At 40.7% G+C, this 223,233-nt stretch overlaps 2 protein-coding genes and 1 pseudogene across 6 annotated transcripts; 2 read left to right on the forward strand and 1 right to left on the reverse strand.

The window, feature by feature from the left end:
• Window positions 1–13,788: 13,788 nt before the first annotated feature.
• On the reverse strand, window positions 13,789–143,851 carry ECPAS (Ecm29 proteasome adaptor and scaffold). 4 transcript variants are annotated; one of them, XM_030919233.1, is made up of 50 exons: window positions 143,563–143,828; window positions 131,467–131,570; window positions 107,907–108,037; window positions 100,627–100,743; window positions 98,556–98,674; window positions 96,666–96,815; window positions 93,199–93,367; window positions 89,795–89,934; window positions 86,861–86,942; window positions 84,174–84,293; window positions 81,518–81,603; window positions 81,191–81,269; window positions 78,984–79,033; window positions 77,906–77,972; window positions 77,693–77,815; window positions 75,772–75,875; window positions 72,767–72,890; window positions 71,152–71,232; window positions 69,286–69,511; window positions 68,748–68,839; window positions 66,844–66,978; window positions 65,811–65,973; window positions 64,885–65,057; window positions 63,388–63,489; window positions 49,959–50,082; window positions 47,105–47,250; window positions 46,630–46,684; window positions 45,710–45,824; window positions 44,684–44,752; window positions 42,570–42,687; window positions 42,132–42,299; window positions 39,537–39,616; window positions 38,510–38,615; window positions 37,705–37,752; window positions 36,393–36,514; window positions 31,821–31,971; window positions 29,734–29,799; window positions 28,367–28,456; window positions 27,253–27,319; window positions 26,596–26,687; window positions 26,451–26,517; window positions 25,706–25,897; window positions 24,607–24,815; window positions 23,738–23,781; window positions 23,451–23,643; window positions 22,055–22,193; window positions 19,549–19,654; window positions 19,261–19,349; window positions 16,644–16,715; window positions 13,789–15,245 (listed from the first exon to the last, which is right to left on the reverse strand). In XM_030919233.1, the coding sequence occupies exons 2-50, from the start codon at window positions 131,486–131,488 to the stop codon at window positions 15,106–15,108; spliced, it is 5,523 nt and encodes a 1,840-aa protein (XP_030775093.1). In that variant the 5' UTR covers window positions 131,489–131,570; window positions 143,563–143,828; the 3' UTR covers window positions 13,789–15,105. The 4 variants fall into 4 exon arrangements, with proteins under 4 accessions (XP_030775093.1, XP_030775092.1, XP_030775090.1 ...); XM_030919232.1 differs by lacking the exon at window positions 143,563–143,828 and adding an exon at window positions 142,943–143,339; XM_030919230.1 differs by lacking the exons at window positions 131,467–131,570; window positions 143,563–143,828 and adding an exon at window positions 142,943–143,339.
• Window positions 73,341–74,208, forward strand: LOC115893903 (annotated as a pseudogene). Its single transcript, XR_004053915.1, has one exon. The product of XR_004053915.1 is annotated as a 60S ribosomal protein L7a pseudogene (transcript).
• A 37,161-nt stretch (window positions 143,852–181,012) lies between the features above and the next one.
• ZNF483 (zinc finger protein 483) lies at window positions 181,013–197,740 on the forward strand. Its single transcript, XM_030919234.1, has 5 exons — window positions 181,013–181,427; window positions 184,555–184,643; window positions 187,744–187,870; window positions 188,626–188,718; window positions 196,230–197,740. Exons 1-5 carry the CDS (start codon window positions 181,013–181,015, stop codon window positions 197,738–197,740), a joined length of 2,235 nt encoding a protein of 744 aa, XP_030775094.1.
• The last annotated feature ends 25,493 nt before the right edge of the window (window positions 197,741–223,233 follow it).

Here is a 223,233-nt window from a genome sequence, read left to right on the forward strand (position 1 = left end):
TGGGAGGCTGAGGCAGGAGAATCACTTGAACCCAGGAGGCAGAGGTTGCAGTGAACCAAGATTGCAGTACTGCACTCTAGCTTGGGCGACAGAGCAAGACTCAGTCTCAAAAAAAAAAAGTATTGATCCATCAAGAAGACATAATTATAAATGTATATACACCTAAAGCAGAGCTCCAAAATATTGGAAACAAAACCTGACAGATTTGGAGGGAAAAATAGACAATTAAGCTACCACAGTTGGAGATTTTAATGCTGCACTTTCAATAACTGGTAGAACTGGACAGAAGATGTAAGGCTAAAACTACAATACAAACCTACAGACCTAGCAGCTTCTAGAGAATACCCCACGCCACCGCACACACCCACGCACCGCAGTCTTCTCCACCATGCCACCACACACTCTTCTTCAACATGTCACTGCACACACCCACACACTGCACATTCTTCTCCAGTGATCACGGAATATTACCAGCTGATTTTGTGCCCATGCCCGTCAGTATGCCCTTTCTCCACAAAGGTGACTGCACTCCTGAATTATTCTACTTCCTATGTTAGTTTGCCTGTTATTGCAGCTTTTAAAAAATGTAATCAGGGCAGGGGTAGTAGCTCAGGCCTATCATCAAGGACTTTGGGAGGCCGAGGCAGGAGGATTGCCTGAGTCTAAGGAGTTTGAGACCAGCCCGGGCAACACAGTGAGATCCTGTCTCTACTAAAAATTTAAAAAATTCATTAGTACATGACTGAAGTTCCAGCTATTCAGGATGCTGAGGTGGGAGGATTGCTTGAGCCTGGGAGGTTGAGGTTGCAGTGAGCTATGATTACACTACTGCAGTGCAGCCTGGGCAGCAGACTGAGACCTTGCTTTAAAAAAAAAAAAGGGAGCATATGATACCCATTATGGTGTGTTTGGTGTCCTTCCTTCCACAGTATGCCTGCAAGATTCATCCATGTTGACATTTGTCGTTGCAGCTTGTCCATATTTATTGCTGTTTTACTGTCTATTTTATAAGCAACACACTTTATCTGTTGTACTATTGTTAGACATTTGAACTGTCTTCACTTTTTGCCTATTTCAACAATGTCATTATAAACCTGCATGCATATGCCTTTTGGTTCACAGGCGTACACATTTCTCTTGGGTATATACTTAGGAGTGGAGATGATAGGTGATAGGACATGCTGAAGTCAACTTTAGTAGATAGTACTAAATGATTTTCCAATATGTTATGAAAATATACACCCTCAAGTAAACCTCAAGGTTTCCTACTGATGCATAACAAGCTAAACCAAAATTTAGTGACTTAAACAATAGGCATTTTCCTATATATCATGGATGTCTGAGTCAGAAACTCAGACTACTTAATGGAAGTATTTGTGAGAGACTGAATAGTGTAAGTTTGGCAAAGATTTTGGATTAGAAACTTTTGTTTTTTTCACTTAAAAAAATTTTTTTTTATTTTTCATTTTTGTGGTCAGTTTTTTTTCCTTTAAGAGTTGGTTCAGCTATGGTCAGAGCTGATGAGTTAATCCTCAGAATTAAAAGGACTGGTAAAACTAATGAAAGGAGAAGATTCATTCTGTAAATAAATATTCTCTAGGAGAATTATCTAAGAGAAAGTTATTTCACTAAAGAATTTATGGTCTAGCTGGATGCGGTGACTCACGCCTGTAATCCCATCACTTTGGGAGGCTGAGGCCAGTGGATCACTTGAGGTCAGGAGTTTGAGACCAGCCTGGCCAACATAGTGAAACCCCCTCTCTACTAAAATACAAAAATTAGCTGGTCGTGGTGGTGCACATCTGTAATCCCAGCTACTCAGGAGGCTGAGGCAAGAGAATCACTTGAACCCGTGAGGTGGAGGCTGCAGTGAGCCAAGATTGTGCCACTGCACTCCAGCCTGGGTGACAGAGCGAGACTCTGTCTCAAAAAAATAAATAAATAAATTATTGTCTAATACTAGGAGTTTACATGTAAAAATAATACCTAAAAGAACATCTCCAATTTTATATATTTCATGATGGAATTATGTGAGCATAAACATATAGAGGGGTCGTGGAGGTGATAATCTGCAGGTCACATCTGGCAGACTCTCAAATTATCTGTCTGGGGAAAGTCTTATAATTCATGGCCTACATCCTGTTCCCTGAGTAAGGAATCTTATTGTGAGTTCCTCCAACTGTTGATGTACTGATTAATACATAACTTATTGACATTGAAAAGAACACTGATTTGTTTCTGAATCATACAATTTTACTGCTTGTCTTGCACATAGAACATTTTAGCCTGTATGTTGTAATCTTCAGCCAATGATTGCAAACTATTGTAATCACCAATGAAAAAGGATAACTCCCATATGAGGAGTCCCCCTCCCTATTCCCGAATTTTCCCAGAAAAGTCTTTCAAGTGGTAGCTGACTCCAGAACATGGCCAACATGGAACTTCTAGCTTAGCACATTTTTGCATTTGAAAGTTGTTTTGATTGTCAAAAGAGTCAGATGAAAACATAAACTTATAAGACTTCAAGAGTAGGAGGTAATGACATCATAAATGGGTTTAATGCCATATTAAGTTGAATTCTGGGACAATGGAGAACTGTTTTAAATAAGATAGAGACATCATTTGGTTTATGACCAAATCAAGATGTAGAATATTCTTGAACCAAGAAGTTCCCTCATGCCCATTTACAGTCAATTATCTCCCCTGACCCCATGCCCCCAACTACAAACCTAACTTCTGTCACTATAGTTTTTCCTTATCTAGAATTTCACATAAATAGAACTATGTATAGTATGCGGTCATTTTACTTAGCAAAATGTCTTATGTTTATGTAGTCATTTCTTTTATTGCTGAGTAGTATTCCACTGTGTAGATTTACAACTGTTGATGTACTCACTAATCGATAGACATTTGGATGGTTTTCGGCTTTGACCTATAATGAGTATTTACTTATAAGTCGTTGTGCAAACATAGATTTCCTCTTGTCTTAGGTAAATACACTTGTGTAAAATGTATGGGTCATAGTACAAGTGTATGCTTAACTTCGTATGAGATGTCAAACTGTTTCTCAAAGATGCTGTTCCTATTTTGCTATCCCATTAGCGATATGAGAATTCCTGTTGCTCCACATCTGTGTGACCGCTTGATTTTGTCACTCTTTGATTCGTCATTTCAATATGTGATGACCCATGTTGGTTTTTTTCAAGGAAATATGATTTACTAACATATTTTAACAAGTAGTGTGTATAGAAAATAACCAACAGATGTTTTTATATCTATAAATTATATTCAAAAATGCCCCATGTTCCAAATTTTTAAAAAGTTTTGAGATATAATTCATATACCATATGATTTACCCATTTAAAATGTACAATCCAAAAATTTTAAGTGGATTCACAGAGTTATACAACTATCAGCACACAATCAATTTGAGAACATCACCCTTAAAAGAAACTCACACTCATTAGCAGAAATTCTCTATTTTCCCCCAACCCCTAACCCTAGGAAACTACTAATCTACTCTTGTTTCTATAGATTTGCCTATTCTGGACATTTCACATAAATGGAGTCACACAATGTGTGGTCTTTAAAGCTGACTTCTTTCCCTTATATATTTTCAAGATTCATCCAAGTCATAGCATGAATCATTATTTCATTCCTTTACTTGCCAAATAATATCTCATTGTATGGGTATCCATATACGACGAGATATTTGGCAAGTAAAGGAAAGAAACAATGATACATGCCAAACATCTCATTGTATAGATACACCACATTTAATTTTTATCCAGTCATCAGTTGAGCATTTGGGTTGTTCCCAGTTTTTGGTTTTTATAAATAATGTTCCTATGAATATGTATCTATAATTTTTTATGGGACGTATGTTTTCATTTCTCTTGAGTATGTTACACTTTGTTTAAACATTTGAGAAACTGCAAAAGTGTTACCCAAAGCAGCTGTATCATTGTACATTCCCACCAGCAATGCTTGAGGGTTCCAATTTCTCCACTTCCTTATCAATACTTCTGGGTCTTTTTTTTTAATAAGCCATCCTAGACAGTTTGTAGTGGTATCTCATTGTGGTTTGCATTTGCAATCCCCTAAGGGTTATTGATTTTTAGCAATTTTTATGTATATATCTTTCGTATATCTTCTTTGGATAAATGTCTATACAGATCCTTCGTCCATTTTAGAAATTAGTTTGTCTTTTTGAGTTGTAAGAGTTTTTTTCTGATACAAGTTCCTTATCAGGTATAGAATTTGCAAATATTTTATCCCAATCTATAGGCTGTCTTTTTACTTTCCTGATAGTGTCCTGTGAAAACACAAAAAGATGTTAATTTCAATGGAGTTCAATTTATATATTTTTTCTTTTGTCACTTGAGCTTCTGGTATCATGTCTAAGAAGTCTTTACCTAATCCAAGGTTATGAAGATTTACTTCTAGATTTACTTTGAAGATTTTACAGTTTTAGCTCTTACATTTTAAGTCTGATCCATTTTGAGTTCATTTTGCGTGCAATGTGAGGAAGAAGTCCAACTTCATTCATTTGCATGTAGATATCCAGTTGTACTGGCACCATTTGTTGAAAAGACTATTCTTTCCTCATTGAGTGAATTTGACACCATGTTGAAAGTCAATTTGCCATAAATGTAAAGGTTTATTTCTGGACTGTCAATTCTATTCCTTTGAACTGTATCTCCAGTCTTATGCCAGTACCACAGAGTCTTGATTACCACAGTTTTTTAGTTAAGTTTTGAAGTCAGGAAAGAGAAGTAATCCACTTTTGTTTTTTTGGTGTGTGTGTGTGTGTGTGTGTGTGTGTGTGTGTGTGTGTGTGTGTGTGTGTGTGTGATGGAGTCTTGATCTGTAGCCCAGGCTGGAGTGCAATGGCGCAGTCTTGGCTCACTGCCACCTCCAGCTCCCGGGTTCCAGAGATTCTCCTGCCTCAGCCTCCCAAGTAGCTGGAACTACAGGTGCATGCCACCATGCCCAGCTAATTTTTTGTATTTGTAGTAGAGACGGGGTTTCACCGTGTTAGCCAGGATGGTCTTGATCTCCTGACCTCGTGATCCGCCTGCCTCGGCCTCCCAAGGTGCTGGGATTACAGGCATGAGCCACTGCGCTCAGCCTACTTTTGTTCTTTTTCAAAATATTTTAAGTATTCTGGGTCCTTTGCACTCCACATAAATTTTAGAATTAGTTTGCCTACTGAATCTGTAAATCAACTTGGTCACTATTGTCATCTTAACAGTATTAACTATTCTGATCATAAGCATGGATGTCTTTCCATTTACTTAGCTCTTCCTTAATTTCTTTCAGCAATATTTTGTAATTTCCCAAAGTGTAATTTTTGCATGTTTCATTACATTCATTCCTAAAAATGCATTTTGAACAAATAATTTACTATTGCAAATGAAACCGTTTTCTGAATTTCATTTAGATTGTCCGTTAGTACAACATAAAAATAAGTGATATTTTTAATTAACTTATAAAAATCGATTATCAATTGATCCTCAACCTTGCTAAACTCATTTAGAGTTCCAATAGGTTTTTAGTGAATTCCTTAGGATTTTCTATATACAACATAATATTATCTGAAAATATTGTTATTTTACTTATTTTCTTTCCAATCTCGATGCCTTCTGTTCACTTGACTAATTTCCCTAGATGGAACTTCCAGCATAATGTTTAAAGGAAGGACCAAGAGTAAACATCCTTATCTCATTCCTGAGCTTAGAGGGAAAACATTCAGTCTTTCATTAGGTATCTTGTAACCCTATTATGTACTATCATGTAGACTTATGGTGTAAGCTAAATGTTTTTTGTAGATCCCCCTTATTAGCTGATGAAGTTCCCTTTTATTCCAAATTGTTGAGTGGGGTGTGTGTGTGTGTGTGTGTAAAATGAAGGTGCATTGTATTTTATCAAATGCTTTTTCTCCATCTATTGAGATTATAATATGGCTTTTCTCCTTTATTGGTGTGAGGCATTACACAATTTGATTTTCATGTTAAACCAACCTTGTATTCCTGAGATAAATCCCTCATGGTCATGATGTATAATCCTTTTTCTATATTGCTTCACTCAGCTTCTAGTATTTTGTTTGCAAGTTTTGTGTCTATAAGAGAAATTTCTCTGTAGCTTTAGTTTTTCATCTATGTCTTTGTCCAATTTTGGTACTAGGGTAATACTGGTCTCATAGAACAAGTTAGGAAGTACCCCCTCTTCTATTTTTCGGAAGTGTGTAAATAATTGATATTCTTTTGATACAGGCATGACTATTATGTACCCATAATTTAAAATAAAAAAATAAAAAATTCAAAAAGAACTGGCATTCTTTTAAAATGTTTGGTAGAATTCACCATCTGGGCCTGGACTTCTTGTTGCAGGTAGCTTTTTGAGTACTAGCTCAACTTCTTTACTTGCTGCAGGTCTATCCGTATTTTCTATTTCTTCTGAGTCAGATTTAATTTTTTGATTTGTAGCTTCCTAGGAATGTGTTGATTTCATCTAAGTTACCTAATTTGTTGCCATACAGTTGCTCATAGTATTCCTTTATATTTTGGTTTTTTAAGATTAGCAAGTAGCAATATCTCTTTCATTCCTGTTTTAGTAATTCAGTGGGTTTTGTTTGGTTTTTGGTCTACCTACAGACTTGCTGATCAACAATTTTGTTGATCTTTTCAAAGAACCAACTTGCAGTTTCTTCTTTTTTCTTTCTTTCCTATTCTCAATTTCATAATTTCTGCTCTGATCTGTTTCCTCCCTTCAGGTTTAATTTGCCTTTTCTTTTATAGTGCTTCAAGAGAACGGTTTGGGATAGGTTTTCTTGTTTTGTTTTTTGAGTCAGGGTCTCACTCTGTCACCAAGACTGGAGTGCAGTGGTGTAATCATGCCTCACTGCAGCCTCAAAATCCTGGGCTCAAGCAATCCTCCTACCTCTGCCTCCCAGGTAGCTGGGACTACAAGTGCATGCTATCATGCCTGGCTAATTTTTAAAATTTTTCAGAGAGACATGGTCTGGCTACATTGCACAGGCTGGTCTTGAACTGCTGGCTTCCAACAATCCTCCCACCTCGGCCTCCTAAACTTCTGGGATTACAGGCATGAGCCACTGCACCTGGTCTTTTATTATTATTCATACTCTAATAATACGGCCTTTTTTTCAGTTATAAATTCTCCTCTAAGCACTGCTTTAGCTGCACTTCGTAAGTTTTGGAATTTTGTGTCATTTTCATTCATCTCAAAGTATTTTCTAATTTCCTTGGTGATTTCTTCTTTGTTCCCCTGGTTATTTAGAAGTATGTACTTAATTGCCATGTTTATAAATTTCCCAGTTCCATTCACTTATTAATTTCTATTTTCAATTCATTGTGATTAGAGTATTATTTTCTACAGTTTCAATACTTTCACATTTTGATAGGAATTGCATTGAATCTGTAGATCAACTTGGGAGTTGTGGCTTGTTTTATGGCCTACGGACTGTTAATCCCTGCCCCAAGACAGGTGATAACTGTATGTCAATGTAAATTCATCAATTGCAACAAATGCACCACTGTGGTACAAGATGTTGATAGTGGGTGAGGTTGTGCATGTGTGAGGAAAGGGAGTATATGGAAATAAACCTCCCTTTTTGAAAGAAATATTCTAAAGGTGTTTTTCATACTTTTCTTCTTCCCTTACATTTTTGATTTCTGGAGAATAGTTCTCAACAATGTAAACCTTCATTTCAAAACCCTATTTCTAAAATTCTTGAAATGGCCAGAATAATTCAATGTCAAATTAGAAAGATCATATCAGCATAGAAAAGAATAAGCTAGAATCCAATACATAGGAATCCAAATGAGAGCAAGCAGAAGTTACAAGTGCAAATAAATATACTATATTCCACACTCCGTATTTGAGTAACTTTTAAAAACCTGAACTCTCTAATTTTTTGACCAGAGGCAAAATTACCTACCCATATTCTCCTTTTCACTTAAAACTCATGTGTAGTCCAGGTGCAGTGGCTCACGCCTGTAATCCAACACTTTGGGAGGCCAAGGCAGGTGGATCACTTGAGCTCAGCAGTTCGAGACCAGCCTGGGCAACGAACATGGTGAAACCCCATCTCTACAAAAAATACAAGAATTAGCTGGGCACAGTGGCGTGCACCTGTAGTCCCAGCTACTTGGGAGGCTGAAGCAGGAGAATCAACTGAGCCCAGGAGTCTGAGACTGCAGTGAGCCATTATCATGCCACTTTACTTCAACCTGGGCAACAGAGTGCGACCCTGTCTCAAAAAAAAAAGCGGGGGGGGGGAGGGGGTTCATGCTTGTAATCCCAACACTTAGGGAGGCTGAGGTGGGTGGATCACCTGAGGTCAGGAGTTGAGATCCGCCTGGCCAACGTGGTGAAACCCCATCCCTACTAAAAATACAAAGAATTAGCCAGGTGTGCTGATGGGCACCTGTAATCCCAGCTACTCGGGAGGCTGAGGCAGGAGAATTGCTTGAATCCAGGAGGCATAGGTTGCAGTGAGCTGAGATCGTACCACTGCACTCCAGCCTGGGCGTGAGACTCCACCTCAAAAAAAAAAAATGTTGTTTTTTTAGATTTATCTAAAACATAATTTAAACAGGCATTACTTTTAAGTTTCAGGTTCAAAGCAAGATTGAGAGGAAGATACAGAGTTCACATACATCCTCTACCCTCACACATGCACAATCTTGCCCACTATTAACATCTTGTACCATAGGGGTACACTGGTTGCAACTGATGAACTTACATTGACATACAGTTATCACCTGAAGTTCATAGTTTGCTTTCGGGTTCACTCCTGGTGGTGTACATTCTATAGGTTTGGGCAAATGTACAATGACATATATTCACAACTGTAGTATTAGACAGAGTATTTTCACTGCCTTGGCAATCCTCTCTGCTCTATTTATTCACCCTTCCCTTCTCTCAACTCCTGGCAATCACTGATCTTTTTACCGTCTCCACAGCTTTGCCTTTTCCAGAATGTCATATAGTTGGAATCATACAGGATGTAACCTTTTCAGATTGACTCCTTTCACTGAATAATATAAACTTATGTTTTCTCCATGTTTTTAATGGCTTGATAGCTCTTTTTAGCACTGAATAATATTCCATTTTCTGGATGTATCAGTTTATTTTATATTTTACCATTCACCTACTGAAGGACATCTTGGTCGCTTCCAATTCTTGGCAATTATGGATAAAGCTGCTATAAATATCCATGTGCAGATTTTGCATGGACGCAAGTTTTCAATTCACCTGCATAAATACCAATGAGCACAATCGAATGGTAAGGGTATGTTTAGCTTTGTATAGCTTTTTAAAAACAACAAATATTCTCAAATTCTATGTCCAGTATGGTGCGGTAACTTCCCAGAAGACTGCCTTGCATATAGAAACTATAAACACTGCATTCAAAACAAAACAAAACAAAACAAAACAAAACAAAACAAAAACAAACAATTTTCTTAAGGCTCTAGAGTCAAGAGTCGGGTAGATTTCGGCGGAGAGCCGAAACATGGAAGGGGCCGGCAGGGGGTGAGTTTTGGGGCTTTGTGGCTTTGTCCTTAGGGTAAAGCACAGTCAGAGCGTGGCACAGAACAGTGGAAGCTCCCACTGAAAATCACCCTCTCCAGCCTGAGGGAGGCAGAGCCCACTACAAAGTAAGGGGAAAATCCTGGATATAAAACAGCAAAGAACCCAAGTTTCTATGTGTAACTCTGCCCAAGTCTGTGATTAACCTCTGAACCACTTATGTTCACGGCAGACTGCAAACAGCTCAGCCAAAAATAAGCTGAACTGAGATCTGAGCCAAAGGGGAGACAGTTGGCAGTTTGAGTCTAACCATGTTCACTGTCTGCTCAAATTGAACAGCAGCTCTTTGAAGGAACAATCCAGAGTCTCCATGACATAACATGCACAATGTCCAGGAATGTTGGGATATAGTCCCAAAATACCGGATATACGAAGAACCAGGAAATGATGTTGGGGACCTGGGGGAAGCAATAAAAAAAGACCAAAGCCAAAATGATTCAGATGTGTATCAAATAAGAACTTAAAAGCAATTATAATTATGCTTCATGAAGTTTTTAAAAATGTTAATGAAAGATTAGAAATTGAAAATTTTAAAAAATGGAAACTTTAGAATGAAAAATTAAAATATCTGAAATAAAAACTCACTAGATGGGCTTTAATATCAGAATGCACATGGTAGAGTCAGTAAACTTAAAGAGAATTTTTAAAACATGACTAAGACCTTAGAACAACATCAAAAGATCGAGTTCTAGAAAGAGAGAAGATGGCACAGGGAAAAAAACACATGGGTAAATGGCAAAAAAAAAAAAAAAGTCTCAAATTCAGTAAAATGCATACATTTAGAAATTCAAAAATCAAAGCAAAACTTGAGGATAAATATGAAGAAAAGCACAGCTAGGTACATCATAGTCAAAGTGCTTTAATCCAAAAATAGGAAAAATCATGAAAGCAGACAGAAAAAAAACTACACACCACATCCAGAGAGCAACAATTTGAACAGCCTCAGAAATCATACTGGAAACCCTGAAGGCCAAGAAACAGTGGGGCGTCTTTACAGTGCTAAATAACACAAATACTAAAAAGACTGATGTTCAGAAAAGATCCTGTATTTGAAGACTGTTCTGGAATCAAAAGTAGCATAACAGAATTATACATCTAACCACTAATACCCAACACTTTTTTTTTTTTCTTTTTGAGACCGAGTCTCGCTCTGTCGCCCGGGCTGGAGTGCAGTGGCCGGATCTCAGCTCACTGCAAGCTCCGCCTCCCGGATTCAAGCCATTCTCCTGCCTCAGCCTCCCGAGTAGCTGGGACTACAGGCGCCCGCCACCTCGCCCGGCTAGTTTTTTGTATTTTTTAGTAGAGACGGGGTTTCACCATGTTAGCCAGGATGGTCTTGATCTCCTGACCTCGTGATCCGCCTGTCTTGGCCTCCCAAAGTGCTGGGATTACAGGCTTGAGCCACCGCGCCCGGCCCCCAACACTGGTTTTAAAGTACTCTTTTCAAGAATACCCAAACAAATACAGATGCTCCTATTAGCTGTTTTCTCACTGTCCTTTATCTTTTTCATAAAGGCTTTTTCACTACTACCTGAATGTAAAAGAAATGTATCATTTTTAAAGGTAAACAAACACTTAAAACTTTCCGAAAGCATCATTTGAAAGGCTGTTTCCAACTTTTGTAACATTATAATGTTTCACTTTAAAAAAATGTTACTCTAGCTCCCTGGCTCCCTCCCATAATCCCAGCACTCTGGGAGGTTGAGGCACATAGATCACCTGTGGCCAGGAGTTTGAAACTAGCCTGGCCAAAAAGGTGAAACCCCGTGTCTACTAAAATGCAAAAATTAGCTGGGTGTATTGGCAGGTGCCTGTAATCCCAGCTACTCGGGAGGCTGAGGCAGGAGAATCCCCTGAACCTGGGAGGCAGAGGTTGCGGTCAGCTAAGATCGCACCATGGCACTCCAGCCCGGGTGACAGAGTGAGACTCTGTATCAACAACAACAAGAGCTACTCTAGTAAGCTAATTTAGAACCTGCCTGAAAGGAAAAAACATACCAGGAGGGAATGGCATGGGCTTGCTGGCTGCTCCAGATAATAAGCAAGGTAACTCACTTTCATGGCCATCTTCCATAGTCTAAATATTTGCTTGGCAGTTTTACAGTATACGATGTGATTGTACCTCTGACATTTTACATTCATAGCCACGTATCTTAATCTTGGTCAAAAGGAGAACTGTCTGTCGTTTCTGTATGTTCCTAAGGGATTACTTTTATGAGAAAATAAAATGTTTCCATGATACCTCTTCTCCAAGCATCTGACAGCAGTTGTTCAGGGAGTCTTCCTTTTGTTTCTGCTTTGCCTTGGAACTCCTAAACACTTAAGCCAGCAATTTCTACTTACCAGAGTTAGCTCAGAATATGGCAGGCAGTAGGGTTTTTTTTTTTTTTTTTAAGTATAACTAGTCAACGCCTAGGCAGTTGAACTATTTTCCTGGAGAATTAATAAAAATTAACGCACTACTTCAAAAGAACAGATCATGCAGTTTTATTTGCCATTTAATATCTTCTTGGGCATGGATGGGATTTTCCTTTAAAATCAGACTATCAGACACTTAGCTAGCTGGGACACATTGCAGAGGATTTTGTGAAAGTCGCATGTAAAATACAAAATTCTGTTACGTACACATCCATTTAACAATAGTTTGTACATTACAATGAGGCCAATGTCAAAATAACTCCCTGGTCTAAAAAGCAGCATGAATCTATTGTGGCAGCAGCAGGTAGAAATACCCCATGTAGGGCAGACAGTGTGCGCACAGTGCAGTTGCTACAAAAGTACAGACCAATAAGGGCACATCTTTTTTCTTTTGTCTTATTAGTAAGTGCACAGTGAAAGATGGAAGAGGGAAGCAATGGGGATGCAGAGGCACTTTTGCTGTGCACATAGACTGTATTACAGGGAGACAGGGAGATACATGGAATTATAAATTCAACACAAACATTAAGAAACAGCTGCTCTTTATCACCAAAAAGACAATTATATACTATTTTCACGATTCTAATTTCCAACTTGCCACACTTTGGGTATCTCCTTTTCATATATCAGTACATTTGAGACAATACATCCTGTGCACTAATTCCAGGAATAAGGAATTCAGTAATAGACCCTACTACCAATCAGTTTCTTGTATGACAGGTAACACTGACTATTTCTAGGGAGAAAGAATCAAAATCTGTTTGGGGGAGCTCTGGAAAACAAAGGCTGATGATATAAACATGTATGAGTCCTTCTGCCATTTGTTGGCCAGTGAACATTCCACAATTACAAGCTCTGTTATTAATCCTTTTAAATAAATATATGCACACATGCACACCAAACATAAGGGGCACTGTGAGACAATTATTGAGCATTACTAGCTGTGTGAATGATTAGGCTGGTCAAGATGAAGGCATTAAGTATACAAATTAGAAATGTGCTTCGAAGGCTAATGTACAGGAATTCAATAGCACTAAACACAAAGGTTTGAGTGCCTCAGCATCACTGTTAGCACCAAGGGAAATTCCCAATATTAAAAAACAAAAAGCTTAAAAAGCATAACATTTGACAAGGTATTAACATTTGATATAGACTAAGAGCATAATTCTTGTCTTTATAATCCTGCTTTCTGAAAATACCCAACCTGCATTGCATTCTTGCCAACGAATAATATCTCGAGTACTGTAACTGAAAGTCAGAGAGTACTTGGTGGAGGGGGAAATACTGATATGAAAAACAGTAAGTCCTAAAAGATGCCATAAACTTTCTAAAAAACATTCGAAGTTGATTTTTCCCCAAGCAAAAGCCATTCTCAAATGAAAATCCATGGTAGATTCCTTAAAATTCATGATGCTACTAAAACTCACAAGTCAGTATCAGCAAAGAGGATGTTTTTGTAATTAACACTTAAATTTGTATTTGTAAACTCCCTTTTCAATCAGAAACAATCCCCAAATACAACATATTCAGCCAAGTCTAGGTGCTATCTATGGCAGTGTTTTTTAAACTGTGAGTAGTGACCCAAGTTGTGAGTCAGGAAATGAATTGAGACAGTCTGAAGAGCATTATATCAGGAGCCCAGGAGCAGATATTAAAGGGTATCACACAGTTATGTATTATTTCATGAAACGTTTTAAATATTTTATATTTAGGCATGCACTTACATACACACACAAACACACACGTTCTGGGTCGTGATGTAAAAAGTTATTTTTATTATGACTTGCAGTCAAAAAAGTTTGAAATACATCGGTCAATAGAGACCCTCAAAAATAATAAACATGGAGTTTCCACGAAAAATAATAAACATGGAGATTCCTGGTGTTAATGTCAATAAGGATCAGTATTGAATGTAAACCAATCTTCTGCTCTGGAATCCAAGGTAAGCTACAGAGTTCTCAGTTTACCATAAACACTAAGGCTTTACTTGTTTTTCCTCTTACCCTACACTTTCAGGCAGGGGCATGGGCAACAGAAGGAAGGAGGAAAACCCCTAGTGGCAATGATTTACTTGGAGTGGTATCATATTATTTTGAGAAAAGGCGTTTTTTAAAAGAGTAATTCCCAGGTGGCTAATTAAAAGGCTTTCCTTCTCCCCTATAAAGTCATACTGGTAGCATAAAAGCAAACAGAAATTTTATGTTGTCATTACAGTTTTGAGGCAGTCTGTGATTTTGTTTCTGGTTTTGCAAAATATGCAGCCACAGACACCAATAGAATGTGTGATCTTGTCCTAATCTACTTTACCCACCTGTAAAAGGAAGACGATTGGAATTATCCTAATGAGACTGAATCTGTCCTCTCCATCTGTAAAGATGCTAAACAATCATTTTCTCCAAATCAACCATCTAAACACACGACAAGACAATGTTCAGCTTCTGACTTTCGGAAACCCAACAATAAGGGTCACTTTAGTTCTGGCACAAGGGCTGTTGTGTGCCGCCCTAAACGTACCTCATCTTGGAAGTTTCTTGGGTGGGCCAGGGTTAGCACTGATTTGGCAGATGGCTGTAAAGCAAAGTATCCAGGGCAGAACATTAAACACCTGGGTTCTGACTTTGGCACAGGCCTCAGAAAGCCTCTGAGATGACACAGCTTCCTATTTCTTCAGGTTTAAGAGGAAGGTTAAAACAAGTTATTTACAGGCCCCTTCCTGAAATAACTAATTTGAATGCAGTTCTAAGATTTTTATCCAGCTTGCTCTGCAACTTTGTCTATTAATTCCTTTAATAACAGCTTGAACTCTTTTAACAACTATTTCTGCCAGTTTCCTTTACAACCACCCCTCAAACATCCAAGGTTCCATTAAGCTCACTCAGCCCAGATACTTTAAAAACATAAAAATAAAGCTAATAAGGAACAAAATTTAAGGCTTTTTCTTTTTATTTCAGCCAAGGAATGATGCATGCTACAGATTAATCTTTACTCTTCCCCACTTGGTTTTTCAAAGAACACCACCATTTCAACCCCCAATGAACATGGCACTTGTTTCTTTCTTCCCTTTCTAATTTATTCCAGATTTTCAAGTGTTTTCTTCAGTAACGCTGCTTTCTCCTGCAGTTCAGGTCTGCTGTCTGGCTCCATAGTAGCTAAAGACTCAATTAGGAGCACTCTGCATTCAGATGTCAAACATTCCCACTGTTTAGATTCTGCATGGAAAAAAAAAAAAAAAAGCAAAAAGAAAAAACCCCAAAGAATCCTTATAGGACAAGAAAAAAAATTTAAAAATATCCTATCCCCCAAATAAATGCAAAGCAACCTCTTGATAACAGATCAGTATATAATGATGATAAGTTCAATAGGTGTCTCAAAACCTAATTCTTGACAATAGCCTAGAGGCACATCAGGGAGTTTCCTCTCCTTCCCCCAGTATCAGTGGGAGAAAGCGAAATAACTACAATGAAGCATAGTAGGAAGAAGGAATTATCGGGGCAAGGCACACTGTAGCAAAAAAGTCATTTCAACAACATCATCGCAAGGCCATATTTCATAAGATATGGTCAGTCAAAAAAAAAAGACAAACTTGTAAGAAATTTCATAATTGCAAGGTCAGATTAAGTAGATGACACTCCCTTTTCTTTGAGTAAGGCATCTGAGAACTACATGCACACTGAAAATTTTAGAAAATAAGAAAGTATATCAAATCTTAAATCTTGTTTACAAGGTTTTGCCACTTTCTAGCAATGTGGCTTCAAGCAAGTTTAGCTTGCCTTCAGCCTCATGTTCCTCATCTGGACTATATTAGTACGTATCTGGCAAACTGAGAATTTGGTAATATGACTTAAGTGCCTAGCTCTTTTATCTCAACAAGGAAAAAAGGGATCGGGAGATGTTTAGTGTTACTGAGTCTAAAAGTTCTGTCTGATGGAGCCCTAAGAGAGGTGTTTCAATTGCTAAGCAAAGATAGAGAAGTAGAAAGAGCAAACACACAAGGTTGCAGGAAAAACGTTTCCATCTCCTACATTCTTAATCCATGAAGTTAAAACAATTTGAGAGAGAGGAAAAAAAAGAAGAGAGTCCTCCTTCTGAAATCAGTAACAGATACACCACTGGAGAAAATGCTAACAGTTCCCCCTACCCTGCCCACTGACAGACCCTTAGAAGAAAAACAGGTTAGGGGAGAAGAAATAGAATTAAGAAAATTGCTACTATCGGATTTGATGACTCAGGTAGATAACTGTTAAAAATGTTTTTCCTACTCCACTTTTCAGTGTGTCGTTCTGCTTATTTACATGTACACATGCCACTTGTCAACCACTTCCTCTAATTAACCAAGATTAAGTCAGGATTCCCGATGAAAACAAACACTTTATTACTTTAAGACAACTATAGCTTAATAATATATTAAAAATATATAAAAGAATATCAAATTTAAATATTTAGTAAGATTTATAGTTTTGGTTTTGTCCATTCTTCTCGCATGTGCATACATACTGATTTGTATTTCAGAGTATACGCTTAGAGTATAAGGAAAACGAAACAAAAAATTTCTAAAACATATGCTACATGGCTTTGTGGTCCTCCAGTCAGAACTAAGAACAACTTACCTTCAAGTTTTTTAAGCAGCAATTCTACCACAGATAAAGCTTCTGTTCTCACAGATGAGTAGGTCTTATTTTCTAAAAAGAAAAATCATACAGTTTATATGGCCTGCCTGAAAAACACAACCTCCAAGATTAAATTTGTGTTACTGAAAGAAAGATGTCCAGAAATTACAACTCTAGGGAAAGGGTACATCTGGTTTTCTGTTTTGTTATGTTTTAAAGGAAGCTTCCCTTTGCTAAGTATCAAATACTTAAAATGTGCTAATGTACATAGTCTCCTACTTTGGGAAAACAAAAACCTGTCAGCCAAGTATACCAATCACCACAACAAATGGTAATATTTAAATGATCCATTTTAGAAGTGGAAGATGAAAAAACTATCTCAAACACAAAATCATCTTCACATCATACATAAGAATGATCCTTAGGTCTGCATGACCCTCCTCATTTTACCAAAGAATATTATACGACCCAGTGTTTAAGCCGATCGGGGAAACCTGGAACCCAGCAAAGACAGGTCTGTTGGCTGCCAGTTCTTTATCCATAAAAGCATGTTACTGCCAGCAACTGCAACTGAAGCATGCTTCCTTGGCATCCACTCTTTGACATGGCATCTGATTCACGGTGAAATTATCTACCAAAAAAATCAACACACAACCAAGCCCAAAGCAGGGTAGGCATGAGATGGACCTTATCATCTTGTTATGCTATGAAGTACAGAAGTGCTACAGTGACGGTGACCTATCAAAATGACACAGGGGTCAGCTTGACACAGGGCTTCCACTGGCCAAATCTGGGACAATTTGAGTAACAAATTAAGATTTAAAAAATTAAATTATAAAGTCTTTGAAGGGGGAAAGAAATCCATGAATCAATGCCAGTAACAGATAAATAAAAAGATGGGCAGAAGAGAAGAACCTTGCTTACAATAGAATTCCAACTATCAAATGGTGAATGTGGACAAAATGCTAGAGTTGCAAAATCATCTTAGTAAAAACTGGTTCAGGGAAGAATCATCAATGCATGCTAAATATAGAGAAGAGATTGTAAAGAAGATAAACAGATTATTTGAATGATCTTAAGGTCTGTTCCCACAGGCTACTTATTAGACACAAAAGGAAAATATAGTCACTAGCCAGTAGAGAAAAACTGATAGTACCTTGACCAGGTAATCAAAATTAACATCACAAATGATAACAGATGGACACTGTGTGTGCCTCTTAATGTGAGGACACATCACTTACGTAAGTATCCCAACTGGGAATTCATAACCTGGATCTAATTATGAGAAAACATCAAACACCAAATGAGAAACATTCTGTTTTTTTCAAAAAGGGACTTTATTCTTCAAAATTGTCAATGTCCTAAGACAAAGAAAGGTTGACAAAGTATTCCAGATTGAAGGAGTCTAAAAATATATGACAACAAAATTCAATAAATAATTATGAATTGGAGGCTAAGGCGGGCAGATCACTTGAGGTCAGGAGTTTGAGGCCAGACTAGCCAACATGGTGAAACCCCGTCTCTATGAAAAGTACAATTAGCCAGGCTTGATGGCATGCACCTGTAAGCCCAGCTACTTGGGAAACTGAGGCAGGAGAATCACTTAAACCCAAGAGGCAGAGCTGCCGTGAGCCAAGATCGCACCATTGCACTCCAGCCTGGGTGACAGAGCAGACCCTGTCTCAAAAATAATAATAATTATTATCATCATCATCATCCTGGACTGGATTCCCTAATGAAGGGGAGGGAAAAAAAACAATCCTATAAAGAACATTACTGGCTGGGTGTGGTGGCTCATGTCTATAACTCCAGTATTTTGGGAGGCCAAGACAGGTGGATTGCTCGAGCTCAGGAGTTCGAGAACACCCTAGCCAACACAGTGAAGCCCTGTCTCTACAATTAATACAAAAATTAGCCAGGCGTGATAGTAACTGTAATCCAAGCTACTTGGGAGACTGAGGCAGGAGGATTGAACCTGGAAGGTGGAGGTTGCAGTGAGCTGAGATCACACCTCTGCACTTCAGCCTGAGTGACAGAGCGAGACTCTGTCTCAAAAAATAAAAATAAAGAACATTACCGAATCAACTGAACAAACTAGAGTATGAACGATAAACATTTGATTTAAAAAACCGCATCCATGTTTACTACCTAAAGTTGACAATGGTACTGTGGCACACTAAATAACTGAGGAAAAAGGGGGCCTGATGTAAGCAACATACTTTCAAATGGTTCAGGAGAAAAACATGTATACAGAAGTCCAAATGACAAAGCAAATGGCACAAAATGTTAACAGATGATTCTGGGTAAAGTGTATACATATTGCAGAGTATTAAATGTACTGTCGTTGCAACCGTTGTGTAAGTTTGAATTTACTTTCAAATAACAATTTTGTAAAAATACTTGTCACGAAGGTTTTTCTAAACTAGATGCTAAAATCCTGTTATAGTTTCAGATTTAAATATTCCAGTTAAGGGGTACACATGGAGTATATTAAGTAGCAGGGTCCAGCAGCTGTTTCAGAAATTTAGTTCCTAAGACAAGGTAGGAAATATTTGAAGCTCGGCTCCTTAGCTTTAAAATTAGGACTCCCTCGTCAGTTTTAGTTTACTACACTCACCTAAAGAATATGTGATTGATTTACAAGTTTCAAGCAGAATTTCAGCCAAAGCCTCAGGATCTGCATATTCTTCTTCCAAAAGCATTAACCTATACAAATCAGAAAGCAAGGTACAAATGCTAATTATTAAGAAACAGTCTAAAACTTTCCTGTCACAATTTCTGTCTGTATGTATCATTGTCACTTTAGCTACTAGTTTTTAAATGTATAAAAATTCCATTGATTATATATAAAATGCTGCAGGGGTGGGGGGAACAAAATAAAAAACTGAACCATGAAGCAGTTTACCCCTGAAAAAAGGCATTCATTGATTGCAGGACTCCTAGCTGCACTTTCCACGTGCTGAGTTTTAGCCGTTCACACATCAGTTTGCACAGCTCCTGGCGATAACAACCTGGGAAAGAAAGACAAGGTGGGACAGAGCAGGAGAGAATATAAAAGAGCAAGAGATGGAATAAATGAGGGACAGACAGAGAGAACAAGAGAAAGGCAGAGGGACAGAGAAAAAGAGAAGGCAGGGAGGATAAAGGAGAGAAAAGCAGGAAAAAGAGAAATAAAACAATAAATATTTTTAAAGCCATTGAAATTTCTCCAAAACCTTCAGCATGACTTTGTACTCAATCCCCAAACACATTTCCTTGATCAGAAACTGCCCCCACAAAGGTACAATATAATTGTTTACAAATATTCACTTTCAAGGCATATGGTTCTCCATAGAACTGAGAAAGCACTTTAACCACACCCCCTTTGCCCCTCAAAACTCCCTGAATGACAGCCAAAGAAAGGAGAACTCTGTGGCCAGGAGCTCCTCTCTAGATGCTCACAAGCCTCTGCAAACTGCAGGTTTACCAAGAGTCAACAGTGCTTTCTTATAAACCTGTTATGCCAACTGCAATTGTAATTATAATTATATAATTAATATTATGCCAACTGATGAATCAGCAGAAAACTTAAGAACGAAGTTATTTTTAATTACTGTAGGATTTCATAGGGCTCAAACAAATGTAAAAATGGGGGAAGGAAATTAAAAAAATCTAGAATTCTGCACTAGAATTGTCTCATAAGAGCTTGAAATTTCTTTCTCTATTTTAAAGAAACAAAACCCAGAAATTGTAGATTTATAAGAAGCCAATGCGTAACTTAAGTTCCTAAAGAAAAGACCTTGGTTCGCAATAAATGCACTTTTCTATTAACAACCTTCTACATCTTATATTAAAATAAACTGCTTTATGTTTGTATCAACTTTCTCATACAATTCCCTACCTTAGCTATCTCTACCTTTCAAGTCTTTATAGTGTCATATTAGTGGACTTCCACTGCAGTGTATAAGAAATAAAACCACTTGCAAATTTGTATCTTCTGGGAAACTCTTCCTATAAACATAGCAAATATATAAGTTCACACAAAGGCTGACAGGGCTCAAAGAGAACCTTAACTCTGATTCTAGACATTTCCAGTTACGAATAATCAACAATACATTTTTTTATAACATTCAGTAATATTGTCACTTGGCATGGAGGCTCATACCTATAAATCCCAGCACTTCAGGAGGGAGGCCAAAGTGGGAGGATCACTTGAGCCCAGGGGTTTGAGACCAACCTAGGCAACATAGCAAGACCTCACCTCTTCAAAAAAAAAAAAAAAAAACTAGCTAGGTGTCATGGCATGCACCTGTATATCCAAATACTTGGGAGGCTGAGGCAGGAAGATCACTTGAGCCCTGGAGGTAAAGGCTGCAAGGACTGCACCACTGCACTCCAGCCTGGGTAACAGAGCAAGACCCTGTCTCCAAAAAAAAAAAAAAATACATATATATATATAGACACACACACTAAGATCTTCAGCGGGATGCACTGTAGGACCCAACCCAAGGCAAGCTTAAAGGGTAGCATCATCACTTCTTGGCCTTTTGGCTAAGATCCAGTGTAAAGGGTAGTATCATCCCAAGGTTAAGGCCCTATCAGCGGACTCGAAACTAACTGCAACCTCATCCAATAATAAAGGTTTACTGTTGATTTAATCTTTGGGAAATACATGTCCAGTTCTGAAAATTGTCCAAATAGTAATGAGTATTTCACTGAAACAGGGATTTCAGGTGCTTACTGAACACTTCGTAATAAGGCCATTCATTTTAGGATAAAGAGACCCCACTAATAAACTTTGTGGATTCCTCCAAATGATCAAGAAGATCAGCAGAACTCTTCTATCAAACTCTCTGCATAAAATGTATCATGGTTATTATAGGTGGAACTATGCCCCCAAAGTTCGTATGTTGAAATACTATCCCCCAGTACCTCAGAATGTTACTGCATTATTATTAAATAGAAGACAGACCCTTTAAAGAGGTCCTATGAGTGGGCCCTAATACAGTGTGTCTGGTGTCCTTACAGGAAGAGGTGATTAGGACACAGAGACAACAAAGATCATGTGAAGACACACAGAGAAGACAGCCATTCCCAAGCCAAGGAGAGAGGTCTCAGAAGAAACTAACCCTGCTGACGATGCCTTGATCTCAAAAGCTCAGACTTCCATTCTCCAGAATTGTGAGAAAATAAATTTCTGCTAAGCCACCCGGTCCGTGATACTTTCTTACAGCAGCCCTTGCTGCAACGGTACACTGATCAGTGAGGTGATATGCTCACGTACACAAAAAATTTCCACTGAATAATTCTCATTATTAATCAATCAGGCTCGATAAGAAACAATAACTATACTTTGTCATACAGAAAACCTTTGCTCTCATTAAGTAACCTCTGGTTACAGCACTTCTTCAAATGCGGTTTCTGGTGCTTACGTTGGGTCTCCGCGTTTCGGGGCCAGGCTTTGCCCAGGCTTTCAAAGGCACCCAGCAGATATTCCAGCTGGAGCTCCTTTTCCTTCTCATTCTCATCTTCATTTTTGGTTGTCTGGACCCCACTACTTTCAAATGAATTCTAGGATATATCAAAGAAAAGAAAATTTAATATTTTCTTCTTCAAAGTTACAGGTATGCTATTTAAGCTATCAGGGTACTAGGGCAGGAGCTATTAACCAAGAGTTAAATGGTAAATTCTCTACCATAAGCTTCCCCATTTACAACAAGGATTTATAACCAGAATACTGTGTCTCTAATAAATTTAGGAAATACTTTACAGGAATCTGTAAAGAAAAGCTAAAAATTACTGCATATGTAGTCTTTTGAGCATAACGTGAGATCTGCATGAGAATCAAGTATTAAAGATAGAAGAAACTCAGTAATGATCTGAATAAATCCAAACTCTTTCTTGATAGATAGGAAAACAGAAGCTAAGAGAAGCACTGGTCCAGCTCGCTAGTGATGTCATCAACTTAAAACACAAGTGTCCCAAATCCATATGCTATCACTATGTTTGTAATGGAAATTATTTAAATAGCCTTATTACTGAAAGAAAACAACTGCAAATTAGCAGCCTTAAGAAATAAGAATGTTACTTAAAATATTTCATGTTTCACAAATAGGGAAACCACACACTTTTTTTTCTTTTTTTGGACCACTGCCCAACTTTTAAAACTGAGTATTCCATCTTCCACATGAAACCTGAGTGTTTTTTTTGACCCAAATCCTCCACTATATGGCAGAGGCAATTCACATGACACATTGAGCTTCTTGCCTTTATTCTAGGATGGCTGGGGTGGCTGAGCTTATTAGCTAAGGCAAAGCTTATTATGACATAAACTGTTCATTCACTACCAAATCCACTCTCCCCTTCTCCCATGGAGGGAAAATGGACACCCAGAATTAAGATTCAGTCTGCTGCCAGGTGTGCTAAGTACTGAGCAATGGGATGGATATGTCAAAGTGCCATCTAGCGGTGCCCAGGAACTCTCCTCAAAAGAGAACTGGCATGCCCACTGTGATCCTTTATCCTTGCTTCACCTCCTCTGCATTCCTGCCTGGAACACAAACACACTGTGGACCTTGAAGATGATGACCCCACCCTAGAAATGGCAGAGTTGGGAGATGTAAAGAGCCGGAATACCTGAACGCTTTGTGATGTTCCCAATGCTATGTGAGAAACACAGCACTGTCTATCTTGTTTAAGGCCATATTTTGGAATTTCTCTGCTACTTGCAGCTAAACTAATCCTAATAATCAGGACATAGGGGAAAATAATGTTTTAACTCTTTCTTTTTAAAGTATAAACCAGAACTGAGGATACAGGTGGTATTACCTTCTTGATGAGAGGTATGACAATGTCAGAAAACTCCTGGAATCTATCTTCTTTGGTGGCCTTCAAAACATCAGCTGCACAGCTGATTGCTACAATCTTGTATTTGAGATTCTCTTTGCTACATTCCTTCAGAACAGCTTGAAGAATTTCATTCGTGCTGGGTTGATTGGGCACAGACTTTTCCAGCTCTGCACTACGGGATCCATAAAAAAGCATCAGAAGTTAATAAAGGCTGCAGCTTTCGGGTTCAGTTTAAGAAATGGCATCCTCATTGAAAGAACATTTACCTGCAAGCTGTCACCACACAGGCAATGGCTTTCAACAGCTCTTCCTAAGGGGTTAAAAGATGAGGACATACTATTAATCCCAAACATGTCATTTACACTCTCTACACTATGATTATAATTACCTTAGGAATTTCTGATAATTGTGACAACAAAAATTAACAATTGTCACCTCATCTTTAATGCATAATTTTAAGCACATCCACCAAGTTTTACTCTAAACCATGGACGCAGGATAATTATCTTCACCTCCATTTCGTAGAAGCCTAAAGAACTGATTTGACCCAGGTCTCACAGACAAGTGTCAACCACAGAATTAGAATGATGTCTGACTCCCAGTCCAGTACTACTTCAGTACTGCATGGGCCACTACTGACCTTTACAACATAAAGATCATTATGTTGCCACAATCTCATGTTCCCCACTGAGTGTTCACTGTAAGAATCCTACTAAAGCCCTTGTGTAAAAAAATAACTGTTACTAATTCATAGGTCCCAGAGATGGGCATCTTCAGCCCCAGGTTTAGAAGCAGCCTACCTTGCTACTCTATGTCACACACGCCCAATCCTGACCTTTTTACGCTCAATCCTGATCTGTTCATAAGGTCAACAGGTACAAAATGCTGACAAGTTGGTTTAAGACATAACTTCGAAGGCTGAATATGAAAAATGTATCTATCTCCAGCATTACTGTCCATTATGCAAGGCCACGTGGGTTCTAGTTTCAGAGGAAATACCACAGTTAATTGGGCAAGGTTTACCCAAAGCTTCCACTGTCTAGGAAATCTGGTTCACAAAAATAATCCATCAGAAGTTACACAAAACCAGACCCTTCTTATTATACCTTTAACTGGGCATGAATGGTTCCTTTACCTTTCCTGCCCATGTTCTTCCAGCCAGGCCTTGCAGCAATGCGGTCAGTATCATTCCGAGATATGGAGGTACTAGAGAGCTAGTTTGCTTTGCAATTGATGCCATGGCAATTGCACCCTGGGCTTTCATTTTCCAAGACTGAGACTGCAAAGCCTTCTGGGTAATAGTAATTAACTCCTGCAGGTATAATCGAATGCCACCAAAAGAACCTAGGAAAGCAAAATTAAAACAACTTTTAAGTTACAAGAAAAATTAACTGATTTTTCTGAGTCTGAAAAAGAGTCAGTGACCAACAGTCTAAAAGCAGTGATTCTCAACTGTTAAAACACACCACTCTCTCAAAGGGAGAGAAAGTGGGTTGGTGTTGTGACTTACTCTCACAATAGTAGAACTTTACGAACTTAGGTGCCCACAGGAACATATCACACAAATGGGCATCACCCATTAATATGTGACAAGGTGAAAAACACATTTAGAAAACTACTCTAAAATACTCTAAGGCTACATAAAATCACACTCTCAATTAAAAATATAAAGCTCTCCTAGCTCACAGAGTTTGTATTCTCTCATGTGGGCAGTGAGGAATGAGTAAAGACAAAAATCCTCAGTGCCAACCTTGAGAACTCAGCAATTGGGATGGGTTTAAAACTAAATGGGATGCATATTAAGGTCCTGGGAAAGTAACTTTAGAGGAGTTTATGAATAACGAATACAAGTAAAAAATTCTAGCTGTGGCCAGGCACAGTGGCTCAAGCCTGTAATCCCAGTACTTTGGGAGGCCGAGACGGGCGGATCACGAGGTCAGGAGATCGAGACCATCCTGGCTAATACGGTGAAACCCCGTCTCTACTAAAAATACAAAAAAAAAAAAATGAGCCAGGCGAGGTGGTGGGCGCCTGTAGTCCCAGCTACTCGGGAGGCTGAGGCAGGAGAATGGCGTAAACCCGGGAGGCGGAGCTTGCAGTGAGCTGAGATCCGGCCACTGCACTCCAGCCCGGGAGACAGAGCGAGACTCCGTCTCAAAAAAAAAAAAAAAAAAAAAAAAAAATTCTAGCTGTGATTCCTAAGAAGCAGGTTTAACTCAGGTCACACTACTAACCAGGTACATTTTCCTGCCACACTTCAGTCCATAAATTACATTCTTCTTTTTCGGATTTTTCCTCATCAGCAATTTCATGCATGCCTAAAAATGCCAGAGGCAGGACTTCTTTTGCATGATTCTTTAACACATCAGGGCTGTATCGTCCAATAGCATGAATAGTCAAAGCACAAGAGGTCTTGTAGATAGGTTCTGAAAAGGAGAAACCAAAATCTTTATGATATTTATTGTTTTTAAGGGTAACTGATCTAAATAGGCTATTGTTCAACTCATATAATAGCAAAACAAATAGGTAAAATCAATTAGAAATGTTTCTAGCAGGCTGGGTTGTGGTGGCTCACACCTGTAATCCCAGCACTTTGAGAGGCCAAGGTGGGCAGATAGCTTGAGCTCGGGAGTTTAAGACCAGCCTGGGCAACATGGCGAAACCCCATCTGTACAAAAAATACAAAAATTAACCAGGTGTGGTGGCATGTGCCTGTAGTCCCAGCTACTCAGAAGGTTGAGGGACAAGAATCGCTTGAGCCCAGGAGGCTGAGGTTGCAGTGAGCTGAGAGAGCACCACTGCACTCCAGCCTCAGCGACAAAGCCAGACACCATCTCAAAAAAAAAAAAAGAAAAGGAAAGAAACAAATATTTCTAGCAAATCACATAAAATCATAGAGGGTAAGATCTAATTTGTACTGTTTTATTGGGCTGTTAACATCTAAATTTAAAATGACATAAAATAGAAAAAAAAAGGTACCTTCTTTCTCCATATACCACCCACTGAGCTTCTGCAGGAGTTTTTCAGTGCTGCTATCCCGTGAAGTCTGAAAAAGAAACAATCCTAAGTATTTCTTTATAACCGTCAAAGAGTTTTATTTAACTAAGCAAGAAATTTAACTCACCCGAACTAAATGGCCCATGGCAAATGCACAAGATTTCTGAATCACACTGTTCCGATCTGTCAGGCCACTAAGCAAAGCACTCATAAGTTTACCTACCAGAAATAAAGAGAAAAACATCTGATACTTGGTTGACCAAATGTTCCACTCTGTTCCCAGAACCCAAACAAACCTAACCCTATAATTAACATCTGATTTCCCTCACAGTAGTTTAGATTTCTGAATGTTATATTTATATATCCATTTGCTTCCTTTCACCTGATATAAAGTTAAAATTAAACCAGAATATCGTGGAAAAATTTGCAAAAATGAGAGCCAGGTATATAAAGAACATAGCCCAGCCTAGAAACCAATCTAAGAAGAGAAAAATGCTGATGTAAAATCAGTTATCAATGGTAAGTCCTATGGAATAGAGGATACTTTTACCTCCCTATACTACTAAAGAACAATCAAACGTTTATGAACAGTGAAAAGTTGCTCAACTCGATAAACCCCGCACTTCCTGCAAACAAAGAAATGAAGGGGTCAGGGGACTGAAGGGAGAAAAGGCACACAGCATCACAAGCAGGTCTGAATAATAATTATTTTTCCTTTTTAAAACTCTGTCACACAAGACAGGGCCGCGCAAAAATATCACCACACATCACTTGACAAACTCACCTGAGTAAGGTGTTAGGTCCTGAGGACACTGAGTAGTTAATGACACAATGACACTGGCACAGCCACCCTACAGGATTACAAAAGCAAAGGTCTAAATCTGACGGTCACAATGTTCTACCTACCAAACCACTGGCTTAGGTGCCAAAAATTTAAACATATAAAATACATGAAACCTAATACCCCCTCCAGGATTCAATACAGAAAAAGGAAAACTCTTAAACTAGTAATGCAGAGATTTTATTTTTTAAACTCCCAAGAGTGATCTTAGACATTGTGAAAAAGAAAGAAAACTGGTACAATCTTCTGGAAAAGCAAAATAAGTCATCTTGTCCATCACTGGGCTAACATTTCCATTTCTAGAAATTTAACCAAATGTCTTCAGGTATGCCTCATCACCGTAAAGCATCACAGTACTTTACTATTTTTTCAAAAACTGAAAACAAGTCAGATGTTCCCTGACGGAATAAAATAAATGATGTTACATCCATACAGTGGAGTATCACAGGGCCATTAGAAGAGGACACTGCAGAAGATACATGTGCAGAAAAGACTAGAAGGAAACACTCCAAAATATTAACAGCAGTTATCTCTGTACAGCAAAATTCTAGACAATTTTTAACTTTTTCCTAATCTATAAATGCTAAAATTGTACAATACTAGCAAGTGTTAATTTTGTCATAAGAAAAAATGTGAGTTACTAATTTGTTGTTAAAAGGGTGGGGGGGGGCATCTGATCCTTCAAAGATCTAGAAAACTAAGACATTTTTCTGTTCTAACACTGCTGACCCCTCTGTGAAAAATGCAATTGCCACCTAAAACAATCCATGCCCTGTAACTGGATGTGCATTTCCATGAACTGCTAATGAATGACAACCTAGAGGGTACGTACATGGCACCCAGAGAACAGAAATGATTCCACTAAGTAAGTTAAGACAATACTTATTGGAATAATTACATGTTTTCAGTTATTGGTGCAACCACAGAAATAAAATGGTTAGTGTATAATAATATTAGATTTTGTGGTAAAACATGAATTTCAAACATGATGGCTGTCATATCCTTATGGCCAAAACTAATGAAGATGCACATTTCTTCTTGTGAAAAATACACTTACCTTAGTTCCAAGACCTACACCACTTCTGATCAGTTCACACAACCTAGGAACTAGCTCGCCCAGCACCGACACATCAAGATATTGCAGGCACTTTTGAAAAAGGACAAATATAAAGGTAAGCCTTGGCAAATAAGTCAAGACCATATCTTCAATTAAAAACTGCCCTTGTCAAACACGTACCCACTGGATTTTACATGAAGTTGAAAAATCACTGTTTGATTCTGCTCTAATTTCAATACTAAAACCACCACTGTACTACAAACAGAAAAATTATTCATCAGTGATTCAACACTAAAAACAAACTAAAAAATGAAAAACATCAATTTGCTAAAAAAGAAAATAATGATTACTCAAGAATAAAGAATCTTTCTGGGCCTACTTCCTCTTTATCAATCCATGTTTACTATAAAAAACCTAAACTAAAAATTGATCTTCTACAGTGGGCCTACCCTACCAAATCCCCTCTAATGAGTCAACTTCTTAGATGAATTTTCCTATAAATTGCTGGCTTTTATTTTTGAAAATGCAATTAACATGTTTTCTATTAATAATGAAATTAATAATGAATATAACTAAATGGTATTCACTAACTATTCCTATTTCTTTAAATTTTAATTTCCCCCCAATAATCCAACAAAGATACAACATTCTTAGACTAAATTTTGGTAACAATCCCCCAGCAGGCACTAAAACATAGCTACTTCTCTTGTCCAGTTTAACAGTTTTTTGTACATTTCAATTTTTTTAGGGGTTGGATCTATAACTTCAGAGTCCTGCTAAAGGTATAGATCTGCTTAGCAAACTAATTTCCAGTAAACACAATCATAGCTAACTAACCACTACAGGGAGTGCACAACAGAGTAACTTTACCAAGACTCCAGGAACTTTAGAAATCAGAACCTGAGAGTGCCAAGCAGCTCTTTACTGCAAATGCCTTCCTATGACTAAAACAACATATCAACATTGCCCAATCTCTTCACCTACCTTTATGTCACCTACTTCATTAAATACTTCCAGCTTATAACTTTCCTAGTTCCTCCCAAAGATAACTATTAGGCACAAGCACAACTCTGAACCTTTCTAAATACACAGCTCAAAAGACTACAGAGGTAAATTTATACAGAGCTCTTAATATGTTGTTGTCCCTTGTAACACAAATTTGGACCGACTGTTTCTGGTATTTGGGGGAACTATTTATTCCACTTAGTGACAGAGGAGAAAAGAGAAATATACTAAGAAAAAACTGGAGTCACAACAACTGCTCAATTCATCCCATAAGTCTCTACTTCATTTAACATAGCCTGAAGACTTTGAAGAATTACACTTTCAGGTAAGCAAACCCTCTCGTTATTATTTAAGACACTCACCATGTTGATTGTTTCCATCATCGGAGAGGATTTGGCAGCACTAAGCCGAGCACTATCCATCGCAGCCTAAAGAACAGAAATTCAAGTCACTCAGCACATTCAATTAATTAGGAATAATCCACACAAACACCATAAAAGACTTTCACTTCCAAATTACAGAACTTTTAAAAAAAATAATCCGTAGCTGTAACAAAGGCAAACATTAAGTCTAACTCTAATTTCTTTTGACCTATACTCAACAATTTACCAGGAGAAGCAGCACCTCACTACAGGTGAAAAATCCAGATAATAGTTAAGAACTTAGCATAGTATGGCTGTGGGCAAGCCATCCAGCCTTCTTCAGCCTGAGGTTCTCCATCCACTAAATAAAGGAACTGACTAAATAAATTTCTAAGGTTTTTAAAATTGTGTCTAAGCAGTAAAAAAATTTATATGGGTAGTTCTTTAACTTTGTAATCAACCTTCATATCTACAAAGGTATTTTAATCTAACAACTATGCTGAAGGAGAGGTTAATACTATCCAGATATGATAAAGGAGAAAAGTAAGTCATACACAAGTGACTTGCCTAGGGCTGCAAAGTTTAGACTAGAATTTATGTTTCCAAATTCTCAATGCTTAGTAAACATCCTATGGACACCCAGGAAGGGGCAAGTCTACTGCTGAAAGAGGGAAAAATAATGAATAAATAAGCAGCAGCAATATTAGAGGCAAAGGGTAAAGAGAGTAAGTTATTAGAGAAGTTTAGGCAAGTTAAAGAGCAAATAGTGAACAAAGGAAACATGTTGTATATAACAGTGTTTAATAGTTCTAATAAAAAATATAAATTAAAAAAACAGTCAAATAGAAAAATAGGCATGGAATATAAACACAATCACAGAAGAAATATAAACGACTAATACGATATGAAAAGGCAATGGACAATGCTAGGAAAAGAGTGCAAATTAGAAAAATGAGATTCTTGTTATCAGATATACATTATTCAACAGTGGCAAAGGTACAGAGAAAAAAGAACAATTAAAACCTTTGATGTTGCAAAACCTCTCCCATCAAAAATTCAAAATCACCTGATGTAGAGCACTATGTATACATTAAAAAGAATGTGTATATATAGACATGATATTCTATTAATTTAAAAAACAAATCACAGAACAACACTCACAGTCTGATACTATTTTTAAATTAGTATGTTTGCTTGGTTTGGTAGCCTATGACTAAAAAGGGATTTGAGAGAAGGCACAGGAAACTTCTGATAGCAGGTGCTTCTCAGGGAATGATACTGTGGTGATGGGGAGACCTCCTGTGGGATTACTTTCTATCCTTCTGTATTAACTTTTCACAATAAATATGTCTCATCTGCAGTTTTAAAAAATGACTGATCAGGCTGGGTGCGGTGGCTCACGCCTGTAATCCCAGCACTTTGGGAGGCCGAGGTGGGCAGATTACGAGGTCAGGAGATCGAGACCATCTGGCTAACACGGTGAAACCCCGTCTCTACCAAAAATACAAAAACATCAGCTGGGCATGGTGGCACTTGCCTGTAGTCTCCGCTACTCGGGAGGCTGAGGCAGGAGAATCGTTTGAACCCAGGAGGCAGAGGTTGCAGTGAACTGAGATGGCGCCACTGCACTCCAGCCTGGGTGACAGGGCGAGACTCCGTCTCCAAAAAAAAAAAAAAAAAAAAAAAAGGCTCTGATCAGAGACTAGGTGACTCCATTACACCTACAAAGCAGAATGATTTTGAGATATGCCAAAGTCTAGGTGCAAATACTCTTTGCTTACAGGGCGAGGGAGTCCATGGAAGGACTCTGAAGGTACAGATCCAAGCCCTAAAAAAATTGAAATGTACAAAAAACTATGTTAAACAAATGTTAATTCATTTTTTAGATGGAAGTGTCAGTTTTCATCCAATTCACAAAACAGTGTATGAGCTGACAACCTCTCTCCAAAAAATAGTAAAACACTGCATGTGGTGAGAGAAGGTGAGTTCTGGTAAGAGTAATGACAATGTCATTCAAATGAACCTTGGTATCTTAACAGGGCTCTTCCCTCATGATACTTACCAATATGCCTGTGCTATCCACTCACCTTTTCTTGCTCTGTTGCCCGGAGGCTCAAATAATTGAGAACTTGGGGCTCCAATACACTCAAGGACTCTAGCAAAGCTGGAATGAGTTTTGGTGCATGTGGTTTCAACATGGCTCCTGCACTTTTGCTGATCTTCACAAGGGTGTTAATGCTACAAACATATGGAACACAACTCCTGAGTCCTTTTAACAAAAGTGAGAAGACCTACAAATCTCACCATGAGGCTAGGCTGTTCTGCAGTTCACTGCATTAAAGCATATTGTCACATGGTTACAGAGCCTGGTCTTGGCATTTTTTTTAACTTTTATTAAAGAAACTTTCAAGCATATATAGAGGTAGAAAGAATGACAAATGAAGTAGGAAAAGCCTACCTTCATTAATAGTAGGAATGAAGTTCCATGTATTTATTTATAGTAGGAATTTACATTCATGGTGAAATTTTATGGTAGGAATTTATAGTAGACATGAAATTCTATGTATTCTCCACCCAGTTCAACAATTAGCAACATTTGACCAATTTTGTTTCATTTATACCTCCTCCAAACATACAGCCACCATTCCCCCACCACTGTATTACAGTCATGTGTTGCATGAGACATTTCAGTCAACAACAACAGACCACAATGTCCAGCAGTGGTCCCATAAGATCATACAGGAATACCCTGGGGATACTGCAGGTTCTGTTCCAGACCACCACAATAAAGAAAGCCACATGAATTTTCTAGCTTACCAGTGCATATAAAAGTTTTGTTTACACTATATTGCAGTCTATTAAGTGTGCAATAGCATTATGTCTAAAAGTACATTAGTTGACTTTAAAATATCTTAATGTTACTGATCATCTCAGCTTTCAGCAAGTCATTATCTTTTTGCTGATGGAGGGTCTTACCTCAATGGTGATGGCTACTGACTGGTGGTGATTGCTGAATGCTGGGGTGGCTTTCGTAATTTCTTAAAGTAAGTTAACAATGAAGTTTGCTATATCAATCAACTCCTACTTTCACAAAATATTTCTTTGTAGCATGAGACGCAGTTTGATAGCATTTTACCCACATTAGAACGTCTTTCAAAGTTGGAGTCAATCCTCTCCAACCCTGTTGCTGCTTTATCAACTAAGTTTATGAAATATTCTAAACCCTTTGTGGTCATTTTAACGATGTTCACAGAATATTCACCAGGAGTAGCTTGCATCTCAAGAAACCACTTTCTTTGCTCATCGAGATAAGAAGCAACTCCTCTTCTGTTCAAGTTTCATCAGGAGATTGCAACAATTCAGTCACATCTTCAGGCCCCACTTCTAATTCTAGTTTTCTTACTATTTCCACCATGTATGCAGTGACTTCCTCCATTGACATCTTGAACTCCTCAAAGTCACCTATGAAAGTTGGAATCAACTTTTTTCGAACTCCTATTAATGACATTTTGACCTCCTCCCATGAATCATGAATGTTCTTAATGGCACCTACAATGATAAACCCTTTCCAGAAGGTTTTCAATTTACTTTGCCCAGATCCATGGCAGCTCTAGCCTTACAAAATACACTTCTTGAATAGTAAGACTTGAAAGTTGAAATTACACCTTGATCCATGGGCTTCGGAATGGAGGTTGTGTTATGTTAACAGCCACGAAAACATTCATTTCCTTGTACCTCTCTATCAGAGCTCTTGGGTGACCACGCACATTGTCAATGAGCAGTAATACTTTGAAAGGAATATTTGTTTTTTGGGTTTTTTTTGTTTGGTTGGTTGGTTTTTTTCTTTTTTTTTTCAGCAGTAGACTTCAACAGTGGACTAAAAATACTCAGTAAACCATGCTGTAACAGATAAGCTGTCAACAACACAGATAAGACTGTGTTGTTCCATTTCTAGAGCACAGAGCAGATTTAGCAGAATTCTTATGGCTTTAGGATTTTCAGAATGGTAAATGAGCACTGGCTTCAACTTAGTCACCAGCTGCATTAGCCCCTAACAAGACAGTTGACCTGGCCTTTGAAGTGTTGCAGCCAGGCACTGACTTCTCTCTAGCTATGAAAATCCTACACGGTATCTTTTGCCAAGAGAAGGCTGTTTCATCTCCATTGAAAATCTGTTGTTGAGTGTAGACATCTTTATCAGTGATCGCAGCTAGATCTTCTGGGTAATCTGCTGCAGCTTCTATATCAGCAACTGCTGCTTCACCTTGCATCTTTATGTTATAAAGGCAGCTTCTTTCTTTAAACCTCATGAACCAACCTGTGCTAGCTTCCAACTTTTCTTCTGCACCTTCCTTACTTCTCTTAGACTTCACAGAATTGAAGAGAGTTAGGGCCTTGCTCTGGATTAGGCTTTGGCTGAAGGGAATTTTGTGGCTGATTTGATCTTCTATCCAGAATATTCAAACTTTCTCCCTGTTAGCAAAAGGGTGTTTTGCTTTCTTATCATTTGTGTGTTGGCTGATACAGCACTTTAAACCTCCTTTAAGAACATTTCCTTTACATTCACAACTTGGCTGTGTGGCATAAGAGGCCTAGCTTTCAGTCTATCTCAGCTTTCAACATTCCTTCCTCACTAAGCTTAATCATTTCTAGCTTTCTATTTAAAGTGAGAGACAGGCAACTCTTCCCTTCATTTAGACAGAGGGCATTGTGGGGTTATTAATTAGCCAATTCCAATATTGTTGTGTCTTGGAATAAGACACTTGAGAAGAGGAAGAGAGATGGGGAACAGCTGTTCAGTGGAGCAATCGGGACACATACAACTTGATCAATTAAGTTCACCATCTTAAATGGGTGTAGTTCATACAACTCCAAAACAACTACAAAAGTAACATCAAACATCACTGATCACAGACCACCAAAACAAATATAACAGTAATGCAAAGTATGGAATACTGTAAGAATTACCAAAATGTGACATAGACATGAAGTGAACAGATCTGTGGCAACCCTGCATCAAGCAATCTAACTGAACCATTTTTCCAACTTCATGTTAATGTTTGTACACCCATGAAATCACCTAATGACACATCTCAGAAGTATCCTTATCACTGACACGTGACTGCACTGGAAAGCATATCCCTTAACTAAACTTCACTATGAATATCTAAAAGACAAAGGTTCTTTATCATAATCATAATACCATTTTCACACTTTAAAAATATTAATGATTTTTCCATATCAAGTATCCAAATTTCTCTGTTTCATTAGGTTCTTAAACAGTTGGCATGTTGGAATCAGCATCCAAGCTCACTCACACATTGCAATCTACTGCATTTCTTAAATCTTTTTTAACAGTCTCCACTCTCCTCTTTTTTTCTTATTTGTCCTCGTTGACTGTATTCCAGTCAGGTCATTTAACATGTTCCTCTCTCCCCCTCTCCCCTGTAGAGATCTACAGGCTAAACTGAGTTCACGTTCAATTTTGTAAACACACACACACACACACACAGAATCCTTCCTAGGCAATGCTGTGTGCGTTCTATTCCATCACATCACGATGCACTGGTTGTCTTTTTGTGCTGTGAGGAGTGATTGTTAAGTTCAGGTCTGGTTGCCCTGAATCATTATAAAGTTCTCGTCAGCCATTCACCCAGTGGATTTAGGGGCACCTAATGATCACTACTTAGATTTTACTGAGGAGAGCAAAAAGTGATACTTTTTTGTGTGTGTGTGAGATGGAGTTTCACTTTTGTTGCCCAGGCTGGAGTACAATGGCGCGATCTGGGCTCACCGCAACCTCCGCCTCCCGGGTTCAAGCTATTCTCCTGCCTCAGCCTCCCAAGTAACTGGGATTACATGCATGCACCACCACACCTGGCTAATTTTTTTTGTATTTTTAGCAGAGACAGGGTTTCTCCATGTTGGCCAGGTTGATCTCGAACTCCTGACCTCAGGTGATCTGCCCACCTTGGCCTCCCAAAGTGCTGGGATTACAGGCATGAGCCACCGTGCCTAGCCAAAGTGATACTCTTAGTTGCATCTGCCTTTGCAGTTGTTAGGTGAGTCCTTCTAAAAAAAACTTTCTCTCATCAACTATCTACTTGCCATGAAATACTGCTGGCACTATTATTAGTAATTTGTTCTACTTTTAAGAGTGAAATAAAAATGGAACAGATAAAGTTCCTAGACAGCACTGTAGTTTAAAAACAAACAAAACATACAAACTAGAATCCTACACTATTGGTTTTAACTTAAAGTAGCCATATATCTAAAAGTGTAAGTACATTTTTTTGAATATTTTATCATTGCAGGTGGTAAACAGCTTGTCTTAAATCTAATAATCTGTGAAATATTACTAAATATTTTCATGAACAAGCACGCTCCTGAGGACCTGCAGTGTAACAGGAAAATGTGCTTGTTGGGAGCAGAGGCTGATGACAACAGAAAAACATGCTTGACTCAGAATGCTGGGCAAAAACAAGGTCTCATGAGAATGTTTCCGTGAAAATATTCTGACTCACAAGTTTTCACAAATGACCCAAGGGTCATTCTCCTAAACCTCTTTCTCCATATTTTCCAGAATCTAACCTAGAAAGAAACACGATTTCTAGGAACTGAGCAAATCCAATACATTCATTTCATCGACGGATGCGCACCTGAGGGCTCGAACTTCCGTCACGGGGCTCATCATTCCTTTGTCCAGAAGGCAAGGCAGAAGGGCAGCGATGGTTCTCTGGCCAGCTGCTCCTTTGGCAGGGTCACACATTTTCACACAGACCTCACATACAAAGAGCATGGATGTTAGTGAAAGTGACCGCTCATCCAATAAAGCATTCATCTGACAAAAGACTTTCTACTTCACATATCCAGAGAAGAATAAGTGAATCTACTTTCTCTGACACTACAGAGACACAGAGGAATGAGATATGAGATTGAGTCTTAGGCCTGCCGAGAACTAAACAGAAAATTTGGTAATGCATTTCACTGTCTAAGCACTGGTCCTCTAGTTTGTGAAATACGGAACAAAATAGATGATGATCGAATGAGAAAATATGTAAGACACAGCACTCTAAAAAAGGTTTAGGGCTGGGTGCAGTAGCTCACACCTATAAACCCAACACTTTGGGAGGCCAAGGCAGGCGCATTGCTTGAGCCCAGGAGTTTGAGACCAGCCTGGGCAACATGAAGAGACCCTGTCTCCACAAAAAATATGAAAAAGTAGCCAGTCATGGTGGCAAACATCTGTGGTCCCAGCTCTCCAGGAGGCTGAGGTGGTAGGATCACCTGAGCCCGAGAGGTCGAGAGTGCAGTGAGTTGTGATCACACCACTGCATTACCAGCCTAGGTAGCACAGTGAGACCTTGTCTCCAAAAAACAAACAAACAAAAAAAATTAAAGAAGTTTCGAAGTGTTATCATCATCATCATCCTCATCATCAATAACGTCGGGTCGCACACAATATAGTGGTCAAGATAACATCTGAAACAAGAAAACACCTGTATTTAAAACCTGGTTTTACTACTTATGTGACCTATGGCAAGGTTTGTGAAACTAGAATGTAAAGTTCCTGATATATCACAAAATCAAGTTCAAGTGGGAGATAATTTAGTTTCAAAAAGCTTTCCAACCTCATAGATATGAAAGGTAGCTTTATATGTAAACATAGCAAAAGCAAGAGAAAAGACCGGTGTTGCTTGATCTAACTGAGTGACATGCTCTTCAGGGTTAAGTCAAAGTTTTATCTTAATTTCACCGTTTAAAGAGACCACAAGTATACTCTATTCAACATACCAGCACTACAGTGTTTACGGCACTCGCTTTCTCATTCATTCTAAGAGTAGTGAACTACAACAGGAAGCCAATTATACTGCAACTACATGTCACTTCCTATGACAATAAGTAAATCATTGTCATGGTCATCCAGAACCCTGCCCCACTCCATTCCCAATGTAAGACAGGAGTTTTCACCTTGCTCAGAGTTTTCAGAGCTAGTTCTGCTGCTTTTCGTACAGATTCCTAAAAATGACAAAAGTGTGAGATCATACAAGTTAGAGAGTTTCACTATCATCTACTCTACAACTTGCAATTTAATTGCCTCAGAGCCTATAGAGATTGGTGGAAAATCTTACATTTCATATTAGGTTAAAAAAAACTGGTATCTCATTAGACTCCCTGCCCATCAAGGAACACATTACCGTGCCATACTACTAATTTTTAAACATTAACTGTAACCTATTTTGACCTTAATAAATTTAGCTATTAACAGTTGAGAAACTAAATGTATTATAAAAGTAAATACATAAAGATCTATGTGAGAATTCTGAAACACTTAAAATCCTCCAATAAATAAAGCAAAAAGAAAGGTAAAACTGAAGTGTCTAATTTTAATGGTAAAATATCAAAAATACCTAAAATTAAGATTGCCCAAGAAAAATTCAGAGGAATTGGTCACATTATTTGAGAATAATTAATCCCATTTACAGAACTGATCGAAATACTGTTACTATATTCAAAACTGTTATTTGTCCCTAATCCAACAGAATTATGTGATCTCTATTGAAAGAAGGTATACAGCCACCTTTTTTTCAAGTCTATTTAATTTAGATCTAAGGATACCCAATCTTGCAACTTCACAGACACATTAAGACTGAAACTTTAGGGGAAAACATCAGTCTCTACCTGGAAATGGAATTCTGACATATACAACATAAATATTTTAATAATTCCAATTTAACTTTTTGTATGTATAAATGATAATTTATTTCTATAATACCTTGATATCATCTTGTACTCTAAAAAGCGTTTCCCAAATTTCTGGAAGTTTATCAATGATGTCATCTAAGGGTCTTCCTCTCAATAAATCATTCAAAGCTAAACAGCTGAAAATTAAAATTTCATTTCAACATATGAAGAAGAAAGTCAGTATTTTACTATGAAACGTTTATACTAAAAAAGAAAACAGATTCTGCCTCTAATTCGAGTTCTCATCCCCTCACCCCAAAACAGCAATGACTTCTCTCCAGGTCCCTCAAATATACTATATATATATAGAATTTACAAGTATAAAATGTTTGTTTCCCACAACTATAATACAATCCCTTTGAGATGACACATCTTTTTTTATTCACTAGTGTGCCCCCAGGGCCTAGCACACTGCCACGTACATACTGGGCACTGAATGAATGTAATTTGTATACAGAAATTCTATACTATAAAGTCATGACAGTACAAAAATATATCTTGGTATCTACCAATTTAACAGGTAATCTTCAACTTCTTTGATTTCATACTTATATAAACTATGACAATTTAGGAAAATCATTGACCAAAGCTTAAATAGTTAAAGAAAAATACCTAATGTAGCCAACAAGAAATATGCTTTTTAGTAGTTTTTTGTTTTGTTTCGAGACAGAGTCTCACTCTGTCGCCCAGGCTGGAGTGCAGTGGCACGATCTCAGCTCACTGCCACCTCTGCCTCCTGGGTTCAACCGATTCTCCTGCCTCAGTCTCCCGAGTAGCTGGGATTACAGGCACACGCCACGGGGCCCAGCTGATGTTTGTATTTTTAGTAGAGACGGGGTTTCACCATGTTGCCCATGCTGGTCTTGAACTCCTCACCTCAGGTGATCCACCCACCTCGGCCTCCCCAAATGCCAGGATCACAGGTGTGAGCCACCACACCCAGCCAGCTTTTTAGAAGTTTTAATTTATTCCTTTTGCACAAAGTGTAAAACCTGGAAATTCTGAAGGGAAAAAAATTCGGCTTTATTTGACTAAACTTATATTCCTAAAAATGGTACCTGGATTCTCGAACTCGCCACATATTGCTTGTAAGGTTCTTAACCAAATCTTGAAGAATTTCTTTCAAATATTTATCCACCTAAGGAAAGCCAAAGGATAAAATTTAAAATGCAAAATCCATCAATAATCAAATTATTCAACTCTTAACCACACTGGTTAACCACATTAACCCACACTGCCCATGTTTTCTGTATTTTACAGCCTCCATGTCTCTCTAGGCCACTCAGCCCACAAATCTCTTCCCACTTTTGGTCGCTATAAAGCTGCCAGGTGATCATTCTAAAATGTACATTTGATGCTCTTATTTTCCTCAGTGCATAAGAATGAAGTGCAATCACCCGGGCATGCACACAAATCCTTCCATAACTCATCCAGACCCAAAAGTACTATATTCTGTCTCAACTCCATTCCTTGGCACATGCCACCTCTACCTACAATCCCCTTTCCAGGTCCTACTTGCTTGGCTAACTCCTACTTGTCCCTCAAGGTTCATATTAGCCATTCTTTCTCAGAGAAGACTGGCTTGGGTACTCTCCTCTCTGTTCCCGTAGCACCTTCTGAAGGAGCATCACACAAAACCATTCAATAACTGCACTGTTCCACTATACTGGAGACCCTCAAGGGGGTCAGGTGCAGTTACTGCACAGGACAGTGGAGTTATTGAGGGACAGTGTCTCACTCATCATTGCTGCAGTTATTGAGGGACAATGTCTCACTCATCATCAGTGCAGTTACTGAGGGACACAGTCTCATCACCAGTGCAGTTACTGAGATAGAGAGTCTCACTTATCATCGGTGCAGTTAGTTGAGGGACAGTGTCTCACTCACTATCAGTGCAGTTATTGAGGGACAGAGTCTCACTCATCATCAGTGCAGTTACTGAGAGAAAGAGTCTCACTCATCATCGATGCAGTTAGTTGAGGGACAGTGTCTCACTCATTATCAGTGCAGTTATTGAGGGACAGTGTCTCACTCATCTTTTTATCCCCAGTACCTTACCCAGTGCCTGGCTCATGACTGTTCAGAATGAAAGATGAGTTTTACTTTTTAAGCCTCTGTGCTGTTTTGATATACACTTAGCAACTTGGTAATAATGAGAAAATAATGGTAGAATCACTTTTATACCAATGCTGACATTCTCAAAAATGTATGGCTTTTCCACTTTTATAGGTAGGAAAGGTTTTGTTATTCTTACTTACATGTAAGAAAACCAAGACAAAGAAGTAAATAACTGATGTCTTCCTATGTCTGCTTCTCTCAACATTCTCCATGGATGATCTCATCCACACTTGTGGCTTAATCCTTTCACTCACACAGATGACACTCACGTCTCAAGGGTCTAGGCCTGTGTCCTGAGCTCAGACCTACAAAGCCCATTGGCCTATTAGATCTTGGCTGACCCAGAAGTGCCACATGTTCTCCTGGAGCAAGCAAAACTCACTGAGTCTTCAAAGCTGAACCCTCAAGTACCTACCACCATGAATAGAAACATATTCGGCCTAGTACCAGACAGGAGAGACAGGAAGGGGCCACATTACGGGCAGGGAGTGGTAAGACATAGTAAGGATCATGGAATTATTTAAAGTGAGGCTGTAAAGCTACTAAAGGATCTTAATCCAAAATGGCACAATCTAATTTTCATTTTTAAAAATCACTTTTGCTACTATGTAGATAATTAAATGAAGAAAGGCAAAGAGGAAAAAAAAAAAAAAAAAAGACAATGATGACCTGTTCATCAGGAAAGAATTAGGGAAAGAAGAGAGTGGATTCAAGGAATACTTTGGAAGCAGAATCAACAGAATTTGCTACTAGATTCAATTGGGGGTGGTGGTGAGACACAGCCCAAAATAAAGTATGACACCAAGTTTTCTGGCTTGGGCAAATAGGTGAACAGTGAGAATAGAGGGGGAAGGTTATTTTTAAAGCCCTGTTCTGGGCATGTTGCGTTTACAGTATTCTGAAACAACACTGAAGTGAAAATTTCAAGTAAACAGTTACATATGTAAGTCTAAAGTGCAAGTGACATCTGGACCAAAACTGTAAGACTGGGAACTTCCACAATAAAGATGACATTTGTATGCCTTGGAACTGATTGATACAGAGAAAGCTCAGAGAACAAAAAGATACTCAGAGACAAGCCCTGAGAAATCTCACTATCTAAAAGTGGGATGGAACATGATTAACAGCCAGATGAGAGGACACCAACAGAGAAAACAAAATGGCAACTGCCTGTTCCTTGTATGTCTCCCCACCTAACCGAATTCGCTGGAGGTGGGGCCACAACCCACTCTCCACTGCGTCAATCATTCCTCTCCACGTTTACTATTCCATTCATGTGAGTATATGATCATTTCCTTAACCATCTTCCCAGTGGACATTTAGATGGTTTCCATTTTGGAGATTTTAACAAATGTTGCCACACACATCTTTAATACCTTGAAAGTAGGAAGAAAGCATGGAATGAAAGACAATTTGTTTGTTTAAACAAGTTAAGTATAAAAAGTAGAAAGGAAGATGAGCACTGGGTTTAAATCCCATGCATGACCTTGGACAATCTACAGTGTTTTCCTAACACAGAGTTCACAGACACTTACCATGGATTTGTCAGTGACCAACGCATTCCAAATACTTGTCATGGCCTGTCGAATGCCAAGGTTGGGATCAAACTGGTAACGATAAAGTCGAGGAACTAGCTGAGGCAGAAAAGGAGCCAGCTGCTCTCCAGCTCTGGTAGCAATTACATTAAAACCAAAAGCAGCACCCTAAAAATAATAATAGGCTGAAGTGACTCAGATGCACCCATTAGAGTAAAATATTAACACAGCAAAAAATTCTCCCTCCCAAACTTATGCCTAAATACAGCCTGATTTATTGGGCTTTCCAATCAATAGTAGCTATGTGGGGTTCAGCTTTCTCATCAGGCACATACTTTCACAAAATGCACTGTATACCATTTGCCATTGTCTGCCAATGTAGCATGTTTGGTTTGCAGGAAAAAAAAAAAAAATAATTGTCCAGTGATAGCAACTTACCTTCCTAGAGTTCCACATTGCATGATGGTTGGCTAAATTCATAAATTTATACACCAGATCTGGCTGGCTAAGATCACTTGCCAGAGAACAAAGTTCCTTGTAGGTAGAAAGGCCCTGACTTGGAAACAAAGAAAAAGAGGTAGGCAATAATATACTTCTCTCTCTCCAGCTTAAAAAAATTACATCATCAATATTACTAGGACATATTAAAATCAAATTTTCACTCAGTGTCTAATATTGAGTTATCTTACCACCATGGAGACAGAAAACAGGTTGGGAAGAATATAAAAAGTCACCTAATTCAACTATCAGCAATTCCTAAGCTCCTCTACATTGCTGCTAATAAATGACCTAAATGCACCTCTAAGTCCATAGAAGTGGTCCCCTCACCACCTGGGGATGCAACTCAATAATTCTCCATTATGTTATGCATAATCTCACATGATCATAAGAGAGTCATGTGACGACAACATCTGTCTTCCTTAAGTCTTTTCTAAGCTAGACCACCCTAACCCTGATTAACGTGAGTCTTGTTCGCTTTCCTCTGAACAAATATATCTAATCGTTTTATGTTATTTTTGTAAAATGTAAGCACTTTTTTAAAAACTTAGAAGGAGTCTACAAGGAGAATAAGTAGAATGAAAACAACTTTTGATGTGATAACAGTGTACTGTAGGGGAACGTCAATGACAGAACAAACTGCAGCTTTCTCCTGTTGCAGACAACAATGAAGCAGGTTCGTGTGGGACACCACAGCAAGGCCCTGCAACCAGCAAAGATTTGCCTAACGATCCACAGATATAAAGCATGATAAAATAAAGGAGGTCAAGCTCAAGGAATTTATTTTAAATGCTAAAGTAGTGGCCTCTAAAATAAAGAATTACACCCACCCAAAAACAAGTGGCAGTGGGTGCGCCTAGCTACGCTTCCAGTGTTCCGCAGGACTCAGCTGCCTGAGAGCTGACCTCTTGGCCTAGTCAGTCTTCCCCAGCTACCCTGAGAGCCCAACATCATGGGCTCCCATGCAGCAGCCCATCACCAATGGCTGGTCACTGAGGGGACATAGAGGGCCAGGCTCCATGCCTCAAAGCAGAACAACTCCAAAAGGCCACCCATGCCAGCTCAGAGCTCCTCAAGAGGCTGGTATCCACTGAAACGATGGCAGCAGTTCAGCCTTCCCTCAGTCATAGGCCCTATCCTGCTTCCTCATGCCCCCACAGTGATCCCTAGAGCACTCCCCAGTAAATTTCCCACACAATAATCTCTATCTCAGAGTTTGTTTCCCAGGACACTCATTAAGACATCAGCCTGCCAGGCGCGGTGGCTCACACCTGTAATCCCAGAACTTTGGGAGGCCGAGGTGGGTGAATCACTTGAGATCAGGAGTTCGAGAGCAGCCTGACCAACATGGTGAAACCCCATCTCTAATAAAACACAAAAATTAGGCATGGTGGCAGGCACCTGTAATCTCAGTTACTTAGGAGGCTGAGGTAGGAGAATCGCTTGAACCCAGGAGGCGGAGGTTGTAGTGAGCCAAGATCAAGCCACTGCATGCCAGCCTGGGCAACAAGAGTGAGGCTCCATCTCAAAAAAAAAAAAAAAGACATCAGTCTTTTTTCCATGTAAGTTTTTTTTTTTTTTTTTTTTTTTGAGATGAAGTCTAGCTCTGTCGCCCGGGCTGGAGTGCAGTGGCCGGATCTCAGCTCACTGCAAGCTCCGCCCCCCGGGTTTATGCCATTCTCCAGCCTCAGCCTCCCGAGTAGCTGGGACTATAGGCGCCCACCACCTCGCCCGGCTCGTTTTTTGTATTTTTTAGTAGAGACGGGGTTTCACCGTGTTAGCCAGGATGGTCTCGATCTCCTGACCTCGTGATCCGCCCGTCTCGGCCTCCCAAAGTGCTGGGATTACAGGCTTGAGCCACCGCGCCCGGCCTTTCCATATAAGTTTTCTTCTTCCACGAATAGATAACATTTCCTAAGAGGGTGAAAATCAACTTCATCACTGCTCTATTTACCAGACTAATAAATATATATATATATATATATATATATTTTTTTTTTTTTTTTTTTTTTTTTTTAAAGATGTTTACCATTCAATGGATTTAGCGTACTTACCCATCTGGCGTTTTGCCAAGAGCTCCCCCTTGAAATACCACTGTCTCTCCAGAAACTTCATGTTTAACTCTAAACCAAAATAAGAATTTCAATAAGCTTCAAGCTTTTCACACCAACATTCAACTAGCCAATGCAATTCATTTACAAAGTGATAAAACTTCCTATCAAGTATTTACTGTGCACAAGATATAAAAGTCTTTTACCGGTCAGGCACGGTAGCTCATGCCTGTAATCTCAGCACTTTGGGGGACCGAGGCAGGCGGATCACTAGGTCAGGAGTTCGAGGCCATCCCGGCTAATACAGTGAAACCCCATCTCTACTAAAAATACAAAAAATTAGCCAGGCATGGTGGCACACGCCTGTAGTCCCAGCTACTCGGGATGCTAAGGCAGGAGAATCGTTTGAACCAGGGAGGCAGAGGTTGCAGAGAGCCAAGATCAGGCCACTGCACTCCAGCCTAGGCAACAGAGCAAGACTCTTGTCACAAAAAGACCAAAAAAAAAAAAAAGTCCTTTCCATGAGGCTGCAAATTTTGTAAAATGAATCCAGAATGAACAAATTAACAGATGAAAAAGACATTTCACATAATTTCCCCTGAATTAAATGTGGTAGCACATGAAAAACTATCCTTCCTACAAGGGAAGAAACATAAAGCAGCAATCCCTTACACAGATGATTTCCCCTCACACTCTTCACAGATTAGACTATGAATGATATGCAAGCTTCTTCTCCGTATCTTAACTTCCATTTAGCTAACAGTAGTTAAGGCATTTTTCTAATCCAATATATTAATTGTCTGAGATCATTAAACTTTCAAAGCTTGACCTAGTGGCATGCTCCTAAAGTTAACAGTATACACTGGAATAATTGTGCTATCCACAGCACAACAATTACGGACTTGCAATTTAGAAAAGGCTTCATAAATGAAAAAATGGAAAGCTGAATCTTCCTTCTCCAGCATATTCTCACTACGTGTATAGACTTCCTCTATGGGCTTGAATCTAAAATTTTCAAGTTCACCATACCTTTTGCCAGTCATAAGTGTTTCCACAAGTGTAGAAACCAATTCCTGTTGATCTTGTTCATTGCCTAGTTCATAAACCAACCCAAGGCCCTTTGATGCAACATCTTGGCTAAGTTCTACAAGAAAGTCAGACAAGATTGTATTACTTTAAAAAAATTTTGTCTACTTGCTATGAAATCAAAAGCTTTAAAAAGTTAACACTGACCCAAAATGATATCAAAGTAAAGATATAAAAACAGAATCAACATGTCTATTTTGTTAAAAATAATAATAAATCATTTCAGTGGACATGGCACCATACATAAGTTACTGTAAATGAGAACCACATTCACAGAAGATCCAGTTCACAAACCCAGACAATACTGATGGACCTATACAGTGTCACTGGACAGTGCAGTGACAGATCATCCACGGGCTGTAAGTCACACACATCAGAGATAAAACAGCCTCACGAGATCTCAATATACTCAGACCTAACTTTTAAAAGTCAATACAAGACCATATGTTTAAAACAAGTTATAAAACAAAGCTACTATTGAAAGATTTAACACATATACGTTCACTCTCTCCTAGCTTAAATCAGAGAGGAAAAGTAACCAGAGGTAGAAAAAAGCTATTATGAGAGATACTAATGTTAAAGAAGGCCTCAGTTCCATTTTAAAATGCAGAGTTGAGGAACATGTTCTAACGTATAAACCAATAAATAAAAAAGAATCTAAGTTTCCTATATCCTAACTAGAAATTTTGGTTTCCAAGCCATTAACATAACGCTTATCCTTACTGCTAACAAATAAGGTTTAATAATTGTTTTGATCACACAGCTCAAGAAAGTTTTCTTTTATGTTCATTAATCCAGGTTTTTCAACATTTAAAACACAAGTTCAATAAAGTTTAGAAATCAAATATTAACCAACAACCTACCATCATTTTCTGATAGAACTGAAACAAACGCACTTTGAATTTCTTTAAGATGAGACTGAAAGAAGAAAAAAGGCATTAGAACACTGAAACTCTTACCTCTTTGAGAGAGTAAGAGTCTTGTTCTTACCATGCACAAAATTTGTAGTCTTATTATCCAAGCCAGTTACAATTGATGTTTTGCTCTCATCTTTACAGATGGCCCAAATCACCTGGAGCTGTACCACTTACAGGTAGTCTAACACATGCAAGCTGACCATTGCCCCAACTGAGCTTCCCCATCTCAAGCACTTCTGACTTTATACCTTCAAGTCTAAAATCATCTTCCTATATATATCAGGCCACCATTCTTCATTCCTTCATGTACAATTCATTTCAAAATACCTACTATTGGTTAATGACCTTCACCCTTATATGCTTTCCTTGCTACTTATAAAACTGGTTTTCAACAGGGCTGACCACAGACAGCATGGCTCACCTTCACTTCTTTGTGGGTATTTAGCTTCCTCACAAGGGAAAGGAGCCAGATGCAGGCTGCCTGCCTCACATGTGGGTTGGGGCTGATGATATGTTTATTTAAAATCACATCCAACACCCATGGAACCACATCATTCACTTTGGCTCCTGGGGAAAAGCAAAGAAAAACAACAAAGAATTAAAATAATTCAACATAGTATCCTGAAAAAATTAAATTGAAATCAACATTTGCATAACAATCCTATATTAAAATCTAAATGACTATGGTGTTTAAAGTTGCTGAAGGAATCTATAATTATTCACTCTAGAATCTAGCGTAAACAAAATTACATTTCAAAGATACTCAAGTAACTTTTTAGTTCCTGAGAATGAAAACTTATCCCTACTCTTTAGCAATTTTTCTTTGTCTACTAGATGTTTCTCATCTTCCATCTAAAAACAAACTTCTTTTGCACTTACTTTCCTCCTCCAGCTACCATACTGTTTTTCTCCTTTCCTTTATTACTCCAGGGTTTCTCAACCTCAACACTACTGACATTGTAGCTGGATAATTCTTTATTATACAGAGCTGTGCTATACACTGCAGGATGTCTAGCAGCATCCTGTGCCTTCACCCACTAGAGACCAGTGGCACGCACCCTCCCCAGTGTCTAGACATTACTAAATGTCCTCTGTGGGGCAAAAATCTCACTCCTCCAGTGACAAACCACTGATTTACATTAAGACCCTTCAAAACAGTTGTTTAAACTCATGTTCAAACTTTGCTCTTCTCTTTCCTTGAGCCCACTCCAAATCAGCCTTTTACCTTCTCTTCTCCATAGAAATTAGTCATAGAAATCACGAATGACTTTCCTGTTGCTAAGTCCAATGACGGTTTCTCAATTCTCACCTTAGTTGATATATTGGCAGTACGTGACATGGTTAATTCCCCTCCACCCCTCATCCCTTCACAGCTCCTCGCTGATCACATTACTCCAGTTCTCAGTCAGAATCCCTTCTTTTAATTCCCATAACCACAACTCTAGCTACCAGCAGTTCTGCTATCTGGGTAACTACAATTACAAAACCAACAAGTCCTTACTAGATTCCCATAACATGCCTGGGATAATATGTACAGATGTTAAGATGTCTAAGACCTGGGCCCTAACTGGCTTCTCAAATGCTGTTCATTCTACTCTCAGCAAGACTGGTACACTGTAACCAACAACAACATCCAAAGGCCGAGTAGCACTCAGATGAGAATGACATAGAACATGCATGATCAAAATTCACATCAAAGATTCATCATCCCTCCCTTCTCCACAGTATTTTATGTTCTCCTTTCCCAAAACAGACAAAAATAGAACTTCAACATTGAATGGACAATTTGAGATTCCTTTGGCTGAGTAAAAAGCCAAGCAGGATGCAATCTTCCAAGAAGAGTTTGAGGCAATACAAGAGTTCAGAGAATGAAGACTGGCATAGATACCTCTCTACTAACCTTTACTTGTTAATTCACTATGTAAAAACCCATGGAGTCAGAAACATGCCTCTCAAAGCAAACCCACTCCTCAGTGTGAGCCCTCCCTGTTGTCAAGCCTCTGTTACCACCTCTCACATGCAACCTGAAAATTCCCACTTCAGGTTTGGTTGTCTTCTTGATAACAATGTCGCTTTCCTTCCTTACCGTCTTCCTTCTATACAAACTGCTACTTGCCTTGCTTCACGTGTGTTCAAAGAAAAACCTCAAAGAACTGACTCTGATTCAGTCTTTGTCAAACCACAGTTCTCATTACAGTGCAAGCAAAAGTGTGTTTTTCTATTTCCTTTAAATCTCTTTATGGTGGCTAATGAAATAATAGGTGAACGCATTAACGTGAAGTGTCAACTGTAACACTAAGTGCAATAACTAAATTAATGCATTATTCATGATGGAACACAATATACAATAAAATGTTACCACGAGAATACTATCTTTAAATTTCCTCAATTGAGAGAATAAAATATAAAAACTTGGTGACTTCTCCTTCTGTTTAAATTTTTTTTTATTCTAGCTCAAATACTAAAATATATTTTCAATTCCAAATTCAAATGAAACCACAATAAATTTGAAATCATAACATATATAACATAAAGTCAGAAACCACATGTTCCCTCAACTATATGCTGCCACTAAAAGCCAGTGTATCTGTAGCGCTAGCAGAAGGCACTGAGGCTTCATTATGTAATAAAGGATTAAAGGACACATCATCTGGAAACAACTATACCTTGAATTCTGAAACTGGCTAAATACATAAATCCTCATGAAAAGAGCACAAGCTTCAAGGTGATCCAGAGCTGACTCCCTTGCTTGCTTGCCAAAGGGTCAGAAAAATAAGTTACTAATTTCATGCTGTTTTTTTTGTTTTTGTTTTTTTTTGGGACAGAATCTTACTCTGTTGGCCAGGATCGAGTGTAGTGGCATGATCTCAGCTCACTTGTAACCTCGACCTGCCAGGTTCAAGAAATTCTCATGCCTCAGCCTCCCAAGTAGCTGGGATTACAGGCTTCTGCCACCACACCCAGCTAAGTTTTCTATTTTTAGTAGAGATAGGGTTTCACCATGTTGGCCAGGCTAGTATCTAACTCCTGACCTCAGGTGATTCGCTCACCTCGGCCTCTCAAAGTGCTAGGATTACAGGCATGAGCCACTGTGCCCAGCCTCATGCTGTCTTCTTCATCCAACTATTTTTCTTGACTGAATGAAATTGGTAAAACAGATATAAATATTTGAAAAAAGTAATATGGAATGTATAATGGTTTTGCCTCAAATGTAATAACGAAAACAAAAAAGGGTTACTTGATAATTATAAATTGATTAGCTGAATATTTGGTACCAGCAGGAGGAGTATATTCCTCTTCAGTCACTAGCCAGGCATCTCGGGCAGCCACAGAACTAGTTCCTATTGCAGCGCTGGTAATGGCTTCGCCAATAGTGAACTGAAGTTCTATCTGCTTGGCCTGCAACAAAGGAAGTAAAAGCCATGAATGAGACAACACATTTCCCAAAAACATCCATTTCTACAGAAAGCCTGCTTAAAAGTGTGTTTCTCAGCATGTTTTGTTTTCACTCTTTGCCCTAGCTTGCTTTCGGCTAATTCAATGGCTCAAAGGCCAGGAAGGGTGAGGGAGTGGACGATATAAGAATCCCTTGAAGATATTTTTCAAAGTCTTTGCTGCCCTCCTCACCCTCAGTAGAGAACCACTAAGCAGTGATTTATGATTTCTGGAAGCATAATATGGTTCACCTAAGGAAGACAGAAAATCCCATCAACTTTGAAGCCATGTGAGTCTCAATATAAATTCTAGCCATCTCTCACCAGCTATATAACCTTATTTGAACTTTTTTTTTTTATTATTATACTTTAAGTTCTAGGGTACATGTGCACAACATGCAGGTTTGTTACATATGTATACATGAGCCATGTTGATGTGCTGTACCCATTAACTCATCATTTACATTAGGTGTATCTCCTAATGCTATCCCTCCCCGCTCTCCTCACCCCAAGACAGGCCCAGGTGTGTGATGTTCCCCTTCCTGTGTCCAAGCGTTCTCATTGTTCAATTCCCACCTATGAGTGAGAACATGCAGTATCTGATTTTTTGTCCTTGTGACAGTTTGCTGAGAACGATGGTTTCTCCCTTCATCCATGTCCCTACAAAGGACATGAACTCATCCTTTTTTATGGCTGCATAGTATTCCATGGTGTATATGTGCCACATTTTCTTAATCCAGTCTCTCTAGACCACAGTGCAATCAAACTAGAACTCAGGATTAAGAAACTCACTCAAAACCGCTCAACTACATGGAAACTGAACAACCTGCTCCTGAATGACTACTGGGTACATAACGAAATGAAGGCAGAAATAAAGATGTTCTTTGAAACCAATGAGAACGACGACACAACGTACCAGAATCTCTGGGACACATTTAAAGCAGTGTGTACAGGGAAATTTATAGCACTAAATGCCCACAAGAGAAAGCAGGAAAGATCTAAACTTGATACCCTAACATCGCAATTAAAAGAACTACAGAAGCAAGAGCAAACACATTCAAAGGCCAGCAGAAGACAAGAAATAACTAAGATCAGAGCAGAACTGAAGGAGATAGAGACACAAAAAAACCCTTCAAAAAATCAAGGAATCCAGGAGCTGGTTTTTTGAAGACATCAACAAAACTGATAGACTGTTAGCAGGACTAATAAAGAAGAAAAAAGAGAAGAATCAAATAGACACAACAAAAAATGATAAAGGGGGTATCACCACCAATCCCACAGAAATACTATAAACACCTCTATGCAAATGAACTAGAAAATCTAGAAGAAATGGATAAATTCCTGGACACATACACTCTCCCAAGACTAAACCAGGAAGAAGCTGAATCCCTGAAGAGACCGGTAACAGGCTCTGAAATCAAGGCAATAATTAATAGCCTACCAACCAAAAAAAGTCCAGAACCAGACAGATCCACAGCCGAATTCTACCAGAGGTACAAAAAGGAGCTGGTACCACTTCTAAAACTATTCCAAACAATAGAAAAAGAGGGAATCCTCCCTCCCTAACTCATTTTATGAGGCCAACATCATCCTGATACCAAAGCCTGGCAGAGACACAACAAAAAAAGAGAATTTTAGACCAATATCCCTGATGAACATCGATGCAAAAATCCTCAATAAAATACTGGCAAACCGAATCCAGCAGCACATCAAAAAGCTTATCCACCATGATCAAATGGGCTTCATCCCTGGGATGCAAGGCTGGTTCAACAGACGCAAATCAATAAACATAATCCAGCACACAAACAACCAAATACAAAAACCACATGATTATCTCAACACACGCAGAAAAGGTCTTTGACAAAATTCAACAGCCCTTCATGCTAAAAACTCTCAATAAATTACATATTGATGGGACATATCTCAATATAATGAGAGCTATTTATGACAAACCCACAACCAATATCATACTGAATGGGCAAAAACTAGAAGCATTCCCTTTGAAAACTGGCACAAGACAGGGATGCCCTCTCTCACCACTCCTATTCAACAGAGTGTTGGAAGTTCTGGCCAGGGCAATCAGGCAGGAGAAAGAAATAAAGGGTATTCAATTAGGAAAAGAGAAAGTCAAATTGTCCCTGTTTGCAAATGACATGACTGTATATTTAGAAAACCCCATCGTCTCACCCCAAAATCTCCTTAAGCTGATAAGCAACTTCAGCAAAATCTCAGAATACCCTCATTTAAACTTCTATGAGCCTCAAAAACTTCATTTGTAAAAGGAGCATAATATCATCATCCACAGCATTAGGCTTTAACAATTAAATGAGGTTAACGTACATAAAACGACTGTATAGTATGCTTGATTGTGGTTACACCACAATAAATAGTAGCCATTGTATTTTATTAACATTTATTCAACAATTATTTAACTTTTTGCACTCTTAAATTTTATATCTTGATGTTACTTTTAAATGGCTCAGAAAAAAAGAGAACAATAAAGCATACGTGAAATGTTAAAATTTGGTAAATGTGGATAAAGGGCACACAGGAGTTCTTTACACTGTTCTTACAGCTTCACTGTAAGTTTGAAAGCATTTCAAAAGTCAAACATTTGAAAATTCTATATAGTACCCACTCAAATGTTTTAAAATTTTATTCAGAAATGTTGACACGATTCACTAGTAGGAATCACTGACCCAACATGTAACTACCTAGACCTGCATTTTCCATTTTTTACTGTGAACCAGAAGAAATTTAGGAGGAATAGGAGAAATAAGGGAATGAACAGAGATCATGTGAGGGCTATGAACACGCTACTCTTCAAAGCATAAAGACAACAGTTGAGACTTTCCTACACCAATCAACAAATGCTCCAGTGATGAGGTTTCAAGTACTAATGCCACATGCTTCCTAGTCTGAGGAAAAAAGATTTAAAGGCTTTAGCCCTACAGCTTCCCTGGTTAAAAGCTTTTCTTGGCAATTTCAAGCTGAAAAAAGGTATTTCAATATAATCCTTATTAGGGGTTCATTTTATGTACCTGTACCTGTTTTTGCATGTTTCCTGTAATTAATAACAACACCGCTGGCATTAAAAACAAAAAACAAAACCCCATAGCTACCTTTATGAATAATATACTATCTGGACATTGCTGTAAATATTCCATAAAGGGGGGGTTCAATAGAGAAAATAAGAACAGATACATGGGGATTCATTATATTATTATTCTATTTTTGCATGTGTTTGAATTTTCCTGTAATACAAAGTTACAAGAGGGAGCAGGCGGAAGGGCAAAGTGGTTGAATAGGGGGAGGTGGAAATGGTTAACAGGTAGAAAAAAATAATTAGAAAGAATGAATTCAGGCCGGGTGCACTGGCTCATACCTGTAATCCTAGCACTTTGGGAGGCCAAGGTGGGTGGATTACCTGAGGTCAGGAGTTCAAGATCAGCCTGGCCAACATGGTAAAACCCTGCCTCTATTAAAAATACAAAAATTAGCTGGGCATGGTGGTGTGCGCCTGTAATCCCAGCTACTTGGGAGGCTGAGGCAGGAGAATCGCTTGAACTCAGGAGGTGGAGGTTGTAGTGAGCTGAGATTGCACCACTGCACTCCTGCCTGGGCAATAGAGTGAGACTCTGCTTCAAAAAAAAAAAAAGAATGAATGAGAACTACTACTCTTTGATAGCAAACTAGTGAGGCTATAGTCAACAATAATTTCATTGTACATTTAAAAATAACTAAAAGAATATAATAGGATTGTTTACAACTCAAAAGATAAATGCTTGAGGGGATGGATACCCTATTCTCCATGATGTGATTATTAAGCATTGCATGTCTGTATCAAAACATCTCATGTACCCCATAAACATATACACCAACCATGTACCTACAAAAACTTAAAACTGAGAAAAAAAAAAAAAGCCCAACAGAACCTCATCCCCTCCCCATCTAATGCAGGAACATCGAACCGAACTGTCCACCAAAAAAGCACCTTCATAAAAACTAAATCAGGTGACAGATCACAGTACCCAGCTTCAGCAGAATAACAAGAGGAGACGCGCTGAACAGGGTGGGAAGAACACACTGCCTACACCACCCCCTCCAGCTTGGAAAGAGAACGTGTATGCTTGGGTGAATGACAGCAAAGGGAATGTGATACTCTGCATTGCAACTCAGTGCCACCCTGTCACAGCATCAGGCAGAATTCTGCCAGTGCCCAAGAAGGAGCACTTAGACCAAACCTGGACCAGAGGGGAATCAGTTTCTTCAGTGAGAGGAACCCAAGTCAGTTGACTAAAATGGCCTCAGGTCCCCAAATAAACTTCACCAGCAGCTAGGCCACACTTGGAGGGAGGAAAAGCAAGAATACAGGAGACTTTTTCTCGTAACCAGGCACCAGCCCACCCATAATAAAACAAAGCACCAGGCAGAGTCCGAAGGCCCCATTTCCAGGATGCTGCTGTGGAAGAGCACTTCTAGATTCACCCCAGGCAAGAAAGAAATCTGCTTGTGTGGCACGAACAACCTAAGTCCCAAGTCCTGGTTGGCTCCAACACCTGCTGACTAAAGCGGCCTCATCTCTGAAAAAGCATCAGCGGCAGTCAGGTGGTCACAGGTCTTTGGTGAGCCCTGGTACTGTGCTGGTCTGGGAGGCCATGTGCTTTGGGTGCAACCCAGCATGGTGCTAGCTGCTGTGGCCACAGGAGTGCCCACATTACCCCTCCCCTAACTTCAGGCAGCTCATTGTGGAGAGATACTCCCTCTACCTGGGAGAAAGAGAGGGAAGAGGGCAAGAAACTTTGCCTGGGAACACAGAGAATGCTCCCTTATCTTCCCCAAGTCCATCAATGCTGAGTATGTAGGTGTCTGTAAGAGCTGCAGCACATCTGGGCTTAGGGTGCCCTCTAGTGCTGAAATGACTGCAGTGACCACAGGCTTAGGGAACTCAACACTCAGTCATATTTGGTTTCTTGGAAGGTCCTCTGAAGGACAGGTACAAACAAGGCCAGACTGAAAACTGGAATAAATATTTACCTCTTCAACGCCCAAACACTGATGAATGTTCACAAGCATCAAGGATATTTGAGAAAACATGTTCTAAAAAACATTCACGCTAAACAAACAGGCTAAATAAGCAGGCACCAGTGACTAATTCTGGAGTGGTGTAGATATGTGACCTCTCAGACAGGGAATTCAAGATAGCTGTTTTAAGAATGCTCAACAACTTCAAGAAAACATGGAGAAGGAATTCAGAAACTTACAAGAGAAATTTAGCAAAGAGATTAAAATGGAGGAAAAAATCAAATCTTAAGAGCTGAAAAAAATGTAATGGATGACTGAAAAATACTTCGGTGTGTCTCAACAGTAGAACTGATCAAGTAGAAGAAAGAATTAGTGAGCTCTAAGACAGGCTATTTGAAAACTCACAGAGGAGAAAAATGCAGAAGAATGAGATACACTTACAAGACCTGGAAAACAGCTTCAAAGAGGCTAAGAGTTATTTGCCTTAAAGAGGAAATAGAGAAAGAAACAGGTGTAGAAAGTTTATTCAAAGAAATAATCAACAAAGAACTTTCAGAACATGGAAAAAGACAAATACCCAAGTAAAAGAAGGTCAAAGACCAAGAAGATTCGACCCAAATAAGATTACCCCAAGGCATACAATAAACTCGCAAAGGTCATGGACAGAGAGAGGATCCCAAAACTAGCAAGAGAAAAGAAGCAAGTAAGATATAAGGGAGCTCTGATATGTCTGGTGGCAGAAACCTTACAGACCAGGAGGGAGTGGAATAACATATTCAAAGTGCTGAAAGAAAGGAAAGAAAGGAAGAAAAAGAGGGAGGGAGGGAGGGAGGAAGGGAGGGAGGGAGGGAGGGAGGGAGGGAGGGAGGAAGGAAGGAAGGAAGGAAGGAAGGAAGGAAGGAAGGAAGGAAGGAAGGAAGGAAGGAAGGAAGGAAAAAATCTTGCAACTGAGAATACTGTACTCAGCAAAGCTATCCTTCAAGTATCAGGGGAACCAGCCCCCAATATTTCAACGTAGGTTCTTTTCTGTTTTCCCTAAGTGTCGGCCGGTCTGAGAAACAGAAAGAGTACAAAGAGAGAAATTTTACAGCTGGGCCTCCAGGGGTGCCACCACACACTCGTAGGAGCATGATGGAGACCTCGAGCCACAAAACCAGCAAGTTTTTATTCGGGATTTTGAAAGGGGAAGGGGTGTACAAACAGGAAGTAAGTTACAAAGATCACATGCTTCAAAGGGCAATAAAAGATCACAAGGCAAGGGCAAAATTAGAATTACTGATGAGGGTCTGTGTCCCGCTGTGCACACATTGTCTTGATAAACATCTTAACAGGAAACAGGGTTCGAGAGCAGATAACCCATCTGACTAGAATTCACCAGGCTGGAATTTCCTAATCCTAGCAAGCCTAAGGGTACTGCAGGACACTAGGGCATATTTCAGTTCTTATCTCAACCATGTAAGACAGACACTCCCAAAGCAGCCATTCATGGACCTCCCCCCAGGAATGCACTCCTTCCCCGGGGTATCAATTACTAATATTCCTTGCTGGGAAAAGAATTCAGCAATATTTCTCCTACTCATACATCCATCTAAAGGCTTTAAGCAAGAAGAAAAATACAGCTCTATTCTGCCCAACCCGGCAGGCAGTCAGATCTTACGGTTATCTTTCCTTGTTCCCTGAAAATCGCTGTTATTCTGTTCTTTTTCAGGGTGCACTGATTTTACATTGTTCAAACACATGTTTTACAAACAATTTGTACAGTTAACGCAATCATTACAGGGTCCTGAGGTGACATACATCCTCAGGTCACAAAGATGATGGGATTAAGAGATTAAAGTAAAGACAGGCATAAGAAATTATAAGAGTATTGATTGGGGAAGTGATAAATGTCCAAGAAATCTTCACAATTATAAAAATATTAATTTTGGGAACTGATAAGTGTTCATGAAATCTTCACAATTTATGTTCTGCCACGGCTTCAACCAGTCCCTCCATTCGGGGTCCCTGACTTCCCACAATATTGAAATATAAAGGAGAAATGAAGACTTTCCTGGGTAAACAAAAGACAAGGGAATTCACCACCAGATGTGTCTTACAAAAAATGCTACAGTTCTTCAATCTGAAAGAAAAGAACTCTAGCATGCAACAAAAAATGTAAATACACAAATTCAAAATACTCTATTACTGTATAGAGCATTCTAAAGATACTAAAGGCACTCGAATACTGCATTCTAAAAATACTCTAATATTGTATAGAGTATTAAGAGTATCTTTGTATTAGAGTATCTTTAGTATCCTTATCTAACACTCTATAGAATCTTTAGTATGAAGACTAAAACATAAACTTTTCAAAAATAATGACTACAACAATTTGTTAAAAGATAGGCAATATAAAAATATGTTAAGTTGAGACAACAAAGAGCCAAAAAATGGGGGTATTGGAATTAAAACAGAGTTTTTTTTAAAGTTTTTTCTTTGCTTGTTTTTTTGTTTGTTTTTGTTTTCTTTTTTTTGTTTTTTTTTTTTTGTTTTTTGAGACGGAGTCTGGCTCTGCCGCCCAGGCTGGAGTGCAGTGGCCGGATCTCAGCTCACTGCAAGCTCCGCCTGCCAGGTTCCCGCCATTCTCCTGCCTCAGCCTCCCAAGTAGCTGGGACTATAGGCGCCCGCCACCTCGCCCGGCTAGTTTTTTGTATTTTTAGTAGAGACAGGGTTTCACCGTGTTAGCCAGGATGGTCTCAATCTCCTGACCTCGTGATCCGCCCGTCTTGGCCTCCCCAAAGTGCTGGGATTACAGGCTTGAGCCACCGCGCCCGGCCTCTTTGCTTGTTTTTGTTCTTTCCTTGTGATCAGTGAAGTTGTCATCAAACTTGTTATATTTTCTGAAACCCTTAGGGAAACCACAACTCAAAAAACAGTCTAAACAGATACACTAAAAATAAAAAGTAAAACATACTATGAGAAAAAAGTCACTTATCCACAAAGGAAGACAGAAAGCAAAAAAGAGAGGACTTCCAAAACAACCAGAAAACAAAAAACAAACTGTCCGTAGTTAAGTCTTTACCTAACAATAATAAACTGACTGTCGATGGACTAACTTATCTGATTAAAAGATACAGAATGGCTGAATGAATAAGAAAATAAGACCAACTATATGCTGCCTACAAGAAATTCACTTTGGCTAGGCATGGTGGCTCACACCTATAATTCTAACACTTTGGGAGGCCAAAGTGGGCAAATCACCTGATGTCAGGAGTTCGAGATCAGCCTGGCCAATGTGGCAAAACCTTGTCTCTACTAAAAAAAAAAGTAAAAATAAAAAAATTGGCCAGGCATGGTGGCCTGTGCCTTTAGGCCCAGCTACTTGGGAGGCTGAGGCAGGAGAATCACTTGAACCCAGGAGGTGGAGGCTGCAGTGAGCTGAGATTGCTGCACTCCAGCCTGGGCAATGGAGTGAGACTCCATTTCGGAAAGAAAAAAAAAAGAAATTCACTTAACCTATAAAGATACACACAGATTGAAGGTAAAGGTATGAAAAAGATACTTCATGCAAATGAAAACCCAAAAAGAACAGATGTAACTATACTTGCATCAGATTAAGACTTCAAGTCAAAAACTAGAAAAAGACCAAGGTCATTATGTGACGATAAAGGGCTCAATTCAGCAAGAGGATATAAAGGTGATAAATATATATGCACACAGTATTGGAGCACTCAAACGTATAAAGCATAATAGATTTAAAGGGAGAGATAGACTGCAACACAATAATAGTTGAAGACTGACTTCAACACCCCATTTCCAGTAATGGACAGGTCATTCAGACAGAAAAGCAAGCAACCCAAATCGAAACTGAACTACACTCTAGACAAAATGGACCTGACATTTACAGAACATTTCATCCAACTGCTGTAGAATACACATCTTTTCTCATCAGCACATGGAACATTTTCCAGGATAGACCATATGTTAGACCACAAAGCAAGTCTCAAGCAATTCAAAAAAATCTAAATCATATCAAGTATCTTTTCTGACTACAATGGAATAAAACTAGAAATCAATAACAAGTGGAACTTTGGAAACTATAGAAATACATGGAAATTAAACAACACGTTCCTGAACAACCAACGGATCTATGAAAAAATTAAGAAAGAAAAATTTAAAATTTCTTGATACAAATGAAAATAAAAACACAACATACCAAAATCTATGGGAAACAGCAAAAGCAGTGCTAAGTGGGAAGTTTACAGCAATAAATGTTTACATCAGAAAAGTATAAAGACTTCAAATAAACAACATAATGATGCATTTTAAAGAACTAGAAAAGCAAAAGCAAAGCAAACCCAAAATTAATAAAGGAAAGAAATAATAAAATTCAGAACAGAAGTAAATGAAATTGAGACTAAAAAAACTACAGAAGATTAATGAAATGAAAAATTGGGTTCTTTAAAAGATAAATAAAAAATTATTAGAACTGATAAAGTCAGTAAGTTACAGGATACAAAATCAACATATAAACAGTTGCATTATATGTGACATGCTTTGGATTTGTGTCCCTGCCCAAACCTCATGACTGAATAGTAATCCCCAATGTTGGAGGAGGGGCCTGGTGGTGGGGTGACTGGATCATGGGAGTGGACTTCTCCCTTACTGTTCTGATAGTGAGTGAATTCTCATAAGGTCTGGTTGTTTAAAAGTGTGTAGCACCTCCTGCTTTGTTCTTTTTCTCCTGCTCCTGCCATGTAAGACATGCCTGCTTCCTCTTTGCCTTCTGCCAAGATTGTAAGTTTTCTGAGGCCTTCCCAGCCATGCTTACTGTACAGCCTGCAGAACTGTGAGTCAATTAAATCTCTTTTCTTTATAAGTTACCCAGTTACAGCAGTGTGAGAACAGACTAATAGGCCAGCAGCAAACAATTTGAAAAAGAAATCAAGAAAGCAATCCCACTTATAACAGCTACCAAAAAAAAACAAAAAACAAAAACCTAGGGACAAATTATAACCAAAGAAGTAAAAGCTCTCTGTAATGAAAACTATAAAACATTGATGAAAGAAATTAAAAAGAACACACAACAGAATACATATCCCATGTTCATGGATTGAAATAGTATTATTAAAATTTCCATACTACCGAAAACGATCAACAGATTCAACATAATCCCTATCAAAATATCAATGGCGTTCATCAAAGCAGAACTAGAAAAACAATCCTAAAATTTGTATGAAAGCACCAAAGACCCTGAATAATGAGCAAAAAATACTGAGCAAAAAGAATAAAGCCAGAAGCACTGCATTACCTGACTTCAAAATATATTACAAAGCTATGGTAAGCAAAACAGCATGGAACTGGCATAAAAACAGACACATACACCAATGGAACAGAATAGAGAACCCAAAGATAAATCTATCCATTTACAGTCAACTCATTTTCAACAAAGGCATCAAGAACATATATTGAGGAAGGAATAGTCTCTTCAGTAAGCTGTGCTAGAAAAACTAGATATCCACATGTAGAAAAATGAAACTGGGCCCCTTTGTCTCACCATATCAAACCACAATAGAATTAATCTAAGATCTGAATGTTGAGACTACTACAAAAAAACGTTGGAGAAACATTTCAGAATATTGGTCTGGGCACAGATTTCTTAAGTAAGATCATAAAAGCACAGACCAACTAAAGCAAAAATTGACAAATGGGATTATATCAAGCTAAAAAGCTTCTGCACAGCAAAGGAAACATCCAACAGAGCGAAGAGACAACCTATGGCATAGACGAAAATATCTGCAAATTATCCATCTGACAAGAGATTAAAATACACAGTAAGTAAGGAATTCAACTCAATAGCAAATAAACAATCTGATTTGAAAATGGACAAAAGATCTGAATAGTTATTTCTCAAAAAAAGGTATATAAATGGCCAACAAGTATATGACAAAAAGTTCAGCATCACTAATCATGACAGAAATGCAGAGAAAAACCACAATGAGATCTCATCTCACCCTAGTTAGAACAGCCAGTATCAAGAAGACAGAAAACAATACGTGATAGTCAGAATGTGAAGAAAGGAGAACATTAATACACTGTTGGTGGGAAAACAGTATGAAGGTTCCTCAAAAAACTAAAAAACTATCATATAACCCAGCAATCCCAGTATGTATCCTAAGTATATATCCAGAAGAAAGAAAATCTGTATTCTGAAGAGGTATTTGTACTCCAATGTTTACTGCAGCACTATTAACAATAGCCAAAACAAGATATCAATCTAAGTGTCCAGCAACAGATGAATGGATTTTTAAAAAGTGGTATATATACACAATGGAATATTATTCAGCCATAAAAAAGAATGAAATCCTGTTGCTGACAGCAACATAGATGGAACTGGAGGACATTGTATTTAGTGAAATAAGCCAGGCACAGAGCAAATATCCTATGTTCTCACTTATATGTGAGAAAATTGATCTATGGAGGTAGTGAACAAATGGTGGTTACCAAAGGCCAGGAAAGGTAATGGAGAGGCAGGGAAGAGAGCTTGGCTAATGGGAACAAAAATACAGTTAGAAAAATTAAGTTTTAGTGTTTGGCAGCACAACAGGGCAAATATAGTTAATAAGAATTTATTGTATATTTCAAAATAGTGAGAAGAGAAAATCTGACATACTCCGAACACAAAGAAATGAAAAATGCTTAAGGTGATGGATATCCCAATTACCCTAATTTGATCATTATACATTGTATGCTTGTATCAAAATATCATATATATCCCATAAATATGTAAAACTATTATGTATCAATTTAAAAAATTAAAAATGGGAGAGGCACAGTGGCTTATGCCTGTAATCCCAGCATTTCGGGAGATCTAGGTGGAAGGATCACTTGAGCCCAGGAGTTCAAGACCACCCTAGGCAACACAGGGATACTCTGTCTCTACAAAAAATTAAAATATTAGCCAGGCATGGTGGCGCATGCCTGTGGTCCCAGCTGCTTAGAAGGTGACGTGGGAGGATGGTTTGAGCCTGGGAGATGTAGTGTACTCCAGCCATGGTGACACAATGAGATCACATTTACACAATGTTGTAAAAATAAAATAAATAAATGAAACAGTTAAAAGAAACCAAAAAAACCTTCAGCACTATGTCCTATTCGACTGTGAAGATATTCTGCTTCTGTTTCATGGTTTTCATTATTCTCATCATTTAATCTCTGTACCTTATTTCCATACTTCTAGATTTTCATGTATTTCTAAACTCTTAAAATAATGACATTAAAAGTAAGTTAAGAATCCAGAGAAGCCTTCATTAGAAAAAACAAAACAGGCCGGGTGCAGTGGTCCACATCTGTAATCCCAGCACTTTAGGAGGCTGAGGTGGGCAGATCACCTGAGGTCAGAAGTTCAAGACCAGCCTGGTCAACATGGTGAAACCTCATCTCTATTAAAAATACAAATATCAGCCAGGCATGGTGGCGTGCACCTGTAATCCCAGCTACTTGGGAGGCTGACACAGAAGAACTGCTTGAACCCGGGAGGTGGAGGTTGCAGTGAGCCAATATCATGCCACTTTACTCCAGCGTGGGAGACAGAGCGAAACTCCATCTCAAAAAAAGAAAAAAAAAAAAAACCTAGAAGAAACCCACCTCACTCAGGGATTTAAATCTACTAGGGTAGATTCTTTAGCAAGGCAACAATCTGAGAAGGAAGTAGGAGGCTTTCAAAAGCTCAGTAAAAGGCGGCCAAAGAGGCTGGTATACAGAAAGTGAGTGAACGTCAAGGATCAAGGCTAGGGAAAGAAGGGTCAGATCAGGCCATGCTGAGACAGTACACTATCCTGGCATTTGCCTACTCGTAGGTCTTCTCCACCACACACTAGGCATCTAGAGGACAGAAGCTAAATCATCAGACTTGAAAACAACTGAAATACCAACTGAAACACTCAAGAACAACTGTTTTTTAAAGGCTCACTCCACACATCTGGCTGACGGGGTATGTGGGTATATTTCCCCTTCTACCTACACTACACCGTGCTTTGCTCAAAAATTTTAAGAAAAGGTCTTTCCTTCATAGGTGATTTAGTCAATGCTATACCTAGCACAGTGATGAGCACAAAACTAGTACTCAAGTATCTGGTGAATAAACGAGTAAATGCTTAATTAAAAATCTCACAGCATGCAAAACTGCACCAAAAAAAAAAAAAAAAAAAACAAAAACCAATGCCTTTTCTTTGAATAACTAACAATCAGGTAGCAATATAAATACCTCCACAGAATCCATCAGACCTTGCAAGAGGAGTTTCTGGTGAGGGAAATCTCCATCCCCAACTGGAAAATATCCCAGTGTTTGGATTGCTCGTTCTTTCATCTGGAAGAACATCAAATTTTTTTCTTTTAAACAGAGTATATACTAGCTTTACGCCAGCACAGTATTTCCAAAATGAGATGATAGGGAAGGGCAGTCTATCTAACACCTCAATGCATAAGTTTTTACAAAAGCATCAAATTTTACAGTCGTGTGTCTGTAAGTCATTGAAGGTAGAAACACACAAATTTGAGTCCACTAAGGATCCACAGCTGCAAAAGAAGAAAGAAGAAAGCCTCTAGGCTTATTACCTTTTAAACTATAATGATTTAAAATGTGGGTTCTGGGCCCAGTGGACCTAGGACCAAATCACATCTCAACCATTTCAGCCTATACTGGTGTGTGACCTTAAGCAAGTTACTTCCCCTCTCTGTGACGCTGTTTCCTCATGTTAGCTCATACAGAGATGACAACTGTGCCTATTTCATTAGACCTTTTAGAAGATTCAATCAATGCATGCAAAGCACTTAACATACTCTCTGGCACATTAGAAGTGCTTAACAATATTTGGCAATGATTAGTTAATAGCTAATAAAAACTATACTGTGTATCTTCTCAGAAAGTTTTAAACAGTAGTTAGACCAAGATTAAGATTATATCAGTTAGGCCAGGCTCGGTGGCTCAAGCCTGTAATCCTAGCACTTTGGGAGGCTGAGGCAGGTGGGAGTGCCTGAGGTCAGGAGTTCGAGACCTGCCTGGCCAACCCCATCTCTACCAGAAATACAAAAATTAGCTGGACATGGTGGTGTGAGCCTATAATCTGAGCTACTCAGGAGGCTGAGGCAGGAGAATCACCCGCCTGAACCTGGGAGACAGAGGTTGCAGTGAGCCACGATCGCACCACTGCACTCCAGCTTGAACGACAAGAGCAAAACTCCATCTCACAAAAAAAAAAAAAAAAAAAAAAAAAAAAAAAAAAAAAAAAAAAAAAAAAAAGATTGTATCAATTAAACTTGTAGTAGTAAACTGGTATTTCTGCTCATTAAATCATCTTATACCTCAAAATTGAGGTGTTCTGATCACAAAACTGGCTTTAGGCAGTTAGGATTTATATTTGGCCTAAAATTTTAAAAAAATCATAAAACTACTTAACATTTTATTGTACACCTTTTGCATGACAAAAGATATTTCCTGATGAATTTAATACTTCACTCAAATCTTAACAGTTATAAAGATCTAAATTGGAATGACTGGGTCAAAAGATGTACACACTAAGATTGTACACAGATCACCTCTAGTTCAAAAGTAAACACTTAGATTTGCTTCTTTATCACCCATTTTTACATTAAATCCTTCCTCCAGCTGTAATGCCATCTATTCTCATTATAATTTGTTTTTGCTCATTTATTCACAGAAAGACAGAATTCCAGAAAGGGAAGAAATAAGAAAAAGACTTACCTTATTTGTCTCTTTACTGGAAGGTATTCTACTTAATAAGCTTTCTACAAGATGCAATTTGGTAAAGCCAGATCCCTCACTGGGGATTGGAAGTGGACCATTTCTGCCTATTTCACCCAGGGCTGTGCAGGCAGCAATTGCCAGGAGGGGTGATGTACTGTCCAAAAATGAGCCTGTAAGCACATTCAGCCAAAAAGAGAATTATATACCATTATTCTTACGACCCAAAGCAACCAGTGATGTACTCAAGATTTTTTTAAGATGGCAAAATAAAATCAAAGTGTACAATATCTTTGAGTTGACAATTTGTTAACATTTATTCAGTGGAAAGACAACATGGCTACAGGGGATAGAGTAGTATTTTTTTAATGTATAAATTTTTTTACCATAATAGGATCATCCCTGTTTATAAAAACATGTAGGAAAAAAACATGGAGAAAAAAAAAATGGAGTGCTTTCACTGCTTTGTTTTTTGTTTTGTTTTGTTTTGTTTTTTTGAGACAAGGTCTAGCTCTGTCACCCAGGCGGGAGTGCAGTGGTATGGCCTCGACCTCCCAGGCTCCAGTGATTCTCCCACCTTAGCCTCCTCAGTAGTTGAGGCTACAGGTACACGCCACTATACCAAGCTAAGTTTGTTAATTTTTTTTGTAGAGGCTAGGTCTCACTATGCTGACTAGACTGGTCTCAAACTCCTGGACTCAAGTGATCCTCCCACCTTGGCCTCCCAAAGTACTGAGATTATAGGCATGAGTTACCACACCCAGCCTTTGTTGTTATTAAAAATACAGAATTTATCAAGTAAGTTTTTTGTGAAAAAACTTGTGTCTTTAAAGTACAATGCCATAAAAAGAAACTGAAACGCCATATTAAAATTAAACATAATTCAAAAGCTGCAACACCCAAGTCGGCATAAAGACATTGATTACCTATTGTTTCTGTAGCACTCTGAATGAGTTCCTCTTGATCAGGGAGGGTGTCAGCATTTCTCTCCAGGTCTTGTTGCTCTGCCATTCTCATTTTCTTTTTAGCCAAATACCTTCCCACCGTGAATCCCAATGCAAGCAAGGATCCATGCTGTATCTCCGGGCTCTGAATTTAGCAAAACAATAGCATATCTCTGGCTCTTTCTCATGCATGCAAAACTACATGGCAGTAATTGTGTGTCTATTAGGATCATCTCACCAACAAAACATAAGGCTAAAGAATAAAGTGAACACTTGAGGTTTCACTGGATGCTAATGCATTGAGCTTAGGGAATAAGAGAAACCTTGAGTTTCTAACGGAATTTTGAGAAGCTGAATCTTGATTCACTTTAAGATTTACATTCTCTAATTCCATGCCCACTCCAATTCCAGGTGAGATGACTTTCCTACATGCTCCTACATGCTCCCACGCCACTTTGTAGCTTATAGCACTTACATAACTAGAATATCATAACTTTCACACATAATGTCTTTCTATTGCCAACAGACAATGAACAGATCCTATTTCTAATTGCCAAAACCTCCAAACACAAGGTAACCAACAGACTATTTGAAGTAAAACTTGTTTTTTCACTAGCAGCAGGTGAGGAAGTAAAATGGAGCTAACATTTCTCGCTCTCAGTACTAATCAGGCCCGACCCTGCTTAGTTTTAGTTTCCAAGATCAGATGAGATTAGGTGTGCTCACGGTGGTATGGTTGCAGGTTCTGAGCATCCTGTTGTACCAGGGATTCTCATGTATTTATGAATCACTGTACTCCTAGCACCTAAAACAGTGCTTATCAGACACAGCACCACACTTGTTAAGTGAGCTGACTGAACTAATGTATTACCTATCTCATTTACTCTTTACAGGCATAAAAGCAAGGAATTTATAAGTTCATTTTACAAATGAGAAGATAAAAACCAAAAATTAAGTTAGATCCTTTTATGAAACCCTATCTCCCACAAAAAGGAATGAAAACAAAATAACATACGTGATTGTCTTTTGTAGTCTTTATAAGCTGTTCTATCATTGATTTCAACTCATTCCCCGACACTGTTGATACCACCACAGAATAAAACAATGCTGCCAGTTCGCGCATTTCTTCTTTACTGCTATTCATCAGACTCTGAGCAGTATAAAAAAAAAATATATACACATGACACAGAACCACGAGCCTCACTACAACATCTTTTAAAATTAAAAGAATATTCAATCTGTTGATGGATATTGAGGAAAAAAAGCTATTATTTGAAAACAAAATGAAAGTTGAATGAATTATATAACAAAATCCTAGGTCCATTTTCATCAAAGATACACAAGCACAAAACAGGTGAAATTTATTCACAGATGATCTAAAACAAGGGTCAGCAAACTTCTGTAAAAAAACTGAAAGGCTTTATGGGCCATTTGGTCTCTGCTGCAACTACTCCATTCTGCCACTGCAGTACAAAGGCAGCAACAGACAATACGCAACGAATGAGCGTGGCTAGGTTCCAGTAAAACGTGGACACGACAAGATTTGTGTCATGAAACGTTATTCGTTTCTTGATTTTTTTTTCCACATTTAAAAATGTAAAAACCATTCTTAGCTTGCAAACCATACAAAAACAAGAGGCAGGCCCTATTTGGACTTTTGACTACTGTATGACAACCTCTCATCTAAAACATCAAAGCTCAAAAACTTTGAAATAATTTTAAAATCAGTAAATATTCATAAGAAATAAAAAAACCTTTTTAAAATAGAAGCAATTTCATAAGACCAGATTATCCAGAAATGTGCAAAACTCACACCTCTTGGTAAATTTCTTTCATGTTTTCACCCTTAAAGATATAATTTGTACATTTTTACCATCATTCAAGCTGTATTTTCCAAAAAAAGAACCGCAATATGTAGCACATGGGCCAATACTTATACTAAAAAAAAAATTATTCATTATTTATCTGAAATTCAAATTTAACTGAGTATCTTGTATTTTTACTTGCTAAACCTGGCATCCCTTTTGGTATAGCCATGGGACAGGAACACTCTCATACATGACTGGTAGAAGTGTACATTGGTACCACACACATGGAGGGTGTGGCATTATCTATGAAAATTACAAAAAAAAAAAAAAAGAAAGAAAGAAAATTACAAAAGTACATGTCCTCTGATCCAGCTATTCCACCTCTGGGGAATCCATCTAAAACATATACTTCCTCAATATGCAAGATGATAGATTATTCATTGTAGCAGAATGGAAGTACTCTACGTGACCATCTATAAAGATCTAGAATACATGATAGTACACTCATACAATAAAAACTGAGGCTGTTAAAGAAGATGCGCTCTCCATAGTTGTAGTGGAATATCTCTCTACTATAAAGTGAAAGAATGTATAAAACAGTATGAATAGTATGCTGCTTTTTATAAAAAGATGGGACAAAAATTTTAAATGCATGTTTTTATGTGTATGTACATAAGTAAACTCTAGAAAGGATGCCATACATAAATGGTGACTTACATATGTTTGTCAGAGGGGAGAGGAAAGGGCAAAAATTAGGGTAGGTTGGAGATGGTTATGGAAAAGAGACATTTTACATAGTCTTTATTTAAACTACACAAACCCATTGCTTATTTTTTCTAAAAAAAACAAAAACAAAAAACTTTCGAAACAGAAAAGGAAATTTTCTTTATACTCCTATGCTTCTCAATTCATCTCCCACTCTCCTCCAGATGTGTCAAGGAGACATAGTGACCTACATGCTTCCCAGTAAGTGTCTGATGATGAGAGAGTTTTCAAAACGACCTTAAGGCAGAAAAGGTCATAGGGATGCTGGCAGGAAAAAGAAATCATGAGGTTAAAGTCTGAAATACAATTTAAAAAAAAAAAAAAAAAAGGTACATGCAGAACATACCTTTATCCATTCTGTTTTGTCTACAAATTTGGTAGCCAGCTTTTCTGGATACACTGACACAGCTTCCAATAGACAGTACATAACCGGCAAACCTAAGTAAGAATTTAGAACCACTTTAAATTTCAAGAAAAGTAATGAACATACAGGGATCACTAAATTCCTTTTAAGTATAAGGCCACTGCTTTAGCACACATTCTTTCGGTTCTATTAAAAAAAAAAAAAAAAAACCCTACACAACCTAAATATAGTATGTGATTCACTACAGCAAATTTACAGATGAGCTATCTATAAAAAGGATATCCTGTTCTTCACATCTACTTCCGAAGTAAAAATGTATTATCTATTGTTAGCATTTCTTTCTGAAAAAAGAAGTAGTGTATCCAGAATGAATCAGATAAGTTTAAAAAAAAACAAAGGCTAATGTTCGGTTACAGAAGTGAAGAGAAAGAATAATTTTGCTATACTTTGTTAGCTAGGTTTAAAATTAGATTTTTGCTTAAGTGCTTTAATATCTTCCCTTCGCGTCGCAAATTCCTACCTCCAACACCTGCTAACAGCTGCTGAAGCAGGCCAATGTAGATCTGGACAGGGTTAGTTTCCCCACTCTTGTTAGAAGATGATGAGGGTGCCGTCTGCCCGCCTGACATTAAAGTCCGTATGTAGCGTCCAATGGCTGGAGCATGATCCTGCATATCAGCCAAACTCTGAGAGGTGGGCACCACCCCCGCACTGTGTGCGAGGCACATGCGCAAGTACAGAACGATCTACAAACAGAACGGAGAGGAAGACTGCATAAGCTTCTCAAAAAGTCAATGTGGGACGGTACTCTTCAAAGTAACAATTTCTAGTTTTGATTCACCCACCCTTCTTTATAAAGCTATTCCAATCCTCATGGAAGGCAGAAAATACGCCATAATGGAGCAAAATTTGTATAACAAGGCTTGCAAATCCAAAGAATTTTTTAAGATTGTTAAAATACAAACTGAACTTTTAAAGTCAGAAATTGGAGCTGGAGGCTGTTATCCTTAGCAAACTAAGCAGGAACAGAAAATCAAATACCACATGTTCTCACTTGTAAGTGGGAGTCAGATGATAAGAACTTCTGAATGCAAAGAAGCAAACAACAGACACTGGGGTCTACTTGAAGAGAGAGGGTGGGAGGAGGGAGAGGAGCAGAAAAGATAACTATGGGGTATTGGGCTTAATATCTGGGTAATGAAATAGTATATATAACAAACCCCCATGACACATATTTACCTATATATCAAACCTTTACATGTAACCTCAAACCTAAAATAAAAGTTGAAAATTATAATAAAAATCATTATTTTTTAAAAGCCGTATGTGTGTGTTTGTGTGTGTGTGTGTGTGTGTGTGTGTGTGTGTGTGTGTGTGTGTGTGTGAGATAGACAGAGAGAGAGAGAGAGAGGACAGAAATCTGAAGCAAATGGCCTATTATTCCTGCAGAATTCCAGTTGTGTTTACCCCACTGACACAAGAATTTGAGAAAATGGGTTCAATTCATCTACAGAAAAATAGATATAACACCATAAAAACCTCTAACATAGACCAGACACAGTGGCTCATGCCTGTAATCCCAACACTTTGGGAGGCTGAGGCAGGAGGACTGCTTTAGCCCAGGAGTTCAAGACCAGCCTGGGAAACATGGTGAAACCTATCTCTACCAAAAAGATAACAAAATGAGCCAGGAGTGGTGGTGCACGCCTGTAGTCTCGGCTACTCAGGAGACTGAGTCAGGAGATTCACTTGAGCCCAGGAGGCGAGGGTGTAATGAGCCGAGATCACGCCATTCACTGTACTCCAGCCTGGGGAACAGAGTGAGACTCCTTCTCAAAAACAAACAAACAAACAAAAACAACCCTTATATAAACCGGCTACCAAGGAGTCCATCCTCTGGAAGCTTTTTCACTGATCATTAGGATAGGCAACAAATTCACTGTGAATATTCTTACTCTGAACAAGAGTACTTCTTGTAATTTACCTAGTGCAAGTCAATGATCTAAAAAACAGAATTTCCCTTAGTAAGTGTGATCAATTAATCCTCTCCAACCTTCAAAACTAAATAACCCTAACAACCTCAACAACATGTTGGCTTTAAAACCCAAATCTAACTTGCTGCAAAATCCCAACAGTAATCACTACAGAACATCCAGTTTTTTCACAAAAAGAATCTCACTGAGATAAATGTATTTACGTACTTCACTATGAATTAAAATAATACCAATTTCCCAATACTGTTTTTTTAAATAAACAACCAGATGAAGAACAATGACACAATATGGGTTTACCTAAAACACAACAAAATGACAGACACCTCTTCGGGTGTGGTGTGATCGTTTTAGAACACTTACAAAAAGTAAATAGAAATATATGAAAATTCTACCTCTCCAAAGGCTGCTGGGTTAAATGGAAGGACAGTGGTCCCGGTCATGTACTTGACTGGAGTTTTCATTCGATGAGAAGCCTAAGTTTAAAAAGTCCAAAACAGACACAATTACTGAAAAATGGAGCATACCTGCCCTTCCTCAACTCAAAAACAACTGTATTTCTAGCTACATGTCCAAAGTTTCCTTCTTTTTCTGATTAAAACATTTTCCACTTTCCTATTAACCATGCTGATCATGCATGTCCGTCACACACTAAATGACAAGTGTGTTGCCCTTTTTCCATGTTTGTACTGGCTTGTTTAAAAATAATAAACCTATTCCAGACGTCTACTAATATGGTCATCTCAGGTCACTGCATGCCAGTTATTTTCATTAATAATGAAAGTAAGAGGAAACTACAAGCATAGAGAATCCTCTGACCACAAATAGACTGTGTTGCTATATGGAAAACAGAATCATGGCTGCTGCATACTGACCTTCAACCCCCTTAAGGTGCCTACCTAGCAAAGAGCTAGGATCACCAGTGGAGGTAAAAGGTAGGAAGGTGTCCTCTGGCAAAGTGGGACAGAGTCAAGGCCTGGAGGGGGTGGATGGTCATTACTGCCAATATCCTGGATCTACCAGGAGAAAACACTGTGCAAAAGCAGAGGCTTACAAAAGCAGATGGGATGCTCTCTTATGAACATGGTGGGAAGAACATGAACTATTCCCTGAAGCATCCTTATACTACCCTAAAGAGTGCCCTTAAACATAAAAAGGAGAACCAGCATGGGCAATATAGCTAAACCCTGTCTCTACAAAAAATACAAAAATTAGCCAGGCACGGTGGTGCACGCCTGTAGTCCCAGCTATCAGAAGGCAGAGGAGGGTGGATGACTTGAGTCTGGGAGGTGGAGGTTTCAGTGAACTGAGACCACATCACTGCACTCCAGCCCGGGTGACAGCAAGACCCTGTCTCAAAAAAAAATTTTAAAATTAAAAAAAAAAAAAAAAGGAGATGTATTTTTAAGCATGTCATATTAAGAGAAAAAGTATTTAACACAGCCTAAATGTTGCCAAGCATGAAAGGAATTATAAGTAATTCACGTTTAGGCAAAACAGATCAATTACAGGTGAGAATTATAATTTTTTTTTCCTCACTTTGTATCTCCTTATTGTAAGTATTAATGCTAGAAACTTTATGAGTCAGCTGGGCATGGTGGCTCACGCCTGTAAACCCAGCACTTTGGGAGGCCAAGGTGGGTGGATCACCTGAGGTCAGGAGTTCGAGACCAGCCTGGCCAGGTCTCGAGACCAGACAGTTAGGTGAAACACTGTCCCTACTAAAAATACAAAAAATTAACCAGGTTTGGTGGCGGGCACCTATAATCCCAGCTATTCGGGAGCAGGGGCAGGAAAATCACTTGAACCCAGGAGGTGGAGGTTGCAGTGAGCCGAGATCGTGCCATTGCACTCCAGCCTGGGCAACAAGAGCGAAGCTCCACCTCAAGAAAAAAAAAGAAATTTTATGAGTCAACATTTTGTGATTACATTTTTCACTTTAAAGATGAATGTTTTTATTTTCATCATCCATTATGATTTAGACCAATTACCTTAAGTTGCATGCCATACCTTTTCTTGGATGTAATATACCATTTCCGGGAAGGAAGGCATCTGCTCAGAAGTACTTTCTTTCCTGTTTCTACCTGGAAGACACCTTAACACGCGTTGTGCTTCTCCATGAACTTCTTCACGTCTTTCAGAAAAAGACAAATAAGAATAAAAAATAAATGTCACCAATTGGAAATGATCATTTGAAGAGTAAGAAGAGCAATTTTATTTGCTAGCTAGAGTTCTCAGAAAATGTCTTAAATACATTCTTGGCTATCTAAGCAGAGTCAACACAACACATTACAAGAAATCACTTCTTTTTAGAAATTGCATGAGGTCTGGGGAGTCATACGGCTTACATCTTTCAATTTGACTCAGAAAAAAACAAGATAGGATACTGTAAGTAATTATGTAAATTTCTATGTGTACGCTTTACCTCGTACAGTTAAATCGTAAACTATAACACATATTTTAAAAATCAGTGACTATCCAGTGGTCTACACACTCCACCCAAACTCTTACAATTCTGTACAACTAATAACTGATAAGTGACATTAAAGTGTAAAAACATAAACCCCCTCCTTCCGCCGCCCAAGATGCCGAAAGGAAAGAAGGCCAAGGGAAAGAAGGTGGCTCCGGCCCCTGCTGTTGTGAAAAAGCAGGAAGCCAAGAAAGTGGTGAATCCCTTGTTTGAGAAAAGACCTAAGAATTTTGGCATTGGACAGGACATCCAGCCCAAAAGAGACCTCACCCGCTTTGTGAAATGGCCTCGCTACATCAGGTTGCAGCGGCAGAGAGCCATCCTCTCTAAGCGGATGAAAGTGCCTACTGCTATTAACCAGTTCACCCAGGCCCTGGACCGCCAAACAGCTACTCAGCTGCTTAAGCTGGCCCACAAGTACAGACCAGAGACAAAGCAAGAGAAGAAGCAGAGGCTGTTGGCCCGGGCCAAGAAGAAAGCTGCTGGCCAAGGGGACGTCCCCACTAAGAGACCACCTGTCCTTCGAGCAGGAGTTAACACCGTCACCACCTTGGTGGAGAACAAGAAAGCTCAGCTGGTGGTGACTGCACACGACGTGGATCCCATTGAGCTGACTGTCTTCTTGTCTGCCCTGTGTCGTAAAATGGGGGTCCCTTACTGCATTATCAAGGGGAAGGCCAGACTGGGCCGTCTAGTCCACAGGAAGACCTGTACCACTGTCACCTTCACACAGGTGAACTCGGAAGACAAAGGCGCTTTGGCTAAGCTGGTGGAAGCTATCAGGACCTATTACAACGACAGATACGATGAGATCCCTGTCACTGGGGCGGCAATGTCCTGGGTCCCAAGTCTGTGGCTCGTATCGCCAAGCTCGAAAAGGCAAAGGCTAAAGAACTTGCCACTAAGCTGGGTTAAATGTACACTGTTGAGTTTTCTGTACATAAAAATAATTAAAATACAAATTTTCCTTCAAAAAAAAAAATATAAACCCCAACTAATTTCAGACCACCTAGAGATTGATCTCAGCAACAGTCTTATCCAGATACCATATAAAGGCCTTTTAATTCCTCAATTGCCTCTGTTCGTGTCTCATTTTCCAAACAACAGATAAAGGGTCGAAAAGAAAGAATTAATAAATAATTCCTTAAGTTGTCAGAGGATTTTCAATTGACCTGAATGGTTTTAACCCAAGAAGGAAAACTGTTGAATTAGTTATGCTTTGATTCTGGTTTCTTAAATAAAAATAATTTTCAGCACTTACGGAAATAAGATACAGCAGTTAGGAGCTTTATGTGGAAGTTCAACTCCCTAGACTTAAATCCTTACTCTAACATGAACTGCCATCTTGGCTGCCAGGCCCCAGTACATCTGGCCTGTGGTTGGGAAACTAATGTAAAAAAATTAAGAAGCAACAGAGCACCAGAATCAACATTAACAATCCAAAGCCACTTTAACCAAATTGAAATGTGCTCTATGAGAAGCAGCAGCCAAGATCAGAAGTCAAAAATCAGGGCCTGGTAATAACTTGTGATATCCAATTAAAATACCAACCAAATAAATAACAGCAAAATATACACAACTTATAGGAAAGAAAACAAATGCCGTGAGGGGCACACAGTTGGCCAACTAGAATACTGACACAGTTATCAAGGAATTACCCATTTTTTAAAAATGAAGCATAATAGTTTATGGGCAAGGGTGTTCATATCATCATACGCATGATTTTATTTAAACTATTCCTCAGTATAAATGAGGCTTTTCACCTCCCCAAATAAGGCTATCCCTGATAACAAAAAAAAAACATATACAAGAATCTCACTTAAAGGATGCAAAAATTCTAAACGTTAAACGTAGTACTGGTTTAATATTATGAAATAGATTAGAGTGCTGCATGGATTTTAAGATAGCAATGACCATAAGATATGTAACAGACTTGAAAAGAATTGTTTTAATATGTGCATATATATTTCATTGTATACACATGACTTTTAGGGCATGTCCCAATTTCAAAACCATTTAAACCTTCTTTTAAAATGCATTATACACGCTAGAAGATACAGTAGTATAATTAATATAAAATGCAACTTATACCTCATTTAAAAACATAAGTATATTAGATATAAAATGATACTCCAATATTTAATAAAATATTAATACATATGTCAAACCATCAACATCAATCTTTTTTCTCCTTACACAGGGCTTGATTTTAGAGATTTATAATTATACAACACATGCAATCATATAATCTGCTTTATTTACACTTGACCATTTCATAAGCATTTTCTGTATTAGCTATATATCATATATTGCACATACATATCTACATAATATATATTATATAGAAACATACATGTAATATTTATATTTTATATAAATATATAGGTATATGAGTACAGGTCTATATCACATCAAGAGCCATACCTTAATAAATAGCTTCGCTTCTAAATTTCATAGACCAACATTGTAAACAATACAACTTTTAGTAATTTTCAAATAAATTCAAAATAAACCAAAATTCAAATTAACACCTTTTGAAACTTACGGATCTCCTGCAGCCAGTAGCAGCAAATATCTGGAAGGGATATGATCTGAGGGAAACACCGTGCTGGCAAATTTCACAGCCACTTGTCGAACTTGAACCTCAGGCTATTTGATGTGTAAACATGGACAGACCACCCCGATCCAAAAAAGAAAAAGGAAAAAAAAAATCAATTACCAGTCATTAGTCCCAATTGAGTCTTCCCAATTGTAAACAATTCAAAATTCTAAGGTGACATTTTAATAAATGTGTATCTAAATAAATTAAATAAATCATTTGTTCAAGATCTTTAATCATGTCGTTTAAGTCTTTTGGACACTGGCATTACTTAAAGAGTACTCTTATAATTTTAGAGGATCCTCCAGGTAAAGCAGGAAGACCTCCTAAGACCGTAAGCAGAGAATCTCTGCACATCCTCAGCACAAACCTCGGGGCCAGGGTCACTGTGACAGTTTCTGGCCACCACCTCTGCCACCCCAACTCTCAAACTGTCAGTCACGTGAGTGAAACTCAGGTATTTTGCAGAAATCACAAACAGAGCCTACTTGGAATCCCCACCAATTTGAAGCAAAATACTTTCAATGTTCTCAGATTAGCTCTCAAGTTAAAACTGACTCCAAAGCAGTTTCAACTACAGAAATATATTCAATTAACCGAGATTAATAATCTGTGACTACAAAGTTCAACCAGAAAAGTTTTAGAATCTACTGATCCTGAAGCTTTATTCTTATGTAACTTCCCCAGGTCACTCCTCTAGCCACAAACATAAGTGAAATAAGACAGACATTAAAAATAGATATATTGTCCCACTCATTCTGGCATTCTTGCTATTTAGCATTCCTTGAAGTACATTAAAGAGTGAGGATATTAAAGACTAGCCTAAATTATATAACTAATCTAGAGTTTGGTTGCTTTAAATGTTGTCTGCGAAAAGAAAAGAAATTAGCTTTGTCTTGGTAATAGTGTTACACGATTTGATCTGCGTGCGCAGAACCAGTATCTATAAGTGTTTATACAAGCATCACCTTTCCTTGTAAAGTTACCTAGAGCAAGTTTATTCTATTCTAATGAGCTTCCAAATATGCCTACACACCTTTGTCCATAATGTATGACCATGAACCACATGCACTGCACACTAAGAGCACTTAACAATAGGACTCCATCATAGTAAGCTTTCTGAGTGTATGTAATAGCACATTTAACCCTGTCATATTTTAATACGAAGCAGATACCTTTCTGAATATTTAAAATTCCCTCGAATCATCCAATCATGTCAGTCTAATTCCATTAGGACACAATTTATATTAACCTTACTGACACTTTTTAGTATCATTCTGTCTTCCAATCTCCCTCTCTTTCTACTCCTAAAAATGTGGGACAAAGAACTGACTAAAGCAAATATATAATATTTTACATATTACACATATGTGTGTGTGTGTATATATCTATAGATATTCAAAATCCTCCTACAAATTCCCATGAAAACCAAATAAAGAGGACCAGAGGAAGAAGAGCACGTATGATAGTACTGGCTCACTTCCTAAAGACTCACTTTGACATACGGATTTGTCTTTCACCCCTTCTGCTTTTCTCTGAAAATGTTACCTATCAAACTCTACCCCAGCAGACAGTAGTGCTCAGCTACCAGTTACAAAGACAAAACAATTCTAACTCGGAGGACACGGCATTAAGAAGAGTTTTCCCACATGGAAAGCTCTAAACATAAGCATCGCTATGAATACTACCACTCCTTCTCCCCTAAAGTCAAATTTTCATCATGAAGAATTAAAAATAGATCCTAAATCACAGCCCGAGTGAAAGCAAATATTCCTCTTAATTATCAAAAGTTAAGTAGCAATTCAAATTTTGTTATTAAAAATGTAAACCATATACTACCCAGGCTTTGTAGTTCACACAGACCTACCTTTATTAAGTATGAAGCCACCAGTGCCTCCATGAGAGTTCGCTGTGCCCCTTCCAAAGTACTATATGCTCCAACCATCATAGATAAAGCTTCTTGAATAGCAAGTCGAGTCTCAGGCTCTTCCTATAAAGATAATAAAAATGTTTCCCTCCCTGTTGGGTTCCCAGGGGAACATCCAAACAGAAAGCATAAACTTAGCAGCTGTTTCCCTACCTTACACAGGGCTTCAAAAAGCTGCTGCACAAGCGCTATATCCTTAGTGAATAAATGCGGCATTCGACTGCAAAAGAATGTAAAAATACTGTTACTATCACAAATTTCCAAGAGATGAAAAAGGGAAAAAATGAAACTAAACACAAATTTTCCTGAACTCTCTGAAGACAATGTCAGCATCATTATATTATCTCCTCCAAGAGCCAAAAATTTTTCTAAATAATTATTTAATTCTTTAATCTAAATAACCCTTGATTAATACACACATCTTCCAATTATCATCTCTATAATATGCCATGCATTCAGTTAACATTTCTGATTTTAACAGGAAGAAATTAGATAAGACCAAATTGTGATCTAAACTAATGACTGTCACGGAAAGGGGCTTTGTTACTTCATGCAAACAGACAAGGGACAAGGTTGGCTGACAACCCGGCACGATATCCACTGATCTGGGGTGGCTTTCTTCCAAACCCCAAAGCTCCTTTTGCTGTAGAGAAGAGCAAGACCTGGTCTACACAGGCCAACACAAAATCTGCACTGGGGGTGGAAGCAGCACATGGTGCCGCTGAGGATGCTTCATGTCTATCTCCCTGCTTTGAAATACAGTGAAGGAAGATGAAGCCAGGAGGAACTGGAATGAGGAAATCACATTGAGAAGAAAAAAAAAATCTGTCAGGGCCACTCAGAATCATAAACACCATTTTCAGAAAAGAGAATCACTAGAAAAACCTTGATCACTGGGTTTATAAAAATTAGTGCCAAGTAGCAACAAAAACACTTAAGGTCAATCGAAAGTCTCTAGGGTACAAAAAAAGTAACCCATTATGACACAATTCAGTTCAAACTCTCATTTCAAGACCACCATTTAATACAGTAACATACCTTCATCAAATGTAAATTAAAATATCTCACATCTTTTTCCTTCTACACAGAAGACATTTCTAAACAACCTATGGCCATTAAATACATTGCCTTTCAGAATCACAACAAATTTATTCTCCACCATTATTAAATGCCACATAATTTTTCTGAGTTTACCAACACCATATCTCTCACTAAAAAAGAGTTTACTCACCTGGAGAGTTTTCCAACAGCTGAATATGCCATTGACAGTAGTTTAGGGTCCTTGAAATTAAAAAAAGAAAAGAAAAGAAAGAACAAAAAACAGACAAAACAAAAAAATACAGTAAACAGTAAAACCTTTTCGCTGCAATTACATGCATTATTTTACTCCTTATTAAACCTAGGTCTCACTCTAACTACATGGTGTTAGCACCTGAACAACAACAAAAATGTTCAAACCCAGAATCCATCACACTACTAAAAGGAAAAGCAAGACAAAACCTTGCAACCCAAATCATTCCAAAAAGAAAATGCGGTGGTCATAGATATGAAAGGTTTCTCTTAGCTGGTGCTGAGTTCAAGATATTTCAACACTATGTAACCTCCAAACACCAAAGTTCATCTTCAACACACTAAAAAACATTAACTCATTAGAAAATACATCACTGGTCCAACAGACTAGGATCCTCCATCTCTCACCAAAATTGCAGTAAACTCTAGTGTGATTTTCTAAAAATCTACACTGTAATGAACAGCTTCCTATCATATTTTCTACCATAAAAAATTAAGAGGGTTATAGTCACCAGGTGAATTAGTGAGGTTCTCTCCTCAAGATACAGATATAGAGTTTTACATGGTTTTTCGAAAACTAATAATCTGATTACTCAGAACACAATAAACTTCTACCAGTTAAAGTTTATGTGTTTATCCTAGGATTTGCCCTTCCACATCTAAATGGCTACTCTTATGGATTCATCTGTTGGGAAGACATGCAGATGTCACCTGCAGATAAGGGGACTCACACCCTGTGGTTTGTCTGGCCTCTCTAACTTATATTTAAATACACAGTTTCTCCCCAAAAGCTCCAGCACATTTTTATTTCTACCAATGACTCTAAAGCATCTCACTGTCTATGCCATAAAATAATCTGAGAAGTCCCCTAGATCTTAACCATGCAAACATTACTTAATAGGAGAAAGAAGCTATGAGAACCAAGCCTACTTACCCCCAAAGCACAGCTGCACAGTAAATAAAGTGCCTTTCACTAATAATACCTAGTAACGTGCCTTGACTATGGTGAACAATTTAGGTAGATTATTTTAATCTTCACTGTAGTCTAATGAAGCGGTATTATTATTTTCATTTTTCTGATAAGAACGTGCAAAGAATTTAAGTAACTCACCAAAGAACAAAACTAGGATTCAAACTCAGTTCTAATTTCAGATGGTAAGATCTTGATCTCACTATACTATTTGCAAACATGCATTCATGTTTAGCTTATACTGGGGAAAATAACACTAATGAATTCTTGAAATATTACCTTTATAAGCAAATTCCTTTTAAATACTGGAGATATTATAGTAAGAGAAATACAGCAGGGAAAAAGGGGATTCAAAAATCCACAATCCAAGGAATCCTCATCCCATTTAGCTTAAGGAATCAAAAATTTACTGAATGCATGTTTTGACAGAATTCTGAATCATCAAAATCTCAGCCCGATTATTTACCACAGAAAAATATAAAAGAAAAAAAGTATCTTAGCCCCTGAGAATTAACAGTTTCCCAACACAAGCCAAATCCAAATAGCCCCATACGGAAATCAACTTAAATTCCAATTCCTTTAATTCCATTTTTGCACAATAGCTAGAAGTAGCACAAAAGGCGCTGGCTGAAAAAATGCTATTTAAACATACAGCAGACCGGCGCAGTGGCTCATGCCTGTAATCTCAGCACATTGGGAGGCTGAGGCGGGCGGATCACCTGAGGTCAAGAATTCAAGACCAGCCTGGCCAACATGAGAAAACCCTGTCTCTACTAAAAATACAAAAAATTAGCTGGGTGTGGTGGTGGCAGGTGCCTGTAATCCCAACTACTCAGGAGGCTGAGGCAGGAGAATCACTTGAACCAGGAGCTGGAGGTTGCAGTGAGCGAAGATCTCACCATTGCACTCCAGCCTGGGCAACAAGAGCGAAACTCCATCTCAAAACAAACAAACAAACAAAAAGATACAGTAAGACCTCATATCAGTTTTTAATAGTTATTTTCCCCCAAAAAAGCAAAAAAGGGCAGTAATTTCTGAAATTTGTAGTACTTCAAGTAAACATGTTAAGAAACAATGAAACTTTAACAAACTTAAACTACATTGACAGACCAGAAAGATTACAGAAAATATTTTAAGATATAAAATGTTGATAAAAATTTAAAAGACAAGTCACTTACCTCTTTGTATTCATTGATTAGCTTGGTGAGGCCATTCAAAAGCATTGGACCTAATGGCTTAATCTTGATTTCTGGACAGCTTTAAATAAAACACACATACACAAAGCAAGATAAGAATCACATAACTACATACCTTTACTGATGATTACATAAAATAAAGAGAGACATAACCAAAATAAGTTAATCTATTAAAATACAAAAATATTTAAAGATGAGCAAACATGATTTCTTTCTAGGTAAGATGAATAAAAAGATATACTTGAAGCATACTTGAAGCATTCAATCATTCCAGCAGCTTGAAAACTTTATAAAGTAGTCAAAACTTACGTTATACAAATATGATGCACAAATTGCAGGGATAATGTTCTTAACTTTGAATTTGTATTTGTACCAAAGAGTCCATCATACACCACCTATGTGAAAGGAAGAGTTGAGAACATCAATTAACAAAACTAAGAATTTAGGTCGGGCACGGTGGCTCAAGCCTTTAATCCCAGCACTTTGTGAGGCCGAGACGGGTGGATCACAAGGTCAGGAGATCGAGACCATCCTGGCTAACACGGTGAAACCTCGTCTCTACTAAAAAATACAAAAAACTAGCCGGGAGAGGTGGCGGGCGCCTGTAGTCCCAGCTACTCGGGAGGCTGAGGCAGGAGAATGGAGAATGGTGTAAACCCGGGAGGCGGAGCTTGCAGTGAGCTGCTGAGAGCTGGCCACTGCACTCCAGCCTGGGCGACAGAGCTAGACTCTGTCTCAAAAAAAAAAAAAAAAAAAAAAAAAAAGAATTTAATATCTTTGAATAGTAATCAGAATTCAAAAGCAGACCTTTCATACTACATCGCGTTCTTCAGCGTTAATGCAGATAAACATTATTAGCTGACCGACTTAGAAAGTCAATCAGAAGCTCCTATAGTCTGTGGAGTAACAAACACAGTGGTTGATCTCACAAGTCTGCAAAGCTTATGGGTCCACCACGGTGAGGAAACGAAAAGTACACACTGCAGTGGGTCACCACTCAGCTATTCCCTATGTTTCTTAATTACATGATTCAGGACAAATTCTAATTAAAGCTTCAGGGAAAACATACACATGGAAATATTCTACAAGTGTCCCATTGGGGTAAAGGTGCTTCAAGTATTAGGAAACCACATCTAGAAGGCAAAAACATCATGTAGGTAAGTCCTGTGCAGCATGCAGCAAGTTCAATATTAACCATCAACATCAAAAATATCTAAATCCCTCAAGTTCCTTTTTATGACAAAGCTTACTTACACTAAAAAAAAAAAAAAAAAAAACCACTCTACACTCTTGTTCCTAAAACTGCCAGCAGTATTCTGATCTTATTTAACAATAACATGTGAGTTACAGACTAGTATTATCTGCTTTTTAACTGCCACTGTGTTAGGTACTAAGAGATATAAAAAAGAACAAGCACTCAATCTTGTTGAAGAGTTAAGAGATACATACATTAAAATGATACAGAGCCAGGCATGGTGGCTCACACCTATAGTCCCAGCTACTAGTGAGGCTGGGACGGGCGGATCACTTGAGCCCAAGCATTCAAGGCCAGTCTGGGCAACATAGCAAGATCCTGTCTCACTTCAAAAAAAAAAAAAAAATCCCAGCACTTTGGGAGGCCAAGGCAGGAAGATCACTTGAGCCCAGGAGTTCTAGACCAGCCTGGGCAACATAGTGAAACTCCATCTCTACAAAAAAAAAATCAAAAATTAGCCAGGTGTGGTGGCACATGCCTGTAGTCTCAGCTACTTGGGAGGCCCTGAGAGGGGAGAATCACTTGACCCTGGAGGCAGAGGCTGCATTAAGCCGAGATCGTGCCACTGCACTCCAGTCTGGGTGGCACAAAAAGTCTCCACAGCAAGTCTCCAAGAAAAAAACACAAAAAGATATAGGACAAAATATAATCAAGCGCTACATTATTTGAAACAGACTTTTTTTTTTTTTTTTAGCTACTCAGAAGGCTGAGGTGTAAGGATCACTTGAGCCTGGGAGGCAGAGGCTGAATGAGACAAGATTGTGCACTCCAGCCTGAGCAACACAGTGAGACCCTGTCTCAAAAAAAAAAAAAAAAAAAAAACAATCAAAGAAACAAGCAAAGAAAAAGAAAACAGATTGGATGTGAGCCAAGACTAGAGGCAGGAAAATAAGTTAAAATACTGCAGTAACCAAAACAGGAAGTAATAGTTTGAATTAATATCACCATTATAGGTGTAGAGAAGTGAAGATATTAAGATGAAATCAAGAGGATTTGGCCACTGCCTTCAAGTGAGCTTTCAGTTAACGATGACTCAGCTTTTTCACTTAAGTGACTAAGTTGCTAATGATACCATTTTTGGAGAAAAGCCACACATTAAAAAAAAAATCTTGTTGGAAAGGGATTATTACCATACATTTAAGATAAATGGAAGCCATATATAGTACAGGCTAAGTGTTCCTTACTGGAAATGCTTAGGATCCGAAGTGTTTTGAGATTTCAGATATTTTCAGATTTTGGAATATGTGTACATACATAATGAGATATCCTGGGGATGAGACCCAAATTTAAAGATGAAAGTCACTGACATTTTCTATACACCTCATGCACATAGTCTGAAGGTAATTTATACAATATTGTAAATAATTTTGTGCATGAAGTAAAGTTTTGACTGTTTTAATGCAATCCATCACACGAGACCAGGCATGGAATTTTGCACTCGGAGCATCACGTCAGTACTCAAAAAGTTTTGGACTTTGGAGCATTTAGGATTTCAGATTTTCTAATTAGAGATTCTCAACCTATATATATTTTCTGATATTTTTTTTAAAATCATACTGCAGCAAATTTAAGATAGAAAAAAAAGAATCTCATTAATCTTGTTACATACATCAACCTACCCACTGAATATCCATTAACACAGTTCTTTCTCTAATTAAACAGACATAAAAGTTGCAGACAGGCCAATATTCTCTGGAAAAAATAAATTACCTGAATGTTGGCTGGGAACGTTTCAGCAGCTTGTCTAGAGCGGAGGAGATGGGGGACAATCTTTAACTTGACTCTCGTACTGACAGGGTCCCTTTTCAACTCTGGCTTCAGAACTGCACCCTGTTGAAAATATGCTTGATTTTAACTTAGAAATTCAAAATTATTTTGAACTGAAAATGTCATGAGAATTCATCTAAATCAATGGTCTCTCAAACTTTGTTTCAAGATCCCTTTACACTCTTAAAAATTACTGAACTCTCCAAAGAGCTTCTGTTTATATCTGTGTAACCTATCAATATTTATTATATTGGAAATTAAAACTGAGAAATTAACGTATTTGTTAACTCAGAATTATTAATAAACTCATTATTTCAAAACTAACATTTGTTATAAAAAATAACTACTTTCCAAAGCAAAAAAAATTGTACTGATGGAGAAGCACTATTTTACATTGTCTACAAATCACTTCAATGTTCACCTTACTACAAGAGAAATGAATTTTTATATATTCTTCTGTATTCAATCTGCTATAATACACTGTTTTGGTTGAAGTAAGTAACAAAAACCTAGCTTGCACAGATATGTGTGGTTGGAAAAGTGAAGATGATTTTAGCCTTCTTAGGTAATTGTGGATATTCTTTTTTGACACTACACCAAAACTTGACAAATAATAATTTCTTAACAGTTAATTGCTTATTTTTTAAAAATGAAAAGAAAAAAGATTAGTTGCAATTTGGAGTTGAAACCATATCAATGAACTTTTATATACTCTTATACTATATCCCACTGATTATCTTACTCTGAATGGCTCCCTTGCCCTTATATGCTTTTGTAACATCATTCCTCATTTGCAAAATACTGGCTCACTGAGTTAAGCAAATGTTTCTTCATACAACATTTTTTTACAAAGCCTGTGCTCATATCACCTGTGTTCTAATCACATCAGAAAAATCCACTAAGTACTGATAAGCTATCAAATCACCGTGGTGAACACAAGTTTCTCAAAATTCTAATTTTTGCTTGAAAGCTAACTTTTATTATTGCCAATAAATCATGTTGTTTTTCTTAAAGTAACAACCTCATTTTTTTCCTTTTAGAGAAAATATGTGCCAAACACCCATCTCAGTAGCTATAATTTGCCTGTCTACTCTTCAAGTAAAGTCATTTTTACTGCTTCATCAAGAATGTTCTTGGCCGGGCGCGGTGGCTCAAGCCTGTAATCCCAGCACTTTGGGAGGCCGAGACGGGCGGATCACGAGGTCAGGAGATCGAGACCATCCTGGCTAACACAGTGAAACCCCGTCTCTACTAAAAATACAAAAACTAGCCGGGCGAGGTGGCGGGCGCCTGTAGTCCCAGCTACTCGGGAGGCTGAGGCGGGAGAATGGCGCAAACCCGGGAGGCGGAGCTTGCAGTGAGCTGAGATCGGGCCACTGCACTCCAGTCCGGGCGACAGAGCGAGACTCCGCCTCAAAAAAAAAAAAAAAAAAAAAAGAATGTTCTTAAGTAAAGCTGAGTTTTATTCTCTCTCTTTTTTTTAAATGAGTACATAACACTGAAGAAAAGAATGACTGCTAGTCATCTGGTGACATAGTTTTGATGTGTGGTAGGAACCAAGCAAGTACACTCACCATTGCTTTTGTACCATGAGTGCAAATACACAGTACAAAAAGAAAAGGCCTTCACAGATCACCTAAAAGGTTTTTTGAGACCCTTAAAAGGTCCATGGAACACACTCCGAGAACCACTAATCTAATCCAACAGCTTCATTTTCTACATGAAGAACATGAGGCCAGGAAAGGTTATGTCATCAGCCAAACCTTTCCTCCCCAACACATTCATGGGTACAGCCATTTGGGGCTAGAATTCAGAGGTCCTGATTCCCATTCATTCAGCTACTCAAGAGACTGAGGCAGGAGCACAGCTTAAGCCCAGAAGTTCCAGTCCAGCCTAGGCAACATAGCAAGACCCCATTTCAAACAAAAAAGGGCAAGAATGCAAGCGTTCAAACAAATAATCCTTGTATGTCTGGGTTTGGACTTGGAATACTTTTAAACACAGTGAACTAAAAAGAACTCATCTTATTAAGGCAAAGGTCTTACTTTGAGGCTTTAGGAGAACCCATCTTTTGTTCTAGATTCTAGACCAGAAGTCTAAGAACTACAGCCCATAGTCCAAATCTGGCCCACCATTTATTTTGATAAGGTCTATGAGTTAAGCATCAATTTTACATGTTTTAATGGTTAAAAAATATCAAAGAAATAATATTTTGTAATACATGAAAACTACATGAAATTCAAACATCAGTATCCACAAAATTTTACCGGCACACAACCATGCTCATTCGGTTATGTATTGCCTATGGTTGTTTTCCTGTTACAAGAGTTGAGCAGCTGCAACCTAAGAGACCATAAGGCCTGCAAAGCCTACAAATTTTACAGAAAAAATCTGTCAATCCCTACTCTAGACAGTTTGTCATTGTTATTTAGGAATCTGAATTTACAACACCAGAGCCAGTAAACTAAGTTACCAGGTTTTAATTCATCTAAACTAGCATGACTTAAAACTATTGTTTTGTTATAGTACAGATTCAGCTTAAATGAAACTAGAAGAAAATGTATAAATACATAGTTCATGTCAACAAACTACTTTTTACGCTGATGTAAGAATAAATCAAAACAGCCTACCTCTTTTGTCTTCAGTGGTATATCTCCAAGGTACACCTTGTACATCTTATTAACGATGGCAGGATTATTCCAGTCAATTAAGCTATGGAAGGTTTCAACAAAGGTTGTTAAAATTATTTTTTCCTCCTCCTTCAGTGATTTCAAAAAAATTATAGCCCCATCATTTCTTAACAAAAGAAAACGTTAGAAATACACAAATGAAATGGGCAACTGACACTGTAGAAGAGAAGGAAAAGAAAGGTACTAATTTCTGTTAAAGTTTGTTTTTAAACCAAAACAAATACAAATCACTTACCCCACCCTGACTCAACAGATTATTGTATCCAATGGCACAATTTGGTACCACAGGAAAAATGGACACTGTTCCTACACAGATGGGTTCGCAGGGCCAATGGCATGGAGCAACTCCAACAGAGCAGAACTTTACTACACTTGTTCAAAGAGGCCTGGGGCAGGGTAGGATTTGTCTGTTTAACCATTTGGCAATTCAAAAGTGATAAGGAAACTGACAAAAAAATGTGTACCCATGAAATTAAAGCCACATCTAGGAAGCTTGTAAGCCACTTTATTTCTCTAATGTTATGTCATTGTGATTCCCAGCATCCCCCTCCTTATCTACCAGTACACACTTGCAGTTTTAATTCTGCAGAGTAGTTATGCTGCTATTAGTCACTAAGACTTAATTCTGTTTGGGCCCCACAATAAGGTGAATTCAGATATAAGATAATCAGTAAAGGCCGGGCATAGTGGCTCACACCTGTAATCCCAGCACTTTGGGAGGCCGAGGCAGGTGGATCACCTGAGGTCAGGAGTTCAAGACCAGCCTGGCCAACATGGTGAAACCCCGTCTCTACTAAAAATACAAAAATTAACTAGCCAGGCGACGAGGCGGGCGCCTGTAGTCCCAGCTACTTGGGAGGCTGAGACAGGAGAATGGCGTGAACCTGGGAGGCGGAGCTTGCAGTGAGCTGAGAGCCGGCCACTGCACTCCAGCCTGGGAGGCAGAGCAAGACTCCGTCTCAAAAAAAAAAAATTAGCCGGGCATGGTGGTGCGGTCTATTTTTTTTATATATAAAATATAGAAATAAAAATAGCAGTTTCAATAGAAACATAAATGGGTTTATCCACTGCTACTGTAATCCCAGCTACTCGGGAGGCTGAGGCAGGAGAATCACTTGAATCTGAGAGGTGTAGACTGCAGTGAGCTGAGACTGCGCCACAGCACTCCATCCTGCATGACAGAGAAAGACTCCATCTCAAAAAAAAAAAAATGATTGGTGATTCGCTCCCATCCTCTGCAGCAGATCCCACCCAATCATTTCATAAACCTAGCAATAATGCAATCCTTCCTTCCATTTGACTGGTTTACCATACTATATTCTCTCTGCCCTTTGACATTGGTTCTGCTTTCAAGCTATCCTGTGTTTGTGCAAACATATGAAGCTGCTTTGACTGTTTTTCAGATTTATCTTTTCTTTCATAGTTTATCAATATGCTTCTTAGAATAGCCACAATCCTGCTATCCTCAGAGGCATTCTACAATTCTGTTTTGGATATGATTCACCTACATCTTTCCTAAGCTGATTGCAACTAACTAATCCTCAAGCTCCACCATTGCTTTTCTTTCATAATACTTGTGGTTTAGAGATTTCAGACAAAACAAACACTTTAGTAAAAGAAACTAAAAACTTAGTAGTAATTAATTTCATTCATATTTTGGCAAATATATAATATTCCATAAAGATACATACAGTAATTTACTTAACTATATCCCCATTATGGAAAACTGAATTTGTTTTCATATTTTAACAATGATAGAAAATGATATAATGAACAAATCTATAAAATTTTTCTAAATCTCTTCCTGCTTTCAAATAATTTCCTTAGGACAAATTCCCAAAAGACTGAGATAAAAGGATACAAATATCTTCATGATTCATGACTTATTGCAAACTGCTTTCCAAAACTTCATTTCAATTTATAATGCCAATCAACAGGGTATAAAATTAGCAGTTTTGGCCGGGAGTGGTGGCTCACGCCTGTAATCCCAGCACTCTGAGAGGCCGAGTCACATGGATCACCTGAGCTCAGGAGTTCAAGAGCAGCCTGGGCAACATAGTGATACCCTGTTTCTACTAAAAATACAAAAATTAGGTAAGTGTGGTGGCCAACGCCTGTAGTCCCAGCTACCTGGGAGGCTGAGGCATGAGAATCACTTGAACCTGGGAGGCGAAGGTTGCAGTGAGCTGAGATCGTGCCACTGCACTCCTGCCTGGAAACAGAGAAAGACTCTGTCTCAAAAAATAAATATATAAATAAAAATAAAAACAGCAGTTTCAATAGAAACGTAAATGGGTTTATCCAGTGCTACTGGTATCCCATTCATTTATTTTTCATTGACTTTATTTCTTATACAGAATATTTTCTGTAAGTCTATTTGCTATCTGTATCTCCTCATGTGTGAATCAGAATCTATTCAGCAACTCTTTTCATGAATGTAATTTTCACTGTATTAACCATAATACATACAAAGTCTTTATTAAAAGTAATCTCAAATGGTTTGAGACAGAGAAAAAAAATAAAAATTAGTAACTTCTTGAACTGACACTTTTCTTAACATCAATTCTTTAAGCTCATCTACCTAGCCAGAAGTCTCATTGATTGTGAGGACATTCCTAACCTAGTCCAGCTACAAACAGCATCTCCACACAGATTTTCTTCTCTGTCTTACACAGAATTCAACTCTTTAGCAAACTTTATTACAAACTGGGTATATCTAATCATCTCCTCTAAGTTGAATGCCTCATTACATAAAATCCTAAAAAAAAAAAAAAATATATATATATATATATATATATATATATATACATGTGGCAAGTAAGCTTTGAGAAATCTAGCCCTTTCAACCTTGAAAGCTTATAGAGAAGTAATTACCTCTGTTTGCTTTTCAACTCTAGGTCTGCTGCCGTTGCCACACTGTGGCGTGTGTCACTAGAAGCAATTACCAAATGGAGAACAGCCTCGAGTTCAGGCACCTGTTCAGCTTCTATGAATTTCACGATTCCCAATTTGCACTGTAGACAAATGAAGGCAAGGAGAAAGAACGGTCAGGGGAGCAAAGGACACCCACTCAAAGTACTGCTTAACATATCAGTGTGGTCACAAACCAAAGATGAGCAGTAACAACAGTAGCAGCTCTTACTTGGGCTTACAATGTGCCAGGGACTATACTAAAGCACATATATTCATAATTTCACTTAATCCTCACAATCTAATAAATCCATCATTATACCCATTTTTTAGCTAAAAATACTGAGACAAGGCTTTGATTAAGACACTGGTAAACAATGAAGGCAGGATTCAAACCCAAGTCTCTCTGACTCCAAAATTATTATGATACACAGCCACCCTAGTGAGGTTACATAGCCTCTCTAGAGTGATGAAGTCTTGAAGTCCAAATTTGGGGCCTCCAGATAAGATGGTGGTACACCAGGAATAAAGTGCTCCATGGATTTTTTCTGACAGTTCAAAAAGAACTAAACTCACATTCCATGGAGTTTCACTCTATTGCTAACATATAAAGGACATGATTTCAAATGTTAGCTACTCAATACAAGTGAAATTCTAATCAAACAGTTTTCAATTTAATTGACTGGCTGAAATGAAACAGACTAAAGAGAGATTCTGCTTAGAACTTCATGCAATGTAAAGATGCTATGAATTTCACTACAAATGACTGTATTCAGGATAATACACCTGAAAAAATAAAATTTCATTTTCATCTTAAAAAATCAGTCACATAACAGTTTTCACATATACTAGGATTAATAAAGTTTTACAATTATTAAATGAGAAAAAAATGCAATTTAAAAAAGTATAACAGATCAAAAAAGGACCTGCCTTCCCTCTCCCGCTCAACACAACTTACTTTTAAGAACAGTTACAACAGAAAAGATTCAAACATTTGTACAGCCATAAAAAAGAAACTTATGGAAGTCAAGTACACAAAGATATAAACTAAACAAAAAATATGTAAAGAAAACTGAAAACGATACAGATGTCCATCAATAGAAGACTGGTTAAAAAATATCACATATAATTGTATACAAACATTCAAAAGAATTACTTTTTTAAAAATCCAAAATACTGTTCAATATAAAAAGCAAACTACAAACAATGTATTACATGACAAATAGAAATGTACTGTTTAAAACTGTGAACACATACACACATGCACAGAGCAAACTGTAGACAGATGACAAACTAGTGTGACAGGATTTCAGGTAACTTTTTTTTTTTTTGAGACAGAGTCTTGCTGTGTCGTCCAGGCTGGAGTGCAGTGGCGCAGTCTTGGCTCACTGCAACCTCTGCCTCTGGGTTCAAGCGATTCTCGTGCCTCAACCTCCCCAGTAGCTGGGACTACAGGCACACACCACCACGCCTGGCTAACTTTTGTTTTTGCTTTGTTTTCTTAGTAGAGATAGGGTTTTGCCACATTGGCCAGGCTGGCCTCGAACTCCTGACCTCAAGCGATCTGCCCAACATGGCCTCCCAAAGTGCTGGGTTCACAGGCATGAGCCACCGCACCTGGCCTTTTTTATTTATTTATTTATTTATTTATTTATTTATTTATTTATTTATTTATTTTTACTCAGAGACTTGCTCTACCGCCCAGCCTGGAGTGCAGTGGCACAATCTCAGCTCACAGCAACCCCCACCTCCTGGGTTCAAGTGATTTTCATGCCTCAGCTTCCCACATAGCTAGGGTTATGGGCGGGTACCACCACGCCCAGCTAATTTTTGTATTTTTAATAGAGACAGGGTCTCACTCTGTTGCTCAGGCTGGTCTCGAACTCCTGGCCTTAAGTGATTCACTCGCCTCAGCCTCCCGAAGGGCTGGGATTACAGGCGTGAGCCAATGCATCCAGCCCCTTAATTTTTAATTTCTCTACTATTCTTAATTACTTGAATATTTGCATTAGGTTTATAATTAACAAAAACATGTTTTACTTGGAAGAAAAAGTATAAAACAGAGATATTTTAAAATTAGAGGAAACAGCTTTCACCCCTGAAACTAACCTGTTTCAGCACTAGATTATGAAACTGACAAAATACATACAGACGCGTATTGGCAAATAATGACCAATTTAAGATTATAATTGAACGATAACAATTTTTCTCCAGCATTTGTAGCTTTAACCCTCAGATAATCCCAGATTCAAAGCCTGGTACTAAAAGTGAGACCCTGGTAAATCTCAAAACCTCCATGCCTTTCAGAAAATGGAACTAACAATTTCTATACTTCACTGGGTTGCTGTGACAGTTGAATGAGATATCGTATTCAAAGTACCCAGTACAGTGCCTGTCACATAGATTGCACTCAATAAAGAGTAGCTTCTGTTAATTCTTTACCTTTCTTACTTACATAATAGTTTAAGGAGGAAAAAAAAAATCCATAAAGCATGAAGAAGGAGATCAAATCAATTCTACCCCTTACTGAATAAAACATTCTATAAATTTGTGTATGGCAAGAATGCCCCACTTGCCTCTTTTTCCCTCTCCTGGGAACACTGTCTTAATCAATGGTCACTTATATTCCCCCCAAAAAAAGGATCAAATCATTTAGACTGCCATGGAGAAATAAAGGAAGGATCAGAAGACTAACCCATGTTGCTTGAATTCCAAAATAATTACATACTGATCTCATCTGTTCTTCCCTGAAGTGCCTGATGACACAGACACAGTGAGGCACCTTCTCTGTAGAGCACCAGTCATTTTTAAAAGCTGCTCAGAGAACATCTGTGTCCTGTTTAAATCCAGAACAAAATTCTTAATGCCAATTTTTAAATTCCCAAGAAGTAATATAACAGGGAGTCATGCTTTTCCCCACACTGTCACTTGTGAAGTGCTGGGGCTTCTCACTTTACATAAAATGTACAGCCCTTAAAAGTTGAATAGTGTAAGAAAAATTGTATTTTAACTGCACCATAAAAGCTGGATGATAATTTACCCCATAATTTAAGAATTAAAATGGCAAAAGTTAAAAAAATTTTTTAAATGACAAAAGTTAAAGATATTCAATTTATAAGTGAGTTGTGTTTTATACTTGAAATATGTAAGCAATATCAGAAAAACTAAACAGCATGTCCCACTCCTCCCTGCCCCTAGGGCTTAATAAATAACTAGTGTGAAGAGAACACATTACATCAACTGCTCCTTTCAAACATATTTCATTGGAGAGCCTGAATATACCAGAACTATGTTTTATATGGTTCATGAACTTCATAGGAGCAAATGTCCACAATCAAGTACCATTATGAGGAAACAGTGTGTGATACCTGTTCCAACTGTTCAGGTGTCCATGGGTTATCACCAATAACTCGTTTAGCTGCATAAAAGCTCATTCCCGGAGGAGGCTGTGGAATTCCAGAACCTCCTCCACTGTTTGAAGAAGAACCCTGTGCTGAAGATGAATTTTGGCGACTCTGGGATTCATTTAACACATAACTGGAAAGGAAATAACACTTTAACCCTCTATAAAAACACAAGCATTTACATCTATATATGTATACAAAACATTCAATCATATACTGTCCTCCTACTGTATTTTACTAGAAGAATGAACACTTGAAATTAAAATTTCATCATAAAACTATTTTAAGGTATCTAGAAAAGGTATATCTTCAGCCAACTAACCAGAAGAGCATGTCATTTAACTTGGTTACAAATGAACTACAACTGTTACCAACCATGAATACAAATATTTTGATCACTCTCCATCTATAAATGATTGCTCCAATAGCTACTCCAGAATCACCACATTCTGAGTTTTGAGCTGCCAACTATGGAGAAAAGTTTGTTGACAAAGGGGACTGGGAGAAGCTATTGTACTATACCCAAAGCAGAGAATTTTTACAGTCATTCTCATTTCTATGAAGCTGTAATTCACCTTCAATCCTCCCTGAACTGAGGTCTTTATCCCTACACATTAGAAAACCCACTGAAACCTCCAAATGGCGTAACCACATATGACATAAAGTCCCCAAAATGAAAAAACTCAAATGGGCCCAAAGAAGAAAAGTTACACAAGAACTGACGTTTCCCATTACATGTTCAAAGCCCTTTGCACCACCTGGTTAATTTATCATCCCTATTTAATTTAAGCTTCTATGGTAGAGAAATAAGATCTCCAAGAAATTCATTTTGATCCAATTAAACTGATACTACTCATCTACAAAATGAACTTTTTGATATAAATATTAATTCAAATCTCTTAAAACTAAAGATCTATGCTATTAAATTTCATTATCATATTGGATATAATAATAAAATATCCACTATAATAAAAGTTCAAGAAAACACTTAGAACCTGATAGGACAGTAAATTATTCCACATTACTTACATGTCATATTCATTCAATTCCTAAATTTATCTATTTTTTTAAAATCTCCTAAGGAACCGCTTCAATGTTATTATATAAATGACCCAAGTTCTCATTAATAAGAAAAATGTGAGGAATCACTGGCTTGGTTACATCATGTTCCTAAGGTAAATCTGAATTTCAAGGTTTAGCTACCAAAGCCATCATCACCTGTCATTCTGGCTGCCTCCTGATTTAACAAATATAAAAAGAAGTTTTTTTATTTCTAAGTTATAGCAAGACTGGTGGCATTAAGTAAATCAATCAATAAGTTAATACATTTTAATACTGCATAAAACATCCTAAGGCTGGGTGTGGTGGCTCAGGCCTATAATCCCCTGGCCCAATATAGGTCCAGGCCTATAATTCGGGAGGCCAAGGTGGGAGGATTGCTTGAGCCCAGGAGTTTGAGACCAGCCTGGGCAACATGGTGACCCCCTATCTCTACAAAAAATACAAAAAAATTAGCTGGGCATGGTGGCACGCGCCTGTAGTCCCAGCTACCCAGAAGGCTGAGGTAAGAGGATTGCTTGAACCCAGGAGGTCAAGGCTGCATTGAGTTACCACTGCACACCAGCCTGGGTGACAGAGTGAGACCCTGTCTCAAACAAACACACAAACAAACAAACATCATCCTAAACACAAGACAGAGGAATATAAGATGTAAGATCGAGTCTCTGCCATCTGGAGTAAGCTGAGACAGTAACAACCTAACACATGTAATAGCATCTGCCATTTTATCAGATGCAAAGAAACTGCTGAGAAATAAGAAATGATGTAACAGGTGGCAAGAGTGAACATGGAGTGACTGAAGGCCCAGAAAATTGGGCTTCCAAACAAGAGGGGCAGGAGGAGACAAATTTGTTCATCACACTGCATGAACTCTCGTTTCTGGATTGAGAAACAAATGATATGGAGCTCCACATGCTTAGCTCATCATGTACACGTAATTTTGTGATCAGGAAAGAAACAAGATGAAACCAGCATTTTGGAAAAATTTATCTGGCAGAGGGACAAAGTAAGTAGACTAGAAGTAGATCACAATCCGGGCTCTATGCCAGAGACCAAAGCTACATGACTACAAGGGGCTCACCATCTACTAGGGGAGATGGAAAGGTCTACAATGTGGCAAAAACAAACAGTGGCCATATAGGCAGGTATTTCGTGTTTTTATGACACACAAAATAGTGCAATTATATCTGCCTAGGAGAAGAAATTTGTCAGAGACAAAAGGAGTTGACATTCAGGCCAGTTTAGGATTTTTTTTTTTTTTCTTTTTTTTGTTTTTGAGACAGGGTATTGTTCTGTCACCAGGTTGGAGTGCAGTGGCATGATCATAGCTCACTACAGCCTCAACCTCCCAGGCTCAATTAAAACTCCAGCCTCAGCCTCCCAAGTAACTGGGACTATAGGTGCATGCCATGGGGCCTGGCTAATTTTTGTATTTTTTTGTAGAAATAGGGTTTTGCCACTTTGCCTAGGCTGGTCTCAAACTTCTGGGCTCAAGGGATCTGTTCTGCCTCGGCCTCCCAAAGTGCTGAGATTACAGGTGTGAGCCACTGCACCTGGCCAGGATGCTGTTTTTCAAAGTGTCTTTCTGTTGTTTTCTTTCTTTTTTTGAAGAAGCATTCTAGGCGGACAGAAAGGCATTCCCTTAAAAATAAACAGCAAGGACACATAAGAGTGCATGAAATGCATGAGTGTATTAATGACAGGATATGAGAAACCAAGGATTTTAAGGTGTTGCCTGATGAGATCTGTGTTTTGAAAATCCGGTAAAGCACAGAGAGGGGGTATAGTGAGATTTGAAGAAGTGGAGCCGCTGGGAAAGAAATTATGACAAGAGTTGAAAAGAGGTAAAACTAGACAATAGCAGTGGAAAGGGTTCCAGACACAGCAAGGAGAAGGAAGGAGGCAGTATGCAACTGATACTGCAGCAACAAAGAAGAGAAAAGCTGGAGACAATTTATCATTGTATGGCTAGGTGGCAAAGAGAACCATCATAGCACTGATAGTAAATTTAAAAGAGAAACTTTTTTTTTTTTTGAGAGAGTCTTGTTGTTACCCAGGCTGGTCTGAAACTCCTAGCCCCCAGTGATCCTCCCACCTTGGCCTAAGAGGAACTATTTTTATGGGGAAAGACTGATTTCACCTTAGGCAGGTAGAGTCTAAAAATCACAGCAGCAACTCAGCATTTGTAAGGCCAATAAGCAGTGGAGCTAAAGTTTAGAAGAGGTTTAGAAGAAAAAAACCTCTGTAAACATAAATGGATGTTGAGATGCATTCATTCACTAGTGAGAGTTGAATCATTTAAAATAGTATTTAACTCCACATAGAAAAAGCAGTCAAGAACAAGATTGCTTTGTTTTTATTTTTTAACTCACCCATAAGGCATCAGAAGGACATCTAGCATGAAGTCCAAAAGCAGCTGCACAGTCTTTGGTTTCTCAGCAAGATTAAACGGAGAAGCTGATTTTGATGATTCAACAGGGTATTTCATGTGAAAAAGGGTTGGTATTAAAAGATGCATTAAGCTGAAAAAACAATTACATTTATTGCAACCACTTAAAAAATGAGATTTTTATACATGCAAAACACAGACAAAAATCACATAACAAAAACTGGCAGTTTTAAGCAAGAGACATTCCTTTTCAACACCACTAATTTACAAAGTCCTGATGTAGGGACTGGCCTAGAATTCTTTTTTATTGAAAGTTCAGTATACTGAGTGATGATTAGCATTTAGCCAATCTGGCTCATCACTAAAATGATCCGAAAAAAATACATAAAATGGGCTCAATGTTAATACCTGAAGTTTCCACAAGAGATTTTATATGAAATCTTAAGTAAAGTTCAACTTACAACTTGTCTTTTCAAAAAGAATTATTTTCCAGGCCAGGCGCGTGACTCTTGCCTGTAATCCCAGCACTTTGGGAGGCCGAGGCGGGCAGATCACAAGGTCAGGAGATAGAGACCACGGTGAAACCCTGTCTCTACTAAAAATACAAAAAATCAGCCGGGCCCAGTGGTGGGCACCTGTAGTCCCAGCTACTCAGGAGGCTGGGGCAGGAGAACGGCGTGAACCCAGGAGGCGGAGCTTGCAGTGAGCCAAGATCACGCCACTGCCTGGGCGACAGCGCAAGACTCCATCTCAATAAATAAATAAATAAATAAAAAGAATTATTTTCAGTCAGGCACAGTGGCTCATGCCTGTAACCTCAGCACTCTGGGAGGCCAAGGTGGGCAGATCATCTGAGGTCAGGAGTTCGTGACCAGCCTGGCCAACATGGTAAAACCCCATCTCTTCTAAAAATACGAAGTTTGCTGGCCATGGTGGCAGGCAGCTCTAATCCCAGTTACTCAGGAGATTGAGGCAGGAGAATCACTTCAACTCCGGAGGCAGAGGTTGCAGTGAGCCAAGATTGCATCACTGCACTCCAGCCTGGGCGACACAGTGAGACTTCATCTCAAAATATATATATATAGATATTTTCCACAACTAAAGTTATTCTAAAAATTAAAAATCAATCGTATTAATATTTTGAATACAATATTAAAATTTCCACTGATGAATTTAAGTAACAGGCCTCAGTAATTCCTTTCACTAACACCTTTTGATACTCTTAAAACATCCGAGAACAATTTCACAGTGCTTATAATGTCTATTAATTTTACTTGTAAACTTCTTCTGTATTACAGCATTTCTTTAAAAATGAATATGCTCTAAAAGGTGAACTGAAAATATGATTTCACTCCATCTTTCCTCTATACTTCTGCACTCTTCATCATGATTCTCACTATGACAGGGCTACAACAAAGAACTTTTGCCTAAGCCTAGAAGCAAATGATGTTATCTAAAACCCTTTCCACCTCTCCAGTTCCCAAAACAATACAAATGAGTACTCTGTTCCTTAAGAAAACCACTGTGAAACTTTACATCTTCCAATATAGAAATGTTTTGACGCAAAGGATTTTTCATTCTAATTTTTGCAATCACATAAAATTAACTGCTTCAAGGTAACTAGCCAAAAAAATGTACAGACTTAGATAAATGTTGTTAGTTCTGCACATTTTTCAATGTTCACATCAAGAAATTTTATGATAGTATTAACGAAACAGTAACTTTGAGGTACCACGGAAAATTCTATTATTTGTCAGCTAAAACAGCTCAAGACCTCCCACTTGCTCAAGTAAAACCAAATATGTGAACTAATTTTTGAAAGGCAGTTGTTGACTCCTGTAGGAGGGAAATTAGATAATTGAGGAAACCGTACCTATCCTGCTGTGGCTGAGGCTTCCCTTCCATGGCAGTAAGAAGCGTAGGGGCCAGTTCACATTGTTTTTCCACTGGTAGGCGAGGATAGCCCATTTTAACGTAAATTATAGTAAAATTCTAATGCAATAAGAGAAAAGCAAGTGAGTGTGAAGGAAATACTCTATGATTTCAATGAAAATATATGATTGATAACTTAGAGAGTTATGGTTACAACAAAGACATTGTAAACGTGACTCATCCTCCCTCCACACGTTTACTGCACCTTTACCAACTACTGTATCTCAGAGGAAGAATTCCAGTCCAACTTATTCAAAATGCTTGCTTTAAAGTAGGCCAAATGTTAGGTAGCATGGACTAATCTAAAGCATTCATATATGCAGTTTATCGTGGAAAAGAAAAAAATAATCATTCAACCTATTTACACCTACACACTACATATTAGCATCAGATCTCCCAGCCTGTTGCATTAATCCTTACAAGCTAGGAGGAGATGAGGTGTTGACAAATCCTAGGCTGTCATTTCTCACTGGTCAAAGGACTGAAACAAACTTAGTATACCGCAGCACTCTGTGGTTCCTCACTCCAGTAACTCACCAATGCATGATGAACCAAAGGAAACCGAGTGCTGTGTGTCTGTGCAAGGCTGAGCATCCCAAATTTGAAAATCTGAAATTCAAAATGCTACAAAATCTGAAACTTTATGAGTGCTAACAAGACACAGAAAGGAAATGCTCCTTGCGGCATTTCAGATTTTGGATTTGGGATGCTAAATCAGGTAAGTATAATGCAATTATTCCAAAATCCAAAACACTTTTGGTCCCAAGCATTTCAGATAAGGGATACTCAACCGGTATCACTATAATCTGTGTGAATACTGCATTTTAAGCAAACCCATAAATAGATATCTGGATTTACAGATAAGATTAAGAATTGCTTTTCTGAAGCTTTTTTATTTTCCCCCCCCCAAGATGGAGTCTCACTCTGTTACCCAGGCTGGAGTGCAATGGTGCAATCCTGGCTCACTGCAACCTCCACCTCTGAGGTTCAAGTGATTCCCCTGCCTCAGCCTCCCAAGTGGCTGGGACTACAAGCATACGCCGCCACGCCCGGCTAATTTTTGTATTTTTAGTAGAGACGGGGTTTCACTATGTTGGCCAGGCCCGTCTTGAACTCCTGACCTCATGATCAGCCCGCCTAAACCTCCTAAAGTGCTGGGATTATAGGCATGAGCCAACGTGCCTGGCCTCTGAAGAATTATTTACTAAAGTAAATGGGCTTCATAAGATTACTTCTTTAAATAAATTATATTTGGCATTTTTATTGGCACACAGTGTTCCTATTTGCTTAAAGAAAGGAAATGTGTAATTGAGCCAAATATCCAGAACAGGCACAGACAAAATGACGTCTGGACCAATAACAGGCTCCAAAATGTTTGCGACTCCAGATGTTAGATAAGATTCAATCGATTCTGCCTCAATGCTAGGAACTACAAGGACCAGGAAAAAAACATCACCTGCCATCACACAGCACCAACATTTTTTACATTTAATTTTTATGAAGACAACACTTTAAAAGGAATGTTTCTGACCAGAGTCAGATTTACCCCACTTTATAAAAAAGTTATCTTTCTGAATATACACATCAAAAACACAAAAGATTTTTTAAAATTCTCTTTCATGTATTTGCCATTTTACTCATTTTTTTCCTCCATTATGCTTTATTCGTGCCCAAGTCGTATAACATTTCCCTCTATTCAGACCCATCTCATAGTCTCTTACCAAAAATCAAATCATTATTTTATATAACAACATACCTGACAAGTCATTTCACCGACATTCCTTTGCCCAATGTAAACAGCCACTCATTACTCTGCTACTGTAAAGTAGCATTTCCTCTGGATTGGTACTCAGTGGAAAAACAGTGTGTCATTTAAAAAAAAAAAATCTCATGTTTCATTTAGAAGTGGTCTAAGGTGAAATTTTAAGCTTGCCAATATGTTGATGATATCTGATAAATATTAGGGAAGAAAATTTGCTATGAGTCAGAAAATATTCCAATACAACACTCACTGTGACAAAGGAAACTGCAGCAGGGTCCTGGTACTGAACCAACAGTGTCTCTACTGGAAGTTGTATTTTGGGGCGGCTTTTTATACGTTTATTCAGATGCACCAGCAGTTCCATTACCTAAAATACAGAGAGATGGGAACTGAAGTTATTGAGCATATCTTAAAAACCTCTCATCTTAAAATTCATTTCTCAGATGTTATCTACATTAGTGAATAGTAGCTACTTTGTTCTTTTGAAGGGTGTAAATTTTACATCCCAGAAAGAGAGTATACACTACATGAGTCTTGTTCAAAAATACTGTCTCCCAAAAATCTATGCACTAGTGAATTTCATTTTTTCTTTTTTCAGAGTCTTGCTCTGCCGTGCAGGCTGGAGTGCAGTGGCACAATCTTGGCTCACTGCAACCTCCACCTCCCCGATTCAAGCAATTCTTCTGCCTCAGCCTCCCGAATAGCTGGAATTACAGGCGTGCGCCAGCATGCCCAGTTAATTTTTCTATTTTTTCACCATGTTGGCCTGCTGGTCTCGAACTCCTGACTTCATGATCTGCCCGCCTCTGCCTCCCAAAGTGCTGGGATTACAGGCATAAGCCACTGCACCTGGCTTTTTTCTTTTTATTTTGACAAGGAATCTCGCTCTGTTGCCCAGGTTAGCATGTACTGGTGTGATCTCAGCTCACTGCAACCTCCGCCTTCTGAGTTCAAGCATTTCCCCTGCCTCAGCCTCCCGAGTAGCTGGGATTACAGGTACCAGCCATCACACCTGACTAATTTTTGTATTCTAGTAAAGACGCAGTTTCATCATGTTGTCCAGGCTGGTCTCAAACTCCTGATCTCCAGCAATCCACCCACTTAGGCCTCCCAAAGTGCTGGGATTACAGGCGTGAGCCACCACGCCCGGCCAAGTGAATTTATTTTTACGATGTCCTTTAGTTAAAGTTGAGATCCAAGTTAGGCCTAGACTGAAGCATGTCCCCCAAGAAGAACAGATTATTGCAACATACCATGAATACTATGAAAAGAGAGACATACAAGATACAGTGGGTTTCCAGAAGAGAAAAGTATCTGCTCTATTAAGAAGGACTTCAAGGAGGAAGTGGCAGGAACACTGAGTTCTGAATAATTAATGAGTACCAAGCAGAGTATCAGTTATAAGAAGGTTTGGGGCACACTGCATCTGACTGAAGCCCAGAATGGTTAAGAGTTCATTAAAGCAGAAAGGATTCTGGCAAAATGCTGAGGTATTTTTATTTTTGTCTGGGAGTTGCTTTTTGTTTTTATTATACTTTAAGTTCTACGGTACATGTGTACAATGTGCAGATTTGTTACATAAGTATACATGTGCCCTGTTGGTTTGCTGCACCCAACAACTCATGATTTACATTAGGTATTTCTCCTAATGGTATCCCTCCCCCAGGTCCCCACCCCCCGACAGGCCCCAGTGTGTGATGTTCCCTGCCCTGTGTCCACGCGTTCTTGTTGTTCAGCTCCTACCTATGAGTGAGAAGATGTGATGTTTGGTTTTCTATCCTTGTGATAGTTTGCTTAGAATGATGGTTTCCAGACTCATCCATGTCCCTGCAAAGGACAGGAACTCATCCTTTTTTTTGGCTGCATAGTATTCCATGGTGTATATGTGCCACATTTTCTTAATGCAGTTTATCACTGATGGACATTCGGGTTGGTTTCAAGTCTTTGCTATTATGAATAGTGTGAGGCATTTTTATTGTATTCTGAATATCATCTGATATTATCAAATAATTTGTAAGAAATAACAAGCTTCCTCTCCTTTAAGTGGGAAAAGAGAGCAAAACAGAAATTGACAAGTCAACAGTTTGCATGGATAGAAAGGGATGTGCAGAGGCTCATGTCAAATCCTCAATTATACTACAATAAAAAGATTATCTGCCAACAGAAAAGAAATCGAGCATTGAGAAGTAAGATTTGTAGAAGGTCTTGCCTAAGAAAGCCTCAAGAGTTTAAGATAATTATTCTGCAGGGCCAGGTTTACGCTATTCTCCCTCATTTCTGAAATTTGTGCTCTAGCCTCAAAGAATGCACAAGGAAAGATGTAGAGATGTTTGATAGTGACAGCAAAAAATTCCAAGAGATCTAGAGCAATAATGAAATAGGTGAATTGTGTTTAAGAATAAAAACAACTCTGTAATCAATGTTGAATGAATGATAAAATAGTAATACTAAAATAGCTATCATTTGTCACACAGTTTCTATGCACTCTTCCCCCCCCAGGCATTCCTTATCTAATACGATTCTCATGACAACCAGTGAGGTGGTGTCATTCCCATTTCACAGATGAGGAAGCAGAAGCCTCAAGTAAAGTAACTTGTCCAAGGATAGTGGGCCTGCAAATAGCAAAGTCAAAATATGACTCCAGAGCCCATTTTTTTTAACCTTTTCAAACACTGATATTTGAACTCATATCAGTGACAGTGTTTGTCAGTGAGACATGATACCTTCCAAGCTAGAAACTTGCATTGTCATCCATACTTCATCCAAACTTCCTATCTGTCCTGGATCTGTGATACTGCTAGGGGACAAGGGGAAACAATCAGGAGGAAGTAGTCTAAAGGAAAGAGCCCTTTTCTGACATTCTCATCTAGGCTGATTCCTAGAGGGACTCTATAGAAAATTATTATCAATGGAGATAGAGAATCTTGCCCACAATTACATGCTTTTTTTAAATAATAAATTTATTTTGATTTTTTTTTTTCCAAGACAGGGTCTCACTCTGTCACTCACAGTGGAGTTCAGTGGCATTATCATAGCCAACTGCAGCCTCGAACTCCTAGTCTCAAGGAATCTTCCTATCTCAGCCACTGCAGTAACTGGGACTACAAGCACATGCTACCATGCATGGCTTTTTTCTTTCTTTGGTAGAAATTAGATCTTGCTATGTTTCCTAGGCTAGTCTCAAAACTATCTTCCAACCTCAGCCTCCCAGAGTGCTGGGATTACAGGCATGAGCTACTGCACTTGGCCTATTTTGAATTTTAAATGGATTAATTACTTAATTTCCTACTAGCATTATTGTCAAGTTAAATATTGGCGAATTTCCTAAATATGGTTATATCTTGTCTGGAATCCTCTATAAACCAAGAAAGATTTAAAAATCACTTGTGGAATTCAAATAACATTTCAAAGGCTACTGTAAATATTTAATGAAAAGACAAGTCAGAGAGTTTAGCACAATGCTTAATATATAACAGGCTATTTTAGCTGTTTGATTCCATTTCCCCTATTTCAAAAGTTTTCCAACTTAACCAATTTGACAAGGACAAAAATGCTATTTTATTAGTATAAATTAAATATATTAAGTTCGAAATGATTACATTTATCCTTATTACTTTATTCTGTTTTATTGCTTTTTAAAGTTATAATAAAAAGATACATTTATTATAATAAATCAAGTGGAAAATCTTAAGCATCCCTTTTCCCTTGTCCTTTCACAGCCCCTTGAAGACACCAGTGTTGACAGTTTGATAACGAGAAAGTGAGAGAAGGGAAGAGAACGAAAGAAAGGGAGAGAGGGAAAGGACAAATAGACCAAGTAATAAAACAGGTTAATAATCATGTATATTTCAAAATAGCTAGAAGATCTAAAATGTTTCCAACCCAAAGGAACAATAAATAAGGTGATGAGTATCCTAAATACTAAATTATTTGATTACATATTACATGCATGTATCAAAATATCGCATGTACTCCATAAATATGTATAATTATCAATAAAATTTTTTCTTAAAAATTTAAAGATAGGTTAATAATCACAATAACTGATGTAAATGCCCTCAATTCAAACCTCAAAAATATGTGACATTTCCATTGTACTAAGAGATACAGCCAAAGTAAATAAGTTTAAAATTGCAGGCTGGGGCAAATATTTAGCAGACAGAAGGAAAGCGATGGCTAACAACACTAATTTTGGATAAAACAGGTTTTGGAGAAAAAACCTTAAATGGAATTCAAAAGATAAAAAATATACATAAAATACTATAATTATTAATAAAGACAAGGTGTTAAACTTGTACATCAAAATGCAGCAAGCCAAGATTATCAAAACTGTAAGAAAAATCAGAAAAACCGTAACAGCAGTATGACATTATACTTCAGTACTACCAACTTATAATAGGACTGGAAGACAGGTTCAAGACATAAATGCACAATGTTACTAATGAATGGCCATAACTCATGCTGAGTTCCATATTCCACAAACAGGAAGTATCCCTTATATCTTCTGAAAGGCTTTTCTTACAAACATTAGAATACACTTTGAAGGACTGTAACATTTGCACACTATGATCTCTGACCAGAACGCAATAAAACCAGGCAATTTTTTTTTTTTTTTTTTTTTGAGACGGAGTCTCGCTGTGTCGCCCAGGCTGGAGTGCAGTAGCCAGATCTCAGCTCACTGCAAGCTCCGCCTCTCGGGTTCACGCCATTCTCCTGCCTCAGCCTCCCAAGTAGCTGGGACTACAGGCGCCCGCCACCATGCCCAGCTAATTTTTTGTATTTTTTTTTTTTTAGTAGAGACGGGATTTCACCATGTTAGCCAGAATGGTCTCGATCTCCTGACCTCATGATCCGCCCGTCTTGGCCTCCCAAAGTGGCAAATTTTATATCAAATATTTTGAAACTAAAAACAACACTCTTATAAATAAGACAAAGATAAAATGACCAAACTGCACATCAATATAACTATTAAATATAACTAAAATAGTCATCAAGGAGAAATTCATAAGCTGAGGGCATTTTTGGTTCTTTTTTTTAAACATATTATAATTAAACAATAAAGCATTTAACTTGATGGCCAAGCTTACATTGTGAAGTTCAAAAGCCCTGGGTTCAAATCCTGGCCCGACCATTTGTTATCTGACCTTAAACAAGTGTATTAATCATTCCAAGCCTCAGCTTCATCTATAAAATGGGGATAATGCCTACCTCACATAACTTCATGAGGATGTAAGTCCTTAGCACTTTTCTTGACACATAAGAACCATTGACAGATTATTATATAAATTAAAACTTTACACAAGAAAAACATATCCAAAAAAGGAAATAATTTGAATAAAAATAGAAAAAATACAGTTAAAAAGGGAACGTTAATCTAAAAGCTGGGTTTCCTTTCAAAATGGTCCATTAAAAGGTTAAAACTTTGGTAGTAATAAAATCAGAAACAAGAATAGAATTTCCCATTTGAAATAATGATAATAGAATATTAAGAGTAATAGTATAAAATTATGTGAGAAAGATATGCTCAACTGCTTCAGTAAACATTTAAAATCTATATGTATTCCATAACATCACATTGTAAACCTCAAATATACATAATAAAATTTATTTTTTAAAAAAATAATAATAGTATGATAGAAGTGAATGATACACAACTGAACATTTAAAGTAGATGGACAGAGATGAATGACTTTCTATAAAAAAATAAAATACAAAGAAACAAAAAAAAATCTAAGATAAGTAAATGAGTTGAAAACTACTGACAATACTAAGCCTGGACTAATGCAAAATTTCCCTGTTTGCTCTTCAGGTCTCCACTCTTGGCCTCTACTCCAAGTCTTTCTCCAGCCAACAGCTAGAGTTATGGTGGCACTACCATCAATACCCTTTCAAATTAGTGCCCCTGGAATACCTCTTTCCTCCTATCAGGCTTCCTCTCATGCACTGGAGACATCACTGTGGCCTTCTCCAATTTCCTGAAGGCATCACACTCTGTGTGTTGTTCCGAACACCTGCACAGGGCCTATCTTTAATGGTCTCCCCCATCTCTTAGCCTGGCTACTTCCTGCACACAACCAGAGGCCTCCCCTTACACCCCCCACTTAGTCTAAATTATGTCCCAAATATATTCTTTCATAAAATCCTTTCCTTTTCCATCTTGGCAAGTATCACAAATTATAATTATGTACTATTTGCCTGACTCTTTTATACTGATTTCCCCAACTAGGTGTTGTCATCATTCATCACCATATCCCCAAGATCTGGCATATAGAAGGCACTCAGTAAATATGTGCTAAATTACGAAACTGATAAAGCTAAGTAAGTAAACAGAAATCAACTCCTGAAGGGCCTTTTAGACCTTGGTATCCTAAGGGTAAGAGAAGGCCACAGAAGGGTTTTAAATAGAAGAGTGATATAATCAAATGCATGTCTATCTCAGCAAAGAAGGATTAACAGCAGACATGCCAAATACATGACAAGAATGCCATTCCCTCCTGTAAAGAAATATAAACATAAAAGACATTCTTAAAGATACTCTTTCTGCACTGAACCCAAATCAGACTTTGGAATCCCTCTCAGGGCAGACCTCCAGGAAGTCACTGCCAAATAGAGTGGCCCAAGGAATAAAACCTGACTATAGCTCAAAGACTGGATGACCTATTATAAATATACTGGAAGACTAATGAACAATTTTACAAATCAAGGGGAAAATGTTCCATGTAGAACAGTTCCGTTAAAAAATGAAAATACTGGCCAGACACAGTGGCTCATGTCTGTAATCCCAGCACTTTGGGAGGCCAAGGCAGGTGGATTGCTTGAGCTCAGGAGTTTGAGACCAGCCTGGGCAACAAAGTGAAACCCTGTCTCTACAAAAAATTTAAACATCAGCCAGTCATGGTGGTCTGCACCTGTAGTCCCAGCTACTTGGGAGGCTGAGGTAGGATGGCCTGAGCCCAGAGGATGGAGGCTGTTGTGAGCTGTGATTGTGCCACTGCACTCCAGCCTGGGTGACAGAGTGAGACCCTATCTCAAAAAAAAAGAAAGAAAATGAAAATGAAAATACTGATGTGACAGTTAACCAACTTTTTGTAAGAGTACTTTGCAGAATCCTAAAACAGGAGCTATACAATACTTCACTTAAATTTTTTTTATTTTGCTTACTTTTAGTTAAAATTATAGTCTTTGTCAACAATTAACTAAAGAATATTTTTGCCCCATTACCACATGACTTTCATATTGGAATCAAGGGCATGGATTTCAGATCATGTCTCCATCCATTCCAGGATAATTATCTCAATTATACTATTTGGCACTGATGCCAAGTAGACAGTTGGTGCTAAAGGCAGCTGTGCTAAGGATACAAAAGCTACTTTTAAATCATAAAAGCTGGTTCTATACTTACTCTCCATTTTGAAAGGCCATAATTAAGATCACAAACCTAGAATTCAATAATGGGAACAGAGAACTCACTTGATAATGTGTATTCATTTATTCATCATTTGATTCCCCCAGCTGTCCCAACATGCTTACCTTTTTACGTACTCCTTCTTGGGTGCTAGACAGTTTGAGCAAAACAGGAGGAAGGAATTTAGATATAATATTCTGTAATTGTTCATCTGTTTCAGCATGGCCAAGTCGTAAAAAGACCCGTTCAAGCTGATCTATAATATAAAAAGAAAAAAAGAGAGAGAATTTAGCAAACCAAAACAACCAAGACCAATTATTTTCATAGCTTATTCCTTCTTTCTGTACTGCAATCCTTCAGTCAGAACTTTTAACTATAGCTAACCCTGTACAGATATTTTGACAGAGCTACAAAACACCAAAAAGGTTAATTGTTCTATCCTGGTCTACCTTTTAGAATGGAAGAAAACAAAACCAAGAACAAAAAAATTCTCCCCCACATGCAAGGTTATTCGGTTTTAACTGGATACTGGAAAGGATACAAGATTTCTAAAGGCATCTTCTGGAACTAGTTAGTAGAGCAAGGCAGCAAAACTTTAATCAGATACCATCAGTTATTAGGGACAATATATCTATCCCTGGTGAAATTATCTTACTGATGAAGTTTCTCCAAAGGCAAGATCATTGCCCATTACTGTGTTAGGGTTACCTAGCTAGAAAGAAACAGCCGTCCGGGCGCGGTGGCTCAAGCCTGTAATCCCAGCACTTTGGGAGGCCGAGACGGGCGGATCACAAGGTCAGGAGATCGAGACCATCCTGGCTAACACGGTGAAACCCCGTCTCTACTAAAAAAATATAAAAAACTAGCCGGGCGAGGTGGCGGGCGCTTGTAGTCCCAGCTACTCGGGAGGCTGAGGCAGGAGAATGGCGTAAACCCGGGAGGCGGAGCTTGCAGTGAGCTGAGATCCGGCCACTGCACTCCAGCCTGGGCAACAGAGCGAGACTCCGTCTCAAAAAAAAAAAAAAAAAAAAAAAAGAAAGAAACAAAACAGCCAAGTTTCCCCAAGAAAGTCACTATGAGAGACATGTTAAATCACACCATGGGGATACTCTCAGCAAAACCCTGTGATAAACTACAGACAAGGCAACTTCTTCAACCAGTACACTGCTGGGGCAAGCGGGAAGATGGGGATGAAAGGGGAGCCTATGCAAACAACTAGGTATTTGATTTTAGGGAATTACTGTTAAAATTGTTTTAGGTACTATAATGGTATTGTGGTTATGCTTGTTTTTTAAAGGTCCCTACAAAAATTGTCAGTGGGAATTAGGGAGTTTTCTAATGAGTTAAAAATGTTCTATATTTCAATCTGCGTGATTACAGAAATAAATACATTTACAAAAATTCATCAAACTCTACACTTCCATACCTTCTACTGTATCTACTATACTTCAATTTAAAATATGTATTTAAAGGAGTCATTTTTTAGAGATAAAGATGGAAATATTTGCAGGTAAAATAATAGTCCGTAGAATTTTCTTTAAATAATGAGGAGACGGCCAGGCGCGGTGGTTCACGCCTGTAATCCCAGCACTTTGGGAGGCCGAGGCAGGCGGATCATGAGGTCAGAAGATCGGGACCATCCTATATTTAACACGGTGAAACCCCGTCTCTACTAAAAATACAAAAAATTAGCCGGGTGTGGTGGCGAGTGCCTGTAGTCCCAGATACCCGGGAGGCTGAGGCAGGAGAATGGTGTGAACCCAGGAGGCAGAGCTTGCAGTGAGCCGAGATTGCGCCATTGCACTCCAGTCTGGACAACAGAGCCAGACTCCGTCTCAAAAAGAATAAAAAATTTAAAAAAAAAAAGAGAGAAGGCACTGGGGAGGGGTTATGTAAGTAAAACCAAGATTGCCACTAATTGATAATTATTCAAGCTTCATAACAGATACTGAGAATTACTATTGTGTTTGCCAGAAATTTCCCACAATAATTTTCTAAAGGAAGATAGATTAGATAGATACAGATTGCTCAATAGATGGATCAATGACAGAGATGCAGACAGATACATGGATAGACAGACCGATAGATCAACAGATCGATCGGTCAATTCTGAGAGGGGCAGAAGCAATGACATCCTAGTAGCAACAAGCATACCCAACACCCAGAATTGATCTTGTTTTTCAATACCATTCTCCAGCAAAAGGAACCACGCTGCTTGGAAAAAGGTCTGAGTCTAGGGTTTGGGGCAGGGCAAAAACAAGATGAGCCTGAAGTGTCTTGCAGTGCCTAAGAGGAAATGGAACATGGGGTCGGGCACAGTGGCTCATGCCTATAATCCCAACACTTTGAGAGGCTAAGGAGGGAGGATTGCTTGAGGCCAGGAGTTCAAGACCAGCCTGATCAACACAGAGACACCCCCATCTCTACAAGAAAAAGAAAAAATTAGCCAGGCATGTTGGCAAGTGCCAGCTACTCCAGAGGCTGAGGTAGGAGAATTGCTTGGGCCTGGGAGGTTGAGGCTACAGCAAGCCATGATGGTGCCACTGCATTCCAGCCTGGGTGACACAGTAAGACCCTGTCTCAAAAATAAAGAAATGGAACATGGAACAAGTCAAAGGGATACAGGAACCAACCTGAAAGAACTCCTAATGGCCCAAGCCATGACAGTAGAAGGAACAAAATAAGTAACAGCGTTGGATTATAAGCCAAAATGTAAATCTACATGAGTCCATACTGATGGAAATAATTATTGAATGATTAAAGAAACGGGGGGGAGGGGAGAGGCAAATTTTTCTTAAAGGAAAAATTCAAAATAATATATGTGGCTATTTCCCCCTATAGGAGGTGGAGCTTAATTCCTGCCCACCCTCCCCCTTGAGAGTAGACTAGATTTAGTGACTGCTTCCTTAGAATACGAAAAGGGAGAAATGTTAACTTCACAGTAGAAAAAACTGCCAAATACTATCTTAGTCCAGTAACAAGGTTAACCTCATGATGTCATGTAGATATCATGTGTCCCTGAAATGATGTAACAAGAAAGGCATTTTACCTCTCTGGCATTCATAACAAAAACCCATAACCCAAATATAATCATGAGTAAAACAACAGAAAAACCCAAACTGGGGGACACTCTATAAGACACCTGGCCAGTACTCCTCAGGACTTTCAAGATCATGAAAAACAAGAAATGACTAAAAAAAACTATCTCAGACCAAAGAAAGCTGGAAAACATCACAACTAAATGGTCCCTTGCACAGGATCCTGGCGGGGGGGGAGGACATTAATGGAAAAACTGGTAAAATCCAAAAAACGTCACTAGTTTAAAAAATTAATAACAAAAAGAAAGAAGGGAGGAAATAAAGAAAGACAGGCTCATTCTGAGACTACCAGTGATTCTATTTGATAAACGCTGAATGCTGCTGTAAAAGAAGTTCTCAGGAATGCTGAGTTCAACCCACAGTGTTTGCGGAAGTTACAAGTAAGAGAGCAGCTTCTTAGTGCCTTACAGCTCTTAGGCCGTAGAAACTACAAATCTGAGCTACAGAAATTGGAAAAGAACTGTTCTGTGGACAAAGGTAGAAAATTAAACTCTTCATAATAAACTGACCTAGAGAATCTCTGTCAAAGTTAAAGAAAACGGTGGGGGCCGGGGGCCGGGGGGAGGCGGCGGCAGCAGGAGGGTGTGGAATATCTGGTCCTTGTTACTTTTCATGCAATCGTTTAGATGCTTCTATGTATGCCCAGCACAGTACCTAACATCTTCTCTCCCTCACAAGACAAGCAAATGTGACATCCTATAAACACAATAAAATTATGAGAACATGGGAATGGGAAGAAAGAGCACCAACCACCATGTGAGAGGGTCCTGCTAAAACAGGCTAGGTATACCAGAGGAAAAAGAAAAGCCTTCTACCTGCTTTGAGGTGAATCAATCTAACGCTGTTAGGTCATCTTCACAGACCCATCTATACTTAAATAAAAGATAAGCTTGATCAAATCTCACAAAAAGGAAGAAAGGTCAACATCTACAGATATAACTAAATGCTAAATGTTTCTTTTCTTTTTTTTTTTTTTTTTTTTTTTTTAATAAGACAGGGTCTTGCTGTCACCCAGGCTAGAGTGCAGTGGCGCTACCACAGCTCACTGCAGCTTCAACCTCCTGGCCTCAAGCTGTTCTCCTACTTCAGTCTCCCAAGGAGCCTGGACTACAGGCATATGCCACCACACCCAGCTGATTTTTTATTTTTTGTAGAGACAGAGGTCTCTGGTCTTGAATTCCTGGCCTCAAGCAATACTCACACTTTGGCCTCCTAAAGTGCTGGGATTACAAGTATGAGCCACTGCACCCGGCCTAAGTCTTTTGAGTACAGTTGAACTTACCATTCCTTCCCTATACGACTTCTGAGTTTCTAGGCATGCTTAGAAAAGTCATTTTCACTGCAAAATATTTTTAAATATTATATTGTGTAGAGAAGAGTTAAAACAGACCTAGGACTACTACCTATAGAAAGACTTGCTTTCGGCTGGGCGTGGGGGCTCACACCTGTAATTCCAGCACTTTGGGAGGCTGAGGCGGGCGGCTCATGAGGTCAGAAGATCGAGACTATCCTGGCAAACATGGTGAAACCCCGTTTCTACTACAAATACAAAAAATTAGCCTGGCATGGTGGTGGGCGCGTATAGTCCCAGCTACTTGGGAGGCTGAGGCAGGAGAATGGCATGAACCCAGGGGGCGGAGTTTGCAAGTTTGCAATGAGCGGACATCACACCGCTGCACTCCAGCCTGGGCGACAGAGCGAGACTGCGTCTCAAAAAAAAAAAAAGAAAGACGTGCTTTCTAGCTGAGGCTGGTCCATGGCTGACATCTGGAAACCTGGATTTCGGCAGGGTTCTCATCATTTCCAGAACTGCTAAGAGTGGTCCACTGTGCCTGTCTGTACAAATAATGTTATTTATATACTAGCTTCCCTTCAGGGAGGAATTTTGGTTCATTTTAGGAAGAAGGTACAAACATGACCAGCTCCAAATAAAAACCTGAGGCACCGAGTCTCTGATGACCATCTCTGGTGGATACCATTTCACATGTGCTGTCACAACCACTTCTGGAGGAATCAAGCATGTCCTGTGTGACTCCACCAGAAGATTCTTGGAAGCTTGCACTTGGTTTCCTCCAGACTTCACTCACATGACTTTTCCCTTTGGTGACCTCGCTATACTAAATCTTAGCTGGGAGTACAAATATATGCTGAACCCTGTGAGTCCTACTAGACAATCACTGAAGCTAGGGGTAAACTGGGAGTCTCCTGGCAGGTATATTCATCTATGTTTTCTTCCAAGTACACTTATGATTTTGCTTTCTACATTCAACTCTTTGATCCACCTGGAATTTTCTTCTGCTATATGGAGGGATGTAGGGAACAAGTCTTTTGTGGGTTTTTAATATCTTCTTAACTGTGTAACAATACATACAGAAAATCATTCAAAACAAACGCACGGTTTAATGAATTATTATAAACAATCTTGTGACTACCCCCAAGTCAAGAAGAAAATTTATTTTGAAGGCTGCATAAAGAAAGATTTGTACTGGATTCAAAACAGAACTGAAGAAGACTGAAAGATTATATAACATAAAAAAGCACAGTTGAGTTTTAAGGACTTGCCCAAGGTCACAGATGTAATTAGCAACAGAGTAAGAATAAGAATGGAGTCTTCTGACCTTTAGTCTAAAAGTCCTTGCCTATACCATACAACTGTCTCCAAGAATGACCCTTTTTCTATCGGGTACACATACTATATATACTATACCTTATACAGGAAGTTTTATTTGAAAGAATATCCAAAGGTTCACTAGAATGTATCTCATTCAGGCAGTATTTATTACAAAAATGGAAAAACACACAAATTCAAAGGTCAGAAAACAACACTAGAGAGAACTCACTACTATGAATAAAAAGCTAACTCCTTATGTGACCAGCTGCAATTCAACCTTTCTCCTCCTCCTCCCTGCTCATCAAAATTCTCTCCTCCTTCAAGGCCCAGCACCCTCCCAGTTTCACAGTCAAGCACTCATTCTCCTATGTAGGTCACTCATTCAAGTATCTACTGAAACTCTACCATGCGCCAGAGCTTGGTGGTCATGGGTATAAAGAACGAAGAGGGAAGAGGCACGGATGTTGTCGAGGCTTACCTCACAGGTACATGATAACTGCATGTAGAAAGAAAATAACAGAAGGCCTGGGGCAGACTGTTTGCAAACAACAGCATTTAAATGCAGAAGAAGGAAAGTCTGAAAAAGGGAATGGTAGGCAACACACAAAAATAGAAAGAAAACATGGGGTCAGAATAATTAGGAAAGATTTTCCTAGGAGACAGCAGTCAACCATTTCAAATGATGCAAAAAGATCATGCAAGGTAAGAATTGAAAAGAATCCAGTTCATTTAGCAATAGAGTTCACACCTGACCTTGGCTCAAGTAGTTTCAATGAAGTGGTAGAGACAAAAGCAGACTGTGCAGGCTAGAGGAATCAGTGGAAGATTAAAAAGGATGTGAGGAATACAGTAAATGACAACTCTTTAGAAACTTTTAGTTATGAAAAGGGGAGGGGAACAGTTATTTTTCATTATTTCAATCAAGTAAGAGCCCTGAGCACATTTAAATAGCAACAGGAAAAAGCCACTAGAGAAAGAGAAATTGAAGAGGGAAAAAACTATTCAACTGTGACCCTGAGAATATGGGAGAGATTAGGATTCAGCACAAGGTCTGAGAAATTACCTTAGATAGGACAGGAAGACCATCTCTGCCATTATAATAGGAGGGAAACAGGAAGACTGGTGTTGATAAAATCAATGTTACAAATTTTATGGAAGGGCCTGAAAGAATTCCCTTCTGATGGTTTCTATTATTTCTGTAAAATAGAAGGCAAAGTCTTCTTCTGAGATTTGGAGAGTAGAGGGCAAGTCAGCAGTGTGACAATGGTAGGAAAAGGCCTGCCCACAGAGTGAGAGGAAAAATTTGTTTCGTAAAATGAACTACAAATGTGAAGAAAGTGTAAAGGACCCAATTGAGGTTAGTGAATATAAATTTACAGCAGCCTTAATCCACACAATCAAACAAATCAAAAATAAATCTCCTATCCTTTCTTCCCCCTACCCCGATAGCATTTACATCAGTGTCTAATCACTGAAAAAATACAAACATATACAGACAGTTTTCCAAATCTTCAGTTACGAATGTGATTTAGGAAAACATCCTTTATTTCATATCAACCAACTAAGGAGAATTTCTGCTAAAAGAAGTATCTAGATTTTGTGTGCATATACATACACACATATGAGAAACACACATTAGAAAAGTACAAAATTCCTCCTTTGTATATATTATGGGGACAATTCCAAATGGGCAATTATTTATAAACTATACAATTATTATTAACATAGACTTGTGAAAGCCCAATTAATGATTCTCTCCAAGAGTCTATGATATAAAGGAGCCAATGGACCTATATTTTCATGTCAGATACATTACTGGTTTTAGTTAGTAAGCTAAACCTCTCTAAGGTTATTAACGAACTTGTCTATTAGGAACAGCATAAGATTGCTTCACAAGAATGTTGTGAAACATTATATAATGTTATAATGGCTATCATATGTGCAGCTTTTATATTCTTGTATAATAAAGAATTTCGGTGGCCTCTGTCCATGTTCCTGAGAGGTAAGCGCTACACCCTTGGGATTTCCCCAGTAACTGAAGTGCCTTTGTTATTCATAGCAGGACCCTCTAATCACATCTGATAAACTTACGCTGAGGAAGTAACTCATAGTGGGCCCCTAGACTGTTCATGCTAAGAGAGAACTTAGGATGGGGGTTGATTACACTAGAAAGACTAACCATCTTGCAGGTTTCAGCCAGGTGATTAGGGGAGTTGGGCAAGGGGAAGGGTTAGAGGGGGAGGGGTGTTAGAAGTTTAGTCACATGGGCAATGAGTCAATCAATCATCATGCCTGGTCAATAAAACCCAGGACACCAAAGTTCAGGCGAGCTGGTGAGCTTCTGTGATCAGCAGTGCATTGTGTGTATTAGCACACATCGCTGTGCCAGGAAAGTACCCTGACACAACAGAAACTTTGCATCTGGAACCCTCTCAGGCCTTGCCCTACATGTCTCTCCCTTTGGCTGGTTTTAACTTGTATCCTTTTCTATAAAACTATAACCATAAATACAGGGCTTTCCTGAGTTCTGACTCATTCTAGCTAATGATTAAACCTGAGGGGGGTCCATGGAGACCCCCAAATCTGTATCCAACAGTTCAAAAGTGAGGGTGGCTCTGGGATCACAGGAACTTGTAGGTGGCATATGAAGTCGATTCAGTCTAGTGGAGGGCTATGCCCTTAACCAGTTAGGTTTCACAGAGTAATTATATATGATATAAAATATTTTCTGTATGTTATATAGACATTATATATAATTATTACCTCTCAGAATACATTATTCCTTTAATTTTTACCTTTTTCTTTTTTTTTTCCCTTAAGCTCAGTGGCAAGAAGAAATTATCTTTTCCGTTTTTGTATTTTTTGTAGAAATGTTGCCAGGCTGCTTGTGAACTCCTGGCCTCAAGCAATCCTCCTGCCTCAAACTCCCAAAGTGCTGGAATTACAGGTATGAGCCATCATATCTGGCTAACTTTACCTCCTTTTAAAATAAAGCTGACTACTACTATAAAAATAAGTATTTTAATAAATCAGGAGTCTACAAAATATTTGAGAACACACATTCCATCAGTTGGGAGCAAAACACGAATTATCAGTAGAATACCACCTACAGTAGGAATCCTATGCTAGGTATGTTAATAACCCCATGTACTACCACCAAAAGAAAACTGAGCCAGGCCAGAAAGCTAAAAATCCCATGTGACAATACCTCAGAGACACAAGAGTTCATCATATGGAGGCATAACTTAGTACAAAGTCATAATTACATGATTTTAAGGGTTTTTTTAAATCACTTCTAAAGACAGACTACAATGACACAACTTGCAATTATAAATTCTGCTTTAAAAAACTGGTTCATTTTAAATTACCACAAATATGGACTGTATTATTTAAAACCTCTCTACCCAAAAAAAAATGCCAGGACCTTATGAATTCACTGGCAAATTCTCCTTCATAACTTCTTCCAGAGAAGAGAAAAAGGTGGGGTAAGGGGAACACATCCCTGATGTTAAGAGGCCAGAATAACCTTGATACCAAACAAGGGTATCCCCAGAAAGAAAGATAAAAGCAAATAAAATATATTTCTCATGAATATAGAGGCAAATGAGATAATAATATTTAAATCATAATACATAAGTAAAAAATATGTAAGTCAAATCCAGTGACACATAAAAAGGATAATACATCATACCAAAATTGGATTTATTCCAAAGATGCAAAGTTGGTTTAACATTTAAAATCAGTGTAATCTGCCACATTAACACAATAGAGAATAACAATCATATGATCAATATATACAGAAAAGGCATTTGATCAAATTCAACATCTGTTCATGCTAAACAGATGGGAACAAACTATTCATGTTGAATAGACAAGGAAGAAAAGAGAACTTCCTTAATCTGATAAGAGATTTTTATTTACAGCAAACATTATATCTAAAGGTAAAATATCGAACACTTTTCCTCTGAGTTCAGGAACAAGGCAAAGATGTTCACTATTACCAATTCTATTCAAATTTATACTGCAAGTTTTATTCAGAGCAATAAGACAAAGAAAAATAAAATGCATTAAGATTAGAAAGGAAAAAATAACGTTTTCATTATTTAAAGATAATGATTGGTACACAAAAAATCCAAAACAAGCTATGGAAAAATTAATAGAATAACAAAACACACAAATAAATTGGTTTCCTATATAACAGTAATAAACCATGAGAAAACAAAATTTGAAAACACCTATTACAATGACATCAAAACACATCAAGTAGCTGGGAATTAATCTAGGGAAAAATGTAGATGTAAGACGTCTACACAGAAAACTAAAATACACCACTGTGAGAAATTAAGGAAAACTTAAAGGATACACCATATTCACAGATTAGAAAATATTAATAAGCTGCCAATTCTCCCCAAATTCATCTATAGACAATACAATCCAAGCACAATCCATCAGGTATCTTGGGTAACACTAAAAAAGCTGATCCTAGAGCCAGGCACAGTGGCTCAAGCCTATAGTGGTTCCAGGCCAGCCTGGGCAACATAAGAAGATACTAACTATCTCAATCAATCAATCAATCAATCAATGGATGAATAATTTTTAAAAGTGTGGACACCACTAGAAGAAAAAAAAAAAGAGTTGATTCTTTCTATAATTTAAAGAAATGCAAAGGATCAAGATTTGCCAAAACTATCTTGAAGAGAAAAAACAGCTAGAGGACTTTGGTCAGATTTCAAGGCTAACTACAGTAGGCTGGGCACAGTGGCTCAGCCCTGTAATTCCAGCACTTTGGGAGGGCAAGGCAGGCTGATCGCTTCAGCTCAGGAGTTTGAGACCAGTCTGGGCAACATGGTGAAACCTCATCCCTACAAAAAAAAAAAAAAAATTTAGCTGGGCATGGTGGTGTGCACCTGTAGTCCCTGCTACTTGAGAGGCTTAGGTGGGAGAACTGCTTGAGCCTAGGAGGTAGAGGTTGCAGTGAGCCATGATCATGCCACCGCACTCCAGCCTGGGCAACAGAGCAAGACCTTGTCTCAAAAAAATAAACACATAAAATTAAAACTACAGTAATTAAAAGTGTACTATGCTAACAAAAAATAAGTAGACCACTTGAACAAAATAGAAAATGCATAAAAGACAAATATGTATATAGTCACCTGGTTTACAACAGAGGTGTCACTGCAATGCAGTAAGTAAATGATGGTCTTTTCAAAAAATGGTGTTAGATCAACCATATTACAATATGGGAGAACAATATTTAATCCCTACCTCACACCATATCTATTAGTCCATTTTCATGATGCTGATAAAGACATATCCAAGACTATGGAATTTACAAAGGAAAGAGGTTTAATGGAGAACTACAGTTCCATGTAGCTAGGGAAGCCTTTCAATCATGGCAGAAGGCAAGGAGGAGCAAGTCACATCTTAACGTGGATAGCAGCAGGCAAAGAGACAGCTTGTACAGGCAAACTCCTGTTTTTAAAACCATCAGACCTCCTAAGACCCATTCACTATCACAAGAACAGCATGGGAGAGACTCACCCCCATGATTCAATCATCTCCCACTACATTCCTCCCATAGCACATGGGAATTATGGGAGCTACAAGATGAGATTTGGATGGGGACACGGAGCCAAGCCATATCATTATACATAAAAGAAAATCAATTCCAGATGGATCATAAATCTAAATGTCAAAGGTAAAACAATAAAGTTTCTAGAGAAATAAAGAATATTCTCATTACCTCGAGATAGGAAAAGATACCTTAAAACAAGAAGCTAGATGGTAAGGGAGTCTGAAAATATGATTAGCAGAATCTGTCCCAAAGAGTAGTTTATAAATGTGGAGCTGGAAATAACCATCACTGAAAAAATTTTCATAACCTGACAAAAAGCATCTATGTTAAATCTACAGGAAATATATCTCATACAAAATCAGAAACAAGACGTGCACTATCATCACTTCTAAGCAAATAAAACTGAAACCTCTAGAAAATGTAATATGGAAGTAGGAGATACTAAAAACTGTCATTATTCACAGATTACATGATATTTATGGGATAGGGTATGTAAACTAAGAAAGTGAATCATGTTGCATACAAGATTAGAGTACAGAAGTCAACTGAGATGAATGTGAACAAAGCATCAGACAATGTAGTTTTTAAAAACGTATAATTAACAATGGCAATAAAAACTACAAGTTGGCCGGGCGCGGTGCCTCAAGCCTGTAATCCCAGCACTTTGGGAGGCCGAGACAGGCGGATCACGAGGTCAGGAGATCGAGACCCTCCTGGCTAACACGGTGAAACCCTGTCTCTACTAAAAAATACAAAAAAAAAACTAGCCGGGCGAGGTGGCGGGCGCCTGTAGTCCCAGCTACTCGGGAGGCTGAGGCAGGAGAATGGCTTAAACCCGGGAGGCGGAGCTTGCAGTGAGCTGAGATCCGGCCACTGCACTCCAGCCTGGGCGACAGAGCAAGACTCCGTCTCAAAAAAAAAAAAAAAAAAAAAACTACAAGTTATTTGGAAATAAATCTAATGAAACATGTCATAGTCCTTTACAGAGAAAATTATAATCCTAACTATAATTTATAAGATCTAAATTAATGCAAAAGCATAACATTCATGGATTTTTTTTGGTTTTTTTGTTTTGTTTTGTTTTTTCCTTCTTTTGAGATGGAGTTTCACTCTGTCGCCCAAGCTGGAGTGCAGTGGTGCGATCTCCGCTCACCGCAACCTCTGCCTCCTAGGTTCAAGCGATTCCCCTGCCTCAGCCTCCCAAATAGCTGGGATTACAGGCATGCGCCACCACACCTGGCTAATTTTGTATTTTTTGTAGAGATGCAGTTTCATCATGTTGGTCAAACTGGTCTCTAACTCCTGACCTCAGGTGATCCACCTACCTCAGCCTCCCAAAGTGCTGGGATTACAGGCATGAGCCACCACGCCCAACTACATTCATGGATTTCCATGTCAGGATAGGTTAGTGATAATAACCCCCAAGTCTCCATGGCTTAAAAACAACCAACATTAGTTTCTCACCTGGACTACGCCTCAATCATAGATCAGGAGGAGGGCTCTGCTCACTGAAGTTGGTTGACAGAGCCAACAACATCTCAAACACTGCTAGTAAGTGCCATATCCTCAATCCTTCTGGCTCAATTCAACCCTTCTGTGGTGAAACTAATCGCATGTCCTTCACTCTGTCCCAGCACTAAATTCTATTTTGTGCCCAAAAGAGAGAACTAGAAATATCTGGTAAACAGCACTAATGCTCACAAATAAACTCAATATTGCAAAGATGGAAGCCCCCCACAGTCAAACATTCTCTACAGAAAACAGTGCTTTGTGAAAGCTGAAAAAAATTATAAAATTCCTATGGAATATGAATGGAACAGAATATGTAACAGCAAAAAGCCAAGAATAACTGTCAATTTTCCATAAAAGTGAGGTAGGAGTGGCTCAATCAGATTTCAAGACTTATAAAGCTATGACAATTAAGATTCAGTGTGGCAAATGCCAACTGTCAGCACATAGACAAATCAATAGATTAAAACAGAGAACACAGAAAGAGAACTGGGAATACACGGAAACTTGAGATTGACAAAAATGCCATTAAGAACCAGAGAAGAAAAAAATGGACTACACATCAGAAAAAAAAGATTCAAATCTAACAGTACCAAATGTTGGCAAAGATGGGAAACAAACCAAGAACTCTGGTTCACTACTGATGGGGTACATATCAATACAATCTCTGAAGAGCAATTCTGCAGTAAAGACATCCCTAGCATGGGGGGAGGGGGGAGGGATTGCATTGGGAGTTATACCTGATGTAAACGACGAGTTGATGGGTGCTGACGAGTTGATGGGTGCAGCACACCAACATGGTACAAGTATACATATGTAACAAACCTGCACATTATGCACATGTACCCTAGAACTTTAATAATAAAAAAAAAAAAAAAGACATCCCTAGCAAAGTTGAAGAGGAACATACCCTTCCACCTAGTAATTCTGCCATTCAAGAAGCCCATCTACAAACTGTTTATCACCAGTCAGCAAAGAGATAAGGAACACCTTTTATTGAAAAAGTGCTGGTAGAATAAGAAGTGTTAAATAAATTAACAGCGATAGTTGATTTACATTTTGAGGCAAGTTCCTTATTTGCCAGAAATAATTCCCCAGTGCTCAGACAACACTTTATGTAACACTGTCTTAGAAAAAAACTCTCCCAGGGGCTGAGTGTGGTGGCTCACGCCTTTAATCCCAGCACTTTAGGAGGCTGAGGTAGTCAGATCGCTTGAGCTCAGGAGTTCAAGACCAGCCTGGGCAACATGGCAAAATTCCATCTCTACAAAAATAAAAAATTAGCCGGGCATGGTGGTATGCACCTGTAGTCCCAGCTACTTAGCACTCAGGAGGCTGAGGTGGGAGAATCCCTTAAGCCTGCAATGAGTCGTGATCATGTCCATGCACTCCAGCCTGGGCAACTGAGAACTGAGCAAGATCCTGTCTCAAAAGGAAAAAAGATAAAAGGAACTCTCCCAGGAAGAGACAAGCACAAGGACACATGTGTGAAAGTGTTCACAGCCCAGGATTAGTAAAAGCAAAAATATATAAACAATCTAAATATCGGTCAATAGGATAAAGAATAAATTATGCAGAGTCACATAACAATTGAAATAAATAAACAAGGATTATATGTCACATGAGCCAACAAGACCATATCTGAAAAATCTAATATCAAACAAAATAAGTTGCAGAAGGATATGTACAGTTTGGTCTCATTTATGGAAAGTTTTTAAATGCAATACATATACAGTATGATATATACATCACAGCAATGACAATCTCTGAGAACGGAGAGGGAAGAGGGAAGGAGGGGAAGAGGAAAGAGAGGAAAAAGGGAAGAAAAGAAAAATGATATGATAAAGAGTAACACAGAGTGTTTGAATTACATCTGCAATGTTTATTTCTTTAAAAAAATAAGGCCGGGCGGCCGGGCGAGGTGGCTCAAGCCTGTAATCCCAGCACTTTGGGAGGCCGAGACGGGCGGATCACGAGGTCAGGAGATCGAGACCATCCTGGCTAACACGGTGAAACCCCGTCTCTACTAAAAACTACAAAAAAACTAGCCGGGCGAGGTAGCGGCGCCTGTAGTCCCAGCTACCCGGGAGGCTGAGGCAGGAGAATGGCGTGAACCCGGGAGGCGGAGCTTGCAGTGAGCTGAGATCCGGCCACAGCACTCCAGCCCGGGTGACAGAGCGAGACTCCGTCTCAAAAAAAAAAAAAAAAAAAAAAAATAAGGCCGGGCATGGTGGCTCATGCTTGTATTCCCAAAGCTTTGGAAAGCTAAGGAGAGTGGATCACCTGAGGTCAGAAGTTTGAGACCAGCCTGACCAAAATGGAGAAACCCCATCTCTACTAAAAATACAAGGAGGCTGAGGCAGGAGAATAGCTTAAACCCGGGAGGTGGAGGTTGCAGTGAGCCAAAATCGCCCCACTGCACTCCAGCTTGGGCAACAAGAGCAAAACTCCATCTCAAAATTAATTAAATAATTAATTAATTAAAATAAAATACAAGACCTGAAGCTAATAGCAAAAAATGTAAAAATTTGACAAAGATGAGTCAGACATACATAAATGTTAATAAGGTTACTCTCCAAGACTGGGCACGGTGGCTCACCCCTGTAATCCCAGCACTTTGGGAGGCCGAGATGGGTGGATCGCCTGAGGTCTGGAGTTTGAGACCAGGTTGGCCAACATGGTGAAACCCCGTCTCTACTTAAAATACAAAAATTAGCCAGGCATGGTGGCGGGCACCTGTAATCCCAGCTACTTGGGAGGTTGAGGCAGGAGAATCATTTGAACCCAGGAGAAGGAGGTTGCAGTGAGTCGAGATCGCGCCATTGCACTCCAGCCTGGGCGACAAGAGTAAAAAAACTCCATCTCAACATTACTCTCCATACTTTCCTTCATGGTTGAAATAATTCATTATTTTTAAAAGGATATATATATTCCATGATAATTTTATTTTATAATTATATAAAAAGGGAAAGAAAATACATCAGTAATTGTTCTTCTTAATACTTTTCAAATATTTTTCAGTGAAAATACATTTTTTGATTAGAAAAAAACAACACACAGGCCGGCATATGCAGTGGCTCACTCCTGTAATCCCAGCACTCTGGGAAGCTAAGGCAGAAGAATCACTGGAGCCCAGGAGTTTGAGACCAGCCTAGGTAACACAGCAAGACCCCGTCTCCACAGAAAATTGAAAAATGAGCCAGGCGTGGTGGTGCGTGCCGGTAGTCCCAGCTACGCAGGGCGCTGAGGTGGGAAAATCACTTCAGCTCAGGAGGTTGAGGCTGCAGTGAGCTAGATCACGCCTCTGCACTCCAGCCCGGGTAACAGAGCAAGATCCTGTACCAAAAAGAAAAAGAAAAAAAAAAAGTATACAGAGAAAATATTTTTCAAAAATCCGTGTTTTAAAGACAAGAAAAAAAATTTCTTAATCACAGAACTTTAAAGCTTGAAAGCAACCTTAAAGCATACGAAAGAACAAAAAGAGGCAGGGCACGGTGGCTCACACCCGTAATCCCAGCATTTTGGGAGGCCGAGGTAAGTGATCACGAGGTCAGGAGTTCAAGACCAGCCTGGCCAACATGATGAAACCCCGTCTCTACTAAAAATTTAAAAATTAGCTGGGCGTGATGGTGTGCGTCTATAATCCCAGCTATTCAGGAGGCTGAGGCAGGAGAATCGCTTGACCCCGGGAGGTAGAGGTTGCAGTGAGCCAAGATTGCACCACTGCACTCCAGCCTGGGTGACAGAGCGAGACTCCGTCTCAAAAAATAAAAAAAAAAAAAGAACGAACGAAAAGAACATTTGATCTCAAAGGAAAAGTATCAAAACCCTGAGAATCTTAAAATTAAAAAACAAAACAAAAATTCAGTTTAGCTCATGTTAAGTGTGACATTCATGTAGGAGGAAAAAAATCTACTAAAAATATAAATTATGTATATATACACACGTTTTTGTTTTGGAGACAGGGTTCTGCTGTTGCCCAAGCTGGAGTGCAGTGGTGCAGTTACAGCTCACTGCAGTCTCAAGCCATTCTCCCACCTCAGCCTCTGGAAGTAGCTAGAATCATAAACATATGCCACTGCACTCATCTAATTGTTTTATTTTTTGTAGAGGTGAGGTCATCCTGTGTTGCCCAAGCAATCCTCCCACTTCAGCCTCCCAAAGTACTGGGATTACAGGCATGAGCCACCACACCCAGCTCATTTATTTTCCTTTAAATAATTCAAATTTATATTATTCGCCTGTCTTTAGTTTCTCTATCTAAAGACGAAGAAGGAACTCTCCCTCCTCTTACCCGCATAAAAAGAAAATGACCAGTAAAGTTTTAAGGACTTCAGTGTTGCCTACTTTTAGCTACTGACATTTCTGAAAACATTAAATCATTCCTGAGAAATAAAACTGTCCACACAAATCACACATTTTTCAGATCTCTCTCAAAAATACAACTTTAACTTCTAAATTAGGGAGGAAAAGCTATTTTCTCACAGGACCAGAAAAGGCAATAAACCTACAATTACTTATTTTTCCCTCACATCATTATTAATGGAAAAAGCATGTTAAAAAAGAAAAAAAGAGAAGAGAAAAAAGAAGAGAAGAGGAGAAGAGAGAAAAGAGGAGAAGAGAGAAGAGAAAAGAAGAGGAAAAAAAAAAAGAAAAGAAAAGGCAATAAATCAGTTTCCTTTCAGGACAACCTGAACATCAAAACATTCCTTAAAAATTATGCAAGAAAAGTATACCATCAAAAGGAATAGGGAAAGGATTCTATTTAAGGTAATGTTATCCCTGGTTTGGTTGAATTTCAGAGGATTCTTTCTGGTTTGTTTAATTATGTGTCATTACTAACTTTATGAGCATGAATTACTTGTGTGAATTAGAATGAGTAGTTATTTCTGAGTGACAGGTTTCAGGTATTTTAAGGTTGCTTAAATTTTTTACAAAGAATATTATTTTTTTCTGAATATGAAAGTAAATTTTAAAATACAAATCAGGTTAGAGGTCTTAAATAGAAGCTGAGATTGAAGAGAAAGCTAAAAATATCTAGACCACTGCTAACACTACATGGTATTTTTTAAAAGATCTATCAAGTTACTATAGAAATATACTACACTATAATATTCTTTCTAAAGGTATTTACATTCTTCTGATTCACATATATAAGTACATAAAATACATCATAGTCACAAAGCAGTTTCATATGGCCTTCTGAGCCTCAGAAAATTGTGAGGCACACTTATAGATGCATTTATAGACTCACAACCTAACTGACCTGCCAGAAGTCACCATGTGAATGATACACAGATTCAGAAGCTGAACCCAGGTCAGGTGCAGTGGCTCATGCCTGTAATCCCAGCACTTTGGGAGGCCGAGGACCTGAGGTCAGGAGTTTGAGACCAGCCTGACCAATATGCTGAAATCCCATCTCATCTCTACTAAAAATATAAAAAGTACCCAGGCGTGGCGGCATGTGACTGTAGTCCCAGCTACTAGGGAGGATGAGATAGGAGAATTGCTTGAACCCAGGAGGCAGAGGTTGCAGTGATCCGAGATCGCATCACTGCTCTCCAGCCTGGTCATCAGAACGAGACTCAGTCTCAAAAAACAAAAAAACAAAACAAATAAGCTGAACCCAGAGGCCTCTACCCTCCAAGCACACACTGGAACACAGTACCTGCCTGTAAAGAACTTCTAGTAAAGCAAGTAGTAATAGCTCCAATTTACAGTTGAGAAAACAGAGCCTTGAAAACATTCTGTTGACCAAGATTACAAAGCTACTAAGTGGCAGGGCTGATTCAAATCCTAAACAGTCCGATGCTCCTTCTAGCATGCTAAATTATGACACGGTTTAAGTGAGAAAGCAGGCGGAGAAGATACTAAACCTTACTAGACAACTATATACAACATGCCTCCAAACCAGCAGAGATGCAGCAGTTACTGCAGAAAGAAGGAAAAGAAGAGAACAGAAAAAGATGAAGAGGAAGGGGAGAACCAGTAAAAGAGCAGAAAATCAAGCGCTCTTAAGACAAGGCCTTTTCCTAGGACATACCAATCCTGGGAAAAGAGAGAGAGAGAGAGAGATTCATGTCCAAGCTGAAACATTTTCAGAAATGGGAGCTCAGAAACTAAGAAAAGAGTAAGAAACTAAGCTATAAGGAATTCACACAAATTGGATACATCAGGCTGGAAGGCAGGGAAGAAAATGGACTCTTAACAGGCAGTACAATTAGGAGTTTGAGGCTAAAACTATGGAAAAAGAAGTCCTAGCTGGCATCTAGATTTTGTGTATAATACTAACATTTTCTGGTAGATCAATCCTGTGAATTATAAATCTAACCAAATACTAACTGGAAGTTAAAGTCGACTTCCTCTATTTGAAATACCATCTCAATTCCCCAAAAGCCACTCTAATACTTGGCAAAACGCAAATGAAGCCAGCAGGATGCTTCTTTAAGAATTAATTAGCTGGGGCCGGGCGCAGTGGCTCAAGCCTGTAATCCCAGCACTTTGGGAGGCCGAGACGGGCGGATCACGAGGTCAGGAGATCGAGACCATCCTGGCGAACACGGTGAAACCCCGTCTCTACTAAAAATACAAAAACTAGCCGGGCGAGGTGGCGGGCGCCTGTAGTCCCAGCTACTCGGGAGGCTGAGGCAGGAGAATGGCGTAAACCCGGGAGGCGGAGCTTGCAGTGAGCTGAGATCCGGCCACTGCACTCCAGTCCGGGCGACAGAGCGAGACTCCACCTCAAAAAAAAAAAAAAAAAAAAGAATTAATTAGCTGGGGCCGGGCGCGGTGGCTCAAGCCTGTAATCCCAGCACTTTGGGAGGCCGAGACAGGTGGATCACGAGGTCAGGAGATCGAGACCATCCTGGCTAACATGGTGAAACCCCGTCTCTACTAAAAAAATACAAAAAAAAACTAGCCGGGTGAGGTGGCGGCACCTATAGTCCCAGCTACTCCGGAGGCTGAGGCAGGAGAATGGCGTGAACCCGGGAGGCGGAGCTTGCAGTGAGCTGAGATCCGGCCACTGCACTCCAGCCTGGGCGACAGAGCAAGACTCCCTCTCAAAAAAAAAAAAAAAAAAAAAAAGAATTAATTAGCTGGGCAGCTGGGCATGGCAGCAGGCCCCTATAATCCCAGCTATTTGAGAGCCTGAGGCAGGAGAATCACTTGAACCCAGGAGGCGGAGGTTACGATAAGCCAAGACTGTGCCACTGCATTCCAGCCTGGGCAACAGAGCAAGACTCTGTCTCTAAAAAAACAAAGCAGCCGGGTGCAGTGGCTCACGCTTGTAATCCCTGCACTTTGGAGGCCAAGGCAGGTGAATCACGAGGTCAGGAGTTTGAGTTCAGCCTGGCCAACATGGTGAAACCCCATCTCTACTAAAAATACAAAAAATTAGCTGGGCGTGGTGGTGGGTACCTGTAATCCCAGGTACTCGGGAGGCTGAGGCAGGCGAATCATTTGAACCTGGGAGGCGGAGCAGTGAGCCGAAATCGAGCCACTGCACTGTAGCCCAGGCGACAGTACAAGACTCCGTCCCACCAGGCGTGGTGACTCACACCTGTAATCCCAGCACTTTGGGAGGCCGAGGTGGGAGGATCATGAGGTCAGGAGATTGAGACCATCCTGGTTAACACAGTGAAACCCCATCTCCACTAAAAACACAAAAATTAGCCAGGCATGGTGGTGGGCGCCTGTAGCCCCAGCTACTCGAGAGGCTGAGGCAGTAGAATGGCGTGAACCTGGGAGGTGGAGCTTGCAGTGAGCCGAGATGGCGCCACTGAACTCCAGCCTGAGCGACAGACTGAGACTCCACCTGGAAAAAAAAAGGCTCCGTCTCAAAAAAAAAAAGAATGTCCAGAAATTTGATCTCTACTCCTGTTTTTAAAGAGTTACCCCTACCCCCAGCCTTTTTTACAGAACTCAACAGATGCAAATGTACTTAAAAGGAGAATGTCAGGCAGTCTAACAGTAAACATAAATATAAGCTGGGAATGGGGAGAAGATCCATTATCAGAAAGAGACAATCCATCATGGTTCCTGCAGGAGCTGCCTCTCTCTAGCCAAGGCCCAAGGGGTGGCAATGAGTACCTTCACAGGCAACAAAGTCCTGAGCAGGAGGTCCCTGCTGATGGACTCCTTTGCTAGTAACCCTGCCCCACAGAATTAAGGCAATCAGACAGATTATCTTTCTGTTCCCTAGTCCACCAGTCTGTCCCCACAGGGCCCAGGCAGATACCCTAATCTGGAAACCCCTGCATCTGGATCCACTACAGGTCAGGCTAGAGTCTTTCTTTCTTTCCCTGGCCTTTTTCTTTTTTTTTTTTTTTTTTTTTTTTTGAGATGAAGTCTCACTCTGTCACCCAGGCTGGAGTACAGTGGTGCAATCTCTGCAAACCACAACCTCCGCGTCCCAGGTTCAAGCGATTCTCCTTCCTCAGTCTCCCGAGTACTATAGGCACGTGCCACCACACTCAGCTAATTTTTTGTATTTTTAGTAGAGATGGGGTTTCACTGTGTTACCCAGGATGGTCTCAAACTCCTGACCGCATGATCTGCCCATCTCACCCTCCCAAAGTGCTGGGATTACAGGCGTGAGCCACTGTGCCCAGCCTTTTGCATATGATTCCAGGCTACTTCAAACTCCCTGCCAATCCAGTATAGCCCATAACAAGGCTATCCCTCCCTGTTCATACTGCTTACCACCCCACACCCCCTTCCCCACAACCACATCATGTCCTCTCCTCCCACCGCACACACACACACAGAGGAAGAGGAGGAAATCATAGGAGTAGCTTGGCAAGATTGGGCCAGGTGACAAGACAGAAGCCCTAGATTTAACGAGTAAGTGCCAGACTCCTGACACTGAGGTCCACAAACACTCCTACCTTCCAAAGCCCTTTCCCCCAGAGACAGCGGCTGGCAGAGATAGTTAGAAATCGGTTTTAGGAGGTGACAAGCAGGAAAGATTACTTCAACTTGTGAAAGCTAGCTTAGAAGAAATAATACATACTATGCAAGAGTTCAGACTGCATAAAAGTCAAATGTACGATAGTTAAGATCCACCCAAACAAGCTACTTAGAAGAACAATGCTCATCTGGGTGTGTAAACCCTACAATGTTCTTTTTTTAAATCCCTATTTAAATCCTAGTAGTTGTAGTTTCACTTTTGCTTTCAGTATATCATAATGACATTAATATATCAATCACAAGCCCAAAAGCTCTAGGAGCTAAAGAATCTAGGAGGGAATAAACAATGTCCTCACTGTTCTTCTAAACAATTCTTCCAATCTCCCAATTTGTCATTTCTCTAAATGCCCAAGAAATAAAGATATGTGAAAATAGCAAAAACAGGCCAAAATTTATTTTAAAGTTGAATTCTGGTTTCAACATTATCCCATCCCTCAAATTCACCTAAAGAAGACATTTCATATCAGCAGCAGCAATATATATACCAAAATACAGTAGAATGCATAGGAGGGTAGGGAGAAGGGGTCCAACAGTTAAATTAGAATAGCAACAAAAAGCTCTTTTGGATTGAAGCTACAAAATCCCAGGAACTCACTGGATATTGAGTCCATATCATCAGAGAATTACAATCTGAATTTACAGAGTTTCAATCAAAAGACCATCCAATATCATCCAAGAGTGAAAAGGACACCATACTCTCATTCTGCCTTAGAATGAAGTAGAATTAAACGGCTTTTCTCAAAATCACAATGCATGACAAAATGGCAGAATTAGGAACATCCAATTACCACAATGCCTCCTCCATACCTCTTTTCACAAACATAACAACTGGCCGGGCACGGTGGCTCACGCCTAAAATCATAACATTTTGGGAGGCCCAGGTAGGAGTACACCACGAGCTCATGAGTTCCAGACCAGCCTAGGTAACACACAGAGACTCTGTCTCTACCAAAAAAAAAAAAAAAAAAGGAGCCAGTCATGGTGGCACACAACTATGATCCCAGTTACTTGGGAGGCTGAGGTGGGAGGATCCACTTGAGCCCAGAAGGTCAAGCTGCAGTGAGCCATGACTGTGCCACTGCACTCTAGCCTGGGCAACAAAGGGAGACCTGTGTCAAAAATTAAAAATAAAACAAAATGTAGTCCCAGCTATTAGAGAGGCTGAGGTAGGAGGACTGCCTGAGCCCAGGAGATCAAGGTGGCAGTTAGCCATGATTGTGCCACTGCACTCTAGCCTGGGTGACACAGCGAGACCCTGTCTCAAAAAAAAATTTTAAATTAAAAAAAAAAAAACTCCATGATGGCATTCCTGGAGCATGTAAAATGATTTTTTGTGATTCTGGCACACAAAGTTATTTGTAAACGATCATCCATCGTCTTTTCCTTGTGCACAGTGCTAAATAACATCTCCAAGGGAGGTCGAGGTAGGTGGATCGCTTGAGCCCAGGAGTTTGAGACCAGCCTTCATGGCAAAACCCCAGCTCTACTAAAAATATAAAAATTAGCCAGGCGTGATGGCATGTGCCTGTAGTCCTAGCTATTTGGTGGGGCTGAGGCAGGAGGATCACTTGAGCCTTGGGAGATCAAGGCTACAGTGAGCCATGATTGCCCCACTGCACTCCTGCCTGGACAACAGAGTGAGACACTGTTTCAAAAAAAAAAAAAAAAAAGACTTCAAGTTTTATCTTTTTCTTCTTTTTGTAAATTTTTTTTTTTTATGTTTAGCATCACAGAGAATAGAGACTTCAGGCATTTGTAAATTAACATGAACTTAACCAATTATCTCCTGATAGCTAGAAAAGGAAAAAAACAAAAACATGATGATCTTGGGGGCAAATTGCTACCTGATAACCTATGCATTTTTAAACGCTGCCACAAAAAAAAAAAAAATGCACACATCCTAAGGAACTAAATCTACTAACCTCTACAATCAATGTGATACATGGTTTATCCAATCTTGACAAAAATCCTCGGGATCACCAATGGTATGTTCATCCACTCGTACAAATGCAATTGTATAAAGAATCTATTATTTAGAACCAAAAAAATACAATTAACAGACGTATATGCATAGCTACCATGTTAAGAAAAAAGTAAAACACTTTTCATTTCTCGTTAGATCTTTGATGCCCTGCTTTGCAAATTCAGTATGAGGAAAAAAAATTGTAATGACTACCAAATTTGAGAAAGAATAAGGCATATGTCCACAAACCAAATTTACTGAGAACATGCTAATACTTCAAAAAATACACTGCTAATCATTCGCTGAAGACTTAAAATCTCAAATACCAATGCAACATATTTTATCACATGTGTATGTATGTACATATATCATAAATATATAAACTGTTAGACGTGTTTCAATTATACAATAGTTTTATAAGCAGTGTTACTAAACATGTATACATGTTTTTAGCACATTACATATGAGAACGTAAATGGCTAACAGACATAACCCTAGCCACCGCTGTCCTCTCTCAGCATTCTTCATCTCCTTTCTCTGATTATCTTCCTCTCACTCTTAAATATGTATATGCATGGCCCCCAGTCAGCTGCCTGTGAAGAATATGCCCATTCCCACAACTCTACCATGGGAATCATTCCCACGCTATCTCCCTAGCTTCAGAACCAAGGTTCCCACACACCTGCAATCCATGTGCCAACATGTGCTATCTCTTCCCATTCTTAAAACAATCCTGGCCAGGCACGGTGGCTCACGTCTGTAATCCCAGCACTCTGGGAGGCCAAGGCAGATTGCTTGGGTACAGGAGTTCGAGACCAGCCTGGGCAACATGGCCTAACCCTGTCTCTACAAAAAATACAAAAATTAGCCAGGGTGGTGGCGCCCACCTGCAGTCCCAGCTACTCAGGAGGCTGAGGTGGGAAGATGGATTGAGACCAGGAAATTGCGGCTGCAGTGAGCCGAAATCATACCACTGCACTTCAGCCTGGGTGACAGAGAGAGACCCTGTCTCAATAAAAAACAAAGAAAAGAAAAAAAAATCTTGTAAGTTTTATTATTTCATTCTACAGATGAGAAAACCAAGGCCCACAAGTTAGGTCCCTTGTTCAAGAACACAAGAAGTATCAGAATCAGGATTCAAAACTGTCTCTGATTCCAATTCCAGAGGTTTTAGCCACTACTCACAACAGTCTCCCTAAACAACATGGGGCCTCAATAACTCAATCCATTCATTCAACAAATAATCTTTCTGCTGAACACAAACTACATATCTGTGGAATCTGTTCTCTCTTTTCTTCACTTTCCTAAATCTGTCTAGAGGCTGCACTCTCCCTTACTCCTCCCACCTTCTAGTCTCAGGTCAGATTTAGATTCATCTCTAACTCCTTCCTTCTTTAATAACCCTCATCTCGTTAGCCAACAATTTCTCCCTATTTTAGGGATTTTAGATTATATTAACTCCTTGCCAAATCCCCTTCCACTGTCGCAACTCAGACCCTAAGTTTCTTTTTACTTGGCCACTGTGATACCCTCCTAATTAGTCTTGCGGCTCTTGGTCTCAGGATCCTTGCAATCAGTGTTACACCACTGCCATCTGCTACCCTTATAAAACAGACCTACTCATGTTACGCTCCTGCTTAAAAGCTTTGATGGTTCTCTACTGTCTATAGAACAAAGTCCAAACTAGTTCTCTTGGCATTCCTACAACACACTGGTCCCAACCTATCTCCACAGCATCATCTGCTATTATACCGTACCACACCAAAAATAATAATTTATAAGAGCTTAAGTGTTTATACAGTACATTTTCACATACATTAATTCTAACAATACTATGAGTGATTCTTGTCATTCCAATTTTATGAGGAAGAAACTGAGACTTGCAAAAGTAAGGTAATTTGTCCAATATCCCAAATCATAAAGGCAGCATGGGCCAAGTCTCAAACCACACAGCTAATCCCCTTTCCCAGTACTTCACACAGCACCCCCATTCCCATCACAACAGACTTACTCAGCGGTTTTTGTTTTGCATATTTTCTTATCTCCATGTCTCAGCTCAAGCTATTTTTCCTTTAGCCTCAAATACCATTCTCATTTCTTGAGGTTTCCAAAGAACTGTGTTAGGCAGTTTACTTACCATGCTTTGTATAAGTTATTTATATTTGCATATAAATCTGTCTCTGCACTGAATTATAAGCCCTCTGAGGACAGCACCATACATTATTTACTCAATTTCAAAAGTTTGCTTATTGAATTGAAAAAATATGTGGGCAAAACAAGCCATATAAGATGGGAAGCATCAAGGCCAGGCCTGAAACGAGATCTCAGCAACAGGGATCAAACCATCTGAGAACACTGGCAGTGACCTGACTTCAATTTTAACATCTACCTTCTGAACAAGGTCAATGCTCCTGTGCCAACTATTCTCACTGACACTGGCCTTTATTACGTATTATAGTTTAGTGAAAGCATAATTCAAAACAGAATGTGGTGGACCAGGTGCGGTGGCTCAAGCCAATATGGGAGGCTGAGGCAGGCGGATCACTTGAGGTCAGGAGTTCAAGACCAGCCTGGCCAACATTGTGAAACCCCATCTGTACTAAAAAATACAAAAACTAGCCAGGTGTGAGGGCACACGCCTTGTAGTCCCAGCTACTCAGGAGGCCGAGACAGGAGAATCACTTGAACCTGGGAAGCAAAGGTTGCAATGAGCCAAGATCGTGCCACTGTACTCCAGCCTGGGAGACAGTGAGACTCTTGTTTAAAAAAAAAAAAAAAAAAAAAAAAATCAGAATGCAGTGAAAGTAAAAAAATCAGAATGGAAATTAATTTTAAAAAAAATAGAACTTTGGGAGGCCGAGACGGGCGGATCATGAGGTCAGGAGATCAAGACCATCCTGGCTAACACGGTGAAACCCCGTCCCCATCTCTACGAAAAAATACAAAAAAACTAGCCGGGTGAGGTGGCGGGTGCCTGTAGTACCAGCTACTCGGGAGGCTGAGGCAGGAGAATGGCGTAAACCCAGGAGGCGGAGCTTGCAGTGAACCGAGATCCGGCCACTGCACTCCACCTTGGGCGACAGAGCGAGACTCCGTCTCAAAAAAAAAAAAAAAAAAAAAAAAAAAAAAAAAAAAAAAAAAAAAAAAAAAAAAAAACAGAAATATCCGTGGCCATTTTCCATCTTAACTTTCCGATTTGGTTAAGTAACCAAAATGTAAATGATACAGGCTTGCCTTGGCCTTTCTACAAAGATCAGCTCAGAAGCCTGTATTCTGGTCATTTAAGCAATCAGCTCTTAGGGGCTATTTCACCATGGCCACAGAATCATGTTCAACACACAGCTTCCCACATCTCATCCTCTAAAAGAGTCACCAGGAGTCCCAGCACTAGCAGAGGCTCTCTCAGAAGACACTTGACATGCTGATTATCTGGCCAACTTTTGCAGCTGAAGTTTCCCACAGCTATGTCAAATGGTCAAATTGAATAGTGCATCCTTTAAGATTACACGTTGTTGCTCCTTCGTGAGTTGCCTTTATCCCAACGAAGATCAGATTCTAAGGATGCCTTACTTATAATTATAAAGACCAGAATACGAAACCACTAAACAGCTGACCAGGTGAAAAGTCTCAAATGCTTCCTTCCCTGTCAGAAATCTCTCAACCCACTGCTGAAATATTAACTATAATGTCAACTTTTCCATAAAGTGGCAGAAGATAATATTAGCAGAAAAACTAGGCACATGTCTTGCACTGAATTTCTTTTCATTTGCAATAGTCATAATCACTCCAAGCATAAGAAAAGAAAGCTACAGGCTCTGACCTTAACTAATTTACAAACTAGATTTCAGAACTGCCTTTAACAGTCAAAACTAATAGTTTTCTTTTTTGGCAACTTACTCAAAAATCTACTATGTTCTGTTCAACAACATCAGAATATTTTTTTCTTTTTTCTGAGATGGAGTTTCACTCGTTTCCCAGGCTGGAGTGCAATGATGCGATCTCAGCTCACCACAACTTCTGCCTCCGGGGTTCAAGCAGGAGTCTTACTCTGTCGCCCAGGCTGGAGTGCAGTGGCACAATCTTGGCTCACTGCAACCTCTGCCTCCCAGGTTCAAGTGATCCGAGTAGCTGGGACTACAGGCATGTGCCACCACAACCAGCTAATTTTTGTATTTTTAGTAGAAACAGGGTTTCACAATGTTGGCCAGGCTAGTCTTGAACTTCCGACCTCAAACCTTAGGAACTCCAAACCTCAACCTCCCAAGTAGCTGGGATTACAGGCATGCGCCACCATGTCTGCCTAATTGTGTATTTTTAGTAGAGATGGGATTTCTCCATGTTGGTCAGGCTGGTCTCGAACTCCCAACATCAGGTGACCCACCTGCCTCAGCCTCTCAAAGTGTTGGGATTAAGCGTGAGCCACTGCACCTGGCCTTTTTTTTTTTTTTTTCCCTTGAGACAGAGTCTGCTCTGTCACCCAGGCTAGAGTGCAGTGATGCATTCTCAGCTTATTGCATCCTCCAGTTCCCGGGTTCAAGCAATTATCCTGCCTCAGCCTCCCAGGAGGCCGGGACTACAGGCGCATGTCAAAACACGCGGCTAATTTTTTTGTATTGTTAGTAAGAGATGGGCGTTTCACCATGTTGGCCAGGCTGGTCTTGAACTCCTGCTCTCAAGTTATCCACCAGCCTCGGCCTCCCAAACTGCTGGGATTACAGGTGTGAGGCACCGCCCAGCCCCGACTGCCACATTTTATACACTAAAGAAGGTTCTTTCTGGATACTGTGCCTGGCCCCAACTGCCACATTTTATACACTACAGAAGGTTCTTTCTGGATACTAGTTAGACACGGAAAAAAAAAAAAGCCATCTTGATCTTGTTATGAACTATATATTCTCCCATGCAGGAATAATACAGTAGTAGTAGGGCAGAATTAATACAAATTTTGGAATCAGAGAATCTAAGTTCAAGTTCTAACTGTCTAAGGAGGGTAGCTCTACCCCGAGACAGTAACAGTACCAAACTCACAGGGTTGTTTTGAGAATTCAATTAGTTGATACATGCAAAACAATGAGAACACACAGTAAACACACAATACATAAACAGCTTTACCATTATTCTATTATAATCACTGACTCAAACATGAAGTTTGTGAAAGGATAACAAATGCTGACAAGTCTCAGCCCAAAAATAGCCTGCCTATGTTTGGCAACCTTTTTTTTTTTTTTTTTTTTTTTTTTGAAACAAGGTCTCGCTTTGTCACCCAGGCTAGAGCGCGGTGGCATGATCTAGGCTCACTGCAGTCTTGACTTCCTGGATACAAGCCATCCTTCCCACTCAGCCTCCCAAGTAGCTGGGACTACAGGCACATGCCACCACACACAGCTAAATTTTATATTTTTTGTAGAAACAGGGTTCCACCATGTTGCCCAGGCTGGTCCTGAACTCCTGGACTCAAGTGATCTGCCCGCCTCGACCTCCCAAAGTGCTGGGATTACGAACTTGAGTCACCACATCCAGCCTTCTGGAAACTTTCATGCTCAATGATATTACTCAAAAAAATAAATAAATAAATAAATAAATAAATAAATAAATATGCCGGGCACAGTGGCTCATGCCTGTAATCTCAGCACTTTGGGTCAGTTTGAGACCAGCCTGGCCAACATGGTGAAACCCCATCTCTACTAAAAATACAAAAATAAGTCGGGCGCGGTGATGCGCGCCTCTAATCCCAGCTACTCAGGAGGCTGAGGCAGGAGCATCGCTTGAACTCAGGAGGCAGAGGTTGCAGTGAGCTGAGATTGCACCATGGCACTCCAGCCTGGGCAACAGTGCGAGACTCCGTCTCGAAAACCAATAAACAAATAAATAAATAAAATAAAAGAGAACCCTAACAGTCAATTTTGCTTCTCCTACAAAGTGTGGTAGCAGACATAACTGAAAGTTGCAGATTTCATTTAAATTGATGTGACGTAAATTACTTCAAGTGCAAGAGGGAAGATGTTCACTGGAAATCTATAGAAATGCAGTTTTACCAGCTACACATCTCAAAATAACAGACCCGGGAATCACAGACGACATTACTTTAGTATTATCCATATCATACAGTCATATATTTTGGTCCTTACTTATCTGTTTACACATATTCTTCCTCTTCCTCAATAGTACTGTAATTCCTTTGGCGGGCTTTGGTGTCTCTTTTGTACCCAACAGCAACGATAAACAACAGTCAAACGGTTGGATTAAGGTAACATCTAGCTGAGAATCTGGCAATGCATCTGATTTGAACTGTTCATCACGCACACTCTGACCATGGTGCAAAGAGGTAAGATGGCCTCAAGGATGGCTGTGAGCGCATACTAGAAGCTGAGGACACGGGGACTACTTTCCAGCTTCAGGATCCAGGGGTAGGCTAAGAAGCCTGTTTCTCTCTCCAAAAAGCACCAATAATAATGTTACCTACCTTTCAGGGTCATTCTGAGGAAAAATTCATGCAAAGCATTTAAAACAATGCTGGTGCTGAAATATTTAGGGGGAAGGTGTGTTGATGTCACCAATTTACTTTGAAATGCATGAAAAAAATGGAGTAGTAAGTACTTAATACCACTGTGCACTTAAAAACTGTTGGCCGGGCGCGGTGGCTCAAGCCTGTAATCCCAGCACTTTGGGAGGCCGAGACGGGCGGATCACGAGGTCAGGAGATGGAGACCATCCTGGCTAACACGGTGAAACCTCGTCTCTACTAAAATAACACGGCCGGGCGCGGTGGCTCAAGCCTGTAATCCCAGCACTTTGGGAGGCCGAGACGGGCGGATCACGAGGTCAGGAGATCGAGACCATCCTGGCTAACACGGTGAAACCCCGTCTCTACTAAAAATACAAAAAATTAGCCGGGCGACGAGGCGGGCGCCTGTAGTCCCAGCTACTCGGGAGGCTGAGGCCGGAGAATGGCGTAAACCCGGGAGGCGGAGCTTGCAGTGAGCTGAGATCTGGCCACTGCACTCCAGCCTGGGCTGCAGAGCAAGACTCCGTCTCAAAAAAAAAAAAAAAAAAAAAAAGAATACAAAAAACTAGCCGGCCGAGGTAGCGGGCGCCTGTAGTCCCAGCTACTCGGGAGGCTGAGGCAGGAGAATGGCGTAAACCCGGGAGACGGAGCTTGCAGTGAGCTGAGATCCGGCCACTGCACTCCAGCCTGGGCGGCAGAGCGAGACTCCGTCTCAAAAAAAAAAAAAAAAAACTGTTAAGGGAGGCAGGGCGCAGTGGCTCACACCTGTAATCCCAGCACTTTGGGATTACATGGGAGGTCATGATCAGGCAGATCATGAGGTCAGGAGGTCCAGACTAGCCTGGCCAACACGGTGAAACTCTGTCTCTACCAAAAAAAAATTAGCCGGGCGTGGTAGCGAACACCTGTAATCCCAGCTACTCAGGAGATCGAGGCAAGAGAATCGCTTGAACCCAGGAGGTGCAGGTTGCAGTGAGCCAAGATCACGCCATTCCACTCCAGCCTGGGCGACAGAGCAAGACTCCGTCTCCAGAAAAAAACAACAAAAGAAAAATTGTTAAGGTGGGAAATTTTATGTTATGTGTATTCTATTACAATTTTTTTTTAAAAGTTAACAATTAACAATTGGCCAGGTACGGTGGCTCACGCCTGTAATCCCAGCACTGTGGGAGGCTGAGGCGGGCGGATCACGAGGTCAGGAGTTCAAGACCAGTCTAGCCAAGATGGTGAAACCTCGTCTCTACTAAAAATGCAAAACTTAGCTGGGTGCAGTGACAGGCGCCTGTAATCCCAGCTACTCAGGAGGCTAAGGCAGGAGAACTGCTTGAACCCAGGCGGCAGAGGTTGCAGTGAGCCAAGATCACGCGCCACTGCACTCTAGCCTGGGTGACAGACTGAGACTCCGTCTCAAAAAAAAAAAAAAAGTTTAACAATTTTTAAAAATCTGAGACGGACAAATGACGAAGTTTGCTATAATAGTAAATATCATAAAGTTATTCGACTATCAATTGCAGAATCTAGGTGGTGGGTACATGAATGTTCACTTTCAATTTTTCTGTGAGTTTAAATTTTTTTTTACAATAAAATGTCAGTGGAAGAGAACAATGCTGGCATCTAGTAGTTTGCTTTTGCTATGATCTACTAGTCATAAATAATAGAAAATATTTGGATAATTCTTTTTTAGTAGAATTCTTAAAATTACTTCTTTTTTTTTTTTTTTTTTTTTTTCTGAGACAGTGTAGCTCTGTTGTCCAGGCTGGAGTGCAGTGGCACGATCTCGGCTCACTGGAACCTCCACCTCACAGGTTCAAGTGATTCTCCTGCTTCAGCCTCCTGAGTAGTTGGAACTTCAGGCACGTGCCACCACACCCGGCTAAATTTTGTATTTTTAGTAGAGACAGGATTTCACCATGTTGGCCAGCCTGGTCTTGAACTCCTTACCTCAGATGATCCACCCATCTCGGCCTCCCAAAGTGCTAGGATTACAGGTGTGAGCCACCACACCTGGCCAAAAGCACATTTTATCAGCATCTCCTATTTTATTATAGCCATTCTAAAACTAAAAGTGGTTTATATGAAACTTCTTAACCAGTGTACACGTATATGCTTTCAAGTTAAATTATTCTAAGGTGGCCGGGCGCGGTGGCTCAAGCCTGTAATCCCAGCACTTTGGGAGGCCGAGACGGGCGGATCACAAGGTCAGGAGATCGAGACCATCCTGGCTAATACGGTGAAACCCCGTGAAACCCCGTCTCTACTAAAGAATACAAAAAACTAGCCGGGCGACGAGGCGGGCGCCTGTAGTCCCAGCTACTTGGGAGGCGGAGGCAGGAGAATGGCGTGAACCTGGGAGGCGGAGCTTGCAGTGAGCTGAGATCCGGCCACCGCACTCCAGCCTGGGCGACAGAGCCAGACTCCGTCGCAAAAAAAAAAAAAATTATTCTAAGGTATCAACTGCCACGTATTCAGTCTCTCCTGAAGAAATACAGAAACCAAGTCCACAGATATCTGCGGCTGATGACTGACAATTTAACTGAACAAAACAAGGAGAAGGCAAGGATTGAAATTATTTGTTCCTAACTTTCCATTAGCTACTAGAGCCAGGAAATCCCTTAACTAACAGCATCTTAACCAGTACCTGAATGTACAGAAGCACACTGCATAGACACAAATACTTCAGCCACTTCAGAATATCCAATTCTTCCTTTAGTTTTGTTCCCCATTCCTGCTAGCAATTCAGACTTTAATATGTTTGGTGCTACAACAGGAACTCAGATGTCATACAGCATAGCAACTGAAAAAAAATCAGACCACCTCACACCTATCAGGATGGTTACTACCGACAATACAGGTAAGTGTTGGCCAGGATGTAGAGAAATTAGAACCCTGTGTATTGTTGGTGGGAATGTAAAATGGTACAACAACCACTGTCGAAAACAGTACAGTGGTTCCTTAAAAATTTAAAACTAGAATTATCACATGATCCAGCAATAACATTTCTGGGTATGTACCCAAAGAACTGAAAGCAAGGTCTCAAAGAGATATCTGTACACCCATGTTCACAACAGCATTATTCCCAATAGCTAAAACGTGGAAGGAACCCAAGTGTCCATAGACAAATAGATGGACAAGGAAATGTGGTATATACATACAAGGGAATATCACTCAACCTTTAAAAGGAAGAATTCTGACACATGCAACAACATGGATGAACCTTGAAGACATTATGCTAAATGAAAATAAAACCAGTCACAATTCTGTATGATTCCATTTACACGAGGTACGAAGAATACTCAAAATCACAGGGACAGAAAGTACAATGATGGTCGCCAGGGGCTGAAGGGAGGAGGGAATGGAGATGTGTTGTTTAACGGGTATCAAGTTTCAGTTTTGCAAGATGAAGAGTTCTGGAGATGGATGGTGGTGATGATTGCACAACAGTGTGAATGCACTCAATCCCACTGAACTACACACTTAAAAATGGCTAGGACGGGAAATTTTATGGTACGTGTATTTTTATCACAATTAAAACAAAACATGGAACTGATCTCAGAAGGCCTGGTGGTGCTTCCACGTGGAACCGACAGAAGAGCAATCTATTTAGCCGGCTTCTATCTCTAATCGCACCATGAGACCTTGTCTCCTCCGACTCTCCAATCTGCTCAGGATCACACCAAGTGTTTACTTCAGCTCCAAAAAGAGCAAACAGTACTCTTGCTCCACCAGTTCTGTGTCAAAGCAGCAAGGAACTTAATCTCTCCAAACCTGCCTCCTCTTTAAAACAAGGATAATTCCTACCTATCTGCCTCACAAGGTTGCTATGAGGGCAAAAGTGAGATCATGTATATAAAAGTGGCTTTAAACTGACAACCACCAGAGAAACATACATTACGTGTATAACTACTTTCATATGGAAATTCAGAAGCGGCTTAACAACATAAGCTTCAAAAAGCTTGCAACACCTCACCCATGCTTTATTCCTTTATTCCATTTAAAACCCATATCATCTCCAAATAACACCTTTCTCGTTTTTGCCATAAACTGAAGGGCAGCATTGGGGGGAAAAAAAAGGAAAGAAAGAAAATCCTTGGGTGGAGAAAAAAAAAAAAAACACTCAAAACGCAATCAGAAATTATCTCACATGTCCTATGTCCTATGAAAATTCGGTATTTATGATCCCAGCGTGGGCCCGCGGCGGCGCCCCGGAACTACACTTCCCACAAAGCATCGAGGCGAACCCCGGCGGCGGGCGGGGCGGCCTGGGATTCAGGGTGACCACTGCTCTCCCCAGACAGGGACCGCCGTCCCCGGGAAGGCTGCACCGCGTACGATCGAGGGGGCACTAACCCTCCTTTCTGAAAGCGCTGTCACCCCGTGGTTTCTCCTGCGATTCGACCGGCGACCCTCTCCGCCCTCCCTGCTCCACCTGAGGGTCACCGCCTATTCGTGACCTTTCGGCTGATTACTAGTGTCACAAAAAGGCACCTTCTCCCCCTTCCCGAAAGCTCCATTTCTAGAACTCGCCCAACCGTCGGGGACCGGGGGCTAGGCGGGGTCAGACGGGACGGGCGGACACTGCCCGTCACCCCGGGGCTCCGGCCCTCCCGCCAGCCGAGGCTCGGTGGGCAGGGGGCCGGGCTCCCCCTACCCCGGGCCAGGGCGGATCGCGGGCAGAGGTGGCTCCGCCTGGGGCTCCAGTTTCAATTTCGCAACGTGACGGTGCAAACCTGAGGCCTACAAACGCCAGCGGCGACGGTCCGCGCCCCGCCCGCCCGCCAGGCCCGGGCGCCCCAGCTCCCTGCACGACGCGGCCGCCGCCCGCCCACCGGGCCTGGCGCCCCAGCCCTCCAGCCCAGATGCGGCCGCCGCCCCCAGGCACCGCGCGGCGCCCGTTCCGGCTCGCGGCCCCAGGTTCGGCCGCGGCACTTACTCAGCTCATCCTGGGAGGCGGAGGCGGCGGCCGCAGCCATGTTGCGCCGGGGAGGGAACGAAGGAGGGGCTGGGGGGGGGCAGGGCGCGGCCGGGGGGCTCGCGGCTCGCGGTGCTGCAGGGGCCGCGAGCCGCCTTCGGTCACTCGGCGCGAACCGCGCTGTGCCTCGAAGCCCGCCCGCCGCCGCCTGCGTCCTCCGCGTCGCGAGCGTCGCTCTTCGCTGCCCCCGCGAGCTCGCGACTCGGGCGCTCCCGCAGCCTCGCGCCTCTGCGGAGCCGCTGCCGCTGCTGCTGCCGCCGCCGCCGCCGTCTGTGCGGCCGAATTCCCGTGCGCCAGGCCCGCGCGGCGGCTCTGCGACTCCGCGCCGCGCTCGCCCAACTCACGCCGGTTTTATATTTAGAAAGAGCTGAGCCATCCTCCCAGCGGCCCCCCCGCCGGGCCCCTCGCGCGCCCGCCCGCCCTCGCTCGCTCGCGGCTCGTCCTGCCCACCTGTCGCCGCCCGCCCCGCGTGCGCTCCCCGCGCGGACTCGGCACGCGGCGGCCTGTGCGGGCGGCCCGGCCTAACCGCCCCAGCGCGTGGGCAGAGCCAACCCACCGCGGCCCCGGCGCGGGCCTCTGACCTGAGTCGGAGCCGGTCTCCATGCCGCGAACGCTACACTCGGCGCGGCGAAGTGAGGGCTGTGGAGCAAGGCGTTCAGCGGGCCGGGCCCCGGGAGCCGCGCGCCGCAGTCCGTGAGGGGCTGGGCCGAGCGGGCCCACGCTGCCCTAGCGGCTGGGGGAAATCCTCGAGGCGGGGCGGAGCGCCCTTTTCCGAGGTCTGCGGCTGTCACGTTGGCTGGGCCCGACCTGGGGAAACACGCCTGTCCAAAGGAAGAGACGTGGACTCAGAAAAGTAGAGCCGGGCTCGGAGTCGGCGGGAGGAAGCCCCGCCCTGCGCCTCCCGCCGAACTTCTCGGCCCAGGCGCTGACTCAGTACCGGGCGAGTCCCTGCGCCGCAGCGGCCCCTGACAGCCACGTCCTGGTGTGGAGGTTGGCTGGTGCTCCCAAAACGGCTAGCGGGAGCAGGGGATCCACTCAGCCCTGCAAAAGTTAGATGAGCCAAGATTCCTGAAGTTCACAGGGAAGTGTCTATGCCTATGTGAGCTTTGAGATTTTGTTCAGATACCCTACGTTCTTTTCGGTCACGAGAGTGATTTATTTTCGATATACTCATTTTAACTTTCTGCCTTCGCTTTGTCCGTGAGGTCATGTACACTTGCAAAATGAAATTCAAATTCAGGGGTTGCATAATTGCTGTACTTTAAGTGATGATACTGTCATAACAAATTAGATACAAGATCAGATACTTTTTTATATAAGAAGAAATCAAGTCTTCAATGGATTGAAATTGCATTTATTCCTTAAAGTAGAAATCTATAAAGCCCTAAGTAATGTCTTGAAAATGGAATATGTGTCATTCCTGTTGTAACAGGCCAAGTACAAGGTACAACACTGAAGACATTTTTATTTCCTTTATTGTTTTTATTGTAGAAATTATACATGATCTTGGGCCGGGCGCAGTGGCTCACGCCTGTAATCCCAGCACTTTGGGAGGCCGAGGCGGGTGGATCACGAGGTCAGGAGTTCGAGCCTGGCCAACATGGTGAAACCCTGCCTCTACTGAAAATACAAAAATTAGCTGGGCGTGGAGGCGCGCACCTGTAATCCCAACTACTCGGGAGGCTAAGGCAGGAGAATCGCTTGAACCCAGGAGGCAGAGCTTGCAGTGAGCCGAGATCGCATCACTGCACTCCAGTCTGGGGGACAGAGCGAGACTCCGTCTTGAAAAAAAAAAAAAAAAAAAAAAAAATTATACATGATCTTTGTTAAAAACATGCAAATGATTTGGAGTATCATAAAATGAAAAGTGAAAGCCTTCCTCCTAGCCCCACCATCCCACTCTGCAGAGAAATTATGACTAACAGTTAAATTAAGTGTGCAGAAGACCTTTTCTCTGGACACATATATACAGCCCCATGTATGGCTTTGATGGAGACAGGTTTCATACAATAAAGTTCTGGATCAATTATTCCTTCAAACACATTGTTCCATGTTAATTCAAAACACTACACTACCATCACCCTTTTTTGTTTGTAACTTCATAGCACACTAAGTTAACCAACCCCTTTTTTCATGTACGCCCCTCTTTTATTTGATGTTGCCTCCAAAATAAATACACAATGAACTACTTACAAACAATACAGAGGTGTATACAGGTCTTCCCCCAACTCCATACCCACCATCCCCCTCATCCCACTCATGCCTATAAATAATCTCTGTTAACAGTTTGGTGCATTCAACCTTTCCTGACTATTTCCATGACTACAGAAAGTAGCTGCACCAAAGACTGGTTTGGGGAAATTTGACTTCCCATAATCTCAAATGGATCCTTCTAAAGCCACCCCAGATAAATATGGAATCTAAGTAAAAAAACAATGGGTTTGTTTTTTATTTTATTTTATTTTACTTTATTTTTATGTATGTATGTATTTATTTATTTATTTATTTATTTTTGTGACGGAGTTTCGCTCGTTGCCCAGGCTGTAGTGCAATGGCACGATCTCAGCTCACCGCAACCTCCGCCTTCCGATTCAAGCGATTTTCCTGCCTCAGCTTCCCAAGTAGCTGGGATTACAAGCATGCGCCGCCGGCTAATTTTGTGTTTTTAGTAAAGACGGGGTTTCTCCATGTTGACCAGGCTGGTCTCCAACTCCTGACCTCAGGTGATCCACCCACCTGGGCCTCCCCAAGTGTTGGGATTACAGGCGTGAGCCACCGTGCCCGGCCATTAGGCAATTTTAACCTCCAGGCAAGACTAGTTAACAAATCTTTAGTTCCTCCTATGTAGAAATTCCAGGTTCTCTGCGTGTGCAAATCACATGAATGTGTGTACGCAGATTTTTGTTAGTTTTGACAAAAATGGAACTCTACTTCCCATATTATGTAACATTATCTTTTTGCCAAATAATATATTACAGGTATCCTTTCATATCAGTAATGATAATAATGGCTAATTATGCCAGGCACCATTCTGGTGTTTTACTTGGATGAATTCATCTCCTCCCCACAAAAATCTTATGAAATAGGGATTTTTATGGCACTGGATGGTTGAGGAACACATCTAATGTGCCACAAACGAAAGGAAGTGCTGGAGCTGGGATTTGAACCCAGGCAGTGTGGATCCAGAGTCAACTTGCTTAATCACTAGGATCAGTATGTACAGAACTACCTCTTTTTGTTTTTGTTTTTGTTTTTGTTTTTGTTTTGAGATGGAGTCTCACTCTGTCGCCCAGTCTGGAGTGCAGTGGCGTGATCTCAGTTCACTACAACCTCCTCCTCGTGGGCTCAAGCAAACCTGCCTCAGCCTCCCGAGTAACTGGGATTACAGGCATGTACCACCACACCCAGCTAATTGTTGTATTTTTAGTAGAGATGGAGTTTCACCATGTTGGCTAAGCTGATCTCAAACTCCTGACCTCAAATGATCCACCCGCCTCGGCCTCCTCCCAAAGTACTGGGATTAGAGGCATGAGCCACTGCGCCTGGCCTCATTTTTTTTTTTAATGGCTGCATGATAAGAACCAACAAAATGTATTTAACCATTTCCCTATTGATGAGCAGTTAGGTTGTTTACAATTTTTTACTATACAATACTACCATAAAACATTCTTATATATATCTTTATGTAATCATACATTTCTATACGTAGACGTGGAATTGTTAGGCAAAAAAAGGTCTTAAAGTCTCATTATATACAGTAGTTTAAAGCAACTTACAGTGCTACTTCTGATCACTACTGTGTAAAGCTCTGAGCTTTTTTATACTTGCTTCTACCATCAAACTACTTATAGTTTATTTTTCCCACTAAATAGCTTCATGTTCATATGAAACACTTTGGTTTTGAATAGCAGCAGCCTTGAGAGAGTTCCTGTCTAGAATTCACTTCAGTTTTCAAAAACAGAGGCAAGAAGGAATTGGGGTGAGGAGGCAAACGGGAGCCAGAGAAGAGGCTACTGAGAAACCAAAATAGGATATCATAGAATCCAAGAACTAAAAACCTGTCCCCTCTCCTCTCATGTAGGCTGTCTTCACATCAAATGCATATAAAGTTCTAACAAGATTTTTAAAAATCTTGTTTCCAGAGTTAAAGCAGAATATTTGAAAGCATTCCTCTTCTGGGCAGATACATAGATGACAAGTGCTAACAGACACCTAAAAACAAAGCAGCATACAAATTATTAGGCTGGGCCAGGCACAATGGCTAATATCTGTAATCCCAGCACTTTGGAAGGCTATGAGGCAGGAGGATCCTTGGAGGCCAGGAATTCAAGACCAGCCTGGGCAATCTAGCAAGACATGGTCCCTACAAAAAATCAAAAAGTTACCCAGGTGTGGTGGTGCACACCTATGGTCCCAGTACTGGAGAGGCTGAGATGGGAGAAGTGCATGAGCCTGTGAGGCAGAGTTTGCCATGAGCAGAGATTGCACCACTGTACTCCAACCTGAGCAACAGAGTGAGACCCTGTCAAAAAAAAAAAAAAAAGAAGAAAGTAAAGAAGGAAGAGAGGGAGGGAGGGAGGGAGGGAGGGAGGGAGGGAGGGAGGGAGGGAGGAAGGAAGGAAGGAAGGAAGGAAGGAAGGAAGGAAGGAAGGAAGGAAGGAAGGAAGGAAGGAAGGAAGGAAAAAGAAACAGCAGCTACTCAGGAGGGTGAGGTAGAAGGATAACTTGAGGCAAGAAGTTCAAGACCAGCCTAGGCAGCATAGCAAGACCCCATCTGTACAATAAAATAATAAATAAATGAACATATAAGAACTCAAAATGTAAATTCTGGGTTGGGTGTGGTGGCTCACGCTTGTATCCCTAGCACTTTGGGAGGCCGAAGCAGGCGGATCACCTGAGGTCAAGAGTTTGGGACCAGCCTGGCTAACATGGTGAAACTCCATCTCTACTAAAAATACAAAAAATTAGCCAAGCATGGTGGCACTCAGCTGTAATCCCATCTACTCAAGAGGCTGAGGCAGGAGAATTGCTTGAACCCAGGAGACAGAGGTTGCAGTGAGCCGAGATTGCGCCATTGCACTCCAGCCTGGGCGACAAGAGTGAAACTCAGTCTCAAAAAAAAAAAAAAAATGTAAATTCTGGGGGTATTTATGAAGTACGAAATGCACTGAGTCATTTCTCTTGAATAGATGGTATTCATGGTGCTAATCCTAACCTTAAAAAACAGTAAAATTATGGCCAGGCACGATGGCTCACACCTGTAATACCAGTACTTTAAGAGGCTACAGCAGGAGAATGGCTTGAGGCCAGGAGTTCAAGACCAGCCTAAGGAAACATAACAAGCCCCTGTCTCCACAAAAAAGAAAAAAAAATGTAGTAAAATTATGTCAGGTACATTAGCATCAAGAAACCAAGTATGAAGTATATTTTAGTAGGCTTTTCATCTAAAATGGTTGTAATAAGAAATTTTGGGTGCCTAAAATGATTTATTCTAAACTATCTAGAAAATTAAATTATCCCAAGTGATTCAATCTAGAATTGAATTCAATTTGGACCTCCAGAGTTCCAGACAAGCCAAAATTCTACATAAATAAATTTCATATGCCATTTGTTTTGGTTGCTGAAAACGTCAGGGACTGGGTCCAACCAGGCAATGTAGTTCAAACCTAAGATCTTCATCTCTGCTCTTTTCAGTCATTTATTAAAGACATATTTCACACACATAAAGCCATGTCATGACTTAAAACATTCCTCTTTCTAAAAAATCACACTCAGAAACATCTGTCTCCAACCATGATTAGAATCCTTCCACTATTTTACTCTCTAATTCCTGTGAACTCAGAGTACATTTTAGAGTCTCATCGTCTGAAATGTTTCAACCACTTTCTGGTCCATGTGTCGTCTCCTGAGTATCACTAGCTCCAGTCTTAGGCTAAAGCCCAGGGATGTCAATGAGTTATTTTTCTTTATCTTTTTTTTTTTTTTTTTTTTTTTTTTTGAGACTGAATTTCGTTCTTGTTGCCCAGGCTGGAGTGCGATGGCATGATCTCGCCTCACTGCAACCTCTGCCTCCTGTGTTCAAGCGATTCTCCTGCCTCAGCCTCCCGAGTAGCTAGGATTACAAATGCATGCCACCATGCCTGGCTAATTTTTTGTAATTTTAGTAGAGACAGGGTTTCATCACGTTGGCCAGGCTGGTCTCAAACTCCTGACCTCAGCTGAGCCACCCGCCTCGGCCTCCCAAAGTGCTGGGGATTATGGGTGCGAGTCACTGCGCCTGGCCTGGCAATGAATTCTTACTAGAGCACCTTCAAGTTCTTTTCCCTGGGTTTTTATCTTACAGACTGTGCCAGTCAGTTCCCAATCTTGGACAAACCCCACCATCCACTTTATTTTCCCTCTCAACTACCACTGGAAAGAAGCCAAAAAGCTGACCTGGTCTAGTATAAAACTAAACCATGGCTATTAGGAGGCAGTCTTCCTGCTTTTAAAAATGTAGCCCTATACCAGAATATCCTATCTCTTCTGGTTTCCTTTAGACAATGACTTCAAAGTTCGTGTTCCCCTAAAAGAATTTTGAAAAACACCGTAATCCAATAATGCATTTTTATGTTGGCATCTAAAATTTTTTCTCATAACTTAAATAATTGAAAAGAGGAAATTTTGATAATAAATTCTATTGTAAATATCAGCATTTTAAAATAAAGGCCCTTTTATCACTTTTTTAAATGTATCTATAGACCAAGATTCTTTCTAAATAAATTTGAATTTATTTATTATTTATTTATTTATTTATTTATTTATTTATTTGACACTGCGAGGTTAAAAACGCAAACTATTTTTTTCTCTGTGCTCACATCACAATCAAAACACAAGACTTCAGGCTGGGCATTGTGGTTCACGCCTGTAATCCCAGCACTTTGGGAGGTTGAGGCGGGTAGATGACTTGAGGTTAGAAGTTTGAGACCAGCCCAGCCAACAGGGTGAAACCCTGTCTCTACTAAAAAATACAAAAATTAGCTGGGCGTGGTGGCACATACCTGTAATCCCAGCTACCCAGGAGGCTGAGGCAGGAAATCGCTTGAACCCGGGAGGAGGAGGTTGCAGTGAGCTGAGATTGCGCTGCTGCACTCTAGCCTGGCGACAGAGTGAGACTCTTTCTCAAAAAACAAACAAACAAAACTTCTGAGATCAAATGGAGGCAAGGGGTAGGTTCTTCCCATACAATAAGCAAGCAAGCAATTCTGCAGCAGACACTTACTAGATAGCCTCTAATTCAATTCCAGCACCATCTACCTTGAGATAATGTCAGATCACACAGGTGGAGGGTTCAGTCCCACAAGACTGTCCCACAACTTACAATGCCAATTGCAAGCTCCAGGTTATTTATCCTGTGCTTCTGACTAACGGGCTGTAAACTGGGGATCCACGACCCCCTCCTTGGTTCGACTAATTTGCTAGAGCAACTCACAGAACTCAAGGAAACAGTTTACTGGTATATTGTAAAGTATATTACAAAAGATACAGATGAAAAGCTGCATGGAGCAAAGAATGAAAATGGGTGTGGAGCTTCCATGCCCTCCCCAAGGATGACACCCTCCTGGAACCTCTATTTGTTCAGCTACCTAGAAGCTGTCTATACCCTCATCCTCTTAGGCATTTTATGAAGATTTCATTGCAGAGGCATGATTGAAATACGGACAACCTTGTAGAAATGTGACTGAACAAAAAGGATATGACCTAATACTAATAGACTGAGTTGAAACCCTGCCAGGCCTGTCTGTTCAGATTCTTCTTTGCCTCTCTGTGTAGCATTATTTCATCCAGATATGGAACAGGACCCCTTCTGAAATGAGTCTTTTTTTAAATTATTATTTCTAGTAGAGACAGGGTTTCCCCACATTGGTCAGGCTGATCTCGAACTCCCGACCTCAGGTGAACCACCCACCTCAGCCTCCCAAAGTGCGGGATTACAGGCATGAGCCACCGTGCCTGCACTGAAATGAGAGTCTTATGATCTACAATTGGACAAGGTAGGTGAGAGAATTTTTTACTGCCAGCCTCCAAGACCAAAGGGTAGGGGAAGAAGATTCTTGCTTTGAGAAGAAAAAGGAGAGCAAGAGAAGATCAGAGAGAGAGAGAGAGAGATTCTGTTTTCTTTTTTCTCTTTTTTTTCTTTTTTTTTTTTTTTTTTTGGCAACAGAGTCTTACTCTGCCACCCAGGCTGGAGTGCAGTGGCAAGATCTCGGCTCACCGCATCCTCTACCTCCAGGGCTCAAGTGATTCTCCTGCCTCAGCCTCCTGAGTAGCTGGGATTACAGGTGCCTGCCACTGCACCTGACTAATTTTTGTATTTTTAGTAGAGACAGGGTTTCGTCATGTTGGCCAGGCTGGTCTCAAACTCCTGACCTCAGATGATCTGCCCGCCTCAGCCTTCCAAAGTGCTGGGATTACGGCCCTGAGCCATCACACCTGGCCAAGATTCTGTTTTCCGAGGCCTGCTTCTGAGGTCTAAAGCACCCAACATTATAACAAGGGCTACTGGAGTCATAAGCCAGGAACCATAGAAGCAAAAATATATATGTTTTCACAGATATCTACCATCATCATTATTTTTAAAATACATGAACAAGACATTTTACATGATTGCCCTTTCTCCTTGAACTTGTAGTTTGATTAGACTTCCCTCACGATAATTTAAATGAATGTAATACAGTTTTAATCTTTAAAGTTTTATTTACTTCATTATTCCTTTCTCCAACAAAAAAACATAAATAAATTTTTTTTTTTTTTGAGATGGAGTCTCGCTTTGTCACCAGGCTGGAGTGTAGTGGCACAATCTTGGCTCACTGCAACCTCCACCTCCCGGATTCAAGCAATTCTCCTGCCTCAGCCTCCCGAGTAGCTGGGACTATAGGTGCACACCACCTCGCCCAGCTAATTTTTGTATTTTTAATAGAGATGGGGTTTCACCATGTTGGCCAGGATGCTCTTGATCTCCTGACCTCATGATCCGCCCACCTCGGCCTCCCAAAGTGCTGGGATTACAGGCGAGAGCCACCATAACCAGCCAAATTACATTTTTTAAAAAATTTTTCTATGACCATGTAAAAAAGTATTTTAGATTGAATAATCATAATTAGTAACAGTACACAATTTATCAAAACAACATACATATATTACAACCTTCTTAGGCATTGAACTATTAGTGAATAATATTTTTTTTCTTAGAGATGGGATTTTGCTATGTTGCCTAGGCTGGCCTTGAACTTCTGGCCTCAAGCAATCCTCCCATTCCCGCCTCCTGAGTAGCTGGGACTATAGGCACGCACCACCACGCCCCATGCAATTTTTTATGTTACAGCTTTTGAGAGTCATTATACATAAAAAGATTTTATTGGAAATGTCTCTTTTAACAAAAAGGATAGACCAGCCTAAGCAACATAGAGAGACCCCATCTCTGCAAAAAATTTTTTAAAAATTAGGTGGGCATGGGCCGGGTGCGGTAGCTCAAGCCTGTAATCCCAGCACTTTGGGAGGCCGAGGTTAGCAGATCACGAGGTCAGGAATCCAAGACCAACCTGGCTAACATGGTGAAACCCTGTCTCTACTAAAAATACAAAAATTAGCCATGCATGGTGGCACACACCTGTAATCCCAGCTACTCGGGAGGCTGAGGCAGAATTGCTTGAACCCAGGAGGCAGAGGTTACAGTGAGCCAAGATCGTGCTACTGCATCCCAGCCTGGGTGATAGAGCAAGACTCCATCTCAAAAAAAAAAAAAAAATTAGGCGGGCATGCTGGCACATACCTGTGGTAATATAGAAAGAGGGTTCCTCACAAGACAGAGAGTGGCAACAGAAGCCAGGCAAAAGAGGCAATGTCCCTAAGTCAAGGCTGGAGAGGCATTCTGCCAAATGTACAGGGGCTTGAAAGAAAACAAACCCGAAAGAGACCACGGAAAGCTACAACCCTGTAATTGTGAAACTCCCAAAGATGGGACACACTGTGCCCGAGCTCGTACATGTTGTCTTTTCATATGTTACATATTTTATATGTATATATATGCAGCATCCCTTTTTCTGTGGAGAGCGGCCCTTCTCCTTCCCACATGGTTCTTGTGGGGCCAGCATTCCCAGTACTCCAAACTCCACTGACCCAGGGCCCAGTGATCATGGATTGCCATTCCTCAGTCAGAAGATGCCTCAAAAAGAGCAATATGTTTAACTGTAGGAGATTGGAGGCATTTTGTTCTTGTTTATTTGTTTTTTTGGAGATGGAGTCTTACTCTGTCACCCAGACTGGAGTACAGTGGCATAATCTTGGCTCACCACAACCTCTGCCTCCCGGGTTCAAGAGATTCTCCTGCCTCAGCCTCCCAAGTAGCTGGAATTACAGGCCCCCGCCACCACGCCCGGCTAATTTTTGTATTTTTAGTAGAGATGGAGTTTCACCATGTTGGCCAGGCTGGCCTCGAACTCCTGACCTCAGGTCATCTGCCAATCTCAGCCCCCCAAAGTGCTGGGATTACAGGTGTGAGCCACCTCACCTGACTTTCTCTGCCTCCCCTTGAAAGTCAATATTTTCTGGGTTTCAGCTGCGAATCACTCTACCTGCTCTTTCTTTGCAATCTCCACTCACTCATCTTCAAGTACTTAAATGACTCTTTAATTTCTCTCTCCAGTTAGGTCTCCCAGACATCACCTACATGTCCCATTTGTGCTTCAAACTTAATGTCTTTCGAACTGAATTTGACTTCCTTCTCAAACCTGCTTCCGGTATCCATCAGAGTGTGTGGAACCAGCATCCAGTCGACCAAGTCATAGAACTGGGAGCAGTATATAATTCCATCCTCTCTCACCTTTACTCACTACATGCCGATGGTCACTGAGTAGTAGCAGTTAGGGTTTCTCTGGTTCCTAGCACAGAAACCAGCTCATGTAAACACAACAAGATTTGTAGAAGAGTACTGGAGAAGTTCACAGAAACATAGGAAAATTAAAGAACTAGGCTTCATAAAGGGTAGAAAGCAGGCAACTGCGGTGTTCTCCCCAAGAGGAGCTTGAAGACCATCCCCCAGAGAGCTATACCCAGATAATTTGGCAACAATACAACCTTTCATTTATGGATGGGGTGGAATAAGAATTATAAACTCCAAACTTTTTATTCAACCTTGGTTAAAATGAAAAGAAACCATTGGTTGCAATGCTATTGGATGAGAGGTTATCTTGTTGATGTAAATCTTCAAGAATCCAAACTGCTGATCCCCACATTTCTCAACAACAAAAGAAGGAGATGATTAGAGGAAATTTACATTCTGATGACTACAGGAACACAATGAACAAGATATCAACTCTAAGAGACAAAGGTCATATTTAAGTTTCAAATCTATGCATGCTCTATTTCTTATTATCATGACCATAGCTTCTTTAATGTTTAATAAAGAGCAACAGACTCCCGTTTTAAGTAAATTTTCTCATTCACGCTATAAATGAGTTCACCAGTCTTGTGTTCACATATATACTGTGTAGATTCTTTTGTCAGACCAAGAGTATTTTGAGTGACCCTCTCCCATAGCTGTAGATATTAAAGTCACCTCTGATACAGCTAATTTCAATGCAATACAAAGCTGATGTATACAGTAGTATCTGGATCAAACTCCTGGGAGGGTTGGAATTGATTGATTTAGTTTGGATCACATATCCACCCTGTCAGGGACAGTTGAGAGTATTAATATAGGAATGGGGATAGGAAAGTTGAACAATAAGGTAAACAATAAAAACCGCATCTGATATGGTTTGGCTCTGTGTCTTTACCCAATCTCATCTTAAATTGTAATCCCCAGGTGTAGCGAGAGGGACCTGGAGGAAGTGATTGGATCATGGGGGCGGTTCCCCCCATGCTGTTCTCAATAGTGAGGGAGTTCTCACAAGATCTGGTTGTTTGATAAGTGTCTGGCATTTCCCCTGCCCTCACTCAGTCTCTCTCCTGCTGCCATGTAAGGCGTGCCTTGCTTTCCCTTCATTTTCCAAGATTGTAAGTTTCCTGAGGCCTCCTCAGGCATACAGAACTGTGAGTCAATTAAACCTCTCTCCTTTTTAAATTACCCAGTCTCAAGTCGTACCTTTATAGCAGTGTGAAAACGGACTAATACAATATCTCACTATACAGCAAATATTCAGTCTGTTTAAGTGGCCTTAAACTGTCACTTTATCTCAATACCTTGCCTTAGTCCACTTTCTCTAAAGCATATTTCAGTAAAAATAAGATCTGTCTTTAATTCCTTGCATTTTGGCTTCTGGCTTCATCATCATCATCATCATTATTATTATTATTATTATTTTGAGACAGAGTCTCACTCCATCACCCAGGCTGGAGTGCAGTGGCGTGATCTCGTCTCACTGCAGCCTCTGCCTCTTAGGTTCAAGGGATTCTCCTACCTCAGCCTCCCGAGTAGGGATTACAGATGTGTGCCACCACACTAGGTTAATTTTTGTATTTTTAGTAGAGATGGGGTTTTGCCATCTTGGCAAAACTAGTCTCAAACTCCTGACCTCAGGTGATCCACCCTCCTTGACCTCCCAAAGTGCTAGGAATACAGGTGTGAGCCACCATGCCCAGTCGGCTTCTGGCTTCTTTACCCTGATGAAGATCACCACTGCTACTCTTGTGAAAAAAAGAAAAGAAATTCTTATCTGAGGAATATGAGCTCCTTTAAATTATCAGGACCAAGCCAGGTTCAGTGGCTCATACCTGTAATCCCAGCACTTTGGGAGGCTGAGGCGGGCAGATCACATGAGGTCAGGAGTTTGAGACCAGCTTGGCCAACATGGCAAAACAACGTCTGTACTAAAAATACAAAACTTAGCCAGGTGTGGTGGCCGATGCCTGTAATCCCAGCTATTTGAGAGGCTGAGGCAGGAGAACTGCTTGAACCCAGGAGGCGGAGGTTGCAGTGAGCTGAGATCACGCCACTGCATTCCAGCCTGGGCCATAGAGTGAGACTCCATCTCAAAATAAACAAACAAACAGGCTCAGAGAAGCACTGGAATAAAAGAGCAGTCACATCACCCTCCCTTAAGCTAAATAATTACTTCTTGAAGCCACGTGCTATGTGGGCTGTAGATTAATTGATGCCAAAAGCCATTGAATGGCATATACCTTATAGCTGATACGTAGCCAAACACTAACCAATGTTATTTCTGTAAACAAATAGGAATTCCTAACAACTTTTGTAATCACCCCCTTCTCCTGATTTGCTCTTCTTTCTTTAGAAACTTGAGCCTCCTCTTTGTTCCCCAGAGCGTTCTCCAAGACAACTTGGAAGTATGTTCCAGACTGCAGTCCTCAACCTTGACCTAGATAAACTCTTTATATTAATTATGCCTCGGCTTCTTCCTTTGAAGTCAACACTCAGAGTTTACCAGTGACTTCTCATATGATGTTTAGTGATTTTTCAGGACAGCTTAGTCTTGCTGACCTCTATCAAACATCAGACACTTCATGCAGCTCTATCTTCTTGTCAGCCTTGACTCATTTTTCTTCTTTCTGAAGTCTACCTGTTTGGCTGCATGTGGTGGCTCACACCTGTAATCCCAGGACATTGGGAGGCCAAAGCAGGTGGATCACTTGAGGTCAAGGTCAAGAGTTAGAGACCAGCCTTGCCAACGTGGTGAAACCTCGTCTCTACTAAAAATACAAATTTTTGTATTTTTTGGACAGAAACTACAGTAACACATGGTGGCACGTGTCTGTAATTCCTGTTACTTGAGAGGCTGAGGCAGGAGAATTGCTTGAACCTGGTAGGCGGAGGTTGCAGTGAGCCAACATAGCACCACTGCACTCCAGCTTGGGTGACAGAACAAGACTCTGTCCAAATAAATAAATAAATAAAGTCTACCTGTTTCCATTCTTCTCTCCCCTTCCTCATAGTTATGTACCTCATTTAAGTTTTTGCTTAACCTTAGAGCAATGGGGTGCTGAAATGATCAAATGTGCATTTCAAAAAGATTACATTGGCTGCAGAGTTCAAAAAAATTATTAAAGGAAAGCAAAAGTGAATGAATATAATAACTTATTGAGAGTCTATTTCAGTAATTCCAGAGAGAAATAGAAATTTGAATTATAGTGGTGGTGATAAAGATGGAGGGATTTGGATGAACACAAAACACATTTAAAAGTCAAAACCAATGATGGACTAAATAAGGGAGATGAAGGATGACTGCCATGCTCCTGACTTAGAAAATTATGTGGCACATAGGAAAACCAGGTGTGTAGGGGAGGATGCTGGAATTCAGTTTGGGGCATGTTGAGTTGGAGGTGACTTTGAGATATTCAAGGAGAGATGTCCAGTAAACAGATAAATGAATCTGGAGGTCATATTGTACTGTTGTGGAGATGAATATAAACCTGTGAATTATCCTGGTACATGTGGTATTTGAAGCTAAGATTATGAATGAAGTCAGTTAAGGAGATAGTATGGAATCAAGGGAAGATTTGACTCAGCAGGGAAGAATGAACTGGCAAAGAAGACAGGTGGACTAGCAAGAGAAGTGAGAGAAGAGCCTCAAGCCATGGAGAGCTTCAAGAATGGAATTAAGCCAGGTGTGGTGGCTCATGCCTGTAATCCTAACACTTTGGCAGGCCAAGGTAGGAGGATCACTTGAGCCCAGGAGTTTGAGACCAGTCGATACCAGTCTGAGCATTAGAGTGAGACTCCTGTCTCTACAAAAAGAAAACACAAAAACAAAAAACAAATGGAATGGACTCATCACCCCCATCAAAATGTTCTGAGAAGACAAATGATAGAACTTTAAAACCTGTTAGTTAAACCTGGGTGCAGTGGCTCACACCTTTAATCCTAGTGCTTTGGGAGGCAAAGGCAGGCAGATCACTTGAGCTCAAGAGTTTGAGACCAGCCTGGGTAACATGGCAAAATCCTGTTACGACAGAAAATACAAAAATTAGCTGGGAGTGGTGGTGCACACCTGTAGTCCCAGCTACTTGGGAGACTGAGGTGGGAAGACTGCTTGAGCCCGGCAGGCGGAGGTTGTGGTGAGCTGAGATCACACCACTGCACTCCAGCCTGGGCAACAGAGTGAGACTCCATTTCAAAAAATAAAAATTAAAAAAGTCACTGTCATGAAAGATTTTAAAAAACAAAGTAAGCCGGCAGTGGTGGCTTACACCTGTAATTCCAGCACTTTGGGAGGCCAAGGTGGGAGCATCGCTTGAGCACAGGAACTCAAGACCAGCCTGGGCAACATGGCAAGACCCCATCTCTATTTAAAAATATATATATAAATAAAACAAAATGTGTGTTTTGGAGAGGTCTGTGTTAAGTTGACTAAAGATGCAACCAAATCCCTGACTGGATGTTAGAAAGCATCTCTAAAGACGTTTCTGTGAAAACTGAGGAAATTTGAATGAGACTATGTACTAGGTAATAATATTGTACTCATTCTAAATGCCTTATATGTGATAGTGATACTTTGGTTATGTCAGAGAATATGCTTGTTCTTACATAATAGAAACAAATGTTTAGGGAGTAAATGTAATAATGTCCACAACTTAATTTAAAACATATATGTGTGCAAAAACCAAAAAAATGCAAAATGTGTGCAAAAAATGTGTGCAAAACCAAAAAACTGTATCTGTGCAAAAACAAATGTGGATGTGTGAAAAACCAAAATGTGTACATGTGAATGTGTGTGTGTGTGGCTGTGTGTGTGAGACAGAGAGAGACAGAACAAATGTCACAAAATGTCATCACCTGGCAAAACCAGATGAAGGGTATTAGAGTATTCCTTTGTGCTATTCTTCCTACTTTGCTGCAGGATTGAAATTTTCAAAATAATGAATATTTTACTACAAAAACAAAACAAAAGGCTTATTTACAATCATATCCAATACTTGCAATTATGAGATTACCCTCCCAAAGAATTCTCACAAAACAATTGCATTAATAGGTTATATTTGTTTCACTTCTTACCTATTGATTTGATCAAGTGACCACTGTAAATTGATAGATCACAGTTGAAAATATGCCATGAGGCAGAGTCCTGGATATAATTAAGCCATAATAAGGCGAGCCAATATGCAAGTATATATGGCATTGGTTTCCTCTATCACCCCCTTCTTTCCTTCCTGAAGATAGAAGTTATTGGCAAGACAAAGTAATAGATAAATAGACTTCAGTAGCATAACAATGCATCAAAGTTAGTAAGGCAAAAGTCTGTTTTGTAGATGCTCTTTTCTGAGGAATCTGAAAAATTTAAGCCTTCTGCTATAGAAAGAAGAATCTAGGGTATCAGCCTGGCTCAGTGGCACATGCCTGTAATCCCAGCACTTTTGGAGGCCGAAGCAGGTGGATCACCTGAGGTCAGGAGTTTGAGACCCGCCTGACCAACAAGGTGAAACCCCGTTTCTACTAAAATACAAAACTTAGCTGGGTGTGGTAGCATGCACCTATAGTCCCAGCTACTCTGGAGGCTGAGACAGGAGAATCACTTGAACCCAGGAGGTGGAGATTGCAGTGAGTCCAGATAGCACCACTGCACTTCAGCCTGGGCAATGGAGAGAGCTTCTGTCTCAAAAAAAAAAAAAAAAAAAAATCTAGGCTATCTTTCCAGGTAAGAACCAGAAACAAAGTTCAACTTGACCTACAGAAACTTTGTGGCATACCTGCAGAGTGGAAACTGTGCCCTGTGGGAATCTCCATTCCCTTGTACCAGGTTCTGTACTTCCTCTCCTCCTCAAGAGATCATTTATTAGCAACATAATGCATCAAGTAGTGAGGCGTGGCCTGGTGGTGGCTCACGCCTGTAATCCCAGCACTTTGGTGGGCGGAGGCGGGCAGATCACGAGGTCAGGAGATCGAGACCATCCTGGTTAACACAGTGAAACCCCATTTCTACTAAAAAAATACAAAAAAAGTAGCCAGGCATGGTGGCAGGTGCCTGTACTCCCAGCTACTCGGGAGGCTGAGGCAGGAGAATGACGTGAACCTGGGAGGTGGAGCTTGCAGTGAGCTGAGATCACGCCACTGTACTCCAGCCTGGGTGACAGAGCAAGACTCCGTCTCAAAAAAAAGAAAAAGGGAAAAAAAAAAGTAGCCAGGCGTGATGGCTCACACCTGTAATCTCAACACTTTCGGAGGCTGAGGCAGATGGATTGTGTGAGTTCAGGAGTTCAAGACCAGCCTGGCCTCATGGCAAAACCCTCTCTCTACAAAAAATACAAAAATTAGCCAGGCGTGGTCATGCGTGCCTGTGGTCCCAGCTACCTGGGAGGCTGAGGCTGGAGGATGGAGGATCACGTGAGCACAGGAGGTGGAGGTTGCAGTCAGCTGTGACTGTGCCACTGCACTGCAGTCCAGGTGACAGAGTGAGACCCTGTCTCAAAAAAATAATAAAACAAATGCATAAATTATAATGGACAAACCTGGCTATCCACAAGACAAAAGTGAGTTTGTCTCATTGTGAAAGACCTAAGCCTTCCACCTGAGGAGAGGAAATATCCTAGGTTGCCCTTCCAGGAAGAAAGGTCATCTTGATCTCATGAACCCTGTGGCTACTCTGCGGAGACGCCTGAGGAGTAAAAATCCCAGAGGAGACTGCGGTATTAAGAAATAGAGAAAGAGCGTAGACTAGAGAGAAATAGGGTTCCCTATAGGGTTAACTGAATGTTCAGTTAAGAGAAAACTTTAAAAAAAGAAAGAAAGAAAAACAGGTTGGGTGTGGTGGCTCACATCTGTAATTCCAGCAGTTTGGGAGGCTGGGGTGGGCAGATTGCTTCATCTCAGGAGTTTGAAAGCAGCCTGACCAACATGGCAAAACCCCATCGCTATGAAAATACAAAAATTAGCCAGGTGTGGTGGTGCATGCCTGTAATCCCAGCTACTCGGGAGGCTGAGGTGGGAGGTGGAGGCTTCAGTGAGCCGTGATCACGCCACTGCACTCCAGCCTGGGCAACTGAGCAAGACCCTGTCTCAAAAACAAAAAGCAAACAAAAAAAAACCCAAAATCATTGGATTACTATGTGGTATATAGTGGAACACGGGTTCAGGAGCTGTGCTGCCTGGTTTGGAATCCCAGTTCTGTCTCTTTACTAGTTGTCCAATGCTTATTAGCTGAACTGTTACCAGAAACACTGTAACACATGCAGTAAACACTACACTCAGCTATTTGTCCTATAGACTCCATGTATGTTTTTTGATGTTTTTCTGATCATAGTATCTGCACATCTTCCTGGCATAAGGAAGGTGTTATATATGAGGAAGTGGAATTTCTGAATGAGAGAAACACAGGGGAAGGAAAAGAATATGTCATTTGGTGGTTAAGAAAGGATTAAAGAAACCAGGGGTATTAAAAGACTTGTATGAGGCTGGGCGCATTGTCTCATGCTTATAATTCCAGCATGTTGCGGGAAGTCAGCAACCCCGAACAGAGGGACCGGCTGGAGCCAAAGCAGAAGAACATAAATTGTGACGGTTTCATGGACATTTATCAGTTCCCAAAATTAATACTTTTATAATATCATATGCCTGTCTTTACTGCAATCTCTGAACATAAATTGTGAAGATTTCATGGACATTTATTACTTCCCCAATCAATAATCTTATTTATGCCTATCTTTAATCTCTTAATCCTGTTATCTTCGTAAGCTGAGAATGTACGTCACCTCAGGACCACTATTGTACAAACTGATTGTAAAATATGTGTGTTTGAACAATATGAAATGAGTGTACCCTGAAAAAGAACAGAAAAACAGCAATTTTCAGGGAACAATGGAAGATAACCATAAGGTCTGACTGTCTGCAGGGTCCGGCAGAATAGAGCTATATTTTCCTTCTTGCAGAGAACCTACAGACGGACGTGTGAGTAGGAGAAATATGGCTGAATTCTTTTCCCAGCAAGGAATATTAATAATTGAGATCCTGGAGAAGGAATGCATTTCTGGGGGTAGGTCTATAGATGGCTGCTCTGGGAGTGTCTGTCTTTTGTGGTTGAGATAAGGACTGAAATACGCCCTGGTCTCCTGCAGTACCCTCAGGCTTACTAGGATTGGGAGATTCCAGCCTGGTAAATTCTAGTCAGACCGGTTGTCTGCTCTCGAACCCTGTTTCCTGTTTGTGTTTTGTTGTTTCTTTTGTGGGGGGGACAGAGTCTCACTCTGTTGCCCAGGCTGGAGTGCAGTGGCGCGATCTCAGCTCACTGCAAGCTCCGCCTCCTGGGTTCACGCCATTCTCCTGCCTCAGCCTCTGGAGTAGCTGGGACTACAGGTGCCTGCCACCATGCCCAGCTAATTTTTTGTATTTTTAGTAGAGACGGGGTTTCACCGTGTTAGCCAGGGTGGTCTCCATCTCCTGACCTCGTGATCTGCCTCGGCCTCTCAAAGTGCTGGGATTACAGGCGTGAGCCACTGCGCCTGGCCCGTTTCCTGTTAAGATGTTTATCAAGACAATGTGTGCACAGTGGGACATAGGCCCAGTACTTCTAATTTTGCCTTGCCTTGTGATCTTTATTGTCCTTTAAAGCATGTGATCTTTGTGACTTACTCCCTGTTCATACACCCCCCCCCCCTTTAAAATCCCTAATAAAAACTTGCTGGTTTTGCAGCTCGGGGTCACCGTCACGGTCCTACCAATATGTGATGACACCCCTGAAGGCCCAGCTGTAAAATTTCTCTCTTTGTATTCTTTCTCTTTATTTCTCAGACTGGCCAACACTTAAGGGAAAATAGAAAGAACCTACGTTGAAATACTGGGGGCTGGTTCCCCCGATACCAGCACTTTGGGAGGTCAAGGTGGGTGGATCACCTGAGGTCAGGAGTTTGAGACCAGCCCGGCCAACATGGTGAAACCCAGTCTCTACTAAAAATACAAAAACTACACACACACAAAATTAGCCAGGAATGGTGGCAGGCACCTGTAATCCCAGCTATGTGGGAGGCTGAAGCAGAGAGAATCACTTGAACCTAGGAGCTGGAGTTTGCAGGGAGACAAGATTGTGTCACTATACTCCAGCCTGGGTAATAAAGTGAAACTCAGTCTCAAAAAATAAAATAAAATAAAATAAAATAAAATAAAATAAAATAAAATAATACAAATACAAATATCAGCCGGGCATGGTGGCATGAGCCTGTAATCCCAGCTACTTGGAAGCTGAGGCAGTAGAATCACTTGAACCTAGGAGGCGGAGGTTGCAGTGAGCCAAAATCATGCCACTGCACTCCAGCCTGGGAAACAGAGCAAGACTGTGTCTCAAAAAAAAAAAAAAAGACTTGCATGAGAGTGAGGATCCATATACTGGCCCTATCTCTGGGTATAGGCAGTTCTATTCACAATACTTATAACAGAGTGAACATTACCACCTAATCATTTGGTACACTATGGATTTCTTCAATCAAAAGCACATAAGATCCTCCCTTAAGGCATTTGTCTAAGAACTCAGTCTTGAACAGATTACACCCATCAAATGCATATTTGAAACACCTTCTAGTAAAATACACAGCATGGAATACGTGGGCTAACTGTTCACTAAGTTCCATTAAATTCGGCTCTGGGTATATCATTTTTGGGAAATTTACAGACTAGATTTCAATGCTTCTTTCCTTCAGCTAGCTCCACTAGCTCTCAAAGGTAGGGCTTTACCTTAAGTTTTACTTAGGCTGACAGAGCTGTTTTACTTCAGTACTGTTTTTCTTTTCTTTTGCAAGAGACAGGGTCTTACTCTGTCACCCACGCTGGAGAGCAATGGCATGATCACGGCTCACTGCAGCCTCGATCATAATCCTAGGCTCAAGCAATCCTCCCACCTCAGCTTCCTGAGTAGCTGAGACTAGAGGTGCATGCCAACATACCTGGCCATTTTTTCTTTTTTCGTAGAGACATGGGTCTCTCTCTGTTTCACAGGCTGGTCTCCAACTCCTGGGGTCAAATGATCCTCCCACTTTGGCCTCTCAAAGTTCTAGGATTACAGGTGTCAGCCACCTCACCTAGCCTCTTTCTATTTAAAGATGGGTCTCAAGATGTTGCCCAGGCTGGTCTGGAACTCCTGTCCTCAAGCAATGAGCTATGATGAGCCATCACAGCTAGCAATGTTTTAAAATTTCTAAAACAGGAAATTCCCGTCCAGGTGCATTGGCTCATCCCTGTAATCCCAGCACTTTGGAAGGCCAAGGCGGGTGGATCACTTGAGCCTAGGAGTTTGACACCAGCCTGAGCAACACGGCGAAACCCCATCTTCACCAAAAATACAAAAAGTAGCTGGGCATGGTGATGCACGCCTGTAATCCCAGTGACTCGGGCAGCTGAGGCAGGAGAATCGCTTGAACCTGGGAGGCAGAGGTTGCAGTGAGCCCAGATTGCGCCACTGGACTCCAACCTGGGAGACAGAGCAATACCCTATCTCAAAAAAAGAAAAAAGAAGGAAAATTCCTTTGAAAAAAATGATCAGCATGTTTTCTACTGGTCAATTTTTTTTTTTTTTTTTTTTTTTTTTTGAGACGGAGTCTCGCTCTGTCGCCCAGGCTGGAGTGCAGTGGCCGGATCTCAGCTCACTGCAAGCTCCGCCTCCTGGGTTCACGCCATTCTCCTGCCTCAGCCTCCTGAGTAGCTGGGACTACAGGCGCCCGCCAGGTCGCCCGGCTAGATTTTTGTATTTTTAGTAGAGACGGGGTTTCACCATGTTAGCCAGGATGGTCTTGATCTCCTGACCTCGTGATCCGCCCGTCTCGGCCTCCCAAAGTGCTGGGATTACAGGCTTGAGCCACCGCGCCCGGCCTCTACTGGTCAATTTAACCTAGGAACAGCTTTTTCTAGAATTGAGTGCCAGGAAAAAGTGTGAATCTCAGGAAAACTTCGATAATTCCTTTCATGAGACAATAAGAATTATATAATCCACTGTGATCTGTTTTCTGTCTTAACTGTTAGTGTCCAATTGCATTAAACTGTCATACCATATTTAATTCATCTGTATACTCAACTGTTTAATAAATGTGAATGGAGGAAAGGACAATGGGAAAGCAACTATGCAATATTCTAGATGAAAGTAACAGAGAGAGAGAATTGGATTTCAAATTCAAAAGACAATTCATTTCTTTTTTTTTTTTTTTTTTTTTTTTTTGAGGCAGAGTCTTGCTCTGTCGCCAAGGCTGGAGTGCAGCCTGCAACATCCGCCTCCCTGGTTCACGTGATTCTTGTGCCTCAGCCTCCGGAGTAGCTGGGATTACAGGTGCCTGCCACCACACCTGGCTAATTTTTTGTATTTTTAGTAGAGACAGAGTTTCACCTTGTTGGCCAAGCTGTTCTCAAACTCCTGAGCTCAGGCAATTCACCCGCCTCAGCTCCCAGAATGCTAGGATTACAGGCATGAGCCACCGCACTCGGCCTCAAGAGACAATTCAAAGACAGATAAATGCAAGAATTCAGGAGCAGGGAAATGATTCCCAAGGTTTCCAGTTTAGAGAACAAACAGAGTAGATAATGCCACTAACCATGGGAGAGGAAACCAGGGCAAGGCTAAGATGGGTTTTGGCAATGTTGGGCTTTCTAAACAAACATTAATTATTTATTATCTCCCCTCTCCCAGCCCCTTATTTTCAAAAACTAGTGGATGTGTCTTATAATAAGAGGAGTGACACAGAAGAAAAAAGATTACTCATAAAGACAAAAGCCAAGTTGTAAAGCAAATCAGAACATGCCCAGTTAGGACCAACGCAAAGGTGAACATTTCTAAGCCAGCAAGGACATCAACTGTGACTTGGTAAGACACTTAGAAAATCATTTGACTAAATGGCAACCTGCCTTGTCTCTTGTCCCCAGGCAGATCAGGGCCCAACCAATGAGGACTTTTGGGAAGGGCTGGCATCCAATGTTGAGCATGGAAAATGACTCCCAGGTCATGTGGCCTCAAAGGAGACTGAGATAAAGTGGGAGCAACATAAGTGCCCAGCGTGTTTCATTGGGAGGAAGGGGCCTCAAAGAATTCCAAGGCCTACCCATAGCCATCCACTATGCTTCTGCCTAGATTAGCTTTGCAACTGGGCTGGGCCAATATCTACAAGATAAGGAAGACCTGTAGGCAAACAATACTATCAATATGAGAAAAGAAAGATGGCTCAGAGTAGCCTGAGCACTGTGAGGTTTGCAAGAGAAACATGAGTCAGCCCCCACACCCATACCCAGTGGCAATTGTTTAAAGACTGACTAGCTGTCTCACCCATTATTTTCATGCTCCTGAAATTTGTGACACAAAAAATTATGTATAGACAATCAATATGTTATTTTAATATGCATTATTGGTAAATAACTTAGGAACTACCTCTTCTTTTCCTTTAAAAATCCATCTGGGGCCGGGCGTGGTGGCTCACACCTATAATCCCAGCACTTTGGGAGGCCGAGGCGGGTGGATCACGAGGTCAGGAGATCAAGACCATCCTGGCTAACATGGTGAAACCTCGTCTCTACTAAAAATACAAAAAAATTAGCCAAGCGTGGTGGCGGGCACCTGTAGTCCTAGCTACTGGGGAGGCTGAGGCAGGAGAATGGTGTGAACCTGGGAGGCAGAGCTTGCAGTGAGCCGAGATTGTGCCACTGCACTCCAGCCTGGGCGACAGAGCAAGACTCTGCCTCAAAAAAACAAAAACAAAAAAAATCCATCTGGGCAAGGTGGCTCACATCTGTAATTCCAGCACTTTGGGAGTCTGAGGCAGGAGGACTGCTTGAGGCCAGGAGTTTGAGACCAGCCTGGGCAACATAGGGAGATCCCACTGAATTTAAAAATTAGCTGTGCAAGGCCGGGCGCGGTGGCTCAAGCCTGTAATCCCAGCACTTTGGGAGGCCGAGACGGGCGGATCACGAAGTCAGGAGATCGAGACCATCCTGGCTAACATGGTGAAACCCCATCTCTACTAAAAAATACAAAAAAACTAGCCGGGCGAGGTAGCGGGCGCCTGTAGTCCCAGCTACTCGGGAGGCTGAGGCAGGAGAATGGCGTAAACCCTGGAGGCGGAGCTTGCAGGGTTGAGCTGAGATCTGGCCACTGAGACTCCGTCTCAAAAAAAAAAAAAAAAAAAAAAAAAAATTAGCTGTGCAAGTGGTGGTGCATACCTGCGGTTCCAGATACCTGGGAGGCTGAAGTGGGAAGATCACCTGAGCCCAGGAGGTTGAGGCTGCAGTGAGCTGTGGTCACACCACTGCACTCCAGCCCGGGCAATAGAGACTGCAACACCCTGTCCCCAAAACAAAACAAAACAAAAACGAAAACCACTTGTAAGTGCTGCTAATCAGAGTGTATAGAAGGCAACATGAATCTGTGCTTCCTCAAACTTGGCTCAAACAAACTGCTTTTATTAATTTTGCCTAAGATGCTTTCCTCTAGGTCGACAAATACTATCAGGCAGAGGGAAAATAACTGCTAGAATCCAGTTTGAATTTACCCTAGACTAAGAAATGCTTTGTGTCTCTGATAATCCCAGTCCCTTTCTGCCCCTGCCCTCCTGCCCCAAGAGAAGGTGTGATATTTCTATTCCTGTGCCAAAAACCCCATGCTTCCATGCATTCTTCCCAGGCTGACCCAACCTCTCACAATCACCCTCAAACCCTCCACTGAGGCCTCTGGAATTGATTTAGTTGTCACAAATTCCCCTGCATTCTCAACAGCTTCACAGAACTGACTGTTAAACTAAATTTGGCCTGAGGCTGCCTCCTTACCTCAGTCCCTACATAAGGAACTGCAACCTAGCTTGGCACATAAACAAACCCAAAGCCTAACTTAAGAGTGTACTTTTGTAACAAATAGCTGAATTGCAGCCAATCACAGCAGCTAGGCTTCAGCCAATCACAGGCTGCCAACTGATCAGACCATGCCCACATAAGGCAAAGCAGAGTAGTAACCAATCCAGCGGTTTCTGTACCTCACTTCCATTTTCTGTCTATAAATACCACCTGCCCACACTATGTTCTCTGAACCTTTTCTGGTTCTGAGGGCTGCCCAGTTCATGCATGATTCTTTGCTCAAATAAACGCTGACAAATTTAATTTGTCTAAAGTTTTTCTTTTTAACACTATTCTCACTTCCTACCTTATCTGATAATGTTTTTCCTGTGCTGCCCTCACTAGTATAAACTGCTAGATCTTTCACACCTGTCATGCCACTGGAACAGGTGGTAGGCTCAGCAGCCTCGCTCCTCTGGCTGCTCCCACATCAGTGCTCACTTAGCTTACATCTTCCTCTACATCCCAAGTCCTGGCGTATTTTGAATGTTGACGTCCATCCACAGAGCCATCCTGCACTTTGGCCTTTCATTTCCTTGAACGTTTTTTCTCTGCTCCCCTTCTTTTCCCAAAGTCAAGTTTATTGACATACAATTTTTTAAAGCTTTATCTAGGCTTAATTGATGAACAATAAAATGCATATATTTAAAGAGTACAGACTAGGTGCAGTGACTCATGCCTATAATCCCAGCTACTCGGAAGGCTGAGGTGGGAGAATCACTTGAACCTGGGAAGAGGAGGTTGCAGTGAGCCAAGATCATGCCACTGCACTCCAGCCTGGATGACAGAGTGAGACACTGTCTCAAAAAAAAAAAAAAAAAAATTAAAAATTAAAAAAAAAGAGTACAATTTGATGAGTTGCCACTGCACATGGCTGATGAATTCTGACATACTTGTACACCCATGAAACCATCATTGCAATAGTATAATGAACATATCTGTCACCTCCAAAAGTTTTCTGATGTCCCTTTGTAATTTCTCCCTCTCTCCGCTTCCTCCCTTTATAGGCAACAACTGATCTGCTATCTGTCACTATAGATTAGTTTATATTTTCTCGAATTTTCTAAAAATGGAATGTTATACTATATGTTTTTCATTCATTTCACTTTGAGATTTCACCCATGTTGTGGCATGTATCAACAGTGCATTCCTTTTCATCAGTGGATAGTGCAGTTTTCCATTGTGTGGATGGACCACTATTGTTTATCCACTCACCAGTTGCTGGACATTACAGATAGTTCCAGGTTTTGACTATTATAAATAAAGCTGCAGTGAACAGTCATATCTAAGTCTTTGTGTGGAAATATGCTTTCATTTCTACTGAGGTAAAATTCACCTTTTTAAGGTACACAATTCCATTTGACAAATCTATACAAAGCAATATTCAACTGGACAGGTAAATACAATCATATAATCACCATTTTCATTATCCCCCAAATTCCCTTGGGCATTTCTCTACATTCCCATTCCCTGGCAACCACTTATCTGATTTCTGTCCCTATAATTCTGTTTTTTTAGAATGTCATAAGTGGAATTATACAGGAATCTCGCATCTCTCACCTAGCATACTGCTTTTGAGATTCAGCCACATCGTTGCATATATCTGTTACCAAATCAAACTGGGTCTGCTTGCCCAGTAAGTAAGGCCAAACATCCACACTGAGTTTTGTAGCAGGACAAAGGAGGGTTTTTATCTCCAGGGCACCAAGCAAGGAGAATCAAGCAGCTCATGCTTAAGACCTAACTCCCTGGATGGCTTATATGTAAGAGTTTGTTTTTTTGTTTGTTTTTGTTTTTGTTTTTTTTTGAGACAGAGTCTCCCACCTGTTGCCCAGGCTGGAGTACAATGGCGCGATCTCGGCTCACTGCAACCTCCGCCTCCCAAGTTCAAGCGATTTTCCTGCTTCCGCCTCCCCAGTAGCTGGGACTACAGGCATGCACCACCACACCCGGCTAATGTTTTGTATTTTTATTAGAGACGGGGTTTCACCATGTTGGCCAGGCTGTTCTTGAACTCCTGACCTCAGGTGATCTGTCTGCCTCTGCCTCCCAAAGTGCTGGGATTACAGGCGTGTGCCACCGCGCCCGGCCATATATAAGAGTTTTTAAAGGCAGAGAGCAGAAGTTACAGGTACAATCATAAATAAATATATGGAGGCAATACATTGAGTTGACTTTAAAAGGTGGGACCTCTCAAAGCAGAAGCCTAGAAGTCATAGGTGGATTCAAAGATTTTCTAATTTCTGATTGGTTAAGGAGGTAAAGCTTTAAAATTTTTTTGAAGTGGCCGGGCACGGTGGCTCACACTTGAAATCCCAGCATGGTGGGAGGCCAAGGCAGGTGGATCACCTGAGGTTGGGAGTTCAAGACCAGCTTGACCAACATGGCGAAACCCCATCTCTACTAAAAATAGAAAATTAGCTGGGTGTGGTGGCACATGCCTGTAATCCCAGCTACTTGGGAGGCTGAGGCAGGAGAATCGCTTGAACCCGGGAGGCGGAGGTTGTGGTGAGCTGAGATCACGCCATTGCACTCCAGCCTGGGCAACAAGAGCAAAACTCTGTCTCTAAAAAAAAAAAAATTGAAGTCTAAAAATTTGGGATCAGCAGAAAAGAATGTTAGCTCTGGCCCATGGGTATGACTTCCTTTATGCCTCTCAGGAAGAAATTTGGAACAAAGAAGAGCAGTCAGAATTTAGTCCTTAGTTCCCCCTTATCTGAATTCTACAAGACAGCAGATCTGTTTGGTGCGGGGGGGGTTGGGTTTCTGAAAAACAACTCAGGAACATATGTTATGATGTTATCTTTGGTTTCTATAGGGAACCAAACATCTGGGATTCTTCCTTGGCTATTGTTTTACGCTACTATTACCTTCTTGCTTATCAAGTGGTTCACTTCTCAGGGCTAGCTAGGTGCCTGGAATTTCCCTTGAAGGAACTTAAGATTTTCCTTATTTTCATATGTGAGGGGGGCCTGCAGGCCCATAAGAGGGGTCCCTGCTCCCTCATCAGTAGGTCATTCTTTTCTTTTGCTGAGTAGCGTTTCATTGTATGAATGTAAGACAATTTATTTATCTGTTCACCAGTTGCTACACATTTGAGTTATTGCCAGTTTTTGGCAAGTGTTAATAAAACATCCATAAGCATTTCCAGACAGATATTTTTGTGGGCATGATTTCATTTTTCATGAGTAAATACCTAGGAGTGGGATTGCCGGGTCATAAAGTAAGTATATATTTAACTATATAAGTACATTATTATTATTATTATTATTATTATTATTATTATTATTATTTTGAGACAGAGTCCCGCTCTGTCACCCAGGCTGGAGTGCAATGGCGCGATCTCGGCTCGCTGCAACCTCCGCCTCCCGGGTTCAAGTAATTCTCCTGCCTCAGCCTCCCAAGTAGCTAGGATTACAGGTGCCTGCCACCACACCTGGCTAATTTTTTGTACTTTTAGTAGAGATGGGGTTTCGCCATGTTGGCCAGGCTGGTCTTAAACTCCTGACCTCAGTTGATCCACTTGCCTCAGCCTCCCAAACTGCTGGGATTACAGGCGTGAGCCACGGCGCCCGGCCATAAGTACATTATTTATTAAGCTTCGATGCTTTGATTTCTCTTATCCTTTAATCTCTCTACTTTCTTCTTTTTCATTCATTCATTCTTTTTTTTCTTTTTCTGGGGGTGGGGGACAGGGTCTTACTCTGTCATCCAGGCTGTAATGCAGTGGCACAATCAGAGCTCGCTGCAGTCTCTGCAGTCTCAACTTCTTGGGCTCAATAGATCTTCCTTCCTCAGCCTCCTGAGTATCCAGAACCACAGGCATGCACCACCATGCCTGGCTATTTTTTTAATTTTTTGTACAGATGAGTCTTGTTATGTTGCCCAGGCTGGTCTCGAACTCCTGGCTCAAGTGGTCCGCCTGCCTCAGCCTCTCAAAGTGTTGAGATTACAGGTATGAACCACCACACCTGGCTCATTCTTTCTTTCTTTCTTTTTTTTTTTTTTTTTTTTTTTGAGACGGAGTCTCGCTCTGTCGCCCAGGCTGGAGTGCAGTGGCCGGATCTCAGCTCACTGCAAGCTCCGCCTCCCGGGTTCACGCCATTCTCCTGCCTCAGCCTCCCGAGTAGCTGGGACTACAGGCGCCCGCCAGGTTGCCCGGCTAGTTTTTTGTATTTTTAGTAGAGACGGGGTTTCACCATGTTAGCCAGGATGGTCTTGATCTCCTGACCTCGTGATCCACCCGTCTCGGCCTCCCAAAGTGCTGGGATTACAGGCTTGAGCCACCGCGCCCAGCCACATTCTTTCTTTTTTTAAGAGACAGAGTCTCATTATGTTGCCCAGGCTGGTGTCAAACTCCTGGCCTCTGGTAATCCTCCTGCATCAGCCTCCTAAGAAGCTGGGACTACAGGTGCACGCCGCCATGCCCAACTCTCTTTTCTTTTTTTTTTTTTTTTTTTTTGAGACGGAGTCTCGCTCTGTCACCCAGGCTGGAGTGCTATGGCCGGATCTCAGCTCACTGCAAGCTCCGCCTCCCGGGTTCACGCCATTCTCCTGTCTCAGCCTCCGGGGTAGCTGGGACTACAGGCGCCGCCACGTCGCCCGGCTAGTTTTTTGTATTTTTTAGTAGAGACGGGGTTTCACCGTGTTAGCCAGGATGGTCTCGATCTCCTGACCTCGTGATCCACCCGTCTCGGCCTCCCAAAGTGCTGGGATTACAGGCTTGAGCCACCGCGCCCGGCCTCTCTTTTCTTTTTTTATGTTAACTAACTCTTATCTTCATCTTCCTTACCTAAATTGGACTCCATCATGCATCATTTTAAACAAACTTTTGTTCATATCCTCAACTAGTTATCCCATTGTCTTCCTGTCAAACTTACCCTACAACCCCCATTCCCTGGATCAATTCAACTGTCCCTCTTCCCTGTACCTATTCTGGAGCTATCTTGTGTACCTTGAGAAAAATCATTTAATGTACATACTGCTATAACGTAAAATGGGGGTTTCTAACCTCAAATGGGCCCTTAACACTGCAGGAAAATCCTTCTATGTTTTTGTGATCAACTCATATTCTCCCCAGCAGCCATCTCAAACCTAATCTACTCTTATTTATTCATTTATTTTTGAAACAGAGTCTCGGCTGTGTCACCTCAGACGGAGTGTAATGGCGTGGTTTCAGCTCACTGCAACCTCCACCTCCCAGGTTCAAGCGATTGTCCTGCCTCAGCCTCCCAAGTAGCTGGGACTACAGGTGTATGCCACCATGCCCAGCTAATTTTTTTTTTTTTTTTTTTTTTTGTATTTTTAGTAGAGACAGGGTTTCACTATGTTGGCCAGGCTGGGCTCGAACTCCTGACCTTGTGATCTGCCTGCCTCGGCCTCCCAAAGTCCTGGGATTACAGGTGTGAGCCACCACGCCCGGCCAAACCTAATCTACTCTTATCAAGCTTCAGATCCCACCCCTATCTCCCTTCTGGGGAGGTCTCAATAGCAGATCTCAGCAGGATCCATTAGATACCAGTTCCAAATCCACTTGCATCTACCCCCTTCTTTGCCTCCTTCCCTTCTATTACAATAAACAGTGGACCCTGGCTCTGGCCATTTAAGGCTAATTTCTCCACTTGTGCTTCCTCCTAGTTTCTCAGTCTTCACTCTACAGCATATTCCCACACTCTCTGTCTTCATCCCCTTTCTCTCTAGTGGATCCTTATGAGAGCTTGGTAGCTCACTTGCTTGCTTTTTTTTCCTTCTTTCTTTCTGGAACATACCACCCTCTGTGGCTCTACAGAGCCAGGCAGGAGGAGTTTTTTTGTTATTACTTTTTAGGAGACCGTCAGCTTCCCTAGAGTGGAAATCATGACCTTCAACTGGCTTTGGGATCCTTGGAGTCCCAGCTAAACCAGGACTGGAGGCACCTTGAAGCAAGGACTTGGTGTCCTTGAGGCAGCTCAAACCTTTAGAGCTCAGGGGCCTCCAAACTGAATGCACAAGAGCCCTGAGGGTCCTAAGGAGGTAACCCCAAGGCTGCTAGGTGGGGAAGCCAGGACTTCAATCAGGAATGCCCCTCTTTCATCTGCAATATTTCTTTTGGACAGTCTGGCAATTAAACAACAACTAGTTTTAAAACACCTGTCTTAGATCCTTGATCAGAGTCCCAGCCTGTCCTCCTCCCTCTAGAGATGGGGAAGATGTGCTCCTTCCTCCTAAAAGCCTTCAGCTTAGAGCCAGTCAGTTTCCAATCTACCAGTTGAGTGACATTGGGCAAGCCCCTCCCTGTGCTGGGTCTTTTCGAAAAAATAGGGTATGGGGAGGAGTGGGCAAGACCTTGGGTCTTCAGTTTCTTTAAAGTGGAGTGAGTCTAGAAAGAAGACAGGGAAGCCAGGCGCAGTGGCTTACACCTGCAATCCCAGTACTTTGGGAGGCTGAGGCGGGTGGATCACGAGGTCAGAGGTTTGAGACCAGCCTGGCCAAGATGGTGAAACCCCTTTCTCTACTAAAAGTACAAAAATTAGCCGGGCACGGTGGCAGGCACCTGTAATCCCAGCTACTCGGGAGGCTGTGGCAGGAGAATTGCTTGAACCTGGGAGGTGCAGGTTGCAGTGAGCTGAAATCGCTCCACTGCACTCTAGCCTAGGTGACAAAGTTAGACTCTGTCTCAAAAAAAAAAAAAAAAAAGAAAAGAAAAGAAAAAAAGAAAGAAGAAAGGAAAATCAGATAGACTCTCCCCTTCAGATATACAAACATTCATACATACTTCCTCCCCACCTCTGTATAGGGGAACACAGGCTGGGCAAGGGGTTATAAAAACAGGAAATGTTAATATAAGTAACAGGTCAGGCCAGGCGCAGTGGCTCACCCCTGTAATCCCAGCACTTTGGGAGGCCAAGGTGGGCAGATCACCTTAGGTCAGGAGTTTGAGACCAGCCTGGCCAACATGGCAAAACCCCGTCTCTGCTAAAAATACAAAAATTAGCCAGGTGTGGTGGCAGACGCCTGTAATCCCAGCTACTCAAGAGGCTGAGGCAGGAGAATTGCTTGAACCCAGGAGGTGGAGGTTGCAGTGAGCTGAGCTGAGATCACACCACTGCACTCCAGCCTAGACGACATTCTGTCTCAAAAAAAAAAAAAACAAAAAAAACCAGAAGCAAAAAAATACACACAAAAGTACAGGTCATAGGAGAACACTATGCAGCAATGAAAATAAACACTGTATAATCACATGCAATAATATTGATAAATCTCACAGACATAATGTTGAATGAAAGAAGTCATCATATACAAACAATATGTACCATAGGATTTTACTTACTTTCTTTCTTTCTTTTTTTTTTTTGAGATGAAGTCTTGCTCTGTCGCCCAGGCTGGAGTGCAGTGGCACAATCTTGGTTCACTGCAACCTCCGCCTCCCTGGGTTCAAGCGATTCTCCTGCCTCAGCCTCCTGAGTAGCTGGGATTACAGGCAGACGCCATCATGCCTGGCTAAGTTTTGTATTTTTAGTAGAAACAGGGTTTCAGCATGTGGCCAGGCTCATCTCAAACTCCTGTCCTCAGGTGATCTGCCCACCTCGGCCTCCCAAAGTGCTGGGATTACAAGCGTGAGCCACCGTGCCCGGCCGGATTCTACTTTCTAGACTCTAGATTCTACAACGAAAACGAGTAAAACTATTCTTCTCTGTTAAAAGTCAGAATAGTGACACCCTTGGGAAGGTGACCGAAAGGAAGTACAGAGGGATCAGGGCTTCTGCATTGCTGGTCATGTTGTGTTTCTTTTTTTTTTTTTTTTTTTTTGAGGCGGAGTCTCGCTCTGTCGCCCGGACTGGAGTGCTGTGGCCGGATCTCAGCTCACTGCAAGCTCCGCCTCTCGGGTTTACGCCATTCTCCTGCCTCAGCCTCCCGAGTAGCTGGGACTACAGGAGCCCGCTACCTCGCCCGGCTAGTTTTTGTATTTTTAGTAGAGACGGGGTTTCACTGTGTTAGCCAGGATGGTCTCGATCTCCTGACCTTGTGATCCGCCCGTCTCGGCCTCCCAAAGTGCTGGGATTACAGGCTTGAGCCACCGCGCCCGGCCATGTTGTGTTTCTTGATCTGGGTGCTAGCTCTGTGGATGTAGGCAGGTTTAGAAGTTAGGCAGCATCATCTCCACCGCATTCTATGGGCTTAGGTAGTTACAAAGGTCAACCTAGTTTCAATGGGGAGGAAGCATAGGTAACTCCTCTCAAAAGGAGCTATATCAACATTACCTTGTAAGAATAACTTGTGGGATGGGACACATATTGCTTTGGCCATTTTTACAACATGTAAGATGCCATATAGCACACTGTTTTCTTCGTTCCCACCTGTGAATATTTGCAATAAATCACCAAATCCTACTACTACTATCTCTTGATAGTACTATTCCCTGTGTCTGTCTTCCATCACTTTTTTTTTTTTTTTTTTTTTGAGACAGAGTCTTGCTCTGTTGCCCAGGCTGGAGTGCAGTAGCGCAATCTTGGCTCACTATAAGCTCTGCCTCCCGGGTTCACGCCATTCTCTTGCCTCAGCCTCCTGAGCAGCTAGGACTACAGGCGCCCGCTACCACGCCCAGCTAATTTTTTGTATTTTTAGTAGAGATGGGGTTTCACCATGTTAGCCAGGATGGTCTCGATCTCCTGACCTCGTGATCCGCCCACTTCGGCCTCCCAAAGTGCTGGGATTACAGGCGTGAGCCACCACGCCTGGCCCTTCCAACACCTTTTAAACCACCTTTATTTTATGTCACCATCATACTACCTAGATTGTGATAAGACAAGTCTTTTTATCTCTGGTGTTACTTCTTTCTAATCTACTCTCCATACTGAAGCCAGAACAGTTAAACGAACAAACAGCTCACTTAAAGTTCTCCTAAGTATGTTTTCCTGGTTAGAGATCCCACCAGATTGCTTACCAGTGAAACTAACTGATTTGTAGGTTCCTGCTTCCTTCCTGATGCACAGTCCATCACTCCTTACCATGATGGTTACTTTTAATCAAAAGTTATAGTTTGACTACCAGTTCCAAAATGATTCCATTCTTTCCTGGTAATTTATTCATAGGTAGCATGTCATTTACTTACAGAATATTTCAACTAGTACCGTGTTTCCTCAAAATACAAGATCTGCAACAAGTTGATGGGTGGGGAGGGCCAGAAGGTCCCACAATTTGTATTCAAATAAAGAACACTATGTGATTCTTAAGTACAGTAAAGCGTCAGAACCACTAAATAAAGTGCCTCTGACTTGCCTGATTAAAATAATGAGCCAATAGATATTTCCCATTCCTCTGCCTTCTCCAGCTTCTTCCTGATGTGTCTTAAGACAGACAACGGGAGATGCGTAAAGGAGAATATGCTGTGGGACTTGGGACTGAGAAAACTTTTGTCTTCACTCTTAGACCTGTTTCATTTCTTTTTCTTTTTTCTTTTTTTTTTTTTGAGACAGAGTTTCACTCTCGTTGCCCAGGCTAAAGTGCAATGGCCTGATCTCGGCTCACCACAACCTCCACCTCCTGGGTTCAAGTGATTCTCCTGCCTCAGCCTCCCAAGGAGCTGGGATTACAGATATGCACCACCACACCTGGCTAATTTTTTGTATTTTTAGTAGAGACGGGGTTTCTCCATGTGGGTCAGGCTGGTCTCAAACTCCCAACCTCAGATGATCCACCTGCCTCAGCCTCCCAAAGTGCTGGAATTACAAGCATGAGCCACCGTGCCCGGCCATTCTTAGCCCCGTTTCTTCAGCTTGACTTGCTGCCTGCGATAAGCCCAGTGGTTCATTTAGTTGAGTTTGCTCTGCCCTTTTAAAGTCTCAGAGTCTTGAATCACCTTGCTCCTTCAGTCTAGAATGAATCTAGTCTTTCTCTCCCAACTCCACCCCTTCAGGGATCATCCAGTTATTAGAACCCTCCAAACATTTTTTCTGGAGTTTTTCGGCCCTTTTTGCGATGCCCCCCATAATCCGTGCAAGCATTCATTCATAAGCTCAACAAATATCTATTGAGTGCCTGCCATGGGCCAAGTACTGTTCCAGGACCTAAACACACAACCTAGAACAAATGAAATAAAAATACTTACTCTTGTGAAATTAGTATTCCAGTGGAGAAGGCAGACAAGTAGTAAAAAAAAAATAAAAAATAAAAAATAACGAACAAACAACCTATAGGGCATGTTAGACGAGGAAACAAGAGTGAGGTGGGATTCCTATTTAAGTGGAATGGTGGGAGAGCTTTATTGAGAAGACCTGAAGGGATGGGAGAGCGGGCCGTATGGCCACTTAGGTAAGGAGCAGGTCAGCCAGAAGTACCTGGCAGGTTAGAAGAGGAAGGGGTCTATCGAGATTGGAGCAGGAAAGTCGAGGAAGAGGTGGGGGAGGTTATAGGTGGCTAGATTCCGTCAGGCCTTGTAGGCCACTATAAAGACCTGGGTTTTCACTCTGAGTGAAATGGGAAACCATCTCAGGGTTTTAAGCAAAGGAGGAACATAGTTTGACGTTATTAAAACGTCTGTCTGGCTGTGGTGTGGAGAATAGCCAAGAGAAGTAACGTGTAATCAAGAAGCTATTGCAATAATCCAGGTGAGCCATGAGGGTGGACTGGACTATGGGGGCAGGTGTGGAAGTCATAAGATTAATATGTGTTTAACTCAAGTTGTGGTATTAATTATGGCTTACATTAAATGCATCGCTAATATGCTTCTGCGGTGGATTTTTCCACCTTAGATTTCAGGGAATGGATGTGATTGGAGTGGGTAGGGAAGGTCTGAGGTTACTGAAGAGATGGAACCTCCTGGATCTGCAAACCTCGAATGATTCTAGGCCTCGGAGCCTCTGGCGCAGCAATAATTCTGCAGCCGAGCCCACTAGCCGCTTCCCAGTGACCATGCGCAACAGGCAGGTGGGAGCCTATGGAAAGCGCGGACTTTCGGAAAGCTGCACGAGCGCGTTCGGGGAGTCCGGTTCAGCGCCTCTGCGCAGGCGCAGTGGTCCCCACGGGCTTGCGCGCGCACTCGCTGCGGGACAAGCTTCTGGAAGCTCGTTGCGGTGGCGTTGGTGCTGTTTGCGGATGCTGGTGCAGGTACTGGTCGTCCCGGGTCCCGAGTTTCGGGGCCGTGGCCGGGTCGCCGGCTCCGAGGGCGCACCTGGGGCGGGGTGGGGGCCGGGAGCAGCCTACCAACGGGCTGTGCGCTGCGCTGCTGCTGCTGCTTCTGTGGGAGGTGCGCACTCCGCTGCGGGATGGGGCTGTTGGCTTCCCTCCATCCCTCCCTGCGCCACTTGGGCACTGTTGACATTTTGGGCGGGATAATGCCTTGTTTTGTTTGTGTGGTGTGGCTGTGAGGGGGAGGCTCTCCCGTTATTGCAGGATGTGTAACAGCGTCACTGGTTCTGCCCGTTAGATGACAGTACTACCTTTCCTCCTAGTCGAGCTAATCAAAAATGTGTCCAGACGTTGCCACAGGATCCCTGGGGGGTGAAATCTCTCCTTTTTAACTCCCTCCGGTTGAGATCCTCCGGCTGCGTCACATTTTCACCGGGCCTCCAGTGTAAACTCTGTAGACGGAGCTGAGTGTCTTAGTCACCGCGGAGCCCCAGGTGCCCCGCACGGCGCCAGGTACATGGTGGGCGCCTAATATTTGGCAGAGGAATAAATGACGTCATGCGTGCTGTGTGCCGGGCGCTGTACTCGGAAATGGGTTGTTATTGGTATGGTAGTTGCAATGCGAAGCTGTCACATACTTCACTTGTCGCATTGTAGTCCCGCTCCGGCTGCATTGTCATTTCCTGGACCCTCTGTGAGCGTGAGGACCCTTTCAGGCCTGTCCACGCCTGGCCCCGCAGCTCAGGGCCCCTGGTCCTGTTCCAGCTCATTGTAGTTGCTCAGTCACTTGTAGAATGAATGAATGCAGGCAACACAGGGTAGTCTGTGTGCAAAGGAGTGCTTTGGGATCAAGCAGAGCATCACACAAGAAGTGACAGTTGAAAGGAGTCAGGCTTTAAAGAACGAATAAAAGTTTGGTAGGAGAAAGAAAGCAACATTCCGAGGAGAGGGAATAGCCTTGGTGCGAACGCTAGGAAGGTATGTAGAGAGGAAGTGTCTGGGAATGGGGAGATACTAATTTATGGCTGTAGTGTCATTCGGGTAGCTTAGAGCTCAAGAGGTGAGGTCATCAGGCAGTGTCTCTAGATCACAATGCCATGGTCCCTGCATGTGAACTTTATCGAGAGACCGTTTGGGGGCTGGTGAGGGGACTGTAAACCAGGGAGTGATAAGATCATATTTTGCATGTTAGAAGGAATATTTTGGCTACAGTGTGAGACTGGATTGAAGACCCCTGTACTTAGGCAGTTTCAGTAGGATAGAATGGAGAGGTTCTTAGGAAATAAAATCACCAGATCTTGGTTATCGATGATGGGAGAAGTAAGGAGGAAGAGAAATTTGAAAGTCAAATTTTAAATTGGGCTTCTGAGTTGAGCAACGGGTGAGAAATGTGTACCCTTTCGTTAACAAAGGGTAGGAGTTGTTAAATAGCTTTTCGACTGGGTCCCCTTGTGAACCTTTTCTGATAACATTTTGTTTAGGAGGAGTATTGAATCTAAAGCAACTGTTTCCTTAATCCTTAAGTAGCTCCTCGGCTTTAGACTACAAAGAAAATTATGACTGGGTGCGGTGGCTCAAGCCTGTAATCCTGACACTTTGGGAGGCCGAGGTGGGTGGGTCGCCTGAAGTCAGGAGTTCAAGACTAGCCTGGCCAACGTGGCGAAACCCCATCTCTACTAAAAATACAAAAATTAGTTGGGAATGGTGGCGCATGCCTGTAGTCCCAGCTTCCTGGGAGGCTGAGGCAGGAGAATCGCTTGAACCCGGCCGGGGCAGAGGTTGCAGTGAGCCGAGATCGTACCACTTCACTCCAACCTGGGCACCAAGAGCAAAACTCCATCTCAAAAAAAAAAAAAGAAAGAAAATTATCTTTTTAATATAGTAGTTGAGCAGGGCTTTTCTAGGCCTTTGCAGGTATGTGTGTGGATATATTTCTCTGAACCAAACCAAGAACAATGTTTTTAGGACTAACAATAGTTTGTTTTACCTATTTAATGCCTTAATATTTCTTCTTGACAGTTTCTGCAGGACTGTAAACTGGATTCCTGGAACCTTTGATGTTCCTGGCTGTGTATAGTACCTGTTGGTGGACTGCACTGATACTCAACTAGAGTGTGAAGGGACTGGATTCCTGCCCCTGAGACACAATGCAAGCTGTAGTGCCCTTGAACAAGATGACAGCCATCTCACCAGACCCTCAAACTCTGGCCTCGACTGAACAAAATGAGGTCCCAAGAGTGGTTACTTCTGGGGAGCAAGAAGCTATTTTAAGAGGAAATGCGGCTGACGCAGAGTCTTTCAGACAGAGGTTTAGGTGGTTTTGTTACTCAGAAGTAGCTGGACCCAGGAAAGCTCTGAGTCAACTCTGGGAGCTCTGCATTCAGTGGCTGAGACCAGACATTCACACGAAAGAACAGATTTTAGAGCTTTTGGTGTTTGAGCAGTTCCTGACCATTTTGCCTGGGGAAATCAGGATTTGGGTAAAGTCACAACATCCTGAGAGTAGTGAGGAGGTGGTGACCCTAATAGAAGATTTGACCCAGATGCTTGAAGAAAAAGAAGGTGAGATTTATAGATGGAGGGAGGAAGCGGGAGACATTGCCTCAAAGTCCGAAAGTAAATCCCTCAAAAGAAAGCAATTTACTGCTAAAGAGGAGTCTGAGGTTTGAAGTTGGGACTGGGTTTGAATCAGCCCTGCCATTTACTATGTGATTTTGAGCAAGCTGTGTAAACTCTCAGAATGTAAATATTTTTATCCGTTAAAAAGGGATATCATCTTTCCTGTAGTTTTCTTGTAAAGGTAAGAGAAGATAAGATATAATATATGGTGGATGCTCAAGAAATAGTAATTTCTTTCCCATCCACTTCAAGAACACAAGTTATCTGTGAAAGTGTTTGGAGTCACAGGCAAATCAACCAGCTCAGGCCCTAATGTCTAGTTCCACTGTGTGGACTAGCATGTTGCTGGAGCAGGGCTGTCAGTGTCCTTGCTGATGGAAATGTTTCTGCACTGTTTTGCAATTCAAGTTAAGTACATGAAAAGCAGCTAGTGCAAATAAGGAACTGAATTTTTTAAATCAAATTTAAAGTTTAAATAGCCAAATGCGACTAGTAACTATTTTACAGTGCAGTTCCACAGCCTTAGGGCAGGAAAACCTGAATTTTATGTATGTAATTACATATTATAAAGATAAATGTATAAACTATAAACTGAATTACATTGATATCATTATAAAATGTTGATGTAAAGTCTTCTAGGGTGAATAGTCCTTTCAGGGAATGTGGCTCGCCTTTTTTCTCAAATTTGTAGCTATTCATATTCTCAAATATGATACAAATATTTGTATTTTGCAGTGTAATATGCTACAAATATTTGGAATATTTGCATTCCAAATATATTTGGAATATTTGCATTCCAAATATATTTGGAATATTTGCATTCCAAATATATTTGGAATATTTGTAGCATATTTACCATAGGGCCCCTGATATATATGTATGACAGTTTGTATTCTGGAAGAGTTCTGAGATAGGGAAATAAATAGTATTTACCTCCATACACTTAATTTGCCGTCACACAGCTAATTAGTGTATCTAAAATTTGGATTTCCTGACTCCTCTGTGATTTGTCACTGCAGTGTCATGCTTCTACAAAATTAGGGCCTCTTTGTGGAGGCCCCTGCAATAAAGAATTGGTTTCGGGCCAGGTATGGTGGTTCACACTTGTAATCCCAGCACTTTGGGAGGCCTAGGTAGGTGGATCACCCGAGGTCAGGAGTTTGAGACCAGCTGTACCAACATGGAGAAACCCTGTCCCTACAAAAATACAAACTCAGCCCAGCATGGTGGTGCACGCCTGTAATCCAAGCTACTGTGGAGACTGAGGCAGGAGAATCACTTGAACCCGGAAGGTGGACATTGCAGTGAGCCAAGATCGCACCATTGTACCCCAGCCTGGGCAACAACAGCACAACTCGGTCTCAAAAAAAAAAAAAAAAAAAAAAGAATTGATTTCTAGGATTCTGTAGGGCATAACAGTTTTCTTAAATTCACCCCACTTTTCTCTTTGATTAAGTCATTCTGATTCTTAATTTTTATTGATTGTCTAATCATTAAAGTTGCCTAAACTTATTTTCATAAGAAGGTAGAGTATGATTTGAAAAAGTACTTTTTCTTATTTGAAAAAGAGCTGTTGACATCCGAGGGTTTTTATGTATTTATTTTTTACTGCTCCTTGCGGAGCAGGGCTCACTCATTGGTAGTATGCCCAGAATGGGCCAATCTGAAGGTACTGGATACATTTAGTTCCTACGAGTTTATTAGATGCCTCTTTTCTGTCGTAAGGAATCTGGTGGAGTCAACGCTTGAGACTAACCTGGTGCTTTCATTCAGTTAGCAGGTTGGAGTGACTCTTGAGCAAGGCTTTGTACTAGCACTATGAAGAATACACAGTTTTACCTTACTACGTCTTTTAAATTAGGATACTTCAAAATTCATTGTTGTTCAAATTAAACATTTTTAAATTGAGGGTATATAGAAAGAAGAAAACCAGTTTTCGTGAGCTTAAGATTTGAAAGGATTTTTATATGAGCTAAGAGGAAACGCCTAGGTTTTCATAGGAAACTTTTATCTATGGCTGTTCTCTGTTTTAAAGAGTGGACAACTTTTTGTTTCTTCTGACCTTTTTATCCAGAGAGGCTCAGAGCTCTTAGAACCCTTGTAATTTCCTGGGTGATTAGAGCAGTAAGAGTGTCTTTTGTTAAAATATTTGGCCTTTTGTCCATGGTTCCTGAAACAGCTCCTGAGCTATAAAGGAGAAAGACAGTCTTTTTGTTATTTATAACAAGCCCCTTTTAACCACCCTTGAGTTTATGTTAATGAGATGATTTTTGGAAAGTCCTTAGATAACCCTGGAATTGGGGGAGGGTGCTGGTTGCCAGGGGAACCAACCCTGTGCTTACAGGGTTGGAACTCAGCCCCACCCCCCAAACCTGTCAGAGGGGAGAGGGACTGAAGGTTGAGTTAATCACGGGGCCAGTGATTTAATCAGTCATGCCTGTCTATGAAGCTTCCATAAGGACACAGCTCATTAGAGTTTTCCGGATAGCTAACCATGTGGCAGTTCCTGGAGAGCTGTGTAGAGGTCATGGAAGTGCCAAGCCTCTTGCCCTGTGCAGTGTGTCATCCATCTGGCTGTTCATCTGTATCCTTTGTAATACCCTTTACAATAAACAAGTAAACGTAAGTAAAGTGTTATGTGAGCCACTCTAGCAAGTTATTGGAACCCAGGGAGGGGCTCATGGGATCCCCAATTTGTATCTTGTTGGTCAAAGCCCTGGAGGCTCAGACATGAGACTGGCATCTGAAGTGGAGGTTGGTCTTGTGAGTCTGAGGCCTTAACCTTTGGGAGCTAATGCCGTCTCCAGGTAGATAGTATTAGAAATGAATTAGAGGATACCCAGCTGGTGCCTGCTGGGGAATCCAACACAGAATTGCTTGCTGTTTGTGGGGGAAATACCCCCACATATCTGAAGTCTCAGAATTATTTTGTGTTGTGAGTATAGTAGGAGAAACTGACTTAGTTTTTTTCCTGTGTATCACTTAGAAATTATATATAGATATATATATAAAGATTTTTAGTCTGAGGAATTTATTTGAAAGACTGGACTGGTTTTCTCCCCTTTCCTAGATCCAGTCTCTCAAGATTCTACTGTTTCCCAAGAGGAGAACTCAAAAGAGGATAAAATGGTCGCTGTTTGTCCCAATACTGAGTCCTGTGTAAGTTTCCTTTCAATGGTTTTTATTCCTAAGTGAATACTTAACTGGGCTCCTACTGAGTGGTATAAAGATACAAAATCAAAGGCTAGGCACGGTGCCTTACACCTGTAATCCCAGTCAGTACTTTGGGAGGCTGAGGCAGGAAGATCACTTGAGCCCAAGAGTTCAGGGTTGCAGTGAGCTGTGATGACGCCACTGCTGCCTTCCATCCTGGGGAGCAAGACCCTCTCTCTAACAAAATAAAATGAAATAAATATAGTCTCCCTTTCAAGGAACTGACACCTCATTTTCCGCATGCAGTTTTGTTTCAGTTCACAGAATGCCATGAGTCTGATTCTAATGAGACAAAAACATTTACTAAAATTCAGCAGTTACCGCTGTTAAAATTAGTCAGGTAGAAGTAGAAGTTCATTTCCTTCTTTTTCTTTTTTTTTTTTTATTGAGACGGAGTTTCGCTCTGTTGCCCAGGCTGGAGTGCAGTAGCGGAATCTTGGCTCACTGCAACCTCCGCCGCCCAAGTTCAAGTGATTCTCCTGCCTCAGCCTCCCAGATAGCTGGGACTACAGGCACGTGCCACCATTCCCAGCTAATTTTTGTATTTTTAGTAGAGACAGGGTTTCACTATGTTAGCCAGCCTGGTGTCAAACTCCTGACCTCATGATCCACCCGCTTCGGCCTCCCAAAGTGCTGGGATTACAGGTGTGAGCCATCGCACCTGGCCGCCTTCCTTTTTTTTTTTTTTTTTTTTTTTAGGAGATGGAGTCTTGCTTTGTCATCCAGGCTGGAGTGGAGTGCAGTGGTGCAAGCATAGCTCACTGCAACCTTGAAGTCCTGGGCTCAAGCTATCCTCCCTCCTCAGCCTCTTGAGTAGCTGGGACAACAGGCACACATCACTGTGCCCAGCTCATTTTAAAATATTTTTTGTAGAGTTGGGGTCTTGCTATGTTGCCCAGGCTGGTCTTGAACTCCTGACCTCAAGCAGTCCTCTCCCTTGGCCTCCCACAGCATTGTGATTGCAGACATGAGCCACTGTGCTCAGGCAGAGGTACATGTCCTTAAATCTTAACATGATAAAGAACATCTTTGACTGGGTACAGTGGCTCATGCCTGTGATCACATTGCTTTGGGAGGCCAAGGTGGGAGGATTGCTTGAGCCTGGGAGTTCGAGACCAGCCTGGGCAACATAGCGAGACCCTCGTCTGTATAAAAAATTTTAGGAATTAGCTGGGCACAATAACATACCTGTGGTTTCAGCTACCCGGGATCTGAGGTGGCAGGGAAAGACAGTCTTTCACTTGAACCTGGGAGGTTGAGGCTGCAGTGAGCTATGATTGCGCCACCATACTCCAGTCTGGGTAGCAAAGTGAGACCCTGTCTCACAGAAAACAACATGAGGAATTTATTCTGGATTATACAGGTGGGCCCTAAATGCCATCCCAAGTGTCCTTGCTAGAGAGGCAGGAGGAGATTGAAAACACAAAGAGAAGGTGATTGGAGAATTAGGCAGAGTTTGGAGTGATAGGGCCGCAAGACAAGGAATGGTGGCAGCCACCAGAAGCAGGAAGAGGCAAGGAACAGATTCTCCCCCAGAGCCTCTGAAGGGAGCACAGCCCTGCCAACACCTAGATCTCAGACTTCTGGCCTCCAGAACTGTGAGAGAACAAATTCCTATTTTGAGTCACCAAGGTTATGGTAATTTGTTACAGCTCCCAGAGGAAGGTAATACACGTACCAATAGCCATTCTGCTTTACTGCCTCTCAAAAAGCATGCAGAGACTGCTATAGAAAGTGTATTTGGTGGCCGGGCGCGGTGGCTCAAACCTGTAATCCCAGCACTTTGGGAGGCCGAGATGGGCAGATCACGAGGTCAGATCGAGACCATCCTGGCTAACATGGTGAAACCCTGTCTCTACTAAAAAATACAAAAAAATAGCCGGGCGAGGTGGTGGGCGCCTGTAGTCCCAGCTACTCGGGAGGCTGAGGCAGGAGAATGGCATAAACCCGGGAGGCAGAGCTTGCAGTGAGCTGAGATCCGGCCACTGCACTCCAGCCTGGGCGACAGAGCGAGACTCCGTCTCAAAAAAAAAAAAAAAAAAAAAGAAAGTGTATTTGAAAAATCAGCCAGATGTGGTGGTGCATGCCTGCAATCCCAGCTGCTTGAAAGGCTGAGGCATGAGAATCGCTTGAACTCGGGAGGTGGAGGTTGCAGTGAGCCGAGATCATGCCATTGCACTCCAGCCTGGGCAACAGAGCAAGACTTAGTCTCAAAAAAAAAAAAGGAAAGCGTGTTTTAGTGAGTCAGTATTCTTGTTTGTAATTGTGGAGTAATTGCAAGTGTGAGTATGTTGTTGAACATAGATTCTCTGAATATGATAGAAGATAATTGCTGCTTATAATTGGAAGTTAAAATTTGGAATGTAGTTGCAGATATTATACAATTATTACCTGTAGTAAACTTACATTAATTCTGCAAATTTAGGGTTCAGGAATGTAAATCATGCCCTTCATTTAATATTTTAGTCCTAGAAATGGATGTGTTAGGGTGAACTTGATCAATGTTATACATTCCAGAGAATTCTTGTACAGTATTGAACACTAGAGACAGAATGGAAGAGGCAGGGATTGTGTAGTACCTTTGTTCTGAATCACTTATAAAAGTCATAGAATGAATAGCTGCTCTGTAGCTTACTTTGGAATTCTTAAAAACTTGCATGCTATCAAAACCATTCTTTATATCCTATCCATCCTGGGCACAGTGGCTCAGGCCTGCAATCCCAGTGCTCTGGGAGGTAGAGGACAGAGGATTACTTGAGCCCAAGAGTTCGAGACCAGCCTGGGCAGCATAGTGAGACAATGCCTCTACAAAAAATTTAGAAATAAGCCAGGCATGGTGGCACATGCCTGCAGTCCCCACTACTGTTGGGAGGATCACTTGAGCCCAGGAGGTTGAGCCTGCAGTGAACCATGAAGCACCACTGCACTCTAACATGGGTGACAGAGAAATAATAGCCTGTCTCAAAAAAAAAAAAAACAAAAAAAAAAACCAGCTTAGGTTCTATTTGGGAATAATCCAATACAAAAGAGCTGTTTGGTGTTCTAGGAATCTATAACATTGAAGGATGTAGCTGTGAACTTTTCAAGAGGAGAGTGGAAGAAGCTGGAGCCTTTTCAAAAGGAGCTATATAAGGAAGTGCTACTGGAAAACTTCAGGAACCTAGAATTTCTGGGTAAAGACACCTTTTCTTCATTACCTAGTGTTTAACCTTGGGTCTCTTTTTGTCCCCTTTTATTGAAAGGTAAGTGCTATGTGAAGTACTTTGTTTTGCCTGGGGACCCAGGGACTGATAGGACTAATCCAAAAAACCAGTTCTGAAAATGTGCTTTCCTGCAGTGTATCTTCTAGAAAAGGTCTTTGCTTCATTGAATTGGAAATGTGAATTGAATTGGAAAAAAACTAGCCGGACGCGGTGGCGGGCGCCTGTAGTCCCAGCTACTCAGAGGCTGAGGCGGGAGAATGGCGGGAACCCGGGAGGCGGAGCTTCCAGTGAGCCGAGATCGCGCCACTGCACTCCAGCCTGGGCGACACAGCGAGACGTCTCAAAAAAAAAAAAAAAAAAAAAAAGAAATTAGCTGGGCATGGTGACGGGTGCCTATAATCCCAGCTACTTGGGAGGCTGAGGCAGGAGAATTGCTTGAACCTGGGAAGCAGAGCTTGCACTGAGCCAAGATTGTGCCACAGCACTCCAGCCTGGGCGACAGAGCGAGACCCCGTCTCAAAAAAAAAAAAAAATGAAAATAAAAATAAGTTATTACATGTAGCGATACCTTGGTTTCCCATTTTTGTCGCAAGTTCCAGTATTTATGTTTGTACATTTTGGTAGCATTTTTTATCTTCCCTGGAGAACCAGAGGCTATATATGAATGCTGGGATATCTTTATTCTATGCAAAACAGCAATTTTCTGTTCTTTTCTCTATGAGCAGACTTTCCAGTTTCAAAATTAGAGTTGATTTCCCAGCTAAAGTGGGTTGAATTGCCATGGCTGCTGAAAGAAGTCTCAGAAGGCTCCCGACCAGGTGAGTTGGTGAAAAATACACAACGAAATGAAAACAGATGTTTAGCAAGTCTGTTGAGAAGACTCTTTGAAATGTTGGGCTACCTAGATACTAAAATACGAAGATGATTAGAATAGAGCCCTTGCCTTCCTGAAATGTTCATTTTAATGGGGAAGACTTGGTTTGGGTCCTCTGAATAGATGCCAGGACATAATTAGCCATGTAAGATCTTTACTGGAGAAAGATTGAGTGAAGGAAAATGAGGAAGGAACTAGAAGAAGCCGGAAGAGCTATCAGAGCATAATGCTGGTCTAACCTGTGAATGAGAACAGGAAGTAGGGCAGATTGGGTAGGAAAAGTCTTAGACTAAAGTGTCGTTCTATCTTTTTTAATTTTAATTTTTATTTTTATTTTTTTGAGTCAGAGTCTCGCACTGTCTCCCAAGCTAGAGTGCAATAGCACTATCTCAGCTCACTGCAACCTCTGCCTCCCGGGTTCAAGTGATTCTCCTGCCTCAGCCTCCCGAGTAGCTGGGATTACAGGTGCCCACCAACAAGCCCGGCTAATTTTTTTGTTTGTTTGTTTTTTTGAGACGGAGTCTTGCTCTGTCACCCAGGCTGGAGTGCAGTGGCCGGATCTCAGCTCACTGCAAGCTCCGCCTCCCAGGTTCACGCCATTCTCCTTCCTCAGCCTCCCGAGCAGCTGGGACTACAGGCGCCCGCCACCATGCCCGGCTAATTTTTTTGTATTTTTTAGTAGAGACGGGGTTTCACCATGTTAGCCAGGATGGTCTCGATCTCCTGACCTCGTGATCCGCCCGTCTCGGCCTCCCAAAGTGCTGGGATTACAGGTTTGAGCCACGGCGCCCGGCCTAATTTTTTGTATTTTTAGTAGAGATGGGGTTTCACCATGTTGGCCAGGCTGGTCTCGAACTCGTGACCTCTTGATCCGCCTGCCTCGACCTCCCAAAGTGCTGAGATTACAGGCATGAGCCAATGCGCCCGGCTGAAGTGCAGTTCTAAAAAAGTTTAGGCAAGGCCAAACGGGAGTCCTTACCATAGTTACCTATCAGAGGAGTCCTGTGTCTCAAAGAAGTGGGCCTGTGTAAGTATCCCTGTACTCCGTCATTGACCGGGAGCTGCTTGTGGCAACTGGTGTGGATGCAGTGTTGAATTCATAGAGCAGCAGTAGAGGTTGTCAGGTAATATCTCCACAGGAGGAGTTGTGAGCGGTGCATATTTATGGACACTAGAGGACATATCGAAACAAGGGTGTTAACACTGTGATGCATACTATATCAAGCACGTGTATAAGGAGCTGTGGAAATATGTAGGAGCAAGGTTTTAATTCGCATTTGAGTTGAATCTTGAAGGATAAGTAGGAATTCACTCAGTGGACAGCATGTATAGTAATTCCATTTTTGTTAAAGGGAATAACACATGCCTGAATACATAGAATATATGGATTTTTAATATCTGGAAAACATTCATGTTAGCACTGGTTATGTTTGAAGAATTAGGTTCTGTTTTGTTTTGTTTTCTTGAGATGGAGTCTTGCTCTGTCGTCAGGCCGGAGTGCAGTGGCACAGTCTCGGCTCACTGCAACCTCCACCTCCCACGTTCAAGTGATTCTTTTGCCTTAGCCTGCCAAGTATCTGGGACTACAGGCACGTGCCACCATGCCCAGCTAATTTTTTTGTATTTTTAGTAGAGGCAGGGTTTTACCATGTTGGCCAGGATGGTCTTGATCTCCTGACCTCGTAATCCAACTACCTCGGCCTCCCAGAGTGCTGGGATTACAGGTGTGAGCCACCGTGCCTGGCCACGATTTATATATATTAAATTTACATTAAAAAAATAGGCCGAGCACAGTGGCTCCTGCCTGTAATCCCAGCACTTTGGGAGGCCAAGGCGGGCGGATCACAAGGTCAGGAGATCAAGACCATCCTGGCTAACACGGTGAAACCCCGTCTCTACTAAAAATACAAAAAAAGGCCGGGTGCGGTGGCTCAAGCCTGTAATCCCAGCACTTTGGGAGGCCGAGGCGGGTGGATCACGAGGTCAGGAGATCGAGACCCTCCTGGCTAACACGGTGAAACCCCGTCTCTACTAAAAATACAAAAAACTAGCCGGACGCGGTGGCGGGCGCCTGTAGTCCCAGCTACTCGGAGGCTGAGGCGGGAGAATGGCGGGAACCCGGGAGGTGGAGCTTGCAGTGAGCCGAGATCGCGCCACTGCACTCCAGCCTGGGCGACACAGCGAGACTCCGTCTCAAAAAAAAAAAAAAAAAAAAAAAATTAGCTGGGCATGGCGACGGGTGCCTATAATCCCAGCTACTTGGGAGGCTGAGGCAGGAGAATTGCTTGAACCTGGGAAGCAGAGCTTGCACTGAGCCAAGATTGCGCCACAGCACTCCAGCCTGGGCGACAGAGCGAGACCCCGTCTCAAAAAAAAAAAAATGAAAATAAAAATAAGTTATTACATGTAGCGATACCTTGGTTTATCTCAAAGAAAGAAGCAATAATCCATCTTGCTGTATTCCATCTTCTCAAACATTTATTGTAGTCAACTTATTGGCTGCTTCCGGTATACAATTGACCCTTGAACAACATGAGGATTAGGGGCACTGACCCCCTCCGCCCATACAGTTGAAAATCCATGTATAACCATTAACTCTCCAAAAACTTAACTACTAATAGCCTACTGTTGACCTGAAGCCTTATTGATAAACAGAATTACATATGTTTGTTATATACTATATTCTAGTAAGCCAGAGAAAAATGCTATTAAGGCAAAAAGAGAAAATACATTTACAGCACTGTACCGTGTGTACAGATCACGAAGTTTATGTTGTCTGTCTGAAATGGCAGACAATTATAGCTGCAGACCTTAGTCTATGGTGCATATCAAGCAGTTCAGCTTTTTCTTGAAGTATCATGACTATTCTGTGCTTGTTGGCAGCACTTCCAGTGCTACTAGCAGCACTTTGGGTCCCGTGATGTTATTCAAGTTTTACAGTATTGCACTAAAGACAATGAAAAATAGGAGAGAACTGCAAGAGATCCATTTTTACTGTGATAGGCAATTTCCTGGAGACATAAACAGCTTACATGGAGATGATTAGCATGATAGGGCTTTTGTTTTTTTTTTTTTTGGAGACAGAGTCTCACTCTGTCACCCAGGCTGGAGTGCAGTGGTGTGATGTCAGCTCACTGCAGCCTCCACCTCCTGGGTTCCAGCGATTCTCCTGCCTCAGCCTACCGAGTAGCTGTGATTATAGGTATGCACCACCACACCCAGCTAAATTTTGTGTTTTTGGTAGAGACAGAGTTTAACCACGTTGGTCTCAAGCTCCTGACCTCAAGTGATCTGCCTGCCTTGGCTTCCCAAAATGTTGGAATTACAGGCGTGAGCCACTGCACCTGGCCTTCCTGGCATTTTAAGTGGATACTTAGGGCAGACATTTGAGCTCATTGCAATACCAACAAGAGGTGCCTATGAAATTATTACAGTGTATAGTATGTACTATAGTTCGTTTTATGCAGTTACTATTATTATTATTATTTTGAGACAGGGTCTTGCTCTGTCATCCAGGCTAGGGTGCAGTGGCATGATCACGGCTCACTATAGCCTCTACCTCCTGGGTTCAAGCAATCCTCTCACCTCAGCTTCTTGAGTAGCTGGTACTACAGGCACATGCCACCATATTCAGCTAATGTTTGTATTTTCTGTAGAGACAGAGTTTCGTCATGTTGCTCAGGCTGGTCTCCAACTCCTGAGCTGAAACAAACTGCCTACCTTGGCCTCCCAAAGTGGTGGAGATTATGGGGGTGAGCTACTGTGCCTGGCCCAGTTATTATTTAATACTGTATCTTTACATTTGCTTACATTTCTCTAGACTGTGAATGACACCAAGTATGGCCTGTAAGTGTGTGTGTACGTTTTGATAAATTTTAACTTTATAATTTGTGTACATTTTATAGCAATAAATGACAAAATAGACTATTATCTATCTATATATCTTAAAAATTCATGACTTTTTTTTTTTGACATGTCTAGGCTACACAGTTTGTCTGCAAGTTTTTTCCAATTGTCACAGATCTCCAAAAATTTTTCTAACGTGTTTATTGAAAAAAAATCACAGGCTGGGCATGGTGACTCCCACCTGTAATCTCAACACTTTGGGAGGCCAAAACGGGAAGACCACTTGAAGCCAGGAGTTTGAGACCAGCCTGGGCAGCATAATGAGACCCTGTTTCTACAAAAAATTTAAAAACCAGCCAGGCGCAGTGGTGTGCGCCGAGGTAGGAGGATTGCTTCAGCCCAGGAGTTAGAGGTTGCAGTGAGCTACAATCATGCCACTGTACTCCAGCCTGGATGACAGATCAAGACCCCATCTCTTAGAAAAACAAAAATCCACCTGTAAATGGACACTTGCAGTTCAAATTTATGTTGTTCAAGGGTCAACTGTGATTACATATATAAAGGACAATAGTTGTTTTATCACATTTAAGTAGCATTTTGGAGGGGAATTTAAAAGATGGATTCTGAAAGTGTTATGAGGAGTTCTAGCACACCGGTATAAATATATGTTCCTTCCCCAGTTATCTTACATCAAACAAAAAAGCCTCATGTTGATATACAGCTTGTTTTAAAAGTTATTTACGACATACTGGAGAAGAAAGTTTTTGACAGATACAGCAGTCAATGGCCATAATTTATTTAAAAAAAAAAAAACCTCAGCTAGGTGTCGTGGCTCACCTATAATCCCAGCACTTTGGGAGGCCAAGGCAGATGGATCACCTGAGGTCAGGAGTTCGAGACCAGCTTGGCCAACATGGTAAAACCCCGTCTCTACTAAAAAATGCAAAAATTAGCCAGGTGTGGTGGTGGGCAGCTGTAGTCTCAGCTACTCAGGAGGCTGAGACTGGAGAATTGCTCGAACCCGGGAGGTGGAGGTTGCAGTGAGCAGAAATTGCTGGGGTGAGAGAGTGAGACTTCATTTCATAAAAAAAAAAAAAACTCATTCAAATCAATAAGGAACACTAAGTCTGTTAGGAAAATGGACTAACTTGAATGGATCACCAACAAAATTTAAAATTTAAATAGCTCGTGAACATGAAAAAATTGTTCAAACTCACTGGTTAGCAATGCAGTGCACATTTAAGGCAATAATACTATTTATTATGAATTAAATTTGCAAAGATCTAAAGAATATTTGATCAGAGATAGTATTCAGGGGCTTCTGCTCCTCATGTGTCATGTAAAGCAGTATAACCTAGTTTCTGCCCTTTGGTTTAGTAATTCTGCCTTCATGACTCTGTTTTTCAGGAAGTATTATTTGATAAAGGTTCAATAAGAGAATGAGGCTGGGTATGGTGGCTCACGCCTGTAATCCCAGCACTTTGGGAGGCCAAGGCGGGTGGATCACCTGAGGTCAGGATTTCAAGACCAGCCTGACCAACATGGAGAAACCCCATCTCTACTAAAAATACAAAATTAGCTGGGCATGGTAGCACATGCCTGTACTCCTAGCTACTCGGGAGGCTGAGGCAGGAGAATGGCTTGAACCCGGGAGGCAGAGATTGCAGTGAGCCAAGATTGCACATTGCATCCAGCCTGGGCAACAAGAGCAAAACTCCATTTCAAAAAAAAAGAAAGAGAATGAACAATTGTATCTATATGATGATTATGTCACTGATTAAAATTATCTTTATGAAGAATTAATGAGTTGGGTTCAGTGGCTCATACCTGTAATCCCAGCACTTTGGGAGGCCATGGTGGGAGAATCAGTTGAGGCCAGCTGTTCAAGACCAGCCTGATCAGCACAGGGAGACCCAATCTCTACAGATACTTTTTAAAAATTAGCCAGATGTGATGGCACCTGCCTGTGGTTCCACCTACTCGGAAGGCTGAGATGGGAGGATTGCTTGAGCTGGGGAGGTTGAGGCTGCAGTGAGCAGTGATCATGCCACTGCTCTCCAGCCTAGGCAACAGAGTAAGACCCTGTCTCTAAAAATAAAAAAAAAATTTTTTTAAAGAAAAATTAGCAGTAAAATGGGAAATAATCATAAATGAAAAGAGTAACAATACGAAGTGAAAAGAATAACAATACAAATTATACAGTTTTTCTGTTTTAAACTATATAGAAACATCAAAGGAAATATACGGAATTGTGTATTAACCATTAGTTCTAGGTAATATGATTTTGAGTAACTTTGTATTTTATAATTATCTGTTGAAAAAATAGTTTCATAAAAGTGACAATGTGACCTTGTGGCAAAAAGCCAAGATGTAGTTAATTAGTGAATTCAAAATTCTGAGAATAGCATAATCAGTGAGAGTATGGTGTTGGAGAAAGCTCTGGAGATTGTTGCAGTTGAACCCTAGGCCCTGTCTGATTTATGTTTGTGACAGTGAGGGTGCTGTGGGAATGCATTCTAGGTAGTAGGAAGTATACAGGTCAGAAGAATAGTACTGGAACTGCAACAGTGTAGGAGAGACTTAAAATGGATGCCTGATTAGTGTATATGTAAGGCTGATAGGGCCAACTTGTAATCTTTGAAAGTCTATATTGGTGGTGCTGCATATCTGTGATGTGTTTACTCTTTTCAACAAAGTAGTGTTATTTGTCTGCTTTGCGGAGAGGTGATATGATATAGGGATCAAGAGCGTGGGCTTTGGTTTCAGATTAAGTTAAAAAAAATCTGGCTCTATCACGTGACCTTGGGCAGACTACTTAATACTCTTATATTCCCAGTTGTCACATCCATAAAACTGGAATGGTAATAAAAGCTACTCCATAGGGTTGTTGTGAAGATTAAGTGCAGTATATTATACTTAACTTCTATTACATCGTGCTTGGTGTGGTACCTGGCATTTGGTAAATATTGGACAAATGTTTGTGCTATCATTGTTGGAAAGAAAAATTACGATATAGGGAGAATAGGTTTGAACCTTGTTTTTTTTTTTTTTTTTTTTTTTTGAGATGGAGCCTTGCTCTGTTGCCTAGGCTGGAGCATAGTGCCACAGTCTTGGCTCCCTGCAACCTCCACCTCCTGGGTTCAAGCAATTTTCCTACCTCAGCCTCCCGAGTAGCTGGGACCACAGGCTCATGCCATCACACCTGGCTAATTTTTTGTATTTTTAGTAGAGATGGGGTTTCACCGTGTTAGTCAGGATGGTCTTGATCTCCTGACCTCATTATCTGCCTGCCTCGGCCTCCCAAAGTGCTGAGATTACAGGCGTGAGCCACCACGCCCGTCCTGAACCTCTTATAAAAATTCAGAATGAGGGTGAAAAGTTGCATCTAACTGTAAAGCACAAACTTTTCATCTTTCTCAATATTTTTCTTAACCCATATGTTTACATTGTTTCCCTATATTGTCTTTTCCTTTTCTATTTTATAAAGCTCTTTTTGAGAACCATCAAAACTGTATTCCTTGCAGTTACTAATGTGTTCTTATTTCAGACCCAAATACAACAGCTTCCTTTCCTGCAAACAGGAAATACTCTATTTCTTATTTCTTTTAGATGAATCGGCTTTAGATAAAATAATAGAAAGATGCCTCAGGGATGATGATTATGGCTTGATGGAAGAATTCCAGCAATATTGTGGCAGCTCAGAGGAGGATCACAGTAATCAGGGAAATTCAAAAGGAACAGTCACACAAAAAACTCTTGGCAGTGGCAATAGGGGTGAGGAATTTGACCCAGATAAAAGCCCCTTTGGACATAATTTCAAAGAAACTTCAGACTTACTTAAACATCTGAGAGTCTACTTGAGGAAGAAATCTCGGAGGTATAATGAAAGCAAGAAACCCTTCAGTTTTCATTCAGACCTTGTTCTGAACCGCAAGGAGAAAACCACTGGAGAAAAGTCACGGAAATCTAATGATGGTGGGAAAGTCTTAAGTCACTCTTCAGCTCTTACTGAACATCAGAAACGTCAGAAGATTCATTTGGGGGATAGGTCCCAAAAATGCAGTAAGTGTGGGATAATCTTTATTAGAAGATCAACTCTTTCTAGGAGAAAAACCCCTATGTGTGAGAAATGTCGGAAAGATTCATGTCAAGAAGCAGCCTTAAATAAAGATGAGGGAAATGAGACTGGAGAAAAAACTCATAAATGTAGTAAGTGTGGAAAAGCCTTTGGCTATAGCGCCTCACTCACCAAACATCGGAGAATTCACACTGGAGAAAAACCCTATATGTGTAATGAATGTGGAAAAGCTTTTAGTGATAGTTCATCACTCACACCACATCATAGAACTCACAGTGGAGAGAAACCCTTCAAATGTGATGATTGCGGGAAAGGTTTCACCCTAAGTGCTCACCTCATTAAACATCAGAGAATTCATACTGGAGAAAAACCTTATAAATGTAAAGACTGTGGGAGACCCTTCAGTGACAGTTCATCTCTTATTCAGCACCAGCGAATTCATACTGGAGAAAAACCCTATACATGTAACAATTGTGGAAAATCCTTCAGTCATAGCTCATCCCTTTCCAAACATCAGAGAATTCATACTGGAGAGAAACCCTATAAATGTGGCGAATGTGGAAAAGCCTTTAGACAGAATTCATGCCTTACCCGGCATCAGAGAATTCACACTGGAGAAAAACCGTATTTGTGTAATGATTGCGGAATGACTTTTAGCCATTTTACATCTGTGATTTATCATCAAAGACTTCATTCAGGAGAAAAACCCTACAAATGTAACCAATGTGAGAAAGCCTTCCCAACCCATTCACTGCTTAGTCGTCATCAGAGAATTCATACTGGTGTAAAACCTTATAAATGTAAAGAATGTGGGAAGTCCTTCAGTCAGAGTTCATCTCTTAATGAGCACCACCGAATTCATACAGGAGAGAAACCCTATGAATGTAACTATTGTGGTGCAACCTTTAGTCGAAGCTCTATCCTTGTAGAACACCTAAAAATTCATACCGGAAGGAGAGAATATGAATGTAACGAATGTGAGAAGACATTTAAAAGTAATTCAGGCCTCATTAGACATCGGGGATTTCATGCTGCAGAATAATCCTGGAACTACATTAAGGTGGGGGGAATTTAATTCAAATTGTCAGTTACTGAAACCCTGGGATATAAACTTAAAATATTGATCAGTAGCTGCAACTTTCATAAATTCAGTTAGGAAAAATATTCTTTTGCCCATTCATCCCTCTTCTTTTCAAGAATGGCAACAGCTGGTAAACAGTAATTAGTTGGTAAAGTCACTGGAAAGGGAAGAATGCAAATTGATTCTGAGGCCAAACGAATTGGAAAAACTCTTTTCTTCAGGGGATTGCCCTCTGATTTCTTGCACTACCATGTAGTGTGATGGAAAGAGAACTTGACTGCAGTCAGATAACTTGGATTCTGTCCCAGTTTGCCAACCAACTTGCTGTATACACCTTGGACAAGTCATTTGACCTTTTATTTTCTTTACCAGCAGAATGAAGGGATGGGACTAATGATTTTTGTCATTTTTGGTTTTTTAGTTTTTGGTTTTTTGATATTCCTGATAATCTCTGAAGCTGTGGACATAAGTTTTTTTTTTTTTTATTTGTCATTACTTTCAAGTTTCTCTAGTGAAGAATACCACTATTCAGGATGCTGGACTTCTTTTTTTTTTTTTTTTTTTTTTCCGTTTTTCTTTTTTTGGGATGGTGTCTCACTATGTTGCCCATGCTGTTCTTGAACTCCTGGGCTCAAGTGATCCTTCCATCTCAGTTTCCTGAGTAGCTGACATTACGGGTACACTCCACCAAGCCTGGTTCCCGGGATGCTGGACTTCTAGCTTAGTGAGAATGCAGTGTAGTTGTTGAAAACTTTGTGCAGGAATCCCTGAAATGCTGTAACTAGGAATGGGCCAGTGAAGCTCAAATGACTTTTCCTTGAGGGAGTATTTTAATTGGCCAAGGGAGCTCTTTTTCTTTTGGCATTGGCCAAGGGGACTGAGAAGCCAGAGAGCTTGCACAGGAGCCATCTCAGCCGTGAGAGTAACAGTCCTAGGAAAATAGATGGGGGCTGAGGCGAAGGAAGTGTGCTGAAAACAGAGCCGTTCTGGATGGATTTTGGTTTGCAAAAATTCTACTTTAAAACAATTTTGCCTGTAGCAAGTACATTTTTTTGCAACTGGAGTGTAAGCATTCTGTATGGCAGCAGTTAAAAGCTGTTCTAACAATTTGCTTGGGGTGTGCGTGTGTGTGTGTGTGTGTGTGTGTGTGTGTGTGTGTATGTATACATTGTTGCCGCTGTCTAAAATTGGGGCATTCCATACTAAAAACAATGCTTGTCTTAAAAAATTATAAGGGCTAACAACACTGGGCTTATATTTCTGTAAAGCGCTCAGCTGGTCCTGGGTAGCAGCTGCCACCTTTTGATGGGGAATCTACTTTCTGACTTAGCTAGTTCTCTCATGTATGTAACCTGACTTTCCCACCGTAGGAATGTTATGTTATAACCCCTACCATTTGGAGAATAGATACCCTAAAATCTAAAGAGACCCCATTGATAGCAAGTAAAGTTCAGGGAATGGATGTAGAATTGATACAGAAAAAATTTTCAGTTAAGTTTTCTTTCATGAAATTAGACCTCAGAGGAATGGAATATACGGGTATTGGTGGATTATTCCTTATAAATTTTATTGGTGGAGTCTGAATAATAATTTCCAACTGAAAAAGGAACTTAAGGCCCTGAATGAGTGAGATTTTGGCTTCAGGTCATAGGGTTCTGGAGAAACCCCATTGACAATGGTCTAGAAATAAGTTCCTAAAGTTGAAATTGTAGGCAGCTCCTATAGAAAGAGAGCTAAACAAGAAAATTCTTGGTTTATGGAAGTAAAGCGATCCTTAATGCTGATCTTAGACTCAGGAACATTTACTGTGACTAATGTATGTAGGTGTGAAATGCTACCTCTGGGAGAAGGTTTTTGCTGCCTCCCCAACCCCAAGCCTGCAGTTTAAATATTGCCTTGTGATAAATTGGTCTGCATAGTTATTGCTCAGCAGACCAACCAATCACATGCTAGCCATGAAAGGAATGTTTATAATGAGAATCATTCATGATGGTTTTAAGTTTTTGTCTGAAAAGACAAAACACTTGGTTTAAGTTTTGTTTTCTGAAAAATATAATTTGTAGAAAGAGTTGAAGAAGCATGTGAAAGACTTCAGAAGAGATTTGTTCCAGGATGATTACTCTTAGACTCCCTAACATTCATAACAATGTTTTATCCCAGTATCCATTGGGAATCTAGAGTGTAAACATTTTTTTAAACGAATTTACTGAGGTACAAATTACATATCATTAAAACCATATCAAGTGTACAATTCAGTGAATTTTAGTAAATTTGCTGAGTTGTGTAACCATTACCATAATCCATTTTTTAGAACATCATCCCAGTAAGATCCCTTATTCCAGTTTACAGTTAATCTCCCTTCCAACTTCTAATCCCAGGCACCCACTACTCAGTCTACTTTGTGTCTCTAGAGTTGTTTTTTTCTGTACATTTTATGTTATATGTGATCTTTCCATGTTTTTTCATTAATGTGTTTTAAGTTCATCCATATTGTAACATACTAGTACTCTATTCCTTTTTATCATGAATAACATTACATTATGTGGATCCTTTGTACATTCACTAGTTGAAGAACATTTGAGGTTTTTCCAGTTTTTGCCTGTTAGGAATAATGCTGCTTTTTGGTATGCAAGTGTTTTGAACATTAGCGTGCAAACCTTTGTGTGGACATGTTTTCATTTTTCTTAGGCAGATGCCTGAGGGGAGTTGCTATGTCATATGGTAAATTTTTGTTTAACTTTGTTAGGAAACTGCCAAATTGTTTTCCAAAGTGATCGCATTACTTTACATTCTGACTAGTAACGTGTGAGGGTTCCCATTTCTCTACAATCTTGCCAGTCATTGTCTGTTTTTTAAAAATTGTACCCATTCTAGTGTTTGAAATATTCCTTTGTGGTTTTAACTTTGATTTTCCAGATGATGAATAATGTCAAAGCATCTTTTATGTGCTCTTCAGCCATTCATGTATCTTAGTGAAGTGTTTTATTGCCAGATTTTTTGTCTATTTAAAAATGGAGTTGCTGATACTGTGTTGTAGTCCTTTTTATTGTGGATATAAATCCTTTATCCAATATGAACTTTCTAAATACCATGTACTAGCTACAGAGGGCAGCCTCAAACTCTGTTGGATAATAATTTATCAAAGTATTGATTTCAGTAGCTAAGTCTGTATAATTGCCTGCAGGACATTCACTCTGCCCATCACCCAAATATTTAAATTCACTTTTGCATTAAGTCACATTATCAAAAGGCTTTAAACGTCTTTTGATTCCTTATAGGATTGCTTTTATTAAGAGCACTGTGACACATTTTACTTTAAAATGAAGTCCTTGCTTTAAATAATGTTCCCTCTTAATGAGCTTGTGTAAATTTTTTTTCATGTCACAAGACAAGGCAAGGCTTTTGTCAATAAATTAACTTTATTTATTTTAGAATTACTTTTTAATGTAGTAAAATATATATAGCGTAAAATTAACCATTTAAACACTTTTTGGTTATACAACTCAGTAGCATTTAGATAGGTTCACATTTTTTGCAGTCATCACCACTGTCCATCTCCAGAACTTTTTCATCATCCCAAACTGAAACTCTGTACTCCTTAAACAATAATGCCCCATTTTCTCCTCCTTAGGCTCCTGGTAACCACTGTTCTACTTCCTATCTGTACAAATTTGTTCTAATTACTTGGCATGAATGGAATCATACAATATTTGCCCTTTTGTGTGTGGCTTATTCCACTTAGCATTATGTTTTCAAGGTTCTGCTGTGTCATAGCACGTATCAGAATTTAATTCCTTTTTAAGGCTGAATAATATTCCATTTAATTCCTTTTTAAGGGTGAATAATATTCCATTGTACTTGTATACCACATTTTGTTTATCCTTTTATCTGCCAGTGGACATTTAAGTTGTTTCCACCATTTTGGCTATCAAGAATAACATTGCTATAATCAGTGGTGTTTTCTGTTCTTTTAAGTATATACCTAGAAATGGAATTGCTTTATCTTATGATGATTCTATGTTTAACTTCCTGAGGAAATGAAACTACACTATTCTAAATTCCCACCAGCTATGTGCAAGGGTTTTTTCAATATCCCCGGCCTTGCTAACACTTACTTTCTATTTCTTTTTTATAACAAACATCCTAATGGGTTTGAAGTGGTATCTTATTCTAGTTTTGTTTTGCATTTCCCTAGTGATTAGTGATGTTGACTGTCTTTTTATGTGCTTATTGACCATTTGTATCTCTTTGGAGAAATGTTGATTGAAGTCCTTTGCCTTTTTTTTTTTTTTTTTTTTTTTTTGAGACGGAGTCTCGCTCTGTCGCCCGGCTGGACTGCAGTGGCCGGATCTCAGCTCACTGCAAGCTCCGCCTCCTGGGTTTACGCCATTCTCCTGCCTCAGCCTCCCGAGTAGCTGGGACTACAGGCGCCAGCCACCTCGCCCGGCTAGCTTTTTGTATTTTTTAGTAGAGACGGGGTTTCACCGTGTTAGCCAGGATAGTCTCGAACTCCTGACCTCGTGATCCGCCTGTCTCGGCCTCCCAAAGTGCTGGGATTACAGGCTTGAGCCACCGCGCCCGGCCTGCCCATTTTTTAATTGGTTTTGTTGCCGTTGTTGTTTAGATGTAGAAGTGCTTTGTATATCCAGAATATATAAAGAACTTTTCAGGTAAATGATTTGCAAATACTTTCTTCCATTCTGTGTGAGTTGCCTTTTCATTCTATTCCTAATGCTCTTTGAAAAAAGGTTTTAATTTTGGTGAAGTTCAATTTTTCTATTTTTTCTTTCGTTCCCTGTGCTTTCGTTGTCATGCCCGAGAAACCATTGCCAAATCCAATGTCATGAAGCTTTTCTCCTGTTCTAAGAGTTTTGTAGTTTCAGGTCTTTTGTTTAAGTCTTTTAACCATTTTGATTTTTATGTATAGTGAAGGGCCCATCTTCCTTCTTTTGCATGCGAATATCCAGTTTTCCCAGCCCCATCTGTTGAAGAGACTATCCTTTCTGTATCATGCATTCTTTGCACTCTCGTCAAAGATCATGTGACCATATACATGCATGTTTATTTCTGACTGTCTACTCTGTTCCTTTGGTCTGTATGTTTGTCTTTATGCCAGTACCATGCTATTTTGATTACTCCAGTAATGTTTTGTAATCAGGATTACACTATGTTTTCCTGTAGTATGTTTTTGAAATGAGGAAGTGTGAGGCCTCCAGCTTTGTTCTTTCCCAAATTGTTTTGGCTATTCGGGGGTCCTTAAGATTTCAAATGAATTTTAGGATGGTTGGTTGGTTTTTGTGGAAAATGGCATGGAGATTGGGCTTGCATTGAATTTGTAGATCGCTTTGGGTAACGTGGACATATTAATAATATCAAACATTACATTCTGTAAACCCAAGGTGTCTTTCCATGTATTTGTGCCATCTTTAATTTTTTCAGCAATGTGTTATAGTTGTCATTGTACAAGCCTTTTGCCTCCTTGGTCAAGTTTATTCTTGAGTATTTTATTGTTTTTGATGCTGTTGTAAATGGGTCTTTGTTAGTAAAGCATAACTGAGTTTTGAGTGTTGATTTTGTATCTTGCAACTTTGCTGAATTTATTAGTCATAACAGTTTCTTGTGAAATTTTTGGGATTTTTAAATATAAGATTATGGCATCTGCAAATAGATCATTTTTCCTTCTTCCCAATTTGGATGGCTTTAACTTGCCAATTGCTCTGGCTAGGACTTCCATTACTGTGTTGAATAGAAGCAGCACTAGCAGGCATCTGTGCCGTTTCCTGAGATGCTTTCAATTTTGTATCATTCCATATGATGTTAGCTGTGGTTTTTTCATATTTGACCTTTATTATGTTAAGGTAATTTCCTTTTATTGATAAATTCTTGTTTGAAGGACAGTTTTGCTGGATATAGAATTCTCAGTTGACGGTTTTGTTTTGTTTTGTTTTGTTTTTTTCTCTCTGCGCTATGAGTATAACAACACCACAGGCTTCTAGCTTCCAAGGTTTCTGATGAGCAATCAGCAGTCTCACTGAGGATCCCTTTTATGTGATGATTTGCTTATCTCTTGCCACTTTTGAGAGTCTCCTTTTCTCTTTGGATTTCAAGAGCTTGATTATAACTTGTCTTCGTGTCTCTGTGGGGTGATGGTAGGAGTCAGTTGCAGTGCTTGTTGCCATAGTTCAGAACCTGCACCACAAAGACCTTTCCAGTTCTGTAGAGTGGTTTATTGCTTTATTAGTGCAATAGAGAGTCACTGGAGGTTCTCTGTGTGTGTGAGTATATGAATAAATATTTAATTTTGTTTTGCTCTTGTTTTGTTTTCACCTCAGAATAGTTTTATCAGATGTGGAATTTCTTGATCATTGGGGAGAAATATCTTACGATTCTGAAAAGCACACCGTCAAAATGCTTTTCATAAAATGTAGCACATTTTAGGGTTTCTCCCTTGTGTGGAAGTGTTAGTGCCTATAGAGGTCTGAACTGAGAAAACTTCCCTCAAGCCAGAACACATGTGAGGTTCCTCTGCTGAGTGAATCCTTTGGTGCTCAGTAAGTTGCAACTTCCAATCAAAGTGTTTTTCACCCTGAGAAATTGGTGAGATACCTCTCTGGGAGTCTTTTTTATGAAGTCTGATGTAGAGAGGTTCTTCCAGGTTGGAGTTCTTAGGTCTCTCTCCCTTGTAGATGATCAGAGCAGGTCTGATCATCTACAAGCTTTGCTAAACCTACCTGTAGCTCTTCTGGGGTGGTGGTGGTGGTGGTGGCGACAGTGTTCCCCATTGATTTTCTAAATGTTTGTGGTTCTTTTGTAAAGTGGACCCTTGCCTTCTAAGTTAATGGTGAATGATACATATTCCCTTCATTTTTCTGCTTTGAAGCTTCAGTCTTCTTCATTTTCTCTTCTGATGTGTCAACACAGTCAGAACTTTCACTTAGCTCTTTGAGCATCTTTAAGGCAGTTGGTTTAAAGTCTGTCTAGCAAGTCAATGTTTGGTCTTCCTCGTGTCCATTTTTGTTGGTTTATTTTGTGCCTTTGAATGGTCCATACTTTCTTGTTTCTTTGTATGCATTGTGATTGTTTTTGTTGACAGCTAGACATTTGAATCTTATAATGTGGCAGCTCTGGAAATCAGATTATTCCTTTTCCCCCAGGGTTTTTTTTTTTTTTTATTTGTGTGTGTGTGTGTGTATGTGTGTGTGTGTATTGTGTGTTTTTTGTTTTCATTTTTGTTTTATTGTCGTAGACTGTCTCTGTGCTAGGGATCAGCCTGTGTTGAATGCCTAAAGTTGTCTCAGTTCTTTTCAGAGCCTGTGTTTTTCCCTGGGCAGGGGCAATGGCTTTCTAAATTCTCCTAGATACACAGTTTTTTGAATGTCCAGAAAAACAGGTGTCATCCCTTTTTTCTCCTGGAAGCCACTTTAGCCAGTTGGGGGTTGGGAGAATGGTAGCTTGCTTCTGTGTCTGCTCTTCCTCTGTGATCAGAAGTAGATATCTACAATCAGAACCCTGATATTTGGAGGAAGTGGCTTTTATTGTCCACCCTGGCAGCAGCAAGCTGAACCAGAAATGTGGGGTTGTGTCTCCACAGCTGCCTTCCATGGAGTGGGTGGGGGATGGGTAGCTGCTACTTCACTGAAGGCTGAAATCCACCAATGTTAACTGCAATTTACCAGTCAGGATTTCCCCTAGAAGCTACAAGTGTTCAGATGGACTCAATGTGCTCCCAAAATAATCACTTTAGGAACTTTCTGCCGATGTAATTATTATCTAGGTGGAGAGGTGGATTCCTGGGCCACTCTCTCCATGTCTTTGATTTTTCCTACTTTCTTGAAGATTTCTTCAACTTTATCTTCCAGCTCTACTATTAAATGTTGTGAATGTTTTATCTCTGCTGTCATATTTTTATTTCCAAGTGCATTATGTGATTCTCTGTTCCTTTTTTCTAATTGGTTTTGTTTCATAGGTGAAGTATTTTTTCTCTGAGCATGTTAATTATAGTGTGTTTCTGTGTTATTCTGCTCCCTGCATTATCGCTGTTTCCTTTGAGTTGTTTTTACCTGTTTTCTGTCTCTCACATTGGAGGCTTTCCTGAAGCCTCTGGTGATCTTTGACTATTTATATTTAAGAGCAGGGCTCTACAAGCTGATTGGAAGGTGTTTTAGGTACTTCAGCACCATCCAGCAGTAATATAATGTGAGCCACATACGTAATTTCAAATTTTGTAGTAGCCACTTTTAGAAAATAAAACAGGTAAAATTAAAAATGTATTTTACTTCACCCAGTATATCCATCATAATATTTCATCGTGTAATCAATGTAAAAAATTATTGAGACATTTTATATTATTTTTTGCACTATTTTTGAAATCTAGTATGTAATGTGTCACAGCACGTCTTAATCTACACACAAAATTTTCATTTGTAATACTTAACTCACATTTAGATTTATAAAACATAGAGTTGATAAGTAGATTCACATAGTTCTTCTAAACATATTTTGTTGTTCTAAATATGCTTAATTCCAATAACTGAATTGAGTATCCAATTTTTTTTTTTTTTTTTTTCTGAGATGGAGTCTCACTTTGTCACCCAGGCTGGAGTGCAGTGGCGCGATCTCGGCTCACTGCAACCTCTGCCTCCTGGGTTCCAGCGATTCTCCTGCCTCAGCCTCCCCAGTAGCTGAGATTACAGGTGCATGTTGCCATGCCTGGCTAGTTTTTTTATTTTAGTAGAGATGAGGTTTCACCGTGTTGTCCAGGCTGTTTTACAACTCCTAAGCTCAGGCAGTCTGCCTGTCTCGACCTCCCAAAGTGCCGGTTTACAGGTCTGAGCCACTGCACACAGCCCCAATTTTTTTTTATATTTGCATCCGCATTAATAAAACTTATCTTTTATTAGAAAAATTCATTTAATATCTAGGCAAACGTATATCACTTTCAAAACTGTTTTTAAGCAAATTCAGTATCAATTCAGTTTATTAGCATCAAATTTGATGAGGCATTGTATAAATGGAAACAAAACAGTTTATCAGTACAACATACCGTTCTTCAGATTTTGCTTATTGCAACCATTTATTACATTTAAAATTTTCTGCATATTGACTCATTTGAAAAATATGTGAGTTATTCTGTTTTATTTGTATTATGAAATGTTTCTATTGTAAATAAATTCTTTTACCTGTCTAGCCAGGTCACAAGTTTTTCCAATTTTAGGAGCTTCAAATTTAGCTTGTTCGTATGCAGCGTGATATTAGAGAGAAAATGTGAATCACAGTGCTTTTTGTCTTTGATTGAATATTTGGTAAGCATTTCTTTTGTTTCAAGGAAATCTTGAATTGGATTTTCTAGTACACGAAATCCTTATAAAATTCTTTTGTAAGTCATCCAAGTAACATTGGTAAGTAAATAAGATCATTGGTTACATTATCTTTTTTTTCCCAGAAGTTTCATAAACTGTCAACATTCTATAGCTTTTGTGTGTATGTACTGAAGAATTATAACACCTGTATCCATGACTCGTTTCTTGGAGTCTGCTTCAGAAAACTGAACACAAATATTTTCAATGTGTATCATGCAATAGAATAAAGCAATGAGGGAAAACTTACCCTCTTGCTTTAAAATTCCAACACGGATGGTCTTTTGACTTAACATAGCTGGAGTCCCATCCTCGTGATAGAAACTAACTTTTCTGTCTCTAACTGAAATTCTTTGACAGATGGAAGATTGTCAAAAATATCTGCCATGAGTTTGAGCCTTTAGGCAATGAATTCACTTTTCATTGCCTTTACATGAATCGACATTGTGAATTTGGAGGTTCTTTGAGACAGAATATACCCAGAGTTTTCTTTGGACAGTGTCTTATATCAAACAGTTCATCTAAGGCTAAAGAAAAATACTTGAAATTTTTCAAATTTTGAATTAATTGGTCTATTAAAAATATATATATTCTATAAGCAAAAATATATTTTGTTCATGTATATCCAAGAGCAAAATTGTTTAATGGTTTCATTGAGATTTTCAATTTTTGTGAATGTCTTTTAAGATCTTTTCCTCATCATTTTCTAAATACGATAACGTGATAATTTCTTCATCTCTCCATCTAAGGTTCTTCTTTGTATATGCACGTGTAAGAAGCTATTTTATAGCTTGCCAGGTTTACAAACTCAGATCCTTTTAAAAGCTGTTTAAATTGTTTCGTTAGAAATTTAACTCAGTTCATATGACTAATTTTGTGTATTCTTTTTTGACCTAAACTCACTAAATGGTTGCTAAAAATTACATGTCTTAAATATTGTGTTAAGTATTATCTACTATATATCTTTAACACTTTTGAATACAACAGACAGCTTTTCCATTTTGCTCTGCTGCAGTAAATTGCAATTGCCGTTCATCATTAAATGTGCACTATACTGTCTTCTAGTCGTCTTTCTTGACTATGCCAGTTGTAGTACCAGCTTCTGTATCTGCACTAAATTCTGCCTCAGTAATATGCCTTTGTTTAAAATTTAAATATTTTTTCATATTTTTTAACCTAGAAAATAATTATAATGAAAATATTAAGTATCTCATTTTAGGATTCCGATTTACATAGGTATCACTGTAACTTGTGCTGTTTGCATAGGTATACTCTATCTTGTGCTATCTGCATAAAATATCCAAGTAAACACATCTGTGCATAGAAAAAAAAATCATCTGAACTCAATCTGTTAATACTGTCTAGATTGGTGACGTGTTTACGTGTAACACTAGTGATAATGCACGTTCCTGTACAAGCATTATAGTACAACAGTGTCCTATGCGATGCAGTGGTTAAAGTGAATTGTAGTTCTATCAAAATAAAGATACATTTAGTGGAAATGTATTTGACTCTGCTTCTGTTTTTAAAATTGTGAAATGTGGCACTGTGTGCATTTCCATTTCTCACTAGCCTCAAGTGACTACCATATTGAGTTGCAGTAAGCAGTCCTAGCCTCAGAGAACCCAACAAATCGGAGTAGCTTAACCGAATCAAAGTTTATTCCCCAGGGGTCTTTCCAGTGTTTTGTTGCTTTCCCATAGTTTGTAGCCATGCTGTGTGGAGCACGTGATTTCCAACGTCCCAGAGGCAGGGAAAGGAAAAACTGGAGCATTGTGCATTGTTTTTAAGCACTAGCCTAGAAACAGCTGAGAACCACGGGTTTCAAACTAGGTGCCAAGGTTTCCCATGCCACTGTAGAGATCTCACATGGGCTTCCCAAGATATTTTAAAATCTTGAGATTATCACAACTACAACTATTGACATCACAAACTACTACTATTATGTTATTTGGAACTCACTACTTAGCAAATGGAATTGGTAGTTAACAGGTTTTTTGTTTGTTTGCCTGGGAGCATTGTGGAAAGATGGCCCTGGTACTATGGACACTGTAACTAAGAAAGTTTGTGAACCTCTGTCTTAGAAGTCACTTCTACTCTTCTGTTGCCCAGAGATCAATCATATAACCCTAACCTAACTTAAAGAGAGACTTGAAATACAACTTTCCCCTCGTTGTGGTGAGCACATAGATTATTTCTACCACAGTCTTTTCTTTTGGTCACCAATCTCTTCCCACACATAATGCATACAGTATCCATCCCCCTTATCCATGGGGGATATGGTCCAAGACCCCGAGTGGATGTCTACAACCTCAGATAGTACCAAACCCTGTATGTTGTATGTTTTGTCAGTCTGATAACCGAGAAGGCTACTAAGTGACTAACAGGCAGGTAGTGTAGATGACATGGATATGCTGGACAAAGGGATAATTTGTGCCCTAGGAGGCACGGAGCAGGATGGCAAGAGGTTTCATCGAGCTACTCAGAACACACAATTTAAAACTTATGAATTGTTTATTTCTGGAATTTTCTATTTAATATTTTGGGGCCAAGATTGATTGAGGGTAACTGAAACCACGGAAAGTGAAACTTTAAATAAGGGGAGATCACTGTATTTTACCCAAGGGAGACAATCTGAAGTCTAATCTGCTCAGGGTTTACAACTAACGTCCAGGGTCTTTGAGTTAGAAACTTTGAGTGTCACCTACTTTTTGCCTTTGGGACCCTAAATGTCAGTGCCTGTTAATTTTCCTTTGAGAAGTGTAATTTCTCCAGAGGCTGCTCTTATAATTTCCCCAGAGAAGGATGTCCCAGTCAGCATGGGGGATATAAGCCTGGCTACCATTACTGGGGAGCAGGCAGAGGCATGCTGCATGGTGGGATAGGAGTTGGAGTTCATCCGCTTTTATTCAGACTTCCACTTAGTATCCTGTTTTTAGTCTTCTATCTTATTTCTATCCTCCTCCAGGCCCAGGGTGCCCAAGTTAATAGCCTATCAAGTTCTATTTGGTAAAAGATAATGCCTCTCATTTCCTGTGGGAATTGTGATGAATTGATAATCACCTGGCAAAATAAGGTAAGACTGGCAACTTGAGCTCAAACTGTTCTATGCACATTTTCAAACTCTTTTTAGCCTCTGATTTCCTCCCTACTTCCAGAAAACCTGATGCCTCCACCTCCTAAATCTTTCCAGATTCCATTAGTACCCCATCAGAAGGCAGTTGTGCTATATTCTACTGTGCTCTGTTAATGAAATTTTTCCTCTAAACAATATGTGTATTCTTTTCTCACACTGCTATAAAGAACTACCTGAGACTGGGTAATTTATGAAGAAAAGAGGCTTAATTGACTCACAGTTCTGAAGGCTATATAGGAAACATGGCTGGGAGGCCTCAGGAAATTATGGCAGAAGGGCAAAGGGGAAGAAAGCACATCTTCACATGGCGGCAGGGGAGAGCAAAAAGGGGGAAGTACTACACACTTTTAAACAGCCAGATCTCATGAGAACTCACTATCATGAGAAAAACAGGAGGGAAATCTGCCATCATAATCCCATCACCTCCCACCAGGTCCCTCTCCCAACATTGTGGATTATAGTTCAACAGCAGATTTGGGTGGGGACACAGAGCCAAACTCTATCATTCTACCCCGGCCCCTCCCAAATCTCATACTTTCTCACATTTCAAAGCCAATCATGCCTTCCCAACAGTCCCTTAAAGTCTTAACTCATTCTAGCATTAACTCAAAAGTCCAAGTCCAAAGTCTCTTCTGGTACAAGGCAAGTCCTTTCTGCCTATGAGCCTGTAAAATCACAAGTCAAAAACAAGTTCATTACTTCTAAGATAGAACAGGGGTACAGGCATTAGGTAAATGCTCCCATTCCAAGGGGGAGAGATTGACCAAGACAAGGGGGCTACAGGCCCCATGCAAGTCCAAAACCCAGCGAGGCAGTCATTAAATCTTAGAGCTCCATAATAATGTTTGACTCCATGTCTCACATCCAGGGCATGCTGATGCAAGGTGTAGGCTTCCAAGGTCTTGGGCACCTCCACGCCTGTTACTCTGCAGGGTACAGCTCTCATGGCTGCTCTCAAGGGCTGTTGTTGAGTGCCTGTGACTTTTCCAGGTGCATGGCACAAGTTGTTGGTGAATCTACCATTCTGGGGTATGTAGGATGGTGGCCATCTTCTCATGGCCCCACTGTGTGGGGGCTTCATGCCCACATTATCTCTCTGCACCGCCCTAGTAGAGGTTTTCCATAAAGGCTGTGCTCCTGCAGCAGACTTCTGCCTGGACATCCAGGCATTTCCATACATTCTCTGAAATCTAGGCAGAGGCTCCCAAACCTCAACTCTTGTCTTCTGTGTACCTACAGGCCCAGCACCACATGGAAGTTGCCAAGGTTTAGGGCTTCTATCCTCTGAAGCAATGGTCCAAGCTATACCTTCGCCTGTGTTAGCCATGCCTGGAGCTGGAGCGGCCACAATGCATGGTTCTATGTCCTGATGCTGCACAGAGCAGTGCGGCCCTAGGCCTGGCCTGTGAAACCGTTTTTGTCTCCTAGGCCTCCAGGCTTTTGAAAGGGCTGCCGCAAAGATCTCTGAAATGCCCTGGAAGCATTTTCCCCATTGTCTTGGCTATTAACATTTGGCTCCTCATGCAAATTTCTGCAGTCTTCTTGAATTCCTCCCCAGAAAATGGGTTTTTCTTTTCTACCACATGGCCAGGCTGTAAATTTTCCAAACTTCTATGCTCTGCTTTCTTTTTAAATATAAGTTCCAATTTCAGACCATCTCTTTCGAATGCATATGAGCATATGCGGTTAGAAGCAGCCAGGCCATGTCCTGAATACTTTGCTACTTAGAAATTTCTTCTGCCATGTACCCTAAATCATCTCTCTCAAGTTCAAAGTTCTACAGACCCCTAAAGCAGAGCACAATGCCACCAGTCTCTGCTAAAGCATAGTAAGTGACCTTTACTCCAGTTCCCAATAAGTTTCTCATCTCTATCTGAGACTTCCTTAGCATGGACTTTATATTACTATCAGCATTTTGTTAACAACCATTCAACAAGTCTTTAGGACATTCCAAACTTTCCCTCATCTTCTTGTCTCCTTCTGAACCCTCCAAATTGTTCCAACCTATGCCCATTACCCAGTTCCAAAGTTGCTTCTACATTTCCAGGTATCTTTATAGCAATGCCTCACCAATCTTCTATATTAGCCTGTTCCCACACCATTTTAAGGAACCACCTGAGACTTGGTAATTTATAACTGAAAGAGGTTTAACTGACTTATAGTTCCACAGGCTGTACAGGAGGCATGGCTGGGGAGGCCTCAGGAAGCTTACAATCATGGCAGAAGAGTGAAGGGGAAGCAAGCACATCTTCACGTGGTAGAAGGAGACAGCACAAAAGGGGAAGTGCTACACACTTTTAAACAACCAGATCTCATGAGAAATCACTATCATGAGAACAGCAGGAGGGAAATCCACCACCATGATCCAATCACCTCCCACCAGGTCCCTCCCCAACACTGGGGATTACAATTTAACATCAGATTTGGGTGGTGACACAGAGCCAAACCTTATCAGTGTCTTTATATATTATTGTTTAGGGTTACATATGTCCCTTATTTTTTTTAACAGCTTTACTGAGATATAATTCAGATACCATACAATTCACCTTTTCAAAGTATACAATTCAATAGTTTTTAGTATAGTTGCAAAGCTGTACAACCATCACCACTAAATAATTCAAGAACAATTTCACCACCCCAAAATAGAAACTTCATACCTATTAGCCATCACTAGCCTCCCTCCAGTCCCGGATAAGCACTAATCTACTTTCTATCTCTATAAATTTGCCTGTTCTGGACATTTCATGTAAATACAATATGTGGCCTTTTATGTCTGGCTTCTTTCACTTAGCTAACTGAACTTTTAATGAAGTAACTCATTGCCAGAAGAAAAATGTTTCATCCAGCATGTGGGAGTCTACAGTTCAGGGAATATTTTGACAATATTTTCAAGGTCTGTTAACATCGTTGCAGGTATCAGTACTTAAGTCTTCTTGGCTTAGACTAGGATGGAATAATATTCTGTTGTATGAGTAGATCACATTTTGTTCATTTGATGGACATATGGGTTGTTCCTTCTTTTGGCTGTTATGGATAACGGTGCTATGAACATTTACATAAACGTTTTTGTGTGGATGTATATTGTTGGTTCTCGTGGGTGTATACCTATGAGTGAAATTGCTGTTCCATATGGTAACTTTAGCTTAACATTTTGAGGAACTGCCAAACTGCTTTGCAAAGTGAGTGTACTATTTTACATTCCCATCAGTAATGTGTGAGTAAATCAGGTAAAAAAAAAAAATTTTTTTTTCACTTCTGCCATTAATCATTATTGTCTATCTTTTTTATGACAGCCACCTTGCTGGTGCCTATAGATTTGCCTTAAAATGGAGTTTGTATTCCAGTTTCTTACGCTCTTTGTCATTTTGGGTGATTTTCCAGAGAACAGGACAGAGTTTTTACCAGAAGTTGGTAATCCTATAGATCTTGTTTAACTTTTTAAATTTGGCTAATAATATGTTGTCAGTGGTGATATCCTGCCTGGTTCTTCATCTTGGAGCATTTATGGGATGTTGACTGTCACCTTACTATCAAGATTTCACTGAAAAAAAAGTTAAATACCTGGGACATGCACAAGTTAACAAAACATAGACTCAAAATGCCTGAAGCAATAGTCTATGACATGCTGGCAGAAATAATTTTTTTTTTCTAGCAGTGAGTTGTATAATAAAAAGTTCAATTAGCTACCTGGCAGCAGTTCTAAAGTATGCTGTAAGCATCAGGCTAAAACATTGTGTGAAGTGTTTTAAATGACTTCATCTGGAATACTGTATTAAAAAGAGCACTGTTTTCTGGCTGGGCGCAGTGGCTCATGCCTATAATCCCAGCACTTTGGGAGGCAAAGGTGGGCGAATCATTTGTGGTCAGGAGTTCGAGACCAGCTTGGCCAACATGGTGAGACCTCGTCTCTACTAAAAATACAAAAACTAGCCAGACGTGGTGGCATACGCCTGTAATCCCAGCTACTCAGGAGGCTGAGGTAGGAGAATCACTTGAACCCAGGAGGCAGATGTTGCATTGACTCAAGATCATACCACTGCACTCTAGCCTGGGTGACAGAGTGAGACTTTGTCTCAAAAAAAAAAAAAAAGCACTGTTTTCTTTAGTATTTTATTCCAAAAATTCATAAATTAATTGTGCATAGATTGAGAGTCAGGTGTACTTAAAAGCTTTCCAAAACTCCAACAGTAACTAATTAAAAAATGTAATATGAACAATCCTGTTAACATTACTGGCAAAAGAAGAAAACAGATCAGTTTAACAAGTGAGTCTAGCTATGGAACTAAGTATCTATATAGAAAACATGTATTAGTCAATTCTCAGGCTGCTAATAAAGACATACCTGAGACTGGGTAATTTATAAAGAAAAAGAGGTTGGCTGGGTGTGGTGGCTCATGCCTGTAATCCCAGCACTTTGGGAGGCTGAGGTGGGCAGATCACCTGAGGTCAGGAGTTAGAGATCAGGCTGACTAACCTGGTGAAACCCTGTCTCTACTAAAAATATAGTTAGCTGGACGTGGTGGTGCATGCCTGTAATCCGAGCTACTTGGGAGGCTGAGGCAGGAGAATCGCTTGAACCCAAGGGGCGGAGGTTGCAGTGAGCCGAGATCATGCCATTGCGATCCAGCCTGAGCAACAAGAGTGGAACTCGGTCTTAAGAAAAAAGAAAAACAGGTTTAATGGACTCACAGTTTCACAACGCTGGAGAAGTCTCACAATCCTGGTGGAAGATGAAGGAGGAGCAAAGGCATGTCTTACATGGCAGCAAGCAAGAGAGAGTGTGCAGGGGAACTGCCCTTTATAAAACTATTGGATCTCGTGAGAATTATTCACTATCACTAGAACAGCACGGGAAAAACCCACCCCCATGATTCAATTACCTTTCACCGGGTCCCTCTCATGACATGTGGGGATTATGGGAGCTACAATTCAAGATGAGATTTGGGTGGGGACACAAGCCAAACCATATCAATACATATTAAAGATGTATTTCACATCAATGAAGAAAAGATTGGTCATTGTTGGGAGTAAGTAAAGATGGGTACCTATCTTATTATTGGGACCAAAATAAATTCCAGAAAGAGATGTAGAAGGGAGTAGGAGGGCCATGAAGATCTGTGTATGTCTTGCCTCCTTTCAAGTTGGAAAAGCATATTACTGCCTGCTCGGAAGCCTTTCTCACAAAGTACTTAGTACCTTGTGGCTGTGGGTCCTCCAGACTTTGACCTTACTTTGGCTGTTTATTGTACTTCTTTCTCCCTTGGACTAAGCCAGGAGTCCACAGCAGTTTGGTGGCAAGCAAGTGCATGTCTTTTACAGGACACACACACACACACACACATATATGTAAATCATATATATATGTAAATCAACTTTATTGATTTACCTCAGAAGATACACACATTTTAAAAGTACCATGTTATGAGTTTTGACAAATATCTACCCTTACATAATTCCCATTCCAACAGAACATTGGGATCACCTCAGAAAATTCTCTCTTGCTCATTTGCAGTCAATTGCAATCCCACTCCCTGCTTCATCACAGAGCTAACATAACAACTAAAACCTGAGGCTGAGGCAGGAGAACTGCTTGAACCTGGGAGGCAGAGGAAAGATGTAGTAAGAAATCAACTAAATGAAGGCCCAGCACGACAGCTCACACCTGTAATCCCAGCACTTTGGGAGGCTGAGGCAGGCGAATCACCTGAGGTCAAGAGTTTGGGACCAGCTTGGCCAACATGGCAAAACCCGTCTCTACAAAAATACAAAAATTAGCAGTTATAGTGGCAAGTGCCTGTAATCTTGGGAAGCTGAGGCAGGAGAATCACTTGAGTCCGGGAGGTGAAGGTTGCAGTTAGCCGAGATCGTGCCAGCACACTCCAGCCTGGACAATAGAGTGAGACTCCATCTCAAAAAGAAAAAGAAAAAGAAACAAACAAGAACTAAATCTGTAAAACGTACAGAATAAAATTTGTGAGAAAAATTTCATTACCTTGAGATAGGCAAAGATTCTTTTGTTAAGAAACAAAGCACTATCCATCAAATACAGACAAATATTACCAAAACTAAAAATACATGCTATCGCCAGTCTCAGTGGCTCATGACTGTGGATCCCAATGCTTTGGAAGGCTGAGGAAGGAGGATGGCTTGAGCCTAGGAGTTCAAAACGAGCCTGGGCAACAGAGTGAGACCTTGTCTCAACTAAAAATAAAACAATTGACTGAGCATGGTGGTGTGCGCCTGTACTCCCAGCTACTTGGGAGGCTGACGTGAGAGGATCGCTTGACCCCAGGAGTTCAAGGTTGCAGTGAGTTGTGATGGCACCACTGCACTCCAGCCTTGGTGACAGAGTGAGACTTGTCTCAAATATATATGTGTGTATATGCATATGTATGTATATGTATATATGTGTGTGTGTGTATATATGTATGTAAGTATGCTCAACTTCCAGTTTCTGTTCAGCATGAAAGGTGCTTGGTCATTGTCACCCCACTCTAACAATAAGAAAAATGTCAAATTAACTGAAACATCAACAACTTTTTTTAGATCCAGCAGAGAACTGAGGGCACAAAGTGGGGAGACAGACAGGCAGATACAGAGAATTACAACTTACTGGAATAAAAACCCAAGAGCAAAATTCCACAGGAACCAGGCGGGCATGGTAGCTCACGCCTGTAATCCCAGCACTTTGGGAGGACGAGGCAGGCGGATCACCTGAGGTCAGGAGTTCAAGACCAGCCTAGCCAACATAATGAAACTCTGTCTCTACTAAAAATACAAAAATTAGCCAGGCATGGTGGCACATGCCTGTAATCCCAGCTACTCAGGAGGCTGAGGCAGGAGAATCGCTTGAACCCAGGAGGTGGAGGTTGCAGTGAGCTGAGATCGCACCATTGTGTCCAGCCTGGCGACCACGTCTCTACTAAAGAGATTGTCTCGATCTCTTGACCTCATGATCTGCTCGCCACAGCCTCCCAAAGTGCTGGAATTACAGGTGTGAGCCACTGCACCCGGCCAATTTATTTATTATTTTACATGGCATCTCACACTGTCATCCAGGCTGGAATGCAATGGCTCAATCTTGGCTCACTGCATCTCCCCCTCCCAGGTTCAAGTGATTCTCCTGCCTCAGCCTCCCAAGTAGCTGGGATTACAAGCACCTGACATCATGCCCAGTTAAATTTTGTATTTTTGTAGAGATGGGGTTTCACCATGTTGGCCAGGCTGGTCTTGAACTCCTGACCTCGGATGACCTTCCCACCTCAGATGACCTTCCCGCCTCGGCCTCCCAAAGTGCTGGAATTACAGTCGTGAGCCACTGCGGCCGGCCTGCACTTTTTATTAAGGCTTTCCCTCAAGAGAAACTATTTTACTAGAGCCTAACCAACCTAGGAGAAGGGAAATACCCAATGGCAGCCTTCTTGGGTCTTCCTGTACCACATAAAGGTGGGGAGTGACAGAGAAGCCTTTGTAAAGGTCATCACACAGGGACATGGCCCACTGAAAGGCTGAGACCTTATCATAGAGAACACCTCCCCTGCCAACACTGCATCTATAGGGCTCCTGTACAACAGGGGAAACCACATCTACAGGGCTACTGAACAACAGAGGAAACACGACCAAACCCTCCAGAGGAAATTTTTACCCCTGACAACTACAGCTAGAAGAAACCAGGAGCATTAGCATTCTATCAGGTGCCATGCAAATTTGATTTGTCTCATTATTATTATTATTCTTTGGAGACAGAGTCTTGCTCTGTCTTTTGCAGATACAAGCAAGAACCCGCAGATACGGGCAAGACGCCATATCTGCAAAAAAATTAAAAATTAGCTAGGGGTGGTGTGTGCCTGTAGTTTCATCTACTTGGGAGGCTGAGGCAGGAGGATCACTTGAGATCAGGAGTCCGAGGTTGCAGTGAGCTGTGATTGATACCTTGTCTCTAAAAAAAAAAAAAAAAAAACAACAACAACAACAACAAAAACAGTATTACTGATGAACACAAAAGAAGCCTTGAGGCTGGGCGCAGTGGCTCATGCCTGTAATTCTAGCACTTTGGGAAGCCTGGGCAGGCAGATCACAAGGTCAATAGATGGAGACCAGCCTGGCCAACATGGTGAAACCCCATCTCTACTTTAAAAATACAAAAATTAGCTGGGCCTGATGGTGCACGCCTGTAGTTCCAGCAACTTGGGAGGCTGTGGCAAGAGAATTGCTTGAACCCGGGAGGCAGAGGTTATAGTGAGCCGAGATTGCGCCACTGCACTCCAACCTGGGAGACAGCGCGAGACTCCATCTCAAAAAAAGGAAAAAAAGAAAAAAGAGGCTGGGCACTGTGGCTCACACCTGTAATCCAAGCACTTTGGGAAGCTGACGTGGGTGGATCATGAGGTCAGGAAATCAAGACCATCCTGGCTAATGGGGTGAAACCACATCTCTACTAAAAATCCAAAAATTAGCCAGGCATGGTGGCACGTACCTGTAATCCCAGCTGCTTGGGAGGCTGAGGCGGGAGAATTGCTTGAACCCAGGAGGCAGAAGTTGCAGTGAGCTGAGATGGCACCACTGCACTGCAGCCTGGGTGACAGAGCAAGACTCTGTCTCCAATAAAAAAAAGAAGACGAACATATGGAAAGGTACCGTGCTCTTGGACAGGAAGATTCAATATCTTTGTTGTTGTTGGAGACAGAGTCTTACTCTGTCTCTCAGGCTGGAGTGCAATGGCGTGATCTCAGCTCTCTGCAACCTCTGCCTCCCGGGTTCAAGTGATTCTCATGCCAAGTGGCTGGGATTACAGGCTTGTGCCACCATGCCCTGCTAATTTTTGTATGTTAGCAGAGATGGGGTTTCACTGTGTTGGACAGGCTGGTCTTGAACTCCTGGCCTCAAGTGATCTGCCCGCCTTGGCCTCCCAAAGTGCTGGAATTACAGGTGTGAGACATCACGCCCAGCTGATTTGTCTCATTATTGATGACGTTAACCTTGACCACTTGATTAAGTGGTGGTAGGCTTCTTCACTTTAAACTTCTCCTTTACTCTTGGTAATTAAAAAGTATTCTCTGGAGAAGTAATTTAAAACTATGAAAGTAGGGCTGGGAGTGGTGGCTTGTAATCACAGCGCTTTGGGAGGCCGATGCAGGTGGATCACTAGGTCAGGAGTTCAAGGCCAACCTGGCCAACATAGTGAAACTCTGTCTCTACTAAAAATACCAAAATTAGCCAGGTGTGGTGATGCGCCTCTGTAGTCCCAGCTATTCAGAAGGCTGAGGCAGGAGAATTGCTTGAAACCGGGAGGCAAAGTTTGCAGCGAGCCAAGATCGTACCACGGCACGCCAGCCTGAGTGACAGAGAAAGACTCTGTCTTGGAAAAAACAAAAACAAACTGTGGAAGCACTCCATTCCTCATCAAGCTTTCAGCGTATTCAGGTACAGTACAGACTGTATCTCAGTACAGACTCATGGTTTCCCTTTTTAATTCAATGGTATATAATCTGTAATTATCATTGTCTACATGGAGCTCAAATTTTCCATGATTTGTCTAGTGGGAGCCCTTTCAAACTGGTTGTGTTCTTTTGACATGACCTCATTATTCTTTGAGCACTTCTTTGATTTATGGTATAAGATGCTCCAGGCTGGGCATGGTGGCACATGCCTGTTGTCTCAGCCAACTGGGAGGTTGAGGCAGGAGGATCACTGTACCCTGGGAGTTTGAAGCCAGCCTGGACAACACAGCAAGACTCCTCTTAAGAAAAGAAAACTGAAAATGTTGCAAGTTCATCTTGTATCTTCCCTACCCCAGCCCTAGAACAAGCCATTTCTGGTTCCTTTTAGTAGAGAATAACATATAAAAGCCACAATCTAGAATTTAGGTATGCTCATTGCTATTGGAGTGTCACTACTTTCAGGCCCTCTTAGTGGGCAGAGTTATATATATATATATGTACACATACTTTCATTTATATGTGTCTATGTACATATGATATATACACACACATCTATTTTTTTGTCTCACATACATTGAAATTCATGAGTTCATACCAATACCTTCAATTCCAATCTAACGCCACAAGGTTCGTCCCATGTTTGTAACTCCCTTCTCTGACAGTGAGAAACTCTGGCTTCCCTTATCTTTAATTTACTTGTTTGATCAAACCTTCTGTATGTAACCATCTTCTATCACCACGACTACCCCCTCTCCTACAGAGCTCCTCCATTCCTCTCAAGCTCTGACATCCTGCAGCTCCCAGCCCCTACTCTTGCCTCCCCATGTGGTTAGTCTTTCCTTGCCAAAGCTCTGTCCACTCATGCTGGGCCATGCTGCCAGGTAGAAGCTCCCCTCAGGTTCTGCCCTCCGTGCCAAGCTATCCATGCATCAGCACCTCCTCAGCGTCCTTGGGATCCAATCGCCCATACCAGGTCACTCACTCCTAAGTAATGCCTTCCTACTGCTGCTAGGGATCACATACTCCACACCAGGCCACCCTTTCACATGCACACCTTCCTTATTCTGGGCCCTTACACTCCATGCTGAGCTGCCCTCAGGAGCAATGCCCTCCATACTCTGTGTGGACTTTGACTCCTCACACCAGGCAGCCCTGCGATTCCAATGCCCTTCTCACCCTACCTGGACTCTGACACCCTCAATCAGGCCCTACTGTCCCTCCCCTACCCACACTGATGACTTCACTGATCTTGGGCTCTGATACACCATCTGGGAAGCCCCGCTATGACTCGAGCCATGTTCATTTTGCTTAGGCTACAACTCCCCTCATCAGGCCACAACACTGCCCAACCCCTCCTTCTTCCTGCTCACCAGTGTCCACACACACACTCAGACACACATATACAACACACACACATATATAACACATGCACACATACAACACACACACACACACAGCGTTGGGCTGTGACTCCCTGCGCCAAGCAGCCAGCCTCGGTGCATGACCTCTTTGCTCTGCTCTGGGCCATAGAGGCTCTCCCACCCCAAACCCCAGCAGAGAGTCACCTTCTTGGCTCCATCTAATGTCTTTAGGATTGAATAGTTTGATAAGAAAAGAGGACATGGGCAGAGATTTTTTTCTGTTATCCCTGTCCTTCAGGCATTCCTCAGTTATCTTCCTTGAAGACAAACCATATTAGAAGTTTATTACATCTTTCCAGAGTTTTTGTACAGATACTCTTTTCCCCATTGTTTCATTGTACTACAATTTATTTAACCCCTTATCTCTATGATGGCAGAATTGATCAATAGAATTGACATCTTCCTGACTGATACTGAATCTTCTGGCTGGGCGCGGTGGCTCATGCCTCCCAAAGTGCCTCATCCCAGCACTTTGGGAGGCCGAGGTGGGTGGATCACCTGAGGTCAGGAGGTCGAGATCAGCCTGGCCAACATGGCGAAACCCCATCACTACTAAAAATACAAAAATTAGGCTGGGCGCGGTGGCTCATGCCTGCAGTCCCAGCATTTTGGGAGGCCAAGGCAGGTGGGTCACGAAGTCAGGAGATCAAGACCATCCTGGCTAACACGGTGAAACCCCGTCTCTACTAAAAATACAAAAAATTAGCTGGCCATGGTGGCGGGTGCCTGTAGTCCCGTGTACTCTGGAGGCTGAGGCAGGAGAATGGCTTGAACCTGGGAGGCGGAGGTTGCAGTGAGCTGAGATCGGGCCACTGCACTCCAGCCTGGGTGACAGAGTGAGATTTCATCTCAAAAAATAAAAAAATAAAAAATAAAAAAATTAGCTGGGCGTGATGGCAGGCGCCTGTAATCCCAGCTACTTGGGAGGCTGAGGCAGGAGAATCACTTGAACCCAGGAGGCAGAGGTGGCAGTGAGCGGAGATTGTGCCACTGCACTTCAGCCTGGGAGACAGAGAGAGAGAGACTGTCTCAAAAAAAAAAAAAAAAAAAAAAAAGGACCATGTGCAGTGGCTCACACCTGCACACCTGTAATCCAAGCACTTTGGGAAGCTGAGGTGGGCAGATCACAAGGTCAGGAGTTCGAGACCAGCCTGACCAACATGGTGAAACCCCGTCTCTACTAAAAATACAAAAAATTAGCCAGGCGTGGTGGCTCACGCCTGTAATCCCAGCTACTCAGGAGGCTGAGGCAGGAGAATCGCTTGAACCTGGGTGGCAGAGGTTGCAGTGAGTGGAGATCGCACCACTGCAATCCAGCCTGGGTGACAGAGTGAGACTCCATCTCAAAAAAAAAAAAAAAAAAGATATTGACTCTTGCTGTCCAAGAGCATGGTACCTTTCCATATGTTCAAGTCTTCTTTCATGTTCATCAGTAGTGTTGCTTTCGTTGTTGTTTCGTTTTTAATTTTTTTGGACACAGGGTCTTACTCTGCTGCCCACACTGGAGTGTAGCGGTACAGTCACAGCTCACTGCAACCTCGGACTCCTGGTCTCAAGTGATGCTCCTGCCTCAGCCTCCCAAGTAGCTGGGACTAGAGGCACACACCACCACGCCCAGCTAATTTTAAAATTTTTTGCAGATACGGGGTCTTGTTCAGTCTGGTCTCAAATTCCTGAACTCAAATGATCTTCTCACCTTGGCCTCCCAAACAGCTGAGATTACAGGTGTGAGCCACCATGCTTGGCCCCTCAGTAATGTTTTAAATTTTTCTTCATATAAATCATGCACATTTTTGTAGATGTATAGACATTCCCATGTGTTATCTTTTGTGCAGCTCTTGTGAATGACAGATTCCTTCTTTGATCTGTTGTATAATTAGACTCATCTGTAGAGGACCAGTATGGACTGGCCCTAAGACCCTTGTACACCTGCAATGATTATTTCTTCTGGCATAATCACAAGCAATAGGGGTGGTAATCTTAAGACTTCAAAATCACTGATATCGGCAGGGAGGTAGCTAACACTTTCCTAACACATGCCAGGCATTACGCTGGTGTTTTTTCTTTTGTTTTGTTTTGCTTTCTTCTGAGACAGAGTTTT

Source organism: Rhinopithecus roxellana, chromosome 16 (genome assembly GCF_007565055.1).
Source record: "Rhinopithecus roxellana isolate Shanxi Qingling chromosome 16, ASM756505v1, whole genome shotgun sequence".
Classification (NCBI taxonomy): domain Eukaryota; kingdom Metazoa; phylum Chordata; class Mammalia; order Primates; family Cercopithecidae; genus Rhinopithecus; species Rhinopithecus roxellana.

Excerpts from the sequence above, each read along its gene's own strand:
- ECPAS (XM_030919230.1), bottom strand. The coding sequence starts at position 142,982 with ATGGCTGCGGCCGCCGCCTCCGCCTCCCAGGATGAGCTGA. Across the intron at positions 81,604-84,173 it reads CGTTCCCAGCCAACATTCAG|GTGGTGTATGATGGACTCTT; the intron begins GTAATTTATTTT and ends CCTTTCACATAG. Across the intron at positions 37,753-38,509 it reads GAGTACAAGATGATATCAAG|GAATCTGTACGAAAAGCAGC; the intron begins GTATTATAGAAA and ends TGTCATTTTTAG.
- ZNF483 (XM_030919234.1), top strand. The coding sequence starts at position 181,013 with ATGCAAGCTGTAGTGCCCTTGAACAAGATGACAGCCATCTCACCAGAC. Across the intron at positions 181,428-184,554 it reads GATGCTTGAAGAAAAAGAAG|ATCCAGTCTCTCAAGATTCT; the intron begins GTGAGATTTATA and ends CCCCTTTCCTAG. Across the intron at positions 184,644-187,743 it reads GTCCCAATACTGAGTCCTGT|GAATCTATAACATTGAAGGA; the intron begins GTAAGTTTCCTT and ends TTGGTGTTCTAG.